Source organism: Mugil cephalus, chromosome 5 (genome assembly GCF_022458985.1).
Source record: "Mugil cephalus isolate CIBA_MC_2020 chromosome 5, CIBA_Mcephalus_1.1, whole genome shotgun sequence".
NCBI classification, from domain to species: Eukaryota; Metazoa; Chordata; class Actinopteri; order Mugiliformes; family Mugilidae; genus Mugil; species Mugil cephalus.
This window is the reverse complement of record NC_061774.1, coordinates 24,811,703-25,100,060: the sequence shown is the minus strand read 5'-3', so window position 1 is coordinate 25,100,060 and position 288,358 is coordinate 24,811,703. Positions and strand designations below refer to the sequence as shown.

Genomic DNA, 288,358 nt, shown 5'->3' with positions numbered 1-288,358 from the left:
AAGTAACACCCGCATGAATGAATGCCAGCTCCAAAAGTTTCCTATCAGAACACAAGATGAATTGTCACAAGACAGTTTAAATGTTATTTTCTTCTCCTTCTCCTGTCAGTGGTCATAATATTGTGGCTGATCATTGTATATATTAAGACTGCAAACACGCTGGGCTTTAATCACGATAAAATAATATATAAATATAAGTGATAATTGCATTTATATCTCTGTATTCACATGAATATATGACATGATGTGTTTTCACTTTGAGAGCTGACATGGCCTCTCACATGTTGAGTTTTATTAAAAGTTGTTTCTTTTTGGCTGTAATAAAATCTAATAAAGACGAAGCCTTTCCAGTGCGTCGGGTCACTTCAAAATGAAAACAGCAAGTTACGACTTCGCGAGGCTGGAACCCCGACCATGTTCACATCGTGTTTTATTTGGCAAATTTCTCCTCATATCTGCGATCGGCCACATTTACGCATGAGGAGCTGTCAGTGTTTGTGTTGCTCGCACGTCCAAAGTGTGCTGCGGCGGTTAGCTCATGACTCATCTGAATTTATTTGACCATGAGAAAAAGAATCACTTTAAAGGCTCTGTAAAAAAAAAAAAAAAAAAAAAGAAAGAGAAAAAAGGAAAGCTTTACACAAACTTTCAACACTTGTTTCCAAGAGGTCTGGTGAGTAACGGCGGTGCCAAGCAACGCTGAGTCAACTTCCTTGGCAACAGACGCGGGTCCTAAAATGAGCCTGTGTGAAAGCATTCGGGTGTTTGCATGACTCCGTACTTTCACCCATGAGAAATCCTGACCTTAAGTTACATGACATGCAAATGTTTAATGTGTGACTCAAGAAGAAAATACGCCGAGTTGTTTAATTTAATAATCAGACGTGGTGACGTTGGAGCTTCCTGCACGACGCTCCTCTTATAGACTTGTTAACTCAGGCCGGCGTTGTTGTCGTTTTTAGATGTTTTCTAACATTTATGATGATTTTAGGGTTACAAGAACTCTGCTTGTAATCCGGCAGTTACATTCTCTCCCTTGTTCTCATGCCGTGTCACTTCAGATAAGAGCGAGCTGTAAATGTCATGAATAGGAGTTTGTGCACCATCTGGAGAACGCACAATAACAGCAATCACGGCCGTGTTCTCGTCGGGAGATTTGTTTGTGCGCCAAATGATGACTGAAGCCGTGAGTGTCGCGCATTAGCAACAAACGAGCGCCTCATTAATATCTGTCACATGTGTCTCAAAGAAAACTGTGTCAGCACATCTTGAGTGCAAATGCATGGGGGGCTTGTAAATCTCATGCCTTTGGAGACTAATAATAACAAATTTATCTCTGGCGATTGCGTTTCATGGGTCTGTGTGATGTAAACCACACCAAAAGCTGTCATTAATGCCGTTTTTTTTTTTTTTTTTCATGGCAGATCCAAAGTGGGGGACTTGAAAGCGGCTCATTATTCAATATTTACACATGGCGCTTTGTATTGCGCACACCACAGAAGCTTTCCATTTAAACTTGAAATTCATCAGAAAGTTCCCTTGCGCCTCTCATCTTGTGGGAACCGTCGTAATAATGAATCTCGCACCATTGGTAACGGCTTTTGTAGTGATTGGGAGTTTCTTTTGAAATTCTGGGCGGGATGAAGGATTCTTGGTCATTAGCACTTTTCGAGGTCTGCATACCAAGTCTACAAACACATTTTCGCTCCGGTTGATGTTTTCAAAGGAAATTACACAGAGTTCAGGAAACTTGTTGCAGAGCAGGACCACCGGGCGCATGCACAATGTGGAGTTACTCTTCTGAAAAACTTGATATTTGGCTTTTTCTTTAGCCACACTAGCAGCACGGCTCCACGTTTGGCAGCATAGGTCCCTAATGGCCCGTCACTTTGGTCTGAATTCACAAGTAACTCCCCAGAGGATGACGCTTACGAGAAGATGGACTGTCATGACATTTGCTCACATGTATTTGGCATTGTTGAGCTGGTATGCAAACGCTAGACTGCTTATTTTTTAGTCAGGTTTCTGTTAATTTTGCATACAGGTGCACTAAGCTAAATGCTACTTTCTATTATTATTATTATATAATGAATAGCCTATCACATCCGCTAAGCATGGAAGCATTTAGCTTATTGCACCATTAGGCAAAAGTTAAACTCTAGACTCTTAACCCCTTTAAGTTTGGTCAGAGTCAATGGTTGTACTTTGCAACTTAAGTGTCTGTTAAGAGTATAAGTTTTGCTTTAGTATACTGGCAAACTAAGGTAAATGCTAGCATGCTTAATGTACACTCTCAGCAGGGTAACATTTGGATAAGTGCATCTAGGCTGAAAAAAGAATTAGACTGTTATTCTTCCTGGTTCTTTCTTTGCGTTGGCCTAATGGCTTAATACGATAGATGCTAACATGCAAATATTAGCATTATCTCATTTAACCTATTAATATTATGATAGTTAGCTTATAGGCTAATATTAATATTTGCCTTATTGTGCCAGTATGAATGAGAAAAAGTGTAAATTCTCATACTTACATAATGTGTCAAGAGTGTTTTTCTTTAGCATATGCTACTGGCACAGTAAGCTAAAAGCTATTTGCATGCTAATCCAAATAGTAGCATTTGGATTAGCGCATAGGCTACATAAAGATTTAGATTGTTGCTCTTCTGGTAAGAGTCTAGTTTTATTAGATAATACTAAAAATGCAAATACTAGCATTATCTAATGCAGCCTATTAATATTATGACATGTAGCCTGTAAAGGAATGTCATTATTGTGCCAATATGAATAATAAAGCAAAAGTGTAGATTCTCATTCTACTATGTTAAGAGAGTATACTTTTACTTTAGCATATTGGCACACTAAGATAAATGCCAACATGCTAATCCAAATAGTAGCATTGGGATTAGTGCATAGCCTACAGAAAATCTAAACTCTAAATCTCAACAGGCTGTCTCAAGATCATTATGCTTAAGAGTCTATACGCATGTTTAATATTATACCCGCTAAGTATGTTAGCATTTGGCTTAATGCACAGCCTAAATAAAACTGCAGACTCCTTTATCTCAACCGGCTTCTGTTAGTAATTGCGGTCTCGGCGCAGACAACGTCAGTACAATAGAACACACGAGTACAAGTCAAAGGCCGAGCCGAAGCTAACGTGTACAAACGATTATATTCATTTACAAAACACCCCAACACTGACAACACCTAATAGTTGTTTTCCTGTCCATAAAACTGTTTTTCGGCCCAGTCTGTCGCAAATGTTAAAAATAATGAGCACTTTCAACCCTATAAATACGCTCAAGATATTTTACATGCTGAGTGCACATCCTGTGAAAAAGAATATTATGTCTGGTGCTAAATTTTCATTAGCACAATAGTAACTGGCAGCACAGCACCAATATAATAACACAGTAAGGGGCCGACATAAACCTGTCACACCAGCTAAAATGGATGGGCCCTGGCCAGAGGGGGCTAAACGGGACCTAAATCAATTTGAGTGAGGAGGCTGGAGGAGTGGAGGAGGGGGTTGCGCTACTCGTGTATAGCCTCGGACTTGAGGAAGGAGTGTTTATGCTGTCTGCTGAGGTTCCTTATGCGAGGGTGTCAGTGAGGCCCAGGGAAGGCTCCAGGCTCAACCTCCCTCTCCCTCCCACCCCTTCCGCGGATCCTCTTCTGGCTCCAGTCGGGCTCTGGCTCTGATTAATAGCCACCGGAGGTGTCCAACGATGGCTGATAAGGGACCCACACCCCCCCTCCTCCCTCCTCCTCCTCTGGAACAGAAGGGCTCGTAACAAACTAGCTGCCTCTCTTTCCCCTCCTCGGGCACTCGGGGAAGCCAATTAAGGACGTCTTAAAACTCAGGAGCGGTGACAACTGGTCTGGGCGTCTGGCTGAGGGCCACGACGTGACAGTGGTGTTCACTCAGAGGACACTGCAGCACATTTAACCTTGAATCTAAAGCCCCCCGGGTCAGAGGTTAGGACTGCTTGTGTGCGCCGCTCTGGGACACAGTGCGGCATTTCTAAGCTAATTAGTTAATCAATTTGTTTACCATGAGGAATCCTCGTTAATGTGGCCAAAAGCATAATCATTTCCCAAACAATTCAACAAACCGCGACTGCCCCCCCACCTTGCGGAGAGTTTAGTTCCCAGGCTCATCGAGAGAGCGCAGAGACAAGAAGAAGGAAAAAAAAAAAGGAATTGCTGAAAAGAGCGTGGGGTTCCTCGGTTCCAGACAAGAACACAAGCTTATCCCAGCGGCACGTTACTCTATTTTTTAGTTTGATGGCCAGAGTTACAGGTGATCAAAGGACCGGACCCTAGGAAGGGGCTTAGGGCACAGCAGTGCGGCGAAAGGGATTGCTTCCCAGTGATTTGTAAGTAGGAAAAGACTTTTGACATGAAAGACAGCTTAAACAGCAGAGGAATAACAATAAACCAGCTGTAAAATGCTTCTTGTTGCAGCTGAATTGATGCAGAGGGTGGCTCCCACAACTATTTCTCTCTCGCTTTTTTTGTGGGTGTCTGGCATTTCCTACCGAGCCATTTCTACAGTCACATGCACACAACAAAAGGCTACATCTGAGGGGGTGGGGTGCCTGGGGTCTTAGGGGTAAAGAGATGCTTTGTGCCGGGGATATTGTGAAATCAGACGACTCCCATTTCTTTTCACCCGAGCTATGTTCGAAATTTGGTCGTATTCTCTGCCATGACAAAAGTGCAGTTTTCCTGTTGAAGGATTAGTCCCGAAATGCAGTTTTAATGGATCAGTTGATTAAAAGTGAAAATAAGCGATTCCTTGAATGCAACACATGCTCCCCATGTGTTTCCCATTGCACATATCAAGAGCCCATAGTTATTCTGTTACATTTAAGTGTCTCGCCACTACAACCTTTTAAGTTTTTATATATATATATATATACATACATATATTTCTTAATAATTGGAGCAGCTCGGCAGATTGAACAGGTGGTGTATTTATCCTGGGAGCACTTCAAAGTCTGCCTTGGTGTTGGTTTTAGCGAGAATAGCTCCAAATCCTAAGTAGATAAAGTAATGTTCAACATAATGTTCTAATCCATTTTGATTGTTTCTAACAGCTGCTTTGTATTGTTTTGCATTTAGACAAATTGGATATGGATATTTTTGTTCCATTTGGATCTTACAAACAAAGACATCTAAGCACGATGGCTTTTCTCAAATCTAATGTAATTTATAATGACATGGGGTAACAATGTATGACTCTATGAATAATCATAAATAATGGAACCCCTGCTTATTTAAATTCCTTTTGTCAAACTGCTGCTGTTTTCATAAAGCTTTTTAAACCTTCGATGGATCCACATTGCTTCCACATGTTGAAATCCCAAAGCTGGCTCGGCCAAGGCCAAGCTAGACAACACTGAAGTCGTCAAAAATGAATATGGATCAATGAAATGCTTCCTTTTAGGGGAGTAAAAACTGCCGACTCCATGCAACCTCACGCGTCTTTAACAGGTGAACTGAGAAGAGAGGAAATTGATATCAAATGTCAGAAAATAAAAAAACACTAAAGGTTAAAAAAAATGCCTCCTGATAAACGTCAGGATGAGCAGGGGCGGGCAGGGACGCACCATGCTGTCCATTGTTTACCTCGCAGTGTATATACTGTGTGTGTACTTAAATGTGTAACTATGGAAAGTGATATCAAAAATTAAAGTAAAAACTCTTGTTAATATGGCAATTTTTAAAATTTTCCTCCAACCAAGTAGTAATTCATAAGTCAAACCAATAGTTAAAGTCGACCTCGAAGATAACCACAAGTTGCTAACTTGGCGAACTTCATCAGTATCTAAAGGTCAGACACAAGGCAGTTATTATAGACATGCATTAAATAAAATATATATACACATAAATATATGTCACAAATACTATAAAGTACAACAATTTGATCATACTTTGGCATGTTCAGACATGTTTCATCTTCTTCTTGTAATGTTTAGTGTCAGATAATGAACAGCCTCAGAAAGCATTACTGCCACCTTCTGCCTTGGAGTGTGGATGGGCATTATAGGAAGTAATATCCCTCCACAGATATCTCACTTTAACCTCTTAGCTTTTCATAGGACGTACCCAAATTAAATTGGATGCTGTTCATGAATCCCATTTTGGAGGTCGTGCGTGGTCTTGATCTCGTTTGAAATCCAAGACTCTGAAGTTTCTATCACAAAAGCCAGAATCACAATCACAGAATCAAGTGGCTTTGTTCTTGATGAATCAAAGTTGGCGCGCAGTTAAAAAATGTTTTCGTTTAGTCTCATTGAAATCAGAAGAAAAGAACACACTGCATGCAGAATTTACTCAAACACAACGCTTGTGCAGAGCTCTGATTGGTTCAGAAACTCTGCCCCATATATGACCCAGCAGAGTGTTAAAGGGTTAAGAACGTAAAGCATTGATGCTACATCTGTCTGTGCTTATGCATCTCTCTTCTCGCGTAATCATTGCTGTGATGATGATGATGAGCGTGACTTTTGATTTAGCAGCTGCACAGGCTACAACTGGTGCTGTTATAGTTTACAGCTATATATGTCTAAGGTCATGGAACATTTATGATTTTGTTTATTTTTACTTTTAGGGCTGAGAATCTTTATTTGTGCGAGAAAGACAATTTATAAGTCTACAAAAGAAAACAAAAAAAAAGTTTTACACATATTTGTCCTCTTTCTTCTGATTTACATAAATTATTCTTAGCCTCCTGAGACCCGGCGTCATTAGGTTATAGGTTTGTGGCAGCTTATTCTGCTTCATTTAGACCTGTTGTCCTCATAAGTGGACAACTTTATCTGCTATTTAGTGGGAGCAAAGGGTCAATACACTAGTGTAACAAATGATGGCATGATAGCGGGGATTTCAGTGAAATCTTTATTTTATTTTTATGGTTAAAACCTGTCTATTTATGCCTATTAACATCTGTAGTCACTCAAATTTAACAAATTCAGTTGTAACAAGCGCTAATTAGCAAGTACCCATTTGGTGTCCCCAAAGGGTTAAACGTCCTACTCAAAGATGATGCTTAGATTTTGTACTTCTAAGGTCCTTGGAGAAAAAAAAAGCTTCAAGACTCTAGTTTGAGTTAGATAGATAGATCGATAGATAGATTGATCGATTTCCCCATTTGTTTTTGCACAAAGATCCTTTTGTAATGTTGGATACAATGTTTTTAAATATGCCCTGGTTGTATACTCAGATTTTGTCACTGACATCTTTATGAAATCTTTCAATATGGAATGGTGAGATTTTAAAGGAAATTTAAAATCTCGATCGATCCAGCTCTTCTTATAAGCCACAGTCATGCTACCTGGAAAGAAAAGATTAACATGTTGTGTAGCATTGCTTTGAAGAAAAGAAAGTAATCAAACCGACCCCGATATCTTGATTGGAATAGAGCTGAAAGGATTTCTCCTCCTGTCTGAAACTTCCCTCTCAGTCCTGGAAAGCTTCACGGGCTGACTGCAGTGGCACATGTGACATGTTAGTGTATTTCATGACAGAGATTTAGGCTGATGCCTGAGCCACTGGCCATGTTCAAAAGCACTGTCAGGACAGGGAGGAGGTTTAAAAAAAAAAAAAAAAAAGAAGTAGGAGAAAAAAAAACGAGTAAGGATAAACTTCCTGTGGGAGGAATGTGGCTGCTACCCATCACAGCTGGAATCTGTGGGGTCACATACCAGGGGAATGGTAAATATTTAACATTTAATTTCCTTGCTGTAAGGTAGACTGGACACAGAGCACAGCCAGCAACTCCATATTACAGAGGGCCTGAAACACGTAGGTGAACACTCATGGGGGAAAAGAGGTATAAATTGAAGAAGGGTTGTTAAAATATTTAGGCAACATTCCCAGCGTCTCTGGACTATAAGACTACAGTGTCAATATTGATCTTATTTTTAATAATGCACAGCGAGAAAAGGAACACTGCTGTGGAAAGGCGTGGAAAGGCTTTTTTTTTTTTTTTTTCCATGGAGGATATGTTAATAATAAAGAAACTGCGGTTTAATAATGCTGAAGTTAGCATTAAGCTGACTGCCCGGTTTAAGGATTTTTATTGCCTCACTTTGAAATTAATCTCACTGCAAAAAAAAAAAAAAAAAAAAAAAAGGGGGAGGTTTAAACAATGACAGAGCAAAGAGCAAAACAAACAGGGCCCTTATCCAGCGTTTCCTCCAAGATGGCTGCCGAGCATATGTTCTCTCCCGCTTTACTACCTCGCCTTCTCCTTACTTTATGAAGAGCCTATTGTGCTCTAACCTAGTTTCCCAACAGATGATTCATAGTCTGTCAGGGCTACACTTGAAATGTACACAGCAGAGGGAGACGGTCAAATGACAGACTTGTCCGTATCCTCATTCAGACAAAAGGAAAGCTAAGAACCCGGCCCTGAAGGCGCAGGAGAAGGAGACCGACTTGACAAGATTTTTTTTTTTTTCCCTCCTCTCTTTTCAGCCATTTGGCACGAGTCCTTTTAATATCAGGTGCTGCAGTGATAGGATATCAATATCAGCAAGGCTGGCTTCAAAGCTTGAATTTGGCCTTGTGTATACAACATTAACCCATTCCATCAAGGAATGTCTGTGTTTAGTCTGAGCCAAGCTGAATACATTTGTGGACAAGACCTCCTTTGTATATTGAAAAGGTTTATTTGGGGATTACAGTGATGCAAGCTGGACTTCCTGTTACTTGTCCCACAATGCATTTCTCTTATTGCAGATTCTCAGACAAGGACATCGCTGGCTTTTGTCTGATGTGTTTCAGTTTTCGGTTCTGGCACTAGACTCCAAAGGTGTCACTGAATTATCAAAAAAAATAAATATATATATATATAAATTTGATATCCTGTAACCCTGTATTCATAACACGCCACTCTGGGCACATTTTCTCATGACATGGAGCTGCCTTTTATGCCTCTTGCATGTCATCAAATCGTAAAAACGATTACACAACGAGCTTAAAATGTGTTGCCATCAGGTCACTAAGGTTAGGGCTAAGAACACCCAACACGACTTGGACTGTGGGAAATCTAAAGTATCACAGAGAAATGCCAGCCATCAAAGAGAAGAGGGTGGCACAATTTTGGATTGTCTCCACTGGAAGTCTAGTACTTTCTAGGTGCTTCATGTGAAAGGTGACAGGAAAAGTTGTGCAACGTAGAATGGATATTTGAGCCTTGGCTCCCTTCTCATCCCCTCACATCTGTATGAGTTGGGTCTGAATGTGGTATCTTAGGCCTAAGGAAGTTTAAAAAAAATGGAAGATAGTGGGGCTTTACTGAAGATTCCAACTATCTGACAAGTAGTTTGGCCACTGAAAGGTCTGCAGTCATGATATATTTTGCTATATTTTGAACCTGTAGGGCTTGGAGCAAAATGCCAACATTAGCATCCTGTCATGGTAACTGTTACACCAATACCTGATCTGATGATGGCATTGGAAGCCAGATTAAGTGGATTATAAATGATGTATGAGGGGTCGTTAATGTCTGTACCAAAGTTCACACCAATCCGGACAGTATTTGTTTAAAAAAAACACCAAACGTTAAAAAAAATACCTCCTGATAAACATCAGGATGAGCAGGAGCAGCGTGGAACGCACCATGCTGTTCATTGTTTACCTCACAGTGTAGTGTACTTAAATGTGTAATGATGACGTGATGGGACCTGGGAATGCTGGCAGTGTGAAAGCACAGCAAAGGGTCTGAAAATCCTGTGTCAACCCGGTATTTTCGATGTGGTGCTAGGAGAACAGTGAGTACATCAGCAAAAGATTTATGCTTCTGCACGATGGAGCATATACAACAACTATCCAAGACTTTAGTATCTGGACTAAAGTGCCTGAGTGACCGACTGAATGAAAGTTATCTGCGCAGCTAGCATGGCTATAAAAATCTTACAATCACTGAGGCCCTTTTGAGGAAGTCTTCTGGGTAAAAGTGTTGTTTTGTTCTCAAAGGGAAAAGAAAGTTAAATAAATCAAGTCTGGTCATTCTGTTATACTACTCTGAACCTTGGGATTTATCTTGAAATGTAACACTGTACTGGAACAGAATGGCAAGGATGCTCTGTGAAATACAACTTTAATATATTGTGTAAATGCTTTTGGACCTAGTGTACTGCCAGCGAGGAAATTGAACAGTCATGGAAGTGAGAGGAAGGAGGAATGACTGCGTCTGGACTCTCTCACAGATATCCCTCCAGACTGTTTAGTTGACTCAGTGGATGACGCAGGCTCCGGCATAGTTTTGCCTTACTTCCTGGAAGTGGAGCACTGGGGTTGCCTTGAAATTACTAAGACAACCATCATCGTATACTCCCAGTCATGGAAACGGTGAAAACACACGCTGACTCCTCGCAGCCGCCTGCATCGCGCACCAAGAACGTGATACATCTGGACCTTATTTTCGAATAAGGTTTATTTAGAAAATGTGGTCGGTTACTTTGGCACAGTAACTTTCTATAAATATTTAGCCGTTATGAGCTCTCGGGAAAAAAAAAAAAAGAAAAAAAAGGCATTTTAAGAGAGAAGGGTTTTTGACTGTGCCAGCGTTGCAGGTGCTTGGGAACGATTTCCAAAGTTTAGAGTTTGCTAATGATAGACTTTAAGAAGGTCACTGAATTTAGCTAAAAGATTTGTAGCATTCCAAAACAAACATCTTAACTCACAACATGTTACTCGAAGTCAATGAGATATTAAGAAATAGATTTATTTTCTTGCCTTCATTACTTTGGAGGCACCAAAAAAGTTGCTTGAATTCATTTTGCTAGTTTCCGCTCCACTTAGCGCTTAATGAGACACAGCTTGTTTTGCATCTCATCCATCCGACGCCGCATGCCAAGCCGCGTCAACAACTTTGTCGGACAAGCCGAAAAGAAGCCCACTGAATGCCACATGAGGAACATGAGGAACTGCAGGATTGTTTTCCTGCAAACCAGCCAGACTGGACATTTATAATCTTAACGAATCCTAATGTTATTGGTGATCTCATCATTATTTCTTGAGCGCCACCACGAGGTCGACCTTATTTTGTCGTCCAAATCTGGATGATTTGTTCCAATCTTTACTTTCTTTTAGAGTGTACCAAAGTTTGTCTTGGTTTATAAGGAAATATCATTAAAAAAAATATAAAATTTGTATGAGCTTAAGCAGAACGAACTAAGATGGTGAACACGGCAACAACATTGCATCTGAAAAATGCTAACACATTAGCATTTTTTTCAAATCTTAAAATTTTCTGCAGTAGCCTCTTACTGTTTATGTTTGTGCCGTCTTCATGGTTTAGCTTGTCTCATTTTCAACTGCCTGAACACGTGTGAGAAGTGCTATACATATAAAGTGAATCATTGTCTGCACGCTTATGCGAGCCGTTAGCCTAAAGCAACACCGTATAAACGCTAAAAGCAGATATCACAGCAGACACGACAGAGCTGCTAGCATGAATCCAGACTTAGCCAGCAGCAATAAACCTGCTCAGGGAACGCTGGTTGGATGATTGAGAACCTGTGGAAAAGTGTGGAAATACTTAACATCTCTTTCTGTACACTCTGAAGGTAGAAAAGTAAGAAGCTGAAGGAAGGACTACGGAGCCTGACAGAAATGAAACCAAACTCCTACTCCAGGAAAAAAAAAAAAAAAAGAAAGAAAGATTGGTGCTGAACTGGGATTTGTCATCCACACTTGTGCAATTGTACATCGGAGGCATCCTGTTTATGTGACCATGGTTGCTCCGGGGGGGATTGGCTCAGGCCGCATCAACGGTGCTGCAGCCCAACAGCTGGGAATGGCCTCTCAGTCTGACAAGACATGCCGTTCCTATGACAAATACCCGTAGAGCAACAGTAACATGTGTCTCCCACCCCTGCGAGTCAACTCTCTCCCCCCCACCACCACCACCATTTCATCCCAAGCGCCCCCCCACCCCTACCCCCCCTCACACAAAGCTGCACAGTGTACTTAATGAATAGCACACTTGGGGCTGCAGGGGTTTTTGCCGGAACAGTAAGGAAGGAAAAAAACAGCCCCCAGTGACCTCCGAGGGCCATCTGAGATAATAAATCCATGACCCTGAGTTCCGGAGTGCTTTGGGCAAGGTTGGGGTGGCAAATTTCCCACTTCCACAATATCATATGTTAACGGTAATTCCTTTTAGCCAATGTGTAATGGCACAGGAATGTCTTCTCCCCAGCCTCATCTAGGGCTGGTGGAATCTGTTGAAAATGTGTGACAGCTGTGAAACTTGGCCAGACCCGGCCTGTGAATGTATAAGACTTGGATGTGACTCAGGGCCAAGGGGGGGGGGGGGCGAAGGGGGTGAGAGAGGTTGTGTTGTTGTGGCGTATCGCTTGCTTTCCTGCATCGCTCTGCTCCTCCTCCTCCTCTTCATCTTTGACTGTCCTCTCCTCCAGTGTAACCCTTATATTTTTTTTTTACCCCCTCCCTCAAGTAGGAAAAGGAGTGGCCAAACTAAATTGTCTCATTCAGTACGAAGGAGGAGCGACTTAATAAATGCTTTGATGATATTTTATTTGGCGGGAGTAGCAGCCGTTAATACGATGTCTTAAATGGTCAAGTCCTTCTCTTCATATATTTGATGAAGTCTGTTAGAAAGTCATCAGTATAATCAGCGTGGCGTTTTAGTTTTTGGGCCATTGAGAAAGATAAAGACAAAAAAAAAAAAAAGCTCACCACATGTTTCCGCGTCTCCACAAGAGGGAAGCGTTTGATCCGTATAATTCTACATATGTCAAATTACCCAGAACATCCCTGGGCTGAGATTTGATTTCTGCACAGCGGTCACACTGGATAGCGCAGTATCACATTACTCTATTAACTAATTAGAAAAGGAAAGGGATTGTCTGTAGGCACCACTGCAAAAACATAGTGTAACAGAAAGTGAATGATTAGTCCAGCTAATTATAGTAAGTCCAGAGGAGGCGGGCTGTATCTGCATGTTATTTTAATGTGTATTCATGTGTAGCCTGCAGGAAGCCGCCTGCTCTCACCCGGCTTTGAGGTATTACATTTTTCTTCACACTGTATATCCATGCAATCTGTAAACGGAAACAAAAACGGGCAGCCTTTTGAAGTTTGCAGTAACTGTGTTTGGTTACTGAATTTTACACCTCTACTTATTCGCTAAGTTAATTAAATATAATACTCAAACACAATCTTTATACTTGCATTTAAAGTGCTAATATTGGCATAACCTTTCTATTCATAGTATGAAATATATAAAAATGTTGCACTGTTTGACATCAAAGTATTTTAACTCTTAATTCTGATCTTGCTCGATCTTGTTCTCTTTGCTAGTGGACATTTCATTTGTTTTTTGGTCGACACGAAGGCCTAGTGCAGTTCCTGGGACCAAAGCTACATAGTGTGGATCACTCAGTGCCTAATCGAGCTGTGCTCAAAATTCAACTTTCTGAATGCGATTCTTGTCCCAGTTTACATGCAAAGGAGAAAATAAAATAACTGACAGGAACATGTCCTCCTCGTCCACACTAGGTGGCGATATGTGTCTTTTCAGCAGGTTAACACGGCCCCCTTTCCAGTTGACCTATAACGTGATATAATAAACAACTGGAGTCGTTCATGTAGCAGACCGGCATTTCAAACAACAACAAGATGGATAAAAGCAGCTTTTAATCTCATACGTAATATGCGCGCTACTCATGGTGCAGATAAGATGGCGCTATACCTCAGGTGATTCTTCTGCCGGCTCTGTTTACCTTCTTCTGTGACGACTTTCTCCGATGTTTTTGTTCTGTCTAGTTAAACTCTGATTAAGGCATATACTGGCTGGGGAAAATCAATTTCCAATCACATAAGCCAGGTCTTAATCAGATAACTTCACTATTAGTTGGGGTAACGTGTTAACATGTGCTTAAATTGTCCGGTTAGAGTCGGATTATGGCAATCATTTTTTTCTTTCATGTGCATGTACACGTACTGACTAAGAACTAGCTTGTCTTGTTGCTTCGCTATTTGGCTTTGGGCGGTAGAGTCATGCTTCCATTGGTCATCAGCAAAATCGTGACGCCTCATTGCTATGACAGTGATAGATATATAGATCTTTAGTGTCATTCAAAAATACACCCACAGGTGCGTACATGAACGAAATTTGGTTGCAAATGGCTCGGATAGCAACACTTAAGGCACAAGTTCTTACAATTTGTCTTGAATCAAACAGTAAAAAAAAATTAAAACAGTAATAAAGTGCATAAGAAGAAGAATACTGCACCAGATTATTGCACTTGACAACTGTGAGTGCACCTCCTAACAGCTGCACTCGATGGATCATCCACTAGTCCAAGTAGGTTGAAAATAATAATAATAATGATAATGAAATGCTTGTGGTGCTTTGGGAAAGGGTTGTCGAGTAAATTTTCCTACTATCACATCATCTTTCTGAATGAAACGGTGAAAATATGCAAACATGCCAAAGGGCTTTATTTGAAACCAATATCCAAATGTTTCAGTTTGGAGAGTGAATCGGGCCTTTGTATGTCCTGCACCACTGAGAGGTTCTGGACAACATGTCAGATGTCACCCTCCGCGGGCAGAAAATTAAAATGCTTTTCCAGTTGCTGCAGATTCTCAAGCTCGTCCACGGACAGCTGTTACCATCTGCACACTTGGGAAGAGGAAAAGCTCTGGGAGGGAAGAGGGGGTGAAGGACATGTTTTCGCTGGATCTTGGCAGATTCCACGGCGATTAGGAGCACCTTCTCTTCACGTAATGCCTTTGAAAGCGAGGTTGAGGATTACTAATTGGATTAAACGGAGCCGGGCGACATATATTGCACTTCTCACCAGAGCGGAGCGTGTAATCTGGCCATTTATAGGCTTGATTTTCAGGGATGTCTGATTCAAACAGCAGTAATTTCAAGATCTCTGATTTGCTTTGCTTTTATTCATTGTGTGAAATAGAGAGTTATTGGACAGTAAATGTCTAGTAAGAAAGTTACATGAGGAGGAAGCCTTGTAAGGCTTCTGTGGCTCCGCATGGAGACTTTCTACGGTTTATACAAATAATAATGACAGTGTTATCTAAGCTTCCAGGTTTTGTTGGGATTGATTTTGGTTGGGATGTCTAAATAGCTCTTCAACGAGCCTCCGTCTGATCCAAAACGCTGTAGTGAGATCACAGTCAGGAATTAGCATGAGAGATCATGTTTCCCCCATTTTAGCTTCTCTCCTTTGGCTCCTTCTGAAATCCAAAGTATTAAAACAGTAAAAATGCATCCTCCTTAGAAACAGGTTCTTAATAACAAACCTCAGTCTTATCTGAAAGACCTAATAGTGCCATAATTAATCAATATCAATTAAAAACAACAACAAAATGCTTAAAGCAATGGCTTACTTGACTTTCCTAGAATACTAGAGTAGATGACTTGCAGGTTCCTTGTTGTGCATGCCATATACACCGATCAGGCATAACATTATGACCACCTTCCTAATATTGTGTAGATCTCCCTTGTTGCCTCTAAAACAGTTGTGACTCATCAGAGAATGGACATGGACCTTCTGAGGGTGTCCTGTGGCCTCTGGTAACACAATGGTGTTAGTATGGGGCCTTTGGGTCCTTTAAGTTGAGGGGAGTTTTGGGGAATTTGGGATCTAGGTAATTTGGAAGTCAGGTCAACACTGTGTGCTGTTCTTCATGTTTTTTAGTTGTGTTAAGTGTTTTTGTGTGTGTGACTGTGTTTAATTTCCTCTTAGTCTGTTTATTTTATTTATTTTATCATTTTATATTTTTTAATCTGACTTTTAATTGAATTTTACTTTATTATTATTATTATTATTATTTGACCTTTTTAGTCTGGTTATTAATTGATTTTTATGTATTTATTTTATTTTAATTATTTATTTAATATTTTTGCTCTTTAGTCTAACTTTTAACTAATTTTAACTTATTTTATTATTTTCACCTTTTTAGTATGGCTTTTAATTTTCATTTTATTTATTATACTTCAAATTTATACAGTTATTTTTATGTCTCTTAGTGTTTCCTCAACTTCAAGGTGGTGAGAGTGAGAAAGTGTAATAGATGCCTGTTTAGAAATTGGATGCGGACGTGTTTAACGTTTTATCTTCTCCAAACGGATGCATTAGCTGATACTGTGTTATTTAAACCGCGACAAGATGTCACTTATGTTCATTATCAATGGGACTTGTGCAGTTCCATATTAATCACGTCATCATTTAGCATCATATTTGTTAATTTGTAACTCTTTTTAAGAAACCTGCTTACCTTATGAGTAAGTAAACACTTTAAATACAGGCTAAGATGAATTGGGCCGTCATGCATTCACGGTTCTTGTGGAGAACCTTCTTGTCCCCTAGGAAGAAGTCAACTGCAACAATTGTCAATGGAGCTGTTGGACGTGGCACTGGCGCGTCACTCTGCCCTGCTGTCGTAATCACCCTGAGAGGCAGGATGGCGGGAGAGGGTGGTGGTGGTGGTGGCAAGGGTAGGGGGGCCATGGCAGCAGATAGTATTTCTCCTGGGCCAAAAGGCGCTGCCCAGACAGAGAGCTCTTTGTTGCCACCCCCTCCCTCTAAAAACGCCTTTCACTTTGCAATTGTGGAAGTAATTCCTGAGCTGTGCCCCCATGAGCACCCCACGCCAGAATCGTGACCTGCAATCGGAAAAGACCTTTCAGGCCGCGGTCGCCTCTGGTTGTCAGCTCTCAGCGGGTGCACCCTGCAGCGATGGCATTACTTTATTCAAGAGTCTGAATTTTCAATGCAGGAGAACAGGGTGGGGGAAAAAAACAAAAAAATAACTTGCTAAATGCAGGTTCAGATGCCAGATTAAACACCAGACACCTGTTTGATTGCTCAAGTGGAGATCAGATGAAACGCTGAGCAAATTATCACCGGTAAACGCGCTGAGGACCCGCTGACGTCAAACGTCAAACTCTCCCGGCAGATGAAATAATCAACACGTTGCTATTTCCTGTGATATGGGTACAACATGGCTCGGGGGCTGATGTGTTGAGTTCCACCTGAAGATCAACGTTGCTTCAGTCAGGAGGAGAAACATCTTACGTTTCACCTGCACAAGTCCTCACAAGTAAAAAGCTGAATCCTTATCGAGCTCCAGAAAAGGAAAAACGTCCTGCAAATTTTATTAAATGAGTGATCACGGCTTCTAGCTTAATTACTACGTGTTTACATGCTCCAAAACATCAATCACATGCAACTTCTTTTTTGACGTGTGCAAAGTGGTTCTGCTGCCGTGGAGCATCAAATACATCGCAAATATTACGGCAGAATTATGTTAGTTTTCTGACTGAGATGGTTACATGAGCACGATTTAGTCTGATTACTGGTGGAACACTAGTGTCCATGTAAAGGCAGCTGATTATATGACTTTTATTAATTCTTATAAACCCACTTTTCCTTTTTATTAACTGTGTCTAATGTGGTGTTGAATGAATTATCACTCAAACTGAAAAACATCAATTATCTTAATTCATGCTCACTGCAACTAATATTTGTGTTTTCCAGAACTTCTAAACACAAATTTGGTTAATAGGTCATAGACTGTATATATACTGTATATATACACCGATCAGCCACAACATTATGACCACTGATATGTAGTACCCACCCAGAGCAGACCAGGCAGCCCCCATACGAATTATACGAATTAGTCAAAAACAAAACAAAACAAAAAAAAACATGAAGAACAGCACAAGGTGTTGACCTGTCCTCCAAATTCTCTAGATCCCAAACTGATCCAGTATCTGTGGGATGATCCACAGAGACCCCTCCCCTCAGCCCATAGGACCCAAAGCCCCACCACTACCAACTTTCTGTTTCCAGACACGACAGGACGCCCTCAGAAGACCCATGTTCATCCTCCGATGAGTCACAGCTGTTTTGGAGACACAAGAAGGGAGACCTAGACAATATTAGAAAGGTGGTCATAATGTTATGCCTGATCACTGTATTTACAGTCCAGTATATCTATATACACATATATACAAACCATTCAGACGTGGGGGCGAGTGGTGGTCCACGTGTTTCAAATAGCCTGCAGGAAAATAGATATACAACATAAGACAGCGGAGATAAGACGAGGTAGCGAACTGAAAAGAAATATGACCCATCAACAAGTCCTACTTCACCTCTGTGTATTCCTCTCCTTCCTATTGAGGATGCATTCCTGGCGCACCACACCCAAGATCATTGTAATGAAAATTCCTGTGTCTATGCCAAAGGGATCCAGTTGCCGCAAATCCTTTTGCAGAGCATCACCTGATCCCAGGGCCGGCGGAGGTTCGACTGCAGCCTTGGAAGTGAATGAAACATGGATGGAGTGTGTGTGTGTGTGTGTGAGATAGAGATAGAAAGAGTTGGGGGGAGGGTGGGAGTGCTACTGAAAGGCAACAGTGGCTCAAATCCCATCTGCCGGACAAATATTTCGTGATACCCTTATCCCCTTGATTTAGATCCACCTCTGCTTCCTCCAACGTGTTCTTCCCTTCAAGCTGTCGCTACTTTTTCTAAGACTCGTAGCATCACAGGGATATTTTGTTACTGTTGGAAAGGTGAGGTACCTTGAATGCTCCTGAATGTTTGTATTGTTGTAATGTTTGCTCACTGGCCGACTCAAGGAAAGGGATTAAAACAACTAAAACTAAAGCAAACACACCACAATATGCGGCCTAATCACTTCCTGTGCTGGACCTCGGGTTGCATGCTAGCTTCATCGTTAAGGGACAGAGTCAGTATGTTCCGTGTGATTTCAGGCCAAACCCTCTGGGAGAACAGTGAAGCTGTATATTTTTGCATCGGCTGCACCGCGTTGCTCATGTTACAGTTGTCTTTTCGAGCAGCAAACTTGGAGGGGTGTAACCTTATCCAGGCATCCAGGACCAACGCTGAGCTGAACAGAGTCGACTGATACTGGGATCAGTGCAGGAGTCAAGAAAAGGGATGACACCGGTCTTTTTTTCCCTGTTGTTTTCCAATTAAGATTATGATTCAATTCATTGAGACTGAGTTCATATTACTTGTTAATTGTGATTAAGCTGAACTTTTTCATGTTGTGTTTTCAGTCCAAACTGTGGATTATACTCAAACAAACCAAGTTTGCATTACTTACTTGAGTCATTTTGTTACATTAATAATGAATTCTAAGTAAACTGTACTTTTTAATGGCCTATCTCAGGGGTCTTCAACGTTTCTCAGGCCAAGGACCCACAAACTGATGGAGAGATTAGGTAGGGACCCACTACCATACTACTAAACCTGTTCTCTATTAAATTCGGTCTAGTGCTATTTATAAGCATACAGTGTTATTATCACTTTTGCATATTAGGCTATTCAGATAATACACAGGTTCAAACATTCATTTTTTTATTATTATTTCAAACATGTGCAATAGTAGGGGGCTGTAATACTTAAGTGTGCATCTGGTATTTCACCTTGCGTCTGAATAGGCTCTCGGCCAATTGCGGGCCAATTTTATTTAAATAAATTAAGTTTAAACCAGTTTTGGCATCGATGAGCTCTGAGCTTTTTGAGTAAGCCAGAAGTTGTTTGACTCGCGACCCACCAAGTTCAGCCACAAAGTGTTAAGTTGAAACCTGGAAATGGTTGCATCCCGTTTCAGTCCTGACTGCTGCCTGAGGTAACTTGCTAGTTATCAACAAACTAGCAAGGGAGCTAACCTGGCTAGAGGGATAATCAGTGAGTTCAATGCCTTGCACCAGATTGACGCAGAATCTACTAGCGTTGTAGCCTGACGTGCACCTCCCCAGAAATGTAGCGGAGCGCTGTGATTGGTCCGCTTGGTAGTAGCCTGCTTCCGCTTTAGTATTTCCGGCTTCTTCTCCGTCGCTGCAATTTTCCTACTGATTGTTTGGGAAGATGGAACACATCGAGGAAAGGTTAACTGAGGAGGTTCACAGATACAAACATTTGCAGCAAAAATGAACTTGCGAGCCGGACTGCTGAGCACACAAGAATAAATGGCTTGCACAAGTTACAGTGTCATGTTAGGTCAAACATGAGCAAAAAGAATGAGTTTATTCCAACCAGATAAGAAGGAGCAGATTGAGTGTTTACATGGTTATAAGAGGCAAATATTTTCCGGTTGAACCAACTGCTCCTTTTAGTCCGATTATTGGCAGAACACTGTCAAAAATACCATTTGTCTTCCTTCTCGACACATCATCATGCGGCTCTGATGGATTCAAATGTTTCGGTAGACTTAAACATCAGTGATAAATGTCACCTTAGGGGAGTCAGGGGGTGAAGAATCTCAGGGGAGGGTTTTCTCCGGAAAAACACTCATCATAAAGGGAGATAAGAGACGGAGATACCAATTGGTCTCTCTCCACAGTAGCCTCAACAGACAAGAACACAGGCTGCGGTTAAGCTCTGAGTAACTTGTGCTGTATAACACACAGCTGGATGCAACAAGTTCAGGCCTGCTCTCCGACTGAATCCAGTGACACTCAAGGAAATGTAGGAGTAGATTATATCAGTATGTATAGAAAAGTAAGCGAGTGGGTGGACTTAAACTGCCACAGATCTTGGTTAAATAAACGCATGACGGTTGGGTTTCTTTTCTAGTTTGTACCATCTCATTTCTTCCTCTTGTCTGGGAGGGTTAAGTAAAAAGATACTTTCATCTCCCTCATCGCCGTATGGCAGTAAATGTTCTTGCTTGGAAATACAACATATCTGATTTCAGATCTGATGAACCAAAGAGCATGTTCCAAATCTTGATTTAAAACAAGCCCGCTGCAAAAAAAAGAAAAAGGAAAAAAAAAAAAAAAACAAAGCGTGGAGGAAATCACTAATGAAAACTTGGCAGAGGTGAACCGCCTATATATCACCCTCTCATAAATGTTACATGAGCTTTTAATTTACAGCATTAAAACATGCTACGACTGCATTACTATTTACCTTTCCATATCCGATAGCCCCGGCCGGTTGCCATGGGGTTTCAGTCATATCCAATCCCGGCCCCTTTGGCACACACTCTTATCTCTGTTTAAATATCCGGTTACTTCCCCCTCTGGTCCAGACACACAGAGACATGTCATTAAGAGCAGTATCTCTCCCCAACCCAGGCTTCCTTCCTGTGCGTGTGGTGACGGATTGATTTTCTCCGGTAGGCATCCACTGCAAGAAATATTCCTCCAAACAGGTTATTTAATCCACTGCTGCGTCTTCAAATGGCGGCCGACGGGAAGGAGAGATGATTTCACTTTTTCTTCGATTGTTGTTTCCAGAAAGTATTTCAGCCAAGTGACTTCACTTTGAAATAAGTGGAGTCATCAACCTCATTATCACTTCTTCCAATAAGTTAGAATTTCTTTAATAGGGGCTTTGGGAGAGGAATGAAATTGTCAATTAAGTGATGTTTAACTTTGCGCCAACGGCAACCATGAAAGTGCAGAACTAATTTAAAAGCTGGAGCCACTATTTCACTGTCCCGTAGTTTTTCTTAATTGTGCGTTATCGTAACCATCTGGATCATATTTTCATTGTCAACGAAAGCAAGAGGAAAGAATTTAACAATACCAGCACTCAAGGCTCTGCCATCTCGACTGGTTTGAAACAACAGAAAGATATGATTTACAGATTTAATACTGCAAATACAGCGCCAAAAGTGCTACTAAGGGGAGGCCGAGGTAGGGACAGTTTTGCCAATTTTTGATGCCAAGTAAAAGAGGGAGCTTTTACCCTCAAATTTGAAGCATTTGAAGCATGCAAAGTCCTTGTGGCGCTCAGAAAAACTGGACATTCCTACATCTAAAGAGCCATAACAACCAAGGAAAAAGCCACATGCTGAGAGAGATCGTGTGTTATTATTAGAAGCTTCAAATTTGACCTGATCTGGTGAAAATGCTTTGTCAGTTTCTGTCCAAAGTGCAAACATTTCAGGTTCATTTAAGGTAGTGCGGGACACAGACGCAGCAACCTACGCTGGTGGGAGACATTTGTACTAGTGCGCTCATCAGTCTGGTTCGCTCTGTAAAGACTCCACCCAAACACTAGTTGGCGCTGTGTCTTTTTTTACCAGTTGGGCTCATTTTTGTTTCAACTTTGGCTTCACTTTCAACTGGTGACCCAAGATGAGTCATACAAATGCATCTCCGAAACTTCAGGGTCAACCTTAACTCCATGTGCTCCATCTTTATTGATCCAAAACAATCAATTAGAAAAATGCAGGGATGGAAAAATACTAAAGCGAAAACACACTACTACCAAGTAGACCAATCACAGGTCTTGTGGGCTGCATCGCCACGACATGTAATTCCATTTTTGGGGAGGTGTATGTCAGGCTACCATGTTGGGGTCTGGGCTGTCCTGGAGCTACAGCGTCAAATTGACACAGAAGCCCTAAGTCCACAGTCACAAGTACCAAAACGATCTTTTTTTCTCCTGTTTTCCTTGGTGTCAATCCATTGCAAAACCACATCTGGCTGTAGAAAAGCTGTAGTACATATCCCAGGCTTATGTGTGGCGCTGTTTCTGCTACAGCCAAAAAAAGAAGAAGAGGCGGAGCATGCACGTTAACTCTGCACCCCGTATACAAACATACAGTCTAGATTAGAGTCCATAATCCTAGTTCGTCATAGTGGCGAAACCTAGCCACCCAACAAGGGTCAATAGATGTTGACATGGATGTTGTTGTTGTTGTTGTTAAGAGATGTCAGTTGGTAGAGGAGTGAGGGGTGAGCGGTTCCAGTCACAGAAAGATCCAGATCCATCATGACGGTCGGCAGAAATGTTCAAGATTTATAAGGTTTGACCCAATAATCAGATTTATGTAAACATGGTCGGAACCACTGAACCAATATTAGTCATGAGCCTTAAAAGTTAAGTTGCCAAGTGAGTGTTACTCAGAATTCTGTGACATCATATATCCAAAAGGAAAAAAGCTTGAGATTCTTGAAGATGTTTAATCCAAGCAGCTTCTTCAGTTCAGTTGGGAGCCGGTGTTTGAATATCAACATCTGAAGCTGGCATGCCAGGGGTCTCTTAACCAGCTACTTTCCCTGCACTTGTTTCAGCTTGTTGTCTTGGTTGTTAGATGTATTCAGAACGCGAACAAACAAATCATTAAAGTCAAATCAGTGGCTTTTTGAAAAGTCCCGATCATGATAAGATAAGATAATCCTTTAATTTATCGTGGGCTGGCGTATAAAAGGCTCATCTCTTGGCGGTGTCATGCCACGTATTTGAAGCTCTCCTCATAAAGAGTTCAGTGCCACGCAAGGTTGGATACTCGGTCCTTCGCTGCCACGGCATGGCATGAAGAAACATGCTAAATGAATTAGCGTCTCACCTGGTGCAGAATTAGATAATACCAGACAGGCCACATCTGACATAGGAGGTGCAACATCTGGCACTTTATGAGTTCATTCAGGTGTCTGGAAGGAGAAAATGTGGTATGAACCTGAAGAGCTCCCAAAATGCAACAACAATGCAACAATGAATGGCTCAAAGAAAACAGAAACAACAGCATCTCCCACATTTAAAGGATTATTGAGCCAAATACTCTGCACCATTGAGCCATGAACTTCAGTCTAATGCCGTGGTTTTGAGCATTCATCCTGCAATAAAAGGTAGAAAATTATTGCTGAGATCTTAACCTTTTAAATCGATATAGTCCTTGTTTTGGTGGAATGGTTTGACCTCACGAATGGAGATGCAAACGCTCATGGAACCGACCATCTGCAAACAAAAGTTATAAACCATTTGCTCAGTATGATATGACTGTGATTTTTACCTTTCGGACGACTGATTTTAACATAAAACTTTTTACAGTGGAGTCTTGGGTCTGTAGCTTGGTGTCTGCTTCTCCGGAGCAGCCCTTGGTACCCACAGGGGTCAAATCACCCTCCTGTGTATTTTTTTTTTTTATTTTTTCTTCCTGAAAGAACAGAGGCTGTTAGGAGAGGCCTTACACTCCAGTATCTTTACAAATCAATGGAAACGCTTCCTCTCCTCCTTGTCCTCCACATCCTCTAAGGACGTATCGATTGCAGCTCTGTACGTAATAAATTCCCCCGTGTCCTGGCTGCTTGTAAATACGCATCCCGACGAGAGACTTCTGGTCACGCGTTAATGTGGATGCATCGGGTCAAAACTTCACTTTGAGAGAGTTTTGTCATTTTGCACGGTTTTTACCAAAACCCCCGGTCATGGCTGTGGAAGAGTCATAGCTGTGCGCGGGATGAAAGGGTTACCCCCTTAAAGCCGCCCACTGTACAGCTGTGGGGAGTGAACACCCCAAAAGTTCACATTTATCTTGAGGTATAAAATTTTCTTTCAGCACCCCGGCTCTCCCACAGGTTTCGTCGTGATCATGTTACATGTCCTAGCCCTAAGATCGCGGGGAGCAGGGGGAGGCGTGGGGGCGACTTTTGCACGTCTTTATCGTAAAAATGTTTGTCCATTGTACAGGTGCCCCCGAGTTGAACTCTTAGGGAGAGTAAACAGAGGTGGGGGGACGGCTACGCAGGCCTTTCCTTCTCTTTCAGCTGCACTAATGATGTTGTGCCGGGCCACAGCTGTTTCTCCGTGGCAGGTGTGCAAGTGGGAGCCACAGCAGACTGCACTCGGGCCCGGATCGGAGGAATGCCAAGAACAAGACGGAAGGAGAGGAGACAGGGCGCATAGTGAGGCGGTGAAACGAATATCCACACAAGATACTGCTCCCCGAGCTCCCACAAAGCTGGATACAATATTCAATTGAGAATTTCCCCTCAACACCTGGCCACCAGCATAAGTAGGATATTGATGTGGGTCCCGCGCCAGAGCCCCACAGCTTGACTCATTTGAAATCCTCTGGCGATTTCATGCGGTATTTAGGCGAAATGCTTGGACAAGAACTTGTCTGGAGTTCTTTCCTGAGACGGGGGGACACAGCCAGTATGTCTTGAATGTGCACTGCGCTGTTCTGGGCCATGAGGATAGAAATGGCCCCCGAGATCATTTCCTGTTTGGAACTCTACCGGATCATGAGCAGAGAGAGGGGAAAATATGAGCAGAATATTTGCTGAATGGATTGGAGATCGCTACAGTTGAACTGTATGTACTGTCCAAAGGCGGCTGGTTCATACAGTAGCGTGTGCTTTTACATCGGCTGAGGTGTGGATTAAAAGGTTTTATGGAATTTAAAATAAATGAAACTCTGTTATTTTGCTTTTATGACTCTTATTCTTGCGCGATTTCAGACTATTGTCATTTAAATTCGAGCTTTACAAACTATAATATAACTGCGTGTATAACTTGTGTTTCTTTTTATGAGTGTTTACTTTTATGTGCAACAACGTTAAGGAGACAAAGTAATTTCCCTCGTGGATCATTAAAGTCTCTCTAAGTCTATATAATAATACAGTAGCCATTATGCAACATTATGATCAACATCCTAATACTGTGTAGGTCTCCCTTGTGCCTCCAAAACAGTTGTGACTCATCAGAGAATGGACATGCCTTGCTATGGGGTGGGGGGTGCCTGATCTGGTCTAGGTGGGTGCTACATGTCTAAGTAACATCCACATGAATCAATGCTAAGTCCAAAAGCAGAACACTGAATCGTCACAAGATGGTTTAAATGTTATTTACTTCTCCTGTCAGTGGTTTTAATGTTGTGGCTGATCGCCGTCAACATTAATCCTCAACAAAAACCTCAGTACGTGTAATGAAAAGCTTTCCAAACTTCAATATTTGCTGAAACAGATGCAGAAACATGGGTTACTGGCGCATTAGTACAAAACGCTCAGTGCTGCAGATGTGACTGTGGCCGGATCTGATATTTATTAGTCCTCCGTCCTCATTTGCAGCCTGATACCTTCACTTCTATCCTGTAAAATAAAGCAGCGAAAGGCTTTGAAAAATAAATCTTTAGAAATTGCTTTCGGGTAGCAAGCGAGTTCAGGAGTGAGAACTCTGTTCTCCCTCGACTAGCGCCTCTAGCTAATATTAAAGCCGAGGCCATACGTGGTAAATATTAGCTTTTCTCTGCCGTGTTGACAGTGTGTGCTTTTCCACACACACACGGAACAAAGGTCTGCCATATTGCACGCCCACCTGGGAACTCAGATGGGACAGAGTGGAGGAGGTAGGTGTTCATTGCTTAACAGTGGTGGCTTTTCATTGTGTGACTTGTGATTATGCAGTTGAAAGGCCCATGACCCCCCCCCCCCGTCTCCCTCCCCCCCTCCCTTCCTCCCCCTTCAGAGCGGATGTGCGATATTGATAATCTGAACAGGAGGCTTGTTCTGTTGCTGCCGTGGACACGGAGGGGCATGTCTTATTAAAGTGGAAATCTGCAGGTTTCTCTTCAGATCGTGGACAGAATTTGTTGCTCAGAATTCACTCAAGGGTGTGTTCATCCTGAATTTTAAGACAGTTTTAGATTACTGCATAGGGGTGGGTATTTGCAAGGACTTTACGATACGATACGTATCACGATACTTGAATCACGATACGATATTATGATATCGCGATATATTGGAACCTTCTACATAGTTAAGAAATTTTAAATGCAGTTTAAAATACAAGTTTATATGTGTATATGTACATAAGATGACAGTGATAATTCATTGGACAAACTGAGTCAAAAAAAAAACAATATTAATCCAAATGATCCATCTCCAATTTATTGCACTTGTACAGAAAAAGTAGTGGTGGAGGTGCAGAACATGACTTTTTCTGTTTCTTTTAAAATCGATACTAAGACAAATCAATATTGTATCGGAAGAAAAAACTATATCGCGATATATTGTCATATCGATATTGTTTCCCACCCCTAGTACTATGGGACCTACAAGCCGTAACTTGGGCATGCAGCCTACACTGGTGCGAGTCATTTACACTTGTGTCAGTCTGGCTCGCTCTTTTACAACACCTCCCAAACACTAGTTGGCGCTGTGTCTTTTTTGCCAGTTGGGTTAATTTCAGTTTCTTTTTCCTGCTTCACTTTCAAGAATGGTGACTCAAACTTTTCCCGCTTTGAGTGACAGGTAGTAGCCTGAGCTAACAGGTAGGAGAGAGTTGGGTGGGCATGTCCATATTTGGAATATCCGCGTGTGGGCGGAATAAAGCTCATCCAACATGGCGTCTGTAGGCTCCGCCCACTTCAGGCTTCATTTTCAAGGTTCAGAATCGAATGGGTGACGTGTGATTATATTTCTGTAGGTGGTTGTCTTTTACTGAATAAAATGCTACAATAACCTACATCCTAGATTAGTAGGAGATGTTTCAAACTTTACCTGCACGGACAAATGAATTTAGAGGAGGACATTTGCTGCAGCTCTCGCCACATGCATGTCCACAAACAGATAAAACCACATTCCCTATCGACCTGAAACACTTTGCCTTAAAAAAGAGTGGGAGTACAGTCAGTAGTATTTTTTTTATTAGAACTTAAATCTCCTTAAATATATATTTCTTATGTCAAATGAAATGCACCCAGAGCGTGCGTGACGGACAATGATCGTTCAGGTGTTGGCAAACAAACTTTCCCAGCATGCTCCTTGGCTCAGAGCACAGGGAAGGTCAAAAGTCAGTTCCTAAAAAGCCGAATACTAGAGTGGCAGTGAATCCCCCACCCTCCTCCTCCTCCTCCTCCTCCTCCTCCTTCTCCCCCAGCCTCCACCTACCCTACCCCTCCACGTCCTCCTCCCACTTCCTCCCCAACTTCTTCTCTGCCCTCTCTGGCCTGCCAGTGTGGTTTGCCTTGGCTGACTGATAATAAGAGACACAAAAATCCTCTTATCCCCCCCCCCCCACTCCCCAACCCAAACCCCCTCACCCCCCTCCACCCCTACCCTCCTTTTCTCTCCGCTGAAATGAGTCACTTCCTTGCCAGGGCCTCGGTTGCTGGACCGCCGCCAGGAGATACCCTGCTATTTATTGCCCCGTTTCCACCCCAGAAGAGGGGAGCCTGGGAAGGCGTTTTCAGAGGAGTCCACACACACACACACACACATACTGAAACACTCAACGTGCATCCACAAATCCACTAACACATCCACACAAAGACACACACACAGTCATGCAGGGTAAAGCTAAGCATTCTCAAACACACACACACACAGAGAGACACACACTTCCTGGCCTGGTTTTAAGCATCCGACAGGACCCAGAACACGTTCTCCTCGGATTCCACGATTGATGTTTGCGTTCCTCCCCCGAGCCGCTAGCCCGCCTCGCCTCGCCTCGCCTCGCCTTTAAGGTCTCCGTTTTCCGTGACGTCCCACCGGGAGCCGGGGAGATTTATGTCCCTTTTCCCGGCATTTTTCTGAAGGAAACGGCCTGGCTTTTTCTGACCACACATGCGACTCACAAACACGGTCTTGTGAGGAGGCGCACAAACAGCCTCTCATGATAAAAACAGATACGGGCCGAGCTGTAGCCGCGCGGCTGCAGTCCTCCCCCCCACCCACCCACCCCCCTCTCCTGAAAGCATGCATAATTTCTTACACAGATGTTTTGTACACAGAGGCCATCTTTCACGGATGTATCATGTATGCATAATGCCGATGACATCATGGCGGAAAGGAGTCGGAAGGAGCAGCTGTGCGCGGCTGAAAAAGCTTTCGCAAAGTTTGCGTTAAATTGGTTTGTATACATGGAACACGCTACCCAGGGGTCAATTCATCTATTCATGCGGCGCTTCACAACACACTCGCAGGCACATACAACCACACAAGCACGCAGGAGTCGCACACAGGATCCTTGTGAATCCAAAACATTCCTTTCAGCTCAAGTTCAGACACATCCCCCTAATAGAGGGGTTTGCGTTTTATTCATAGGCCCGTCTTTGGAATATGGCTGCTTTATAACTATCAGCCTAGTACTTGTTGAGCCTTTTTCTTCACTACACTACATTGTCCTTCGAGCATTGCTTCGGAACGCGGAGGATTGTGATTTAAATGGCTTTTGAGTACTCCTAATCCACCGGAGGCACATAAGTCACACAAAGGTAGCTCCAAAAGGCCGGGTGAATTCCTCCGAGCGGAGAGGAAGTCTTAAATCCCCAGCTTCATTTAAATACCACGGGGGTGACTTATTAATGGAACGATTTTGACTCGTGTGTGTCTGTCTGTGTGTGTGTGTGCATAGATGGACCTTGATTGAGTGCGATGGGCTCAGGTGGCTGGAAATCACACGAAAAGCAGCGCGACAAAAGGGTTCGTCGACAAATAGAAATTCCTTTGGTTCAGATGCAGAGACGTGTGTGCACGCATCCAGGCTCGATGCACGCGAGCGATTTTATTTAAAATATTTAATTCAGATTTGCGTGTATGTTTTTATATTATTGGAGGGTGGGCAGAGTCCTCATGTTCTACACAGGATATATTTTTGTAATTCATTTTAATTATTTTTAATTATTCCTTTATTGATGCCCCATGAAGAAATTCCTTCTCTGCATTTGTTGGGGGTTAGGTGCTCAGGGCGCAATAGCCATAGACAGGGTGGGAGTTGAACCTGTGACCCTTCGGACCCCATACATATATTTTATATATTCTCAACATTTTTTTGTTTACTTGCTCCACCATGGGCCTTTAAGGAAGGTCGCTTCAATCCTGTATTGTGCTGCACATGTCAGAATCGACATTAAAGTTGACTTGACTTGACTAATCTAAACCAAAACCAACAAAAATCAAACATGCATTCAAATAATGCAAAAGAAAAAGTACATATGCTATCACGGCAGAAGTTTTATGATTGTGCAGCACTTCTCGCTTCAGTTCCAAACACTTTCCTTAATGAAATTAAAGGAGGAGAACAGTAATAAAAATGATCCGTGCAGAAATGCAGCGCAGGCAGAGCAGAGTGCTGACCCCGCTTTCCAAACACTGTGCAAAACGCGATGCTGCTTCACAACCGCTTGCCAGTAAGTTCCTTTGTGCTGCACCGCACAGACCTGTTTCTGAGAGCAAAAACTTTTTCTTTTTTTCTTTTTTTTTTTTAAGCCTCTTCGCGTGCCCCGTGGGTGCGGTTTACAAGAAAGAGAGCAGGACAATGCGTCGACTGTCAGGAAGTTTTTATAGCGAAACGAAAGAATTCCGTAATTTGATTGATTGAGCTGACATCACCTGGTCCGACCTGTAAACTGCGCTCAGGAGAAAGCAGTTGCCTGACGATGCTCCGCCAAAAACAAACATTTAAATTTAGCGATTCTCTCTCTCTGTCTGTTCTGCAGGAACCAACAGAAACAGGACTGCGGCCTGTATTGTTAAGGCAAACAAACTTTCATAAGGGTGGTTCCGAAAATGAATCATTCTTCATCAAAATCATCTCATGAAATGTATAAACGGAGCTGATTGCCATTAGGCTTCATGCGCCTTGGCAGTGCAGACAGCCCCATTGTTTCAGTTGAATTTGACCCTTGGTGATGACAACCGCAAGAGAATGGTTCCTTCAAAGGCAGCAACAAATTACTTCGTTTCATCCGCCTTGCTGCTCCGTCGTAAATCACGCATCTATTTTCTCTCACTGCATGGGAGCAGAAACGTGAGAGGGAAGAGTCGAATTCGGCAGACAGAGGGATGGATGGAGGACGAGGAGAAAGGGAGGTGGAGGAGGGCGGCGGCGGCGGCCTGAGCGGTGGAGGTGGGGAGGGTAAATAGAAAGAACATGACATTTATTCTGCACTCTCTTTCAGTTATGTGAGCCATCAAAGTCAATTTCCTTTTCTGGTGAGATAAGATCGGTCAGGAGAAAGCTCCTCTGGGGGCTGGAGGGGGTTAATATGTTGGCTGGACTGAGAGTGACCCAGGCTCTAATGGCACCAGGTTTTGTTTAGTTTTTTCTTCCCTTTACCTTGTTCTGGGTCAGAGGCTAATCTACTCCTTCATACTGCAGAGCAGCTGAGGGACGCGTTAATGTAGACGGGCGATACGGACCATGTTAGCACATGATCTGAGTCTTTATTTAGTGAAAAGCATCTTCGCAACTTACTCAATACTTTTTAAAGTCGATGTTTTTTAAGCTTCGCCTGTCGTAAATTCAAAAATCTGACTCTTGAAATGGGCTTGAGTCATGTAATCATGAACCATAAATTACATTAGAGTTGGACTACGCTCGCTTGAGCACATTTCAAATCAATTTGCAAGCTAAACCCAAGCTGTGAATGTTTACATAACCATCACAGAAACCGTGGCCGGAAAGGAAGGAAGGAAACCGTGATGACATGCTTTTTTTTCTTTTTCATTTTTCATTTTATTTAAGTTCAAGCTGTGTTAAATTAAAAACTCCACTTTTTGATTTTGCTGGATGTTGGATGTGGCTCCATTTTTTTTTTTTTTTTTTATTATTTCCTGGTTAAACTGATTAAATAAATGGCGCCCCAGGGTAGCCACGCTAATTTATTATCAGAATATGAGCCTGGTAACACTCGGCTCATTCCTGGTGGAATCAGACATTCCTGCGACTAGTGAGGCGGCTGCGCAGATCCTTAAAGAAGCGTGATCGGTTCCCCACGGAGCGACTCCAGTTCAGTTTTGTTGGCTTCCTGGCTAGAAATAAATACGATAGTTCTTCCATTCTCATGGTGTTATTAGGTTCAGACTCCTGGCGTCCTGGAGAGGACAGTTAACGGGATTTTATTTGGATAGAGGCAGTTCTAGTTCATGTTTTACCTGTAGATTCATGTCTGTGAAACTGCTCTGATTGGTCAGCTCCAATGCACATACACCAATCAGCCACAACATTATGACCACTGACAGGAGAAGCAAATAACATTTAAACTGTCTTGTGACGATTCATTGTTCTGCTGGGAAACTTCTGGACCTGACATTCATTCATGTAGATGTTACTTAGACATGTAGCACCCACCTAGACCAGACCAGGCACCCCCACCCCATAAAAATGACACACACAAAAGCTCTTTAGGAACTACTCGAAAAAATGTTCGGAACGGCACAAAGTGTTGACATAGTTTTCTAGGAAACGACAAACTCTAAAATACGCATCAAGAAGGAGTTTTTAGTGAAAGCTTAGCCAGGATTTAGATGACGTACACCGCGATACATCAACTAACATTTTCTAAGAACTTTAAATTAATATATTTTCTGTGTCACGCAGCTTGTTGTATAACAGTCTGTTGTTTAGATCCACAGGTTATCGACTCTATTTGAGTAATAACCTGCTGTCACACTTCAATGTGCTCCGTCATCGGGGGCAGGATCGTTCTGAAGGAGTCAGGTCAGCCTCCCCCACTCCCCCACCCCCAGCCCCATCACAACACACCCCCAGTTGGGACCTCAGAGACAGAACGGAAAGCATAAACACTCACTGTGATGTTTTTCAAGTGCTTAACAGCTCAATCTCTCTTAAAATAATTACACCTGAAAGGCAGAGATCCATCACAACTGCCCTGGCCTGGAAATTGCCCTCAGATGGGTACACGCACACACACACACACACACACACACACATGCACACGCATGCACACACACACGCACACACACAGTGAACATTTGTAAGCTATTATGACTCCTCTTACTTCCTCATTCCCGGCCTTTTTTTTTTTTTTTTTTTTTAGGCTTTAGTCTGTGGATGGTGATGCAGGATGTGGTCTGCAAACACGAGCCCGGCAATGCTGAATACTGTCTGAGTGCGCCTGTGTGCGCCTTTGTGTCTTTTACAATGTGTTAATTCAGCTCAGTTGCATTAGCATTATTAGTACTGTACAGGCTGGAAGCGTTCCAGGAGAAAAGCTCTGTTCAGTTTCTCCACGTACAATGTCAGGCAGTTGGCCATTTTGCATGCACCTCTGAGACGATGCCCGAAAATTCGGCACGTCGGTTTTCTGTCAAATCGCACAATGTGTCGGATCAAGAGGTAAAAAAAAAACACAACAAAAGTCTTTATTCTGCTCTTTTGAATACAGAAACTCTGAGCCTTTTACATTTTTATCTCCTGTAAGAAGAATCTGAAGTTTTACGGAGCCACGTTTCTATTTATTCTCTACAGAAAAGCCTGATATAACCGTACAAATTGACCGGAGGTCTGTATTGATGCAGGAATTGGAACCGAGTTCACGCCCCCAATTGCAGGATGAGTCATCAACACTTTGAAATCATTTTTGATGAAATTAGAGACATTGAAACCACATTAAGAACAGCTACATAATGACTTTTATGTTAATATCTGGCCAGATTTGGAGTTTTACGTGGTGTATAATGCAAAAAAAAATAAAATAAAATCTAATAAATACATTGATTGCAAGGGGAATTTCCTGCCTCAAACTAGAAATATCTGTGGTTACTTCAGTGAGTAGAATAAAAAAAAAGTAAAGATGTAATAAACAGTTAAGACAAATACTGCAACTACGGCACAATTTCTGCTCCTTTACACCAAACGATTCATATCTTTAACAGGATCTTACAGCCACCGAGACACTATGTGTGATTACTGTGCTTTTTTTTTTTTTTTTTTTTGAAACATAGATCAAACATTAACAGAAACTTACTAAAAGAATTAGGTCAGATTATCTAGTGGCCATAACGTCGAGCTCTATCCAGGAGTGTTTCTCTCTCAAGGAATAACACTGAGGTCATCATTAAAATAAATCTTTCAGATGCTAATTCACAGAATGGAAAATACCTCCCAAACCAGCAGCATGACAGCGTTTTCAGTCAGATTTTAATATACGGTCGTCCTTTAATCCAAGAAACTGTACTCTGAGCTGTTGTGGGTTAAACCTCAAAACTGTCAAAATATATCCTGCACTGGAAACTACCAGGATTAAATTAATACTTTACAAAAATACAGCAAACTGTTGTGCTCAACATGCCACTGCGGTCGTAACTGTTCCAGTAAAAGTGAACCATTCAGAAAGTATACACCCCAGGCTCGAGCATTACAGTCCAAGCTGCCGTTGTTGTGAAGGCTTGCGATACAGAGCTAGTTAATGTTTACCCAGAAAATATGTAATTGCAGACTTCCCCCTAATAAACTGTTCCAGAATGCAGACCACAATCCTCCTCCTGTAACATTATTATTATCTGCAGGCCTCTGGGACCGACTCCCTCTCTGCCTTGCACACAGAAATACACGCACACACATGCACACACACACACATATATATATATACAGTAACTCTTCAAATTTACAGTTGACACGACTAAACTGAAAACATGTTTAATCAGCGTTTGCAGAGCCAGCCCAGATTGATGCGGAGCTGTTTGTGAAATGAAAAGCCTTTTCACAGTCGAACCAACCGTCACACACAGGACCGCAAGTTGTAGATTAAGTCACACTCAGCTCCGCAACTTTGATACGAATCTAAAGCATAATTATATTTCTGATTGTGGGTGAGGTTCTCGCAATGGAGTTGGCTAATAAAAAACTTACAGGGAGAAGCAGAAAGAGCCAGTGTTTGCACATTTTACAAGGTTAGAACCGAATGTCACGTATAACTATAACTATATATATATATACTATCAAATAAGAGGGTGTTATAAATCATTCACATTGTGCCCTTTCTACACCTTGTTGTTTGTCCGTTAAAGCTGCCAACTTCTGTAACAAATGAGTGAAATCTAATCTGCAGCTATTGATAAATGAGGGAAACATGCGGCACGTAGTACGCTCTTTGAACTCGGGTGAAATGCCACTGTGTCACAGCAGCAGCAATAATAAGTTACTTCCTTCAGGTACCTTGATACAATAAAGAAGCACTTTCTTGCTTTTTATTGCTTCAAACGTTAATCAAAGAAAGTGATAGAAAAGACGGCTAACACCACAAAAGCTTAAAAAAAAAACCCAGCACAACAAACCAAGTATCATTATTAGTTTGAGCCAGTTGATATAAGAAACACAGTTGTTGTCTTTAGTAGAATGCAGTTGCTGGGTTCGAATCCCTGGGGTGGAGAGGGTTCAATTCTCAGGGCCTTTCTGTGTAGAGTTTGCATGTTGTCCCCGTGTTTGCATGTTTGCATGGGGTTCCTCCCACCATCAAAAAAAACAAAACAACAACAATAAAAAAAAAACATGGAGACTAAGCGCTGAATCGGGTTGGCCCATAGCCGCAGAGGCTCAGGACTCTAACCCAACACAAGACAAGAAATTTTCTTGTATAAAAATATATAATGACAATAAAAGCACTTTACCTTAACTTTACCTTTATATTTTGTATTTTTGACTTGTTATTTAGGGTTAAGGTTAGATTTCAGCTTATGCATCAGATCTGTGCAGGTGTAGGTGTGCCACAGCTCTGCAACCTCCCCACACATGTAACTAGAGGTCACGACAGCATGAACCACTGCAGCTACGATTGTGTCTGTTAGATTAGAGGCCTGACAAGCACAGAAAATTCAGAATCAGAATCACTTTAATGATCCCAGGGGGAAATTACTTTTCGTTACAGCAGCTCCTACTCAAAGTGAACCAGTGTTCAGAACAAAGAGCAATTTAGGAAATAAGAATAAGTAAGAATAAGTTGACAATTATAGAAATATATATAACAATATTTACAAGCATAAGTGAACCTGTGTTCCCAGTTGTTGCTCTATAATAACATTGAATATGAGGGCATTGCACAATGGGAAATTATTGCACAGAAATGATTGCACATGGTGAGTCCAGAGTCCAATAGTATATAAGGAAATAGTGTATGAAAATAAATAAATCTTCAGATGTCTTCACTGTTTTCTATGTTGCAAGTATTTCAATTATAGTAAGTTATTTATAGTAGTATTTATTATAGTAGTAGTTGATTAACATGTCCCTGCACCAACTTGAATGAGCAGCTCAGTTCCAGTCACCATAGATTGACGTGTACAGTGAAAGTCTAGACAGTGCATTAACAGAAAAGGCTCAGACTGCACCCCAGGCCCTGAGTAGGTCCATCACAGGGAGTATAGGCCAAGCTTTACCTCTAACTTTAACCATTTTACATGTTATCTTATGTAAAAAAAAAAAAAAAAAAAAACTTCAATGTCAGTTTGGTTGAGGAAAATGAGGCCAGGCCACCAACTCCTCCAGCACTAGTGACTAATTATATATATCCAATTGCCAGTTATTAAATTAAACAGACAAGAAACAATATAAGCTGTTGTGAGGCTACTCGACAAACTTTACACTCTGACATTGGCTTGTTTGGCAAAAATGGACGAAGAAAACGCATATTTTAGAGAATATACTAATACACAGAGTGTGAGTGTTATTTTATAGAGTCGACTCTGACTGATGGGACTACATTCACCGACCCCTACACTCTCACTCACTTTACCAAAGGAGGACACAGAGGGGACGAAGTCTGGTCTGTCCTTATCAAGTGAAGCTTCTCCAACAAAGATATTACAAGAAGTTTGTTGAACCACCACGACAGGTGAGTGCAGTCATTAAAGGGAGCAGTTCATGTGCAAAGAATAAATCTTTCCTTTCAAACATTATCAGTTAAAAAACAAACAAACAAGAAACAAAGCACTGAAACTTTACTAATGTCTCTTGGACTGAACACTGACATGAGTCTGTACGTGTTGAGGCAACTTTTCTGTGAAATACGGCGGAGCATACTTTTCTTCATTCCTGGAAAAGAATTTTCGCAGATCTATGGGTTTTCCACGATAATGGCGATATTTTTTAAACACAGGCTTAGGGTTTCATCCAGAAGCTCCGGAAGAATGTTAATATTCAGGTCAGATAAAAAAGCAACTCCACGTTTCCGGCCATGGCTGCAATTTCTAGGCCACAAAGTAACACTGGATGTCCCAGCTGAGGTTGAGGTTCGCTTATGTACATGATTACTGTCAATAACATATCTTTAAAAGACCATTTGGCATTGAATTATTTCACGCTGGATTATTTTTACATTCTACTTGGGCTTTTTTGTGATGGTGGAGTGAAAACTGTTGCAGGCTCCTTCATTTTCGTTTAATTTTTTTTTTATTTTTACTTATTGGTTTCTTTTCTGGTTTCACTGTTATAAGAGTGGGAATACAAAGACTCTATGCTGCGTTCTATGCTTGAACATAGAACTGTGTAATTCCAATACAAGTACATTTAAAGGTTGAACACAAAGGCAGATGTGCGCAAATACCGTTGGTGACATGAAGTGGACGCATACAAGTTTCAACTGACTTTGCGGTGGTGGCCAACGAGCGACGGTGTTGGTGGTACTGACAGTATTTTCTTTTCAAATAGGACGTGGCTGCACAAAGAGCTTGCTCTGTCCAATATTTTTTATTAACTGCTTGTTTTACTTGGAAATATTTGGATGGGAAACATACAAGAGGGTTACCTAGGCAACCAGAGATTGAAATGTCCACCAGCGGTGGGTAATGAGCAAATTGCTTTAACGAAACAAAACATTTTGATTATTAAAACCATTTGTTTGATTGGTTAGATGAGATAAGACCAGATTATTCCAACTAAAGTGACTGAATTGTGGAAACATGACCAGAGAGGTGAACAGTCTGACAATTAAACAGGTTTAAAACAAGCCAAGAATTTAGTCACATAAACTTTATTTGGGAGTGAAACCAAGAAACATATTCCCTAACCCTAACCCTGACCTCAGCAAGGAGTTAGAATGATCTAATCAAGTAGGAATCCAAAGGTGTAGTACACTGGAATTATCCAAACCTTGGCACTCATCTGTTAAATAAAAAAGACAAACTTTAGGGAGTGGTGCACAGTAGGTGAGGACAATAATAAATCACAACAAGCCCGACCAAGAGACTTCTGATGCCAAAGTCAAATTCACTGACTGAAGCCTGGAGAAGGGAGGCGGGGCCTATAAAGAGGAGTGTTTTTCTTCTTCTCCCACTGTGGGAAAAAAAAAGGGGGGGCTAAGGACATGCTGGCATCCCACGAAACACTGAAAAGGGGTGGATGGTGGATGGTGGTGGCAGTGGCGGTGGTGGTTGTTGTGGAGGTGGAGGTGGGGTGAGTTTCCCTTCTTTCCCCCCCTTTTTCCTCTAACTCCACACTGCCTCACTGCCCTCAGCTCCGCCCCTTCCGTGAGCCGGGAGGTGGTCGTGAAGTGTGTGTGTGTGTGTGCAAAGTGTCGAGGTGGTGGTGGGGACTCTCATTGAAAGTGAACAGAGTGGAACCTCTCGCATTGTCTCCCCTCCTGTACCCCACCCCCCTCGCCGCCTCACTCCCTGACTCCCTCCTTCTTTCTCCAGGGACAAAGAATGTCCTGAATGCCTGGCGTCTCCTGCAGTGTCAAATAACTAAAGGATAGGTGGAGTGCTGAAAGGACCAGAAAGATGACAATAATTTCTCATACGTGATTATTATTTGGTAAAATTGATGGACTGATGGGAGGCAAGAGCAGTCAAAGCCATTTTTTATACCCAACCAACCAATGAAATGTCCACTCAGTGCAATCTGTATTAGATAGAACTGTCATTAGTTATGCAAATATCTATCTGATCTGTTATGGGAGAAAGGAACCATACAGTATATGGTAACTTCATGCATGTGATTTTCACTCAAATCCGATTTATTAGGTACCATGAAGAAGAGTCCTAATGTTGCCTAATGTGATAATGTTGATAAGTGCTTGAATCAGCTCTTATGTTCTAAAGGTCTAAATCATAGGTCTTCAACAGGGGGGGTCCAGGGATGGTCACAAAATCTTTGGTTGATTAGACATTTTTTATATATATTTTTATTAATTTCCCCCCACATTTTTTCCATCACAAATTGGCACAACAGTGCTGTATGCTCCCATCAGCCAACTACTGAGGCCAAAATGGCTTGGTGATTCACTGACCCTATTACACTTTGCTATGTTTAAAGTTAAAACTTGAATCTGTCAGTTATTTTAGCAGTTGCAGTTGCACAGTCACCCTACTGTTTGAAATAAGGAATGTTTGAACCTGTGTATTATTTGAATAGCTTAATATTGAATGTAAAATGATAATAATATATAGTAAGTAGGGGGTCCCTACTTGATCGCTCCATCAGTTTGGGGGTCCTCGACCTGAAAAACATTGAAGACCCCTGATCTTAATACATTTTTACATGTATTTGCCACTCAAGAGCAAGGAACCATGTATGGTAAATTCACTAATCTTGATTTTGTCCATGAAAATTAGAAATTTTGAAAAAGTCTTGTGAAGCCTTATAATAACACCCTGGGGTTGAAATTTTGAATTTCCAAGTATAATGACAGGCCAAGTAGCGGCTATAAAGGGTTAAAAAATAATGTGAAAATACACTTTAAATACCGAATAAAGTCTCCACAACATCTCAGTCTTGTTAGCTTAGATATTTAAAAAGTAATTTATGGTCTGCCAGCTTTATATAAATAAGATATTCCCATAGATTGGTCGTGCTACTAGCTTGGTAGTGTCAGACAAGAGGTAGGGCCTCTGTACTGCATACTGTCCCAAGAACTGCTGCAAAGACTTGGGTTGCCAATGACTGCCGTGAAACATGGTGACACCCACCTTCAGAATATTTAGGCTTCACTTCATCTCCTGTTTATGGAAGAAACTGTAGAAAAATGGACGACGTGTAACCACTTCCTCCCACTGTACAAAAACCAAGATGGCGGCACCCACTTGCAAGATATGTAGACCTAAGTCCGTCTAAGCGAGAACAGTTTTTAAAGGAATTCACAATGTTTTTGGAAAGAAACTGGGGCAACTCTGAGCTAAAAGAAGTTCAAGACCTCCAAACACCTGTTCAATCACTGTACGAAGTGTCAGATTGTTGGAAATATGTAGAGCAGAATATGCATGGGCTTGATATGGTTATTTGATTTACATCAACTCCGACATAGCTGCATAGTCTCCATGGCTAATCTGTGAATCTTGAACACAACTATGTAGCTCCTATGCAAATCCATCTTAATGCAAGTGGTTTTCAGCTGGATTCTTTCCACATGTTGGAATAGTGTAAATGCAGCCTTCTCTCTGAGACGCATGCACAATCTTCACTCCTCCCAAAGTGTACTCATGTCAGGAACCAGTCTGGGAAAACCAACATCAACTGCAATCAGATTTGTGGTCTGGCCAACAAAGACGCATATACAGTACAAGTCAATAAAAGCATTTTAAGTCTCAAATGGAATTTTATCCAGATACAAAACAACAAGTGTAAATAGTGCTTTAAAGCCAGCTATGATATTCTCTTGCAGAGCCACACAAAGTTTACTATGTTCAGTGTCTTAATTTAGCATGTGAGTAAACGGTGGTAAACCTAAACACTGAAGCCATTTTGGTTTATTATCCAGGGACCATGCAAGTCTTTTATTCAGATATTTTTGCAGGACAATGCGCATATTATACCTGTGCATCAATTACCAGATAACCCAGACCCTATGCAGATGCTAAGGCCGTAGCCCAGAAATGAAACTACGAAACATGGCGACGGCATATCAGCATGTTTCCGCTTTAGTATTCGATCAGTAAAGATGGAACACATCATGGAAGGGTTAATTGGGGAGGATTTGGAGATGCAAACTTTTGTATGACTTGTCTTTGGTGAAATTCTGGCAAATGTTTCAGTTGCAGCAGATTGGTGACATGTCACTTGAAGTCAGACGATAGTGAGTGCATCACTTCATACAGTAGACCCGTCCTAGAATGGAAAACATTTTGACGTTGAGAGAGACAGGCTGTCAGCATCATTGGAATTCAACTAGTCAAAACAAAGGAGCTGTAGGTTGGACGTTTTCATGCCCTCTCTGCCGGACCTTCCTCCGACCATTTGGTGAAGAGGATAAGAGAGAATATCTTGTGTGACAGTTGAACTTCTGTATTTTTCCAACATGTTAAAGTTATTTATTTCCAGCGTTCACCGTAGCAGTGTCACCACAAAACGGTGCTGCTAGCTTGGCCTAAAAAAGTAGAACATGGCTTCTGTTCATTTAATAATGCCTGTCTGTGTTTAATTAACATGTTTACAGATAGATGAGCCACATGACATTTTACTAAAATAAGCAAATTTACATTAGTGCTTATGCTCATTAACCTGCCCCAACCTAAGACTTTTCAAAGAGGCAGGGTTTTAAAACACCACTGTGACTTCCTGCTTTGCTTCTAAATGTAATAAATAAACACCAGATCACTGGGGACAATGGTCCCTCTTTTTTTGGATGGAAGTCAACACACACAAGCAAACCAGGTCGGTGAGGCTTGTGGCTCACGACGATGACATAACCGAATAGTTGTCTTTCACCCAGTTTAGATTTGAAAGAGACGAACTGGAGAGTAATCCTCTTTCAGTTTGATTGATTATGGGAGTAGATCGTTCCGTTCCTTATTTTCATGCAGCAAAATGAAATCCAATAATTCATGGGATACTGTTTTGTTTCCTGCGCTGAACTGTTTACTGGCAGCGCTCGAGTGCATATTTCACTCGTCATTGAAAACATTTGCCGAAGCAGTCTTATGAAACTACAAGTGTGGTTTTAAAACCATGTCCCATGAGGGTTTGACATTTACAAACTACAAACACACTGTTTTTCTCTTCTTTTTTTTTATTTCTCTCCCCCCACATGCCCACGCCCACTTAGACACACTGCAGCCCTATCATATAGTGAATGTAATGGGCGAGTGTGCTAATTGCTGCAGCGAGAAAAGCGAGGCCTCGCGACCACATGAAATCTTCTAACTCCACAAGCGGCGTGTACAAAAAAAAAAAGAAGACCATCCATCAAGCTGTCAGTCTAACCTCTTTTAAAAGGTAGAAAGTGAAACTCTTTCTCCCAAACACACGCTTACTTAATCCTCACAACACACCAATCATTACAGGCTGCATTTAAGAAGTCAAGCTCGGCTGAATGAATAATTTGTTTTGTTTTAATCCGGTTGGTGCACTGGACGGGCGGGCCTTATTGCATCAGGGTAACTTGAATTGTTCCAAATGTGCTGTCAGCCACAGGAGAGCACGAGGATTTGATGATGCAGACTGGCTGAGGATACGAGAGCTCATGCCAGTGTGTTTCCATTTGGTGCTGTGCATAAATCAAAGACTTACTAGGACATACCTTTGGAAACACAACAGTTTTTTTTTTTCACGCATATAGCTGAGAAACTACGCACGAGATTTTCATTGTTTGAATATCAGAATAGAGACCAGGTTGATCTTCAGGGGACCGTGATGTCTCTTCTACCTGAGGAGGAACCTTTTTAACGTCTGAGCAAATAGCCACGCTGCTCTCATCCGTGTTATCTCAGCCTGGGTTTATGACTTCTTTAATAGTGTGGAGTTTGAAAGATGTGAACCTTTATTACGTTGAGAATATATAAAATATAAAAAAAAATAAAAATATCCTGAATAAACAAAGTGGACTAAAGAGAAACATGACATATCGCATGACAATATACATAAAGTGGCTGATGCAACCCTGAGTTGAATATTGCAGAAAAGAATGGGTGGAAGGAATTTATACATATACACACAGTATAACTTAGATGTCATTGATGAACTGTAAGGCATAAATGTCCAGAGAGTTTCCTGACAACAGACTTTCTTTCATAAGATGCGACTACATTGATATTTAGATGAATTCATTATAGGCAGTTAGTCAGAGTCGAGCCTTAGCATGAAATAGGAAACAAGAGGTTTGGTTTTGTCATGAGATAAATCCTCCAGCTTCAGGGGTTTGTGGAACAAAAAAAAAAAAAAAAACTAATAAACATATGTTTAAAACCCCTTAACCTCCTGAGACCCTGCGTCCTCATATGGGGACGTTAGGTTTGAGGTCTGTGGCTCCATATTAAACTTTTATCCTCATAACTAGATACTAGTTATAACATAAGTGACGTAACAAAAGTGGACAAGGTTCAAAACCTCATCAAATTTTACAGTTAAAACTTGTTCATTTATACTTATTAACTTTTCTAGTTTAATATAATGCGCAAATTCTGTCAATAGTAACGAGCTATAACGTTGATAATTAACAAGTTCTCAATTGAGGACGTCTGTCTTATCACTAGACATGAAAATGAACGGTTTTATATTTTGAAACATATTGGTGACTTTATTATAATATTGAGTGAAATAATCCCCGTGTCCACACATGAGGACGTCATTTCTTCCAAAAACTACTTCCTGTTCAAAGATGATGTTTAGTTTTTATAGTTCTTAGGTCCTACTAATTCCAAATGAAGAGAAATGGAGAAATCAGAAATGCAAACTAAAGCTCAGGTCTCAGGAGGTTAAACAAGAAGAAGTGCCTCAGTCACTGAGGGTCATTCAAGTCCCGGTCGAGCTCAGTCAAGGGCCACCAGGTGGCATTGTGCAGACTCACACACACCGGTTTTTTGGTGCCATTTGGCAGAATCCCGGGCAGTGGCTTACCAGCAGAGATAGGATGAAAGTTTGGCTCTCAGCGCAGATCGCTGGCAAAGATAAGCAGCTGCTCTGCAAATGGCCCGTTCCACAGAGGAAAAACTACAGTAACCATGCCATAGCGTGAAGCTGCAACTGTTTTTTTGTGTGTTTTTTTTCTAGCCTAACAAATCTCTTTCATCTGTTGATCAAAACCATGGTGGGCTTCTGATATGTGGAGATTTTGAAGGGGCTCTGTGGATAAAGCTGCCCTCGCTATATTAGATGTAGCTTTCACAAATGTGACTTTTACCTTGGCAGATTCACCAGATTTATTATTCTTTTTTTCTACGTTTAGTGAAGTAAAAAGCAGCTGCAGTGAGGGGACACAGTGACAGACGTATGGATGCACCAGACACATGTGTTTTTTTTTTTTTTTTTTTGGCATTGAGAAATAATCAAGTCAAACTTTTTTTTTCTTTTTCTTACTGACATGAGATATGATCAGGAGGACGCAGAGCAGAGCGGAGGGAACGCTCCAGAGCCAGAAATTAAATGTGCATGTGTGTGCGCGCGTACACACAAACAGAACGTTTATAAGGGTTTTTCTTTTTTTTTCTTTTTTTACCCCCCCTCCTCAGACTGGACTCTTTAAAAACAGGGTTGAAAAATCAGAGAACGTTGCTCCAGGTCCCGGGTTTCACTGCCAGCCTATCAAATACACAAAGCAGTTAAATCAAATGACTGGAAAGTGCACTTTGAACTCAGCCCCTGGCTGAGGTCCCATTCAAGCAGAAATGTAAAAGTTCCTGTCCTTGGTGGGGCCCCCTGTTCAGAGGTGTCCCTATAAAAAGACTTATAGCTGGTTACAGCGGCTTGGAAAGGAGCCCATAGATGGCCCAACAAGCCTCGACCAGCATTATTTCCTACCGGTCTCTTTGTTTGGTGAAGCCTTTTTTTTGGCAGGGTTCCTATTGCAGCGCTCGACTTCCCATTGAGAAAACAAGCCCCCCCTCCCTCCCTCCCTCCCTCCCTCCTCCTCACCCCCTCCCTCCTCCTCCCCAACCACCACCACCACCACCACCACCACGCATGGCACTTGCAATTCAGCTTCTGTGTAGCTCCGAGCTGAAACCCCAGGTTTCTGGCTTTGTTGTTTTCTTAAACAAATTAGTCAAAGCTCATTTATTCAGCCTGTGTTTGCTTCATTTATTTATTTTTTTTTAAAGCACATAAAGTGCGTAGTTATTCCTGATACTTTTATTACAGGTCTTGCCCCACCTTCCCCTCCCCCCCCTTCTCCCTAAAGGAGTTGTCGGTGTAAATGAAATAGCACCTCCTGGTTATTGTTTTCGCTGCTTTTTATGAATGGGCCACGCAATCAAAGTTCACTATTGTTTTATTGTGGGGGCAATTCATCAGTGTTCCAGGAGTTAATGGTTTCCTTGCCCGTCTCAGCAGCTTGTAAAGAACCGGAGCTCTTAATTAAGTTTAAGCCCAATTTATATTTAACTGATAATATAAAGTTACCCTCTATTACCATACAAATTACCTTAAAAGGGCTCTGCGAGCAATTATATTCACTCAGCTTTATTCATCCCTGGTGAACATTTCTGAGCAGAAATGACTCTTGGACGGTGGACGGAGTCATTTGAAGTAAATGAGCCGCGGGGTTAAAGCAGGTTGGCATGGTGGGGAATGTCAGTCACAGTCCACAAGCAGAGCACAGTAGCACCTTTCCTTGCTGCCCAGCCGCCTGTCAGCAGCTACATTAAGCCATTACACAAGTGTGGAAACCGCCCCCGTTGCTGGCCCACACCGGCGCACATCCGCTCGGGGATACATACCATAATTATCCCCCCACTTCATACTCATCTCCCCTGGCAACTGCAATCATACAGCCCAAATAGCTCGGACTAATTCATTACTTTGGTGGAGGGAAGTTGGCTGCCTGTAATGACACCAATTGCCCTGACCTAAACGCTGTAATAGGACCTCTCGGTACACTGGCGAGGAAATGGCTGCAATTGAGGCTCTTCCACTTCCTAGCAACCGAAGCTCGGGCCTACAATTTGAAGGGGGAAATGCTTTGCATTACCTGTGCCCCGCAGCTTGAAATGCAGCCTAATGAAGGCGAAATTGTACGAATTAAGCAGGACTTTCAGGGGGGGTGAGGGGGGGGGAGGCAACAAACAGAAAAGTGGAAGCATGTGTGTCAAATGGGTTTTGTAGTTAATTCCGAGGCTGTCTAAGAGCTAGATTAGAGCCGACCGGAATCTGCCTGGTCGCGCAATCAGGAAAGACCAGAGGGGAAACAAACACAGGCCGTCTGTTTGGTCCCTACTGGACACAGAGGGAGTGAGGAGGAGGAGGAGGAGGAAGACGAGGAAGGGGAAGGTGATGGAGGTGGTAAATAGGAGAGGGTCTCTCACTACAGCTCCAAAGAGTAGAGCCCAATATTTGACAGTAAACTGCGAGGGGTTAGTGTTTCGCAAGAGTGACCCGGGTCAAATAATATTAGCAAATACTTTTTTACGATGTGTTATATACTGCCTGGGTGCCAGATGGAGAGGCTGCACCACACTGGACAATGTAAGGGGTGAGAGAAAGTTCAGACGAGCCAAGCGAATGTTTCTGAAACCGTCAAGATGCAACCTGACGATCCGACGGGAGAGGAAAGCAAACGGCTCCCGGCAAAGACTCAAAATAAAGCTCAGATTAGCATATCTGCAAATACAAAGGCGGGAGGAGCGAGGTGTGGCCTGAGCAAACTGTTTGCATGTTTTCGAGGGACGCAAATGGGTCGGATTCTGCGCGGAAAAACTGATATCAATCGATCTATGTTTGTTGGGGCTTCCCTTTATGATCCACAAACACTCGCTATGTGCGCACAAATTTTCCGCTGTTGTTCCACACATATAGGAGCATTTTGGACATTCAGAATACGAGTCTCAGTTGAGTTTTTTGTTTTTCTTACGATAGTTTACGACACGCCTGTTTATGGACTCTGTGCGTTCACGTACATAAACCAACTAGCCAACATTTTGCAAGGCTCGAGCAGAGATGCCCAAAAGATGAAGCAACACTTCAGGTCAGAGGGTGAAACCAAGCTACGGTTTTGGGGGATATGTGCACATTTGACATTTTTTCAGAACGCGGTTGGAGGGTATGAAAGAGGGAGGCTCCGCTTGCATGGAAACATTAAGGGAATATTGGTGAAATGTAAATTTGCGTCTTCTTCAGAATAAACTGAAACACTTATACACAATAATAACGACGCTTTTATTGAAGTCCCACATGCTTCAAAATCTTTCTACCTCTTTGCATCTTTCACCAAATCTATTTACTTCCCCCCTTTCAAAGTAAAATTCTACTGGCTATCAACATCCTGTTTACACAGGAAGTGCATCACATCCAGGAAGTGATTCGAAATGAAGGAAGAGGCTTTTAACTGAAAATGAACCTTTTTATCAAGTGTTCAGCTTCCATGTGAATTAAAGGCAGAGCCGCGGGAGTAATGAAGGAAGTTTATGTGGAGTGTTTTTTGTCTGTCAGCAGCTGACCCGATTTATGTCTGATGTGTGTTCTTTTTTTAGTTTCTCGAGCAACAGTTTCACCTGCTGATGATTTCAAAATGGAGAAGGAAAATTGATTCCAGACATTTAATGCTTTAAGCTCTTTCCAACTTTCAGCGTCTCCTAAACGGGCTCAGAGAATGATCGCGCTGACGGGACTGCAAGTAAGTTCCATTTTAAACCATTTAGTTAGACAGAGCTTATAAATCAGCTGTGTTTTCACGCCACCATCAGGGTCCATGGTTCTGTGTCCGTGTGCTCGGGTTCCAGGAGGGTGAGGCGGTTCACCTGCTGGACCTTCACCTGGACTACAGCGGGAACTTGAACTCTCCTGGGTTTTCCATCTGCTCACCAGTCCGCCTCTGGAACGCTGATCTGGCCCCGTCCAGAATCCTGGCCTCATCCCGCCTGACTGAAGATTGGCCAGATGACATTATCTCCCCGACCAATCCGACGCCGGGACCCATACCTCATCCCTACAGGTAGGCTTTCCAAAAGATGAGCCTGTAGAAGGAGCGCCTGCTTTTATTAAGGGCCAACCAATGGGGGAGCGGGGATGTGATCCAGCGCTCAAACGGGGGCCAGCCTTGTGTTTTGTGGTGCGTGTTGAGGGGTAATGCAGAGCGGGGATAACATGTCAGTGTGCGCGCAGCTGCTGGGCTGAGGTTACTTTTCCGCGCTGCGACGGTGTCTTTGCCGTAATTAAACGCTGCTTTGTGCTGAGACGTGAACATAGGTGTTGTGAATGAACACATGCATCAGCATTAGTAAACTTAAATCTGAAGTTGGACGTTAAATGTTTGTGATTGGTTGATTCTGTCTCACTTTAGAGAGATTTGATCAGTTTAACTGGAAAAACAAACATTTCATTTCCAGTTTTTCTTGCTCCCCATAAACGCATCAATGAAGAAATATTTTTAACCCATGAAGCATCGCTGCAAACAACGTATTTGTATGCGCAGTCTGTTGTCGTATCATTTATAAGGTATTTATTTATGCAACTAGTATCTTTTGCATTTGCAAGTTATGTCGATACTTCCGATACCAGGTCTTTATGCTCCAAAATCGGTTCTCAAATCAAAATATCGATACTTTTGATACTTCAGCCGTTGGATATAATGTAGGAACAACAACAACAAACCTTGTGAAACACCTCAGGTTAAATCACAACACAGAATGCGAGGCATTTATGATGAGGAGGACAGAAGAGGAGAGAACAGGTTCACAATCAAGATGAAAGCTTTCATTTTATAGTGGTTTATTTTAATGGTTTTATTATTTTACTTATTTCTTTGTGTTTGAAAAACCATTACAACATGTTTTGTATGACTGTTTGGTTTTTCTGTTGTTGTATTAGCTCAGCGAGTAGAAATGGCTCACACCAGCGTAGGCTCCATACGTAAGTTACGGGGTCTTGGTCCGGCAGTTTAAATTAATCTTACGTGAGTAGGACACTTCACATACCATTGTTAAAATTCAGGGTTTCCAAGCGCCACACTGCAGATTATGAGAAGATGCACAGTTACAAGTAACTGGAAGCATCTGTTTAATTTGTCTTTATTTTAGTCACAAATATATTTGTTATTCGTTGTCATTTGTTTCTTTTCGCATCATTTTCTGGTTGAACGCGCGGCTCTAAAAATACCTCAAACGGCTTCTTTAATCTTCCCCAAACTCGACGTGGCAGATTTACCAACCTCATAATGAAAGGACCGAAACTTTGCACAGCCGCGTTTGAAAAGAAGCAAAACTCTCTGTTTTCCCCTTTTGTGTTTTCCATCTGCAGGCTGCGCGTTGTGTGCCAGTCTGAGAAGTGGGTCAGAGCCGCGGAGGAGCCCACCATCAGTCACTTTTGGCCGCTTCAAGTCACGTCACATAAACAATGGCACTTCATGGGTAGAGGCTCGTCTTCCTTCCTGCCTGGCTTCCTGTCGATCGTTCTGCCTGACTTGGCAAACTCAATGCGTCTCGCTCCCCCCTCCTTCCTCCTCCTCCTCCTCCTGCTTCACCCCTCCATCCCAATCACCCATTCCTATCCCTGCAGACCTCCCTTCCTCCTGAACCAGACAGCAAGGTTGCTCAAAACCGAGGAAGGGAAAGAAAAAGGAGAAATGATAAATGACGACAAAGCTACAAGAGGCTCCTGTGGAAGTGGAACGTACCAAGTCGACAAGCAGGCTCCTTTGACATGTAGATGGCTGGTGGTGGTGGTGGTGGTGGTGGGGTGTGAAGGTATTGAAATGTACTGTTTGGCACCTACAGTGCAGTAAACTTTTAACCCCGCCCACGACCTCCAGCTCCTTTCTCATGCAGACCCTCCGGAGCAGATTGATGATAGCGGTGCACTTCCTCTGCAGGGAGCGCGACCTCTGCCTGAATAATAGCTGACCGTTGATTAGCCTGTCTCATTAACATTCAAGGCTACATGTCAGTCTGGAAAATAATGAATTGCTAAGATATTAAAGTTAACATGGAGCAATAATTTACACATGGCGGGGAGGAGGAGGTGGAGGAGGAAATCATTATCTGGGAGATGAAACAGGTTCACTTTTCTTGCGTTGAAGTAAAGCTTCCTCGCACGAAGATGAAATAACTTTTTGTTCGTATTTATTAACCGTTTAATTTCCTTCCTTCTGTTTGCTGAGTAAACACGTCGCCAGATAAGCCCGCGAATTAAACGGCCGCTGCGAGATTCGGGCCAAACTCGCGGGTTTTAAAGCGTGGCCTTTGCGACGCTATTCCCTTTTAGGAGCTGTAAAGTCTCGCAGCGTTTGTGGCGTGCACTTCCTCAGGATGCCAGATAACGTATCTGTTTTATAGGCCCATTCGGGTCAATAGCAGTTCAACGCGTCTGGATGCAGAGTCGCAGAAAAGCAGCAACCTTTAGCATGACGGGTTACAGTTTCAGCCGCTCGCTGCCATTTTAATGGCACCCTGACAACTTCGTTATCGGCGACTCGGATCGCAGATAGCGGACGGAAAGCCGTAAAAGTCCAAAGAATACCTGAGAGCAGCGTGACTGATATGAGTGGCCTGCACGTCCACAGACACGAGGGGAGGCTGGAGAGGGCAGGGGGTAGTTTTTGTGTCTGTTTTGTGTCTTTTCTTGCGGCTAAAGGTCATTTATTTATATATTTTTCCCCCAAGCACCTTGTTTTCTGATATTTATTACCCATACTACCTTTGCAACAATCTACAATATACAATCCCTGTTATTCCTGTTTATTCTTTTCATTCTGACAGTCACGGTTACGTCCTCCGTGGACGGTTTGAAAAGTGAAAACATTTATGGCATATTTTTTCGCTCCTTAAATTCCCCCCTGGGGGCAAATAAACAAGGCTTCCTGAATGTGAATTTATGAAAAAAGCCCTTGGCGAAACAAAACGTTCTCTGTCTGGCCCTTTGTCTCTGTCATTGTCTCCCTTTCACGTGGTCTCTGTGTGTTTCTTCTCTTCAATTACCTCCACGCCGGTGGAACCGCTTGTGACGGGTGTGTGTGTGTGTGTGTGTGGGGGGGTGGGGGGGGGGGGGGGCTACCGAAGACATTTTTCATTTGGAGCTTTTCATCTTGGGCTTCAGATTTGGCCAAACTTCTGAAAGGAGCATCCAAAAAAAAAAAAAAACCCTAAACTGTTTGAGTTTTCCAGAAGGCCGCGACCCAAACGGCCGAGAGTCTGCACAGAAAAGGGAAATGTTTGTTCTCCTGAAATCAAATGCTTTCTGCGCGTAAATGATTCAATTTGCATCAGTTTGATCGATGTCTGTCAGGGCACTAAGAGGGTGATTTCCTGCTCGTGCAAAACATTTAAGTTTTCCTTGATCGCTCCTACAAAGTTGGAGCTTCATACCTCAATCATGACCACGACGTGCAGCTGATAGTATGGAAGTCGGCGTCTTGGCATCAGATGCAACAAAATATTTCCCTGACTCCAAAAGGATCGCATGAGAAAAAAATGCAGAGAAAAGAAGTGGGGGAAAAACGTAGAAGGGATTTTTTTTTTTTTTTTTTTACTGGAGGCTTCCAGGCTGCCTTTAGTGAGAGTTCTTTTAAAGTTGCACCTGTATAGTAGCACGGTGGGGGTAAGTCTGGAGGCTTGATGTGGGCGCAGTGTGACAGTGTTCCCTCAGGAAAGGAAAGAATTAGAGGGGGCCTTTGTTGTCTACACCAGCTACACCTCATATATATTTTAAAAGCACAAATACAAGCGAGCAGTCTGACTTTAACCCCCCGCCACCCCCCTCCCCAAACCAGACCCCCCACCTCACCGCCTCCTCCCCCTCAAAAATCAACCTTGGCGGAACATCTCTGATATTCCTGTAAAGGCAAATTGAGCGTTTGATTGTGGCTACACTTGAACGTGGCCGTGAGCATGCGCCGCCGCGCCGTCGTAAAGATGAGGCGCTTCCAGACAGCTGGTTTCACTTTTTCCTTCACTCTCTTCCTCTCGCCCTCTCGCTCGCTCGCGCCTTCCTTTTGTTCGACCCAAAGTGTTCCTCCTGTGATTCGTCCTGAGTAATGGTGTGAGAATCGCAGGGCAGCTGAAGTTTCCTTTCAACTTCTCACACGGCCTCCACAGCTGGCCGTCTCCTGAGCAGGACCCTGGAACAGATGCAGATGAAAAACTATAGGCGCCTGCCTGACAACCACCTTTCTTTTTCCATCTGCTTTGCGCCGATGCCAGGAGGAACAAAGACTAAAAGGATGAGTTAATATTATTGGAGATTTGGGCATTAACAATGAATCTAAATCAATTGAATCCATTAGAATCCATTAATCCATTATTTATTGTCAATTCTGACAAGAGCAACACGATACAGGATTGAAACCAAAGGCCTTTGGTGCAGCAACTAAACAAAACAAAAAATCTGTAAATGCTGAGAATATATGAAATATAAAAATATATCCTCATGTATAAATGTAATAACTCTCTAACAAGAATTAAATCATTTTTAAAGGAACAGACCGTAGACTGTAGAAGTAAACGCATGACCCGTCTGCACTTCCTCCCACTGGTCAAACTGAGGACAGATTTCCGAGGATACGGGCGACTCCATCTTGCTGATTCAAAGTCTGAACCACGACTGTCCGACAAAAGAGTCGAGCCACGTTATTGATGTCACGCCGAAGCTTCTGCTAGACTCATTTGCCTTTTTTTTATTTCTTGCTCCTACGTTCCTAGGGGGACTGTTCCTCGCTGAGCGGTTGTCAATGGTAACTGTCAACCACCATGATGTCACATCTTGTTTCTATAGCATCAAATAACTTACTTTTGCTTACAAATACTTATAGAATATGGAGGAGATGGAGCTTATGACCTGTACTGCAGCCAACCACCAGGGGGAGATGTACTTGCTTTGGCTTCACTTTTGAGAAGCGTTCATGGCGTCCACTTTTTATACAGACTACGGTACAGACGCAACACTACAGACAATGACCAGGTGACACATGAAAAGAATAGCTCTTCATACCAGCAGGTGGCAGTAGACTACGTTCGTCATGTAAAACGGGGACCTAGACGGGGTCCGACTAGTGCGGGACATAAGCAAAAACAAGGCCACAGATGTTCATCAACAGCCCGACACTGGGTTAAAGTTGAGGCAATAAAGTGTGAAAAACTCTTGTTTTACCTGAATATGTACTGCAAACATTTTATTCAGCGATGGACTGAAAAAAAAGTGTTTTTAAAAGTTTCTCATTTCAAGAACGCGCTCAGACCTCGGTGCAGTCTGGTGCAAGCTTCAGTGCGCATCCATTAATATTAAACAAGTCCATGTTTTGATCTATAAATAGATAACCAGAAGCACACATTCACATACCAGCATGATAAAGACCAGATAACCCCCCACTCCCACCACCTAAAAAAAATAAATAAATCTGCAGAATAAAGAGTGCCGTATTTCTAATGTAGCATTGTGGGTTTTCAGTCCACATGACAGAACGCTAATACAGAGATTAACATCAATCCTAAAAAAATATTCTAGAAAAAAAAAAAAAACGTTTCACATGTTAAAGCTGACTTTTTTCTTTACGGTGCCAAACTTTCCTGAGGTCCTGCTCTGTCAGGAAGGCCAACTGAAACATTTTATCTGCTGCTGATTTACTCCTCTAAAAACCTGGAAAGGTTAGCCCGGCCCGCACAGTAGTCTACAACAACAATTTGGGGTTTCAAGGAAAATCACTTTGGAAATTTGGGTCCGCGGAGAGAGTTTGAAAACCACTGAGCCGCTGTATCTGTTCCACAGGACGGTGTGCAGGCCCGCGTATCTGCATATGTAATGGATCGACATCCAGCATTTTGCTTTTTCCACACTGAAACGGCTTTGTGTAGCAAACAGCCGCCTCCAACCTCCCTTTGCACGCACGCCAACACTCTGGCCGAGCACCGGTGTGGAAAAGAATTCCTCCAGCATTTCTGTATACTCCCTCAGAGCCTGCGTAGGTCCTCCGAGGTGCCAATCAAGCGAGAGCTGACCATGTCAGAGTCCTGCCGAGGCCCGTGATTGACAGGCCTCTTTCTAAGAAGGGGTGTGGTCTGGAAAGAGTCAAGCTGGGTTGTATTATGGGGGGACATACTTAATAAGATCTACAGCAGGGAGAGTGCCTGCCCTTAAGGTCCAATTTCCCCTCCAGAATAATACGGCCATTGAGGGAGATGGAGATAGAATCGCGCCTCGTGCAGAGTTCGAAATTGAAATGTTAAGGACCAAGCGGAGAGGGAATAGGAATTATTAGAGTCTTTTCACTCGAGCAAGGAGGCGAACTTGTCCAACGTTACCGGAGAAATAAAAATCCGAGAGCCAATCTATCCGTCAAGTTGTTTTCATTTTTTTCCCATTTAACCTGCGCTCCTGCTGCTGTTCGCTTTCACTTTTAAAGCACCTCTTACAAACTGCACACGAACATCCTTCACCACCACCACTTTCAAAAAAAAAAAAATTTCTTTTAAAAAGATGAAACGAAGGAGACTGAGCGATCCAGACCTGTAATTCCATGACACGTTACTAGAACCGTGTGCTTGATCTTAAGCCTAAAATCAACAACAGATAAGCCATTTCTGTGTCCTTCCCCTTTGATCTAGAGACTCACCCCCCACTCCTTCATCCTCACCTCCCTCCCAGCACGGTGGGGAGAGGGCTTGCTCCTAAGCTTCCTGTTCAGGGACCAGGGACCCCCCCCCCCCCCCCCCCCCCCCCCCCCCCCCCACCTACCCCCTCCTCTGCTCTGGGTTTAGGTTTGGAAACCCTGGAGGGAATGAAGAGAGGAGTGCAGGGCCCCTGCTAAGCAGATGCCGGTGCGCTCACTGTAACAAGCCGACTGTAAACACTCTGTAATATGATTTTTTTTTTTTTTTTAAAGTATTTAAAGGAACCCGATACAGAGCTGCTGTCATCTGTCCTGATGGGCATGCATTTATTTAAACTGCCGGGCCACACTCGAGTCAAGTTTCGCCGTAATCGTCTGCAGGCAGGTTCAGATTGGACTAAAGACGCAGACATGGCAGAGAAATACAAGGTCTTACAAGAGTCTCCTAAACATTTTCTGAGAAGCTGTCATGTTGATTTGATGCGCAGACTAAGTTATCAAAGAAAAAAAAAAAAAACTGGTAAAGAATTTATCATTCGGGTTAAATAGCTGAAGAAGAAGAAAAAGAAGAAGAGGGAGCGACGTGAGGTCAGCTCCTTTATGGAGGTAATCAGAGTTGTCTTCCTGTCTATTCTCCCCCTATTCACACAGCCTGGCCTTCATTCCCAAACTGAAACTGGACACCGAGGGTTTTGTTATGGGTTTACAGCTCCAAGAGGACGAGGAGACAAACAAGGCAGCGGCAGCAGAGACAGGCAGAGAGAAGAGGAGGCCTCCTTTCTCCCCGGCGTTGTAGCGCTGCTGTAAAACTGACACTAAACTCAGAAAAAAATCGCTCGCATAAAAAAGTTTGACTCGACTCTTTCTGTTAATAAAGGCGGCGCTCGGGTCACTGAGTTTTTTTTCTTCTTTTTTTTTGTTGAATCTAATTAAACTAATTTGTGAGGTTGTACAACTGAAGAGCGCGACCGCAGCATGGTAAAAAATAAAAAATAAAAAAACAAACAAACAAAAAAAAAAAGCCAAAGTTGTGGGTAAATATGTCACGTCTCCTATTGGGAAACGACGTGACTCGTCCTCAGAGGGGATTTGAAGCATTAGAGGTGATTTTGAAATGTTTAAATCATGTCAGATGATGTCAACAAAATAATTTAAAAGAAACTGATTATATTACTCAAGATTAGATAACTTGCTAAACGCCTTAATTATAAATCTGTTTATTTACATGTTTGTCTTTATTCATGGTTAAGTCTGGATCATTACCAGCATTTGACACATTAAAATGATGGGTTGCATCTTCTGCTTTGTGCATGTAAGCAACGTACATGTGTATGTAAGTACATTAAATAAATATAGGCTAAATATAGACTTTCATAAATGGACATGTTTACGGCAAAAGTCTGCATGAATCGCGCCCTTTTGTGGTAATCACGTTTAAAAAATTTTGCTGTATTTTTTTTGCGTTATACGAAACTCATTCTTTCATTGTCTCTTTGCATTTCCTAAGTTAAGTTAGGCCTGATTTTCTGTCTTTGCATGCTCTGGACTAGGTGTAACCTATGCACATAGCCTACACCAGTCTGAGCCATTTCTACTTGAAAGGCCTCAAGCAGAAACACGCTACTACCAAGTGGACCAATCGCAGCTCTTACGGTCTGTGTCGCCGTGATACTTCATTTAAAGTTTGCAATATATGGAATAAAGTACTTCCATCTATAAAGCAATGCCCCGGTCTGACCACTTTTTAAGTCCGAAGGCTCAGATCGACCCAGTCCTGTAACCATGGAACCAGCCAGTAAGACAGTAACAGCCTGAGGTCTGGTTACTCTAGTTGAAATGTGCAATAGGGCTGAGTGCAATAAGTTTGGGTTTGTTTGGGTGTATGTATTCTAGTAATGTGGAATGTGCAAAAATAGGTTATGTTCAACTCAGTGGATCTTGGGTATTTCTCCATTCCCGTCTTGGTCACTAATGAATGGCACTTCTGATTAGTTGGTCGTACAGACAGGGCAGTATTTGCCCACATACATATGTAGAAATGCTGTTACGGTGTAATTTAAGTTTTTTAGGTGTTTTGGGAACTACAAGCCCATGTCACACTAACAACGACTAAAAACAATAGCATGGTAAAACATGGTGACACATTGTTCTTCATTTACATTAAACAATTAAAAACTTTTGAATATCTTTATGAATTTCTACCTCGTGTGCTCTTGTAGATTTCACCCCTGTGAATAATTCTAGTAACAGATACACAATTTGTGTATCTTAAATATCCTAAATTCAGTTTAAATTTAATTATTTAACACACCAAGTTATATTTGTACAAGGCAAGCGCTTTCATGGAGGCGGCCATCTTGTTTTCCCAACTTCTGTAACTGATAACTCAGGTGTGACATCGTTCCCATTTCCGCCCTCCAAGGTAAATGGGACGCACCTCAAATCCACTTGGGAGACAAACATTTCGTTCAAATGACTTCCCATGTTGCAACTACAAACTCCAGTTTACAGGAGGCGTTTTTCATGTGCGACGGCCAGATTGTGAAAACAGATTTCTCTTCGCACTCCAATCGACCTCCGGCTCTCCAAGAATATAATATTTTTCTCTCGGTGAGCATCATTATGCCCGCCCCCAAAAAGCTGATCCAGAGCCAGTTAGAAAACAAAGAAGGAAGACATTTGGAGTCTGCGCCTCGCTCGGATCAGGGCTGAATATTTTCAGGGGAACGCGGGTATTTAACGGGATCAAACCCGGCCTGATCCAAAGCTCCACAAAGGCCAGAATATCTCAGCGAGCCCACCTGTTGGTCGACCACACAGCAGACTCAAAGGTCCACTGATAGCGCAGGAGATTAAAGACTATCTATGTGTGTCTGGGGGGGGGGCTGTTGAGGCCGAGGGCGGTCATCAGGAAAGGAAGGAGGAGGAGGAGGAGGAGGAGAAAGAGGGTCGTGGGGTGAGCTTCCGGCAACTGGGAGGTTAACCATCGCGCTGGGGATGGGATGGAGGCTTTTGGGGGAGGGACGAAGGGGTTGCAACTTCCACTCTGGCTGACTGATGGAAAAACAAAACAAAACAAAAAAAAAAAAAAAAAAAAAAAAGAAAGTCCCTCATGACCCCCACCCTGTTGCCCCCCAGCCGAGAAGAGCCGGACGGGACTAAAGCCCCCCATTGTTGTCCCCTCACACAGGATCACCAAGGCCCTGGCAGTAGGAGAGGGATGGGGGGTTGGGGAAAGGATGGGGCTGGCTGGCTGGTGTGGGAGGGGGCGAGTATACTGTGTGTCTGTGTGTTGGGAGGAAAGGGGAGGTGGGGGTGTGCGTGGGGGGGAAGGGGGGGTCGAAACGCCAGCTCAAACACAATCGTGTGATAGGACTTGGCCCTATCTAATCAAGGGCAGGAGGTCACTTCCGAACAACTGGGCAATAAAAGATTATTTCCAGCCACATAACAGAGGAGCCGTTGAAGGGAGGGGGGAGTGAGGGGAGAGAGAGAGAGAGAGAGGGGGAGAGAGAGAGAGGGAGCATGAGGGGGGAAGAGTGGCTGTCTGTGACGAGAGGAAGTGAATTGAAAAAAGCCAGCAGACGGGAACCATCTGTCTGGATGCATAGTCTAATCTCAGAAAAAGAGGCAACGCAAAGACAGAGGGGGGAGGAGGGGGGGAGGGAGGGGGGGAGACGGAGCTTCCTCTTCTTCCTCGCACAACAAGCACACACAAATCTGTCTATCTGTCTCGCTAGGCATCTACCTAATGTGCATGTGTGATGCTCTTATTTTGTTGTCCTTGGTCGAGGTATCAAAGGGGAAAACAGAACAAAAGTGATTGTAGGGGGCCTGGAATGCGGCGAACTGTCCCCCCGGGGGCCGTTAGAGGAGGAACCAGGACGTGATCTTGTCAGAGTTAGGAGGCCATGTGAGAAAAACTTAGGAGACTTAGGAGAGTGTTTGTCAGAAACTACCTTCAACTTGAACGCGGTGGAACATTTTAACCTCCCGAGACCCCACGTCCTCATATGGGGACATTAAGTTTTTAGTTTGTGGTGGAGTTTATTCAGCTTCATTTAAACTCTTTTTAGTGCACGCTTTGGTAGCAAAGGTTAAAACTTGATTATTTAAGCTTATTAAACTTTGTAGTTCGATACGACGCACAAATGTAAGAAATTTTATCAATAGCGACGAGCTACAACGTCACTAATTAGCAAGTACTTGTTTGAGGACGTTGGGACTTCATTGTTCGCAATTCTGTTGCTGCACAGTAATGTTCAGGTATTAAAATATACAGTTTTATACTTTGTCACACATTGAGTGACTTTATTATGATATAAATAATGAAATAATCCCAGTGTCCACATATGAGGACATTGTTTCTCTTTTCAAAAACAGCAACTTCCTGTTAAAAGATGATGCTTAGTTTTTATACGTCAAAGTTTAAAATTCATTTATTTATACTTATTAACGTTTGTAGTTTGATACGACGCACAAATTTAACAAATTTAATCAATAGCAACTAGCTACAATACCAATAATTAGCAAGTTCTCATTTGAGGACATTGAGACTTAATTGTTCAGGTTTTGTTCCGTTTTAGATTTTGTTATTTATTAGAGACTTTATTATATAAATAATGAAATAATCCCAGTGTCCACATATGAGGACATCGTTTCTTTCTTTTTTTAAACTACTTCTACTTCCTGTTCAAAGATGAGGCTTAGTTTTTATACATCTAGGGTCCTACTGATCCCAAATACCTTGGAGAAATTAAAAACGCAGACCAAATAAACGCTCGGATCTCAGGAGGTTGAGGCGGGTCAGGATTTTCCTGTCGTTTTTCTCGTCGTGAACCATTTCAGGGCTCGACGTCTAACGGCTCCCGACAACTGCAGTTTCCAAACAACAGTCTCCAATAAGAGCAACGAGACAAACACCCCGCTGATTTAATTAGCGAGCGGAATGCAAAAATCAGCGGCTAGGCTATCGGGGAGGCTGGTGGTGGTGGTGGTGGTTGGGGGGTTGTGGGAGTTGGAAAAGTGGCTTTAACTTTGAAGACACTTTGAAGACAGATGAGTCAATCACGCTGATGAAACGGCAGCCGCTGATCAAGAGCAACATCTCGTCTGGAGCAGAAACTACGCCGGGATGTGAATTTACCGGAAAAGGAGCCAGCCCACTGAATGACTGTATTGATCCACTGGGCAACACCCCCCCACCCCCACCAACGGCCCCCTCCCTCCTCCTTCTCGTGACGATCATCACCCCCCCCTCCCCCCTTCCCTCCCATCCGACAAGGCCTTTGTCCATAAAATGACAAAGACAAGAAACAGGAAGGGGGCTTGGAGAAGAATGCGGTATCAGATGGCCGGTAACGCTGCATAGACACATAGCGAGTTGAGATGAGAGAAGGAGGAGGGTTAGGGAGGAAGGGCGGATGGGGGGCGGGGGGTGAGGGGTGGGGGTGAAGGTTTTTACACTACGTTCCTGTGGGTGTGTGTGTGTGTGTGCACCCAGAAGCAAATGCTTTAAGAGGCTCAAGCCCCAATGAAACACCTCCATCCTGAATGGCCCTTGACACCTGATAAAACACCGGGTCGTCCCTACGGGCCCTTTACGGCTCCCGGGGAGGAAGGAGGCCGCTGAACGACCGTCTGTCCTCCGACACGCTGCTCGTCCGACAAACAGGAAGCAGGGCGGCAGTTTCTGTTTCTCTAGTGTCGCTTTTTCACAAACAAAAGTAAAAAAAATTCTCTCTTTTAAGAGCGTTTAAGACGCTTTGTCAGAAAAACAACTTCAGTCAAATATGTTCCAAATGTTCCAAAATCTCTTCAGGAGAAGGTTGACACATATAAAAAGAGACTCTGTTAACATGAAGGCTAAATTAAACAATCAGCCATAACATTATGACCAGAGTTAGGGTCCTGTTGGTTGAGCGGAGGGTCCACTGTGGATCATCTCACAGATACTTGATCAGTTTGGGATCTAGTGAATTTGGAGGCCAAGTCAACACCTTGTGCTTTTCTTAAAGTTTTTTTTTTTGTGTGTGTGTGTCATTGCTATGGGGTGGGGGTGCCTGGTCTGGTCTGGTCTGGTCTAGGTGTGTGCTACATGTCTAAGTAACATCCACATGAATGAATGTCAGGTTCATGAGTTTTCCAGCAGAACAATGAATTGTCACAAGATGGTTATAATGTTGTGGCTGATCGGTGTATGTGTTTACATGTGCAGAAAAATAACTAAAGAAGAAGAAATACTTTTATTTCTCACTCAACTTCCAACACCGGATTTATTAATGAGCATAAGGAGACCAGGATAGAGCCACATTTGTTTCAATACATGGTTGTTTTCTACCCCCACGTTTCCTGTCCGTCCTTAAAATCCATCACAATACGCCAGGTTTACCCCACGTTGTGGATTTAGTCCAACCAGACAGAGAGATGATCCAATCTAATGTCATTAGGAGCTAATATTTTCAGAGGTTTACGCCACCGCTCTCGGTCTGATTGATTCCCTCCGATCAGGTGGTCAGCCCCGGCTCTTTCACTCCGACTATTAGTGAATTACCGGCGTCTATTTAAACCCGATGTTTCTGGAACACGTGCTAAATTTAACCACGAGTAAATGCGTCCCATTGTTCCTGTGGCGGAAGCACGGAGCTCAGGAGCGGATGTCTGAACGCTCCGGAGAAGGATTAAACCAAAAAGAACCGGCCCCGGCCGAGGCAGCGTGATGAGAAAATGTTGTGATTTTGGTTCTTTAATCCGTCCGGAAATCCGTCTATGAGATTTCCTAGTTCTGCAGAAGTCGAGCAGCTTTAATCATATTCGCCGTCTTCAGCTGATGGTTAGTTGGAGTGACAAAGCCCGTTGGCCAAGCTCTTTCTCTTTTCTTCTTTGTTTCATATCTTTTATGTTAAGTTGAAGGATTACATGTTCCTGACAGTTTCTCCAACCCAAACCCTCGTTATATAAACCCCGGGACACGTGGTGGTCGAGACCAACACCATTCTGCTTTTCTTATTTCCTCAATGGTTTACATCTGATATTTTTTCTGCTGTTAGGATGTAGCGAACTCTATCAGGACCTGTTGCTGAGAAGTTTTTATGAATAAACGAATATATTTTTTTAATGCCGTTTTAATCCTGCAGAGGCCGAAAACCGGATATCGGCGCAGATAACTTCCACAGACTGAGGTCCAAAAAGGACGCACCTCCCTCCCCTCTCCGAAATCCGCCAGCCCCCACATTTCCCCTGATTGCTAATTTCTATTTTTATGCCACGAGGGGAAATAATGAAAACCAGATGAGCAGGCGAAGGAAAGCTGAAGCAGGCCTTTCGGTGATGAATGCTGCAGAGGAGGAGGAGGAGGAGGAGGATGACTGTTTATAGAGTATCCTGCTCCGCCGCTGGCCGTGCAGGCTTGTGGTGCCCTGGCTAAGAAAAGGACTGCCCCGGTAGGATGTGTTGGACGGAGGTTCCATCATGACTCACTTGGTAGTCATGCATGTTTGCACTTGTACGGCCCCCAAAAAAACCCAAAGCTGCAGCGAGGGACCCGCCAAGCCTGACAACTCCAAACAGCATTACGTGGGCGTGTGGAACTGCTGCTAAATTTACCCCCCGAAACAAGTGGATGAGGAGGCGGAGGAGGAGGAGGAGGAGGGTGTGGAGGTCGTCACCGTTTATACCACCGACTTACTAAATACTGACTCAGGTTTCACTTTTTCTTCTTCTTTTTTTTCTTCTTCTGGTGACGAGTAAAAAAGTGACGCAGTTACGGAGCAGTTCACGTGGCAGGGTGACTGAGAAGTGAAAAGAAACTATTCACGCTGCCTTTAAAATGTTATTTTAGACAACCCCCCCCCCACCCCAACCCCCCCAATCCCAGCTGATTAGATCAAAGATTTAAGAGACATGTTAAGGACTTAACGGAGCCAAGTTCTGGAAATGGTGGGAGTAGGATCTGTTTCCTTATTTGGCTTAGGCTGGAAAATATCAAGTAAACACTGTCTTCCTGTTCACTGCCTCCTGAATACAGTTTAGATCTCTTCCATCCCGCCGCCCCCCTCCCGTCCCCAACCCACCCCGCCCCCTTCATCCGTACAGGGGAACTACAGTGAAACCTGGAAAAAAAAAAAAAAAAAAAAAAAAGAGGCCTCCTATTGTTTGTTATCATCCAGCAGCCAGGAGCAAATGGGGCTCGAGTTGCAGATGTGAAAGGTAACAGGAAATTGACAAATCGCTAATCCACTCTTAACTATTCATGGCAACAAAAGGTAGATTGGGTGGAGGGAGGGAGGGGGGGAATGCACCCTGAGTACAGAGGGCCCATTTGGAAGAGGACGGTCCTTTTAATGCAAACTGCTGACAAACCGACAAAACAACCTCCTTTGTGCTGGTGTTTATCATTAGCCCCTTCGCCTGTGAAGTATTTAGACAAGACTTTAAAACCTGTGTGTATGTTCACTCTTCCTGTTTGCCTTTTTTTCTTTCTTTTTTTTTTAACCAGGTCTCTGAATCCAAAGATCCCCGACTCGCTGCAAACATCACCTGAGGGCACGGCCGTCACATGTGGCTGATTATAGACCCCGGCTGCAGCTCTGCAAACGTAAGCCGCGGTGTCTCCCCCCCCACCACCACCCAACCCAACCCCACCCCACCCCCTTTTGTTCCAGAGAATTTCCTGGTCACAGTTTGCCCCCCCCACCACCACCACCACCGTCCCCATCCCCATCCCCTCGGAGCACAACTGTTGGCATTTCTGGCTGACCAACCAACGTTCAAAGTGATGATCTCATCCCCTGGGGGCCCTGGAGGTGGAGACGTGCGTGGGTGTCAGTAGTAGTGGTGGTGGTGGTGTAGGGTCAGCGGACTTCCCAAGTGATAAATTCACTGACAAAAAAAAAGAGAGTCGGCCAAATGGGGAGGGTGGTGGTGGTGGTGGTGAGGGAGGGGGGGAGTGTGGGTCAGGGTGGGGGCTGGAATTGGCCCCTGTCATTGCCTTTAGTGCAGGAACCACGCCATAAAAGCCCAGCATTGATAGCCCCCGGTTTATTATCTTTGAACAGGTGGCCCCGGCTACTCGTAATGGACGCTCCAGTTTCTGAAGGCGTGCACACACACACACACACCAAACACACACACACACACTTGCAATGTGGAGACCATTTGGGGAGTTTGGGAACATCCCGATCCGGCCGCATTAAAGCCCGGGGAATAAACTACAGTGCATAGTTGAGCGGTGACTTGTTGGCGCGGCGTGGATTCAGAAGGGGAGCCACTTCCCGCGAGCATAACTCATGGAAAACGTGGAGGCTCTGTTGATGCTAGCAGCTTCGGGGCTAATCATGTCAATGACCTGTATTGTTTAGCTTTCAAGGTTACCGAGGAGAATCGCAGCAAAAGAAGCCGCGCAAGAATGTAAACAGTCGCGTTTTGAGCTACAAGCTGTTTCTACTCGTTGCTGATTTTTTCTTTCTGTTTTTTTTTTTTTTTTTTTTTAAACCCAGGAATTCCACACACACACTCACACACACATGCATGCACACATGGAACAGTGATTTGCTGTTCACCACCAAGAAAACAGACCTGCATTCGCTTTAAAAAAAAATAAAAAAATAAATAAAGCCAGTTACCCAGCAGTTTCTCCAGCAGGGGCAATCAAGACACCAGACAGCGCTTTTTTTTTTTTCATTAATTAATATATTTTCTGCATTAAAGTTAACATAGTTTTCTTTTGTGCCACCCTTTAATTTTTTCAGTAAGTATTTGATATTTTGTTATATTCAGAAATGAGTAAATTTAAGACTGTCTCTTGCAATAAATATCATAAAATAATAGAACTTCACATAATAAATATTTTTTTTTACAACAAAAAAATGTTTAACAGACATTTTTTTTCTTTTAAAAAATAGCCAGAATTCCTCTTATGGATTTTTGAGCATAACAATTTACACAAAAACAAAGAAAAACAAAACAAAAAAAACAAAAAAAAAAACATGGGAGAATGCCACAGAATGAAAAGTTCAGACGGGTGGAAGGAGAGAAACATATCCAAGTGGAGAATACTATGAGATGGATGTGCTTTCGTTAATGCAGCATGAGCATAGGAACCACGATTTTAGTGTGGCAGCAACCAATAAATTCAAACATACCTGCTCGCTATGAATACCAGGTAACAGCTACATAATTGCCCTATAGTAGATCGTCCTTCACAGATTTGGTGAGAGGCAGCCCCCCCCCTGGCCGGGCGCACAGGCCCAGAGGAAACTGCCTACCTAAAACGGAAGAAAAACTTTTCCATATATATGTATATATATATAAAAAAAAGTGTTAATGAGGAGCTGAGGACAGACATAGAAACAGTTAAGGCAAACACTGGTCTGTAAAAACATGGTCCTGATCCAGAGAAAATAAAAAATAAAATTAATCGAGTGGTTTTCGTTTACTCCTTTGCTTAGCTCCTTTGGGGTTCTGCAGCGAGGAGGGGAGGTGGGTGGGAGGTGCTTAGAATGTTTGATAAACATTAATTTGTGACTATCATCATCAGTATCATTGTCATCGTAAGATCCACGTCGAGAGTCTCCCGCGCGATCAGGAAGGTTTCTCCTGGGTCTGTGGGGCCCAGCTCTCCAGTTTACAATAGACAGTGTTGGAGTTCTTGCAGCGGCAGCCAGGCCTGTTGACCCGGTCGTAGCAGCCCTGGCACGCCTTCAGACACCCCTTGACAGGTGGGTAGCATAGCAGACAGGGGAAGAGTACCGACATTAATCCCATGCACAGGAAACGAGAGCAGCAGTGGGAGCGTGACAGCGAGCAGGGGTGGTCAGCGCACGAGTCCCCCTCGTCGTCGTTGGAGCAGTGGTAGAAGATGCCCTTAACCAGGCACATGCACGTGCCGTGCTCCAGCGCGCTCTCGGCGGAGCAGAGGCACTGGCCGTTGCACGCCAGGCACGAAGGCAGGCTCCTGGGAGCCGTGCATTCGCTGCACTTGCACTTCCCGCAGCGCTCGCAGATGAACTGGTGCCCGGCGGCCACCACCCCTTTGCCCGAGCCAGAAAAGTCTGATTTCCCTTTGGCCTGGGGCTTGAGTGGAGCCTCTAGTGGAGGCTGGTGGAAGTGAGGTCCCTGCTGGGGCTGTAAAAGGGCCTTGGGCTTGGGCTGAGTCCGAACAGGCCGATCTGCCCGGTGGTGGTGCTGTAAGTTCATGCCAGGCCTGGTCGGGGGTGAGCGTGCCAAGAGTCCCTGCTCAGACGAGGCACTGCTGTTGCTCCCTGAGCTGGCGGCACTTCCTGTGCTTGTGGAGCGGCTGAGCCCCGGCACCCGGGACCCACCGCACTGGTGTCCCCCGGCCACGACCACCACGCCGCCCCCATGATGGTGGTGGCCCGACGGCCGGTGCTCATAATTGTTGTTCACATTGACGAGGATGACCTCGTGAGTCCTCTCCTGCTTGTCCTGCGGCCTGGGGGCCATGCGGGGCGCCGGGGGCCTCCGCACCACCGAGGGCCCCTCTGTGTACTCGTTGCTGGAGCGGGTGGCCTTGATTTGGTACAGGGAGGCATGCTGGAGATCCCGCTCGTAATCCGACCTCTGCCGGCTCTCTAGGGAAGGCTGCTGGATCACCACTAATGAACCGCCGGGGCCATGTTGACTTTGGAGCTCCATCTGGGGGGATCACCACTTCCGACATTCACCGTGGACATGCATCGGAAAACCTGGCAGAGGAAAGGGAGGGGGGGGGACAGAGGCCGGGGAGAGACAAAGGAGAGGCGGAGAGGGAGGAGACATCATCAGAGAGAGCTCTAACATGGCATAACTAGGAAACACAAACTGTCCTGGTGGAAGATCAACACAATTCCCAGGAGATCCGATTCAAACCCAGTGAAAACTAAACCTAACACACCAGTATCACCGTTCCCCACAGCAACAATACCAACTACTGTGCACAAACAAACACAGAAAGTTGAACAGAGATTATTGCTTTCAGCAAAATAAGCAATAATCTGTGTATTTTGGTGCCTGCGTCGCTCTTTGGCTGTTTGCTTAATCCACACTCACTGTTTTCATCCTGTCAACGTGACAATATGTCACTTTTGATCCCGTTAAGTGAGGCAACCCGAGGAGAAAAAAAAAAAAGTTGACTATTAACAAGACTTTTTGTACCTTTCTCCCCAATACGCACACATCTAAACTTCAGTGGGCCCTACAAATACTTCCCCTCCTCATTTACATTTGTATGACTAGTTAACATTTAAATGCACCGCGGCGACGAAATGAGGACACGATCCAAGGGAACTAAATGAGCTGCCTCACTTAGTATTCTATTACTACACCAAAAAGGATTTCAGGGAAACGGGGACAAAAGTGGAAGCTAAAAAACAAAACACAAAAACAACTAAAACTAAGGTCAGACCAAGTTCCGACAAAATACTAAACGCTGATTATTAAAAACGCACCGAAATTGTGTTAAAACGTCGCCCCCCGCTGCAGAAAGACGCAATTTATGGAGTTAATATGGCGCATATGATTGTCTCATACGAGCGCCTTTAAATGGTAAATACTATAAGGAATTTGGTTATGAGGAGGCTTCGTGGATGTTAGGAAGCGGAGGCGACCTGCAGGAGGCCAAAACCTGTAGAGTTTGCAAAAATAAATAAACATAAAGGCCGCCTGTGCCTTGGAGGACGCGTTAAACTTGGAGAAAAAAATGCAGCGAGTCACAAAACTATCGATTTTACAGCTCTTGTAAACAAACAAACTTGTTTCCTAAATTTCTGTGCGCACTAGAATTACGGGTCGTCTTCACGGGACGCGTTCAGACGAGGAGACGCGGTGCGCAGCAATAAAAGCAGGATCCTATAAAACCCCCTCGGAGCCAGAGATCAAGAGACATCAGGGGACGCATCCAGATAGACGGGGAAAAACTTATGAATGAAAACAACCGCCGTGGGGGGAGGGGTGTTTGTTACAACACAGCCACGGAGCGAGACGGGCAGGCATGGGGATCCATCATCCTCACCAGCTAATCGAGATGAATTCAACCCACTTGCGGGTGTTTTGGTTTTGTTCTTTTACTTGTTTTCTGAGCGGAACGCGCAGAAAGTGACACGGGAAGTCCGAGGGTTTGTGCACAACTGCTAGAAAACATTTATATCGCTGCAGCGGCGCTCACCAGACACGCTACGTGCTCTACTATCGGCCAACACGCAGCGCAAAACCCAACATAAAACACGCGAAACAAGTGTGAAAACATGAAGGAGATGCGTACCTATATGCAAGCATCCATAACGTCGAATCCATCAACCAAACAGACTACCAAAACTCCATCCAAAGGGGAAGGGGGCAATGTCCAAACGCAGACTGTGAGGTCTAATGCATAATATTCAGTCTGTTAATCCAAGTGCGAGTGTATCCCTTTGCGTTATTCCCTTTTCTCGGTTAGTTCAGCCGCGGCTTACGCACGCCTTCGTCCCAGGATAAAGCGAAGTAAAATCCACGGCGGAGCTCTGATGAGGAGCGGAGGGAGGGAGGGAAGTCAGCCGGGGAACTGCTGCGCACTTTGGAGGCCGATCTTCAGCAACACGGCCCAGATATAGAAGTCCCGTAGAAATAGTTGCAAAAATAATAATAATTACAAAAAAATAGTCTCGGGGCGAAATAAAATTTAAAAAACGCGAGCGTGCGTAAATCCAAAGAGTCCCCCTCTCTTCGAGTTATCTGCTGAGCTCTGGCTGTTACTTTTTTTTCCTGCGCTCTTGTGCATGAAGCGTCGTCGGGTCGCAGACAGCGGTGCGCTCTCTCCAGCTCTGCGGGCCTGTTCAGCACTGAATGAATGGGAACGCAGAGCTTAGTGTTTGCTCGACAAGCCAACTCCCATTGGCCATTCACTCCACTGAAAAAGGATACATCGCATCCGCTCCTGATTCATTGGGCAGATGTGGAAGGCCGGGCGATAGAGATGTGTGCACGAGTTAAGGTGGAACGGCTTTTTATTTCTCGTCGCCTCAACCGAGGGGGGCATGGGAAGAAGAAGGAGGAAAAAAAAGCACTAGTTTCCGTTCTTGCGGCTTATGAATAATGATCTGAATGATGTTAATGTGACTAATGGTGATGTAATAAACGCCTCGTTTATTTATATTTCTGCTGATTTCTCATTTCTGGGGACAGAGGCCACACAAAGACTGAGTGAAACCACAAATAAGAGCACATTTACATTTTGGATAACTGTTGGTCTGTATAAAAACACTACTACCTGTAAAACACGCCGCTACTACTACATTAATTGTAGTTTAATAAAGACCTGTACATGCTTGTATCGGCTAAAACAACTTCTTCATATCCTAGATGCAAAAACGAGAAGTCTAAACATATACTATTTTAAAAACTACATTTCAGTCGTTGCTCAAGCGTGTGATGTGTGAGAAATGATTTTTTTTTTTATGCCAAAGAACCTAAAATATTCAATATTCGACAGAAATAAATTTCAGATGAATTAAAAGCGGCTCTTAAAGTGGTTTCTAATCTGCTTCAGGACGTATTAAGAGGGTCGGGATAACCGGATAACCTCCTTTAACATCTCGAAACTTGTGTCCACGTACATTCTCTCATTTCTTGTCTTCAAAAAATAATTAAAGTTCACGTGGAAACTATAAAAAGACCCCACTGGTGCTGGAGCCCCTCTTCTTCGGAAAGCATGTGTTTGAACACAGCTGTGTACTTTTACCAACAATCCAGGGAGGAAACATCAACAGGATGTCCTCTGTCCTCTGTGGAATGTTCCCATTACGCATTTACGCACGGTGCATTTTGCAGCATTCTCCGATATGGAATTACGCAGCAGAACAAGAGGAGTTCCACGCTTGATATTTTTTTTTTATTTATTTTATATTTTTTGCACGAGTGAAGAGTGAGTATCTGTGTGTGAGTGTGTGTGTGTGTAGGGTGGAGGGGAGGGGGGAGGGGGTGTTCTCGGTCCACCTTAAGAAAAAAGCAGCCCTGCAGCCAGAGGGAAAGGCTCCCCCCCTCCTCCTCTTCACTCCTGCCACCCCCCCTCCCCTCTCCTCTGTTCCTGACTGTCTGGTTTGATTGGTGTCGCGGATGCGCTACATCCGGATCCATGAGAAAAGGAAGTTCAATACAAAGTCAATTTATCCTATTCAAATGGAAAAATCAATAGATGAATGACCCCCGGTGCCATTTCGGGTCAGCACATGTTTAAAAAAAGGAGCACAACAAAAAGAGTTAGAAGACTTAACGGAGTGTTAAAGTGAGTCTGGCGCAGTTATGACTAAGACGGCTTTTTTTTTCTTTTGTTTGTAAAGCTTGATGTAGAAATTCAGCTTCTTGGTGATAAAGCAAATCCTGGTAGACCGACAGATGGCCGCCTGGATCCCTGCTCTTAGTGGTCGGAAGTGCGGACGGAAATCTCACGATTACAGCAATTAGCTGATTTTCCATGGATGGATGTGATGAATATACCAGCCGTGGATACTGAGCAGCGGTTCACCAAACTAGGGGGTTTTAGGGGAGCTTGAAGGGGGTCCAGAGAGTCCCCAGATAAATGTCTAATCCCACCATTTAATTCCACAGATGACAGTGTGCAGAGCATATGTAATATGTGATTAGAGGGTTCAAGCTCTGCAGCAACATCAGTTAGAAAACCTTTTTTTTTTTTTTTTTTTTCTTACCAGTAATATTTTTATTGCAACCTCCTCAAACACTGTTCTGCCCTGGAAATATATATTTATTTATTTTTAAAAAACCTAATAATTACACTGATAAATAACAGAGACAAGACGGACATGTGAGAACTGACCTAAAAGAGAAACCTTCTAACCACTTCTTTTATGGTTTCTGGATTTCCTCATATGAAATGCTTATATGGAAAACACAAGACATCAAATACATAAATAATGCTTTTAATACATTATTAATATTTGATATAATCACACAGGCAGATTCTTCAGAAACAGAAAATATAAATGTCTCTTCCAAAAGATTCTGAGGAATCCACATTTTTGCTGTTTGGTTTGAAAGTGTGTGGACTGAAAACTGCCACATAGGTCCACTTTTTACTTCTATAACCTGCAGCAAACCAGTACTTCTAAAACGAATGGATCACAAAAAAAACTAACAAACAGCGTCTAGTCTTGATTTGTCCACGGCAGCGTGGTCAGAAGAAGCCCAGGCCGCTGTGCCGCTGCTGATAGCTGATATACGACTGGATGAGAGAGTCGGGGATCCGGGGCTTCACCGCGTTCAGGGCACTTTCAAAGTGTCTGGCCTCGATGTGCTGAGCTTTGATGTCCTCTTGCAGGGCCAGGAGGGCGGCCTCTCTGCATACTGCCGTTATCTGGGACAGGAAACAGACACAGATATTCAGCTGTCAGAGGGGCAGAGCCGGTCCATTCACCGAGCACCTCCGAGTCACGTGGGCAGCCGCGGTCCGGGGGGGTGGGGTGGGGCGGAGGGGGGGCTTCAACGGGGCAGCAGGCCGCTTCTACTGTTTTGGTCAGGGAGCTTTATTTGTCTGGGGAGAAATGCCTTTATCTCACGAGCATCAAAAGCCACGGAGAACAGAGGGACAAACACAAACCATTTATATCTGGACAGACTAAACAGACACGCTGGGGTTAATTAGAGCAGCATTTACATAAAAGAATGAATGCAGCCGAGGAAGACTAACAATCACCAACACAAAGACGATCCGAGATTTATAAACTACGTCTCTTTGGCTCTGTAAACAAGATATATAGAGGTTGTTTGACAGTGCGGTACAAGAACTTCCTAACTGGTTGAAGTAATTTGGAGCAAAGCCAGAAGAGAGATAAGAAATAATCTGAATCAGTGAGATACTTTTAGACGTGTGGTAAAAAGAAAATAGGTGAAACTAGAATTTAAAGAGCAAAACTGAAGGAGCTCTCAGGCCTTCTGGAAGTTAAACTTTAGCTGAATAAACATTTTGCAGACGCTCAGGTGACACAATTCTTCTTGCAAACCGACAAGGAATTTTGATGCAATATAAAAAAAAAAAATGGAGCAGCGTCTCCTTAGTGATCTGCACTAAAACATTTTCTTTTGTTTAATATTCATGTCTAACATGTAAATAGTAACAGCGCTCTCGCAGCCTCCTCGGCTGCTGCACCGGCGGCGTTATGCAACGGCTGACACGGAGGAGTGACCTTTGAGAGAGATTCTGCGCACGCCAGAGGAGTGACTCACTTCCGAAATCGGTGGCGATGGCTGATGAAGGCCAGGCACCTTTCCCAGCAGTGCCACCCTCCCTCCTCCCTTCCCTCCCTCCCTCCCTCCCCAGAAGCGCAGCTTTGTTCCAAGCCGGGGCAGCTTACACAACTCCCTCTGAGAAGAGCCTCGCAGGGGAAACTATCTGCCCGACGCAGCCGCTGATAGCGCCCGGTGGGAGGTTAGTGGGACAGTGGGGTAGTCATGTGACGGAATATTGAACGGCGAAGGGAGGAGAGGAATCGTTCAGTGGACCGGAGAGCTGCTGGTCACCGGCCCTCCTCTCTGCAGCTGCACCGTGTGGCGCGCTGGGTAACACATGAGCCGATGGCAAATCGATAAAATAATCAGTGCAGTGGGAGACTGTGCATTTATATCGGCTGATTATGGGTTTGGTGCGAAAAGTTTGGCCTTGCAGCTGCATTTACCAAACTTTAATTTGGTTTTATTGAGCGAAGGTATCGAGAACATGAGAGACATTAGGGCTGGGTGGTACAACGGTTCATACTGAATACCGGTGTTTTTTCCATTATGATTTGAATTTCAGACCCGTCTCAGACCGGACCATTCGCAAGGTGTGGTGAAGACGGAAAGATCTGAGAAATGCAGCAGCAGAACGAGAAGACTTGTGCCAGAAAAAGGTGCCGTTTCTTTTTTTCAGGGTGACCAGACGTCCCTGATTTCTTGGGACAGCCCCCGTTTGGGATGACCTGTCCCCTGGCTATAGCTGTCTCCGAAAGTGTCCCCAGTTTTAGGTTTTTATGAATGAGAAAAAAAATGTTGCGCGCAGACTACAATTATTACGGTAGCCAGTCACGGTGCTATTGACATTCAGATAAAGCAGTTTAAATATGTTTAAATAGGAACAATATGTAAAAATACATGAAACAGTAATTGTCTCTGTTTCTTCATCTCACCTTAATGACATTTAATTTTTTTTTTCTCAGCAGGCAGTGCTAAAACGGGGTCATGCAAACCTGTTTTACTACTAGTGTGGGATTATTCTACAATGTTTACTAATCATCATAGCAAAATGTCGACCTACTGCATTAACTTCTCTCTCAGTCAGTAGAAAACGTTGTGAACACGTGCTACTGTCACAAATTTACCGTGATGCACATTTTCGGTCGCACCGCCCGGCCCTGCATGACATCATCCCGAGCAGATACACTGCGCAGACTTCTTGGAGACAGGAAAAAACACGGCGGAGGTTGTCAACTGCTAAAGCGCTCGGCGGTCATGGCGTTCTTCAAGGCCCGGAGAGCGAAATGAGGGGAGATGGCTGAGCGGGCGCGCTCTGGCTCGGCTCGCATGCGCGGCTCAGGACAGGTGCTTTGCAGATGTCAGGATGTGGAGGCCTATTCTTCCCCCCCCACCACCTCCACCGCCACCACCACCACCACCACCACCGCTGCCGCCCGCCACCACCCCTTCTTCTTCTTCTGTTTCGAGCCAATGAGCAACATGATTTAGGCCGGGTAAACACACGGGGCTGGGTTCATTTTCTACGAGGGCTTCCCATCATTCAAGTCATTTGGGGCCTGTCAGTAATAATGATGCAAAACAATGAGGCCATGCATCCCGGGTCGCCTGTTTACAAATGGGGGAGAGGGCTGAGCGGGCGGAGGGAGAGGGGCAGAGGAGAGCGAGCTAGAAGAGGTGCCACATGTTGAACAATGCGATTTTGTGTTGTCTCCAAGCAACATCCATAAACAGGAACAGACAAACACAGCAGCACAATCAGACTGTAATATCTTATTTACAGTGAAAGTCCACTTACGGGACACGTGAGCCCTCCACCGCCACAATGTCACGATTCAACGGTTAATAATTATTTGGTTGTTTACTTCCTCATCGCCCCTCGGGTTTTATTAAAAAAAGGTGGTGGTGGTGGTGGTGGTGGTGGTGGGGGTGTCCGGAGCTCCTCTGAAGTACACAAACGACACACACACACACAGGCCTTCGCATTCATACCGGCCGGGTTTATGAGCTGTTCTGCGAGGGCGATCAACAAGCCAGTGTTTCCCCGCTGTGTGTTTGCCTGTACGGGGCTTAAGAAAAAAAAAAAAAGCCACAAAGGCAAACAGGGCGAAACGAAAGAGCCGGTTTGTTTGTTAACGTGAAGGCATTCCGAGAGCAGAGCCAAAAGTCTCGGCGTCCACTCCCCTCCTGCACCACCTTGATACCCCTACACCCCCTCCACGAAAAAAAAAAAAAGCCTACCACCCCCTAAAGATGGGCCCCCCGTGCTCCTAAGAGGGGGAAAGCAGAAAACTGCAAATGCACAGAAACGAGACGAACGCGTTGGAAGGGTCGGTGGCAGAGAGTGCTGACTTGTGGCAGGCCAAATAAATTACAGATCTCTCTCTTTTTTCTTTTTTTTTTTTTTAATGTTATTGCAATGCAGACTTTATTTTTCATTCCCTTCGTAAATTATGTCAGCAATCACTTAAATATATGGAGGGGACTAAGCTGATGCATTGCAGTGGCTGTGCTCTCCGGTGGTGCGGGCGCGCCTCGAGTTCCCCGGCGGTGGCACGCGGCCAGTCGTAAAAGGCAAAGCAAATGAAAAAAAAAAAAAAAAAAGTAATCATCAAGAGGCTCTCAGTTTGGAGACGGGGCTGAAACTTGCTGACTCAAGATGACCCGAACGTCTGCCTGGGAGCGAGTCAAACAGAGGCGTTTTGATGACGATGCAGAAACTGTGTCAAGTCACAGTTTGTGCAGTGAAAACTTCCATCGCCTTCGCTGGTTCAGGTGTGAACAGTGATGTCTGTGACCAGCTTTAAAAGGACTCACTGAATGATGGATTTCAATCCGCTCATTCACAAACGAGGATATAAACACTCATTCGGCAAATCTTCCAGGTCCACCTGAACCTGTATGTTCCAAATTATATTCAGTCTAATCAAGTCTCTACTTGAGTACTTGCATGATAATTATATTAAAGTAAAATCACGTCTTTTGACTTTAAAGTTTTTCTTAACTGTGGTTGTTTGTCCAATGCATGGTACAGCTCAACCAGACCCAACTAAACACTTTTGGTACCAGCATTTGTAAATGTATAAACTACTGGAAACAGTAGGATCTGTAAAGGATCTGTCATTAGCAGATTGTAGTCATGCAATTTTACAATATAAGGTGTTTTTTCAAAATTCCAAGTAGCAGAAAACACTGCAGGACACTCAGTACGTTTACATAGATGTGAAAAAACAACAACAAATTGTTGCCTTAATCTGACTTTAACTGGACAACATAAGTCTGTGTAAAATTCCCCTTATCCGATTAAGACACCCAGATAATGTGATTGGAAATCGATTTTCTCCAGCATGTACACGCCTTAATCAGAGTTTAACTAGACAACGCGTGTGCGCAAGCTCTAACAACGCTGCACTGGCGTGTGACCCCGGAACAAAAACATCCAAGAAAACTGGTCACAGAAGAAGAAGAAGAAGGTAAACAGAGCCGGTAGAAGAACCACACGAGGGATAGCGCCATCTTATCTGCACCAGAAGTAGCGCGCACATTACGTACACGATTAAAAAAGCTGAACTATTATCCATCTGTTGATGTCTGAAATGCCGTTCTGATGTATGAACAACTCTAGTTTATTATATGACGTAATAGGTCAACTGGAAAGAAAAGACACATATCGCCACCTAGTGTGCGGCAGTTATTCAATTTTCTCTGTTACTTGTAAACTGGGACAAGGATTCCGCATTCAGAAAGTTGAATTTCAATGTTTCACTATCAGAAATAGCTCTGTCTTCACTTAACTGTACTTGGTTAGGAATGCTGACACATTAACGCAAACTGCAACTTCTTCCTGTGTAAAGTAACACTTTGCAACACAAGGCCTTTCTTGGTTCTACGCTCTGAGGTTCCAAGTGAACTGAGCAGATAGCATCCATTGAATGGTCAGAGAGAAATGTCACGGGACGTCAACTACCAGCTGTTTCATCAGCTGGTGAACTGATGATGTCCATACACACCACAAAACATGAATGTCTTCCTAGATGTCTCTCAGCTATTGGCTACACATGGCTACCAACCAAAGGACATCCCAACATCCATTCATCCATTCATTTATTTCCTGTAACCCTTGTCCTCTGGAGGGTCACAGGGGGCTGGAGCCTATCTAAGCTATCACTGGGCGAGAGGCAGGGAAAACCTTGGACAGGTTGCTTGTCCATTGCAGGGCTGTGGGAGTACCCACAGAGAACCAAACAGAGAGGCCTCGAGTTATTGAGGGGATACTGGTATCAAAGCAAGAGGAGTCAAACTGTGCCATGAAGTCAAACTGAGGGTTAATTCCCTTCAAAGTGTTGGTGTCACTTTTGGATCAGTCTTGGATCGGATCCAAAGTATTAAAGCCATAAAACCTGTACCTCACGCATTTGCAGCTGGAAGGCACTCGTGGAAGAACTCCTGTACTGATGCCAAACGGGATGATCTAATGTGGAAGTATGTATGGCGCCCAGTAAAAAAACAGAGTTAATAAATGGACCAAGATGGAAGTGAAATGTTGTTAGTTGTCCCAAAACAGCCGGAGTTCAAGGCAGGACAAGAGGCCGGCTGTATATAATTCTTTACGAATCGTTCAAGGTGTTTTATTATGGACTCACAAGGGAAGGGATGATAGAAGTTTAATAGAAGGTAGGTATTAAGTTAGTCTTATATCCAGGAAATACACGTCGAGCTTAAATCGTCTTTATATGGCATTTTTCTGAGACTACCATCAGAAATGTCTTGAATCCTTAAATCTGCCATTCCACCTTAATAAAATATCAACCGCCACATCAACCACAGAGCTTTTAAATAGGTCGCTGGAAAAGTGATAGATACTAAATTGGACTGCCTGCCACATCCTTGTTTCCACGTAGCCCTCTAATGACAAGTTTCCCCTCGTGGTTTTTCAAAGTACTCTGAAAACCGAGGGTCACGGGCATGAATGTAAAAACACATATCCTTAAACACCACGATGTAGACAGGGACACGCGAACTGTTGAGTCAAAGCCAGCGGTCGGACGCCCGTAATGACCCGGTTCACGGAGGCTGGCAGTCAAGTTTACCTCTGCTATCTGTTTGTCGTTTTCACACAAACGCAAACTTTTGTCAAGTCTGGAACAAATGTAAAGTTGGTCAAACTCCTCAAAAAATGCAGCAGAAAAGCCAAAGAGTGGAAAGAAACGACGCTGCCAAAGAGTTTTTCAGGTCTAGACCCTGACTCTTGTACATCTCAAGTGGAATATGGAACAATTTCACTTGCAAATGCATTGAAGACACCAACCGTTTCAAAGCCAGTCTAAGAATAGAGTGGAAACATAATCTGCAAACCAATAATAGTAATTCATAATGAAATCATGAAATCGCTGTGGCTGCAGTCAGTTTGGATGAATGTAAAGCGCAGTGCATACTGTGTTCAGTGCCTTACAAGAACAAGAAAAGCCACACCAATGGTAATGGCCAGCGATCGCCCTGTTTTGTAGAGACTTTCTGTTCTTTCTGTTAGCTAGCTGCTAACTGTTAACTGACTTAGCTGGTTAGTTTAATCAGCAGCGCATGAACTAATTTGACAAGGGGTCGAATGAAATAGATTATATATGAAATGGATATTTAAAATACCTTAGACTTTAATAGATTTTACTTATTGATTCACCAGGTAAATTGCTTGGTCACAGTAGCTCAGTTGCACATAAAAATAGAAAATAGGTGTAAGACAGTGTACATAAATAAATAAATACTTATAACAGATCTTAGATCTTAGGTTCTTTATTTGATTTCTTTTTTTTAACTGTATTATTAAATGTTTAGGGATGAAACCATCTTCTAATTAGACACTTGCAGGTGTGTTAAGGTTAAGTTTTAAGTATATATAAACACAATAAAATGAAAGCTTTAGTAATTAATCATAAACCACTATAGAACCTTTTAGTTTTCTGAAAACCTCCTCTGATCACCTATTTATGAACTATTTAGTGACATTCACACTGACAACTAAACTATCAAAAAAGACACCATGTGACTACTAAAGAGTTAAATCAGTTTTACAAAGTAGATCCTAAACTCCTTTAAATTGACCTCCATTGCTTTTATGACTGTAACGCTTCATGACTGATTAGAAAAGGAGGAAGCCCGTTTATTGGCTGATTGCTATCTGTAGTGTTCATGGTTTCCTGTTCTTTGCTGTTAGCAAACAATTACTAAACTTTAATAGGTCTAACTTTTATTACAGGGCTATCTACCACGGATGCCAAAAAACAATAAATAAATAAATAAAAGGTTTTCACAGTTTCTTACTTTCTGACTTTTCTCTGTAAGCTCTTTATATGTTGCGTCTAATTAAGTAGTGACAGGCTTTCGCTTTAATTTCCATTTTTGAATTCTTGTATTTGTGGCAGACGAAGGCAAAGGATTCTGGTCAGTGAAGTCATTTTAATGGGGTTATGAAATGAGGACGGCCACTTCCAGGGCTGCAGGCCGTCGCCGCTCCCAGCCATTAGGGTGCCGCAGCATTGAAACCGTGGATACAACAGCAGCCTTTATGCTCTATTGGTCACCGCACCGCACTTCCCTCCCCAGCCACAACTACACCCTGCATCATGCTGCTCCAGCGCACACAGCCATACCGCACTGGCTCCGATGTAGAGTGATATACTGCAGCAGATCCAGCGCGGTACGTGAGGTCCTGTTGTCCTTGTAAGATAAGACACAACTTTTATTGACTCCAGTCAGGAAATTAGGCCAAATGGTAACAAGATACAGCGCAGAATAACAGAGTATAAATAGGAACATAGGGAAGTGGGGGATTAAACAAACACACCTGACACTTTTTAGCACTGGAGGAAAAATACGAGCGGAGTAAAAAGATACTGCATTTACTGTACACGGTGATGCAAAACCTAGCACAGTAATATTCCCAAACCCTGCCTGTAAACTGACAAGGTGCGTACAGGTGTGTCGTAAAGACGAACGCACAACTTGTTCCACGTTTCAGAGTGAAAATAGAATGAATATGCACAAAAAAACATCACGTTACATTACGTCCTGCTGATGAACTGTACCGTAAAGTCCACACATAGAACTGTGGAGCACCCACACTGCTGCCAAACCACCCCAAAAAAAAAAAAAAAAAAAACTTTTACATGCATCCGACACGGCGAAATAAATATGCTAATGTATATTTTTCACCCCTGAGAGGAGGTGAGAAGGGGCGCGTGCCATGAGACAACCTGTTCTGCACGACGAAAATAAACCCTTCTGGAGGTGGAGGGGGAGGAAAGCGAAGGTGGGGGGGGGGGAAGCTTTGCGACTGCTGGCAGCGCATACCAACGTTCTCAGGTCAAATCTGTCTGGTGTACTTTTCGCTTCCTACTCCAACAAAGGCGCTCAGTGAGTGTATCAGACGGCCTTAATGAAGGGCTTGTTAGCCGGGCTACCGGCAGCAGATCCACTAGACCCCGAGTGTGTGTTTACTATCAATCCACCCTTGTGTCTACAGCGGGCTACATCCAGCCCTCCTTCCCCTCCTCCTCCCTCCCGCCTCACCACCCCCCCATTCCCTCCCCACCTCCCTCCCTCACACACAAACGGCCACATTTACAGGAACGAGCCCCGACGACCCCCCCACCCCACCCGCAGAACCTCTCCTCCATCACCCCACAAGTCCTGCACACATAACTCCACAGTCAGAGACGCCCTGCACTTGCTCGCTCAGTAAATAATGCACAGATATGCTTTGCAGGTCCAACGCGAAAAATTCTAAATGCTACGCAGTCGGACGTAACGACACGTGCATGTAACGTTACTGCAGCACGTCTGTCGCACGGGTCTAAATATGAGCTCGCATGCAAAGGCTTAACTTCCCGGGAAGTTACGCGTTGCACGGAGCAAACACACACAGGGTTGCTGAGCAAACAGTTGTTCAACTTTCAGAAGTCACAGCAAATAGAAATGGCTCATTCTTTACTTTTATGATTCATTTATTGGTCATAAATTAGAAAAATAAATAAATAAACAAATTCAATAAATTCTCATTGGTGATATTTAAATCTGTGGAGTTTGGTTAAGTGCAGAAAATGTCAGTTGATGCTACTGGATTTTTTAATTATTATTATTATTTATTTATTTTATTTATCTGAATTTGTAAAATAAAATTGTCACATAAATTATGTTTATTGGATGCTCGCCTAACCATAAACTGAGGCTGCAGCCCCGACTGCACGACATCCCGTCACGCTCACCGCACCACTTCCCTTCTCTGTCCACTAGAAACAAATATATAAATAAATAAATTCATAAAAATTAATCTACCACTGTTTCCTTAAATTCAAGTGAATTTCCAGTGTTTTCAAGGCCAATACCACAATACTCATTTTTTTTTTTGTTTATCCGACCAGTAGTTCAGCATTCAGTCTATGTTGTGCACAAGCTGCAGAGTAAAATTCTCTTGCAAACCCCCAAAAAAATTAAATTTTCAAACACAACCGTATAAGTTTAACCCAATAAACCGACACGCACTGCACAGAAAATAAAAACATCTGGACAGCTGCAATCTTCGGCCAGGTGCTATATAAAGTTTAGGAGTAGCTCTCATGCTAAGTATCAACCCCGACCACACCACGGCATCACCACCAAGCCTCGAGTTAGAGAAAAAAAAAAAAAAAAAAAGAAAAGAAAAAAGACTGCGCTATGCTGCATCCAATTTTCAGAGAGGAAATTAAATAATGCATAAATCAAACGATGTCGGGGGTGCGGAGACCAAACTCTCGACCAGAAATAAAACATTTCATCCTCCAAAAAGGCAAAGAGGAAGTGTCTGCAGTGACATGCCTCTGCCAAGAGAAACAAGGCCTGACCACAGCTCCATGTGAAACCTATTTAAGATTACAAGGCGAGAGTGAGAGGGAGAGAGGGAGGGAGAAGGTTAAAGAGAGGGAGGTGAGGTTAAGCATGGAGGGAGGAGAGTCACGTGGGGAGGAATGGGGGGGGGGACATGGCACATGATCATAAATAGCATGGAGTGTGCGAGGCGTGCATCAGAGGAATTTAGTCCATAGAAAAGTGGGATGATGAAATCGGTGACAGCTGAGACGGCGGAGGACGGAGGAACACATCAAGTGTTTCTTCTTTAACTTCAGAATATGATTGAAAACTCAACAAAACTCACAATGTGAAGATGTTGGTCTGATGTTTGAAATAAATACGCTTTCATTTGCCACGTTTAGCACACGCAAGGAACATGGTCTGTGGATTTAACTCATGCACGTGAACACACTCTGAGCAGTGGGAAGCCACGCAAGGCTCCCAAGGGTGTTTAGGTGCTCGCTCTGTGCACGAACCGGTGACCTCATTTATACCCCTTTCACAATGAAAACGGCAGGTTGACGGGGGAGTTTCAGACCCGGGTCGAAGGTTTTTTTTTTTTTTAACAGAGGCCTGCACAATATCAAGAAGGTGGTCATAATGTTATGCCTGATCGGTGTATACGCCACATCTCAAACCTGAGGGAATGCTTGAAAATAATCTCAATTTGCGGTATAATTAGTTCCATTTCATGAATGTATTTACATAATTTACTACTAAAACAAAGGTTATCATGAAACTTTGACTGTTTGGTCTATAAGTTTTGGTTTAGATGTGATTTAACTTTAAATAAAATAATGATTACAGGACTTTAAAAAAGTTCTGTATCTTAATTTTCCAGTTAGATTTACACTGGAGTCATATTAATATGTAAGTATATACTGCAGGCAGAGAAAGACAAATATTTCCACAACGTGCAGGAAATGTTTGTCATGAAAGTGGAGGATGTTCCTGATATAGAAACTTCCTACGGCCGCCGCAGAACGACTTCTACGTCAGGGCTGTGGCATTAGGCCCCTTTTTTCACCCGCTCTTGTGTTTTGGAAAGACCCGTGTGGGATCGCACCTGTGTCGGGGGCCACACAGCGTTGAGGTTGTGCGTGAGCGCGTCGGGGGGGGTGGAGGGGTTTTGTGGTGCACGGCCGGGCCTCGTCTTTAAGGGCATATTTGTCCTCGCCCCTTAATCAGGCGAATGAAAGCTCCACATTCTCCTTGGACGTGGGAAGGCAGGGATGGCATATTTACCAAACACACCCACGCTGAAGTGACCTGGAGACAGACGTGTGTGTGTGTGTGTGTGTGTGTGTTTGGTAATGTCAAGGTAAGGGAAACTCTACCTGTGTCATCTACTCCTTAGAAAAAATAACTTTACCCCAGCTCTTACAGGATGTATAAACCCACATATATGAATGTCCATGTGTTTCATATATATTTTTTTAATTTTAGCTGCATCATCTTGCAGAACCGTTGCACGGGAAAAGGCACTTAGGTTACAAAAAATATCAAATCTAGAAGAAATAAACTGATTAGCATAGCCAGATTTGTGTGATACTTTGCAGCTCTTTCTAGCCTCCTAGCCTCCGAACTAATTGTAGCGCTTACAGTTTATCCTTTTGAATGATGAGGACAGAATACTGCCACCTGCTGGCAAGAACAATCATATGCTTACGTATAGCATGGCGCTAGCAGGCCGTTTGGTTTCAGTCTTTTGTGGCGTGTTCAAGTACGACTTTTTAGTTTGGGTAGAGGTAATGTGAGGCTATGACGAGGCGGCCCTAGTTGGACCCTTGTCAGTGGCTTTTCAAGATTCATAAAACTGGTAGGAATCAAGCTCTCTGATTGGCCGATCATCTTGGAGAACCGTTGCATGAGAAGAGGCATTTAAGTTATGAAAAATGTGAAATCTAGAAGGAATAAACTGATTAGCATAACCAGATTTGTGTCGGTTTGTAGTGCTTCCTAGCTTCCTAGCCTCCTAGCTAATTGTAGCGCTTCCTGTTTATCCTTTTGAATGACGGCGACAGAATACTGCCACCTCCTGGCAAGAACAATTATCTACTTACGTACAGCGTGGCGCTAGCAGGTCGTTTGTGGTGTGTTCAAGTACAACTTTTTGGTCTGGGAAGAAGTGATGTCATCTAAATTCAATTTATTTATTTATATGGCGTCAATAACAATACAATCTGTCTCAAAGTACTTTACAAAGCCCAGCCTTAAACCCCCAGAGTAAGCACAAAAGTTGAATATTTTCTGTGACAGTTTTCTTAAAAAATAAATATAAATCAACTACAGTTTACTGTGTCTTCTCTTATCCCAATACTTCCTCTCTCCATCCACTAGACACTTCCAAATAAATGCATCAAAAGATCAAAAAACAAATAAAGCAAAACTGTGTCACATTTCTTTCTCATTAATCTACCATTGTGTTCTCGGGATACCAATTGACGACAGCAAAATAAAACATCAGAAAACAAGTCCACATCTTGAAATGAGCACTTCTTTTCCGAGCGGTAGTCCACAATTTAAATACACTCAGTTTGTTGTGCTGCGAAACAAAACAAGCTGCAGATTAAATTTCTCTTGACCGACAAACGGATTTGTTTCAGCTCCCCGCGCAGAAAAAGGAAAGCAAAAAATGACATTTTCGGCAAATCCCAAAGAGGACTTATTATAAAAAATAGCAGTAACTGAATGTACAGACAAATATTGCACAAAACCCCACTGAAATCTAAAATTTAAAGCCAGATGTTATATTGAGTTTAAGAGGAAGAACGTCCATCAACAGGAAGACGGGCCAGATCCAAATAAATATGTTGGACTCTAAAAAAAGTCACCATGTGGCATTTTATGATTTTCTAATTCCTGTACTATGAAGCTACCACTAGCAGCTGGCTAACTTAGCCAAGCACTAAGAGAGAAACAGCTAGCAGCGTGGCTCCGTCCAACGGTAACAAAATCTGCCCATGAGTGTAAAAACAACAAACCCCTGTTTTAAAGAGGGTTAAGTGCCGGATTATTTCTAGTTTCTGATCATTTGCCAGACAAGTGGACTCCAGAGAGAGGCTCCATGAATTGAAACAGAGTTAATGGTGTGTCCTTGTCACTGTGTATTTCCTTCTCAGTCCAACTATGGTTTTCTGGTTTTATTAGCTGCTTTCAGGTTGGTCTGCTGCATCCTCTCTACGCCTCTACCCTCCGCTCTCTTGCTCTCTCCTTTTTGGCTTTCGCTGCCCAGGTTTCTGTCTTCTCGCGCGGCCAAAGGAAACAGCCCGTCGGGTACGCTCGGGGGCTCGTATTTCCCAGGAAAAATTCAATTGGCGCCCACCGCGCACACGCACATGTAAAACCACAGCGAGGGATTTATATATAAAATGAAAAAATTAGGCCCAATTGGAGCCGTTTTCCCCCAAAACCGCCGCGATCGCCGGTCTATCGACAGCCACAGCGGCCTCCTGGCTGCGGCGGTGAGAGAAATGTTTTCTTTCTTAACCTTTATTTAACCTGCAGTGTCAAGTAAAAACAACACATTCACAATGTCAAGAGCCAAAAGGCTTGCTGGGGAGGAAGTGAGGCGAGGCGTTTCGCAGTCACACAGAGGTACAGAGGTGTGAATGGCTTTTTTTTTTTTTTTTTTTCTCACGGTCTTTGTTGACCGGCTTTTCCATATCAGCTACGTCGCTCTGAAGGGGCAGCACGACTGCGGTGGTGGTCAGCCACCACAGCAAAATAAAACTGGCATACTCGCACTCGAACACACACGCTAGGGGTTAAACCATATTTTGGAAAAGCGCTGCCAAACTTCAGACCTCGTCAGACACGCATTCCACCGAAGCTGACATGTTTATTTGAACCCAGATCCTCCTCCTTCTTCTCCTTCCCCCTTTTTTTTTCTTCGACAGCCCTCGATGGCATACATAAGCTTCGTACATTGTGTAATGTTGCTATTATTCAAACGGCAACACGTTTCTTGTTGATGCATTTTTTTTTTTTTTTTTTTTTTGCGCCTGTGTCCTTGGTGATAGGAATCTTTGCAACAACAAATACCGGGTCATAAATCAGAGACGACACACCGAGCCAGAGGAGGTACAGCCACAACCACAACAGGTGTTAAGAGGAAACCATTTGTCTTCCTGTGAGGGTGGTTTTACTAGGTGTGTGCACGTATGTGTGTGTGTGTGTGCATGTGTGTGTGTCATACAAGGTCTCAGTTGTGATCCAACTCTCTTTATGGTTTTTAATTGTTGCAAGCAAGCTCCTGCAAACCCTGCGTGTCAGCCCAGGCTTCTATTTTTAAATGTGCGGTTGAACAAGAAAAACAAATCATCATTTACAATTAACTGCTGCAAAGATGCACGTCGGCTTTATCAAACCAAATCGAATAATTAAAACTCAATACGCGCTGATTTTGCAGAAGAGTTTCGGTAATCTAGTGGAAAAGGGATATTAGGCGTCGCACGCAGCACCCTGACGTCACGCTGACATTTGTACGGCCTGCATTGGAACAGACTTGCTCTTGGCGGTGTGAAAAAAAAAAAAAAAAAGAGCTAAGAAAACAATTGCGCCAGTGAGTTTGAATGGATGGCAGCCAAGCATCTCAGACACCTGGGCTCGGACCAAATAGCTCTTCCCCTGTTGGAAGGCGAAAAAGAACCACCGCCATGGAGGTCGCAGCCGGTCAAAGGCATCTGCGAGGGAACACAAAGATACTCGGATACGCCTGAACGCTGCACCTTGAGGTTTTATTAAAACGCCTGAACAACCGACCCCCTGCTTCGGAGGTGGATGCTAGAGCACCGTGAAATCTCGAGGGAAGGCACGCAGCGGAATTGGAGCTACCAGTCAGCCGCCGTCGCCTCTAAATGTTCTGTATCTGAACTTACCGCGATTTTCTTTTCTTTTTTTTTTTTTTCGTCAACAGCCTGTCAACATCTGCCAAGTGCTCACCTCTGTGGTGTTTTCGCACTCCACTTCATGGAGGTTACATGTCAATCAAGCACCACAGGGGTAGCTTAAGGCGTCCAATAAAGCCAGAGTTTTTTTTAAACATTGTCCACAGTTACCAACCAACACCCTGTTTGTTCTTATTAGCAAACAAAGTTCAAGGAATTTAGTGGGTTCACTGGTTTTCATAGAGAACCAGACACCTGCCAGATCCAAATCATGTCTTCAACAAAGTTGAAACAGAGGAAAACTTGAACTGTTAACTGAACAAGATCTTATTTGGATCTGAATCTTACCATATGTAGGAGTTTAGGTGAAACTTTGTAAAACATGGCACTGCTTTTACTGTCAATATTAAGATTTGCAAAAATTTAAGCAAAAGCTCAGAGGAAGTTTAGCCACCAAGCGAAGTGCAGTATGATATTTGTGTTGTCGTCAAATTGCATTGGGTTATAAACTCTACTAAAACCACTCTCCTTTCGTAAAAATCAATGCAATCAGTGACTGTTATTCTTTTTAATAATTCAGTTATTTTCTAGACTATTTCAAGCAAATACAACTATCTGTGTATTTCCAAAGAAAGAAGATCCAACAGCACTAATTTCCACCAAACTACATATTTGCTTAAGTTTTTGGAAAAGACTTTTTTTTAAAACCACTCCTTATTTTGAGTAAGACAAAATCATCAATCAGAACAAATTCTGACAATCGGAACGAAAGATTTGTCAAGGAACCAGTATTCCCAGTCTGGGATTCAACTTAAGTTGTCATTGTGCCTGGCCTCATTACTCTTCCTTGCTTTCATGTTAGCGGTGAGTGGTTAGTAGTTAGCAGTTAGTGGTAGAAAGTGCCTTTCAGGTAGTTCCAATCTTCTGTTTCTTCTGTATTCTTTCTGCAGGCCGACATAGAACAACCTGTACAGAACATGATGTCCCTCATTCTCATCCATGCATTCAAAGCTGGGGCGGGCATGGTTGGTTCCCAAAGGTCTTGGAAAACTGAAAATGCTTTCTGCAGGACCTGTACTTTTTTCTTTTTCTTTAAAGAGTTAAGCTACAGTATCATCTGAACAAGAACTTTAAACAATAGGGTCTTTAGACAAAATGGGTTATTTCCCAGTGATTCTGAACTTCTCCAGAGAATGTAAAGCAGAGATTAAACGCTGATTTAGATCTAAAACTCCACTTCTCTAAAGAAGCACAAATGCTTGCTCTGATTTAAACATTTTTACTCGTTCAGCAATAAATGATATGTCTTGATAGCTACTATTTTTTTTAATTTTTTTTATTTTGTTTAAAAAAGCTCTGTGTTGAAATCTGATAGGGCTTCAGCTTTTCAACACGACTACAAACAAGGCCTGGAACCGACTTGGTGCATCTGACAGGGTACAATAAATCCTCCAGGTCTTTTCCTGTCAGGGCTTGATCATAAACATGAAAAAAAAGAGAGAAGTGGAGCAGCATCACACCTTCTTTCAGGGAGCAAGTTAAGCCTTTCTTCTTCTTCTTCTTCTTCTTCTTCGTGACAACAGTGCGATTACAGTATCAAATGTTGCTTCTGTTTGGGGGAGTGATGGCAGAGGTGAGGGGAAGCAGAGCCAGGAGCAATTTTCTGGGCTGAGCGCGAGTTTAAAGCCGTGTTGTTGGAGGAGGAGGGTTTAGTGGGGGGTGTGGGGGGGGGGTGAGGGCTGGGAAACCAGGTGTCACTCCGGGCAAGTAGGAAGACAGGTGATTTTAACAAGCTTCTAGCTCTGCGCTGACAACAACTGTATCCATCTTCCCCTCTTGACCCTGCTCCCCTTCTCCTCTCAAACAAGTCTGAAATCCCAAGAATGTAATTAAAGTCAAAGCTTCAGGTAGACAGACTGAGTTCTGAATTGGGCTGGATGCATCCATTCGTGCATCTCGTTCATGGTGATGTGCATTAAATAGAACAGAAAATGAAAATACTCGCAGTAGCTGCTACAGTTTGACACATCGTGCAGTGACAAGGGCTAATTATCAGTCAAGCCTGTTTAAACTCCCAACAGGTATTTTCACACTCACTGGACCCAATGTACCTGCTGTGTTATCTCTGCAGTCCCACAAGCTGCTCATGCTTCAACAATGAGACAAGTGTATCGGCAAGAAAAGAAAAACAACCACCAGAAAACCACAAGATATTGGCGCCAAACTGATTTATTTGGCTTCAATCAATGGCTACAAAGATGCTAGTACGTAACCACCTGACTTTTCAGGCAGATTGAGAAGGGTGACGTAACCCGTCGAGCAGGAAAATACTAGCAGCCAATAACCACGTCAGTGTTTGATCCAACACTGTTTCTCTCTGGTTGGAGTGAATCCATTCTTTCTAAGCACGCGTGGCCTCCACGCTTCAAAACAACCAGTTGTCCAAAGAAGTGTCTGAAAAGATGAACAAAGCCAAAACTGAAGCGTGTTGCGCAGTCTGGGTCTGTCTAGGTCCGTCTCATCCCCGTCTAGTGAATGTACACCAGTCAGCCACAACACTGAAAACCACTGACGGGGGCAGTACATGTCATTGGTCGTCTTGTGACAGTTCAAAACTCTACTGGGAAACTTTTGGACCTGTCCACCTCCCTTCAATCCATAGAACCGAAAGGCCCCCACTTACAACACCCTGTTGCCAGACACCACATGACACCCTCAGAAGGCCCATGTCCATTCTCTGATTGCACAAGTGAGATCTACACCATATTAGGAAGCTGGTCATAATGTTACGACTAATTGTTGTATAAGCAGTCAATGGGTGTTAATAAAACTGAGACACCTGTAAAACCTGTACCTGTAAAAAAAGTATTTTTCTATTGTCATGGATGTATTGGGACAGGTAAACACATATATATCTTATGAGCTCATTTTATTGTAGACAGTTAAGTTAAAATCCCTGATAAGTCGGGCTGAAGAAATATAGCCCATGTAAACACAGCCAACAAGCTCAAGACGTCAAGGCAACCAGGCAATACATCCGCTTTGCACTTTACACAACAAAAGCCATGGTAGCAATGAATACCAGCAGAATAAAGAAACAGAAAAAAAAACCCTGAACCAAATCATTGTTAAAGCTCCCAGGTCCAAGATTTGTGACACGACTGCGAAGCCTCGGAGACGAGGGCGCGATCTGAGTAAGCAGGAGCAGGAAGGTGCGAGACAGCGACAATGTGCATGATATGTAAACTGAAACAAGACCCTGACTCATGGTCTCCAGCTCCGGTAAGGATCATAATGTTGATCTATGAGTCCCCCCCACCACCACCACCAACCCTTTCCTCGCCCAGTTTGGTCCCTGGCAGTGGGAGCTTGACGTACGGCCGACCGATGATGCAGCTCACCCGGCTGCCTACTGCATTACCGTTTAGCAGTCGAATGTAATGGCTCAGTCACACAGAGACGGAGCGGTCGACAATGAAGATCTGATCTGGTGGCAAAAACTGGCGTCTTCCTGCTGCAGGAAACGCTTCAGGGTTTGTGTGGGGATAACGGTAAACAAATTAAAGAGCGTTTAAATTTCAAACTTCTTCAATACATTACGTGTTAAGGCTCATTTAAAGTACTGCAGGACATAGATGGCGTAACCTACGTACGTAGCCTACACCGGTGTGAGCCATTTATACTCGTGCGCTCATCAGTCTGGCTCGTTCTGTAACAACGTCACCCAAAAACTAGTCGGTGCTGTGTCCTTTTTGCCAGTTGGGTTCATTTATGCTTCTACTTCCTGCTTCCCTTTCAACAATGACGACTGAAACTCGCCGAAGACGAATCGTACAAATGCTTGTATCGCCGAACCTCGTCAGTTAAACTTATCTCTATGTGTTCCATCTTTATTGATCCTGAAACTGAAATACCAAAGCAGAAACATGCTACTACTAAGCGGACCCATCATGGCGTAGTTACAGGTGCATGTTAAGGTCTACGTATGGTCACAGCTACGGCGTCAAATTGATGCAGAAGTATAAACTGTGCATGTGCAAAGGGCCCTGATGTCAAAACAATGTCCAACTTCAAGTTAAAGAAAAGTCACTCACACGTGCAGTGTGTTTGGACATTAACTTGTTTATTTACTTGCCGATTTGTTGTATTTGTCCCTTGGAGCTTGTTCCTTGTAAACACGGTATTATCTTCAGCGCTGTGTTGCTCTGTTATCTGTATCCTGTTTTCTCCCAAACTTCCCCTCGGTGATCAGGGGAGTTTAAAGTTTCGTCTTATCTAATTTGATCTATAGCGCTGGTATGTTAAATATAATACACACACACACACACACACACACCTGTGGACTCTTATCAGCTCGACTGTGGCATGCCTTTGAATTTTTGTGGGGTTTGAGGAACTCGATGGCAAGTGACTGCAAAAACCTCCATTCCACAGATGAGACACTACACCAGAAACCCCGATGTCAGACCCAACACCTGATAGCGCGGGATAGGTTTCTTACTGCATACCTCCTCCAGGTGTACGCATGCTTTAGGCTGATTTTTGGGTGGGGGCTGCCGAGTTAGGAAACGAGGAGGGAGAGAGCGTGTTTCTGGATACGATGAGGCCCCGTAGATAACCTCAAACCGCCCCAGAGAGGATCACCGTGTCAAAACAGAAAACAGAAACACCTCACTGTCCTGATCAGACTTGATTTTAGGACGAGGAAATGGTTTTCAGAGCCTGAGGTTGCTGTCTACCATTACATATATATGTATATACACCGATCAGCCACAACATTATGACCAGGACAGTAGATGTAAATAACAGTGACCATCTTCTGAACTCGATGTTCTGCTGGGAAACGTTTGAAGCTGGCATGTATGTGCGTAGATGTTACTTGGACATGTAGCACCCATCTAGACCAGACCAGACCAAGCACCTCCATAGTAATGACACTCCTTGATGGTAGCAACCAGTCTTCTAGCTCAAGTGTCGATCTCCAGGGAAGTTCTCATATTGCCCTCCCACTGCAGTAAATGTCGCACTTGCTAAGCATAGTGGGAGAAGCCACAATGCTTAGTCCAGTCGGCTTTCTTTAAACGCCTTTTGGATTACCATGACCTGGATGACTGAGAACCTTCACAGACACTTTTCTTATTATTTCTAGATATCGGTCAGTGGTTTCAATGACCGTGGCCATCAGATCTCAACGTTCATTCAGCATAGTACACCGATCTCTATCCAGGAAACATTAGTGGTCACACGGTGAATATTAGCACCAGCTCGTAGAGTGGGCCCTAGCATTTCCACTTTTACACATTAACCCTTAAACATCCGCACGTGGATAAAAAAAAAAACAAAAACAGATGGACTAACCAATGGACAAAGTTCAAAGTGTGGCTGAACACTGGGAAGTCGCGCTTTCTGGGGAAAAAAAGCTGCCATTACGTTAATGACGACGCATCACAACCCAAGAGAAAAGTTGTTTGGAGGAATTTGTTGGTAAAAATGAAGTTAGTTGTACCCTTGAGATGTCACGAAGGTCTTCCAGACAAAAACACAAGTTCCCAGTGTTCAGCCACACAACCAAACCATTGTGAGTTACGGTAATTCAAAAATCACGTGATTTAACGGACTGCCGGTAATCTGTTTGGTTTTAAAGGGTTAACTGTGTCCACTGACACTGAACACAGCAAAGTTGGTGGACATCACAGGAGAAAAAAGTTCTTCTCAGGTTGAAGCATCAAGAACAAGCTACGAGAACAAATTTTTATTTTTTTTTCATGCTTCTACATTTGAAGCTGTCAGTTCAAAAACTACCATGGTGGGTCTGGTGAAAGCGGTGCTAAAGGATCAGTTACATAACAACTACCAGCATGTTGACTCCATATCCAGCTATACTGACGACTTCCTAGTTTTCTCCTAGTTCTCTTCAGGACTCTCCTACTTTGTGCCTGCCCCTTTTTCCTCAAAGTTTTAGAGCATGACTCCTTGGATGTTTCTGTGTAACGAGCCATTTGACACGCCAGGTTTGACCCCGACTTCAAACACGTGGGAAGATCAGTGTGTGAAGTTTCAGTTAATATGTCCGGCATTTGTCTAATTTGGTGGATAAAAGTGTACAAATCTAAAATCTGATCTCAGCGATGGTCACAGTTCTTCTTTTCACAGCCTTGTTCATGGACACGTCAGACACAGAAAGCATGACTGTGACAAAAGTGAAATATGTTTTTTCTTTTTTCATGGCCTAGCGAGGCATGCCAGCATCTGAGCCTCTTAAACACGGTTGTTTTCCGAGTCCTGTCAAAAGACCAGCGTGACATTTCCATCATGTCCGCTAGCCTTGATGTCTAAATATGCAGGAGAGATTTATAATGCGGGGTGAAAAGACATACTGTACATTTTAAATTTAAACAGGAAACTGTGAAGTATGAACTGAGGGTCAAGGAAAAATGGGATTTCTAAGAAAAAAAAACAAGACAGAGAAACAAAATTTCTTTAAAAGTCTACATAATTAATCAGTAAAGAGACACGGACACATCTGAGCTCCATTTCCTAGAAGTTCTTCGTTATCCATGTCCCAGAGGACAGTATCTCTCTCACAGTTTCTCAAGACAATGTGAATCACGCGGCTGCCAAATCCAGAGAGACAAATCCGTCACACAAAGGAGCACTTGTGGGTTTACTCGCCGTCCGACGTGAGATCACGAGGGACGCTCTGTGACACAGCACAGACATGACTCAGGCATCATGGAAAAACACGGTAACATCACCCTGCAATGCACCATTTTTCATTTTGGAAGTCAGACGTAGTAGGGAAAAAAAATAAAAAAATAAGTAAAGACGGCCCTGCGCTTTGAATAGTTTGGGCTCATTTCCATGAAACTCTTCAACATTAATTATGATCCAAAAACTAGTTTTCAGCTTGAGCTGGCGAGAAACAAGCCTGAATATTTGGATGTGAAACTGTTATTCATAAACTTTTCGCAATCAGGTCAAATCTTTAACTTTTGGAGAACAAAACTATCTTCTGGTAAGTGTAATATTTTATTCAGATTTTATTTGACTTTCTTTCTGGTTGCAATTATTAAAAAATGTCACTTGACTCTGGAAAATACATATTATTGGACTGTACAGGCTCAGCTTTTAACGGTTTCACACTAATAAACACGATTAATCGCGATTAAATATCGTTAATTTTTAATCTATATTAATAGCATAGCGGTTGACATATCATTATTAAAATGTTCTCACCCTTGTACAGATTCATACAATAAAAATACTAAAGCTGTATGATGTATATTTCCGAGCTATGGTCATCTGTTCTAAAGCGCTATATCTCAAAAAGTACGCAGCTTAGATATTTGTATATAACGTGTTCACACAATCGCAAATTTGTGTATATTACAAACTGTATGCCTACCAATGGTTAGAAAATGGTTACAAAATTAAGCTTTTTATTGTCTACTACTACTACAGCTAAAAAAAGATCAACTGTGTGGTTACAATGCCAGTTAAATGGTCAACGCGAGTCAGTGCAAAAGAAAATATATTCTAAGTGCAGCTGATTTCATGTATATTAAGTGAGATGTACACTACCAGTCAAAATTTGAACACACCTTCTCACTTTTGACTGGTGGTGTATGTCACAGACTGAATGATACGTTGAAAGAACTCTGTTACAGCCTCACCATTACTCTTTCTAATATAAAACGATGAACCTTGTGTAAACGTGGCTCACCTCGGCTCCAGAATACTTGTCGGTCCGAGCCACCAGGTCATCAAGAGACACATTATCAGCCACGGGCATGTTACGGAACTGGAGGGAGAATATTTCCAGTCGGGTCGGAGCATCTGGAAGAGGCACATAGACGATTCGGTCAAGGCGACCTGGACGCATCAGAGCCTGTGGGACAGACAGAAGACAGAAAACAGCTGCTTTACTGCCATAATTCACAAACTGTCACAAACAAGTTTAAATGTGCTTCTTTGACTGAAAATCCTACTGACGAGACTAATTATTCCAGCTCTTCCTGAGCACACAATAACTTGGGTTTTTGACATTTGACCTCTTTACTTGATATAGGAACTATATGCATCGTGTGAACGCCTCTTCAGGCACCACCACGGACCAAATGCCTATGAAGCAAACTGTGAAATTGAAGGTTTCCACTTGTGGCAGTCGGCACCGAGACAGTGTTGACGTTATCTGATAAACCCTCCTCTTCCTGCAGATCACATCTCCGTGACCCCAAAACAGTCCTTGAGTACCCGAAGCCGTCGCTGTCTCGCTTGTCAGACGTCGTTAAGTGGCAGGCGCCTCTCAAACGCAGACACGCAGACGGACGGACAAACAGGCCCTGTCTCCTGTGACAGTCTGCGGTGCGGGTGACCCGTCTGACGAGCCGAGGGGCCGGAAAAACAGCGGTGGAAAATTGTGAATTAGCATTTAATGGCGGCGGTGATTATCAGAAGACACAAACAAAAAACTGGAAGTCACGGTTTAGTCGGCTAAGACTTTGTAACTTTGGGTTGTTGAGGTAGACGGGCCCTTGGCTTAACAAAGCTGGAGAGCCCTGCAAGATGCAAGCCATGCAAGTTGACAATAGACTTGTCCAGTGTCCAGCAACCTTGCTAAAGTCTTACTACTATTCCTTCTAATCCACATGCACAATTTCTTGGTCCTAACAGCCTCCTTGGATTTAGATACGTACTATAAACTACATCTACAGGGCCTTATCCTGTTTGTCCTTCGAGTACAAAAGGACAATCTCTCCAAAAGGGAAACAAATTCCCAGCAGTTCTGAATCACAGTGTTATATTTTGATAATGTCTGATTATTGAATAATCTTTTAGGTCATTTATCAAGTGAGACAAATATTTGCCAGTGGCAGCTTCCCAAGGATAAGGATTAAACAAACTAAGCAGATATGATTTCCTCAACCGGCCTGTTCTTTGTTACACCGTTTAAAACCGAAAGTTTTCGTCAGACAAGACAAGAAATCGAATGTGTTTACAATTTTCTTCCGTTTTCTCTGACAAGGATCATATCATTAACCGACCTCTGTGGTGCAAAAAGTGAACACTTGAAACCCTTGTAATGTTTTTCCCAAAAAAAAAAAAAAAGAACAATAAACTCTGAACATGTACAAATAGGTTCCGGATCTAAAAAGAGGCCACAACTTGGTAGTAGCTACTACACCAAAAATGTGACTTCACTGGAGACTTTAAATATTTAAAACTCCATGACAGTTGAGTTGCAGTCAAACGTTTGCAGCGTCTGTTGTGGTGAAGAATAAGCTTTGGAGCTGCAGCCGTAATGAAAAAAGTATATGTTTGATCTTGTGCGCCATGTTACATTTTAAGTCCAGCTACATGACAGAAAGTCTGCCTGCCTTTTATTTGTTGCCTTTCCTGTATATGTGTATGCAACCACGAGGGGACGGAAACTGGAGACAAACACGAGCAGCTACCCTTAGGTAACCACAACAGAGGGAGCGATGGATCATGAGAGGAAGTGTTGTTGTTTTTCAGGTCTCTGGATTCCTCCACATGTTTATGGATAGCTGGGTGGCTGCGAGTTACAAACTATCCTCATAAAAATGGATAGGGCGGAATAACGTCACTGTTATTCAAAGCGGGAAAAGGGTGTTTTGTTGGGAAGACCTGCTGGGAGATGGACGGATGGCAGCACTGAAGTCATGAGGGCTGGGGAGTAAAAGCGGTGCAACTGGCACAGGAATGATTAAAAAAAAGAAGAAGACGAGAGAAACACATGTGGAATTAAGTTGGTTACACTTCTTCCTACAGGTTAATGGATCTGGCAGATACGAGGCTGTGTGCAGGTTGGGTGCAGCGGGGACTTCAGTCTGTGCTTGTTTGTCACATCAGGTCGAGCCAGTTGCAGCAGAGCTTATTGCATTATGCAGAGGACGTGCCAGGGACACTTCCTGAGTTGCTCTCCCTGGAAGTATCTGGCGGCTCCGTGCCAACACAAACCTGCTGACCTCCGGCTAAATAACTCACACAGACAGTCGCTAACACGCGCGCTGACAAACATGTGCGTGTGTGTGAAAGTGTGTGTGTGTGTAAAAGCGCATGTGAATTCTGGTAAACGCTGCCTTGATTGATTGATCTTTTTAATTTTGGATCAATTTTTCTAGTGCCAAAAAAAAACAACAAAAAAAACAAAACACGGCCACTCGCCGCTTGATCGGCCATTAATTCTCCCCGCACGCATTATGGAGAAGTGCCTGTGGCTTCCAGGCGCTCGGGCTCCAAGGGTTCCAAGGCGCTCCCAAAAAGCAGACCCTCAGCTTTGAGACTGCTAAACTCATCTGACTGCCCTGAGGGGAAAGAAAGGCTTTTTTTTCTTTCCTCCCAGCAAGAGCAGGGGGCCCATCCATCACTTAACAAGATACACTTCCTGTTCTCAAGGATCCGGGGGAGGTGGTGGTGGTGGTGGCGGCGGTGGTGGAGTAAGAGGAGGAGGTAAGGGAGGGGGACCCCGAAAGACAAATGCATGGCTTGGCATGTCGGGCAAGCGTTGACGGGCTCCTTTCGTAACGGCATCATTCTACCTGAAGCCTTGGCTCGAACGGGCCGAAGGCGAGCGGAGGAGGAGCGCAGGGCGAAGAGGACAAAAACAGCCAGGCCGAGGCACCGGGACAACCCTCTTGAAAAGGCTGCAGGACCAAAATCCCGCAAACAAACACAGATAAGTGGCGTGGGAGACGGCAAATCCCCGAAAGACAAAAAAAACCCCGGCGGAATAAATTCTCGGCTGCTCCAACAGCGAGCCTGCATGACGAATTGCATCCACCTTGTTGCACCACTGACACGATAAGCATCATTACACACGAGCCATTAGTAATTAGAAATGCCCCCAGGTGAGAAATACCAACTAGCTTTAAGTCAACACTGAACCCTTTACGTACCGCTAAATCTGGGTGAGTGTGCACCGGGGGCGGCGGAACGGGCCTGAACCCCGGATCGGCCAAGCTGATCAAAACACACAAAGACAGAAAGAAAGAAAGATAGAAAGAAAACAGGGAGACAGAAATGGGGGGAAAAAACTAAACTCATCCGCTCTCTCTGCGCCAAGTTTCACTGCCGATAACAACAGTAATCATTCCAGGCATTGCAATGCTCCTCAAGAAGTGATTACCCCCTAATGACAGACGACTTCCTATCTCCGAAGGCCAGTACCTCTCCTTAACCACCGAGGAATGCTGGGAATCTTCTTCTTGGACGGTTGCTCCTGAGCACATTCTTGGCCAGCTTCAATCTGACCTGTTCCGAACTACTCACTGTTTACAAACGGACGCCCCCGCAATTCAGGTGTCTTATTCTTAGGTGGAAGCAGGGCGTACGCGTACGCGGCGGTTAAATTAAGATCAGACCTGCTTTGTTGCTCACGCTGCTGCAGATCAAATGGAAAAATCAAATCAAAGCATCAAGTTCATGAGACTGAACATGATGACTAAGTTGTTCCCTGCACATCTGGTGAAATCTCTCTTTTATTAAGAACTAGTTTTGTTGGCGTGTTTTTCTTTTTTCTTTCTCTCTTTCTTCCTTCCACTGTGCAACATGCTAGCAGGGCCGCCTGGCTGAATGAGTGTCTTGCCTGAGGAGACATGAGTTGACTTTGTTCCCTGTCCGGAGGCATTCGCTGTATGCGGTTTCTTAACCTGTCAGTCCGCAATCCTCAGAAGCCTCAGTGAGTCATGCCGACTGGGAGATGGGCCACCTTGGATTCATGCGCCGTACACGCTAAACAAGAAAACACAAGAGAGCGCGGTGGGAAACGAACGTTCACAGAAAGGTCAGAGAAGTCAACGTCGTGAGTTCAGATTGGGAAATTTCAAGGTAAATGATGGCTATTCTTGGGTTAACAACTATCTTTTAATGATGAAGTGCAGGTCAAACCTGGGATGTTGCACGGTGAAGTTGTGTCCTATGCTGCAGATGCAGAAATAGTCAATTTTTAAGACCCATGCACATGTATCCAGAACTTACGTTGTTTGCTTTTCTCTATAACTCGATCGTGCAACATGCATTTATTGCACGACTGTATTCACTGCCCGAACTTCACGCACTAAAGTCAAACCACTGGCATGTCCAGGTACGCACCAGAACCTTCAAATTAGGTGCAACGCTTAACAAAAACAAAACATCTCCCATGTTTTTCTGCATTGCACAACTTTGCACCAGTTAAATTACGCACACAAGACCTTAAGTTGTTGCAGCTTTCAGAGTGTAGTCTTATTACAGATACATCCTGTTATTCAGCTTCTGGTACAAGGATATTGATGTTCATATCTGTGCCTCTATTTTGAGGTAAACCAAAATTGGATTTTGCAAACCGCACCGAAACTCCTGGAGCGAACGGTCTCACTGCGGTAACAAACCCTCAAAGTGTACGAGAACACCCCAGAGCTTCATTTGGCTGCTCTGCTGTGCGTCAGGGTACAAAAACAAGCTATCAGCCTCTTCTGTTTTCCAGATACTTCACAAATCCCGCACACTAGATTTATAATAACCCATTGAAGATTTTTTTTTTTTGCGCACCGCATCCCTCCACAGAGATGACATAATTTTGGACGTGGCCGCGCCGTCTTCAGAGGGACACCGGGGCCTGCTTTATGTCAGACCTGATTCTGATGTGGGAGAGGATCAGAGGAGGAACACAGAGGAGAGAAAGAGAGAGTAAATCAGAGAGAGAGGGAGAGAGAGAGAGAGAGAGAATGTGTGTGAGAGAGAGCGAAGAGTTGGCAACCAGTCAAAAACATGAGAGGCTTTCACTCTGGATTTTGCCCTTGAGTCAAACTTACATCCGGCAGGCGAGGCCACTGTGTCCAAGAACCAAATAACTCTGGCGCTGTTAACCCCCTACTGTCCCATGTACTCCACGCAGCCGGGAGGAAGTAGTTTTAAAAAGAGGTATAAACCATTTGAACAAGTGAATTTTTCCGTTTTGGAAAAAGTACTTTTTTCTTTTTTTGGCAGAGTGGTGCAACCTGTACTGGTGTAAATACAGTGAACCAGAACTGAATCTTTCATAAAGCAAATACATGTAGTTTTTAAACTAGGTTTTAAATGCAGGCATATGAACGGATACAATTTCAGGAGTGGAGAACAACTGATGACTAAGGTCTGCACAAATGCTGTTTGAAATGATGTTTTTTTTTTCCAGAAAGAATAAGTAGCTACTATATGTGTCCTATTGTGCTGTTTATACATATACATTATTATTATCATTTTGCATTCAATATTAAGCTATTTAAATAATAGACAGGTTCAAATATTATTTCAAACATGTGCAGCAGTAGGTTGTTCGTGCAACTGCCCTAAACATAAAAATACCTGACATGAACATAGCGTGCATCTGGGAGTCAACGTGTAATATGCGGCCTCATGATTGGCTCAGCAGCGATAGGGGCGGGGCCTTCTGTGAACAGGAGGCTTTGATTGACAGGTCTCGGCTAGTGTGGCGCTGTTGAGACAGCTCCTGTATCTCTGACCTCCATTTATCCATTTATTAAATATGACGGTTTTATGTTAAAGTTGAGGGGGAAAGTTTTAAAAACTTTATATCAAAATGTCTAATCAACCAAAGATTTTCCAGACCCCTTGTTGAAGACTAATCAACATCAACAGAAATCACAAACTGCTCCTAAAAGTTTATATTGTCTATTAAAGGTGGTGGAAGTTGGTTAAAATAATTTTAACTGCTTGCTTTAGTTTTTATCTCCTTTTATGACACCGAGGTGTTTGCAAGAATTCAACAGACGTAACTTTTAAGAAGAATGTTCCTTTAACACCTCGACAGTTCGGTGTTTTGTTTAAGCCCCAGAACGTCATTAATTCTCACAATTTATTTTTTAAAATGTGTGGCCCCAGCGGGAGTCAGGCCCTAAACCCTGGAGAGACCAGTGTTATGTGTGTAGGAGGGAGTGTGCATGCACGGTGTAGCTGAACATACAGTCATTACAGAATTAGACGTCACACCTCTTTTACCTTTTATGGTGTGTGTGTGTGTGTGTGTGTGTGTGTGTGTGTTTGTGTGTGTGTATGTGTGTGTGAGGGTCACAATCATATGGGCGCCAGGTGAAGGGGCTGAGTTGAAGGGAAGTGAGGGGGACAGTAGTAGCAGCAGCTGTGTTGCCGTTCCTCTTGGGTCTGGGGTAGAGGGTGAGGACGGGGGAGGCGCGGGCCTCACACCCCTTACAGCTGTCCTGGGGGCCGCAATAAAGACCCCGAATCTGTCAAAACAACACAGGATGGCCGACCCTCACACCTCCGCCGAAATAAAAATGGCAACTGACCAAAAACAGAGGTTGTATTTTGATTGGTGGGCAGAGAAAAAGTAAAATTTTAAAAAAGGCGAAGAAAAGCAGGGGAAATTAGGCCGAGGCCATGTTGAAATGTCGACTCATTGGAGCTCAAAATAAGAAACGCGTTGAGGCGGCTGCCATGAAGTACGTGAATGTTTGCTTTACAAAGAGGCGTTTCCTGCGAGCTGTCCGCAGTTCGCAGTTTAATTCTACGGGGCCTTGCGTTCGGTGTAAACTCGCCAGGTCTGGTTTCCATAATCTGCCCCAGAGCCTGTGGGCACCCTCGAAAATGTCTGGTCGAGTCGCCGCCACAGACAAATCAGCAGAAACAAACCAATGACCGACGTTTTTCCTACAACAAGCGCCTCTGACTAGATTCATTTGTCTCATTCATCACTCCGGGCTTCCAGCGCTACCGTCGCCTTCATCGCCGTCTCCTCCTGCAGAACTTTGTGGATGCCTGGCCGAAGCCGCGTCAAGGATCAGAATCAAGTTAAAATCCAGATTCAATCTTTTAAAAGTAAAGTAAAGTAAAAAGGCTACACTTACCTAGTTAATGTGCTGATGAAGCTATACTGAGCTATGACGTCCACTTTTTAGGACCATCACAATTTTGGGCCGTTAGCGTCACTTGGAGCTTCAATATTAGCGTCGTGTCTTGCACATCGTGTCACCATTGGTCCCCTTTGTTACATACTGAGTAAGAAGCGAGAATTTTTTTCTTGTCCTCAAGGTGAGCAAGGAGAAGAAAGTTCATTCTGCCAGGTCACTTATAGTGCACGAGAAACTCAAGTGGCTAACTCCGGGAAGAAGACCCTCACACTGCAGCATATGCTACATGCGCTAAGCATTGTGGGAGATGGATGACGAGAGGCACTTTTCTTCTTATTTTGTGATGGTAAGATGTTTTGACGGCCTTTTACGCTGGATGGTGGCTTCATTCAGCACACACCCACACATTGTATGCCTATCTTTACCCAGTGGAGGTTAGCGGTCACTATTAGCGAATATTAGCGTCTGGGAGTGGCTTTTTTCATGTTCCACATTGACCACGGCCACTTCCGATTTCTGATCAATCACAGAATAGTGAAAAAAGCCCAGTGAAGATTCTTCTCGTTTCATTTACACGACCGGTTAAAAGTTTTAGAACAGCATCAGTTTCCTCTGTTATAGTTGGTCAGAGCTTCATCCTACAGTGAGATAATGACCCAAAACTTTAGTCCAAGCTCTACCAGAACTACCTCAGGATAAAAACAAGATGGAAAGCTTCTGAACCTCTGAGGAAAAAAAACTTGTGAAAAACTCTCTGACAAAGATTTGATTTCCATTTTAGACAGAAAGAACGTCACCAGTGTGTTCACATGTTACATGATCATCTAGAATAAACCGCAGAACAACTCCCTACATCCCAGCTAACGGCAGCGATTCCAGTTTGCCCTTTTCAAATGGCAAAAATAGATTTCTGCCACCTGCTAGTAATGAACGTTAGAACATATGTACCAGCCGGCCGTCGGTTGTTGTCTTCGCGATTCAACGCTTTGGTCCAGACAGAAGAAGACAGAAGAAGTCCCTTTCAGAAACTGTAGCTGCAGAAGTTGGCCTCCGTTGATCGTTTGGTAGTTCTTTGATATTGATTTCACTCGCATGCTGAAACCAGCTAATTACTTAAGGAATGTGATGCACGTTTACCTTTGAAGGATTCACATCAGTTATCTATAGAGATAATCAGCTGTCAGTCGTATTGCTAACATGTCATTATAACCATTAGATGTTGCGCTTCCCATACATTATCTGAAAAAGTGTTGTGGTTTTCCGGCCGGTTGATATGTTCGCTTCACTACGCAGTCATCACACTACATCTCCGAACGGTGACAGAATTCTTGGCAGACGTCCTGATTGCTCCGCCTAACGAGACGCACGCATGCAGCAGAAACTCATATGCATATACAGCGGCACACGGAAACTCCCGCACACCTCACACATCCTTTTCCCTAACACACACACACACACACACACACACACACACACACACACACACACACACACAGAGGCCCCACTTCCCCCCAGAGACAGACTGCAGGTGCCAGGCCCACCTCGGGGTCCCTGCCGGGCTCTCGTTAGGCCTGGTGCCATTCAGGCGGCTCCTAACACGCAACCCCGAGCTCTTTGTGTTTCTCTGACAGCCCTTGTCGTCCTCTGCACGTCGCGGTGGAAAACAAAAGGGGAAAAAAGAAAGGAGGAGGACGACTTGGGACAATTATGTCACTGCTTTTGCACATTGTTGCTCATCTGAATCGATTGCAGTGTTTCATGAGCAATTTTCTTTTTATTATTATTCGGGGGAAAAGCTTTTATCCAATATGCATGAAAAAAAAAAAGGAAGGAAAGAAAAAGAAAACACAAGCGCAAATGTGCATGCGAGATAAAACAGTCCACCGTGGAGCGTTTCAAATCAGATAGATTTCGATCGTGATAAACGAGCCTCCGGAAAAACTGTGCAAATTTACTCCCGTAAAATCAATTACTCCCTAAAAAGTGAAAAGGAACTGAATCAGAAACCTATAAAATAGAAATCCCATTCACAGGCCTTTAAAAGAAAAAACAATACTTTGCAGAAGCGTGGAAGGAAAAGAGTGGCAGAACTCCAGAGGCCCGGATTGCGTCTCGTGATTGCAGCAGAGTACGCAACAGCACTTTCACGACCAGCATCGCCAACTTCACCATCAACGCCATTATCACGGTTATCTCCAGCTCCATCATCTCTATGGCCGCCACCATCAACAAAAACAACACCGTCACCGTCATGAGGGCCCGGGCCTGCGTCGGAGGACGGAGGACGTCATCACTGCCCCCACTAACCGACCAACAACCTGTCTGCGGCTTCCCCCGCCGCTTCTCAGGCAATGTGTGCGCCATCACACGAGACAGACGGAGCTGAGCGCTCGCATGCGCCGCCGCTCGCGAATGCTTAAGCAGAGACAAAAAACATAAACAGGATCGTTGCCGAGTGACGGAGCCGACTCGGACGGATCGGTTTCCCCTTCCGTGAAATCTAAACATGGGCTTGTTTACCCTGATCCTGACCTGAGAGAATGGAGTGTGCGTCCACGTATTTCGGTTTGTCCGGACTGAGAGACAAAAAGCAGGGCGAGACAATGCCCGGGGGTTGGGTTAGCAACGCCGACGAGCCAGACAGCCCTGTCTTCCTTCGTCATAACCATATCATATATTAAGCTTGGTTTATACTTCTGCACTGGATCAACACACAGCCGATGTTGTAGTCTGTTGGTACGCAACCGAAGACACTAATACGTGCCCAGCGGGCTCCCTGAGCTTCAGCCCTGGGAGTCCAGTGGATCAGGTTGGAGATAATCAGCGCACCAGAGAGGAGCGTAGAGGGCAGAGGGAAGAAGACACGGACGAGGAATTTCGGCCTAACGGCAGCTGTTGTGGCCTACGTAACATTTCCGACGAGGTGCAGGTCAGACACTAGCGTACGGCGCAGAGCTACAGCACAGGACTGGAGCATAAATCCAGCTTTACACACAGCTGTGCAAAGCAAGCAGTGCTGAAATGAGCAGGGATACAGATGTAAAAACGCCCCTGATAGAGATATCTGACAAAAGGGAATTTTTTTTTTATTATTAAAACCATGTTAGTAACTTTAGTCTTTCTCACATTACAATTCCTAGTCAGCTAAGCTTCACAGTCCTATTAAAACATCTGTGTTAACTGTTAATGCAGAGCAAACTTTTTACTGGAGTTAGTTAGATAACAGGCTTCAGTATTTGCTTTGCTGAATTAGCTTGTTGTCAGCCAGTTAGTTGGTTGAAGGTTAGCTGGCCTCTACAGCAGACAAATAGCTGTGTCTGGAAGTGATGTTCGATACCACCGATATCCATTCTGATCCGATACAGAGAAAGATTAAAGATGGTACTGCGATACCGGCCCGATATCAATACTTCATCTAAATACACACTAATGTGTCTGGTGAATCTAAAAGACATCAGAGTAATTTATTTATTTACTTTAAACTCTGAAGTATATTGAGGTAGTGGCCTCATTTACTATATAGCCGAGATAATACAACAACAGACAACTCTGTCCCACAGTAGTGTAAATTAGCCGTTAGGCTAACATTCACAAAGCTTTAAAACAAGATGGTTTGGAGTAATAACACAACTTGGAGTTTCCAATGCAACTTTTATTGCAGCATTCAACTAGTATATCTAGACCAAAGTGCTCGTAAAGTTGAGGACGGTTAAAAAAACAAACAATACCATGCATACTTTTTTAATTATCAGCTAAATTACTACAAAGTGCAACAGCTCTTCTCATTTTAAACCGGTTCTCTTTTTGTGCAGAGCTTTGGCTCCGGCTCTTCTGTGGATTCGGGTTGTTTCCGTGTCTCTTCACTCTATCTCTTCACGTAATCCCACAGTGACGCAATTTTTCTTTTTCTTTTTTTTTTTTTTCTGCTGGGGATCAAACCAGCTGTTGTTCCTCCCTTTGCGTGAATGACTGGTTGTGTATTCACGGTCATTGTCACGCTACGGAATTAACCTGTGACCAGTCGGGAGCTTCTTTTTTTTTTTTTTTCTCTTCCAACGGTGCTTTGTGACGGACTTAAAAGTCACACTGTAACACGCCATGATGGTTAAGAGGGAACCGAGCCAGCTGCTGAGCCTCTGCACGCATAACTTCAGCTATCGTCACTTGGACTCAGATCCACCTCTGAAACGCCTCTATACGTAATTCTTTCACGGTGCATGCGAATTTTCACTTTCTTAATAACACGATGGAAATTATTTGGTTTATGGGGGAAGACTCGAAACAGCAAAAATCTTAAACCAGACCAATGGGTGAATCCAGAGAAAGGGAAAGTTTGTAGGAACAGTTGTAACTGTGCAAATTTTCGAACTGTAAGTGAAACTAGAGTCTAAAACTCTGTTGACAAGGAAATTAGTTCCACTTGCTGAGAGAAGCCAGTTTGTTGAGTGTTGTTAACGCTTCCACGGCCGATGTATTCAATTTTTGCAAGTAAAAACAGAAAACAAAGCAAACAATGCGTTATTTTTTTCCAGAGATAAGTCATATTCCCACAGGGATTGTTCATGATTTATCTCTGTCCCTTAGTGGTGTAAACTGCTGAAAATCTGCATCAAATGTAAAAATCCGCGCCGCATCCTCTCGCTAAGTTACCTAATTCCCCCCACATTATGTGGCTTTCCCTTAGAATTAATCAGAGTGTTAAACCATATCTGCTTTTACGTATGACTGCACTGCACACAATAAGGGCTGCACGCTAAATGTAATCTACAACATCAGAGCAATTAGCCACCTACTGCAGGAGATAACAAGACAGAGACGGAGGGAGGGAGGGAGGAAGAAGGGGGGAAGGAAGAAAAATCCCCCACCCAGCATGTGAAAACCTGTGTCAGATTTCGCCACAGACAAGGTCACCCTCTCTTGGTCTCGCCTCAATGCCCTGGCCCGGTAACCAGATCCCGCGCAGGATGGCGACAAACCTGTTCTTGACATAGGAGAGGTGCCCACTTGGTTTACACACTCATTGTGTTTACAACACCTTTACATTTTTATGCCTCTCGTCCACAATGAGCTTTTAATTTTACCTGCGACGGGACCCGAGTGTTTTTTGTGCAGCTACGCGCGGCCGTAAACACCCCCCCTTTCAAACGCGCGCGGCGCACTCAAACACCGAAAACATCAGAACAGTAAATTAAAAGGCTTGTCCCAATTCCAGAGCCAAAGCATCATCGTTGGTGTTATGCTACACAGCCAAGTTAACACTTGGTATGTTTGTAATTGTGCTGCCCATGAAACTGCACAGTAATCCCTTCCAGCTGCCTCCCTCACTCACCCATCCACCTTCCTCCTCTCCCCTCCAAGCCCCCCCCACCCCCTCCTTCTCTCTTCCCTTTCAGAAACTGTAGCTGCAGCCCTGAGTATGTTTTCCATGGGCCCTGGTGGATTCATCCTGTTGACAGCGCCAAGCCTTTTATGCATCGAAAACACAGTATTCCCTTTCAGGTGGAGAGACGATGGAAGGGAGAAGGGGAGCTGAGTTGTGGGAGGTGGTGGTGGTGGTGGCAGGGGGTGGGGGGGGGGGGGGGGGGGGGGGGAGCCAAGGACAGTCCCTGCAACAGACTTCAAACTTCAAAATCTTGGTCCTCATCTCTTCACAAAAAAAAAAAAAAGAGAGTGAGAGACAGACAGTGAGAAGGGAGGGGATGAGGGATCAAGAGGAGAAGAAGGGGAGGCAGGAGAGGAGGAGGGAAGGAAGAAAAAAAAAAAAACAACGGCACAAAGGAGTGCGTAATTAAGACAGGAAATGGGAGAAGAGAGGAGGGCTCTGGGGGCTTTCAGAAAGAGGCTGGCCGGGGTCGCTTTTCCAGAGAACGGAGGAGTGGGGCCGATACCCGAGCCGTCTGAATGGAAATCAGATAATCTGTTAACACAAGGCATGGCCCAGATCCTGCCTGCAGACTGACATGGATAGGCCAGTTCCTGTTCCAATCCGCTGCTGTGGCACAAAGTGTTGCCAGGGCAACCAGCTGTTCCAGCCAAACTTTGCCTCTCTCTCGGAGCCCGGCGGCAAAAAAACGACAGGTGGGGCTTGCGAGGCGGGTGGAAGCGGCGCTGAGGCGCTTGTGAAAACATAAAGCTGGTTCAATGCTGAGAAGACACAGAGGCAGGAACTCGACACCCGGTCACCGAGAAAACAAAACGCCGCCGGCCGCGGCCAATAAGTCGGCTTCTGTCTTCAACGGCAGAAAGATCACCAGCACACCTTCACTGCACAGGCGAGGCCGAAATAAATGGGGATAATTTATGAACAGGAACTTTAACAATACATCAAGGAAACTCACACTTCTTACAAATAAAATATATAAAACCATTTAGGTCCTGTTGCCACGTTAGACGAACAAGAGCCAGGATGGGGTCCATTCCCGTAGCAGGGCAGTGAGTGAGTCAGCGTTCAAACTCCTAATCATGATGGCAAATTGTAATTTTCCAGATATCTGTCAGCGTTAGCACAGTTGCTAACATTAGCGCATTAGTTGCTAACCTCTAAACTCGGTTCGCCAACATTTCTGGAGCCAGGGCTCTCAAATATCTCCTAAACGCAGCCAACACGAGCGTCTATATGCGCTGCTTGTGTACATGACGCGACACTGGCAGCTACTTCTACAAATGCTAATTGCTACCAATCCGTGAGGAAATAAAAAAAAAAGAGAAGCCTCATTAGCCGTCAGAGTGTAGGTCAACGAGACTGTTACAGCAATGCACAACAGGATAAGTTTAATATGTTCCTGCTGCAAAGAATATTTTCTACTCTTATCCTTCCTCCAAGCTGATATTGTATTTGTAGTTCTTGTCGATTTTAGGGCAGATTATTAAGTGAGGAGACGTTTAATTTCTGGTGACTGGCTGTTTGGGGTAGGGAATAAAAACCGGATTGTGTTCTGGATATTGTGACAAGAATCTCACACACACCGTTTATCCATTCCCTTGTTCTTAAGTCCTCCTCTTCTCACTTTAATTTTCATTTTATTGACAAAAGAGTTGAACCGATTGGTCGGCTTGCATAATGGGTCAAAAAAAAAAATCGAAAGGCCGAACAGAGAATCTCAATTATAACATTTACAGTGTTTCTGGGGACTGATGCTTTTTTTCAGTGTTTTGCGCGGATCTGGTTTTGGCTTTAACGTGACCGATCCATGTCAATGTAATAAAACTGAATGGCCTCTGCCACCACTTACATTTATCCAGACGGGGCAGGCTGCCAAGTCCGTTTCTTTTTTTTCTTTTTTTTTTAGTGGCACAGCAGTAGCTGGCCTCGTGTTACCTTTCATAAAAACCTCCTCAGCGAGAACCGTGACACACACCAATGTGGCATCGGATAGTTATCCAGAAAGTGTTGATACGGGGACAGATAAAAGTTGTACGTGTGCTCTGCTGCCTTTAAACACTCAGGTTGGCTTCCTGTCTCTTAACCCTTTAAGACCGGTATTTGAATTACCGTAATTCACCCATGGACAAAATTCAAAGTGTGAATTATGACGCACAGCTGCTGTTTTGTTGCTTGTTTGGAGGAATTTGTTGGTAAAAAGAAAGTAAGTTAAACACTTGATGTAACCAAGGTCTTGCAGAAAAAAGCACAATTTCCCACCAATGTGAGTTACGTTAATTCGAATGCCACGTGCTTTAACGGATTGTTGGCGATATGTCTGGTTATAAAGGGTAAATATGATCGACTACAATCAATTCTCATCAATGCAGACTTGCTGACTTACCCCATCTGGATTAGAGATCACATTTTTAGCGCGTCTTCCGTGAACCAGCTCAATGCATTCTACACTTTCACAGCCTGAAACACTACAGACAGCCACCTCGGCCAAATCCAACAATCTCCCCTTTTCCACACGTTCCGAAGTACCCCGACTTTTACAACTTTATGCTCATTTACATTTTTGTGTGCTTTGTCACCGTATCGTTTTGCTGCCGCTCTGAAAACGGGCCCAGAACCGACGGATCCACCGAGCGGCGGCGCTGGTCCCGACGAGGTGTCAGGATCAAACTGTCCCCGCGGTGCCATAAAAGTGTTATTTACAACGGTTTGAACAAGTTTATAGATTCCCCCGGAGGTGAGCAGGAGGCTGAGGCTCTAAATCAAAGCCGGTTAGAGGTTTTCAGCCCTTCTTCTCAATCTGAACCCTGTTCATATTTTAAGTGCGCCGACGCAACGGCAAGAAGGAACAAATCTCTGGCAATAAAGCCGCACCGCTTAGGCCCGCGTTGTTCCCCCAGCCTCCTCTTTGATTACCAAATATTTGAGCTGGAGGAGACGGGGATTGGGGGGTGGGGTGGTGGGGTGGTGTGGGGGGGGGGGATACACCTCCTACAGGACCTCCACCTCTGCTCCCACTTCAAGAGCGAGGCGGTGGGACATGCAGCGGCGTACCGCAGCTCAAACTTCCCCTTCCTCTTGAGGGGAAGCCATTTTATTGTGTTCCACTGAGATAATTGCCAATCCTTTAAATGAAAGGGTTTTCTCCGTGCTCTGGTAATTACTAGATACGCAGCAAGGGTCTGGTGAAGGAGGGAGGTGAGGTGGGGTGGGGTGGGGTGGGGTGGGTTGGTGGGGTGAGGGGGGGTGGAAGAAAACATGACAGGCAGGTATTAAAATTCAATGGGTGGGGCAGGAAGGAAGTCGAGAGAGGGATGTGTTGAAACAGAGAGAATGAGGGAGGGCTGGAGGGATAGAGGGAGGCACGCTGAGCTGCTGTAGCCTCCGTTGTGGGGTTGAGGAAGGACATGTTTATGGTCTGAGGGTTGGGCCTTTTTTTTTTTTTCTGATCCGGTACAGCACTTCTGTGCCAAGTGCCAAAGACACATCTGCTTCTGGGCAATCTTTTGCCATAGTAAGGTGATTTATGTGGCGATCGCTGACCTCTTTTTCCTAAATCACTGATCTTTTTTTAGGAACTTCCCATCAGATTTGTAGCAGCTGAGCCGAGCTTGAATAATTCTCTCAGACAGCGCAAATTACACACCACGCTTCCTCCTCAGTGTGTTGAGGAATGTCTCTCGGTGATGATGGAGAGATTGAAAACCAAGGCGAAACCAGGCCGTAACTACACATGCAGTAGTGTGCCACAAAGGCTTTTTTTTTATTTTTTATTTTCTGGAACCACTGGCACAGATTCACGGCGCAGCTCTGTGAATCACCTCAGGTAAACACACAGGGAGCCAGCGGGGACTAATTGTGGGGTACGGTTACGTTAGAATCCAACACTTATTAATTATTGCTGGTTCACTGTTTGCTGAGAATAAAGCCAAACTTTAGTTTCTCCTTTGCACGGATTGAGAGAGATTCATATGTTGCCTGTACACTAATTACTTAAAGAAGGACTACATGAAAAATAACATCAAACGATTTTGCTTCTCTTTTGCACGTCAAAATTACTATTAGCTACGTCTGATTTCAAAAAATATTCCACTTGCAATATGAACACCGCTTTTATGGGACTAAAAAAAGTCGGTAATCACTTAAGTACAATGCCCATGAAGGTGAGTCCTTGGTTTGGACCCTGTGTTACAGAGGGGAGCTCATCTGCCCTCTAGTTCCTACTATTGTCCAAGTTAATTTACCTCCGACAATGCAGTTGTCCTGTAGTGTTGACAGGTAACGTCTACCTTTCAAATGCTCTATTTACATGCCATCAGGTATCATTTACACACTTTCCCTTGTGGTCCCTGACCCTGGAGAATGGCCCTTTAGATGCCCAGAGAGGCTCCGGGCTTGTCAAAGGACAGACTGTTGAGGGCCCGGTTGGAGAAAAAAAAAAAAAAAAAAAAAAAAAGGTGTGCTCTTAGCTTGTTATGCGACACGGAGGGGAGACAGGCCAGAGGAAGGTGAGGGGAGGCGCGAGGGGCTGGTGGGTCGCGGGTTGTTCGAGGCGCACAACAATGGCCCCTCTCAAGTCGGGAGGGCCCATCAGTTAAGTGTATTTTCCTGCAATTTGAGAAAGTGGAATCTGGTCAAATTGGTGTCCTCTTGAGTTCCGATTGCTTGAGTTATGTGGCTGGAGGAGAGGTGGAGCGGGGGGAGGAGGGTGAGGTGAGGCTGTGCATGAGGGGGCTGGTACTGCCTTAATTGACACTTTCAGCTCTTCTGAAAAAAAAAAGAAAAAAAGAAGAAGGAGTGAAACCCACAGTAGTGCTGAACAACGGCATTCCAGGTCAGACTGACTGTCTCCATGGCGACGACTCGGGGCAGGGGGCGAGCGGTGCCTTTCGCGGATGAGATTGGATGCTGGAAATGGATATGGAGTGACAGGTCAGCGCCATGAGCCACATAACACACTGCAGCCACAAGGTCACTGGACTCGAGGCGGCTTAGGCATCTTTCATTCGGGGCGAAGTGATTCGATAGGGGGGTTTATCCGGAGGGTCAGGGGCCATCACAGCATCACGGCCATGGATATACTGCACATACTGAATGCACGGGCTAATCAATGCAGACAACTGATAGCCCCAACTCAAGTGAACATTCCTTACAATTATCCGCGAAAAAAAAAAAAAAAAAAAAAGACTTCTAGCTGTTATGGCAAAGACAATATCGGTTTCAACCACACTGCAGCTGGAAGCGTTCCATATTTAACCCCTTTGCTCAAACAGATATTCACTTACGTCCATGCCAAACGATTGGTGGAGGCTCGTGTTGTGAAATCAACCCACTGGCTGTTCATAAAGATGGACAAAGTGACGCCACTTACCAGAAGAGTAGAAGTTTTGAATTTGAATTTAAGTCCTGGCTAATTCTAATATTCTACATAATCATTAAAATAAAAAAAGAGGGTTGGACCAGAGGTGGCGCTAGATGTTTAAAGTTCGCATTTGATTACAATTACCTGCCCTGTGACCACCATGGACTGGATGTAAGGATGGAGTAACCCATAGTCACCCATAGGTTTTTGAAGCTTAGTGCAGTGTCAGCAGCCGTCGCCATTTTGGTTGTGCCTCACTTGACCTAACTCTCAGCTAGTTCTAAAACAAATAAATAAATAAATAAATAAATATACATGTGAGGGCACCTACCTGTTAATCTGCCCACTGACAACCCTAATTGCGCACAATAAACCCTGAAATCATATTTTTTGTACCAGGCAACATTTTTTAACATTTGCGAATTTGGGAATCAGCCTCAAGTGGCCATTTGGGGAACTGCAGTTTTTTTTGGCACGTTATTACTGGAATTACTTTTTAGCCCAGGATGCTTCCACTTGAGATCAAAACTGTCAGGTTGAATACGGAGGGACATGGACCATGGGCAGGATGTAAGGATGGAGTAACCCTCCGTCACGTCACCCGTAGGTTTTTGAAGCTTAGCGTAGTGTCCGCAGCCGTCGCCATTTTGGTTGTGCCTCACTTGACCTAACTCCCAGCTAGTTCTAAAATGAATAAATAAATATACACGTGAGGACACCTACCCGTCAATCGACCCACTGACAACCCTAATTACACACAACTTTAAACCTTGAAATCATAGTTTTTATACACTTGCGAATTTGGAATCAGCCCCAAGTGGCCATTTAGAGAACTGCAGTTTTTTGGCACATTATTACTGGAATAAATTTTCAGCCAGGATGCTCCACTTGAATACGGACGGACATCAAACTAAGTTCTAAAATGAATAAATAAATATACACGTGAGGACACCTACCCGTCAATCGACCCACTGACAACCCTAATTACACACAATTTTAAACCTTGAAATCATAGTTTTTATACACTTGCGAATTTGGAATCAACCCCAAGTGGCCATTTAGAGAACTGCAGTTTTTTTGGCACATTATTACTGGAATAAATTTTCAGCCCAGGATGCTTCCACTTGAATACGGACGGACATCAAACTAAATTTAATGAAATAATAGAATGAAAGTTGGCACAGAATGCACAGTCTCTCTTGATGAGTTATTATTTCATCAGATATGAGATAAAAAAACCTAAATTGGTTCATATTTGACAATACTTATACTTTTTATATGCTTTCTTGGTAAACACTGAAAAACTTCTTATATTATATTAAACACAGTAACTCAGCTAAGACATCTCAACTAGAATGAAATAACACGAACAATAACCGGCCATTTTACTATACGCATTAAGGCCTGAAATGTGACTGCAGCTGGTGTTCATGTTCCACATTCAAATGCAGTGGAACAAGATAACACTTGTTCTATGAGCGCAGCCTGGGAACTGCATCGGTTGACTCTGTGCAGCACCAGAGAGAGTTCAGGAACATTGCAACACATAATGTATGGATGTTTTGTGGGTTTATGTGGGCTGGCCGCCTCATGATGCCTGACATAAAACCCCATCAGTCAAACAGAGCTGTCCCATCGACAGGAGGCATTTAGAGATCTCAGAGTAATAATTGCATTATATGCAGTCCTATCTATTCAGTCAACTCAGCAACGCCCTGTTTGCAGAGACATACATCCTTCCTTTTACAAGGGGATATTATTTTACAGTCTCCTGACCTTGGGTACACGGAGTGAAACACAACACCGCCCACCAGTCTATTTCTGTATTTGTCTTACAGTAAGCTGCCGGTAATTGAATCATACTCTCCAGGACTACTAGACATGAATGGTGCTGCGGACACATTCAGACTTAGTCACAGCGGTTAAGAACGAGGGCTAATCTTAAGGCTGCTATATATATTGGGCCGTGTGACTATAATTATATTTGTTTTTCCTTTGCTTTGTTTTTATTACTTGAACTGCAAAGCTTTATGCTCGGCTGTAAGTCCTCTGACGCTGGAAATAAGGTGTCCTTGCACCAAACTTTGACATAAGCGCTAAGAAATGTGCCCTTTACATTCATAATCCTTGAAGACAAGTTATGCGCAGACTCTTAAAAGCCAGAGAAGAACGCAGGCACATAAAACAGTGTAGGTGACACACACTGAATACGCAGTACACCCAAGACTTCCACCGTGATACCATGGAAGAAGAGAGACCATCAAACACTGAGGTCTCAAACACCGGGAGCAATGCTTTCCGCTCCCCTGTGCATCCGACTGATGCAAAACAAGTTGCCGCACAAAGACAAGACTTTCGCCCGACTTCTTTCATTTTGCTCTGCTCATAAAACCATAAACTAACCGCACCTCTGGTTGTGTAACAACTCCGGATCTAGGTGATTCCCTTTGGCAAGAAAACAACAACCCTCAGTTTCTAAAGATAGATAAACTGGTCTATTCGCATGCTGTCAGCTGCTTAATCTCAAAACTAACAAACCACAAACTGAAAGTCACCGGCTTTCCAACAACAAGCCTCTGCTCCTCCACCTAGGGTATCATTGGGAGGTACTTATCCCCCTAAGTGGGTATTCAAAGTAACTTTATGAACAGTCCAACTGTACTTCGCTGGAAATGAAAGCCCTCATTCACTGGGAAGGATAATAGCTCAACTGGAAGTAAAATTTTACCGAATTATGCTACTCTTCATTCGGTCGCCTGCTGGTCAGTACGATACAGCCATCGAAACACATCTGTTTTCAGGTTTTGGTCGTGGAAAATATCAGTATCGTGTTGTCAAGAAAAAGAATCTTCCCCGTTTAAGTGAAGGTTTAGGCAGCACGTTCGGAGGCCTTTGAGAAAAACCCCAATTTGGACAATACAGTACCGCTATTACCGCAACTACCCTGCATTAGCAAACCGCCCAAACAATTCCTCTTCAGGCTGGTGAGAACGGAACTATAGTGCATCAATCACAATAAAAGTGCAACTTCTTTGCTGCCTGCCATCTGCTTGCAATTTCAGCTAAAATCCAAGGGCAAAAGTCCTCTGAGATAAGCATCTTCTGGGCAAAACTTTCTCAGATGAGGGTCTAATTTGTGCCCATTATCTATATTTATGTCCTCCAGTAGTGTAGTTAATTTTTTTTTTGTTGTTGTTGTTGGGTACTTGCATTTAGTGCAATACAGATTTCTTTTAGCTGACTTGGGGGGTCTGCAGGTTTTTTTTTTTTGTGAAGGGCTGGAAAGCGGCGCTATATCACATGGTCGGTGTGCGTTCAGGTTTAGCAGGCTGTTGCGGTCCGGGTTGCGATTAGGGCTTTGATAAGGCATTGTTGATGGGCTGTGGAAAAGCGTTTTATCACTGGAGCATAATGGCGTGCATAAAAGCCATGAACCTGCGCTGAATAAATAAGAGGCAGGCAGCACACACCCACAGAGAGACGAATGTGCACGCACGCACGCACGCACGCACGCACACACGCCTCGTCTTTGCAGCACCTTTTCCTGCAGATTATCTCTGTGAAAGAATGGCGGGATCTATGGGGCTTTTTTTTTTCTTCTTTTCCCTCCCCCCCTCCTCCTCCCTCGCCTCTCCATGTGCATGTGTGCGATATACCTACCTCCATGCCCCCACATACGCACGCACACACGCACACACACACACACTCCCCTTCCTATCTCTTTCCACCTTTTCTTTTCGCTGCACTCCTTCCCCTGCGTCTCTCTGTTTCGCTCTCCATGCCTGAGTGCAAGGTGAGAATCACAAAAGGAACACCTGGCAAACACGGATGTGGTCCTCCTTGTCTCATTGTCACACCATCCCCACCCCCCTCCGACTCCTCCTTCTCCCCCCCTCTCCCTCCTTCCTCCCCCCGTTGACTCCCTTTTCAGAGGTACTAGCAAGAATGGCAAACAAGGCTTTCAGCGGTAGGAGGAAGGAGGAAGAAGAGGAGGAGGAGGAGGAACCCCCCCCACCTCCCCTTGCGCACACACACACACACACACACACACACACACACACACACACACACACACGCCACCACTCACTCCTTCATCCCTCTCCTCCCTCCCCAGCTCGCCTTTCACACGCCAGGAAGTGCTATTCAGACCAGGAGCTGCATGTACATGTCCCTCTCAACCAGCAACACCTCACTTCTTTCTCTTCTCCTCCCCGAGAGCGCACACATGTATGCATGCGCGTGTGAACAACGAGAGACGGGAATGAAAGGGAGGAACGGGGGAAAGACAAAGCAAAACGAAGATGAGCGAGAAAGGAAATAGCTTTTTTTTTATCTTTAATCCCTCCATCAATCAATCTTCACCACAGGGTTGCTGCATCTCCTTCTAAGTGTCCAGATAACACTTCAAAGCCCACGTGGCCTCTGTCCAACTTCCCCGAGTGCTCGACTTTATTTTCTGAAACGCACGGGAATACGTTTCGCGTGCTCCGGGGGGGGGGGCCGCGACTTGCTCGACGCAAGCAGAGGCAGGAAAACTTTCCACGGGGATAAATTCAATTTAAAGGCAGCACAAAAGATTGAATTATGAGGCTTTGACTTCTATCTCTGCTGCGGCCTGACAGTTTAATGGCTTAACAAACACAGAACTGTTCACCTTGAATTCACTCCGCACTGCCATCCGTCTGCCGGCTGAGCCTCTGTTCTGTGGATCTTATTATGGCTGTCATATATCTGATAAAAAAAAAAAAAAAGACGACTCCCCGGAATCAACTTTACATTCATTAAAACGTTGCTTTGTCATTCGGTTGCGTTTCACATAACCTTAGGATTCTAACCTCTGGATTTCAATACAAACTCTGCAGGGTCGTGCAAATATTATATTAAATAAACCAATAAACAAAAGAGTTTGTTTATATCTGGGTTTGGGCTTTGTATTTCAGATGTTTCATTAGCGGAGAGCCTTCTTGGTTTCAGCGTTTAGCTGACATCTTGTTATGGTTTTCAGTCATCAGAGTGATAAAACATGAGAGGCTCTTTGGCCCTCGTACAAGGTCCTCATTGTTTGATTTTCAAACGAGCCCCAATCAAGCATTCGGGTGCATTCTCACATTTGGGTTTCTGGATTTCTCAAAATAAATACTGGTGAAGCTAATGTGTGACTTTTTACAAAACAGCGATAACTCAGTGACAGCGGCGTAATGTAACGTGGCGTTTGTCTGGCTGCTGATGTTTTTACAGGGAAACCTTTTTGTCCGACGTAACGAAAACACGCACAGATTCAAACAGGGCAGGAAACTTTATCATTTAGGTTTTCTTTTTTTTTTTTGGTTTGCATATTTGAAATTCTTCTGCTGTTCAGGGAGTAGGAGGATGGGACTTATTAGAAAACAGCCTGGTAACCCAATATTGTTACTACACACAGATCAGGCATAACATTATGACCACCTTCCTAGTATTGTGAATGGTCTCCCCTGTGCCTCCAAAACAGTTGTGACTCATCAGAGAATGGACATGGGCCTTATGAGGATGTCCTGTGGCAACACAATGTTGTTGTGGGGGGGGCTTGGGTCCTATGGGCTGAGGGGAGGGGCCTCTGTGGATCATCCCACAGGTTCTTATCACTTTGGGATCTAGCGAATTTTGTTGTGTTTTTTTAAGTTGTTAACAGTGTTTTTCTTTTTGTGTGTAAGGCTGCATCCTGCTGGGGATGACTACTGCCATCAATGAGCGTCATTGCTATGGGGTGGGGGGGCCTGGTCTGGTCTAGGTGGGTGCTACGTGTCTAAGCGACATCCACAAGAATACCAGGTCCAAAAGCTTCCCAGCAGAACACTGAACTGTCACAAGATGGTCAATATTATTCATGTTACCTGTCTGTTTTACCTGTTTAAAGTGGCAATACAAAATTGCATATAAATGCGTGCTCGAAATGTACTTTTAAGTGTCGTTCGATTACATCTGAGGACAAACGTGCTAAAAGCTCTTCCAAGCGTGAAGGAGAGGAAAAATGCCTGTCATCTCAGAAAGAGCTCAGATGTGATAAAAGGTTGAGATAAAAAATGACAGTTGACTTGTACCGTCTACTTCCTCGACTCCGCACACCTGTGCAATCACACACATGGACTTTTTAGAAAAAAAAAAGAAATTATGGACAGTTGTTGCTCAAACAATTTGCTTGAAGTACAATGGGGCTTCAGCGTTTTGGGTCGTAGCATTGTCTAATTAGGTGCATATCTTAGCTAGTTTAGATTTTCAAAAATAAATCTACATAAACTACGAGATATTTCCCACTGTCTCATTCGTTTCCCTCCCGTCCTATCACCTTTTGTGAAAATCACAATCGCAGAAAATGAGAAGAAAAAAAAAAACATGACAAAAGGCCTTTGTTCCTGAGGTTTCAAAGGGAAAGAAATCAGGGCTTGGAAAACAGCAGCACAGTGAGCAGCTCCTGATATGATTCAGGTCCTTTCACACTTCAGTACAGGTACCAGTATGTTATAGGGTGAGAAAAAAAAAAAAAACTCTCTTTCTCCGTCGGCCTGTCTGTCTGAGAGTCGTTAGGTGAGGATGTTGTTGTTAGGCCACTCTTCTACCCCAACCGTTCTCCAAGCATAGATATTAAAGCTATCAGCGTGAACCATCAGCAGCAGACAGCCTGCATGATCTGGGCAGAGGGCGATGCAGGCCAACTGTCTGTGAGTGTGGTAAGGAAGGGAGTGGTTTGTGTATTATGATTGATTGCATGTGCAGGTACATGATGTAGGTCTTCTCATAACCAACACACACAAGAGGTTCAACTGTTGAGGAACTTATTCACTAAAATATAAAAACTGCTACATTTGTACATAATTTTACCCTCTGGAAAGTTTTTTTCTGTCCTCCACCCATAAACTACTTTTTTACTTTTTCTTTTTTTTTTCCTGTGCATGGCGGTTTCATCAACTTTTTACCAAATGTTAACGCTTTGGAACATTAGCTTGAGATATACCAACCACATCTAATTTGTCATTCACATGTAGCTACAGCGTGTTCTCACTTCTGTTATGTTTGATACATTCTTGATTTACTTAAGCTCACTGCCACTCCCGCGGTGACAAATGTTGCTTTTTTGTCAAAGCCACTGCCGTCAAACAGATACGGACGAGGTGTCCTTTGGCTTTGGTGCCTCGGTGCATCGTGTTTGCACTGGACTCCAGTGTTAACCCACAAATGTTTTGCTTCCCTCGTCACTGTCGCTCCCTTTCCGGAGATGAGAAGTTTCTTCTTATGAGATGCGGTTTATTTTGACCCAAAACCAAAGTCTGTACTTAAACATAAACCTGTAGTTTTAGCCAGAGCCTAATAGCCAGTAAAAACTCAAGTCCAAAAATAAAACTAAACCAATTGGAAAAATAATCGCCACCCGACAGGACACAAACCACAGTCACCTGGCTGGGAGACCTATGATTTATGCCTCCACCACTCCTGCAACCTCAAACCTGGTGCATCTCTCTAAAGGCGCCATTAGCCTAGACAAGATGGAGACATTTGACATCCTGGAATGATTTTTGTATCTGACATAGCAAGTATAGAGACAAATACTGTTATGTAAATATGGTGTTGCAGAACTCTTACATCCCTGTATCTTTCTTGAACATATGCTCAACTGCGGAGGATTTTTTTTTTTGCTGTCTTGTTTGCTTCCGCTCAGAACTGGTTAATAACATGTCACAACATGTGCAATAGACTCCCTTAATGTACATCATGTCAAGCCTGCGTTTTAATCTCATAATTGTGTTATTCTGACTGCAAGTGATGCTAATGGGGTGACTAAGGAAATGTACATGTAGGCGGTCACACCTCCTTGGGCGCCAAAAACCTGAAACAATCATTTCCATTAGCTAAAGATCAGACCTACGCAATGTTCAGGAGCAAATCCTGAAAAGTATTCTTCCTCCGATGACTGTTTTCACAGCACATATTCAGAATGTCTTGTGTGAGTAACTCTCTTGAGGTCTTACTATAGCAACTCGACCGGGTTACGATCAAGGCTCTGGCAGGGTCACTCCGAAAGGAGGATTTAGGAGGTTGCTTTCATATTGGTATGCAATGCACCTTTTTTTAATGCTGCATAGTCATACTAAAATAACTTAGTTTCGGCAGGGGACAAACCCATAAGCACTGTGGAGGTGTTTTTCTTGGTTTTAAGAGAATATGGTAGGAACATCCTCCAGTGGAGTGGGTTATTGCAGCAAACTAGGACTGGTTTATCAAGTGTGAACTAAAAATTAAACCCATACTTTATATGTAAGTCAGTCCTGAAATGCAACAAAAATACTACTGCAATACATACCCAACTGAAAAGGCATTTGCTAATGCTGGAGGAGGAACGGTCCAAATCCTCTCGACAGGAGTCAATTATCGACTTCACCCATGGTACGGGGTGAAGGAGACTGCAACTCAACAATTTCACGTCAAAATTACCAAAAAGACCTGATTTGAAATTGACCGTAGGTCTGAATGTGAGGGTGAATGGTTGTGTGTTTCTCTTTTAATCCTGGCTACATTATCCTATGTTACAACACACTGTGAAGTATTATTAAAAACTATTGATGGTGCTGATTTATATAGGCTATACATACCTGCTGAGCACGGTATTGAAAAGTTCATGTGGTTATGTTCAGCTCTATCCAGAACAGCTCTGTTCTATTAGTTTACATTGTAGTGCATGCTTTTTTGTCCTTGATGTCAGTGAATGCACCATGCGAGAGACAGAAGCTATGGTAGAGTTTGCAGAGCAAGAGCAAGAGCAAGTGTCAACACCGACAGTTGCCCATGTTCAAGTTTCTGTAGCTTCCTTTGTGTGAGACGCCATAATATGTATTCAGGTCAACTTTGAAAAACTGTTCTTCAATTTCCAATACGTAGCTTCTAGAAGACGTTTGCTACTCATACGAGTAACTTCTTCAGTTCTAAACGACTGGTGAGGAGTTGAGGGAACATCTGTGGGTATAAACCATCAGAAACTTGCTTGACTAGAATTCGTTAACGACCAGACACTTGCATGACGAGTTCTTTACTAGTTTCTGTAATGTTTTTGGATGATGGAGATCCTTCACTGACACAATGCATGCTTTCCCTCCATGCACCGGTGGGTTCATCTAGGTGGCCGACCTTTTCTACACGTTTTCAGCTATTTAGCAGTCAACAAGTCTTCATTGTGAGTCTCCGTTTCTGGGGCGTGTCTCACCTCAGCAGAAGCTTTTAGTGAATAATAAATTCTTTTCTTTTATGACTTTCAGCCATTTTTTAAACTAACACTTTGAATGTTTGAGTGATGCATTCAGTGCATATAAGAACGATCCGGTGATTTGTGTGTTAACCAGTTGAAATAGATCGTGTTTGCTCGCAGCTGTAAGTCAGATGAAGACGTGGCCATATTTCACAGACAGATGTACACAAACTGCGAAGGTTTCACTCACTTGCGTGTGTTCGCATATGAGCGCATGCTTGCTTCAGGAAGACTGTGACAGCTTTACTGCACTGTCAAGTATTTATAACCTACAACCTTTTTAGAGCCCCCTAACCCAGGGCCCAGTCTGCCTCTCTTTGTCTGAGGCCCCTCACCACAGCCGGGCCCCCGCTGTACTGTAATTCTCCAGCACTTTGGGCCCTGTAAATCTCTCCCAGCGAGGGGACGACGACAATAAGTGTGTATGTGTGCGTATGAAAATCCAACTCCTGCTATGACAACAGATGAGCCATCACAGCCTTGGAGAGTGGCTATTTGCCTGTCAAACTTAATCCCGGCTCCTAGTTCGACTGGAGGTGGCTTTTACTGTCTGTCAAGTAAAAAGAGAACGAGAAAAAAATGGAGCGGAGCGGATATTTCAGGGGTTGAAAGTGGCGCATACCATAAATAGCTTGACTTTCACAGCAAGGAATCCCATTTTCAGTGGGAGGCATGTTGTTTTTTTTCCTCTTTTTTTTTTTTTGGTCTGTGTACGGAAATGACTATTTATGTACCAAACACCATGATGTGTAATTTGGAAGATCTTGTTTCAAGTCTTGCATTCTTGCAATTTAGATAATATAATACTTACTGTCTTATATCCTGTGGGTTGTTTAGTTTCACTGACACCCACAAACAGATCGTTTGTCTTTTCCTCTCTTTTTTTCTCTAACTGACGTCTCCACGTCTTCCCCTGAAGGCCACAAGAGCCTCCAGAAATGATCACCTAACAAATCATTAAAGCATTCCCCCTCAAAGATGAAGTGTAGGAAGCATATTCCACCAGCAATTATGTTCGATTTTGATATTTGCATTTAGAAAAGAAACTGCGGAGTAGGTCAATATTTCATTCAAACGACCAATGTGTGCTGGTGAACACATTTTTTTTCGTGTATCTATGTAGCAGATTTTAAGTTTTTCTCTTCTGTCCACACACACAAACCCCAGAGCAAAAATATCGCGTTCATTTTTTTATTTTTTTTTATTGTTGTCCTATGGCAAAGAGAGTCCTCCGTCAAAGGTGTGCGGTGGGTAAAGAAAAAAAAAAAAAAAAAAAAAAAGGAGCGTGCAAACTGCTTTTCCAGTTATCTTCTGTATCTCAATGCTTCTCGGAGGGCCCGCTCGCAGTATATCATCCACGCTGACAGCCATATGGTATACTGCTCTGCTCCACAAACACCCCTAAAAGCAGAGCCACCAACCAGGGCGGAAAGGAAAGAGGGGGAAAAAAGAAAAAGGGGAACGCGCATCCTGACGGGGCCCCTCTTCCCTGCTATCTCAATAAGAATGCAAAATTTTCAGACATGCCGAGAACGAATCGGTATTAAAAACCCCCGATTGAAACACTGCCTCGCGAATGTTTCCCTCGAGAAGTGCAAGTGGCCCATGCATCTATAATTTGACCATACGTCTATAATTTGTACCTATCGAGTAACATTTGTTTATCTAACCATCGGCCCGACTGCGCTCGGGCATATAGGGACGGTAATTGCACCGTTGGTTAAGTGACTGTTTCAGGAAAGTGGAGCAGCATGTGCCGCGCCACTGACGGAGGTGGAATGCAGGGGTACATATTTGCCAGTAGAAATAACTGTAATATGGCAAAAGGTGCAGGGCTGGGGGGTTGGGTGGACGGTGGGTTGGAGGGCAGCCCAGTCAATCAAATTACCGAGTTTAGTAAAAGGGAAAGAGAGGACAGACAAGAGAAGTGCTGCTTTAATTCAATTTGGATGGCACGTGGCCTCAGTGGTAAAAAAAAAAAAAAAAAAAAAACTACAAAAAAACAACAACTGTACCAGATGATTTCGAACGGCTCGTGCAGACCTGACCACATTTCACAGAGGAGCTATCAAATGTACAGAGCCTCAGCTTAAACGTAAAGCTTATGAAACCAGTAAGAGGGGCCCTGCCAAGGATCTATCCACATTAATGGGGATATTGTTCTCCTGGAGGCAAAATTTGTTTATGCGGCAAAAAAAAAAGGCCTTCCCGGAGAGTGGAACAACCTGCCACTGCTGTTCCAAGAACGATCAAACTCATCTATGTTCTCTGTAATAACCGGAGGACATCTCATTCATCCAGGGCCTCGAGGTGAAAAACACCGGAGAAGTCAAATGAGAATCTCAAAATTAGTGCCAATAAATTTATACTTTAAAAAAAAATGCCATAGCATATGATTTATGGCACATTCAAACTAATTGAGTTCTATTGGAAGCAGGAAGATGGCTTCTTCTGGCATTTTAATAAAAAGGTGCATTTATGGTTTCATTATCTGACATAAATCACTCAGTAAGAATAAGAAGCCCTAGAGGTCTAATCATTAATAAAACAGGATTAATTTGGCTTTTTATTTACCACTTGTAATGTGCAGAGACACAGACGCTATTATGGTACATACTCACACAAGCTGGCTTTGATCAAATGGATATTTCATGACATGCTGCGACTGATCACATCGCTCCCGTCAACAGATCAACACCATGATGAAAGGGCCTCAGTAAACCCTAACCCTAATCCTAACCCTAAGCTGCCCACAGCAGAAAACAAACACAAAGTAAAGTATGATCTAAATCAACAAAAATATAAGTGTGGCTTCACTGACAAAAGGGACAGAAGACTAAAATGTTTAGTTTTCAGTTGCAATACAGAGCATGAAAGTAAATCCAAAGATCTTTGTCAGACTGAACAGGGAGGAATACGACGGTAAGTCAGCAAATGTTTAAGAAAAAGCAGAAAAGGCGTCTTTGTTTGTGGCTCAGCTGGCAGAAACTGTGTCGAGACACAAAAGTACAAATATAACTGGAAAAGAGTGAGAATACATGCATGTTGTGATTTGCAGCATTAACTTTCTGGAGTTTTTTTTAACTTAATGTCCCAACAGATAAGTATATTGCACATTTCTGTTCCGGTACTACCTGTTGAGTTATCGCATGCTAAGTACATTTGATGTTTTTTTTTCTTTCTTTTTTTACCTCGGGGTCATGGGAGTGTCATATGTCAAACAAAGTGCTTTCTGAGGTTAGCCATGGTGCACACACCAAGTCACAGTCACTTGTAAATCACATTTCACTAAACAGAAAAAATGCATTCCAGTGCAATCTGAGAGGAGGAACCGTGAATACGCACCCAAATAATATCATCACCGTACATTATTTAGCTCCTACGCATGAATATAATGTACCTAGAAGCAAAAAGAACATTCAAAACAACAGCTGATCATACACATGCCTAATTAGCAGTGTCATCTGCAGATTTAGATTTCCTGTCCTGAGGCTGATTGCATAGACAGTTTGAGCTGCAGATACATATATGGTTCTACGACACTGGAGGCAAAACAACCAATAACGGAAAACGGAAAAGATTCCAACTTAACCACAAACTGACGACGTGTCACTTTTCCAGTAGTTCATGTTTTAGCGGCAACATGTGGTCACGGCAGGGAGGAGCAGTTCACTGTCTCCAAACAAGTATTTTAAATGTATCATATAAAAAGTATTCATCAATATTCATCTTAGGTAGAAACAAAAATAGTTTTTTGTTTGTGCAAAATGCTGCAGCGGTTATGACTTATTGTAACTGGCACATTTTGTGCTGGGTCCTTTTGGTTACTGTAATTCATTTAATTTTAATTTGGCACCGCTGGCCGTGTGCGAGTGTGAGAGAGTTCCTTTACTAGCTCCTCGGTTTCAGTGACTTTATTTCAAAGCTGTAAAATCCAACTATAAAATATCAAAATCAAATCCAGCACACGGCCATTAATTAGCACTGACCAACAAACAGGAACGACTTTTGCACCCGAATGCCGTGCGCATCGAGCCTGGGAATTTTACTTATGCCTTTATTTGTTTTGTCCTCCATTTGTATCCCCCACCTCTAACCTCTTCTCCCCCATCACAGATTCCCCCCGTTCTCTTTTGCCGCCAGCACACTGGCATAGACGCAGGGGGTGGGAGTTGCTGTGCAGTTGCAGGGCCTGGTCCCGGAGCCCATAGAGACCTAATTGGTGCCCCCACCAACCCACCACCACCACCACCACCACCACTACGACTACCCCCCAAAACCCCTCCTCTCCATCTCCTCCATGGTGTTTATCCACTAATTGGGCCACTTCCTGAGACAGAGGCCAAACAGGGAAGGGAGGAATGCATGGCAAAAGGCCACTCAGACAAGCTAGCGTCAGGGTTAGAGGGGGGGTGGGGTGGTGATGGGAAAGGGTAGAGGGGGTGACGGGTGTACAGAGATATACGAGGGCATGAGATAGAGAATAAAACAGATAGACAGATGTTTTCTTTATTCTCTCTTCATTCTCTCTCTCTGTTGGTGACATAACTTTTCAAACCCGGCATGAGCACATCCTGGCGCAGCAGATCATGCAGCGGCTAATACAGCCCGCGACATGTGCCGGCGGCGCTCGCCATTAACCGTAATGCATGCGAGCCTTTACAGTTTGTGACTGCCACCCCTGCGCTCACCCCAGCAAAACACAGGTATTAATGGGAAGAAAATGCACTTAAGTCATCGGACTGACAAATGGGGAGGGTTCATGCTCGTTTTTATCCCGGCTGACCATCTATGCGCTCCGTTTCGTTTGATGTGCCGGCCCCTTTGAAGTCGGCCTACGGGGTGTATTGGTGTTTTCCTGGGGTTAGAAGTTGAGCCCCCACAGCATTTAGGACTTTTCAGGCCGGTTAAGGGATGCCAGATGAGGATCCCACAGTCCCATGACACCACACGTTCTCTTGGTAGTGTACGAAATGTAACAGTGGAGCAAAGGAAAGGTGCGCTCCCCTTATTCAAAAAAGATGAGAAACAGATTCAGAACGAGGCAAAGAGATAAAATAGAAAAGCTGCCCCATTATAATGACTTTACATTGCCTATGAAGATTGAGAGTCATCCAGGTCTTGGTATAACTTGACCTGTCTACCTGACCCTAAGCTTTATTTATAAATGGTCACATTGGGATGGGGAAGCCAAGCCATATCTTTGGTAGTTGTTTATATTTGGTCCACCATAAACCAAGTAATTAATAAGTGCGCAATGTCAGATTATTGTCCAGTACTACCAACCTAATTCAACACCTACAACTAAACACGGAACGCTGTGTTTAAAAGAAGAGAAAAGTTTCCTTGGGACAGTGTCAAGGAGGAAAACGGAGACCATATCTACATATATGTTTTCGCTATTTGTCGAAGCTTCTGGAGCAAAGATATGAGCTACACTTCCGACACTACAGTCGCACGGTGCACATGTGATCTAGGAGAACACAACTAAGAGAAGAAAACCCCTTTAAGAATATCCACGGGAGGAGTTTGTTTAAGATCAGAAATACTGAATATTAAAACTTTGGGGGCAAAACAATTTGATCGGAACATCCCTATCTTAAACAGAGCTAACACAAAGCTGGTCTTGCTTGAGGTTTTGTGAAGACAATCCTTCCTAGTTTAGAGAGAGGTGGTTGAGCCAGAGCTGAAGAAGCCCCTTGGATGAGTGGTGAAAATTCTTCTTGAAACCTGAAGCAAGTCCAGTTCCCTTAGTTTGCTTTAGTTTCGTTTTGGACGTCGCTTTATATTTAGTCACGGCAACAGTCCTGACGAGTCGCCTCCTTCCTCGAGCAAAAGCCTAAATTCCTAATAAAAAAAAAACTTGAGGACACGGGTGTAACATGATAAAACGCCGCATCTAATGTCCGCCGTCCATGGTCTGGGAATTAATGCAACCATACAGCGACCAGAGTCAAGGAAACAAGCATCACATGGTGGCCATTTGGACCGCAAAGACTAAAATGCAGCTGGGCTGTTGAGAATGACTGAATAAACAGAGCAGGCCAATCAAGGAAAGAGGGGCGGGGGCGGAGGGGGCCGCGGGGGGTCGAGACAGACACAAACCTTTTCCTGTTGTCCCAAATAGCAACAATCAAGGGAGCGATATCTCCACCAAACTTCCTGCCCTATCAGCTCCTGTGGGGACTCCGAGAAAAGGGAGCAGCAGCTGGTCAGGGAGCGAACATGGTGTTACTGAAGGTCACGAGCGAGACGCCGAATTTAGGATGGAAGAACATATTTTGGTTACGCGGAACGTACAGTACATAATGGTACGGGACATATTTCTGGTCGAGTCCTCGCTGCCTTGCCAGGTCTATTTTTAAGGAACCAATTTCAAAGACGCATTCCTTCAAAATGATACAATGAAATATAAAGCTCGTCCAAAATCAGAAAAATACGGTAGAAAGATGTTTTTTAAGTTTAGCTAATTTTTTGTTTTTCTATATTTCTATATTGTGCCATTTAAAAAAAAAAAATATATATATATATATATATATATAGCGGGAGGTAGATAATGAAACAAAACATTATGAGCCCAAGTGCAGGAGGTGTGTGACGTCTGGCTGCTGTCTCCGGACTATTGGCAGATGTGATCCTACAGTCTGCAGGTGGCGTGCAACAGCCCCGGTATTGGCCAATGGCACTCCAAAACAGGATGTCTGAAACTCCCCAGGCTTGGGACTTCCTCTCCCGGAGCACCAAGGCCCAGAGTTCAGCCAGCTCCCAGCTCAGAGGAACGCATTACAGATCTGGCACGTGAAGCAGTCTGCTGCTCACAACTGAACACCACCACCACCACCACCACCACCCTCCCCCCTCCCTCCCCCCTCCCTTTCTCTGGCCCAAACCCCTCTTTAACAATTTAAAACTACAGAAATAGTCCCCCTGGTGCCTTTCCAGAGGAAAGAGCTCTTTTTTTTTTTTTTTACTCGCTCGGTTTGCGTCAGTGAGGGCATCGAGAGTGCACCCTCCGCACTGTTAATGAAACCGGGCCTTGGCAGTCGACTCGCCAAATTAAATTCAATGCGCCTTTCCAGAATAGCAGAAACAAATGAGGGATCCAACCTTGACATGAACTACAAAAGCCCATAAAGTTCGCAGAGAGGATGTGCGTATCGTTTATGACTGAGGAGAGCAAGACACGGCTCCCCAAACGCAAACCTGTTGATGATTCACATTTGTCTGCATCACAAAGTGTTCAGGGACACGAAAAAAGACACTGGGGCACGGGGGGTTTTACAATCTTTCCCTGCGGTCACAACTTCCTGTTTATTGAACGCATACTTTTCAGTATTGCTGCAAATATGTGGCATTAAAGCTGTAAATACTCCTCAATACACGCATGCACACACACACACAAAAAAAAAGCTATGCTAGAACTTTTCTGAAGCTATAAAAGGCCTTGGAGCTAGGAGGCTGTGTTCACAAGCATGAGCTGTGTTAATACCATTAGCAAAGACAGATGAAAGATATATTTTCCTTTGAAGGGGAGGATGAAGCAAGGGAGGAGGGGAATCGAGAATAAAAGTGACCACATTAGAGCAAAACAGCAGTCTACTGGGGGCTAAAGGGCAGGCCGGGTGGGTGTGGGGGCTTTAGAATGTCCTCTGGCCCTTTACAGGCAGGCATGGCTTCTTAAATAATCCCCCCCTCCCTCCCTCCATACCACCCACCCACCCAATTTGGATCCCAGTGACTTCATTAAGATGGCACGTTGTTTGCCAATGTGGTTCCAATCGGGGCCCAAACTGTACATAAACCCCGCAGGAAATGCAGCTGGGTGACAGACTGTCCAAAAATAAAGGGTCGGAGCCGAGAAATAAAGAGCGAGGGGCGCGTACGCGGGGATGAGGGCTCGGGAAAATAAAACACATGCGAGGCGACGCAGAAGGGGTGGGGGGGCATGATTAACGACGCCGACACTTTGAAGACAGGAAGACACCTGGCGACCATCTTGTCTCTGTGGGCCCTGGACAGACGGTAATGCTTTAGTGTGTAGGAATTAGGCCCTACTCATCTCCCAGCTTTAGCACGGAACCGCTAGCCAGATGGGGACTAAGCCGGGGGGATTGCAGAGGACTCAGCGAATGAAACACGACTGCCGGCTCAACCGACTCTGTTCGCTTGGCAGCATACTTAGAGAATGATGGATAGTACGCTAGTCTGCAAGCTAGTTCACTTCCCTTATTGACTATGATTGTGTTAAATCCCTCCCATACGACCGCACCAGGGAAGACTAATGAAGTGACTCTGCTATGTGTATTTTCCAGAAAGGATACCGTACACTTCCTGTCTTTGCCGATCCACAAACAAACCATTGTTTTATGCTGCCTTGCAAACAATAAATATTGGGCGCCTGAAAAGTCTCCTGTTTGCATGACCCTAAACATACAAGCATAAAAGCCCTGACTGGTGCACGTCTTACTGACAGCTAATACGAGTGTAGAGGTAAACATCTTTCTTGCCGTTTCAGGAAAGCATAAATAGAATGTTTAAGTATCATTAAAGGAACCTTTTTTCGCCTAAGAGCCACTTCCTTCCCTTGAGCTGTTCCGTTCAAGGTTTACAGGACATATACAACAATTTCCTCCGATCTTTTTTCCCATGAAAAGTAAAAAAGGACCCTGAAAACTATGTTTATCGAATCCCCCACTCCAATAAACACATTGTAAAATGTCAGCTTCCCAAACGAAAGATTGGAAATAAGCCCCAACAGGAAAAGTGGCGACACGGAGCTCGAACCGGAGCTGAGAATGGCCCCTGGGCTTCAGCCAACTGTGAATCAGGGTTTAGGTTTAGAGCTATTAGACCGAGAGGGTGGGTGGACGTGAGGGAGCTGGGATTGTTCCTGTGGCAGCAGCATCAAGTGTCTCTTCCTAAGGTTGTCTTTGTAAGTAATTGGTCTGGTAGTTAGCCACAGTTAAGCATCTCCACAGCAGACCCCGAGGGCTAAACCACTTGCAACATTGTCATTACTAGGCTCCCTTTGAAGACGCCAGAGATGAAGTTTGACCATTCGTTATGCTCTTTCTTTTTTTTTTCTGGAAAAGACCAGCATTGCTGCTGGTGACAAAGCTCCAATAATGACTTCCTTGGTGTGTTTGATGGATGCCTGGAGTGTCGGACGGGGCATGTATGCCTTCTTTCTTTGGCTTGGTTGAACATAATCTCCTTTCACTCATCTTTTATGTCAAATATATGGAAGAAGACTAAAGATATACTCGAAGCATAGAGATAGACAAAATGAACAGAAAAAGCTAAAACAAAGGCTGGACTTGTTTGAGAGACGACTAAGAGTCTTTAAAAACTAAATCACAAGTAAAAACAGGCCTGGAAACTGATGTGTTGTCTATGAAAGTATTTCAGTTAAAAACAAACTTGGGCAAAGGTGCAAATCCACACTATACTAAATTACTAAGTAAAACCGTAGCAAACAGCTTTAATGATTCATTCATTTTAGTCAGTTTTTTACATTTTTTTATTTGAGTGGCTGTTTTATAGCATTCCAGTTTCCTGTGCGCTTAAATAATAAAACAGCGGCGTTAAAAGCGGCTAGTGTTAAAGTTATACAGTCGGATATTGAAATTGGAATTGGATTGAGTGTATATTGTTTTTAGTATCTACTGGAGTTCCTGTCTACTTCCCCGGGTCAGTTAGTAGCCAGACTTTCTACAAAGAATCTTCTCTTTGCTTGACATTTGCCACGGTGTTTGTACAGGGCTCTTGACAAATTCGGTTAAATTAACATTCAACACCCCCGAAAATGAATTATGTTACATTAAAACGTCTACGCTGACACTTACAAAAACATTCAGCTTTGGCAATGCGCTGAAGAAAGAGCTTAAGAGAGAACAAGTAGCCCATGTACATGTGTCATGACCCGCTCTCTATAAATATACACATGGTGGACCAATACCCACAAAACATGCCACAAGAAAGAATGGTCCTTTGCAGCGGGTTGCAGCGGGGAAGGCAGCAGCCCCGGAGCTCTGCTTCAAGCAGGTCTCAAATCAGCACTTGGGGAGAGCAAAACATATGTTAGCTATGTTATGGTTAGAATTAGCATCCCTGGTTTTCAACGGATGTGGGTTTGATCCCTCTGGCCTCCAGGCTCAATCAAGTCAATCTAAAATTAGTGGGCTGCCTCTTTTTTCCGGAAGACAGATAATTCCCCCTTGATTGTGGAGAAGGAAAAACATTGGGAAAAGCAAACATGGTAAGGAACGTGGAGAGTGGGCGAGTCCAGAGTATGAACGCGACACGGTTATGGCGGTGCCGAAAATAGTGACAGGTGCAGTGACCATCTGTCGCCAATAAACACATTCATACTATAAATACACACGAGGACAGGAATGGGGAAGCTTTGTGTCAGCTTTTAAAGCGTTAAGTGTTTATCGTGTTGGGCATACTGTTTGTAATGACTGGGAAATGAGCGCTAAAACCAGATGATATGACTGGGTTGCTTTGTACATGGTTAAAAAAAAAAAATGGAGGGGTACGCTTCCAATGGGTGCCGCAGGGTGGAAACTGCCAAAAATTGATCTTGAACTGGGCAACTCATCAATGGGCCACTGTGACTACGATCAAGGAGAAAGGACACAGTCAACTGTGTGTCTACATCTTTCAGCGGTGCCCCTACTCTGAACAATGTGGCAAAGCCCATACTGGCCTGAAAGGAAAATAAGGCCTTCTGGCCACTAATTACAGAGGGGCTCAGGGACCGTTAGCTCGGACTGTTTCAACATGCAAATCACATCCATCCAACTTGGGGGCAGTTGGCTCCTTTGGATGCAAGTTCTATACAAGGCCTGTTTACTTGCTTTGGATTTGCTTTTGCCCTTGCCTCTTTGAAAATGCTAAGAAGGTCAGCAGCACTCAAAAGCTGTCATAAACAAATCAAGGAAAGAAATGCAAACCGCAAACTTATCAGTTATTTGATCATTCACAGGTTAAAACAATTGTTTCAAAGAAAAAGATGATGTTTTTTATGTCTATGTCGAATGTAACGCCTTTTTAGCATTTCATGGAAAAGATATATTTGAGGACCGGATTCAAACGTTATAGTAACTGAAGCTGTCGTTGGATTTCATAGCACTGAACAATCGCATCACAAAGACGTAAACTTAGATGTGAATACCATGCAAACACGACTACAGAGGAAAACAAAAAAGGAAAAACACTGCAGCCTTGGCTGCTGATGTCACTGGATTCTCAAGTGTTTTTTGTTTTTTTTCAAAAAAAAAAAAAGAAGGAAAACTGACACAAGAAATATGTTGCACTGTGCTATCCTGTTTTGTACATTTCCTGAAATCCAAGGTGTAGGGTACAGGAAAAATCCAGTTCGAGAGGGAAGGTCAGCCGTCAGCGTTTGAGGTCTGGAAAAACCATTAGGTGGAATGGAAGGAAAGAGACAAGGTCTAAGTTATTTCCTCTCTCTTTTTTTTTTCTTTTCTCTCCATCATTTGAGGAGAAAAAAAAAAGTTGGGGTCGGGGCGCTTTATCCTTCTTGGAGTGACAGTGGTGACTGCTGGGAAGGAAGCAACGTCAAGAGGATTCAGGACGCACTGAATGGGGGGACTACTCGTGCATCTGGAGCCCTAGGATGAACAAAATGTTCGTCCGTTGCCGTTTCCTCACTTTGATTTTCGAGGCGTCGCAAAAATTATACATTTAACACCGAAATACAAAGCTATTGGCTAACAAGATTAAAAGAAATAACAGTCACCTCCCAAAGTTGATCTTACAATTGCGTTCTGGTTATCACTGACATATTTTTATCAGGTAACAGAATGGGTAAACCATAATTATCTCCTAAAGTAGATCTTATCAGGTATTAGAGTGTGTCTTTGGTTATCATAAGGGTTAACTGGTTATATAATGCCTTCATGTGAAATGTTGCCAAGAGGAGTGAGATAAGCATGTGTAAAACAATAAGGGAGGAATAGAATCAGGAAGTTGAGCTTTATATAAAACAAAGGTCCACTGATAAGATTTACAGTCTCACTTATACACTACCTGGCCAAATAAAAAATAAAAAAAATAAAAAAAAATGTCGCCACCAAAGAAAAAAAAAAAAAAAAAGGTCAGACAACCTAATGTTTCATTTGGCCGCCTTGAGCTTTGAGTTCGATAAGAAGCTCCTGCAGTGTGACAACATTTGTTTCCACACACTGTTGCATTTATTTTGTACTGACGATGGGAGAGTTTGACCACGGCACAAAGCTTCTCAATGGGGTTCAGGTCTGGAACCAATCCATGTGTGAATATGATGCTCCCCGAACCACTTTCACTACGAATCCTGGTGTTGTGATCTTGGAATATACCCATTGCATCACTGATGGAATCACCTGGTCATTCAGTATATTCAGGCAGTCAGCTGACCTCATTCTTTTTGCATAATGTTGCTGAACCTGGACCTGAGCAACTGCAGCAACCCCAGATCATAGCACTGCCCCCTACAGGCTGGTAGAGTAGACACCAGGCACTCATCAGACCACATGGCCTTCTTCCATTGCCCCAGAGTCCATTCTTAATGCTCCCTAGCAAACTGAAGCCTTTCTTTCCAGTTAGCCTCACTGACTAGTGTCTTTTTTAAGGCTACACAGTTGTTCAGTCCCTTCGCATTGTACGTTACTTTCACTATTACATTTAAACGTAACCCTGAGTTCTACTGTTGTTTTTCGCCGATTTGATTTCACCTAACGGTTTGAATCACAGAGAGCGACTGCCAGGTCAACATTTAATCAGGATTTTTTTTCCAAGCACATTTCTTCCTCTAAGATGATGGTTCCCTACTATGCTTCCAGTTTTTAATAATGTGTTGGACAGTTCTTAACCCAATTTTAGTCGTTTCTGCTTCAGTCTCCTCAGATGTTTTCTCTGCTTGTTGCATGCCAATAACTTGAGCCTTCTCAAACATCTTTTCCACGACCACAAGATCTGTCTTTCCACATGGTTGATGAAGAATTGAGAAGATGTTCATCGCATCAGTTGGGGTTAAATAACTTGTTGCCAGCTGAAAGATAATCGCCCGTGCAGTAATTATCCAACAGGAGGCTCGTACCTATTTGCTTAGTTAAATCCAGGTGGCCACTCTTTTTTTTTTTTTTTTTTGGCCAGGGAGTGTATATTTTTGTTTCATTCAGGAAGAATAGTGAAACCTTTCAGGATCTTCATGAATGTGCACAGAGCTGCTTTAATCTCGTTGCAACATTGCCTGCAATGTATCTGAATAGCTTTGTTATCCTCGGTTACCTGTTTCTGATCCGCTTCGGCAAGAAAAGAAGCTAAAAAAAAGAAAAAAAAAATGCCTTTTGTGTCCTCATTTTACAATAACAGCACAAAGACAAGTGCTCCGGGTCACTCTGCCAAACGCACACCATTACTCTGGAAGCATTTGGTGAATACAGGCCCAAGTCTTTTGTGAGCCCACTGTTCTGAGCAGCCCTGTGGCTTTCCTCAGGTGCTCAGTGTTTCCCTGCAGCCTTCCAAAGCAAGCGTATTGGTTAACCACCCAAACCACTCGAGCATAATGCAATCTCCGATTCACAACACACAAAATGTATTGGCAGCAGTCCACGGAACCCAATCCAGGAAGCGGAGACATTTCTGCAAACAGACTCTTGTTGAAAACGTCTAATGAATGGTTTCTCGTCAATTGTGAATGATGCAGAGTCTCCGGGATTTTTCCAAATTTCTCCAGTTTGCGCGTTTTTTTCCTCTTCTTCTTTTTTTTTTTGTTTTCCTCCTTCACTCCGAACTACCAACAAGGGAGAAGGGTAGACAGACAGACAGACAGTGCTGCCTCTGTGCACAAGCACTTTCCAAACACAGAAGGCAGCTGTCCCGGAATGTGCACTGGTGTACAAGCACGCTCTGAAATTATGGCCCTGGCCATTGCTAAAGAAAATAAAATTGATGCAATCTGTAGAGCATGTAGCTTTTAATTAGTGGCTTCCGTCTCCTAATTGGTTTCTCTCCGTTTCCCTCCGCCTTAATTCGGGATCGGACCAATTGGCCGTGCTGCATTTAGTGTGCCGTGTTTGTCTTGAGAGAAACCATACACCGTAATCAGGGCGCAGAACGAGCGTTTTCAAAGGCCGCTTGGGCCAGCAGGAGCCGAAAACATCCAGTCGTTCTTTTTTTAGTTTTTCCTATTTTTTAAAGGAATTATATTTATATGGATTGCGGGAAAAAACCAGAAGGAAAAAGCTCGTATTGTGTCGTAAACACGAGTTGCACCGAACGAGTGGAAGAATGAGAGAAAGAAATGGATTCACCCCACAGCCCTGCATATACTTCATTCTTTCCTCGCATAACTTTGTGCGTGTATTAAAAAAATGCCTCGTTCATGAGAAGGAGAGGCTCTGCCTGTGCAATGAGTGCTCTTCATAATGCCTTGTGGAAAGTGCATTATCTGAATGCAAATGTTTACTCATGACCTAACAACTGAGTCATGTTTATTGCACGCAACAAAAGCTAACTGTGAGTGAAAACACACAGGATCACAAAGCTAAAGCTTACTGTGGTATGTTTATAGCCGGGTATGTGGTCTTTTAATGGTTTTGTGTCAGAGCGCAGATGAGTAAACACTCCCATGTAGCTTTCCATTCAAGGTGTATGAATGGGACTCAGGTGAATGAATGGTGGACATCTCTAAGTTGTCTTTGAATGGGGGAAAAAAAAAAAAGAAGAAGAAGAGGGAAAACAGCTGGAAAACAACTGCTTGTCGAAACATACAAGAAGGTTTGAGCGGCGGCTTCCAAAACACGCTAGGTTTGATTACGCCTATGGAATCTTTTTCCCAAACAACCCCCACGACTGGACTTTGAGAAGGCTGGTGAGATAAGTGTGGGAAAGGAAAAAGAAAGAATACAGAATAAAAAAAAAAAACACAGGGACAGAGGGAAAAGGAGATAAAAGGAGGGAAAGGAGCAACTGTTTGGCTGCTGACGGCTCACAGCCGGGCTTCAGGGCGTAATCATCTGAGGTCAGGGACAGGTCTGGTTGCCTGGCACTACTGGATTCTCGCTCACACACACACACACACACACACAGAGACAAACACACATTCCCTGTGTCATCCTCTCTCGTGTTTACTGTTTCTGCTAGCCAACAAACACATTTCCCTTGTTACTGGGGCAACTTAGGAAAATTCACCCCTGCACAGAAATCACATTCTCCACGCAGCAGTAAAGAGGCCAGGCCTGAAGTGGTGTTAAAACCCGAAGCTGATTCACAAAACTCATTGGAAACACAGGGAAATGAAATATCGGTTTGCATTTCTGGGATGTAATTTGAACTTTACTCATTATGGTAAGTACGGAGGTGTAATTTTATGTCACTTGGATACTACTTTTTGCTTCACAGTACATTAAATGAGTATACTGTAACTAGCTGGAAACCTCATCATCAACTCTTGCAGCTTTATTTTAAATTGAAATACAGATTTAAGTGCTTAGTGCAATAAATGCCCCTGCTATATATATATTTTGGGCAGGACAAAGGATTGAGAAAACACTAATAATGACCCAAATGATGCCAATTCAATGTCAAGCTGTGTGTTCATTTGTGTTTTAGGCATAAATGAAAGGCAACATTAAAACCACTGACAAGAGAAGTAAATAACAGAGCATTTTGTGACAACTCAGTGTTCTGCTGGGGAACTATTGTATCTGACATTCATTCATGTGGATGTTACTTAGACAATGTAGCACCCACCTAGAGCAGACCAGGCCTCAAATCAGTTCCCAAACTGATCAAGTATCAGTGGGATGCACTGGAACAAACCTAATCCACCATAGGGCACCCCCAGAAGGCCAATGTTCATTCTCTGAAGAGTCACAACTGTTTTGGAGGCACTGGGGAGACCGACACGATGTTAGGAAGGTGGTCATAATGTTATGCCTGATCAGTGTGTGTTTCAGTGTTTGGCTGTGCATTGTGTTTCCCCTTGAGCTAGATGCAACAGTCATGTAGACCCATTTCTGCAAAGCAAAACGTAGCTCTGTAACCTCTGAAGGTGTTGCATAGTATTTGCTGACATATATCACACACGGACAAAGATTTGCAGGAAAGTAATAAAGATGATTGAGATATAAGACATGGGAGGAAGATTGTGATGGAGAACGAGGAAGCCAGAGTTAAAGGTTTCTCTATTCTGCTGCTTTCTCTCTGTGACCAGTAGGTTTCTCTTTCTCTCTCTCTCTCTCTTCTGTCTGTTTACAATTACCGTGCCGCGAATGAATCTTCCACGAATGACCGCTCAACTGGCAGCCCTGACTAGCCAGGAACAAGGGAGCTATTAGTGGACGAACTGAGGAAGGAAGGAAGAGGGGAAAGCCAAAGGGAAGGCAGTCCAGCTCAGAGGCCCAGGGAGGGTGAGGAGTGGAGGGGAGGGGTGAGGAGAGAAGGAACAAGGGGTAAGGCTTAGAGGAGGGCGGCGGGGAAGCAGTGCAGAGGTATCCGTTAGACAGCAAAAAAAGGAGGGAAGGACAAGAGTGGAGCTCAGCCACATCTCCCCGAGGGAATCGGCTCAGCAGGAGCAAAGATCCCAAAGGGGGGAGGAGGAAGAGGACGTGGAGTTGGAAGTGAGGGTAGCATCTCCTGATCCCGACCCACCTACCTCCCCCCCTACCGCTACCAACGGCCAGCAAGAAGAGGAGATGAAAGAGATTAGTTCCGGGGTCTGGCCCGGAGGACGGTGGACACCCTCTGAAATTCTTTCATTTTCTCAGGCAACAGGATTTAGGACGGGACCTCCCCACGGGCCTTTGACACAAGAAATACGTGAGAGCATTTCGTGGGTGTGACATTCTACCCAAGTCAAGGTTTGTTCGGGCAAAGCGCTTCTGGGGACTTCCTAAAGTCCTAAATTACTTCAGAGATGACAAGGTGGGAAGAAAAAGAAGTACCGGTGCCCTTTTTTGCAACACTCAGAGCGTTTAGACAGAGCTATGCTCATAATTTGGCGTTCTGAACATGGTCCTTGTCCCGGGTTACATGCAACGGGGAAAATCGAATAACTGACGGGAACATGTCCTCCTCCTCCACACTAGGTGGCGATATGTGTCTTTTTAGCGGGCCACTTTCTGGTTGACCTATTACATCATATAATAAACAACCAGAGTCTAATGCGTCAGACCGGCATTTCAAACATCAACAAGATGAGTGCACTACTTATGCAGATAAGATGGCGCTATCACTTAGGTGGTTCTTCTACTGACTGTGTTTAACTTCTTCTTCTGCGACTGGCTTTCTCGGATGTTTTTGTTCTGGGGTCACACACCAGTGCAGCAATTGTGCAGCATGCGCACACGTGTTGTCCAGTTGAACTCTGACTAAGTGTATACATGGTGGAGAAAATAAATTTCCAGTTCCATCATCTGGGAGTCTTAATTGGAGTAACGTGTTTACATGCACTTAAACCGTCCAGTTAATAACGCATGTAAACGTACTGACTTTCACACACACAAACACACCAAGGCGCAATCCCAAACCCAAGAAACGGTCAGTTTTTCACACGGTCATTCATCAAGCAGAGCCTGTGAGAGAGGAAACGAGGTGACACCCCGCCGTCATCCTCTTTCCGACACATCTGCCAAGTCCTTGCTGCGGGGACACAAGGCCTCACAGACCTCAGACATGTTTCTGTCTCACTTTATTGTTGTATCCCTCCACCTGACCTCAGGGGTCAGACGTATTGTAACCATCAACCCATTCATTGTTAGCCTGCAAGAAGAGACCGGCCGGTCCACTCATCTTTTAATGCTGCGTTTTGGAAGGGAGGAAGCAAAGACAAGACAAGTGGAGATACGAGCCAGGAGGATTTAGCAGGATTGAATGCAGTGCCAACAACTATTGATGTCGGCTATGGTCACTGGCACCGTGTTCAGTTAAAGCGGCCCCAATTTCCCAAACAAACAAAGGATAAACATCTTTGCAATCGCTGCCACATTGCTTACATTTGGGGAAACCAAAGTTGTGCAAAGTTGCCAGCTAGAGCGCACTCGGCACATGTGGAGTGGCTGAAGACAATTTTACATTTTGCAAAGTGTTCTAACCGGTGCTGAAATGACTCGTCAACAGGACACTTAACAAAGAACAACAGTAATCTGTGCAGTGGGTCAAATACTTAAGTAACCCATCAAGCAAAATGTTGGCTTCCTGATGGGAAGACTTTGGGGTTTTGTATAATTTTGTTTTAGAGATGTTGAGTAATTTGAGGATGTCACTTTGGAGTTTGAGAAATATATGAAGTAAATATATGATTTATTCCACTATGCTCTGATAATCTCAAGAATTTGATTGAAGTAATAAACACAAAGGACATGTACCAATAACCATAACCCAATGTTGACAACTCCTCTTCAACAAAAAAGACACTGAACGCCTTATACTATCTAATTAAAATAACCACAGGATTAACCAACATTGATATGTGTGTGTGTTTGTGTGTATATATATGTATATATCCATATATCCAGTACATGGAAATACAACTCCGGCTCTGACAGCCAAATGGTCGTCCTCACAGAAGGACCTAAAGGGATCGATTTCATTTCAGCTACAATGGGTAACTTAATCTCAACGGAGACGGGTGAAACTGACAGGGGATATACATTGGGATACCGTTACTCCCTCGGCCCGTCCAGTGAGCCTCTGAAATGACTGCTGCAAATAATAGCCCATTTGTGTAGCCATCCTCCAAACGTGGCATTGGACCTTTTGAGGCGAAGGGGGGGGGGAGGGAAAAACACAAACCTGCTTTTTATCAAAAACAAGACACGCTGTAGCTCCCTTTGCGACATTAACCGATCCCCCTCCTCCTCCTCCTCCTTCTCCTCCTCCTCCTTCTCCTCCTGTCGTACACCTTATCAACTTGTAAGCAGCTCCTAATGTGGTGTTGGGATCCCCGGAGCAGAGAGCCAGGCTCAGGGGGCTTCAGCAGGGGATATTTGGAACATACAAAGGGGGTATTATTTGTTGCAACCCCTCAGTTGGCCCCCTACCAGCTTCTATTTTGTATGTGACTCTGACTGTATCCTGACGGTGGTGAATGATGAGTCCTTCCTACTCCACGGTTTCTACACAGACTAGAGAACGTCAAGAGCTAATGTCCTTCCAGCTGGCACATACATTCACCTATTAATCAGAGTGCGGTGTGTGTCAGTGCGTTACAAAGATTAAATTATATTGATGTGAACGCATTCTATTTCATGTTTCTCAAAATGTGAACTTCCCCAAACCTCGTCGCTTCCCTGTGTATATTGTGAAGTTGCGTTTAGATGTGGGTGTTTTGTTGAAGGTATCGGAGAGACGCGGAATACAATCCAGGAAGGCCATTAGGCTTAACTCCATTAGGCACATCAGTTGCCAAAACACTGCAGTGTGGTTTATAAGCTTGTGAGATAGGGTTTTACAATTCTGGAAAGTGAATACCATGACATTTGTTTTTATTATTTGTAACAAAGGAAATACGGCATTCACTCTGTCTAGTGATCGAATCCACTAGGTTCTGAAGTTGTAACTAGGCATTTTTATTTTCCCATTGCATTGTTATGATAAATTACACTTTGGTTTGTCAAAATAGAGACAGGTTTACACGGAGGAGTAGTGTCCGAATGGAGGCTGAGGGCCCTGACAAAACAAGGCCAATGGGCGGCTGTTTGACGTAAGTGTCTGCAACCCTAGATTTTGCTAAGTGTTGGCACCAGTCGGACAACATGAGCGTTTTTTTTCTTTTCTTTGGGTGATTCAGCGTGTTTAGTTGAGCCCATCTGGAGAGAGGTCTTTCTGAGTGATTGGTGAACTTAATGGAAAAAGTTATGAATGATGAAATTTTGATCCATGAACACAAACTGTCGCCACCTACTGGTTTGGAGGGGTACTTCCACTCATGAATGCACTGAATATGAGCACTAGTTGACTGTTGGCTGTAGCCTGTGTGGAGTGTTAAATACATGTATTGTGTATTATTTCAGCCTCCATTTCCGTTGCGAGCTCTTTGATGCCGGTTTGGTGTATCTGGGCCAATACAACATAATGAGTTAAATGCTAAGTTGGACAAAGAATGCAAAGAAACTAATTAGCCATCTCAGCACACTTGTGTTTTGATGATAACTACTTTTTTCATCCTAACCAAGTATTAGCTGCACGGTTAGCATGCCAATGGAGCTTGATGTTAACCGACAATCACTCAGTGCGTTTACATGCACGGCTTAATCGGGCTATGCTCAAAATCCGACTTTCTGAATGCAGTCCTTGTCCCAGTTTACATGCAATGGAGAAAATTGAATAACTTAAGGGAACATGTTCTCCTCCTCCACACTAGGTGGCGTCTATTACGTCACATAATAAACAAGAACCTTTCATGTGGCAGACCGGCATTTCAAACAACAACCAGATGGATAATAGTAGCTGTGTTAATCATGTACGTAATGTGTGCGCAACTTATGGTGCAGATGAGATGGCGCTATCCCTCAGCGCTCTGTTTACCTTCTTCTTTTGTGACCGGCTTTCCTGGATGTTTTTGTTCCGGGGTCATACACAAAAGCATCGGTTGTGGAGCATGCGTTATCCAGTTAAAGTGTCTTGAAGAGAACACCAATTTTAGCCGGAGTAATGTGTTTACACACATTTAAGTTGTCCAGTTAAAGTCGGATTAAGTCAATAATTCGGTTTATTCATGTGCATGTAAATGTACTGACTGTGAGCTATCACACAACTAGCAGAAGCAGCTAACTGCACAACCACAAAGCTGAAATTAACTGTGCATATGAACAGACCCACTGATGAATGGCGGACGGTAGCAACAGTTTTGCACCGGTTGTGCTCACAGGGATAAATTACAGCACGGATAAACTCTTCCACCACCGCGTACATTATATCTTTTGTTCCAGCTTCTATTAACACAATCACACCCACGAAGAAAGAAGGAGTATCAATAAAACGGAAAAAAATCTTTGAAAGAGTTCAAAACAATGAAAGACAATAAAGAGAGAGACGCACGAGATGAAAAAGGGAGGAAAAATATACAAGCTCTCCAGCAGTATTGCAGGAGGGGGGTTAGGAGTAGCATTTATGAGAATAAACGAGATTTCCTGAACTGAGAGCATTCCAAGGGCGCCGGTGGTCTCGGCTTGCCAAGAGGCAAGACGACACATGCTGGAGATGTCTGCCAGGTAGCAGAGCACAAAGAGCCCTCATTTCCTCCCTATCCCTCCCTCCTCTCCACCACCAACACCCCTCCAAACACACACACACACCTCCCTCTCCCATCCTCTTTTTTTTTTTTTTTTTTTTTTTTTTTGCTCTCACTCACCAAAACAGAAAAGTAACCGATGGAAGTGCGGAATGCCTACTGTGTAGAAAGAATCAAAGGCACTCGTGAGCTTGGTTACATGAAAACAACTACTTATAAGATCACTTTTTCTACTGTAGCCTTTCATCAGGAGGACTGTTCTTTCTACTTGACTCTCTTGTGACTTGATAACCAGAGTCTGGTCGTGCAGGTTTCTTTTTCTTTTTTTTTTTTTTTCCGTGTCTGGTTGGATTGGAGGATTTCTTCAGCGGTTTTCTCGGATGCACACATGTGTAAGCTGACACTAATACAGCCCTTGAAGTTTGATACTTGCCTGGGGATCCTGCTCCCCCAGTGCTCAAACAGACACGCACACACACACACACCTTCCCAGAGCTCATCCATCCCTAGGTGGTATCCCATTACTTGCTTAGCAAAGACACACACGTTTCTTTTTTGGCCAAAATAGCTCGAGTAAGCCAAAACTCTCACTTCTCATTGCCGCATCTCAGAAACATAAACAGGACGGGAAATACTTTGAACGCTCCCTCAAACAGAGCGGCGGCAGAACGCCGTCTAAAGCAAACGCGAGCGGTCGACGTTGAAAACCGAACCCCGGCTCTGGAAAACGCCATTAAAAAAAGCGGAGAGGCGCTAACGGCTACGCTGGAGATAATATCGACAGCTCAGCTCCGGCTTCTGTAGGACAACCCTGCACTGTGGCAGCGGGGCCCTATTCAGAACTGTGCAGTCAGGAAAAAAACAGTGAATAAGCTCTAATCCTTTAAGACAGCACCAATAGAGATTCCATCATGCTTGGCTCGTCACGAGAGGAGAGCAAAGCTTGGGAGACGATAACGTCAGTCCGGCATAAAATAAAATATGGCCTGTTTTGACTGGCTGGCTTATGGCCGCTCTTTCAGCGGAGGGTAGTTTCCTGTTGAGCGTGGGCAAGGCTCAGGTGGAGGTTTCTGCCAAAGAAAAGGGGGGAAAACAAAAGGTATTCACGCAGAGAAAACTTGGAGGATCCTCCGGTGCCCTCTCGTGAGGCCATGCAACAAAGAGGGAAACGTTCAAAAGAGAGACTTTCTCCACTTGACTGAATGTACAGTCTTTACGGAAGAAGGAATTAGGAGGTATTCACGCGAGCCGACGCACACAAACACACGCTCCTTTTTCTATGTACGCATTTTTTTGGTTTCTGCTTTAGGCTACTTTGGGGTCAGAAAGCTTTGCCACTCAAATTATTTAAAATGTAGCTTGAATTTTAAGTTCAATAACTAACTTTGTAATTAAAGACTATTTAATAATCTTCTTTCTAGATATCTGTCCACTGAATATTTTTTGAGTTTTGGATGCTTTGTCTGGAAAAAAGGAAGCAAAACGTTAAGTTGGACACCATTTAACAGGATGGGAAGTCGAAAAATTTACCACATTAAACAACAAAAAAAGCTTTTATCATATATTTTGAATGATTTATAACTTGTTTAAAACATCCTCCGCAGTCATGAGGTGGGAGCCTCTTCCATTCAGGTTCACTGGGCAGGTGATAAAAGCCTAAATCATCTGCAAAACACCGCTGATTAAGATCTGGGACACTGGCATGCAAGCATACATGAATGGAAAGCCACACACAAACACACACACAGACACACACACACACAGAGGCACTGACGTGGGCTCTGAATGCCACAGAGAGAGAGAGAGGGGGGAGAGAAAAAGGGAAATCAAAGCTACACTTAGCTAATGCATGAATATTTAACAAGTGGCCCACTAATTGCAGTCTGGTGGAATTCAACTGTGATTACAATTAGCAAAGTCCAGACTGGTCGGGAAAACACTGGCAGATGTGCAGCGCTGCTCGAAAAAACCCGGGCCCCGGCGACAGATATATTTACTTTGCATGACTCCTTGCTAAAGCCCGGTAGACCACATGAGGACTTTTTACGGACGAACTTTCATCAGCGCGGCTGCGTGTTTGTACGGGAACGGCGGGACACAGACGCACGGCAGACAACAAGATTAGTTAGAAGCATTTTTAGATCGAGTGCACGAGACTCCGTGGGTGTTGCATTAGGAAGGACTCTAAACAGTAAGCATGGCCTACATTTATGAATGAACGGTGGCTATAAATAGACACAACAGTCAGGTAAGTTTCTATTTGTAAAAATATGTCAGGAGACAAAACTGCACCGCTGTGGCGGATCGTTAAAAGGTGAAAACGAAGAGGATAAAACAAGCAAATTACGCCCAAATTCAGAGAGACATAGTTTATTGTGTAGGGAATCATAATCTAATAGTAAGAGCTATTAAATAACACGAGAAAGAAACGTTTCTTTAGGTGTAAGTCACATTTTCTGTGGTTAAAAAACAAAAAAGAAAAAGCATTTTCCAGTGGCTTCAGCCAAAATTGAACTTCAAAGTTTCTTACCTGATGCACGGAGCAAGTTTGAACTGTCTTTTTTTATTATCTAACACCTGTATTTATTTTTGAGTTTTTAATATGAAGCCAGTTTTGACACATATATGTAAAAAAGAGCTGAACCATGAGCCAAGTTTGGCACCATCTCCTGTTCAGAAGCCACACTACAGTGCAGGCAGTGGATTTTCAGAAGGAGGGGGTCCATAAACATGAGAGGGGCAGGAAAAAAAATAAATTTAAAAAACTAAACTTTGAGACGTTTTGATCTGGTGGTCATGAGTTACACCACAGGGAAATTAAACAAGAAAACTGCTGCGTCTCCGGTCACATCACGTCAATGCAGACCCCTCATCATCGCCCGTTCAAAAATAATCTTTAACTCTTCTCCTGCAGCTGAAGTCAGCTGGCGCAGATTATATTTGGAGATTCTTTACAGTCCCGTGCTCTGTTTTGAAATTTAAACCTTTGTATAATTACAGCAACTCTAACTTCACAGATTTCTGGCAGAGGCAGGTGTTACAACCCCTCATTTTGTTGTCATTGTTCCAGCGTGGTAACATGCCCAGGGGAGCTGATGGGTGACTCAAACAGCATTCTGGCAAAACTCACCGACAACAAGGTGAGTAAAACAGGAAGATAAAGCTGCTGTAAGAGGAAATTTGTAAGTGGGTGGGCGGCTGTGTTCAGACCTGCCAGGGCATGATCTGTCTGTACAAATATAGTTAAACAATATGGATACCTGTAAAATACACTTTACTTTAACATTCATTAATAACTGAAAACAGTTTGATTTTGCATCCTGAAGTCAAATCAATTTGAATAACTGTAAATCATTTGGTGGGTGACACTTAATTGGTCTTTGGTCTACACATTTAGACCAATTAAATTATAGAGTGATAGTATTAATACATAGTAGGTGTCATAGATTCCAGAGCCTCTGCACAGAATTAGATGGTCCTAAAACCAATCAGACATTTAGTTGCAAACAAATTCAACTTTACACCGCTCAGATGGCGCCTATGAGCCCGAAAAATCTTTGCCAGAGCATAATCAGTTCTGACAGAGACAGAGACTCCATCACAAATTAAAAAAGATTAATTAGATTACATTTTCTTTCTGAAGTTTCAGCGTAGTTCCCAAACGGGAGGATTTACTGCTTTTCTCCTGAAGCAGTTCCTCAAATGGCCACTAGAGGCTGGCCACGAAAGCGAGTCAATTCCCAAAATTAAACACTGTCCATGTTAAAATGTTCAACTTTACAATGGAAATACTGTATTTCCTCTAATGGTGGCCGATGTCTTTATTTACTCAGGCGCCCAGAACACTCAGCCATTATTGGAGGCAGTTTCATCCCGGTGCATATTGGTGTGTTTGCTTTCTCCTACCGTACCGGTAGTTTTCCAACTGTTTACTCTGCTATTTTCTTCTTCACGGGTCAATATTAAAGCATTTCTCAGCTTTCTCTCCTGTATTTTCCTCTGCATACTTCAAAACCTTCTTCATGAAGTTTGCGTCAAATTTTCTTCTTTGCGTCACACTGCTAAAGCTCTCTGTTGTTTTGACTGTTTTGTTTTAAATGCAGCTACTGCCACCTGTGGCACCTGCGTGTTACTACATCTATAACTGACCCACAGCCGTTATAAGAGTCCTGGCAATTAATTTAACATCGGTCACTATCAGACGAAATACGGTACACGTGTTTAAAGATCGGTGCTCTGTTGATAATATGTACATTCATTACAACTTATATAATTAAATCAAGACATTAATTAGGTCATAGTCACCTCATAGGTTGCTAGCTGTCTGTCTTGGCGTTAACTGTCAGTCTTTTTTAGCCAGGAGTTGGGTGTGTATATGTGTGCACATGTATATGTGTGTCGGTATTCTGGCTGTCGATATTGCATAAACAAATCTATATTCTAGAATTTACTTTTTATGTAACTTACTTGTACTTGTTGGGTTAATTTCACACTTTTGCTATTTGCACGTCTGTTTAGATGCCATACTACATTTAGTTGTTCCTGTACTATATGCAATGACAGTAACAACAAATCTCATCTAATTATACATTTAAAAATGATGCATATCGAAGCACTATTAATTTTTAGGTCAAAACATCTATTTAGACATGTGCATCCCTTTTTTTAACAGTTTCTATAGCGTAGGGTATCAAGGTAGTCACGGTGTCCTCTCAGTTGCCTCTGTTTTGTTTTAGCCACATGATCTGATATGAGCACAGTTGGTAACTTCTTCTCAAACTTCTCAAACAAAACAGATCCATCTGCTAGTAATCTCCTCCACTGTAAGTAGCCGAGCCTCCTGATAACACAACGAATTAAGTCCTGCACACATTAGGGTAAACAAAGGTTTTTTTTTTTATTGTTTTTTTTTTTTTAGTGAAACAACAAACCAACACTATCACTGTGAGGAACTATGAATTCACAAGAACTAAACTGGAAGAGGACAAGATGTCAAAAGACGAGACGGACAGCTGCTTGACAAACAGAGTGACAGGGGTCCTTCCTACCGAGAACACTGGATAAATATTCCTGGTGTCGCTAATCAATCACCACAAGTCGGTCAGGGTGGGTCAGAGGTGGGTCTGGCTGATTGGCGCAATACAAAGGAGAGAGGAAGTGTAAGAGTTTTTTTTTTTTTTTTTTTAAAGTCAGGGAGAGAAGTTCAACGAGGTGCAGAGGAACGGACTAACCTACCTTCAGTGACGTAATCTCGCAAAGTCAGATATGCAACGAGAGATGACTAGAAGCTAATGAGGACATCATTTGTTTATGAACAAGAACAGATCATCCCTGTTCTTCTACATCTGCGACAAAGGAAACAGCCCTGCATTCAATTTGTCACAGTTGTGATACAAAGAAGACAGGAAGTAATTAGACACTGTGCGCCCGTGTGAAAAGTATGTGTTTGTTGTCTTTTGTTCGGATGTGAATCAGCTGCATTTGTGTGTTGTTGCATACCTAGTCATGTTTGTCACTCAAGCAGCACAAAGGCTAGAGGAAGTCGTCGGACTTTGTGCAAGCGCAAAGACAAGATGCCTTTGTTAGACAAGCCGGGATTAAACGACTGCAGACATGAAGTTTATTTGTAGAAGGTAGGATGGTAGAGTGCCAACAGGAACGGTTGAACAAAAATACCTGTTATAAGTGGAACTCATAGCTGAGGAGGTTGTATTCTTTCCAAACACTATAGATGTAATAAAGAAAATATTTTTGAAGGGCGCAGTCATCCGGCAAGTTCCTGTTGTAACAGAAAGCAGCTACTTATTTGGTTCTGTCTGGATGAAAAAGATGAGCATGCGTTTCTCATACTGGTTGTTAAAGCTGGCGTGGAGGACCTTTACACATAAAGGAATGTCGGTTACATTCAAGTCTTTCACCAAACAAGTTCACACAACACCTAGCAGAAACGCTAAATTAAGGACAAATGGACTTAATTTAATTCAATGGAGTTGTCTGAGGATTTTATTTTTTTTTTTTGAAGTTTTTCAGTTGGAACTGGAAAGGCAGCTTATTGTCTCAATGCCAAATTACCTCCAACAATTCCAGTTCCCTTTGCTTTAGCTTTGTGTCAGACATGACCTGAATGACTAACAATCTTAAGAGAACACTATTCATTTGGCTCATCAGCTGCGGATGCATCTATGTGCATTTCACAATTGACCAGAGCTTTCAAACCTAAGCAACAAAGATTGGTTTGCCAGGGAGTTCTGGGGAGTATTCTGCAAAGGCTTAAGAGTAAAAACTTAGGAAGTGTCCAAAAATAGCTCCCAATACAAAAGAACCTCATCATTCAGAGGAAGGATTACAACCTGAAAAAAAGAAAGTGACTGACAAACATAGATTAGTGTTTGTGCATCTTTTCTTTGAAGGAACTCCACATTGTAGACTTATTCATACATCAGCAGTTTGTGCTTGTGTAATTGCTCATTCTACCAGTAGGGGGAGTCTAATGCTCCGCACTGTACCTTTAATATATCAAACGCACTGGATTTTATGTTTTATCTCTTATTTATTTTTTTTTAACTGAAAAATATCCATGTGTTCTCCATCTCAAAGAAACGACTTGATAAGAAATGAAAATCTACGCCGCCTTGTGTAGCGGCAGTTGAGAGATAGACAACAGGCCTCGCTCCATTCAAACTAAAGTAAACACCACTTTCTCCAATTCACTTCCTCTCTCCATCCCACCCACTCTGTCCATCAAACAGCTGAGGCCCCGAGGATCCCCCCCCTTCACCACCACCACCACCTCCCCCACCGCCCCGCTAACAGCCGACAATAACTTCATTGACACCCGAGCGTCCCATTAATCTTCATTTGTCCCATCATATCCTGCCATTGGTATGGAAATGTCTGCCCATCTCCGGTGTGACCTGACAGAGAGTGTCGTGGTGGTGGTGGTGGTGGTGGTGGTGGTGGTGGTTGTGAAGGGGCGTTAAAAGGAGGCCAGGGTGCTAAAATTTTAGGGTGAATGCGCCTATCTGTCCATTTGGCAGCTTCCGTTTTCAGTGCAGCTCATAGGATCCTCATTCATATGACCTGAACCTTAATACACACACATACACTCTGTAGGGGGTGTGGGCAGGAGGAGGTAATCTGATTTCTCAGCTGCATGGGAGACCACTTCCTGAGAGGGGAGGCCAGCTTGTGGAAGGACGCCTGGGGTTTCCCATCTGTCTGCCCAGGGGCTTGACCTCCTGCACTACTGTTAAGAGTTTCTTTCTTTCTTTCTTTTTTATGCATATTTCTGTCTCACACACATTCACCGACACATGCAGCTACACACTGAGTCCATTTCCTAGCTGCCTATACCACTAATGGAGTTTGAAAACAGACGGCAACCAGTTGCAGAGGTGGAGGAAGCGGCAGTCATTGCTCCACCACAGTTAATAGATCAATTCTCCACAAGTGGACTCGAAATGTGGTCTGTGAGTGTTTGAGGAGGGAGATACCGAGAGATTAGATCAGGCGCCGGCATACCTGCTGCCTCGTGACGCTCTCTTTTAGTTCAGATGTGTGGCTATTCAGGGTAAATATATCTGAGTGTAATAGAAATCACAAGGACTTCTTGTTAAGTTACTTTTAATCAAATCAGCAACTTTTCCATACATTTATGTGCAGTTGGTATTAGAAGTATTTAACGCACGATATACTATTTTAGAATTTTTTAAAAAATGTCATTTTGGGAGAAGGGATTAGGGCATAAAAATAAGTAGAGGAGACATGAGGAAAAACAGAAAATGGAAGAAAGACAGAGACAGACGTTTGCCCGAGCGGCGGCTTAAAGAGCGCCGCGACAGTCTCCTTTCCTGTGTCCTTTCTGACGAGGCACAGACTCCCGTCTTTGATCAGCACTCAGGAAATTTCATTAAGACGGAGATGGGTGGATAAGAGACCAAAGGAAGCTTTTGTGGATGGGAAGAGGAAGAGAAGGAGATAAAAGGGTAGAAATAAATTGACTTACAGTGGGATCTCCCTTTCTTTTCCATGGAGGGGAAGAGGAAGGGACAAATGTTCCACCTTTAGTCAGTTATAAATGACGCGAATCCGAGGTGAAAAGGCAGGCAGGGGTCTAATTAATGGTCACGACATGCGTGTAGAGCTTGAAAACGAAATGAACGGCGGCATTAACGTGACACACTGAAGACGGTGTAGCACATGCTACTACTGATAGGCCTGAAACATTAGAGGTGTTCAATTTGGAAAATTTGCTCATTATCCTCATTAAAAACTATACCAAGGGGTCACATCCGTGCTTTGAGCTAAATGCTAACATGGCTAGCACTACTACCTCACCATTACCATTTTTTTTTTTTGTTTTTGCATTTTTATTTCCCTTTTCACACTATATATGCAGAATATCTCTATATTTACATTTTCCTCTATATATTTTTCTGTGTGCTGTTATTTTTGTGTATTTTTTTTTAAACTGATGTTGTTTTTTGTATATATTCTTGTCTAATTCTGCACTAATGTGACAAGGAAATTGCATGCACTGCTAATTACGTCCAACATGCTCATCATCTTGGTTCAGCATAAACACATCTTGTGCCATTTAGTTTCCCAACTATTTGCTTATCGACCAAAGTTGCTGCAAGCTTACATTTTTGGCGAAATGACAGAGCTAAAGAAAAAGTCTGGTGATCACAAAAGTCCTATAGACAAACCGTCTGGGAAACACAACCCTTTGCACCAAACTGTGCAACAATACATGAAGTAGCTTTAGAGATATTTCGCTGCATGATTAAAAGGTTGGAGCTGTTTGTGGGGACTGACGACATGGTACAAAATCAGTCAGGAAAACGTAGATATGTAGCTACCAGGGATAACCGAATAAAGATTAATGGCAAATAGATCTTGGCCATAGACCCAATTAATTCAAGTTTTCTAATAATATGAGAATAGTTTAATCAGAGACCCGGGTGTTGTAAATTTTTTGGATGGGGGTTTATAGTATTAATTGCAATACTATCTAACTATTAAAAACAATTCATACAGTTGATGAAATGTCTGCATGTAGAATAAGAGCATGTGTTTTTTTGTTTTTTTTGGTCTGCAGTCCCATAGTTTCGCCAGTATTGGATTTATCGACAACTTGCTGCAGCCTGTGCAGTTCATGTACATGGATACTAAACATAATGCTGTTGAGAAGTGGCTTTCTATGTATAAATGTTTGTAAAATTATATAAAGTATAAGCAAATTTAACTTCACAACATTTCCGATTTGTTTTTAGACCATGGTGGAGTAAACTATACCCTGTCGGGGGCCTCCACAGTATTAACTTTGTATGGGAAAACCTGGCTTAATTTTAAAATTAAAGGTACAATGGTGCAAAACAAGCTTGAGAAATGGATGCCAAAACTAAAACCAATCAATCTAATACACTCGGACAAAACTCGACCAAGGAAAAGTTGGAGGGCGCCTCTCCTCTGAGACCGCGAATTCCCGTACAAAATATCATGACGACCATCCCCCTAGTTATTTCTGTCCGGACAAATCAAGATGACTGATTAAAAGACAGACTTTGCCATTTCCCAGAGCCCCGAGCTGTTAGCATGGCTAAGAAACTGGGAACAAGAGCCAACATGGACGCAGCAACAGAAAGGAACAAAACACTGTGAAAAAGTCGATCTAAGAATATGTAATTTCAACATAATTAAGAGTGTGATAATAACAATAAAAAACAAAGTTTGTCTCCTGACATGAATATATTATGTTGTGAATTACTTTGTTTAAAATACATTCGTTAACAAGCTAAATGTAAATTCTGGGTAAATCCCCCAAAGAAATTGGAAAAAGTGGGAAACTGGACTGGAAGTAAAAGTCCATTTACTTTTGCAGATGATGCCAACTTTACTTTCGCAAAAGTGAGCTGAAAAATTCACTTCTGTAAGTAAAGTCAACTTGTAAAAGCGAGCTGACATCACCAGCTTTGGAAAAGCAAACTGACTTTACTGACAGAATTAATGTTGTACCAACAAAGACTATTCTTTGTTTGATCTACGAGACAAAATGATGCAAAAAGTTGCTTTAAGTAGATGGAGCACTGTATTTTTATCAGTGCAGAGTAGAGATCGACCGATATATCGGCTGGCCAATATATGTTGATATATCGGGCCGATATTTCCATTTTTTACTGGTATCAGAATTCTTTGAGTTCAATAAATTTTTATGTTTTTGGTAAAACTGAGACCTGCAACATTTGTTACCATTGTGTCATTTTTATCATATATTAAAAGATTATAAATGGAGGGAGAAAAAGCAGCACTGGCTCCAAATATCGGCAGAAAAATCTGCAGCAACTATCAGCCATCGGCCGGTATTGGCCCTAAAAAATCCATATCGGTCTATCTCTAGTGGAGAGCATGATGGATTTCTTTGAATAAAATAAAAACTTCCATATTTTTAAACCCCTAAGTAGTGACTTTCCCCTTTTCAGTAAAATTGAAAGAGGATATACGATTCTTTGGTGTCACACAGCCAAACAAACTAAACGAGAAGGTAGATTACTTCTCCTGTTACCCCGATTCAACTGGACCAAAACAACCAAAGCACCAGCATCCAAACATCACGTCAAGGAAGACGGACCGGAGCAAGCGACCTCTGACCTGATCAATCATGTACAACAGAGGGAGGGAGAGGCGGAGACAGGGGGGAGACGCACACACAACATCCCCTGGACCTTATCAATCACGGACCAAAGAGGAGGAAGGAGAGACGAAGACAAAGAGCCGGCGTCTGTTTACCTTATCGATCATGTCGGGCCGGTTGGTGGCGGCCAGCACTGTGACGTCTCGGAGCTGCTCGACGCCGTCCATCTCTGTCAGGAGCTGAGCCAGGACCCGGTCCCCTACGCCGCCGCCGGAACCTGACGAGCTGACGGGGGTGAGGGGGGGGGTGAGGAGAACATAAGATAGATGAGTGGAAGGTGAGGGAAAGAGAGACGAGAGTGATGTGTGGACAGAAGGATGGATGACAGAGGGGAAGAGGGAAAGGGATGTATGCAAATTAGGCAGAAACAGAGGAAGAACTAAATTACTGACTTAGTTGTTGAGAGTAAAGTGATGAATTATACTTGGAAGATGGATGGAAGGGAGGAGGAGGAGGAAGAGGGTCACTCAATAAAAACGGGGGAAAAAAAGTAGAAAAATATAGAAAAGAAATAAATAGATTAGCAGGAAGAAACTTAGATAATAGAGTTTAGCACGTGATGGATGAATGGGAGGATAAATGATACATGTAAAAGCAACCTCCAAGTCTCTGGAGTCCGACATGTGTCTCAAATCTTTCTCATTAGTCACAATATTTTTGCAGTATTTCATAATCAAGAAAGTTTTCCTGTTCTTGGATTCTTGTCCAGAACATTTGAATAGCTTCACTGACATTCTGTTAGCGTACACTTTCATTAACACAATCCTTCTTCTTCCAAAAAATAAACTTTGGCAGCAAAAGCGAACTCTAATGCCAGTGACATTGCACTAAACTGAACTCAAACAACCCTCTAAAATAAAGCTGGTCACCTCCTTTGGATTCGCTAACGTTGCTCTTCAACTGAACTCGGTGTGATATTTGATAGGATAGATGTTTTTTTTTCACTCCATTAATTAGTCAATTAATCTTTTCAATAAAAAACAGAGCTTCTCCTGTTAAACTTTTATTCCAGTATAACCATAATGGCATATTTCAACATGATAACTGTGAATGAGGGACCCATCAAACTTTACACATGATCCAGTTCAACAATAGTTCAGATTTATTCACTGTTGGCAAAATTAGGAGATATATTGCCTACTGTAATTTGTCATTACTTTGCAACAACAGTGTTGAGCAGGATTTAAAACTCTGTTTTAAATCCTGTCATTGTAGTTGGAAAAGCACCTGCTAAGAAACGAGTACCTTAACATGGCACAATGGTATTAATCATTAATGGACATTTTGTATTCGGAAAAATACATGGTGCCAAACAGAAAATAATTAAAATAAAATAAATATTTTATCCTAAGTGATATATTATTATTTTCTATATGAATTTCCTTATAAATGTATGTTTTAGCCTGTTAACTCTCATTGACTCTCATTATCAGTACTGCCACTAGGGGGCCACTTCGATATTTTCAGTCCATCATGTGCAACGTTTTCCTGGCTTGTCCCCAAGAGTAAGACACACTGAAGACCATTGACCATGAACGTGCTGATCATGTTGAGAACAAGCTGCGAGAACTTCCAAATGAGGGCTGCCGTTGGCGCGAGAACAAATTTTTCGCTTCTCACAGAGCATGTAACAGCCTTAAGCCGTCATTGACGAGTCATTGCAGCGCTAATGTAACACAGAAAACAAAAGGCATGCATAAAAAATACAATATTTATTCAAATCTTAAGTTCCTGAGTCCCTGCGTCCTCATATGGGGACAAGAAGCTTTAGGTTTGTGGCAACGTTTCTAGTTTAATATGACGCGCAACAGTAACAAGCTATAACTTCACTAATTAGTAAGTATTTAGCTGAGGACATTGGGACTTCATTATTTGCAATTCTGCTTTTGCACAGCAACTTTCAGACATGACAATCAACAGTTTCAAACTCTGTTACATATGTCAGTAACTTTATTATAATATTGAGTGAAGTCATTCCCGTGATATCATCTTTTTCCAAAAAAACACTTCCAGTTCAAAGACGATGCTCGGTTTGTATAGTTCTTAGGGCCCACTAATCCCAAATAAAGAGAAATGGAGAAATTTAAAATGCAAACCAAACAAAAGCCCGGGTCTCAGGAGGTTAAAGTCTGTCGGAGCAGAAATAAATGGAGCAATTTCAAGAAAAACAAAAGCATAAAAAAAGACTGATTTTAAATGGTCCAATGAATGAGTAGGCCACGTCGTTTAATGGTTCTTAACGATAATTTGATGAAAAGGCTAAAGATCACATTTGACGGGGAGGATTTTACACCAGCTCGTGCTCATGAGCGTGAATGGGCGTTTTCCCCATAAACGATTGCTCATTGACATGTCCAACAATGGATTGTATAATCTAACATTGCCAGCCTTATCCTTGTATAAAAAAGCTCATCAGCGTGTTTAGTCACTGCGTTACAAGGTGGTTATTTTCCATACCGCAGTGCAGACAGCCATCCTTCCCATCCACACACACACACACACACACACAGTGTCTGTTGACAGGGCCAGCGGAAGTGCCAGACGTCATTAGCACAGACAAGGCTGCAGAGGAACACAAAAGAGCTCTGTCACTGAGATATGAAGGGGTGGGGGAGAGAAAAAGAGACAGAAAGTTTGGGTGAGAGGAGATAGCGTGGAAGACGGGATTCAGAATTATAAATACAAGCGCGGTGAAAATGTGCGGGAAATAATTGGGTAGAGATCCGTTTTTAAGAGAAAGCTCCTTCCATGTGTCAATCTCTGCCTCTATCTAACAATTGCTGCCTGTTTTTCTGCCTCTCTTCCTGTTTTCTTCATTTCATTCCACCAGTTTGGACTCGTGGCAGGTAGGCTGACAGATTTACAGGTGCTTCTCATCTCTTGCCTCGAGAAGGGAAAAGAAAAAAAAAAAAAATTGAACACACACACACACAAACACACTTTATAGCAGAGGTTGTCTGGTCGTGTCAACAGTTTTGAATTCTTGCCGGCGTGCGTGAAACCACTTCATTGATTAAACATGGCAGGAAGCGAGGACCCAATAAATAACCTTTGCAGATCAGCGCTAAGTGCATTTTTAAAATGGTGAGTGGCCGCAAGGCACAAGTCCAGCCCCGCGTGAGCCGACGAACCTGGGAGACGAGAGTTGGAGCCGGTCGAGCACATACTCGAGATTAAACATCAAGAATAAGCGGAGGGCAGCTCAGTCATACTGTAAAAGCAAATAAATGACCGAGGAAGACAAGTGGCAATAGAGAACGACTGGAGAGGAGCCAAGATTGAATTAAAGTTCGCGGTGCAAAAAACTCTGTTCCAGGTCCTTTCTGAAAAGCGCGGCCCGTTGAAAGGCAGAGGACATAAATCCTGGTGGTATTAAAGTAAAACCCGGCACTGAAGCCGGGTTGCATCACGCTCTTCGGGAGAAGCTTTGCAGATATTCTTCTCGCTAAGCTCACGCTTTCACACACTGGAAGATGTGAACAAAACTGATCTGATCAAAACGGAGGCCTGCACAGCAAACAACTGGCTGTGAATCTTTTGATGTAGACTTCATGGATCAAACCAGAAGAAGAGGACAAGAGTAGGAGGAAGAAGAAGAAGTAGTAGTAGTAGTAGTATTAGTAGTCATAGACATATATAGACGCCGCATCGACTGCTGCCACCCATTGGAGTCATGTGCCTACAGGGCGGCCATCTTGGCACTGTTATAGAGGAATGATGTGTCCACACAATTAAAGTTATATAAATCGCTCAATTGTCAGGCTATTTTCACGTGGTTCGTTCGTTACAAATGTCAGACATGACAGATATATTTTCGGGTATAATTATCATATCCTAAACCAAAACCACTATTATTGGAAAAACTTCTCGTTTCACCGCCAGTTACCGCCGTCTCCTCAAAATACTGTTTTTTGGGGGGGGGGGACACAAAGAATGTGAGAAAAGTAGCCAAAAATAAAGAATTGTCTACAACAAAACTAATCCCACCATTAATAACTATTAGGTCTATTAGATGCTGTATTCCAGCCGGTCAATTACAGTCTGAGGTCAGTTTCTTCCCTGTGAATAGGCCGTTGCTAGGGACGCTGCTTGCTTCATCGTTGCTAGGGACGCTGCTTGTTTCACCGTTGCTAGGGGCGCTACTTGTTTCACCGTTGCTAGGGGCGCTGCATGTGTCACCGTTGCGATGCTCTGTCTGTCCTGTCGGGGTTTATTTCAACAACTTGCTCACTCTATATCATCCCTCACTTACATCATACCTGTGAATAAATATGTGACGTTAATTAATAACAATGTTTTGTCAAGAAAAAAAAAAAATAAAAAAATGGCACAGGCCATTATTTTAGGAGGGTGACGACTTGTATTTAGGTAGTAAAAATCAAAGTTTTTAATAAGCCAAGAACCCTGTCAGTGCAAAATTCAGCGAATAATTCCACTTTAAAATGGTGGAGCACCTCTTTCCTTCATTGGTTTACGTGGACCCTGCCTCTGCTGGAACTGGACCGAGGCGGCGGTGCTTTAGGCACGTCCCTCCACAGTCAATCCAGAGTTCAGGTACATATTTTCTATGTTAGTAGGAAGAAGAAGAAGAAGAAGAAGAAGAAGAAGAAGAAGAAGAAGAAGAAGAAGAAGAAGAAAGGGTAAGAGGAAGAAGAAGTATTAGGAGTAGGAAGAAGAAGAAGAAGAAAGAGGAGGAAGAGGCAGAAGAAGAAGAAGATGATGAGGAAGAAGATGCTGAAACGTCCTGATACTTTTCTTTGAGAGAATAACAAAGCAGAAGTCTGAACAAGTCTAGATGAGCAAGAACAGGAGGTGTGGTTTTAAAGTACTAAAATAATCATCTAGATTTTATGGTGGTGATGGTTTGTGCCATCCCATAGACCATAGGTCATCAACGCGACCCCTAGGGGGTCTGCAGAGGTACTGCAGGGGGGGTTGAAAAACCTTTGGTTGATTAGACATTTTTTTTTAAAATATTTTTTAAATTTAAATTTCTTTAAATACACATTAACACAAATTAGCCCCCAACTGGCCGAGAGCCTGTTCAGTCCCCAGATGAAATCCCAGATGCACGATTTAGTATTACAGCCCCCGTTATTGCGCATGTTTGAAATAATAATAATAATAATAATAATAATATATATATATTTGAACCTGTGTATCATTTGAATAGCTTAATAATGAATGCAAAATGAAGGAAAAGATTCACTGAGGCCGTGAGACGGTTTAGTACAGAAAGGTTACAGAGAATTACATATCCAGTCGACTCCAGACGAACTAATTCACAGTTTTTTTGAGCAGAATCAGTGTGCGGCTGCAGTCCAGCATTGGATGCACTGCACCAAACTCTGGCTTTGGACGGTTTTAAGGACGGCCCACTTGGCCTTTCTGTGCTCCTTCCTACAACGTTTAGGTTCATCCACTGGTTTACCAGGAAGCATGCTGCATATTTGGCCTTCCCCATCTGCCGTGGAAGGGCACAATGAAGTGTTTGTGCGCCTCCGGCCTGTGTCCTCTGCCCGTACCCCCTCCCCGCCTCATCCACACACACACACACTCGTCCTCTTCCCTTTAAGCCACAGATGTTCCCAGTGCCATCCCACTGAAGCGCCTCCGGACAAGACTGCGTTCTGTGTTCGCCAACAGAGGAAAGCCGCAAAAGTCCGGCGGGGGGGACACCATGGGAACTGAGTGGTCGGCTTTGATAGAGCAGTCACGCCGTGTGTTTCGGGATGCTCGCGCCATCCATCACACGTGAATCACCGCGAGAGACGAGGCCTGGCACATTAAACTTGACCGCGGGGATGAGTGCGAATTTGTCATCGCCCGGACAATGAATGACCACACAGCCGAAAATAGTACACAGCGGACAGTAGCACTGAACAATGACCCGAGGCACTTTGAGGGAGGAAATGCAAATCCATCAAGTGGGAAGAAGCTGTCTTTGTCATCATTTTCCAGCGTCTTGGCATCTTTTATTTTTGTCCCCCCCCCCTTCCCTCCCGTCGCAAAGAAAAGAAACACCCTGTACCTTCCTCTTTCGCCGGCGAGAGCGTCGATCTCATCAAAGAAGACGATGGAGGGAGCGACGGCCCTCGCCTTCCGAAACACCTGCAAGGGGAGCGGCAAAAGCGTCAGCAACAATGGGAGAAAAACAGGACAGATCTCGGGACAGGGCCAATGAATCACTCGCGGCCAGAAGTGCGCACAAACACGCAGAGGAAATACAGCACTCATTAAGGCCGTAAGCTTACGACTCGGGGTCATTCCCTCCTTACATCAGCGGCTAAAAATACTCAGGACACGACACAATGTTAAAAATCACGAACAAACAATAATAATAATCGGGTCAGGGAGGGAAATAATGCTCATACCTCTCTGACTGCTCTCTCAGATTCTCCAACGTACTTGCTCAGTAACTCAGGGCCCTGAAAGAAAAATGGTACTTAATTCAACAAAATAGATTTTTCATACGTTGTGTTAAATGCATTTGATTTTGCGTATGGATAAATATTATCCAGGTTAGGGTTAGGGTTAGACGTTCAAATCATCTCACTGACAAGAAAAGCTGCTGCTTCTTCTGTGGCAACTTTCACAGATTAAAAAAAAAAAAAAAGAGAGGAACACAGCGTGAGAATGTGGGTGCAGCATTGTGTACTGCTTAACGTTTGCATGTAAACACCTGTGGTTCACTTGGCAAATTAGCTGATTTTCCATTCTGTGACATCTGGACTAAACCGCGTCCGCTACGTCTGCTCTCTGCTAGAGCTGCAACCATTACCCCCGCTATAACTACTGCTGGCATCGCTACAAATCTAATCAGAACTAAGAACGGCAGCCATTTTTTTTTTTTTAACATTACATTTTTTGTTCAGATTTACACTACCAGTCAAATGTTTGGACAGGACGTCTCATTCAATTCAAAGAGAAAGTATGCTCAAACTTTTGTCTAGTATTTGGTCCAAAATGCAGAAACTGAACAGACAAGCAAACAAACATCCTCCTACACCATGTACTTAGACCCCATCTACTTCCTGGATTTCAGGGATTTAAGCAAAAGTAACTCAACATGAGCAAATACTAAGATTTTAGAATATGTAGAATTTCAGAAGTCATATTGAAATCTAAGATTCACCAAATAATATATATGTAAATAGGACCTGCACATTTTTTGTAAATTTTACTTCTACCTTATTCTTATTTTATTCTTATGTCTATGTCTTGTTCATATATATATATATTTCTTATCTCGTGACTCTTGGACAAAATCATTTCCCTGCAGGGATCAGTAAAGTGATCTTGAATCTTGAATCTTGAACTAAATGACACATAAAACTCAAACTGACCAAACATGGCTGAAAAGTAACTACGACACAATTTTAAATGTCCTTTCTTTTTGTCAGGCACTGGAATCATAAGCAGTCTGTTTGACAAGATAACTACAGAGAAGAACGATTTTATTTCTTTATCCAGAAAGGGAGGTTTCATTTATTTTAACCTATTTATTCATATTTAATAATATTTAAACTGCCACGTCTTTAATAGACGTTAAAATCAGAAACGGTGTCTCGCGGTGCAGCGTTCTGAAAGCTGTGTGATCAAATACACCGGTTACAACTACCTGGGTTTATTTATTGATGGGAAACTTTCATTTAAAGAGCACATTAAAAGTTTTGTGTCTAAATTAAGTGTGAAACTCGCTTTCTGTCACAGAAACATGTTTCTCCCTCAGAGCGAGTACCTTTCTGATATCAGATACTTTTCTGCCTATTCTTGATTATGGTGAAGTTGTTTATATGTCTATAATATCTAATGACATTTCACACCTAGCTGTTCCTCATGTTTGGACTGAATTGGGGCTTTTATTTCTGTCTGCCTCCTTTCAATCTGTACAGAAAATGTCTGAACTTCTCTCATTTGAGGCCTTTCGTTGTGTCCTAAAAGGCCGACAACAGGAATCCATTCAGCATTGCCTGTGTTTTTAAATCGTTCCTGAAGTCATCACTCCTGCACTTTATCTGCTAACCAGTTAGTATTTTTGTGATTGTTGTTATTTGTGTATTATCTGTGTGCCGTTGCCTTTCTTGACCAGGTCACCCTTGATCTCAATGGGCCTTTTTCTCTGGTTAAATTAAGGTGAAACAAATAATAACAAAAAATTATGGTATATTAAAAAATCATATCATAATGAAAAAGAACACTGGTACCCCGCCTCTTCTTCTTCTTCTTCTTTTAGTATTTGAGGCCCTTCCTCGTGAATCTCTCCCTCACTCAGAGCAGATAAACATCCACTCAACCCTTTAGAAAGACTTCCTCCAGTGCAATCCACCCTTTCAACACCTCAGGGCCGACGGAGGAGACGACACTCCACTCCCAGGCCTTTTGTCTCCTCCAGTAAGTGAGTGTGGAGGTTGACTCATTAATCCCAGGTTCCTCTCTCTCTCTCTCTCTGTATCTGTGGCAGAGCCAACGGTTGGACACGGTGAGTTTGAAACCACCGGCTCTTCTGTGGAGATACGAGCCGTGTGTGTGTGTGTGTGTGTGTGTGTGTGTGCACGTATGCATCTGCGGATGTGAGTGTGTCTGAGTGGCTGCAGCGGGAGGAAACCGAAATTGACAAGATGATAATAGGGCTTTTTCACACAGAGGAAACAGGCTGAGCCTTAAAGTATCCACATTTAAATCTGGATAACGTATCTATGTCAAAGCAGCCGCCGCACTGGAAAAACCTGATACTGTTATTGCAGATGGTGGAGAGCGGCTTTCAGCGGGAGGGACAGGATGTTTTTTAGCCTTTTCATAGGGCGCTCGTTCCCTTTGTGACGACTTCAAACTCGCTGCGCGAGATTATGGTACAACTCTGTTTTTAATCCGCCGTCGTGTCAGACACTAAACAGCCTCCGGGGCCGGAGTGAAAGGGGAAAACATTTTGGAAATCGGGCGAAAAAATCTTTCGGAAATGATCGGTTTAAACAGACGGGCATGATTCTCAGCAGTGAGATACGACCGCAGGCTTCGAAGTCAAGTCAAAATAACATCACTGACGTGGAAACGTAAATATATGTTTAGCTTTTATGTTTATTTGATAGTTCACTTCGGACTTCTGGAAGTTTAGATGATTAAAACTCACTTGCAGTTTGTTTGTTTGAACGACAATAAATAATAATGAATAATTCGAAGTCAGAGCCCTTCAGGGTCTTTGTTGTTTCATTTTGTGATCTTTTTTGTGTGTGGTTTCCGTGTGCATGTGGACAGAAATTGAAGGTAAAGTTGTAAAGCAAAGCCTGACGCTGCCTTAATGATCCCAGATGAGAGCTCCTGTCACGGCTTCCCGTCTCGCACGGCAACCGCTTGTTTTTTTTTTTTAACTTTTTTAATACTCACTGATCAACAATTCAACAAGCTGATCAATCAATCTCTGTCAACAGGGGCCAGGGGGGTTTGGGGGTGAGGGTGACAGAGAGGATGAGGTGATGAATGAGAGGGGACAAACACGGGGTCAAAGGCCAGACGAGGTTTTCTCTCTGCAGAGGAAGCCGGGCACCGACCAATCATCCCTGCGGCTACTTCAACGCATCCGAGGAGGGAAAAAACGCGTCTCCACGTGGGTCTGGAGCCGTCGATCGAGATCCCATCGTATAGTTTTGCGAATGAGTGCAAACCGATGCTGTCTCTTATGAATCGCCATGACATGGGGACATGATAAAAATTGCGGAAAGCCATGAAATCTGCACACAGTAAAATATTATTTACAATGATTAAAACTCAAACCCTCGACGAGTCCTCATGTGCAGTATATGTTTCTGTAGCTGCTGCATAGTTAGACACAGATAAATAAGGACATCTTTCATTAGTGAGAAAATATTGCTAATTAACCACCAGCCAACATAGCTATTTATACACAGCCTTATAATACTCACTAATGTTGCCAATTCCGACTTAGATTTAATACCTACAATGATAAAAATATTTTTAAAAGGCTCTTACATTTTTATTTTTATTTTTGGCAATTATTAAAAACTCAGAATGATTGATGGATACCTCTTCCCACGTAAGAGAAAGTCATTTGAGTAGATGGCCCATCAATGTGGCCAGGACATGTTATGTGTTCACATTACTATAGGAAAGGCCCACACCAATGTTCAGACATTTAGAAAATAACTAATGATGGACAGAGATCAATAAATAGTGATGTGTCGGTCTGAACGGGGTCTGAGTGATCTCTAATGTGCCCTCTAGGTGGCCACTTGTGATCCTGTGATACGTGGATGACTTTAATTTCATATGTGCATACGACACCAACGAGGGGAAGTAAAGAACGTTGACCATGTTGCATCAATTCAGTGTTCTGATGGGAAACATTTGGACCTGGCATTCATTCATGTGGATGTTACTTAGACATGTAGCACCCACCAGACCGGACCAGACACCCCCACCCCACAGCAATGACACTCCTTGATGCCGTCAGCCTGATGCACACACAATTTAGGAGCAACTCAAAAAAACATGAAGAACAGAACAAGGTGTTGACCTGGCCTCTAAATTCACTAGATCCCAAACTGATCCGCAGACGCCCCCCCTCCACAGGACCCCTCCGAGGGTCCATGTCTATTCGATGATGAGTCACAACCTACGCCATATTAGGAAGGTGGTCATAATATAATGCTGGATCGGTGTACACTCGATGCACATAAGGTCAAACTGCCACTACATAGATAGAGCGTCGCTTTGAGCTGAAATGGAAACCCCATCGTTTCCACAGACATCAAATATGTCAAGAATAATATTGTGGAAATGTGTCTAAGAATTTCTGAACTTGAGTCTCAAACCCTTAAACAAACTGATACATGGTGTAATATAACTCAGCGTGCCTTAAAGCTATTTAAAGGAAAAGAAAACCGTATGTTTAAAGGTTAAAGCGGTTCAACGTTTTTTTTTTTGTTTTTTTTTTTCCATTTCGAGACACAAACTAACATATTGTACATTTTATCTTCGACTGCTCTTCGCTTTGCGTATGGACATGTGCGTTTCATATCAAACCACCGTCACTTCGGCAACTCCCCTCAGACGGCTGATGGCTAATTCAGAGGGACACAGCAATGCAGTTTGATGGGCTATGATAAGTTACCAACTCTGATCTAAAAAAAAAAAGGCAAAAGGCAAAAGAGATGAGACTGAATCAACAACTCATCAGTCGTCAAACTAATTGCAGAGTCACATGCAGCGTTTTGGCCGGGCACTCGGGACAGGAACGTGATATGAAGAGACACATCTGTGAGACATTATTTGTTCATATTTAAAAGTCGGGGAAAAGCCAACAATCTTTTGCCCAGGACAAAAATCATGTTTAACAGAAAATGAAAGATGAAAGAAAATTATGATTATATGATGAAAACTCACTTTAACAGCTAGGAAGTTGAGCCCGCTCTCATTAGCCAGAGCCTTGGCTATCATGGTCTTGGAGCAGCCCGGGGGCCCGTAGAGCAGGACTCCTTTCGGAGGCTGGATCCCCATGCGGGTGAAGGCTTCCGGGTGCCTCAGGGGCCACTCCACAGCCTGCTTCAGTTTCAGCTTCACCTCTTCCATCCCGCCGACGTCTGACCAGCGGACCTGGAAGGAGGGGAAGAGGTAAAAGTGTTAAATAGTTTTTTTTTTTGGTAAACTGGAGAAAAAGTTTACTCTGGAGTTTTACCTAATATGGGTCACAACTGCTTGCAATATACAAAGTGACAGAACTGCAGTTCCTTACATGGCCACTTGAGGCATAAGTGAGTCAATCCCCATAGACCTCCATGTTACAGTAGAAATAAACATATTTACAGCATGGTACAAATTACTCCATTAGTTACAACAAATTATTATTTTTACTTCTGTATTTTTTGTATTACATATATACAGTATGTATATAATGTTAATTCATTGCAGTACTCATTTTTGCACTACTCGTGACCAGGTGTGTGTTTCTTTTTCTTTTATTTTAAGTGTGTATTCATTCTTTGTTTATCCTGTGGTTCCTAAATCTTTAACTAAGCTTTTACACACAGTCTTGTATCGTTGTTGCCTGCTCTGTGTGCCCTTAACTGGGGAAAAATTGTTTTCTGAATCTGAATCTATGCGAGGTTTATTCCTCTGTGTCAATTTAACGCTGTAGCTATGGCGACAGCACAGACGCTAACGCCGTAGCCTGACGTGAAATGTAACAACACGTCCTGGCGACATAGAACACAAGAGCTGTGATTGGTCCACTTTGTAGTAGCATGTTTACGCTTTAGTATTTCTGGCTGTTTTCCGCCTCAACAATTTTCAAACTGATTGTTTTGGATCAATAAATTTGGAACACATCGAGGAAAGGTTAACTGAGGAGGTTTGGAGATATAAACATTTGTGTGACTCATTTTGAGGCGAAATTTTGGCAAAAGTTTCCGTTGCCATTGTTGAAAGGGAAGCAGGAAGTAGAAACAAAATTTAACGTGACTGGCAAAAAAGACAGAGCGTTGGTTAGCGATTTTACAGAGCGAGGCAAACTGGTGAGCGCACACAAGTAGGGTAGGACGTCTATGTCCCGCCGTATTTTAAATGAGCCTATAGGGCGTAAAGGAAAAACAATATGTGCACGAAGAAGCCGCGGCAAACGCAGGAGAAGGTGTACTCTTAAAAGAAGCAGATGGAGAAGAGTGTGGAAACCAGTCCAAAAGGTTGAATTAAAGAGCGCCAGGTTCAGAGCCATCGATCATTCATGCAATAATATACAATCAAGCAAACTGCTAGCGGATAACAGCGAGTGGCCAAGCTCTAATAAATGATCAGCATGAGTTGCACTCTTTGGATTCCTCGATCCAGTCTGAATCCGTGGCAGACGCAAACGCATCGCCAACAATGAATGCAGCAGACCAAACAAACTCTGATTGCACGCTGATGTCACAGATGTGCTCATGTAACCCGGAGGAGGACCTTTTCTAACTCTCAGAACGTCATGTCCTTCCAAACCGATGACAGGGGTCAGGGCCGAGAGGGAGAGACGTGAAGCATAAAAGCATATTTGGAAAAGAAAACGGAGGAACCGGGGGCTCGGGTTGAATCTGGGAGAATCTGGACGGAGTGAACAACAACAGAACGAGTCTGCCAACAGCTGTCTGTCTGACAGATGGGAGGAGGGAGGATAGGGAGGGAGAGTCCGGCAGTGAACGACCGGAGGAGATAAAGCAGATAAGGAGAAGAAACCCTCATCCAAAACCTCTAAAGCTCCTTTTTCATCCTTCCTGTCTCTTTCTTCATTACCCATTCCGTCTTCCTTACGTTTCAGCTCTACTCCATTCATACTTCTTTTCTCCCCCTCCTCTACCCGCCCCCCCATCTTTCTCCTTCTCTATCTCCATTTTGATCTTGTTTCATACCCTCTCTGTCCCCCTCTCTGTTATCTGTCTTATCTCTTTACTGCGCTCCTTTCCTGTCCTCCCACTTTCTCTTGTTACACACACATGCACAAAAGGGAGAAGAAATCAGGTTTTGCAGGAAGTCATATGATGTGTTTATTTGCACTGTACAAGCCTGGTTACTGTTAAATCTGTATATACATAACCGCAGGTCAGTCATCTGATTTCTCCCCCGGCCCCTGACCTCTTTTTTTATTAGTTTGGAGCCGCGGCTTACTTACTTTAAGTGCGATACGAGATCATGCTTTTTAAGACAGATTTGGAGCAACAACACGGTGATAAGACGGCTTCTGGTTACGTGGTTTCTACGGCACAAATGGAACTGAAATGTGCAAATAGTTAGAAGTTAATTAGTTTAGTTTAACACCGGGATCTACTGTCAGAAGATTTATCATGTGAAAATTTATTTTTGATTGGGTATGAACATGCATGTGGCCAGTCTACTACTATATATGGAGAATGCAGGTTTCCCCAGTTTACTGAAAGCATATACACCAATCCGGCATAACATTATGACCTATGTCCTAATACTGTGTCATTGCTATGGGGTGTCTGGTCTGGTCTAGGTGGGTGCTACATGTCTAAGTAACATCCACATGAATCAAAAGCCAGGTCCAACACTGAATGGAATTGTCACAAGATGGTCAATGTTAGGTCATAATGTCTGATCGGACTTTAACAGTTAGTGAGTTATTCAGTTCCAGTCAAGCAGAAAATAAATAATTAACCTTTACTTAAAAAGTAACCTAGAGAAGACACTTGTGACGGCCAATAATTGGGGAGAACTCTGATTTTAGTCTGAGTTTTTACATTTACTTAAGTTGTCCAGTTAAAGTCGGATTAAGGCAATAATTAGTTTTTTCCCGTGCATGTGAACGTACTGACTATTTGGGACTCGCTTCGTTTACATGGTCTGTGCTTCTTTAACTCGACTGAAATCTTTCTGATCAGAGATTCAAACTTGGATTTTTTTATTTTTTTTTGGTTCTATTTGCGTTGGAGCGCCAAAACCCCTCACGTCACCTGATGTTTAGAAAACACGAGCAGAAAGAATGGATTCATCCCAACCAGAGAGGAATGACCAGATCAAATGTTTACATGGTTATTATGAGCTAATATTTTCCCGTTGAAGAGTTTATCAAAGATTTTCACCACCACCCTACTCAATCTGATTGAAAATTCCTTCTGGTCGGGATAGTCTGTTATGATTGAGGTGGTTACGTGAGGCTTTTATATTCAGATTATTAGTAAAAGTGAAGTTTTGGACATTTAATTTTCTCTTTTTAATCAGTTGTTTAAATATATCATCAACAATTAGACTAATCTCTAGGTGGAGCACTAACTTTGGGAAGTACAAAAGCTGTATCTTATCTCTACCGCCCTGACCCTCACGCTATCGCGCCATCTCTCATTCTCTACCTTAAATACTGCTGCCTGTTCCTCTCTCTCCCTTCCCCTCTTTTCTGACTTCCTCCTCCTCCCCCCTCTTTGCACTCTCCCCCCTTCTGCTCTCCATCCAGAGGTAACACATCCCAGGCCACCGGCGCCGTCTCCGGGGAACGAAGCACCTAATGGAAACCTGGCGTCTGGCCACATACTGTAAATACCGAACAATTTATGGACGGCGCAGAGCAAAAGAGTGAGAGAAAGAGAGGGAAGGGAACGGATGGACGAAGGGGAGGGAGGAGAGGAGAGGAGAGGAGAGGAGAGGAGAGGAGAGGAGAGGAGAGGAGAGGAGAGGAGAGGAGAAGAGAGCGGCGAAGATGAGGAGATAGGCCGGAAGCAGGAGAGTGAAGCACAGCGCTCATTTGAAGGCCTGGAAAGGAATGAAATGAAATAAAGGGAGGGCCCGAGATAAGAGCAACAGTAAAAAGGGCTTACGGACAGAAAAAATGGAGGAAACAGGTGATCAAGATAAAGAGAAGTAAAAAATAAAAATGGATGGAAAAAAAGGGAAGCAAAGAAAAAGGAGAGAGAAAACTGGATGAATGTTAAATACTGTTTGAAGGAAGGTAGCTCAGGTTATTGACACTGACATAGTATCATTGTTTCCTTAATGTCACATATTGCGACTAGAGGTGGGTGATACGATACGTATCACGATACTTGAATCACGATACGATACATTATTGCAATATTATGATATTGCAATATTCTACATAGTTCACTGAGAAATTTTAAATGCAGCTTAAAATACAAGTTGTATATATGTAAATCAGATGACAGTGGTAATTCATGGAACACATTGAGTCAAAAAACAATATTAATCCAAATGATTCATTTCCAGTGTATTGCACTTGTCCATAAAAAGTGGAAAACAAGTTCCTTGCCACTTAAATGTCAAAACACAGTTTGCAAACTTTGTCCTCTTTGTCCAGCTTATTAATTCCTTCTTCCAATTTAACGCCACACAGCTGTAAACAAATTGCTGTTGTTCACACGAAACCACAAATGCCTACTATTTCTAAAATAAAAATTCACAAGAGGAACTGTTGATTGGCATCTGTATCGATAACATCGTATCGATGCCCATCCCGACTGCTGACGTTGATCTATATTTCAAAAACCATAAAAATCCACTGGGTTTGCCCAATGAATTGGTAAATTTGGTGGTGGGAACCAAGGTTGTTGACGACTTCCCTTGTGGTAAACATTTGGGGAGTATCTTTGTCACCCAAAAACACCACAGGATTTCCGCCTGTCATCACTACGGCTCACTGGATTTCATTAAAATTCAAAGCTCTTATCGCCTCGTCGCCACTGCAACTCTCTTCCTCTGCTGCCCTTGAGCCGACGTTGTTTTGTCAATGAATATTTGCAAATTAGCTTGAGTTTAACCGCTGAAGCTAAAGTTCATACATAGACAAAAAATAAATAGAAATGGTTTCTATTTGCTGCTTTAGTTTAACAAATAAAACATGAATCTAAAGAACAGGTCTTCAACAAGGGGTCTGCAGGGTACTGTACTGGGGCCGCAAAATCTTTGGTTGATTAAACATTTTTATACATTATTTTTTAATCTCCCCACACAAATTTTTTTAAATACACATTAACATGAATCAAACATATTTTATAAAACGAGGCAGAAGATGTTATCTTTCAGTCAGCACTTCAGTGATACAGGAGCTGTCTCAACAGCGCCACACTAGACCTGTCAATCTAAGCCTCCTGCACACAGTAGGCCCCGCCCCCATCGCTGCTGAGCCAATCACGAGGCTGCATATCACACGCCGACTCTGTCAGGTTTCCCGCAATTAGCGGAGAGCCTGTTCAATCCCCAGGCGATATCCCAGACGTATGCTGCAATATTAGCAAAAAGAGAAGCTAACAGTGCAGCTAGCTCCCATCAGCCAACTACTGAATAAAAAAATGAATATTTGAACTTGTGTATTATTTGAATAATGATAATAATTATGTATATTTATGTATAAACAGCACTAGGCGAGTTTAATATAGAACACATATAGTAGGTACAACTTAATTTCTCCATCAGGTTTGAAGACTCGTGATTTAAAGTATATAAGATGAACTGATCCGAGACAGTTTAAGACAGTTAAAATGATCTGCGACGTTACAGCTTCCGCGGCGTTACGTGAATTATCTTTAAGTGTGAAGGGGGAGTGGAAGACGTCCTCTCGTGATATACACCCACTCTGGGAGGTGAGCCTCACCCGCCGGTGCGCCGCACGAACGCTCAGGATGACCTGCAGCCGAAAACACTTTAAAGGCCTCTGAGATTATCCAGCCCTGTCACTCAGTCTGCGCACAAATCAATCACTCGCCTCTAAGCGTCTCGGAAGCAGACGTGTGACACATCACATTTTTGTTGCATTTTATCTCCACAGACTACATTGAGTCCTTGTTGGACAAAGCAATAAAAAGTTAGACTAATTGTAAGCTGCTTTATGTCACGAATGAAGCGTCTGTGGGATTAGAAGGCAACGCTTTGACTCACACCTCGCCGCACTGTGTTTTTTTTTTCCTTTTTCCCAACCCTGTCTTCCCTCCCCTCCTTTTTTTTTTGTGCGAGACCCAGTTATTATCTTTTACTGTTGTTTTCTGAACTTTACAAGGGGCCTCTCAGGCTCTGGCCCTTTGATGGGGCTGAAAGGAGGGTGCGGGGGACTTCTCAGACAAAAAAAAAAAAAAAAAAAACTCCAGGGAGACAAGGAGTATGTTTAAAAAGGAGGAATAAATGGCCTCGTTATACGGCTGCCAAATGAAAATATTAAAGCCAGACTGCTGCACGGTGGAAGATGATCATTCGAGAGGAGCACTGCTGGGTAAACAAGGGAGCTGTCAAAAAGAGGAAGGAACGTCTCGTCGCAAAACAAACAAGAGAATTAAAACCGACTTTGGATCTATTTACATGTAAATAAAATGTAACCCGAGAGGCATAAGCGGTACAAGTCGAGTCTCCAGATACGTGATTTGAGAAGGTTTCAGAGGAACTCGAGGCATGTATTCATCCGGCACCACTGGAAGTTTCTTATATAAAATGGATTAGAAACAAATGTTTGCACTCATGTGGAGATAATCAAGTCCGGGGCTCTGTGGCCGGCCTTTCAGCTGAGCTGTGCAAGGGGGATAAAAAAAAAAAAAAATCCAAACTCACTCCTCTCTTGTTTCCAGGAACCGGCCGCAAGGACTGAATGTCTCTGGGTGAGTGCAGAGTGTTGCAGAAAGGAAAGGGGAGGAGGTGAAGGGATAGGAAGGACGTTTCTTCTTCTTCTCCTCTTCTCTTTTTTTTTTTTTCTTTGGTTGCTGGCAGGAACCGTCAGCGACCCGATCTGCTTTCAATTACCGGTGGAGGATGATGTTAGCCCTCTTCCTGTCCGTTATGTCTTGCACATGCAAACTCCAAAACATCCTGGAGTCTCACCACTGTCCTCTCATCCCTCCCTCCCTCCCTGCCTCCCCCTCTCCTTCCACCTCCTCCTTCTCACCCTCTCTCTCTCTCTCCCTCCGTCCACCACCGCCACTAAAAGAACATGATTCATCTTCATTGCAGCGGAGGGGAAAATGGTCGCGGGGTCATTTCCACTCTTCCTCGGCCTGACCCCATCTTTTAAGTCCTGGTGATTCAGTGGTCAGCGGCTCAGAGAGCAGTTAAGGGATTTGTTGATGTGCATTAGAGGGAAGAAGGAGGCGCCGCCGCTGTTGACGAGCTTTTAGCTTTTTCTTGTGGCGATAAGTGGTGACGCCGTTCGGGTTATAAATTTTCTCTCGTGCTTCAAATGAAGCCAAGGCTGCATGATGTAAACCGGTCTGCTTCCTCCAAGGGCCGTGTCAAGGTTAAATGAGACACAACTATCGCTGATTACAAACACAGGATCCAACTAAGATTGCATCATTAAGAACGATGCCGTAAAACAGGCAGCCGTATGAGGGGAGTTCTCCAGTTGAACATTAACCAAACCGTCTTTATTCTTTCTCTTACGCTGTAGTTATTCTGAAATGCTGCATGCACCACAAACCTTTATTTCTTTCCCCCTCATCCCCTCACATTCAGACTTTTATTGGCTGCACTACTGGAGCTCTATATGACCACTGTGCTCCAGGCCAGAGTTAAAAGGTTCTCCCTTCACTTTACTCTTTACAAATTTGAGATTATCGTTGAGCTACCATTAAGCCTCATTCTCACATGAAGCAATCAGCTTGTTGTCCAGGTCCGTTGGGCCACTAGCAGACGTTCCAAGCTCTGGTGTCCTCGGTGACCCTGTTGTATGCACCGATCAGGCTTTACATTATGACCACTGACAGGAGAATAGAATAGAATAATAGCGAATAACATTGATCATCTTGTGACAATTCAGTGTTCTGCTGGGAAACGTTTTGGATCTGGCATTCATTTATGTGGACATTTAGCACCCACCTAGACCCGACCAGGCACCCAACACCCCATAGCAATGACACTCCTTGATGGCAGCAGCCATCCCCAGCAGGATGCATTCTCAAAGAAACTAAAAAAACAGAATGTGTGGATGCAATTAGCCGTTTCTTCCATCATTGCTCTTTATTGGAAAAGAAAATAGCGCCAACGATGTTGATGCTACATCAGGGTCCAAGCCGCTACTTGCATGGTCGATTTGGTGGCAGCAACCACAGCTCAAAGTTGAGATCAGCTCAACTTGGTGCTGGCTCATTTTGAGTCATCAGTTCGTCAATGTTGTCACCACTTCGCTGCTCGTTTCTTCCTATGCTGCCTCACAACACCAGCTAGCCTTATAGCGTTTAGAAGCCGGTGATGCTTCCTTCTTGAGATTGTACACAAAAAAAAAAAACGAGAGGTGCTTTTCACTTCCACAAAGTGGAAAAACATCTTTTATCATTATCGTTGAAAGATTCACATTTCGGCCAGATTTCGGTTTTCTTTTGCTCCCTAATCACTCTAACTGCAGCCAATCCGTCATTCACATTTACAGGCTGCTTGTACTGGGGAACCGCTTTAGGAACTGAGGAACCTTAGCTAAACTGCAACCAGAGAAATCAAATACTAAGACTTTGTTCCTCCGCTGCAAATTCCTTCCGGTGCCTTCCGGTGAAGTCTGAGCTAAAACGGTTGGTCTCTCCGTAGGCCCGGGAAGCACTGAGCTTGCAGATCTTGCTGACTCATAATAATATGAGGAACAGTTCTTCTTTTGTTTCAGCGGTTATTGACTTTTCTAAGAGATCCGAACAACTTGTGGTCATGAGTGAATGATGGAAAAAAGAAGGCAGGGTGGCAGTGAGGGGGCTACCGTACCTTCGGGACGTCAATAGCGACCTCCCTCATGGCGCTGGGCTTCACGACTGACATGGCCCACTGCAGGTCCTGCAGAGTGACCGTCACCGTCCCCTTCAGCTGCTGGTCCGACGCCGCTCGATGGGAACCGCCCAGGGCTCGTCTCAGGGCGCGCAAACCTGCACAGAGAAGGTTTACAGGTGTTAAACCTCTCACCAGAAGACTAGAAGAATTATTGCAGAAAACAAGCAGTTGCTACGCCTTCCGTTCATGCACAACAAGGGTTTTATCTGTTTCCCGGGGTTAAGGACCGAACTCGGAAAAAAAAAGCTTTCAGCTTTGCTGCCCCCACGGCATGGAATACTCTCCAGCCTGAAGAGAAACTCTCTGAAGTAATTCCACTTGGAGCCTTCCGCTCTATCCTGAGGGACAGACAACTGAGCAGCGTCTGTGTTTTAAATCTTAAATTGTTGTTTGTTGTTTTATAGTACCCGCCCTTCTTAATGAAAATACCACTGCACTTCTAAAATTGTATGTTTTAATCTACACTGTCACTTTCTTGTAACTGTGCCAGGTCACCCTTGTAAAAGAGATCCTGAGCTCAATGGTTTTTTTTTTGTTTTTTTTTTTCATCTGGTTAAATAAAGGTTAAAGGGATACACCACCCCGATGTGAATTTTAGTCACTCAGTGACTAGTCACTCAGTGTATGTATGTAGTGTATGTAAGTGAGGAAAAAACACTTTTAAATCGGTCCAGACATTGTCCTAATCTGGGAGCGCAGCTGTTAGCTTTAGCTTAGCACAGGCGTTGTAATGTAGCATTGCCAATTAGCCTGTCGTCTGCAAAAGTGAAAGTTTAGGCACACAGTTCCCCCCATTCAAGGACAGGTAAGTACCAGCCATTATGGAAATTAGTGACCCCAGTTTCTCACCTATGCTAAGCTAAAGCTAACAGCTGCACTGCCAGATTAGGACAATGTCTGGAGCGATTTAAAAATGCTTTTACCCTCACTTATCCAACTCTGGGGAATACAGTGATGTGTGGCGTATCCCTTTAAATAAATAAACAGGAGAAAAACTTTCCAACAAATTCAGGACAAAAAAGGTAATAATACACCAAGCTTGACTTTTAACCAAGGTTTTTCGTAACAAATAGTTTCATATGTTGGAGAAAAATGTGAACTTAAGAAAACAGTGGCCTCGAGAAGCAATGCCAGAATCGCTGTTGCTCGAGGGTTTTCATTCCAAACACACATGTGCCGATTCCAACTCTTCACACACAACATTCAGGCTCGTACTTGCTACGACGGTACACACCTAGCGAATGCAGCTCTCCAAGATGAACACTAATCCCCCTTTTGACGAGGTAAAAATAATTGGGCCCCGCATTATTGAGGAGAAAACAAGAGTAGGCCAAAGGGAAGGGAAGTGTAATTGAAGTGCTTAAGGTTTGAATGCCTTCAGTCTGCATCGTAATAAAAAAAAAAGAGGACAACAAAACAAACACTGATGAGTCAGCGTCAAGACTGGGCCTTTGTTTCCTTTCGCAGAAAGAGGTCAATGCGGACTGATCTGAGGCAGAGGAAGTCTGGGAACAGTCAGCGGCGCATAATGGTGAGGCGATGACTGACACACAACACATATTACCGCAGAAAAAATACTTTTTATTTATTAGCCGGAAAGGTTATTTAAATACGTCTGCTACCCGTACGGAAAAAAATAAACCGCTCTGTATTGTTGGATGCTAAGCAGCTGTGGTCAAGCGTCTTGTTTAAAGGAAGCTAAGCAACGCTCGCTGAGGGAACTTCCTTTTAGCTTTGCACTATTTTCCACAATCAGTAAGGGAGAAACGGGTTGTTTCAGCAACCGCAGTTGTTATCTATGTCACGGAGGGAAATGAAGATTGATTAAGGACCTTGTTCTGAAGCACATCCTAAACAGAGGATGTTCTTTCAGTGCTTGTTCGGGGCTTCCCCCAAAAGAGTTTCCAGAAATCGGTGCAAAAACCTTGACGTGCAGGTAATGCATGCATCAGTTACACGCACAAGGAACGGAACACACTTCGGGGACGAGAGTTGCACGGGAAGGTTCGCTTTGCAAAACTGAAACGCAGCCATCGCCAAAAAATGCACGAAAAACCAAAAACGCTGAAAGCAAAAACAACAATACCAACGTCATGTGTGGATCAGCTTGCATCCAGCTGTGCAGATTTAACCCCTGCAGGTGGGAGGACAGGTCTTCTCTGAGTTAATTACACGCTAAATGTGGGCAATGATTAGTAGTTACAAAACCAGCCCACAACCACATTTCCAGTCCCGGAGTTGGGTAACAGCATATTAGACAGGCAACCATTCTCAATGCACATGTGCACACATCACACAAACACACACACACACACACACACACACACATAAACTCTTGGCTTCCTCTTCTGAGCTAAAGAGTTGAGCTGGAAGGGGGAGGAGGAGCGGGGTCTGGGTGGGAGATGGAGTGGAGAGGGCTGTAGGGGAACGGACGTGGTCCAGGGCTGGAGGCCAGAGAGCAGACGAGAGGGGATTTACGATCAGACAAGACTGCATCCTGTTTATATTTTCCAGGACCCGTTCGACTAGGCGAGGGACAGAGAGACAGACGGAGAGAGGGAGGAAGAGGAGAAGGAGAAAGACAATTCGAGCAAGCAGGTTTGTCCTCCGTGAGGTCAATGTGTTCCCCAGTCCCCGCTCCCCGGCGTATGAAGTCTTTTCTCTCGCTCCTTCACGTACGCCCGCCCTCCCCGCCCTCCCCGCCCCCCCCAATGCCCAGAGGTCTGAAACATCCCATCGTTCCACCTGGCCGAAGCTCCGGCTCTTCGTCTGCGTTAACGCTTCAGAGCGACGCCGCACAAAAACATCTGGTCCGAGTGCAGCGGACGATGCGAGGCAGGATAGGGATGTGGAAGGAAGCCGGGGACGAGGGGGGGGGTGGAGGGGGGGGATGAGGAGCGCCGCTCACCAACGCCGTGCGCACCGACCCCAAGGCATCAGCTGCCTGCGCTGCGAAGGTGGAGGGCCCTCGTCTTCCTCAAAGGCTGAGAGGACGACGGCAGTGGGAAGAAAACCTGAGAAACCGTTGCGGTTCCGTCCCGACTGACAATGTAGGAGACGCACTCTGCAAAAATCACCTGCGCCTGCGTGACGTCATGCATGAAGGGGATACACACTTTGCACATGTAAAGTGCAAAGCCACATGCAAACAAGTTAAAATCATGGGACAAGCTCCACAAGTGCAAAATCTCATCAAATTCTATGGTTGAAATTTATTTACACTTATTAACTTTTCTAGTTTGATATGACGCACAAATTAGGAAGCACTCGTTTGAGGACACTGGGATTTCATAATTTTTGTCTTTGCACAGCTTTTTTTTAGATTTTGTTACACATTGGTGACTTTATTGTAATATACAGTGAAATTATCCTTGTGCCCAAATACCTTGGAGAAATTAAAAATGCATCACAAACAAAAGCTCACACACACACGGCCTCTGCAAGGCTCCACTACACCGCTTTATTGTAGTAGTATCTTTATTGTGTGTTTTCTGTAATAATTTTCATGCAGACTCAACATTTCTGCACAGTTGTTATTTCTAGATTTCAATCTTCAGCCCAACACATAAAGTTAAACGCTAACTCTCTGCAGCTCCAGTCGTCAGTCGCACGCACACACGGACGCACACACACGGACGCGAGGCCAGAAGAATGAAAAATGCAGCTGACAACTGTTTAATAAATGTTTCACCAACAATCATCTCAAACTGTCTGGAGTGAATCTCGCGCTCTGCCAGCAGTAATGAAAAGCCTCGCTAAGAAACAGCCTGACCAGAGAGGGAAAAGAGGGGTTCATGAGCCGCAGCAGAGCCCCGAGTCCGGCCTGGATGCCTGGATGCCTGGACGCCCGGAGGCCGGCGGAAACTTGATTCAATGATGTGACTTTAACATTTTGCTTCAGGGATTCTCTCTCTCCTGACTGCTCTTGGCTGACTCCGAGCACACATTTGGTTTAGTTATGAAAACATCCGATGGGAAGGGAGGACCAAGAGAAAAAAAAAAGAAGAAGAAGAAGAAGAAGAAAAAAAAGAAGCAACACAACACAATTTAATCTGAACCTTATGTGGACTCATTTTTCCTGTTTCTTTCCTGCTTTTCTGAATGCTTGAAATTCGCCAGGGATCTAGTGGGAATTGAGAGAAAGAAGGGGGCCTCCTAAATGTACAAGAATGCACATTTGCAAAACATCACACCAGGGCCCAAACAAGGTATGGAAGAGGGGGAAGAAATCCTTTCACAGAGTCGGGGGGAAAACAGAAGAGAACGATTATTTGTGAGTTTTCTTTTTTCTTTTTTTCTTTTTTTTGGCCGTAATTACGTGCGGCCAAAACAGACCATTTCCCGATCCAGGCCTTCTCTTCGGGGGTCAACTCAGATGATGCTCAACTTGGCAGCTTCTAATGAATCAGAGATGTTTAAACTTCATCAAAACTAGACCTTTTAATATCCAATAGTATCCAACCAGTCACACATATAACGCACAGTGACGCTTAAAAGTATTTGGACCCCTCAGAATTTTCTACATTTCTGCGTAAAACTCCTCAAAGCAGACAAAGAGAAGCCAGTCAAACGAACGAAACACAAATATTATACTTGTGCATTTTGTGTTTTTCAGAAAAAAATGGCACTAATGTGACGTATCTGTGAGGTGCAGAAGAAGAAGTGTGTATGAGAACTTCTTCTTAAACTGGCTGGTTTAAACCAGATGCTAAGGGGCGCTGATCTCCAGGGGCAAAGTACAGAGTGGAAATAAAGCCTGGTTCACCTCTGGCGTTATCACGGGTCCTGGGTGATCTGATTACAAGTACATGTGTGCTCGTCTTGCATTAAAACATGCCTCAAGTGACCACTTGTGATTGCACCTCAATTCCACGCTCCATCGTCAGGTCTCCTGCACGTTGACGGGATCATTTTGGTCACTCCGATGTCAGGGCCTCGGCCTCTGACGGTGCCGATCCCATCTGGTGCAGGTCCATTTTAGGGTCAAAGTGAAGGATGGAATCTATATGGTGATCGTGAGACTTTTGACGTGGTCATACCAGCACATCCGGGATGCGGGGGGCTGTTGGGTACCACAGTGTGGTGTTTCGGAAATCTTTCGAGCCATTTTATGCTCTCCATTGTGAGCAGCGCTCTGGCGTCAAAGCCGTCAAAGCCGTCAAAGCCGTCAGTCCTGGCAGTCGGGGTCTTGTTGAGAGGTCAGGCTTCAGGACGGAGAGAAGTGAAGAGTTATTGACACACAGTGTGGAGTGGTGTCTCCACAGTAGCTTCCAGAGTGATTTCATAACACTGGCTGCCAAGGCATGACGTCGGTCGATCTCTGGTGTTATGTTGCCGTTTGTTTGTGACGTTGGACCCCAGGCAGATAAAGGAAGTCACAGTGTCTGCTGGGCTGCAGTGGAACCCGAAACAATGGATTGCTGCCTGTTGCTGTTTCAGAACCACAAACAGAGCCGTCTCTGAGTGCACTTCATTCACTTTGTGTAATCACTTGTCTCCTGTAGGGTCACGGTTGGGCTGGAGAGGTGGTGTTCACCGAGGACAGGTCTCCAGTCTGTCTCATGGCATCTCAACACAGAGACGTTCACACCTACGTCCAATTTAGAATCACCAATTAACCTAACGAGCACGTCTTTGGAAGGCGGGAGGAAGCCGGAAAACCCACTCACATACAGGGAGAACGTGCAAACCCCACACAGAAAGGCCCCAGGATTCAAACCCAGAACCTTCTTGCTGTGAGGCATCTGTTCTTGTACCATTGTTGTATAATTGTATCAGTGTTGTATCATTATTGAAATACTAATATTAAGACAGGGTAGCTTAGCTCCACATGTCTATTCCATCATCATGAAAATAAACCAAGGGAATAATAATTTGCTAATGGACAGAAATGAGAATAAATTTCTAACGTGGGAAAGATAAATCTCTGTAGTGTCAGTATTTGGTGTGATCACTCTTTGTCATTCAAACAGTCAGACAGTGTTGATTTTACTCGCTACACTTCTCCAGAGTCTCCCTTGTTTTTCCAAGCCACTTCACGAACACGACTACAAATCCATCGCAACGTCTGGGACTTTCCCACAACTTTCAGCGAGGCAGAAAAAAAAACAAACTGAATCAGGTGTGTGGAGGTTAAAAGTTCCACACTTCAAAAGGGAAAACCTCACAGAGCTTCCACCGTCAGACCCGGCAGATCATCACCCACAGAGTCCGCGCGTTCCACGCTTCCACACGGAATACAATCGTCGGGGGCCCGCGAGTTCACGTTTACGTCGCTGTATTGAACAACCCCGGCAGCGCTCGCTTCTCGAAACGGATTGCGAAATACTTCGGGGCATTACAGCGTTACAAAACCGCAGGAACGTTTTCATTACTCGCCGGGGCTTCCGGCACACTCCTTGCACCTGTATTTACAATACCCAACATCTGTTCCCGGAGCTGAAACCCAGCAATAATATGTGCTCTTGAGGTGCGCACACAAAAACACACACACACACACACACACACACGAACATGCACGGATGACAAAGACAAATACATGTGCTCGCACCGTCTAAACATGTGGAAAACGTGTGCAGGCGCAAACACACATACAATACATGCTAGAGAACACACACACACACACACACACACACACACAGCTGTCAGTGGGTAAAGGTAAGTGCAGGGGTTAAGGAGTACAAGCAGCACATTTCCGGATTTTATAAACAGAGGCCTCAAATAAACTTCACATGCTGATCCGACTGATATTTATGTGACCTGTCCTCAAATTCCTTTAGTGTCTTTAAAAGGACAGACGAGTTGGGAAAAGCACTTTATAAGGCAAGGCTGCGGCTGTAAACATCAGCGAGCATTTAGCACTGTTTGGCCCATTTAGTCTTCCACTGCAGAATTTATGTCAAACACACAAGACTCAACTCATTTTTTGCAGCCGTTTTTTCTTTTTTCTTTTTTTTTTTTTTTTCCCTCTGCTCCTTTCTACACAGCGGAGAAACCGCCAGTCCTCATTTCCTGTATCTGTTGGCCGGGAAAGATCAATAGTTTGGGTTAAAAAGCACTGAATATTTAGGTTTAGGGGATTGTCACTAAGTGCATTCGCCCAAATCACTTTGCACATTTGTTGAGTAAATCATTTAGGCTGCTTAGTCTAAACTGGGGTTAGTGGATGCTAAATATCGGGGCCAATCTTTGCCGTCAAATAACAGGCTAACCGGAGAAGCTTTCAGCCGGCGCAGTGCAGAGTTTTCTGTTTATTATTCCACATAATCAATTTTACTGGGCCTTTTTGTTCCAGTGGGCTTCCCCTGTTTAGAGAGGCTTGTAAACAGTGTGTCCGGATGTGGCACAAACCAAACAAGGACGCACTGCGCGCGCACTCGCACACACAATTTGCACTGTTTAGACTGTGGAAATGAGTCATCTAGCACCGGGATCAGTTGAACAGCCAACAGGACGACAGAGCGACGCCCAGAGTCTGCGAGGCTCCGTTAGACCACATGATAGCTCCCAATACCACACAAAACACCTAGAGGGATCCATTATGAAAAGCTGTTTTGTGTAATCTCCGCTTAGCTGGAAACAGGGTCAGTGCAACGTTTGGGGAAATCAGATCAGTAGAAATCAGCCGCTGCGGTCGTATGGGAGGAAGTCTTTGTCAGCGATGTTACGGAAAGCTATAAATCCATCATCGCATGTTTGTCGTCTCTTTATGGTTTGAATCAGCGAATTAGTATATTTGCCCTTTTCATCCTTCTTTACGACTCCAAAAAGTACACAAATCTTTAAATATGAGTAAAACACCCTGTACTCACCGGAATCTGTGCATTTTAAACATTAAGGTCTAAGTGGCAGCGTTTGGCACAGATGAAATGATAGTTGTGGTATTTTGAAACCTGGTTTATAGTTTCTCATCGTTTTTTGAAACTTGAGTAGTTTGTAACTGGTCCAACATTGAGCAAGAACACGACATGTGTCTGCCATGTGACAGCAGCCTCACTCTAGGAGACGTCTCGAGCCTAGATCTTGTGGGAGGCGAGTGACTGCAGGAAGACAACAGTGTGAAGAATTATTCGGTGCAGAGTGGAGAAATGAGTTGGAGGGCAGGAACCATAGTTTATAGACTCCATTTGGGGCAGAAGGAAGTTGTGGCTTGCGGTGTTGTGGCTACAAATGAATGAAATCGGGGGGGGGGGTCACAAGTTGAAGCAACCATTGGGTTGACTACTGCCGGTCAGAAAGGAGAAAAAAATCCACAGTGAAATGATGTTTCAAAAGAACTTTATGTCCATCCATCCAACCATCCACTGATTCACAGACCAAGCATTGAACTTCAGATGTCACTCTCCCTAGCGACGTATCTCTGTTCATCTTGAGGTGTTATCCAGACCGTTGAAGATATACAACCCCTCCAGCAAACTCTAGGTCCCTCGAGGACTTTAACCCCAAATCCTCTAAAGAGCATCGAGCAGAAAAACCCAACTTCAACATGTCGACTCCTCGGGCGTCTCATCCCTAAGTCTGAGGCCAACTTCCACCGTATGGAGTAACCTCATCTCAGCAGCTACAGCCACCACTGTAACTTCATGACGTAGCTCAACTGGTAAACTGGCTTCACCACTAAGGTCCAAAACATTAATGTGTATCGCGTCCATCCAAAAAATGATCAGCTCTAAGAAGATTAGCATGTCACTGCACAAGTAATAAAGACGCTGAAAGGGATGCGACAAAGGAGACATAGGAGTAAGCAGAACATAAGAAAACATGTTTATTGCAGAAGAGTCGGAAAAGAAAGTATAGTTTGCATAATTATGTCAGTTCCTGCAGCCTGTCATTTAAACCCTTAAAAAGATATGTGTGAAAAGTATTTAACTCGCACTACAGCTGTTCTCTAGTACCAAGAGAACCGGGTTTATTAAACTGGTAAAGCTAAATTCCGTGTGCCATTAATAAAAGTCGGCTCTTCTTGTGCAGATTGCGTCCTTTAAATACGTCCTAATACGAAACCGTGATCAGAAACAACATTAACAGCACATCGAACGTTGTTTATATAAAACTTCAACACTGTTTTACTCAGCTGCAGAGCAGCGATATGCTAACGCTGCAGCTAACAAGCAATAAAATGGTCTTTCCATAACAGCTCAATCTGCGTCAGGCCGTCCTGTAACGGCGTGCAGCGCTGACACGCGTCCGACATAAAGCCCGGTCAGAATGATGTGGCGTGGAGCTGCGTCAGGTGGAAGAGAAAAGCGCTGTCAGGATAATGTTTCTGAACAGAGTTACTGGCGTGCGGGCAGTGCATTCTTCTGCTGTGACTAACATAGTCCAGCAGATCACTTTAACGTGTACATAAATCTGTCAGCCTGCACGAAACTATGACGAAAGCCACGTCCTCCTCAGATGCAGACAGAAAAAAAAAAAAAAAGTTCTGAGGAGCAGCGGGTTTGATCCATTCACAAGTGAAAAGAGGCAGAAGAGCTTTTACTTTTGTGAGTTTGTCTCCTAAACTTGTAAAATCCCAACTTTGTAACTGCTGAAATAACTTTACTTTCTTTGTTGGGACAGTTCATATTAATGAAAAAAAAAACATGTAAATACACCAGAGGCTAGTTTCCATCTGTAGTGTATGATATTTGACACAGAACACACGTACAACAGTATAAATAACAAGGTATCGGGGGTTGCTCATTGTGGGTAAAAGTGCATCGTACCAGGAGTAAAGTGACAGGTGCTGATTGTTGTTGCCCCAAGTGTAAGAAAGTGTAGAGTGTTGGAGTAGATTGTACGTAGCCCTATTGTATATGAATGTAAATTAAAAGTGGAAATTGCACATTGCCCTATTGTACTATAATATTTGAAATAAATAAATATATGAGAGGAAATTATTAAAGCACAGTTTTACTTTTTCTTTACTTGTCGGTGGGTTTCTGATCAGCCCGTCTGTCCTGTTTGCTTATATAATGGTGCATTCACTGCTGGCAGCTGAGTTTCACTGTTTACTCCCTCAGTCATATAACATTCGACCACTAGATGTCCTCATTTAGAGCAGCTACACTTTAGCTTGAGGGGAGCGGGTGATTATTATCCTGCAGCAATAACAAGTGATGCAATGCTTTCATTTTTGCAAGAACTACGTATTCATTCGGACTCATTTGTCCCACTACAGACACCGTGTTCTTATCATCTTCACCGGACATTTGGAAGACAAAGAATTACATATATGACCAGAAACCAATGTGATAAACAGTGACTGAAAGAACGGACGATAATTTAAATAATTAATATCTTTTACTTTTATTTGGATGCAAACGCTGCCAGTGGATGGATGGATGGATGGATGGATGGATGGATGATAAATAGATGAATGGATGATAAATAGATGAATGGATGAATAAATGATGGATGGATAGATAAATGGATGAAAGAATGAATACATGGATGGATAAATGAATGACTGAATGGATGGATGGATGATAAATAGACAAATAAATGATGGATGGATGGATGGATGACATATGAATAGATGGATGGATGGATGGATGGATGGATGGATGGATGGATGATATAGGAATAGATTAATGAATGGATGGATGGATGGATGGATGGATGGATGGATGGATGAATGGATGGATGGATGGATGGATGGATGGATGGATGGATGGATGGATGGATGATAAATAGATGAATGGATGAATAAATGATGGATGGATAGATGGATGGATGGATGGATGGATGGATGGATGGATGGATGGATGGATGGATGAATAGATAAATGGATGAAAGAATGAATACATGGATGGATAAATGAATGACTGAATGGATGGATGGATGATAAATAGACAAATAAATGATGGATGGATGGATGGATGACATATGAATGGATGGATGGATGGATGGATGGATGGATGGATGGATGGATGATATAGGAATAGATTAATGAATGGATGGATGGATGGATGGATGGATGGATGGATGGATGGATGGATGGATGGATGATAAATCGATGAATGGATGAATAAATGATGGATGGATGGATGGATGGATGAATAAATGATGGATGGATAAATGAATAGTTAAATGGATGGATGGATGGATGATACATGAATAGATAAATGGATGGATGGATAAATGGATGAATAAATGATGGATGAATAGATAAATGGATGGATGGATGTATAAATGGATGAATAAATGATGGATGGATGGATGGATGGATATAGGAATAGATAAATGGATGGATGGATGGATGATAAATAGACAAATAAATGATGGATGGATGGATGGATGGATGGATGGATGGATATAGGAATAGATAAATGGATGGATGGACAGATAAATATACGGACGGACAGATGGATAGACAGATATTTCTAACCCCGGCCTTAGACTCAGTGTTTACATGAACAGTGTTTCTGCAGCGGATTGAAACCATTCTCATTAGAGAGTCTGTTTACGTGAACGCTGAATAAACTCTGATAAGATCCGATCAGACACATGTGTTTACAAGCTCCCAAACTTTAATAACAATAAACCTTTATTTCTTTTTTTTCCACAAAATGATTCTGAACGCGAACATGGCGGAAATATAACAGCAGAAGTGTTTACACAACTTTATTGACAACACCGAATTCATTCAACAGATGACCACAATGTTTCCGTGTTTTTAACGCTGCAGCCCACATGGATCCCAGCTTTGTTCATCGTTTCAAACACTTGTTTAAACAACTGCTTGTTTTTCAGCCTCCAGGTTTCTGTCCCTCCTGGAAACCCGTCACCTGATGTTTAGCCCACGTCGAGCAAAACATGCCCAGAAACATTCGTTCGGACCAGAATGAAACAATCAGACCAAGTGTTTACATGGTTGTTGGGCGCTAATAATTTCCTACCAACTATAAAGAAACACACAAGCAGACGGAGGAAGAGCTTTTTACGCAGCGTCCTCCAAGAAAAGACGTTTTTATTTTTAGCTTTAATTTATCTTGATTCCATTTGTGTTGACAATGTACATTAAAGCCTATCCAAACACATCTTGAATGGACTCTCACAGGTTGACACCAGCCCTTCTCATTCTGATCAGGTCAGTCTGTTCTGACTCAAGTGGCCACATGAGGCATTTTTATTCTATTTGAGCATTTATTCGGATTAATAGTGCACACTAGCACCAGTATAATGTGCAGGAATATTAAATACACTAATCAGCCACAACATTATGACCACTGAGAGGTAAATAAATGAGTAAATAACACTGATCAACTTGTCAGTGTTGGACCAGGAAACCTTTGGACATGTAGCACCACTCTAGACCAGACCGGACACCCCCATGGCATTGACACTACTTGAGTCATCCCCAGCAGGATGCAGCCTGACACAGGAAAACACACGAACACAACTCAAATGAAGAACAACACAAGGTGTTGACCTGACCTCCAAATTCACTGGATCCCAAACTCATCAAGTATCTGTGGGATGATCCACAGAGGTCCCTCCCTTCAACCCATAGGACCCAAAGCCAACCCACTAACAGCATCCAATTACCCGACACTACAGTTCACCTTCAGAAAGCCCATGACCATTATTTGATGAGTCACAACTGTTTTGTAGTCTAGACTCTGTATAAATATGGACATGTCCCTACTTCTTTGCATTGGCCAAACAGACACTATTTTCCTGGGGATGTGGGCGGTGCCATTTGGTGAGGTTAGAGCCAATGACCCCACCACGTTTCCTTCAGAATCACTCTAGCTATTAGCGCTATCTCCACCAGTTACAACAGAATGATGGATTATACACTGTAATTATTATTGTTAAATATTTTTTTAACAATTCTCAGAGAGTGACTGGCATGGCAACAGATGGTCGCCATTATTGGCACATTTCCACCGGCACGGTACGGGACGGTATTTGTGTGTTTCCACTAGCACGTAGCACCTAGTACCAGGTACTATTTTGGTATCGCCTCAGCCCTGGTTCCAAGCGAGCCAAAGCGACACTAAAGCGACGGCCGACCAGACTGTAAATAAACACAAGACCTGACCCCACCACTTTTTAAAACCTAGCCTGCAGCCATTATTATACAATGTAAAGGCTACCAAGCTAGCGTTAGCAACCATAAGCCTACCCTCAAACGGCGTCTTTTTGCAGCCTGTGTCCTCTCGTCTGTTGTTGTTCTAGTCTTACGGTTTTGCGCGTGGCTTGACGCGGTGTAAATGACATCACGGCAGTTTCATGCAGCCATGTTATGACGAGGGGGTGGAGCTTACGACCTATATTGCAGCCAGTCACCAGGGGGAGCTCTACTTGCTTTGGCTTCACTCTAGAGGAGAAGTTCCGTCGTCCATATTTGTACATTTATTATGTTTTGTGGGCACGAGGGAGCCCCGCACAATAGAAAGCTGGTTCTAATGTTATGCCTGATCGGTGTACACAGGTGAAGAGGGGCTACTCTATTCAGTCCCGGCTCAGAAGAAGAACACAGATGGAAAACGTCTGGCATCACGACGAACCTCTAAATACCAAATGAAGGAATATGTTTAAGAAGAATGATCACTCCGGCCAAAAAGTGCAGAAACTCGTGGCCGACAAATACCTTGATTTCAAGTTGGCTTTTCCTCTCATCTGTGTCTTTAGTGAGAAAAGACAGACTACAACATCAATGCTCAATGACCTCTGAACTTTACTTTGATTTGTTTTTAATCAAATCCTCATCATAAACTATTTTTTCAGTCCAGGTGTACGTCTATCTAAAGATAAGCAAAGCGGCGCCTTCTCTTTTTTCCCCCTCTCTCTCTCCAGGTTTAAAACTCCTTCCCCTTCATTAAGGGATCACAGCGTTCACCCTGGATTCCCTCGACCGGAGCTCATGATGTAAAGCGCAGACGTTTGTAATAATTTGTGCGCTCGGCCGAGGCTTAGAGGGGATTTGAGGTGACCTGCATGAAACGGACTTTAATAGGTCTGGTTGCACGGCCGATCCGTGATCAGCTGTAATTAAGTGCCGATTATATAACACATCTGTCGTCAAGAAGTTGTTTCTGGGGCCTCGGCGCGGCTCTGAGCTGGACAAACAAAAAACCTTCCTGATGACATCAAGATTTCCATACCAGGAAAAAAAAAAAAAGAAAAACGGACATGTGGTCACTTGGCCTTGTCATCCTTCCCTCAGGCTGATTCAAATCGTCGTATTCGATCTATAAGCAGGGTGGTATTGTATTAAAGGCAGGATGTGAAACCCAAACCTCAGCGTCCTTTTTCTCGTATGTGTGCGTGTCTGCTCTGCCGCAGCTGTTGTGCAAAGGTGTGGATCTCTTGCGTGACCCGACCGCGCCGCAGTCGCCCGAGATGCGTCCCCTCGTTTTTTTTTTTATTTTTCAGGAAGCGGCGCGTCGGAGTGGACGCTTCCCCGGCGGCTCATTGTTACCTGAGCGGCACAAGGAAACAACTGCAGTTCCGAACTCGATGTGTTTTTGTGCCTCTTTCGGCTTTTGTTCCTTTCAGTGAAAGCGATGGAGGAAAAAACAGTTAGCGACTTTTTGGGTACGTGTGTGTGTGTGTGTGTGTGTGTGTGTTTTGTTATTACGTGTAACCAAGGAATGTGGGCTGGTGACGGTTTGGATCTTTACTCATAAACAGAAGAGTACAATTAGAATCTAGACGCATTAAATATGCTGCACAACAAAGAATGAGGTGGAAAAAGGGTTGGGGTTGAGAGAGTTGTCGGCATTTTATTAAACTGAACTAACATGTGGAGCTCCATACTACTCATTTGTGACCCTTGGAGTCGACCTTACAGTTATCTACTCCAACCTGCCAATGATACTTCTTACATTCAGTCACAGACACACACAAAAACGCCTTAGGAACAACTCAAAAGAAACAAAAAAACATGGAAAACAGCACAAGGTGTTGACCTGGCTAACATCCTTACTATGAAAAGTAAGGATGGTCATAGTGGCTGTGTCCGAAATTGCCCACGAACGCCATTTTTACAGTGGTGTCCGATCAAATTCCCTGCATAGGGGACTCAAAATTTCCCATAATGCATTGCAAAAAGTAGTAACCGAGTGGTGGATATCCCATCAGGCATTACCTCTCTATTGCTATGTTCTTTTAGTTTTTTAATGCATGAACATCACATATATTTGTTCACAAAATCATCACGTTTTATTAATGTGTAAATTATAATGTGATAACCAGATGAGCCACGTAATGATGTGACAGCAGTGACATCGCTAACCACGCATCAAACGATGATATTGTGTAGTGTCTGAAAGACGCTGGGCTTGAGCTCACTGTATAATGAAACCTTATATAGGAAGTAGGGGGTGAAGAAAGTAGTGAGTGAACGATTTCGGACACATGTTAATCCTGATACGTGTGAATTTGATGTACGTTAACTACACAGGTCAAACTGCCATTACAAAGAGCACAACTTTGAATAGAAGTGGAAAACCCATCATTTGGAGGCACAAACGGAGACCTAGACGCTATGGGGTGGGGGTGTCTGGTCTGGTCTAGGGGGGTGCTACATGTCTAAGTAACATCCACACAAATGAATGAATGCCAGGTCCAAAAGTTTCCCAGCAGAACATGGAATTGCCACAAGATTTTCAATGTTATTCACTTCTCCCGTCATTGGTCATAATGTTGTGGCTGATTGCTGTATTTCTAACATCTTATCATTTAAAAACATCTGAACTCCCCAAACAGGGCCCCAAAAAATAAAGCTACGCCCCATTAGAACTGACGCCTGACGTCTAAATCACGAGTTTTCCAAAATCACGAGTGATTACAGAATCGTCCACTGAGCGTTTCAGAAACAACCATATTTCAGTTGATTTATCACACCGAGCAGTTCGTCAACCATGTGACTTCATTAGCAATTTCCTTTAATTTTATGTGAGGCAACCCAAGCAAAAAGGCGGAATAAACCCTTACGTGCACTCGGAGTTAGATCCCCATGTGGCGCATTTGCGAAGGCCTGTGTTTGTCTAACGATTTTGGTTTGGAGATTTTGGGGGGAAATGAGTCGGACGGGGTTGCAGAGGTTGTTGTCTCCCTCAGGAGCGTGAGGAGGTTTCTCAGAAAAACACTGCCAGTCACGTCTGGCCCTCTGTGGACAGTAAATCACGCTCTTTGCCGGAGTGCTTCCGCACAGCCGCCCCAGCTCCCTCCTCAGCTGGAAAGGCAATACACCACGTACCCCAGGCGGCGGGACCACCCAGGAGGCATATGGGGTCACACACACACACACACACACATTCACGGAAAAACAAATAAGCATGTGCTCGTACAATCGCAAACCCCCACAATCAAGCACATGCAGAGCAGATATACACATACATAAGCCAACGTGTTTGTCCTCGGGATGTGAGGTGGGATGGTTTGTGGTGGCAGGGGTGAGGGGGCACAGGAATTTCACAACAAGTGGTGGTTTCGGCGGTTTCGTTCTCGCTGGGATCCGAACACCACAAAAAAAAAACTCCCAGCTTCCTCTCTGGCAAGTATCAAAGGATGTTTGACCCGTCCTCGTTTCGAGAAGGACGTCGAGGCGCTCCAAGAAAACGTCTCGGAAGATTGTTTGAAACTCATTCAGGAAGGAATTATTCGCTAAGGACTGAGGGTTTGGGCGAAGCGCTGGAGCAGGGGTGGAGGTCAAGACAATGCGAGGCCCAACATGTACCTTGAGCTCAATAACAAACCATCATTCATATTTGTTTGCTGGGCCACGATGCAAACCGAACTGTTAAAAGATGGTGAGCAGTTTTGGGCCGGCCGCCATGTGCAACTGTGTTTTGTTTTCCCAAATGATGTTGTTTTCGGGAAGTGCAACGAGGAAATGAATCGAGGGGGGAGCAGAGATGTTTTATGACATCTGATCTGATGAGTCGACGCTCTTAACTAGGGCCGGGCGGTGAACCGGTTCATATCGAATTCTTAATACACCAGCATACCAGTGTATTTGATTGCACTGCGAGGCGAAGTGGTGAAGATGGAAAGATCCGAAAAATGAAGCGACATTATTGAGAAGATTTGCAGGGTGACCAGACGTCCCCGTTTCGGCTGACCTGTCACCCCCAGCTACAGCTAACCCCAAGAGTGTCCCCACTTTTAGCTTGATGAATAAGAAAAATAATGATGCACGCAGACTACAGTTATTACGGTAACCAGTCGCAGTACTATTGACATCACAGAAATGGCAGTTTAAATATGTTTAAATATGAAAAAATGTATCAAAAATAAACAAAAACCGTAATTGTCTTCATTTCTTCATTTCATCTACTTTAAGTCTTTTTTTTTCTATCACTTGCAACAATCCATTAATATAATATATGATGTTCTTGACGCTAATGCTGCAGTGCAATATGTGCAATATGTACAAAATGTGCAATCCTGGTAAAATTTCTTTTTATATTAACCATATATATATATATATATATATATATATATTAAGTAAATAGCACCTTTTGCAATATGTTGTATAATACTTTGAGTTTGCATTGATATGGAGAAGCTCTCCGATCTCGTTATACACTGTATAACGACAATAAAGTGCGTTCTGTTCTATTCTTCTATTCTGTTTTGGATGAACTAAACAAAAAAGAGCATTTTAATTTTCTGCGTGACGCTGTTTACTCGCCTGCTTCTTTGCAAACAGCTGCGAGGTCCGCCCCCACGTATCCATGAGCGGCGTCCGCCAGCTGCGTCAGCTCCTCGGCGGTGGCGCTGCACGGTACAAAACTCAGCTGCTTCTGCAAAATATCTGCACGCTCGCCGCTACCAGGAACTCCCACCTGCCAACAACATGAGATCATAGAAGAGCAAGTTGCATTTACTATTGGTACGAGGAATCGAGACAGAACAGAGAGAACCCTTTAAAACGTTGTGTAACTATCCTCTAAAATGGTCAGATAAAGAACCAACACTAACAATGTACACAACACAGCAATCTACTTTGGCTACGGTGTTCTACTACGCAACCTCCATGATTGAGGAACTGCAGTTCTTGAAGTGGCCACTAGAAGAAGTGTGAATCAGTCCCCCTCATAGACTGTACATCATTCCCTGTTTAGACAAACCCATCATGAAGTCACCCATTGGATTCTGAACCTCGAAAATGAAGCCCGAAGTGGGCGGAGCCTACAGTCGCCATGTTGGGTGAAATTTACTTCCTTTACACACTCGGATACTCCAAATATGAACATGGAGGTTGTGTTGTTGCGGAGCTAAAGCAGCCTGGACGTTCAGACCCGCCCACCCAACTCTCCACTACCTGTTAGCTCAGGCTACCACCTGTCACTCAAAGAGGGAACACCCTTAATTATGCAGAATTTTAGACCTTAATAAAAAATGAATGAGTTAAAAAAAAAATCCGAACCTGTACAGCTAAATACAAAATAAACCAGACGGTAAACATGTTTAATTATACTGTAAAGTTTTTAACATGGGGGTCTATGGAGATTTTGGAGCCTCAAGTGGCCACTTCATGAACTGCAATTTTATGCACTTCCACATGGGCTTCATTACTCAGACCCAGAAGTTGGCTGGCTGCAGTATAGGTCATAAGCTCCACCCCTCCATGTTATTGGATGGGACTTGGGGCTAAAACTTAAACAATAAAGTACACGTCATTTTCTTCTCCCCACGGATGGACAATTCTGTCTGTGTCAGTATTTAGCAACAAGGCAAGTGAGTCTGCCACGTATCCTTTGAATTCTAGCATCAGTTTGACGAATGGGAGGAAATGGAGGAGCGTCATTCATATTTTATACAGTCTATCAGGTCCTCATATTAAAATATATTAAAATATCCAAACGTTACCACAGAAATAAACATGTTTTCAGTCTTGTACAAAAAACTGTTTTGGTCTCAATGGATAATTTCTCAACTTATGACCACCTTTATTTTTTTTTATATCAGGAAATTAGAAATATGCATAATTTAGGGTGTGGCTGCTTTAAGTGACAAGTGGAGGTACCCGTAGGTTTCTATCTGTTTCCATAGTTAGACTCAGGAGAAGCCAAGATGGCGGCCGCCACAGACACCACACTGAGCTTCAAAACCTCTCTTTGGGAATCCTACAGTCGATTGTACGTCACACAGTTAAAGGCTGATACGTACCTCTAGCTCCTTATCGAAGCGTCCGGGCCTGCGCAGGGCGGGGTCGAGAGAATGGGGCCGGTTCGTGGCCCCCAAAACCAACAGCTGACCGGAGTGACCCTCCTGGAAGGACAGGAAAGTTTCAGATTATTATGCAGGTGTTAAATCAGCTCCAGGTTATTTACAAAGCTGCAGCCAGAGCACTCAATAAGACTAGTGGATTTTAACAAATAGTACTTGCATTAGCTTCCCTAAGCAAATATTAGACTTTAAGATATGTTTTATTGTTTATTTTATATATAAGCATATTATCTTTTGATTTTGTCATGCATTTTATTTTACATTTTATTTATTTGTATTATCTGTCAGCAGATTGTTTTATTCCCTGGGGAAACTGCTGAAATTGAGCCATTTATTCATTAACACGGTTTCAAACTCTACTGAAATAAAAGTCTAAAAATAAAACACGATAAACCGTAAATCCGCCGCTGCCAAATGTGCTGCGTCGGCTACACATTAAATTACATGCGAATCCTCGGTGAGTATCACGTTTCCAGGCCGCCTGTTATAACTTCACGACCACAGCTCTCTTTTTCGTGCGCTTAACAAACTTTTTCCAAGCTTTAGCGGAGTCCTGACCCCGGGCCTGATGCTAAACTTGGCTCTGCGCAGGGATTTATGGGGTGGTCTGCTTGCAAGATGAGGAATATTTTTTTCCACTTATTTTTTTTTTTTTATTTTTTAATACAGCGGGGAGAAGAGAAACACAAATAAATTACACTGCAAGCAAGAATGCCGAGGAGCAGGAAGTGCTTTCTCCACATTCCACAAACCAATCAGCACTGATGGTCTGGAGAACAGGCAGGATCGGGATGGGATGGGATGGGATGGGTGGGGGTGGAGGTGGGGATGGGGAGGGGGTGCATCTGTGTAATATCACCCATCCACATGTGGGTTTCGCTGCCTTTAGGACATGGAGATACACTTTCCTGACAAAGTTATGGTAAATCGGCATCTAACGGGCTCGGGTGATTTGTTTCCCAGGCTCCCTTTGGGGGAGACGTGTGTGTGGCGGAGGGGGATCATCATCATCCTTTTTCTCATCAGACACTAACGGAGAGGACAAACGACACTCGGGAGACTCAACCCACGGTGTCTGAAGGGCGTCCAGCGCGCGGAGATGGTTTCTGCATGACAGTCTGCATTTCCAATGAGGACATGTCCTGATGGAGGCTTTGGAAAGTCAAAGTCTGGGAGTGGTGTGGGTTGCAGAACAAGCGGTGGTCAATGTGACGCCGACCTTGTTGGAAATCAAAACAAACTCCCACTTTCTGGACATCTCCCCTCGTCTGATTAATAGATTTCATTTCTCCCTCGTCTGTGCGACGCCAGGTGGTCCTGGGTCGTCCTCTATTTTATTTCTTTTACCTTCAGGTGTCAAAGCCAAAAACTCTGACAGATTCTTCTCAGATTCCTTGTGACATATGTCACTTGCTGTCATTCTCCAGCATTCTGCATCGCACACGAACACAGCTCTGACATAACTTTCCCCTCATCATATCTCACAATACTCCCAAAACAGGTCAACTCATTTGAGCTTCTCCATTCACATGGACTGAGGTGTTTGTAGCCGTCATTTCAATGTAATGCTGACCTCGTTGGAAACTGTTGTACTGACAGAATAAAGCGGAGACGCGTCCACCTGTTTTAAGACGGAATAATTAACAAAAGAAACTGGAAAACAGGTAAAATTATAAGCGCGTTGTTTGCATTTTGAAGCAGGTGATGAGGCAAACGTGTCTGCATGTCCACTTCAAATAGTGCTGGATTAAATGCTAATAAGGGACCACATGGAAAGGATTCGTCATTATTTGGGCCGTGACACACGGAGCCACTCGATAAGCGGCTCTAGTCGCACCTCTAGGGGCTTTTCTGACCGATTCAGCTCGTTGAATCTGAAGCAGATGGGATCAGCAGGAGAGATCTGACTGGTGAAGGAGTGAACGAGAAGAAGAACTCACGAACAGTGGCAAATGTCGAGAGACACAAATATCTCCAGAACAATATCGAGGATGATTAAAGATCACTTAACAGGTCCGGGCGTATCGATCTTAATATCGATACCAAGATCAAGTATCGCGATCGATACTTAATGATGAGATCGATTCTTTTGTTCCAGTTTCTCTTCTATAAGCCCAGTAAGTTACTCCTCACTGAGTTCAGGTGAGTGCAGCTTCTATCAAGTCTGTGAGCTTCTCACTCTCCACCCGTAGTAAAATGTGGATATGGACAGAGTTTGACCCTGAAATCCCAACAGCAGCATCACACATCTGGAACTGATGCTGTTATTGAAATGTGTCGATAGTCGAAAGAGAAGACAAATACACGGGAGGCAGATGGACTTATTTGATGGAAAATTAATGAGCCAACATTTCCCTCTCTGAGCAGTTACTAACTTTGTTACTAACTTTATATCATATTAATATTAAATTGCTCCTTTTTCTTATTTTGCACTAATGACTTTTTTTTTCTGTGTGCAGTAAAAGTGGAATTATTTAATTTTTATACTGTTTCATAATTAGAATTAGATTATATCGTAATTAGGTTTATTCACCTAAATATTTGTCCAGTGTTTTATTATAATTATAATAAACTAACAAATGTCAGAATTACTAATTTATTCAATGATCATGGCACTACAAATAAAAAGCATCGGTACCGCTGATACTAGCCTTGTATTTACTTGGTATCGGATCGATACCAAAATTCCCAGTTTCGCCCTCCCCCCCACACATTTGCACAAGTGCACTTTGCATTACCGTAATTACACCACGGTTTGTGAAAGCTGATTGCACTTTACAGCAAATGTGGCATCGTTACGGTAATTTCACCTGTGTCTCCCCCTGCGGGTTATTACACTTTTATAACGTGCAGTTAATCAGAAATAACTGCCACATGCTGAAATTTGCCAGGTTTTATGGAAAAATGGGCAAAAACACTCACTCACAGGACATTTTAGGACATTTTTATAGTCAAAATAAGCGTTTGAAGCTTAGGTTTTAAAGCATAATTCAGCTCTGTATGATGGTTGTAGTAAGAGGAGTTATTTCCTTTCACGTATGTACAAGCTGGCCATTGGCTGAGGTCTTTGAGGTGTGTTTAAGTGCAGGTCTTTGTATCCAGACTCAACTTCTTTGGTTTTGGTTTGGTGCATCCGTACCTGAACGCATTCTGTTCAGTCTGCTCAGGGAGGCCCAGACCCTCAGATACTCACCGAACCGATCCCGTCCATCAGAGTCAGGAGAGAAGCGACCACTCGTTTCTCCACCTCGTTCTGAGCTCCATCCCGCTTCGGGCACAAAGCATCGAGCTCATCGATGAAGATGATCGCAGGCTGCCTGTCAAACCAGAGACATGAAGGGAAAATCCAACGAGTGAGAGGAAGGTTAAAAATTATAGATCACATCATACATCTCAACATTCTCTGTGAAGGTAAATTGAGTCATTCAGCACTAATTTATGAGAAGAGCCGGGGGGATTGACAAACCACTGAGACGCCTCGGTGAATATCTGCCTCAGCCTCGCCTCAGTCTCACCGTAAAACCTGCAAAGACACAACACAGCGCGTCTCGTTAAGTTGACAAATCTGCTTTCCTCAAAAGAGGTGAGAAAAATGACGCCAGGTTATCGAACACGGCCGTACTTGCTCACGATCTCCGGGCCGTTTATCACCACCATGTGAGCTCCGACCTCGTTGGCTATGGCTCGTCCAATCATGGTCTTCCCTGTCCCTGGCGGGCCGTACAGAAGAACCCCTCTCGGAGGTGGGATCCCTGTTTAGAAATTAGATGTTTGGTATTTTTAATGCTGGTCAAAGACTTTTTTTTTTTTAAATATTGTCATACAAGGTGACCTACCATAGTTGGAAAACAGCTCGGGGTGTTTCAGAGGAAGTTCAATCGTCTCTCTGATGGCATCCAACTGGCTGCTGAGGCCTCCGATCATGCTGTACGTGACCTTCGAACTTTTAGCTTCTGCATCCGGATCTGCCTGCCCTGCTCTGCCTCTAAAACTGACCTTGGTGGAGCATGAGATGCAGTAGAAGGTGTCAGTACCCAAAGCACCAGCAGGTGGAGCTACAGACACCTTCTCTAGCTGCTCTGTGCTGAGTGAACTGTCTGGACTGACAGGAGTCTCCCCTTCTGAGGGATTCTGGGAGTTGTAGGAAGGAGCTGTGGGCGAGGAGAGTGAAAGGAGGTGGGCCGGTCGGAGCGGGGTGCTGGAGGCCGGACCGGGCGCGCATGAGGCCTCCTCATCGTTGTCATCCACGGTCAGCATGCTGAGCTGCAGCGAGAGGTCGGCCGACGTGGATTCCATCACAGAGGACTCTTCTTTGTCGGGGCCCGACCCCTGGAGAGGAGCCGGTCTCTGGAGGGTGGCGCCATCCTCTCCTTTTATGGTCTCGACCAGGAGGCTGCACGAGCGGCCGAAGTAGCTCAGTGAGAGGACGTTTCCTGGTAGGACGACGTTCCCGTCTGGTGCAAGACAGACAGTGGTTATTTCAGCGAAAGAATGGTAATAAAGTGTGGGTTCACCATGCTGAATAAGAGGCATGAATGGTTAGAATCAAAGGAGCTTATTTAGGCTCTGAGGACAAAATCACACGTGTGCCCCCTACTGCCATGTTTATAAAGTCCAAACTCACCCAAAGACCTCAGAAGGAAGTTCTTAAAGTCGTCCGTGTCTAATGTGTCGTCTTTTGACCTAAAAATAAAAAGTTGAGGATCAACAGAACATTTTTATTTTGGAATTTGAATTGCAGTTGCAAGCTGCGACCAGCAGATGTCAGTATTTACTTAGACTTGGTTAAATTACTTGGTCACAGTTGCTTAGCTGCACATAATAATAACTCTTAAAAACCATAAGAGAAAAAGAATGACAAAATAAAATAATATTAGATTAAAATAAAATCAAAAATATGTATTATCCAGTAAAATAAAATACACAGTGTAATCAAAGAAAATACAGAATTAGCGTTATGAACGTGTACAAAAGTAATGAACAACTGATCTTGCAGATTTCCATAAATTAGGTTTTATTATTATATTAAGACAATTGTTGTTTTATCTTTCTAAGAAGAACTGACACATTTCTAATAATGGATTAATCTTTTATTTAGACTTTTTCTTAGTTTTCTCTTGACTTGCTAATGAAAGTCGGACAGACTTCACCTGTTAGAGAGGATCACCTCTGCAGCCTGAAGCACAGGACCTGTCAGCGGGTGTAGCGTCACCTCGTCCCCCGACTTCACTCTCAAGTTGTTCTGCGCACACTTCTGGAGGCCGACTTTTCCTCCCGGAAACGAGGCGACGGGCCAACCCAAGCAAACCTGGCGGAGGGAAGAAGTGAAATGAATAAAAATAAAAAACACAGATAATTAGCTGTCAGATAAAGGTAAAGAGAGGAAAAGGAAAGAGAGCGGGCTACCTCTTGTCGTCCCGTGGGACTCGTCAGCAGCACCGGTCTCCCGATGCAAACGCCGGCTGACTTCATCGAATTGAGGCCGAGTTGAGCCAAAGTCGACCTGCAGCTTTTGGGTGTCCTGTCATCAGCTGTGAGGAAAATTTATCAAAAATCTGATGATCAGTCAAGAAAAATATTAAACACACATTTTAATGCAAAATGCGCAGCATGTCCAGGTGATGCTCGGCCTTCTTAATACCTGGATGAGTCAACTGTAGCATCACATTTTGTTTTAAATGTTAAATAATTTAAAAGTTAAAGTTTTAAACACGTGGTTTTTCACACGTTTGTCAAGGTCTGGTTTCACAAATTTGATAAATAAGAAAGAGTCAAACAGTCGAAGGAAATCGATCCAGTGCACTGACACTAAGAGTTTTAGGATGTACAACCTTGTCTCGTGCAATAGTTTAAAAAAGGACATTGTGGAAACTTAAAACTTCAACTAAAGATGCAAAGATCCGGAGATTGTTTTCTCTCCCAAAAAACTAAAAATGAAAATGAATTATAAATTGGCCTTTCTACTTACTGACCCCTGGCCCTTTCAGATTTATTTAAGATACTATCACGCCCGTTAGGGTGACAGTGACCTGAGCAAAATGCACGTTACTTTAGAAACAACTGAGACCATGTTTCTAATTTGGGATTCAGAAATCTGATTAGACAGGTCAAGAAAATATCTCTCAATGTTTAAGTGCATATGGTTTATTTCAATGCGTTTCCACTGCTGGAAGAAAGAAACACAAAGATATAACACAGAAGATGGGTTGATCCTTTATTGAAACCACTGTGTGGATGTTAGAGTAGTGGGTGGAGGACTCACCTTGATGCACAGCCTCTAATTTTAAATCCAATCTGCCTCATTTAAAGAAAGGAAACATCTGGACCAGCATCCGGCAGCATCGGTGAGTGCAACAACTGATGCTGCCGGATGCTGACAGATCTCCCATCTTTTTGCTACACGTTTCTTGCTTGTTGAACCGCTAAACGTCCTAAATTCTTGAAATTCTTACCCTTTTCAATGAAATCCATGACAGTGAACGTGTTGCAGTCTGAACTTTTGCCGCTTCTCCCATCGGAGCCAGGCGTCTGCAGACCCGAGGAGTCACCGGAGCCCTCCTTCAGGAACAGGGAACCGTCCCCTTCACTCGCCCTCTTCGATTTGCTTTTATTTTTCTTCGAAGACATGATTTAACAGTGAAAATCGTCTCCACGTGAAAGTGCAGACATGTGTAAACACGGAGCGGCGTTGTAAACTTCCTGGTTAAGGCTTAGCCCCGCCTCCTTTTACCGTAAAACCTAGTACCGTCTCTGATTGAGGTTTTACGACAAGTGAAGTTGTTACAAAATATTATCAATAATAATACCAACAAAAATAATGCATTCACAAAAATATTAATTGCTATTTTTAATCAGAAAAAAAGTTTAAGTCGTGGAGGTAATCTTGCCACGACAGAAAGTTACTCAGAATCCAATGGGAAAATCCTGTAATTTTAGGTTTTCTTGATAAACAGCGAGTAAAAACACAACTGTTAGTTAATTAAAGACACAGTTTACACTACTAATGATGGCATTTTATATTCGGCATACAAATAAACGCTAAACAGTTTTTTTACTCGTTTTCCACTGCTACTAGATGTATAGCTTTTTAAAAATGCTAAAAGTATTAACTCATAATACATTGATTTTAAAAACATAGCTGGGAGATTTGACAGACAAATTTATCATCATGCCTTGGAGAAAAATAAATAAATAAATAAACAAATAAATTTGCACATATTTGAATGAGACCATGGCCGCTACAGACCTAGCAGTTTTGTAGCTAGCCATTCCTCGGGCTCCTTTTATCTGGTCATTACGGCATTTATGGAACTTCCAGAGCGGATTTTACGTAACTGTACCGGACAGCTGAGCCATGCCGGCTGGAAATTGAATATACTGTAGGCTAGATTCAAAATTCTTGTTTCTGATATCACCTTTGTTTCCTCGCTTTTGCCTCCGGTGAGAGGAGAGGTTTTTAACTTGGTTCGTGCGTTTTCCTAAACCGTGGCCCGCTCTCAGCTGTAGAGATCCGGAGGTTTTTAAGTTTTTCTTTTAAGTTATTTTACCCCAACTGAGGCAATGAGTAGCTTCTCATCTCTTATTTAAACAACCATGTGGAAAGACACATCCCGTGGTGGTGGAAAGGATGTTGGTCTGTTTGAAAAGGGTCACATCACTGGTATGCATCAAGTAGAGAAAACTGAAGCAGAAACTACTAAAACTGGGTTAAGAACCGTCCAACGCTGCATTATTAAAAAGTGGATGGATGGTGGGGAACCATCGTCCTCCAGGAGGAAATGTGGTCAGAAAAAAAAATCCTCAGTGATGGTGACTTAAACGTCTGGCGAAATCAAATTGAAGAAAAACCCCAGCAGAACTCAGGGCTATGTTTAATAGTAAATGGAAGAGCATTTCCACACATACAACGTGAAGGGAACTCAAGGGATTGGGACTGAACATCTTCAAGCCTTAATAAAACAGTGAGGCTAACCAGGGAAAAAAGGGGGCGTCAGTTTGACAGGAAGCATTAGGTCTAATGAAATTTTACAGTGTGTGAGCTTGGTTTTTGGTGGCGACTTTGGCCAGGCAGTGTTTGACATTTAACTGTCTGGAAGTCAGACCTGTATACTGGCATATTTTTTTTGTCTCACGGCCCTATGGGTTGGAAGTGGTTGTTAGTGGCAACTCTCAGTCATTAGGGTGTAGCGTCAAATAACTAGAATGAATATTCTCAGATAAAATATATTATATATTAACTACCTAAAACGGTAGAAATCATATTTTGGGGGGAAAATGGTGGATGTGGATGACCTATACTGCAGCCAGCCACAATAGCAGCAACATGGTCATCGTAATAAAAGTGATATTTCGGAAATTTCGCTAAAGTCTTTGAAGGCTATGTGTTTCCACTAAAAGGTGAATAAACTATAACTCCGGTAAAGTCTGTCTCGCGATATCCCATAAATCTCTTAAACTCTTGTCACGCCAGAGAGACGGATTGCACTTCAAATGAACTGATCACATGACCCCGTCATCTTCAGTGACACGGAAATGCGGGAAAAGCGTTTCTGAGGGTGTTTTAGCTTTAGATATTTGAGAGGTTTCCATTAAGTAACCATTTTTTAAATAGCACGGCACTATGCTCTTACTATGAGTCTTATAAAACATTTTTTTAATAGCACAATAGACCCCTCCATGACTTACGTCACCTTTACGTCACTACGTGAGCTGGAGGCAAAACAGAAGGAAGTTTGAGGTGACTGCTGTCGGAAAAATGTCATCTTGCTGTAGTTTTGGGGGCCAAAACCGAAAAAGCAAAAACCCTAACTTGGAGTTTTATCGCACACCAGTTGCTGCCAGTCGCAGACGACTTGATAAATCAAAAGAAAGGACTGGAGCTAGACAATCATTAACAACGCTTGGGTTTGCAGCTCCACATCAGGTCAGATTAACATGTAATGCATCATCATTTTCAGCCTGGATAAGTTATGGGTTAGACTGAATTGTGACGGAAATTATGTTAAATTAATCATTATTTGACGGATTGCTGTTAAATGTTAATGGTAATTCTAACCGCGACTCGGTGAGTCACATCAGTCCAGATTTTAAAAATGACACTCACGGTGGGGTGAGTGTATTAGTATATTCATCTAAAACATGTGTTTTCCTCATCCATTCTTGCCCCGCCAGCCCCAAAATACGCTACACTGTTTGCAAACTGTCAATGGCTCCATTGGATTACTTAATGTGGTAAATCTTACCCTCGCTGATTTGACTTGTTGACGCTGTAATACCAGAAATAAAACACCTCTTATAACGACGTCAGTCTGAACAAACTAACTCAATCAGAAGGAATCTTTTACTACATCTAAATTTAGATTCAAATATTGTTATTATTACTAATATTTGTACACACTTGATGTTATCATTTCCCTCCAGGTGGAATAAACATGTGTTTGCTGTGTGCCACAGCTAAGGCAAACATCATCTGGAGTCAAGGTTGGCAGGGATGTGAATGTTGGAGAGAGAGGTTTGTGATGTTTCAAAACCAAACAGTCGCACTGAATGAAAAGAAATACCAACAAATTTCTCTCAAAAAGCAAACCACACGCCTCACTATTACGTTCACCATGTCAGCAGAGCACAGAAGTAAACATCAATAACACAACAAATCTGTGAAAATACAAATGAAAGTTAGTGAAAACCAAGAAAAAAAAAAAAAACGCTTTTCAAAAGAAACTATTTTTAGTGACTGCAATCAAAATGGCTCTGTGCCCACCTCGTCTTAACTTTGGGTTTTTACCCTGCAGGCGATGAGGAAAGGCAGCATGATTAATAGGAAAATGTTGATGTTCCAACAAGAACATACCTTTTACGCGCCCACTCATTTTGGTTTGGGTCTTCCTATAAAGCCAGGCAGCACAAGTGGCCATCGCTATCAACTGACAGAATCTTCACAGGCAACTGCACCTGAGCTTTTGGAACGATTAACATGGAGCAGTGTCTAAGAATTGCCCTCGGGATGGTTTTTCTCCTTGTATGCCTTCAAGCAGCTCCTCTGGAAACCAGCAGCATCACCATCGAAAACCTGTTCTTAGGTCGTGTAAGACAGGAGGTCACTTGTGTAAGTACAAAACAGCGTAACAAACAGGAAAATGTTTTAATTGAATGCGAATACTAACATGCTCTTTTATCATTGTTGTAGGATTCGAACGCAACTTTCTCGACTCCAACCAACGTGCAGGTAAGACATCACCGCAGATCAGGCTCTAATATGTATTGCTTACTTAGTGCAGCAATACATATTTTTTTTTGTTAGTTTGTTTTTTTTGGGAGGGAGGGAGCTGGCTTCTTTTAATGGCAATAGTGGTGTCAACCACTAGAGGGGGCAATGAGTTTATTTAAAAGCAAGTTTAATTGCTTAAAAAAACAGATATTTGAGCTTGATTAAGAGAAAGAATGGATTCCCAGTTACACTAGCAATGGTACACGCAGAGTGTGGAGCTTTGCTGCCGTTAGTAGAGAATTCATATGAACTGAAGTATGTGTCACTCAGTGCTGTTGTATCTTTCACAGACGAATTGCAATGCCGCTGCTCTGAAGACCATCAAGGACGAACTGGAACGTGCCAAAAAACAGTGCAACAACACAGGCCGAATTGACCAGACACTGGATGCTTTGGATGAATATAAAGACGTCACAGGACCGGTAGGTATTACAGTGCCTTGAAAAATATTTAGAATTAGTGCATGATCGATAAATATCTAAATCTGACTTCTCCCCTCATACGCAGACGACCTCCCCAGACTGTCAGTGGGACAACAAGGAGTTTAAACCTTTCGTGGACAGCATCGAAAGCTTCGTCCAGACGCTCAACAGTGCTTCCAGCTAGACGAATCTCTGACGCAACAGATGTTTCCTCTACTTTTAACACTGTTTAATGTTACACACTGCACTAAGATATGATGCCGCCGTCTTAAGTGACAGTTCAGAAACACTGATCTCAGTATTTATTTATTAATTATGCAAATTATATGCTATTTTTTATACATGTAATTTTTTTTTAAATGTGATTACAATACATGATTTTTACCTTCAAGTATTCATGCATTTATTCATAAAAAAAATGGTTGTTGAGTTAGTGCGATGGAGTTAGTATACTTTAACCAGATCAATGTTATCAATCCTTGTGAGACTGAAAAAATAGCAAAGAAAATATTTCGGTATTTCATTTTGCACAAAATGAAATTTTACATAGATGAAATACCGTTTATCAATTTAAAACAAGGTTATCATTAGTGCAATGACAAATGTCCTTTCTAAAAAACAAAACCTAGAAAAACAACATAGAAAGAAGTATAAGACTCTTAGCTCTGCTCTCAGCAGCCATCAGCTCCACTCACCCACCTGTTTAAAAGGGATTAATGTGAACATAACTCACAGGATTCTCTGAGTTTCCTGCGGGTTTCTTTGCTGCAAATGTCGACCATGTGACCATCACACAGGACGCTTAGTTTCGTTGAGAACAATATTTTCATACTTTGCACACAGACAGTAGCAGTTAACAGTAATAAAATATTTTTAGTCTGTATCCAGGTATATGATGTTTGTAGTATAACACATACACACACACATACAAAGAGGCAGTGTTATTCAGCTCTTTTACTTTACTTAAAAATAGAAGAAATAACATCTGATATAGCATATTTATTCTGAACCAACAAAAAAACATAATGTTACTGTATATGAAAGCAGGTGGAGTGGTGTGTGACATGTGACATGATAAACATTTTATTAGTTAGAGATGGATACTGTCGGTCTGTCTGTGTCGTAATGCCAGCTGTAATCTACATCTGTGTTATAGATATATGATTTCTAAAGTTTCATAGATTTAACTTTCATACGTTTCACAACTAGCACTAAACATGAGTTAGTCCTAATTAGCTGGACATGATTTAACAAATTATTACAGGACAGTAACTATCGAAACGACTAAATACAACTAATATTGTTCGGGCCGCTGATTTTACAGGAGAAGCTGCACAGTGCTCCGGTCCAGCGCTTCCGTTCCGTAGTAGCAGCAGCTGGAGGCTGAATTTAGACACTTCCTGGTTGAGGTTTAGCCCCGCCCCCTTTTACCGTAAAGCCTAGTAGCGTCTCTGATTGAGGTTTTACGAGTGAAGTGACTACAAAATAATATTAATAATAATAACATGTGATGTGATTCTAATTAAAAATCAGAAAAACGTTTAAGCCACGGAGGCTCATGATTTTAGACACAACAAAAACACAGCTGCAAACAGCATCATCCGTGGTAAACTGGTATCTAGGCACCTTTTTTTGACGAGCAACACTGTAGATTTTACTGAAGTGGGGGCAACAGAGGATTCATCTTCTCCACAAACTGAATTCTTTCTCAGTCAGTCCTGTTATCCTCTGTCGCGTTTATCAGTCTCATGTGTTTCTCTCTCATCTTGATTGTTTCCCAGCCTTACGCTGAGAGATTAAAAACAAACCAACAAACGCTTTGGAAAGAAACCAACATTTTGTCTTCTCCTGGTCATGTGCTTGCTTGTGAAATTCGTCTGTTGCCCTCTGGCCGTCGGGATGCTCTACATATCTGTGAAATCATTTATTTCCTCTGCTATTTGTCTCTTAAATTCCAGATTATATTTTATGTGGGTGCTTTTTTAGTTCGTTAAGTTTTATCTATTTATTCTATTTATTGACCATTGGCATTTTACTTGCTCCATTCTGTTTTTTATTTATTTATTTATTCTACTTTGATCTGTTCCTATCTTATGTGTATTGTGTAATAGTATTGAAGCTGTCCAAACCAACAAACAGAAAGCTACTCAAAATTCAATAAGAAAATCCTGTAATTTTAGGTTTTCTTGGATAACAACTAGTAAAAACACAATTTCTGATTAATTAAAGATGAAGTCTACAATATTATGAAGCAGTCTTATATTCAGCATACATATAAACACTAAACAGATTTTTTTTCTAGTTTTCCACTGCTAGTAGATGTATAGCTTTTTAAATAAAAAACTAAATGCTGAAATTATTAACTCATAATAAACTGACTTTAAGAGCTTAACTGGGATATTTGACAGCCGAATTTATCATCATGCCATGGTGGAAATCAAAAACTATATTTGCACTTGTTTGATTGAGACCATGGCCGCTACAGACCTAGCCAGTTTTGTAGCTAGCCATTCCTCGGGCTCTTTTTATCTGGTCATTACGGTATTTATGCAACCTCCAGAGCGGATTTTACGTAACTGTACCGGACAGCTGAGCCATGCCGGTTTGAATGTACTGAACATTTAAAAAAACATTCTTGTTTTTTGATATTACTGTGACATGGCTAGCTGCGCCTTTGTTTCCAGGCTTTTGCCTCGGGTGAGAGGACGGTTTTGCGGTAACTCGGTCCGTGCCTTTTCCTGCACCGTGGCCCGCTCTCAGCTGCAGAGCGTGCGGGGAAGCAGCGCCTTGACGGGCAAAGTGGACCGGTTCGGTGGGGTGACGGTGAACCTGGCCGAGACGGGACTACCGGAGGACATCAGCGAAAGTTCATTCAGCAGATTACTGCAAGGTCTGCACGCCGATGGGAGTAGATTCACCTTTATTGTCTTTGCGTAATACTAGGAGGGCATGCACGACGAAATGCAGTTTGATCATTTGTATTATCATTATTATTATTACAGCTTGACATGGACATTACAACCTGAGTAACATTTTTACACTATTAAAGTAACTCACACACGCAATCAAAATGTATAAAGACAATACCCACAAGAGAGAGAAAAAGGAAAATAATCTACCACATAAAGGGAAGGGGGTGACCACTAGTTGTCAGTGACATTATGGAAGTCAATCACTGTCTTTATGAGGAATATGTGCCTCCATATACTCTGTAGAGAGCTTTATGTGAGCCTTAGTATAGTCAAGGAAGTACACCCATGTTATATTATGTTTTGCTGATCTTTTCAATGAGGTTTGAGAAAGTAAAGCGCGTATTTGACCCAATTTGCAAATGTTGTGGGATTGCAGTCCTTCCACTCGCCTTGCAAGGGCTCGAAAAAAATTTAGACAACCTGAGTTTTGTCCGAGGGATGCAATGGATGACTTGTATTTTCAATAATAAGCTGTGTACTCTGCTCAAAGCAGCCTCCCAGGATTCGTCAGCGACAGATTCCTCAAGCTCATCTCCTCATTGTGATTTAGAGAAATAGAAGCTGATATAGTAACAGTTGGTCCAATATGGTCATAGGCTGAGGAGGAAGGTAGAAACGCAGTTTGACATTTAATCAGAAGTGCAAAATTAATCCAATAAAAAGATCTAAGCTAGTAATATAATGTTGTAATATAGTGCATAATGAATTATTTACTAGGTAAATAGTTTAAATAATAATAATTAGTTTAAAAAGTCACTTGGATGAGTGTTTAAAGTCTAGTTGCTATTATTTCATCCCAAAAAGACGGTTAACAGACGTGGAGTTGGAGTTTAAATGAGTGGAAAAAGAAGCTCTAAATGTCCAGTTGGGCTCGTTTCAGCTTGTTTTTTTGGATATAAAATGACCCGGATGAACTGTCACAGACTATATTATTAAACATATACAGTGTAGAATGTACTATACAATATAAAGTGATGACAATAATCCTTCTTTCCACCTTGTACTGTACATTAGCAAAGTGTTTTAATGAAAACATCCTTTGCTTGCGTAGCATCAATGAAATGCATGTAAAATTATCCTTCCCCCGACTCTTTTTGCACCAAACACTTATTGATTTTAACTAGAAAATAACAATAATCTGACGATAATAAGGTAAATACAGATCTTTAACTACCCGTTCATTCTCTGGTTTTTGGATAAACATGTCAATCATAACTGCGAACCTCAGAATAAATAAAAACTTAACCTGACTTATAATAATAATAATGATAATAATATTCTAATAGATATTGGTGATGATTTGAGTATCATATCTTTCTTTCTTTGCGCTTCAAGGCGAGGGTCGAGTCTTTAAAACATCGTTGTTGTTTTTTAAATTATTATCTTGCATATACTGATAACTATTTATTTTTTCTGTGTATCTGGCTTAAAGAGGCTCTGCTACTTCCTGCAGATTGTGTCTGCTGTTTTTCATTCTCTCTTATCCGTTTAACGATCACATCTCCTCTTGAGAATCCAATTTAACGGATTTTAAAAGCTTTTCACTTTTTTATTAGGTCGTATCCTCCACAAGTTTCCTGTTCTCTTTGTACACTTTTATTGTTTAATAAGAGAAACGGATGTATGACGTTTTTTTTTTTAAAAAAAACAAACCTTATGGGTGCCTGTTGTTGACTCCAAAGATTCTCTGAGCCGGTGGAAAGCCGAGGGGAAGGTGGCGGTGTGGCTGAGGGTGCCCATCTCACTGAGCCGATGTGCAGCCGCCGCCTCGACTCACGGCTTCAGCTTCCACCACGCCAGGAGCGACCACGCCGTGATGGCTCTGTGGCTCGGAGAGGGGGAGAGCAGACTGCCCGGGTTTGCAACTCACCAAGTCGGAGTGGCAGGTAGAGATTTTTTGTCCTGAAGCTAGAAAAAGTCAAAACACACATTTGATGCCCAGTACCGGTCACTTATTGACTATTTATGGAAAAATACAGTGTAACCAGTAGGTCTTCAACTCAGAACATATTATCTTATAGTTACACTACTTAAAAAATGTCACAATAATCAATAAATACACTGTTGCCACCTGGATTTAGTCAAGCAAATAGGTAGGAGCCTCCTATTTGATAATTACTGCACATGTGATTATCTGTCAGCTGAAATCAATCCCAACTGATGCAATGAATAGCTCCTCATTTCTTAAACAACCATGTGGAAAGACACATCACACATGATCGTAGAAAATATGTTATTCTGTTTGGGAACGGTCAAATCACTGGCATGCATCAAGCAAGGAAAACATCTAAGGAGACTGAAGCAGAAACTACTAAAACTGTCTTAAGAACTGTTCAGCGCAGCATTATTATAAACTGGAAGGATAGTGAATCCGAGTGCACAATGCTAACTGTTAGCAGGCTAATGGTTAATGGCTTGGGTGACTGCACTGTCTGTTGCATCTGCATCTGCATACAAGACACTAAATAGATACTTTATAGACACTTAATTTAACATTGAGACACTTTGAATCTGGACTGAAACACTTTAAATGTTCATACATATATCTCATGTCTGTGATTGTGGATTGAACTTTTTATTTTCAGAATATTTCTCGTAACTTACTACCTCACTCCCACACTACTTTTAAGATTTTTTATTCTATTTTTGTACTCTTATGTCTATATCTGGTCACACATTTATTTTCTCTGTTGTCTTGAGGCTCTTGGATAAAACAATTTCCCTGCGGGGATCAATAAAATGATCTTGAATCTTGAATCGAGTTGGGAACCATCGTTTTCCAGGAAGAAAAAAATCCTGTCACTTAAAAGTTTGGTGGAATCAAATTGAAGAAAATCACCATTAGAACTCAGGACTATGTTTAATAGTGAAAGGGAGAGGATTTCCACATATACAACACGAAAGGAACTTAAGGGATTTGGACTGAACGGCTGTGTAGCCTTAAGAAAACCACTAATCAGTGAGGCTAACTGGGAAAAAATGGCTTCAGTTTGATAGGGAGCATAAAGGCTGGATTCTGGAGACATGGAAGAAACTATGTCATGGAAAATGCGTCCTCCAGTTAAAGTTAAAGGCAGGTCTAATGAAATATCTTTGGGGGAATAAAAAAAGTGGAGTTTATGACCTATTCTGCAGTCAGCCACCAGGGGGAGCTCCACACTTAACCCTTTATGACCTGCCGCAGAACAAGTCCGCCAGAGCATATCTTTACATTTTAACATGCTGTAGTGCCATATTTTAGTTTGATATACATCAAAACATCCTTTACATCCCAAAGATTAATAATATCTATGTACATATGTTCACACAAATGAAATAAACTGTTAAAAAGTTCAATAAGCCACAAAAAAAGGAAAATATTTTTTTGTAAATACGTAAATATCGTAGCTTTATCCCTCAAAATTGTAAAGGTTTCAAACCACAGAAAATTTATTTTGAGTGTTTTCTTAACTTTCTGACGTCACCTCCTGTTATTATGGGATGTCCTGCGAGTAGCCCAGGGGTAGGCCACGACATTTCCCACAACTAATGGAAGTGACGCATTTTTCTACGCCCGCGGTCTGGATTATAAAGTTTTTGTTTTAGTGCTTTTTACTGGCTTTAGTGGAAGGAAACAGTGCTCTGGGACACGATGAATATGTGATAAGTGTAATTCCTCCAGTTTTATATGCAAAAACAATTATTTCTCTTTCTGATTTGGTTGCGATTCTAAATATATATACGCAAGTGGTCTTAAAGGGTTAACTTTTCAGGAGATGTCATTGTGTCCACTTTTTATACAGTCTGTAGTCGGTCGTCAAATCATTTGAGTGGGCTCTATTTTTACAGAGTGGCAGTGACTTAGTCATCATAAGTTGCGTTTCCGTGACATTTCGTAAATTTCAAGTACGTGTTTCCATTGAAAGGTGAATGAGCTGTGACTTCTGCGAAGTCTCGTCTTGCGATATCCCACAATTCTCTCGGATTCTCATCAAATGGACTGGTCACATGACCCCCTGCGTCCTCTGCGGTGACGGCAGTGACGGGAAAAAAGTGTTTCCATTGCACTTTTACACTAAATATTTATAAAAAACAACCTCATGAGAGCCTGAAAGTGTTATAGCTGTAAATATCTGAGAGGTTTTTCGAGTTTTTTTAAAAAAAAACATGGTACTATGCTCTTACTATGAGTCTTATTAAACATTCAATTAATAAACACTTAATGTGGTAAATCCAACCTTCTCTGATTTGATTTGTTGACACTGTAATCACCGGAAATAAAACGCCTCTTATAACCACGTCAGTCTAAACAAACTGACTCAGTCAGAAGGAATCTTTTACTAGATTTTGAGTGATGATGATGTAAAAAGCACATAATAATATTAGCTCCTTATGATGTAAACATTGCCCCGGGTTGGGTAAACATCAGGTGATGTGACGTGTTCACAAGAACGTGGACGTAGCACAAAATGACCAGACCTTTAAACAAACGTTTTACGTTTCATCCTTTGTTATTTACTTGACTTGAATCAGCAGACGATGTGGAGGTTTGGTTTTCATGCCGTGCGTTGTGGATGGAAGTGTCTGCGTGCTGACTTCGAGGTTGTCCAGCAGAGGGCAGAGTTCCGTCTCTACCTTCACCCGGCGGAGCGGTGGGGAGATGCTGCTGAAGCATGTCGGGACATGTCCACAGCATCTTTCTGTGAGGGATGCGGATCAGAAAGTCCCCTCACGTTTCCAGAACTCTTGTCTCTTTCACAATGAAACTGATGTGTGATGATGAAACAAAGCTTAGGAATTTGAAATGCACCGTCCTCAACTCTCAAAAATGCAAACAACACACACACACACACTAAGGACAAAAATGTAACTGACTGGGAAGCAGTCAGTCATTTAGGTAGATAGTAGTGATGGTGTGTGATACCGATAGATCTGATGTCAAGTACATACAGGGCCAGTATCGCTGATACCGATATCAATACTTTTGAATAATTTAGGTGGATACATCATCAGTCTAAATCTGAATTTTCATGACCTTGTGATTTGCCTTTTGGGTTAATTAATCAGTTAAAAGAATTTGTAAGTAAGCAGCTAATTCTTCATGATGAGAATAATTTTTGTTCAGACACAAAACTAAATTCCAGTTCTTGTTTAAAAGTCACTGGTATATGCTGATATTACACCGATCAGGTGTAACATTATGACCACGGACAGGAGAAGTAAATAACATTAACCATCTTCTGACAATTAAACGTTCTGCTGGGAAACTTTTGGACCTGGTATTCATTCATGTGGATGTTACTTAGACATGTAGGACCCACCTAGACCAGACCAGACCAGACCAGACACCCCCACCCCATAGCGATGACACTCCTCAATGACACAAAAACACTTTCGAAACAGTTAAAAAAACAAAAAAACAAAACATGTCCATTCTCTATTGAGATACAACATGTTTTAGAGGCACAAGGGAGACTTAGATAATATTAAGAAGGTGGTCATAATGTTATGCCTGATCGGTGTACATAACATAATTGCAAAATATTATATAAGTATTAGAAAAAACATGTCCGGCCGTAACCTCATAACAGTTTTTCTCTCTAGTCCTCTCATTGCTCCAGGTCTAATTCTTTTTTTTTTTTTTTTCTCTCTGTTGAGCTTTTTAACTCCTGGACCCAACGCTACATAATGATAGCTTCCCTTTAGCAGAAACCAGCCTTTCCTCCTCTGCCATATGGCAAAAGGATCTGGGATGACATCAATTTCCACTTGGAAGTCCAAGTCAGACCTTCGAGGCGACCCATCCCTCCTTACACATCTGCGACATTTATTCACGGAGGCGAGTCTCGGTCATCGGGCAGACGCAGCGACCGGAAAAGAAAGTGGCTCGCTTTCCCCCCTTCCTCCTCCTCCTCCTCCTCCTCCTCCTCGTCCTCCTTCTCCTGCTCCTGTCATCAAAATAGCTGCCTCTCTTAGTCACTACCTGCTGAAAGCATCTACTCAAAGCGCAGAAGAAAAATAAAACATTAAATGTTGTGGAGGGATGTTCACATCGCTCTCGAGCTCAGCTGAGTCACCCAGACTTTGTTTATTTCTAGGAAGTAAAGAATTCCATTTTAGCCTCTTATGATCAAACGTCGGCCTCCGTTCAGTGGATTTGTTGTTGCGGTTGTAGTAGCAGCGACTGTGAATTTGGTGGGTGGGCTAACGAATGCGTAAAAAAAAAGCAAAACGAACGTCGCCCACAATACACACACGACCTCTTAATCACGCCTTAGTGACGGGATGTGACCCAAATCAAAGGAAACTTTCAACTTCTTAAATTTGTTCAATAAAAAGATGATGGAATATAATATCACAGCATGAAAACACACATGTAAAAGTCACTTCTTCATGCGTTAATCATAATATCACAACATTTTTAACGGACTCAGTTGGTGTTTTCATGCAAAATATGTTAAATTAAAAAAAAGTGCAACTTCTGGGAGATATTAATAAACAAGTAAATAACTTTAATTATGTAGCTTCAGCTGAGAATCTTCACTTCACTCAAACTATGTCGACCAAAAAAAAAAAAAAAACAAGTCCCCTGTGGCGTCCAGTGTCACTAACCACCCATATATATCCGTTGTTGCTGAATCAGCATTTTCGTAACTTTGATAGCTTGACATTGTCTCCGATGTCACTTGATCTGCGTCCGTATTTTCCAATTTTGTCCGACGAAGTTTCAAATTCACGAGAAATTGTTGGGTCTGTGGCGCATCTTCTCCACGAAGCGGCTACAGAAAACTGAAAAGTGAATTATTGGATACGCATGCAGTCAAAACAAAAAGGAACGGCATCTGTAATATCTGAAGGATTGATGGATTGATTGGTTGATTTCATCACTGTGGGATCCATTAAAGGATTATCTCATCTCATCTCTTCTTGTATTCTGACCAGGTGCAGTCGTGGATGAGTCCAGAGGAAAAGTCCTCGTTGTCCAAGACAAAAACAAGGTACGTGTCACTGTTCGAACGAAACGTACATTAAATACACAAAATATTACAAAACATTTTACTTTTTAATAACTGTAGGCATATTTTCAGTAACATAAGAGAAAACGAGATCTGAAAAATCCTAATATGTGATCATTTTATATATAATATAATACAAAAATCCCCAGAGAAATGAACAGTCTGGCTGTTTAATAACTGTTTCCTGGATGCTGATCTGTCCATCGTCAGCCTGGAGCATCAGTTTATCACAGCGCCGCTAAAACCATCTGTGATCAGTTGTGTTTATTTGACGACCCAGCTCGTTGCCTCGGGTCGACCCAGATGTGGATGGAAAAACCACACGGACCGTCGGCTCCTCTCACACTTAACATAGCTCCGGACGAAATGGGCCGACCTTAAAGCAAACACAGTGTTTACAGGAGCTGAATGCGCTCAAACAGCCGCGTGGGTCGGCACAGAGAACCCGCTGTGGGCCTACAACAGGACTCTTTTCAAACCATCTCTACACAGATCTGTGATTTAGGAAAGTAATTGGGAACCAATTATGTTTTTTAGAGATGGGGTCTAACTCAGGCTAATGTGAATGAGGGAGTCAGTCAAGTTATTAGTTGCCTAAACTAAAAGAAAAACCTAAACTCTGGTTGTTGATTAAAGTGTTAGTAATAATTAGGTTATGATATCATAGGCAGCATATTTGAATCTATTTCTGTCTAAAAATTATAATTATAAATAAAAAAATTATAAAAAAAATATTATAAAAATTATAAATAAAAGACAGAAATATAATCAGTATATATGACTTCTCAAATTAAATGATTTGTAATTGAAATATTTTGAGGTTTGTACAGTTTTTTCTACCAAAAAGTAATCAGAAAATTTCATATTTTCAGTAACTTCACAGATAATAAACACAAACATCAGCTACATTAACATGGACAGTATGTGTTCAACATGAACAAATTCATTCTGATAAGAGTCCAGCCTCCAGCAGCAGCCGTTTACATGGACGCTTAATAAAATGATCTGACATGTGTTTACATGCCCCGAAATGTTTAGCAGAAAGTGGTTCTGCTGTGGCGCGTTGCATCTGCAGAACATATTATTTATTCTCGTGTTTTATTTTGAACAAAGTCCCGCCCACTAACATGGAGGAGGAGGAGCTTATGGCCTATACTGCATCCAGACACCAGGGGGAGCTCCACTTGCTTCGGCTTCATTTTTGAAGAGCAATTAATTTAATGTCTATGATGACAACAAATAGTGGTGACGACGTTAAGTTGACACATAAGCTACAACGACAAACCAGACCCTAACGAAATGTAACTACACGCGTTTCCGCTTCAGTATTTCCAGCTGCTTCTTCATCTTGGCCGTTTTGCAATTGATTGTTTTGCATCGATAAAGATGGAACACATCGAGGATTTGGAAATAGAAACATTCGTACTACTCGTCTTTGGTGAATATTTTTTTTCTCCATTGCTGAAAGTGAAGCAGGAAGTAGAAACAAAAATGAAGTCGACTGTAAAAAAGACACAGCGCCGACTAGTGTTTGGGTGGTGTTACACACCGGCGTAGGCTACGTACAGTACGTAGGTTATGGCGTCTAGTCCCACAGTACGCTAAAAGAGCCTTAAGAGTTAACTTTGAACGCTAAGAGCTTTACTGAGAAGTAGCCATATAATACTGTAGCGTTAAGAGGATGACGAGGTTATTAGAGGAATATTTTTATTCCGATTATTAGAGGAGTATTATTGTCCTACTGTGTCTTCAGTCTCAATCTTCATCACATACTGTAGTTTTCATTCCATTTAACAGGATTAAAGTGTTTGTCGTCCTTTCATCATGCAACATGTGTCCCAGTCATGTAACTCCAGAGCGTAAAATGTGTCTTGATGGCTTTTATCCAGGAGCAGAGGGAAACATTTAGTGGCCTGGAAGTGTGGGAGTGTTTTATCTATCCTCCTCCTCCTCCTCCTCCTCCTTCTCCTCCTTCTCCTCCTCCTCCTCCTCATCCTCATCGAGTCGTTTACTGGAAATGTTCTTTATAACAGTCTGGCCCTTTGGCAGCAGAGATAGGCCAAGCTAGTTCAGTACTTACTGAGGGTTATGAACTTCCTGAAATGAAACCAACACATTATCAATCTCATCACACACGACACATGCCCTGTGGACTTAATCATTATTTCACCCTGAACAGCTGAATAAAGTCTCAGACAAGCGTGTTTAATTTAACCACCGGGTCGTCATTTCCTGTTAGATTGTTCCAGGAAATCTTTGGCGAATATGATTTTCACATTTGGCTCTGACAGCTCCTCTTGTGGGGACGAAACTATTCATTTTGTAAAAACAAAAAAAAACAAAAAAAAAAAACAAAACATCAATTATAGTTACACAAGATCTCTTTATTCCTTTCTACCAGCACATTTTCAGAAACAGCCTCCAAAAATATAGCAATTTGTTGAAAATATATGAAAAAATATGGTGTAGTGCATTTCGTGTTCCTCAAAGATTAAACATTACATTAAATTTGTATTTCTGACAAATAGAAAGAAGCGTAGCATATAACAACATTTTCAGTAACTACAAAAATATATATACACAGACACACACACACACATAGACGTCATAATTTAACCAGCAGCATACTGTTATTAAATATCAATGATAAGTGGATTTGGAAGACGCACTTCACCACAGCACAAAGTCTCTGGAGTTTAAGACGTAAATCATAAAAAGGGTGCATTAAACATGTCCCTCTAGACTGTGGCCAAGTTTTTGTTTTGTTACGTTTTGTTTTTTACATTTACAGCAGTGCCATTTGTCACAACTGATGTTAAATCTTGACTTGCAGACAAAGAATGCTTGGAAGTTCCCCGGCGGTTTGTCAGATCCAGGAGAAAATATCGGTGAGTATGTCGCGCTCAATGGAGAGAAAAAAAAAAAAAAACTAATACAGTACATCCAGCTAAATCCTCGGAGTTCATGTTTAAAGTGGCAAACTGGAAAATGAATGTCTGTCGCTAAATGACGCCAGTAGGCGGAGCTTACTGACTGCGGATTGTGGGGAATCTCTGGAGTTTCCACTTTTCGCCACAGGTGGCGCCAAAGAGACCGAAACTGAGATTTCCAAGATTGCCACTTTAAAGATGATACATATACATTCATTTGAACTGTACAAAAAAGGCATGTGAGATATATTTGTCTCTCCAAATTCACCCTTTTTAAAAAAAAAAAAATTAATAAAAAGCAGCTTTATAGTTATATACATGACCCAACCCAGAAAGCAGCGTCAAATGTTTATTACATAAAAATATTTTCCCTTTTCCCCGCACATCTTAAAAAGCAAGACAAGATACTGACAAGAGAATATAAATATGTTTGTTTTTTTTGGCGGGATCTTTTAAATGCCTCCATATATAAAAGGTTAATCTCTCTCAGGTGAGACCGCCGTTCGCGAGGTGTTTGAGGAAACCGGCGTTCGCTCCGAATTCAGATCTCTGCTCAGCATCCGGCAGCAGCACAACCACCCCGGCGCCTTCGGCATGTCGGACATGTACATCATCTGCCGACTGAGCCCGCTCACCTACGAGATCGACTTCTGCACCCAGGAGTGCCTGCGCTGCGAGTGGCTCGACCTCCGCGAGCTCGCCAAAACCAACGAGACCACGCCGATCACCTCTCGCGTAGCCGGACTCCTGCTCCACGGCCTGGAGCTGGGCTTCGACAAGATCGACCTCACCATGGAGGAGCTGCCCGCCGTCTACTCAGGGATGTTCTACCAGCTGTACCACAGGCAGCTTCCCTCCAAATCATAGGAAAGAAAATGGTTGCTAGCTATGCTGAACCACTGGGCGTCAGTGTTACTTATATTCAAAGTGTATTTATGGCTGGACTGTTACTGTTCATAGGTGTTGAACAAAAAGCACACTGACTTTGTGGCTTTTTTTACAAACGCCATGGTTCTTCAGGTGCTGCAGTTTCATACGGTTTATTCAACACCTTTTGGTTGCCATGGTCCACAACTGGAAACACTGTAAGTAATGTTATTTTTATTAAAGGTACTACTATAAAATCTACCGTATTGGTCGTCGGGAACAAGTTAAGCTACGTTTTGTCGCCTAGCTAACCATCAACTTGCTAACGGTGGTCTCAGTTCGGTTACTGGGCTTGAATCAAGCCACACAGAGAATAAAATGCTTCTGCACGCCACTGGATAATCATACAACCAATCAGAGCAATGTGTGTGTATGCTTCTAAACAAAAGCCTTAATTGCTGTGAACTGTTTCTCTATAAAGATTTCATTGCCTGGAAGCTGGTTGTCACTTCCAAACAAAAACTAGTTTCTCGTTGGTCTTTCCTGCAAAGATCTGGTGGGTCAATCAAATAACCTAGATGGGCTTTACGCAGTGATGGACAGAAGAGTTTATAGTTGTATATTTATACTTTATCAGGGTGGAATACAGGATTTTTACATCTATAGTAACAGACAAAATGACTTTAACTAGTCTAAAGCGATTAAGGCGTCTGTCTGCTTAGTTGCATGAGTGTTACCAGACTCTGATTCTGATAAGAATTTCGGATTAGAAGACGTAGAATCATTGCACTTCCTTGGTGGCAGCCATTTGTTATAAAGAAAATCAACTCAATGACAGATGACATGGTTGACTACGTTGTTGTTATTGGCAGTTTAGACTTCTGCGTTACACCCCAAACCAGGTATGTAACTGAACTACAATTGGTCCACTTGGTTGCCGTAGTATTATTGCGCTTAGTATTTCTGGCTAATTCTCTCCACAACGTTTGAATTGATGGTTTTGGATCAATAAAGATGGAGGAAAAGCCAACTGAGGAAGTTCAGAGATATAAATCTTTGTATGAGTCGTGTTCAGGGACGTTTCGGGAAAAGTTTCAGTCGCCATTGTTGAAAGCGAAACAGGAAGTAGAAACAAAACTGGCAAAAAAAGACACAGCGCCAACTAGCTTTACTGTTGTGTCCATCACCACATAAAGCCCACTCAAAAGATATGATTGGTCCGGCAGACCATCGTAGCAGAAAGAACTTATTTTGTTGCTAGAGTATTAATATAATAATGACTTCCAAACTTCTCATGGTTTGTTTCATTTATACATTATACAAAAAAATTAAGCACACAAGTTTTGCTTAATATCAAGTGTCCCTGGAGGGAATATGAAGTAGATTTCTAAAGCATGATGTTTGGATTTTGCTTTTAGTGTGTTTAGTCTATTTTATTTTTTGTTGATCTAAATTTTGTATGTTGAAATTAAAAAAATCTTGAATACAGTCACATTAAATGATTTAAGAGCGTTGTGGATCTAGTTTAATAAGATAAACTGAGGGAAGTTTTGAGAGTAAACAGCCAGAGATGGTGGTTAAAGTAAAATCCTGTTTTTCTAGGGAAGCGGCCAGGTGTGAAGACGTGGTACTATTTTAAAAGTAAAGCTGAACAGAAGCAGAAATGTTCAGGATTTAAAATAATAATAATATTAATAATAACAAATAAAAACTGTTATATATATATATATATACATATATATATAACAGTCAAGCATCACAGCTGTTTTGGGCAATGTTGATGGAAAGCTGTCGTCATTGCCGTCACATCTTCTCCTCCGTATCTTCTCTCCGTCAGACCGCCCAGATTAGCACTTGGCGGACATGGGAAGAAAGAGAATGGCCTTCTGACCCGGTCCAGTTTTGTTTCCGGACTTGTACTGGCCGGTCCGCTTCAGCGCCACGTACATGTTGGGGTACTTCCTGGAGCGGTAGGTGTTGTAGTTGTTGCTCTCGAGTCGCTCCAAGAAGTAGCACTCGTCCGTCGCTCGTCTCTGGAGAGAGAAGAAGAAGAAGAGGAGGACTTATAAGTTTAATTTGATGCTAAGTGCACTGATTTTTAACTGTGCCATTTTACGACAGAGTCTCTGTAACAATTTAATGAAAATGGAAGTAAGGTCATTCTATTACTTTCCGATCCTCTCTGTGTGTATGCACATGAATTCTGTTTAACTTCAACGTCAAAGATGTGTCTGGTTTTCTTCCGAAAACTTTATTTTGGTTGGATGATTTTAAATTGAATTTGTTCAATATATTTTGTTAGGAGTAAAGGGCATTTGTAATTTCGGGATTTTATGACATTAAATGACCACATTAAACCACCCGAGACTAAATGCCACCTTTATTTTTAAGTTGAGTTCCTGCTCTGTGTTTCATGGAAATGAACCCATTTTTTTTTTTTTTTTTTTGTTTTTTCATGTACGTAACTACAGTTTAGGATTAGGGTTAGTTTTTGAGTATTACTAGAGTAAACTGAATCAAAATCCAGGAAAAGAAGTCTTGATGATTGGATTGATTTTATCTTGTTGACATCTATTTTCACCTCTTTTCACTTTTTGTACAAAGCATGAACATTAATTACCAAACGTCTGGCCAAAATCTGGCTCTCGCTGGGCGTTAGCTGCCCAACACCCTGTCCAACAAGAGGCTTTTGTTTTAGTTTCTGTATTTAGTTGACTGTGACTGCACGGCTACGAAGCTGTTAGTCAGAGGACGTTTACTACCACACAGTCTGCCTTGTTTAATTCATTATGCAAAAGCTCGGGACAAACAAGTTTAGCACTGAAAACATGCACGTTGTTGACATGTTCCTCAGTGGTATAGTTTTTGGGTTTGTTTAGTGTTTTACAGCTGGAAGGCCCACAAACTATTAGTTGACACGGAAAAAAAAAACTTATGGTCTATGTTAAGACATTCATTATTGGTATAAATATTGAAAAGAAGTAAAGATTCATACATATCCTAGAACAAAATTTAATTAAATTTATGTGCAAATGATCAATGGTTTTCAGTTTTATGAGCCAAAATAAATTGTAGATGATCAATGAGTGAAAGCAGCCCAATTAAGTTGTTACATGGAATTAAGTTAGATTTCATACCACTCACAATGTGTATGGAACAACTGCACAGCAGAACATTAGTTAGATTCTTAAAGCTGTATTTAACAATTTCCAGCCACTAGAGGGCAGCACCATTTTAAATGAGACAGTGGTTCTCAACTTTTGGGGGTCCTGGACCCTCTGCATGTTTTTTGATCTACCTCGATCTTAATTTCTAAGTGCTAAACCTGAACATCCAAGTTAACACCTTCCTACAGATGTTTCACAATAAGAGCACTGTTAAGAGATGAATGGTGTATGTCCACGGAAACAGCATCATTTGTATTAACAGCATCATGCAGTAACTCTGAACAATACAACTGGGAGCTAGATGTCTTGATAAAATAAGTAAATTACACAACGGATGTTATTAGTTTTGGTAGATAAAGGTCTCAGCCACATATAGTAAAATACTTTCTATAAATGTCATATGATCTTTTTTAAAAGATATTTTATTTTCACGAACCCCTTGTAATTACACCACAGACCACTAGGGGACCCCCAGTTGAGAATCACTGAAATAAGGTGACAAATGGAGAATCCACGCTACATTATCAAGCACAACATGGTGGGAAAAATTAGGATTAATTGCACATTCTAAATCCAAACTCTTAATTGCATCGTGATTTGGAGTCCAATTAGAAAATAAGCTAAAAACAGGGGAATATTTTATGTCCATCACCACTAATGGTTTATTTTGGCAGCATAAACTGTGTGTGTGTGTGTGTGTTCTTTTTTTAATGGTCTACAAAAGTAGAAGCAGCACCCGAGCGACACTTTGGGTGGCAACTCCTCGCTGTGGCTTCTCATTAGGAGGAAATGATTCTTTCCAATTACACGGACTTTACATGAGCCTTCACAACCACCAAACCACATCAGTCGCAAACATTTCACAACAGCAGCTCCAGTGTACACAGCAACAACAACAACAACAACAACAACAACGCTGCAGCAACGGAGCAGCGTCAGTGGGAGCTGATTCACATCGATGTTTGAGAACGTCAAAGTGTTTTTGTCTCTCATGCTGCTGAACTGCTCGACCCCCACCTCCACCGCTCAGTCTGTCAGGCCCGGTCGTCCTGGGAGACGCTGAGAGTTTCTCAATAAAACCCTGCAAATATCAGACGTCCCATCGCTCCCTGGTCGCTTTTCTCCACGACGAGCACCCTCCATCCCATTCTGTTCCTATTCTTGAAATTATTAACTAATAAAAAGTTATGAATTCTCAGAAATAGTGAAAATTAAACTAGTCTTACTGTTATTTAGTATTATCATTATAACATTAGCATGCTAGCCATAATAACTTAGTAGTAACTGAGGCAAAGTTATGTGTAACTAAGACTTTAGTATAGATACCTATTTAGCATGAGGCTAGCATAAGGCTAGGCTAACTTCAAACTTCATTCATTTGTAAAGAGGTGTTGGGTGTTTTTGAGATCAAGGTTCCTTTTTAAAATCTTAACAAACGTCAAAGAGAGACATTGACATTTACGTCATCACATAATAGGGAGAAATCAGGTGACATCCAGTTCTTACTTTTAATCTTCTGCTCCATAACTTTCTCTGATTTATTTTTATTTTTTTCACTGGGGAAACAATAGAGTTACAATACTGATCCTGTGCTGGAGCCGTAGGCTGAGCACTGTGTCATATTTTAACTTTTAATCCAACTTTATTCTCTGTTATTGCCACTTCTCTATGGGTGAATATTGGTTAGATGGATCCAACATGGCGCCCATGAAACATGTGACCAGCTCAGAACCAATCAGCATAGAGGGACAGATCAGACGCTCCATTCCCTGGTTGGACGGACTCTCTCTAATATATGTCTCTGGTTAACAAACTGTCCACATTGTGTGACCGACAATGTCATCAAGAAAAGCTAATTAATATTAAGTTTCATTTTCTCTATCCATTTTTGTTTCATAACAGTCTGGAGTCTACAACAACTGGCATTAAACCTAATTTGTGTTGGGATTAGGAACTGAACATCATGTAGAATAGAGAATAGATGGACTGGTAACAACGATCAAGACAAACAGGACGTGTTTTTATCTGTTGCTCATCCACAAACTTTTAGTTTTATATTCATCATTATATTTTTTTTTGCCTTGATATGATTAATTCTGACACATCTCTGTGTAATTGTTGTCTCCGTTTTTGTTCGGAAAGCGCGAGACAGAGACGCTGCCAACCTAATTATTTTCAGACAGGGAGGATTTCTTGTCAGGGCACTGGTAAATATTTGGTTTCCAAAGCAGTGCAGAGTAAATGATGCTAGTGACGGAGCTGTGGGCTCAACAAATTCAGAGTAGGTGTGAGAAGGATCGGGCTGAAACGTTAGCTTCAATCTGTTTAGGTAACGAAAGTGTAACATGCGACTGACACAACAGAAAGGAAGAGAACAGTGTAGCTTTTGTTAACGCAAAGACCCGGATCCAGGTCACTCACCGCTCCAAACAGTCGTCCGTCTCTGTTCATTGCCAGGTATCGGTTCGCGCAGACTCCTTTGATGATCACTTCCCCCACCGAGGTCGCCTGGAGTTGAAGTTTTACTGAGGGTGAAGACGAAAGTTCATTTGAAACACTTGTAGCTCAGTTGCGGGTTGTGTATTCAAAGATTCAGATTCAGATTCTGTGTTTTAACAAAATGATAAGGGAGACGTAAACATTTTAGGCTCCAGGTTGCTGCTACAAATCAACGTGAGACGGCAAACTTAGCTCAAGAAACTGATTACACAGGCGCAGCAGAGCCAGAAAAAGAAGATGCTGGACGCTAAAAAGACACCACAGTGATAAGCAACGAAGAAAAATTAAACTGTTCTTAAAGAGCAGACACATACTTAAAGCTGCATTCTACAATTTCAAGCCACTACGAGCTCACATCGTCTTAAATATCATTAAATATGGTGCCAAAAACATAATTGCATTACTTAAAGTTCCTAATGCTCATACAAACTCTACGCAGCGCTGTGTGAATGAACTAAACAGTTAAATGCAGAATAAATTTCCTCAAAATTTCCTCATGAAGGATCTTGAACTTGCAGGATGTTAACTCCACTCAGTACTAGTACATTTATCAGGGCTACTACTGGTTAAACCAACACTAAGAATTCTACCACACTGTAAAGTTGCATCTACTCACATTCTTTCTTTCTTTCTTTCTTTGGACACACGTCAGATTTGAGAAGACCAAGCAATCCGGTATAAAATAGGTCAAAATGTGCATAAAGTTAGTCGCAAAGGTAATGATCAAGTCCTGAGGAGACCACCTCATAGTAAATATAAAATCTGGATATAAACTGACCCAAAAAGTGTTTAATTGTGGCACTGAATATGCTGTTTAATCTGAATGCAGAGAGAATTCAACTGCAGATTCGAGACATGGAGACATTTCTGCTCCTGGGCAGAGCATGTTGTACTTTGCATGAAGCCAAACCACCAAGCAGGGGCCCCCGTAAGTTACATTAAATTCTGTCCAGAATTAATCCACATTAAGACCTTAGATAGATACGCATCTGTCTGTCGTTAGGGCGGCAGCCTGGAAGATTCACGGCACACATCAAAAGAAGAAGAAGAAGAAGAAATAAATGGTGTGTTTGATGTTCTCTGGGTATTTCATGTCCCAACAGCTTTTATGAACGATGGGAAACTGATCTCGGGTTCTACAGAGTTTGTGTTTCATCCGTAACCGTCCCCGGGGTTGAGGATGTGAGGGCAACAATTTGTGGCAACTTTAATAGTCGCAGAGAGTCGCACAAAACTCCTACTTGAGGATGCTTGGATGCCCCGGGTTCCGTGTTTCACTAATTTCACTAACAGCTAAGGCTACTTTACGTGTGCGACGGCTGGCAGGTCTATCGTGGTCTAAACAAGAGGAGCATTGATGAAGTGTAGCTGAGGGCAGTTATACTAGGAAGCAATTTTGGTAAAATAAAAAAGATTAATGCTGATTTATCACCCTAACGATGCTGCCACACCGATGCTCACATTCTCTGTAATTTAAGGTAATCGAATCATTCTAAAAATAGAACCTCCTCGCTCCTCGAGCTGTTTCCGTCGGGCATTTGTTTGGGCGCACACGCTCGAAATGTCACACCGTACGCTGGGAAAACGCACTTCCAAGAAGGCGTGTTTCCCCCCCTCAATCACAAACTCCAACCTCCTCCTTTTTCACTGACGAAAGTAACTTACAGTAAAAGCAATCAGTGAGCGATGACCTCTACGGCAGGAACTCCTTTATTTTCCGGCTTTTAACTCCTTGTTGTGTTGTTTTGGGTGACGTGAACCGCGCAGCGAGCGGCGTGACTCAGCACCGTGATGATTTCGTCTACTAAAAGCATAACGCACATTCCATAAAACTTTCCATTGATCGAGAAGGTTTGAGGTGTAGCGGTAACTGTAGTTTCCTCCAGAGCGCACCGTTTCCTAACAAGTTGGAAAGGGGAGCTGGAAAATTCACATCGCTCCTCCATGATTTTTTTTATTTTTTTTTTATTTTTACTGTTGCACCTTATAATAAAGTACATAAAGAAGCTTTGTGTCGCCGTGCAAAGTCAGAAGAAGGGGAGCGGATCGGTGGAAGCACTTACTGTGGGGGTCGTTTTTCTCCCGGATTCCATCCACCCCTCCGTCCGACTTTATCCTCAGGAAGAAGCCCCCGTTTTTACAGTACAGCCTCTTGGGGTCCTTGAAGCTCCCGGGGGGGAAGCCGCCGCTGCCGCCGTCTTCAGGTACAGAGGGAAGAGTTGTGATTTCTCCCGTGGCCATCTCCTCCTCTCTGCCTGCTTCCTGGCGTCGTCTCCTTCTTGAGAAGTGCAGGAGCCCCGCCGTGGCCTCCCACCTCCCACCGACTGTTCCCTCCTCCCACCTCCACCACAGACCTCCACGCAAACTGATTCTACTTAACCTCAGAGGTCAGTTTGCTTGAACGGCTGCAGCCCCCCCTCTCCTCTCCTCTCCCCTCCCACTTCTCCGTCAGGGCAGCGAGGGCCCTTTTGAGCCCTGAGAATCTGAAGCAGGAACACTCCTACGGGCTCCTAAACGCCAAACGCTACCATCTGTAGCTGCTCGTCTGCTGTTTGTGGAGCTGGCAGCTGCTTCGCCAGTGTACTCTGAGCCCTCTGGTAGGGTGGGGGGGGTGGGGTGGGAGGGGGGGTGCATGCAAGTCTCTACTCTGAACAACTCTTCTTGCACAAAACTGTTTAAAGCAAAGGCAGCTGGCTTGGATCTGTGTGGAAGGCTTTCCCCTTCGGGCCTCAGTTCGCATGCGCCCTTACGAGCACAAGGCGCACACATGCTCACGCCCACTAATGCTCAGCGGTTTAACCAACCAGCCCTGCAGAAGTCGGGTAAGGAGAGGGGGGTTGAGGAATGGAGGGGTGGTTGGGGGAGCTGGACGGTGTCGCAGAGAGCATTCAGAAAAGATCAGCAGCAGCAAAGCATGAGAACAGGACCAGTGTGTTCATTCATGCAGTCCGGTGGCTGGCGGGCACGGAGAGAAAAAAGCCAGCTCGTCCGTGATTCACGCTGCGCTATTCTTAGGTAAAATGTGAAGCAGAAATGCCAGTAAATGAAAAAGATTTTAATTGCCATTCTCGAGTTCCTCGAAAACCGACCAAGTGGAGGATCAGATCAGGGTTATGATCAGTGAGTTATTCCCGCAGGCTTTGTTTCTCTCCTTGATCTCAGGACCAAAAAGAAAAAGAAATAAATAAATAAAAAGGCCCTCAGTGGTTTGAGCCTGCGGGTAAAGGTCACCACATCTAAAAACTTAATAGAAAGTCAGCTGCGCTCCCGGATGACGTCGTGTTGTTGACTTCTGCAGAACTCGTCAGTGAAACAGACGTCCCACCAGGACACTCAGGTGACTCAGGACCAAACTTAAGTAGTTAAGGGAGTTCCAATACAGTTTTGCTGGTTTTGGACATTTTTGGGATTTTATTCACTGATAAAGCTCCTAAAAAACAAACAGATCACTGTATTTAATAACACATTTTATTTGTATAGCGCTTTTCAGAGCGCAAAGACACTTTACAGACATAAAACAGAGCACGTTTAATAAACGATGAATGAAATAGTAGTTAAAATAATTTACCTGCCACATTCTACACGTGTACAAGTGATAATTCATATTTGCTCTCACGTGTTACATCATACTCTCTTACAAACACTACTATAGTCACGCACTCTTACTGTCGTACTCTCTTACATGCCATTAGGGTAGGAACAGCATGATGAGAGTGATGTCCCATATGTACGAGTGTGGTAGTATGTGTGAGAGAGTTTGATTGAAACGGAAGTCAACTTGAATTTTCAGTTTCTGATTGGCTCATCGCGGGTGTAGTAGGTACCTGATGTGTCTCTTGAGCGGGATCTCAACTTGGGCTGGGAGATACTCAGGCGGCAACCTGCCAGTCTGAGCCATGAAGCCCATGCAGAAGTGGAAAAACTGCAGTTCATCGAGTGGCAGCTTGAGTCTCGCTGCAAAAGGGAGCAAATCCCCATAGACCCCATAGATGTTAAAAAGCTCAACTTTACAGCATTATTAAACATGTTTACAGCCTGGTACAAAAAACAGTTTTGGTCTCATTGGTTTATTTAACTATTCATGACAACTGTACGGATGTACCCATGGGCGCTGCCAGAGGCCGCTAGCTGCTAGCCTTGGTCTTTCTGCTAGTCCTCACCGTAGCTAATGACAACCTTTCGGCTGAGTTTGAGGTTTTGGTCCATTTTGGATCATTTTAAATAAAAAATATTAGTTGTCTGCTTTACTGCAACTCCTACGAGACCATTCGGTAAGTGAATTTGGAAAATTATTTTTATGGTCGGTGTCAGTTCCCAGTATAGCTAGTCTGGTAGCTGAAGTTAACTATCTAGCCTTCCAGTGAGGCTACTGTCCGTTATCCAGGCTAACGGGAGGCTATCAACGAACCGCCACCGAAGTCAGAACGTAAATAATAATGAATAACAGTTTTAAAGTGTGTCAGTTTGGGAAATATTTATCCACCCCCCGTGAAGTAGGAAACATTAATGTCTCGTTCCCATTACTTTTTCTATACGACAAATGTTATGGTAACAACGACAGACTTGGTTCGGTTTGATTTGTTGAGCTGTGTTCAGTTATATTAAAATATTAATGTTGTATAACAGTATGGAACTTTAGTCTAGATGTGAAGCAAACAAGTAAACAAAAGCAGTAATAATAAATATAAAAGTTGCAGAGAGGGAAATGTTGACTCATTAATTTTCCACCACAGAAGTGAGTCTGTATCCCGTGTAGTCGTCCCTAGTGGGGATTAAGCGGTATTAAGTGTTATGCTTAATCCTCACTAGGGTTGTGGGGGTTGCTGGAGCGTATCCCGGCTGGCATCGGTCTCCAGCCTATCGCAGGGCGAACACAGAGACAAACAAACATTCACACTCACACCTAGGGTCAACTTAGAGTCACCGATCAGCCTAACCAGTGGGAGGAACGTGTAGTTGTCTTCTCTTCCGAATACCGACGCATTTCAATAACGGCGACGGTTCCAGTTGTGAGATGCTGCTGTGAAGCTAGGATTTGAGTATTAAACTCTGTCCATATCTACGAGGACAGAGAAGCTCCTGCCGCACACAGACTTGGAGAGAAGCTGCACTTGCATGAATTCAGTGACGATTAAGTTTCAGGACGTATAAATGAAAACCTGTAACAAAAGTATCGATCTCAGCACGCTAGTATCGATCCGATACCGACACTGGCCTTGGTATCGATACTATCGATATTTAGATCGATGCGCCCAGCTCTAACATCCATTAAGCTCAAAGAACAAGCGATCCAAAATCATTATTTCCTAAAGGGACTAAGTGCTTACAGTGGATACATCTAAGGGCTCCTTTAAAGGCTTGTCCCCGGGATAAGCTAAACTAATATGTGCAAAATGATGATTTTATTAAGAAATGCGAGGAACTGAATGGCGACAAACAGGGCTAACATTCATGACAGGTTGTCAACAACATCAGCAGTACAATAGTTGGTGGCAATGTCTGAGAAAAATAGATGAAGATTTATGGTTTGCCAATAGTTTCTCTTTAAAAAAAAAAAAATAAATAAAAATTGACACGTTCTTCTCAGTGTGGCAGCTGTTCCTCTCAAATCAACTCAACACATAAATGCATACATATACACTAAATCGCCAAAGTATTCACTCACCCATCCAAATAAAATCCAGCATGGAGACTGCTTCCACAAACATTGGTGAAAGAGTGGGTCGCTTTCAGGAGCTCAATGAATTCCATCGTGGTACAATGACCAAGTCCAGTCGTGAAATTTCCTCGCTACTAAATATTCCACGGTCACCTGTTGATGTTTTACAACAAAGTGGAAGTGTTTGGGAATGACAGCAGCTCCAGTCGATCACCACAGACCTCAGAACTTCATGTGGCCCTCAGATTAGCTCCAGAACAGAGCGTAGACAGCTTCACGGAACAGGTTTCCATGGCCCAGCAGCTGCATCCAAGTCAAACATCACCAAGTGCAATGCAAAGCGTCGGATGCAGTGGTGTACAGCACCAACCACTGGATTCTAGAGCAGTGGAGGCGTTCACAGGAGTGACAAATCACGCTTCTGCTTTCTGGCAACCTGGGGGACCAATCTGCACTTGTCTGACTGCGCTGTGCAGAGTGTGAAGTTTGGTGGAGGAAAAGGGGGGTTATGGGTTGTTTTTGGCCCCTTAGTTCCAGTGAAAGGAACTCTGAATGCTTCAGCATACCGAGAGATTTTAGGACAATTCCATGCTCCCAACTTTGTGGGAGCATAGTTTGGGGATGAAGCCTTTCCAGTTCCAATATGACTGTGAACTAGTGCACAAAGCAAGGTCCACAAAGACATGAGGATTGAGTGAGATTGGTGTGGAAGAACAGTACTGGCCTATACAGAGTTCTGACCTCAGCCTGGGATGAATTAGATGAACAATGTAAGCCAGGCCTTCTTGTCCAACATCAATGTCTGATCTCACAAAAGTGCTCATGGAAGAACGATCAAAAATTCCCATTCCCAACTCCCATTGCATAACTTACAATTGTAGTTTTACATTCATTCATTCATTCATTCATTCTGTAAGCACTTGTCCTCTGGAGGGTCGCAGGGCCTAACCCAGCTGTCACTGGGTGAGAGGTGGCGTATACCCCAGACAGGCCTACAGTCGTATCTCATGACTAACAGAGAGAGATGTCTTTAGACGGTGGGAGGAAGCCGGAGTTCCCGGAGAGAAGCTTTGCACCTGTTTAAAAATGTAACAGATTAAAAAGCAGCATTTTCTCTGCGTAATTTTCGATTTCAACACGTTTAATTTGTGCTCAACACGCTGTGAATGTAGTTCCAAAATGAATATCGTATGCTTCGAGGTAGCAGCTGGGCAATAAACCTCTCTGTAATAAACCTGTACATTTAAAATATGTGTGCAAGCATGTGTGCAGATGGTAAAAAACGGGGACTCAGCCTGAACTCTCGCATGTGTCACCAACCTATTCTAATTAGCCTCTCGGTGTCGCGTTCGTTATGTCACACCCTTTCGCTGACGGGCGCCTGAGTCGAGGCTCTGCGCTTAAACCCTTTGTGGTGCTTTTTATTTCACCGAACTATTTTTGGAACGTGAAGATGTTCACTCCCTTTCTCGCTCTCTCTCTCTGATCTCAGAGGAAATGGAAGTTCTCACGTGTCACTGCCACTGACACCTCTGAGAAGCAATGTGCACAAGAGGAAAGTTTACTTTCGTGTCGTCTATTGTTTACTTGATTTTTCCACAAAGTGATCATTCGTCGTCAGCAGCCTCTTCAGCCGATGGCCTCTTGCGATTTCTGTCCACGTAGAAATAGATTCTGAAATCAGGACAGATTCCTGGACGACTCATTGACCGTAGAGGAGGAAATTTTAACGAAATGACTGAAATACCCTGGATTGTTTATTTAAAAGGACATGAGCTAATGAGACTTAAAACCAAAACCATTTGCTCCGTCTGGAAGGGTTTCCTGTCCATCAGACAACCCCGCTGTGACAAAGAAAGCCACCGTAGTTGTCATGGGAGCAGTGTCCAACGAGAAATACTCCTGGCCGAGCTGTAGACACACGATGGAGTGAGTAGGTAAACATCGTTAAGGATAAGAAATGAGACAAAGACGAAGAGGTGTACTGGCACGGCAAAACGACTCCCAAGCTCCATTAGAGGGAAATGTAATAGAGGCTTTGGACATGTAGTCGCTATTTTCCCTGGCTGAAAACATGGTTAGCAAACTATAAGGTAATGTGCAACTACAGCCAGGTGAATCAAGCTTGCTTTGTAGTAAAAACAAACAGAAATTTTAAAGAAATTTCCCGTGAGACCAGCATTAAGCAGCTTTAAGATGACATGCCAGAGGAAAAGTTATAAATCTTTATATATAAAAAAAAAAATTATTAAAGTTTTAACAGACGCTCCTAATCTTTCCAAAGTGTATGTCTCCCCCTTGTGGTAGAATATAGGTATCACAGAATTCAGAAGTTTCTATACATTGAAGACACAACAAACATTGTATGAAATCACTTTATATCAATCATAAAATTTATATTTACAAAAATATTTGCAGACTAAATAAACATTTCGTACATTTGGTGAAAAAAAAGAAAGCATTACAGCAGCGTCAGATTTTCTGTCTTTTGGCTCACGCCTGTGATGACCTCCGCGTCGGTCTGCAAGACCAGCAAAACCAGATCTAAGGCTTTCCTCCATGCCTCCTGCTTCACGCTCAGATTATCATAAACTCCCACTGCTCGTGCTTCGTCTGGTTTCGCTTCAGAGAAAAGTTGTGACGTCGTTTCAGCGATGCCCAGGTCATAGTTTCGCAGTTGTTGGCTCACTGCGGTCCTGGCTTTGACTTTTGAGAACTTTCCCGTGTTAACCATTACGGTAGATATGTAATCTATTAAACCGTCGGCCATGAGGCGCAGCACTACGCCGCTGTAGCGATTAGCTGACGGCCCCGTTTTGGATCGCTGGACACGGTCGCCGTTCTTGATGTGGCGCTCTGCTCGTTCTCGTAGGTGATGAACACAAAGCATTTCTGCCCCTCCGGCTCCAGGCAGGAGGGCTCGGTCTTTCAGTGCATGGTGCAAACGATAAGCACAGGCCCAGAACTGATCCTCCAGAACCGGCAGCTTTGCATGTACGCAGCTTGTAAGGATCACCGTGACCAGTCCGTCATGCCTGCCAGTGGAAATATTCACAGCCGTTGCAGACTTCTTCTCGTTCTGTGCAAAGTCTCGCCATATTGTAACTTTCACCCCGGTGCAAACATGGTGTTTACTCAACTGTGTGGCGTAAGTTACCGGAACAGCTCCGGTTGAACTGGCGAATGTCTTCAAAACCGAACCCTTCACTTTTTCCACAACCAGTATGTGACGTCTACAACAATGTGCAATCACTTTCTCACTTGCGAGGCCACTGATTAGAATCAGGCTGACGTTGAGGTTCAACAAAAGTGTCAACACTTTTTCCACCCATTCGTCCTCTTTGCTTGATTCCAACTTGTCACTCACACGCTGGAGACCCGTTGGCCTGTTAAAGCCAAGATGGCGATAGGTATGTGATAAATCTCCACTAATGAGAGCAACCTTCAGGTCTTGTCCTTTTAAATGATGAGCAACTAAAGTCCGTTCAGGAGGCAACAGCGCGACGCAGCCCAGTGCGACGCAGGAATGCTCCTCTGGCAAACATGGTAGCACACAAGTCACCACCTTAGCGACGTCAAACGTGGAGTAATTGGTATCTTGATTTGTTTTCGTTTGCACCTGAAAGGCCTCTATGACTAATTTCATCGAGTCATCGCAACCGTGGCTCAATCCCTCGGCAATGCGCAAAACGTCGGGAAGCTTGGGTTGATGAGTTTGCGGAACTTTGGGGATATTTTCATATTTGGCTTCACGGAAATGCCTGCTGAGCTTTATTTTTCTTTGCTCACTGATTTTTAGAGACTTAACTTCTGCTGCCCCTTGAAATGACGCCTGTGAAGCCTCGGCGAGCCCATCTAATGTCGTCCCACCAAGACGCTCAGTTGAAATGGCGCACTTCCCGCAAACATCCACGCATACGTCCATCCCTTCGGACATAGCCGAGATTATATGTGCCACGGGAATTCCTCTCTGAAGACAGTCCAGAGCAGCGCGGCTCCACGCCCCAGCGAGAAACAGCAAGCACCCGGACCCCGTGCGGTAGACCTTCTGGTGGGCTTGAAGAGTCTCGTGAACCAGCTGACCGACGGCGCACGTCAGCTCGAGGTTTTCCACGACGCGAAAACACGAGCACACGAGAGCAGAGCCCCCGCTCGCGTCATCTTGGACGAACTTGTACTTTTTACTGGGGCCCAAAAAGGAGTGCGAGATTCCTGCCAGCGCCGAGAGCTTCTGCAATCCAACGTGTTGCCGATTGTTAATGATTTCACTTCCCAGCATTATTTGAGGTGTCTGAATGGAAAAAGGGACAGGAAATGTTTCACATCTGCTTTTTCACCCCCTAAATATTGTTTTTAAGATAGTAAAGCTTGATGTTCGTCACAATGAGAAGCAGCAAAGGACAAATAACCTACAATACTGCTCTCATGACTTTTGTTATATTTCAGAAGAAAAAATTGCTCTACAGATTCTGATATTACAAGAATAACATCTGAAAATAAAGTGCACTCCCAACAGTAATTAAAGGCAGTTAAAATCCGCCTCATGTTGACCTGCTGCAACATTTTAAAGCATTCATTAATACAAATACACTGCCTGGGTGGTTGTATTTCAGCTGGTAACATCTGAACCCAAATGATGCAATGACTAGCTTCTCATTTCTTAAACAACCATGTGCAAAGGCACATCGCGTGGTCGTGGAAAAGATGTTTGAGAAGGGTCAAATCATTGGTATCAAGCAGAGAAAACATCTAAGGAGATTGAAGCAGAAACTACTAAAATTGGGTTGAGAACTGTCCAACGCATTATGAAAAACTGAGAGGATAGTGGGGAACCATCGTGATGGGTGCATCAGGGTAAGAAGAGAGGCAGATGAATATGGGCATATTTCAAGACGACAATGCCAGGATTCATGAGGTTCAATTTGGGAAAGAGTGGTTCAGGGAGCATGAAACATCATTTCACACAGTCCAGACCTGAACCCCGTTAAGAGTCTTTGGATTCAATACAAGTTTTTTTGTTTGTTTGTTTTTTGTTTTTGTTTTTGGTGGTGACTTTTTTTTTTTTTTTTTTTTGGCCAGACAGTGTATAAACACCCATAACACAGAAACCACTCAATATTAATTGGATTTTTACTGGTAATATTTATGGTCTGTTGCATATTTATTTTTACTTGAAATGCACAAAGTGGTTTCCTATTTCTCTCTTTTCTAAGCAGAAGTCCTTCTTCCTACACTTGTTAACAACTTTAGCCATGACAACGGTTCAAATACACCTACGGCAATAGCTTACGAATACATTGACAGTGAAAACTGCGGCTTCTAACTCACCTTAAGAGTTTAGGAATATCAGCTTTACGGCTAAGCTAAAAAGCTAACGTTAAACAAGACACGTTTACATCTAAGTTCACTTTATCTATAACGCTGAAAGGGGATAAATAGAACGCACAGATGTCGGCGATGTAATATAAACTTATATATCCTCTGAAAATATAAAATGTTACCTTCATTCAATTAGGTAAAACGCTAAAATAGTTGCCCTCCTCTTTGCCATCTGTTACTCGACTGCGACGCTTACGCACTGCGCATGCGTTGTTTCCCGGTTGCTAAGCGACCCGGGCGACAAGCAACGGTTTAAATGATTGGCGTACACCGTTAGAACCCGCCCATTCCTCCTGGTGATTGGCTGATATGTTTGCGATACTGTGTATTCGCGTTTCCTATTGGCTGTCTCCGGTGTCACATAATAGGAGGAAAAACAGCCGTTGCTGCTGCTTTGTTGACATCCGTTTATGAAACATCCTTGAGGCTCTCCCGACTGGATATTGTATTGAAATGGTATATCTTTACGTAAATATATAGTGCAAATTTGCCTCGCCTCATTCACATTTAAAACATTGTGGGGCTTCGCCGCTACAATAGTTTATTTGTAGCTCGAAAATCCGTTTGTTTGGTCTCGTGGAGTAGCATGCAAGCTAACTAGCAAGATGCAAGTCGACTTGAACGTCTTCCTACCAATTATTAACAGTTTTCAGATACCTTTTGTGTAATTGCACTCATATTTTAACATTTATTTTGTTTTAGGCTTCGAGTTACCGGAAATCTGCTCCTTCGACCAGCCAAAGGAAAAAGATAAGTCCCAAAGTCGAACTGACTGAGGAGCAAAAGCAAGAAATTAAAGAGGCCTTTGACCTCTTCGACACAGATGGAACCGGGACAATAGACGTGAAGGAGCTAAAGGTGTGTCACTGGTTTTAATGCGCATTTGGAAAAATGCTGTGCATTGCTATGTGTATGCATATATAAATACCGATCAGGTGTAACATTATGACCACCTTTCCCAATATTGTGCAAGTCTCCTTTGTGCCTCCAAAACAGTTGTGACTCATAAGAGAATGGACATGGGTCTCCTGAAGGTGTCCTGTGCATTGCAAGGCAGTGTTGTTGGTCGGGGCCTTTAGGTCCTATAGGTTGAGGGCAGGGGCCTCTGTGTATCCTCCCATAGATACAACACCTTGTGCTGTTGGCACAGTGAGTTTAAAAAGTATTTAAAAAGAATTATCCATTATCAAGATGAAATAAAGACACCGGGACAATTGCAGTTTTGTTTATTTTGACATATTCATTCATATTTAAACTGCTGTGTATGTAATATCAATAGCTTGGGTGGGTGGTTCATCTGTGAGTAACATCCACACGAATGCCAGGTCCAAACGTTTTCCCAGTAGCACACAACAGGGTTTAGGGTTAATGTTATTCACCCCTCCAGTCGGTGGTCATAATGTTGAGGCTGATCTGCGTGTTTAACAGAAACGCCTGACAATGATGCCACAGCTGCCTCAGCTTTTGTCATCTGTGCCCACAGGTTGCCATGAGAGCTCTTGGGTTTGAACCAAAGAAAGAGGAAATCAAGAAGATGATTGCAGACATCGACAAAGAGGGCTCTGGAACGGTCGACTTTGGCGACTTTCTCAGTATAATGACACTGAAAATGGTGAGTGTCGCATATGTATACACGAGAAACTACGTGGAAACTACCAGCGCAGTTTTCAAAACTGCTTTCTAGCAATGGAAAATTCTCCATGGTAGTTCTGCTTTCAGGTGCTCTGAAAACAAGATGGCTACTAAGCTCTTACAGTCAGTTTTATTTCTGAGCTGCCGTAGGTGATGTGATCATTTCAAATGCAAATAATTGAATCTAAACTGTCTATCTAAACACTTTAATAACATATTTGGTATAATTAAATATTTCAAAGAACAGCATATTAGTCCGCTGTCAACTGATCATTTTGATCAAAGAAGAGAAGTTTCAGTACATTTTGAATTCGTAACACGTCAATTATTTTGTCCGTCACATCTTCGGTCGATGTTAACAGAGCGAAAAGGACTCCAAAGAAGAAATTATGAAAGCTTTTCGGCTGTTTGACGATGACTGCACGGGAAAAATCTCCTTCAAAAACCTCAAGAGAGTCGCCAAGGAGCTGGGTGAAAACCTCACCGATGAAGAGCTGCAGGTATTGTAGTTCTGTGAATCTTACTTACCGTAGGTATCTTGGTGCATTCAGGTAACTCGTGAATCTGTCTGACGCAGATCCATGATGCTTTCTAACAATCTCAGCGTTGACCTCCAGTGTCTTGGTGTTTGACACTTTGTTGGCAAGATACACTGATCAGCCAGAACATAAAAACCAGCAACCTGTGAAATGAGCAGCACGGTCCTGTTGCTACTGAATGGTTTTCTGAGGAAGCCTGGATCAAGACAGTGTGTGCTACTTTATTCCATTACTGTGTGGTCCAGTTCTTGTGCTCAGGTGTCTTCCAAAGTGGACAGGGTTCAGCATGGACACCCTGACTGGTTTGCAGGTTGACACAAAACAGTGATCTGTCGTCTAACATTAAAATTTTAAACAGTTTGAGCTACAGTAACTCATCCGTTGGATCGTAACACCCAGACCAGCCTCTGCTCTGATCAGTGAACCTTGGCTAGGGTCACCAGTCATCTAGTTTACAGAAGTTTGCCCTCATCAAAGTCAAATCCTTTCCAATTGTTGGTTTGAAAAAGTGTTGCTGCCTAATGTATCCAGATAATCAGGGTTATTCACTTCACCTGTCAAAAGGGCCATAATGTTATGGCTTATTTCTGTATCTGAAAGAGCTAGAAAATAGTAATTTAACACATTTATCACAATCAGAGTAATGAGTATTTATAGGATTTGTCTATCTCACTATTTTTAGCAAATATTTAATGAAATGACAAGTTCATTCTAGAAAAGAACAGAGTTCCTCTTCTCGTCTCGGTTCCTACAACACTGTGACATTCTTACATGTGGTATTTAAACAGCAGAAGGTAATTCCAGGGTAACTTCTGCTATGAGAAGAGCGTGTATGACCACATACGAGTCGTCATTTCTTCAGACGACGTGCCCAAGTCATTTGTGTCCGTTACAGTCTGATGCACCACGTTTCCTGTCCTTTTAGGAAATGATTGACGAGGCGGACCGGGACGGAGACGGCGAGGTCAACGAGCAGGAGTTCTTGAGGATAATGAAGAAGACCAACCTCTACTGATCCTGCAGAGAGTTTGTTTGTTTGTGTGTGTGTGTGTGTGTTTAGACCCAGGACCATTTTTAAGATTCACATTCGATCCTCTCCCGGCAGCAGCTTTGTTTAAGGATTTGTGCCAGTATAGTTCTTTTTTGTAAATAAATATTTTACCAAACTGTATGTTTTGCACAGATTTTCTACAATGCAAGAAAAATAAATATATTTCATGAGAGCTGCAGTGACGGTTGCTTTTCTATCAACTTTCTTTTAATTTCGTGGAAAATAAAACTCTTGATTTCTCAGCGGGTTTGACGCGTAGTTAAGTGATGCTCTTCACAGTTTCGTGTCCTCTCTTATTGCGGCTCTTGATCTGCAGAAACAGAAAGACTGGTTCTGAAAATCTCAAGCTTATTTCGGTACATTGCATGCGCTGCAGTGCATCCTGCAAAGCACAACATGCCAATAATGGTCAGACAGACAGTGAAAGTCATATGACTAAGTTGATGTCGACTAACCAGAATTATTTTACTGTAGACAGAAATGACAAGAGTGAACCTGAGATGAGTAACTCAGTAAAAGTCACTCTCACTCACGCTCTGAGTTTGATTACTGTCTATAGAAGATACAGCGCATAGGTTTTACCTACATATTGTGATCGTTATAGGAAAGATGTTCCTCCTGCTGATTAATTAGAATATACAGCGGAAGTCTGGTTTTGGACAAAACACATAACCTTGTTTAAAAAAAAAAAAAAAAAAAAAAAAAAACAGGATATCGTAGTGACGTGTTTTTCCGAGCCGTCAGACGGCTGCCTATTATTTTGAGGATGCTTGCCACTGATTGTGAAAGTTGTGATAACCTGTTCTAGACGGCGAGGGAGCATCGGGCGGAAAGTATGTAAAGTTTTCTTCCAAGATGAGAGATCCATTTTTTGAAAAAAATTCCACATACAAAAAAAGAAAACATCCCACAGACCAGGTTTTTAATTAGTTTTTTTTTTTATTATCGTCGTTATTTCTGAAAACATCTTTGAACACGACATTCACAGCATCTGCTCCGATTGACACAAGAGAATTCGAATTAAAGGGTACGAGAATATGGGATCACTTTGGATCCCATATTCACTTTGTCGAGCTGAAACTTGGCTTTGACACAGATGAGCCATATCAAAAGACCAGTGTTTCAAAGGTTCACTTCATGTAACCCCCTGTGACTCAAATCCGTCCACCTTCACGGAGTTCAAAGTACACCACACACCGGGTGAGAGCCGAAACACACGCTTAAGTTCACTTTGAGTGGACACAAAAAAAAAAATACCATGACCTTCACAAATTATGTCTTGATATTGTTGTAGCTCGCTCTTCAATCTAAGGTACTCGCATCCTAGTAGTGAGAAGTTCCTTTTTGTACAGAGAGCCAAGGTGAGGACTTAATAATATATCGTTTTCACAAAGGTATATTATATTTATACTTTGTCTAAATTCATCTAAAAAAAAAAGTCATTTAAATAATGACTAATAGGACTAGTCTCGGGGCAGCACAGCAGCTCGGTTGCCAGCTCAGGCCTTTCTGGGTGGAGTTTGCATGTTCTCCTTGTGTTGTGGGTTCTCTCCGGGTTCTCCGGTTTCCTCCCACCTCCAGAGACGTGCTTGTTAGGCTGATTGGTGACTCTAAAGTGACCCTGGGTGTGAGTGTTTGTTTGTCTGTGTGTTAGCCCTGCGATGGCGGGTACACGACCTGTCCAGGGTGTGTCCCGCCTCTCGCTCCCGATCACAGCTGGGATAAGCTCCAGCGAAGCCTCGCGGCCCTAGTGAGGATAAGTGGTAGTTGAAAAAGAGATGAGGACTACTCTCAAGAATGAAAGTCTCGTGGACGACTTTGTGAAAAAATGAATGACGAAAAACAACAATACAGACAAAGGAATGTAACTGAAGTGGAAAGGGGTAAAATTCCAAAGGAGAAGGAATAACTTTCTTTCTTCACGCAGTCGTTACCTCAGTAAACTGTTGTTGATGTTCCACATGCTCAGCAGCCATGTTTTCAGGTCTTGAAGGTTACGTGATCAGGGGATCGAGCCATTCGTTGTGGAGCTCACGACCTTTCGTAAAGGTCTTAGCTGACATTATTAAAGTTCATCTTTAATTATTATCTTTGCATTCCCTGCAGGTTTGAACAAGTGAAACTTCAGACATTTTTCAGGACTCGGGACGTCCCTGGGGTGGGGACATGATAAGTCTGAGGGCCAGAGGGAGTCGTGCTGCAAATTGACTAAATGTAAATGCAAAATAAACTCGTATTTAAGACTTTTTAAGGCCTTAAATCGGGATTATACTCCGTGGAAACCCTGATTAATTTACATGCTCTTTAGCTTCCTGACTGTTAGCTTCTGTGGAGTCCACATGCTAACAGTTGCCTAGCAGCCAACGACTTACGGCCACGTTAGCACTTGAACGCCAAAATACTTTACAACCTAACCTAACCTAATTTTAGTCTCCACTCCGACAGCTGTGAAGCACTACAATGGCCACAAACTCAAAAACCTTAGCTTGGCTTGAAACTTTAATTTCAACTGAAAAGTGCAGCAACCCACTTTGGAAGAGTAGGTGTTGTTGAGACGGTGAAAGTTTTGACTTTTAGAACAATACTTTCCTATTGGAGTTGGCTGTTTTCGTGCAGCGGCAGTTTCGCGGCCGCTAATACCTCCACGGCCCCTCAGCTGAGTGTTATTCCCCTGCTGTTGTGGTTAAACAGCGTTCACATAAAGGCTGCATGTTCAATACTCCCACTGGTCCGCCGCTTGGTCTGTTTTTTTTTCCTCTTCCCAGAAAATGATCAATTTCCAAAACAAGCAAAGCGCAGAGCGTCTGTTCGCAAGATGATTATATTATTAACTCTTAAATGTCAAGAATGTGTCACCGTTATGTGGGCAACATATATTCAATAAGCCCCCTTTGACTAAGACAAACTATTAAGTGTCATTGTGGCCAGGAGAAGCAGCGGTACGGCACCAGTGGTAGGTCTTGCCTTTTTCACTTAAATGTATCTGTTTTATGACTGCTTTGACATTTTATCCCCAGCGAACATGTCTGAAATTCCCCTTTCGTGTCATTTTGTGTTGTGTTCTCCACATTTAGAGGACCTCCTGTGCATGTTTTGTGCAGCTCTCGTATTGCAGTGAGTGCATCTTAATGCCTCTTCTTTTTTCTTCCAACTTACGTATTCAAACAGAATTAATTATCAGGATTATTTTTGCTTTCAATGTAAGTGGTGAATCCAGACGTCAAACACGCCTTTGCTATTAAGATTTGTTTGCGCACCTGACTCACCCACATGCGCCACGTTTTGAGATCTGTTTCCATCCCCGTAACCAATCACCTTTAGCGATAGGAGCGGGGCAGGTGCGCACGACCGTGGAAAAGAAAGCTTTGTGTTCGTATGGGTGGGTTTTTAGTGTACGTGAATTAAAAAGCACTTCTATCTGACTTTCTATCAGGCTTTGAGGTGGTTTGGCTGTTGCGTGTGTAAGGAAGAGAAGGCAGGTCGTGTGGATTTCAAAGCTTTTAGGAAAGTCTCATAACATCTGTCCCAAATACAATTGTTTTTCTGCTTTATCTTAAATGGGATCAATCTCTTTGACCTGGTTTCTACATGGTAATTTGTCATGGCAGTAGTTGTCTTCTCCATCAGAGTCTCAGTCCTCTTCCGAGAAAATTGCTGTTGCAGGTGTTTTTGGGTGGAAACATTTGGTTGAACATTTAACAGTGTGCTGTTTTCATTTAAGGCGAGCCATGTTTTAGAGGTTTTACTCCGTGTGCAGCCCTGATGCGTTCTGCCGTTACTGCGTGCAGACGAGTTTATTTTGCATTGTTAGATTTACAGACCACGATTTCAAATTCTACTCATCGGCCGGCAAATTTGAACCTGGACTTTAAACCTCCAGATGAACTGGCCGACGGGACGTTCGGCTGACTTCTCGTGTGGGAAAAGAAGTGCAAAATGTTTACATTTTACAGGCTTGTTAAAGGAAGAAAAGAAACTGCGGGTGTGATCGCAGTCTGATGAGAAATTAAATGTGTCATTACTTCTCGTGGTTTCATCAGATCAGTCGATTCGGCGTCTCAATCAATTCAACATTAAAAACACATATTCGGAAAGATTAGGTCACGCACACGGCTTTTGTTGATCAAACCATAGCCGTAATTTCACCTCCTGCAGGCTCTTGTGCTTCTTGTCACTCTTTTGAACTCACCCAAGTCGCGTTACAATTAATGATTTACCGTCTTTTGATTTTTTTAAAAAGCATTCGCATTGAGGAACGATGACTGTAAGAAATTAATTAAAGAATCATTATAAACAAGCTGTGTCACCCCTCCAGTCATACAGGACCAAAAGAGGCGATCCCCCACCCACGCCCTCCCCGTATCTCTTCCTGTAGTCTTACGGTAATATCGAGCACGCTCGCTTCTCTCACATTGCTGAGAATCACCTCCACTCGTTCTTGAGTCTGCAAAAGTGGTCGTAAAATTCAAAAAAAAAAAAAAAAAAACACATTTCCAATTTCTGTGTTTTAATTCAGCGTTTTTCGTCAAACAGAGCTGCGGCGCTCGTTTGCAGAAAGCCGGCGTGTGCATGAGTTGCATGCGCACTTTCAATCGTGCGCCCACTTGCTTCGCAACCTGGAAATGCAAACCGTTCACAAAGGGGAGACCGCAGTGTAGGAAATAATACTACTGCAGGTGGGAGTAGGAAGTAAACTGCATGTAAGATAAAGTAAATAAATCTAATAGTGTAATCAACTGAAATGCTTCATCTAGTGAGAGTGAGAGTGCGTGTGCTTAACTTTCACTCGGGTCTAATACATGAGACAAAGACGAGTGACTAATGCTTCTTTTAAGTCGCCCACACACACGTACCATAAAGTGGACACAATTCACAGCAACGGCGTGCGGCCCGGCTTCAACCAAGAGAAAATGACATAACTGCAGCGGAGCCAAGCGACAGCACATCAAAACATAAACAAAATTATGATACCGATGAGCAACGACTGCGGCTGAGACATATGCAGAGGCTGCGTAATAGCGAAATACAATACAGGCGGAAAGTAAACAATATAAAACGTTAAATTGTTCCTCTCGAACACTGATTTTTTTTCAGAGCTTTGACCGAGGTGTTAATAAATCAAATTAAGCAAATAAATCATTGACTGTTAACTCCTGCTGATGTCTGCGAAAAGATCGTAGCATCGATCTATAAATTCAGACCAATCAGAATTCCTTTTACGTCTTTAAGAAAATACGTGCGTTTCATTTCCATCTTTTAGTTCCACTTTAGTTGAGGGTTCAGCTGCTGATTAATTTGCAGATTATATTATCACCACCCACTAGATGAGAGATAATTCAGGTTACAAAAACATTACAGGTTTACTTCGACTGCGGCTTCCGCAGCTTAATTTATGCAGCAGTGTCAGTGGAAAGGCACCTTAGCGATAAAAGCTATTATTTAATTTTTTACAGACTGACACTATTCCAAACGCCGCTCGCGTTTTAGAACGACGCTGCAGCCGTTTGTGAGGATTTTGTCGCCTTTGCTATCGCCTCAAATCGCACTTTTTGCTCTGCGTTTAACACTCTGGCTGACCACAAGCAGCAACTCTCACTGCGTCACGTCACTCCTGACCGAGAGTCAGTCACCAACGAGAACAAAAGAAAAAAAAAAAACAAAAAAAACACGACTCTTAGTTTCACAGAAAATATTTGACGGAAAAACTTGCAAAACAAATGCTGATGGGGCTCTGGCGACAATTTCATTTCCCCATCATGAAAGGGCCTTTTTTTGTCGGGCATGTGAGGACATTACACATCGTCTATTTAGCCCGTGTATTTTCAACCATTTCTTTAACCACTGTTGTTTAGTTGAAGAAAGATACTTCATTGATGTGTTATGTAAAAGTTTAGATTAGATTAGATTTGATGGAGACTAGATACCAGTTCATTGTATGGCTGAGGTAAAGAGGAGCCTCTACGTTAAACCATTAAACGAGTAATTTAAAAGTCTTACTATTTTTTTGACTAAAGAAAACTATTGCCATAGTCTTATCACACAGTTATAAGTTACGTGTAATAAATGACACAGGGAAAAAGTATTGAACACACTTACTGATATTTATTTAATACTTGGTACAAAAGCCTTTGTTGGTAATGGCAGCTTCAAGGCGCCTACGACTACCGACTGTCTGTGTGGTGTTTTTGGGATGATGTGCAGTGCGTTTTGTCCTCCAAACATGGTGTGTGTTACGGCGTCCAAAGAGTTCAGTTTTGCTCTCATCTGACCAGACTACGTTCTCCCAGCTTGTCCAAACGTTGTGCAGCAAACTTTAAACCAGCTTCGACGTGCTCTTCCTTCAGAAACTGCAGAGTCTTGCGTGGTGAGCGTGCACACAGGCCGTGGCCTTTGAGTGCATTGCTTATTGTTTTCTTTGAAACAATTCTGAAGCTCTCCACAAGTGGTCCTTGGCTCTCGGACAACTCTTCTGACAATTCTTCACACTTCTCTGTCAGAAATCTTGCGAGGAACACCTGGTCGTGGCTGGTTTGTGGTTGAATGATGTTCTTTCCACTTCCGGATTATGGCCCCAATGTGCTCACTGAAATGTTCAGACGTTTAGAAATAGTTCTGTAACCGATGCCATTGGGATGTTTTGCAACAATAACGTTCGGGAGGTGTTGAGGGAGTTTATTTGCTTTCACCCATCATGAGATGTTCTTTGTGTGACACCTTGGTTTTTTTGGCCAACAGTTTGGACTGAACCGGCTGATTTTCATCAGGGTGGTTTTCTGATCACTGATAAGTTTCAGCTGGTGTCTTGGCTTTCCGTGTCTTTCTCCACCTCCCTTTCTGTGCATGTTCAATACTTTTTCCCCTTGTTATTTTACATTATTACACATAACTTAATGTATTACTCGGGTTGTTCCCAACACCTGGTGAAAATTTCATGTCAATAGCACCTTTAGAAATATCTTCAATATTTGGATCAGTTTTGGATCTATTTTACCTGCTGCCTATCTATCTTTTTATTTTTTAAGTTGGAGGTTTTAAGTTGGAGGTTGTTGGACCGTGTTAGCGTGTACGTGTTAGCGTGTACGGTCACCAAAGACAAACTACTTGCAGGTGGTGGGTGAACCCCCACAAACTCGGTAATGCCACGTTTTTCCAATTGAACATGTGTTAAAATCCATAATTAAATGTAATTTATAGAAATCTATGTAAAATGGCACCCGTCGTGGCAGACGTATTTGCAAAACCATCATACGACACTGTCTCACTTCCTCATAGCAGCACGAGGCACGGGGCACGCTCTCGAAACTTAACATTTTCAAGAAACCGACTTGTTCTGACTAGCTCTCGTCTATTGGTTTTGTGTTTCTTTTTTCTCGTGTGATGTATTAACTAAGAGACACTTGCAAAGCGGGAATTTGTGTATGTATGTGTGCACTAAAACTTTGGAGGCATTTTGAATAGAATGGGCTTTTCCTCCAATAGCCGTTTTCACACAACAATAAGAAAAACATCCAGATAAAAAGGAGTGAGCTAGCATCACGTGTGGATTTCAAACACTAAAAGTGCAGAATGTGGCTGAAAAGATCAGTGTTTTCTTATTATTGTATTACGTCTGCGTTAGTACGTGACAGCTTGACTTTTAAAACATTCATTAACACCGACAACTCACTTTTTTTTTTTGCATGGGCTGGAAGTGGAATCAGGACTACGAAAACTGTGACGATAATACCCGATGATGAAGGCATGCATGTACTTATCACCCTGATTTCACATACCTTTCATTTCCATTGCATAATTGCTTTTTAATTAATATATCTCCACCACCTTATCTTCCTGTGTTGGAGGAGGCGATGCTTCACAAGTTCTCATTTTGACACAGCTGCCGTGAGACAGACCCACAAACACACAAACACCACAGGTGGGTTACGAGGGGATCGCTGATGGCAGCACGAGTAGGAAATTCTTCAGAATCTTCAATCTACCTGAGGACACATTTTCCTTTGTGCATGTGCATCACAGAAGGGACTCCTGATAACACGGGAGTCAGAGGGTGATGCACCTCTCAGACCAGTCGAAGCCCCCACCCACCTGTTCCCTTACGCTGACAAAGAGAAAGAACAGACAAGAGGGGTTTTCTCTTTCACTCTCACTTCCTTTCTTCTCTAGTTTGCGGAGCACAGATGTAGAGATTATGCTTCGCGAGGACGTGTGCGCGAACACTGACGGGGCAGACATGCTGAGCCAGTTATGCACACGGACACACTGAGTAACACACGGTGCCTCTCGAATTTCCGAAATGTGTAATGCTGCTGCAGGTTGGAGAAGATGACCATCACCGCGAAAAGTCCTCAAAGACATTTCCACACGTTTGACATTCTTGAAAAAAAGCTTATGGCAGCTACATTTGAATTCATGAAAAGCCTTTGTAAAAGCCTTTGTCTTGCCACTCGCGTGAATAGCAGTTAGTTTGCAAATGCATTTGCAAGAAATTCTGGGATTTATTTTTCTATTATTCCACCAAGAGTCCACATCTTTCAGGTGGTAATTTAGGGGGCTAGGTGACCTCTACCCCTCGATTCCCAAAACAAACCCTACAGTCTACACCTACAGTACGTAGCACGGCACAAAGCAGATGGCTCGGGAGAGTGAGAAAGATACTGAAAAAGATAGTGAAAACACATTAAATCATGAACCAGAACAGAGTTCACCGCATTTACAAGAATCTGTAGTCCCTCTGGTGTCACTGGGAGATTAAAACACAACTGTTCTGGTGATTCCCAGATCCAACATTAAACTCGAGTCATGGTGGATGGTGCTGGTGGTGGTGCTGGTGACGACGGGGTTCTGGGTTAGGGCCTTCGCCTCTAAACGATTTCTGAACGATTTCGTCTCTAAACGAAGGATCTGGAGTCTGACTAAAGTTAGTTTAATTTGTTTTTAAAATGAATATTTCTTAACTGTTGCCAATTTTTTTAACGGACATAAAATTTCACACAGTGCAACTGTGTGAAACACGTATAAAATAACATATTTATATCGTTGTTGAAGCCTGCGAATTGAAGCCGACAGTCCGCACTTCAATCACGTTATATCCGTTGTATCCAGTGCTTCACTTCACACACGTTTCAGTGGTGCAGAGGCAGAATTCACAAATACTGTTAAAAAGTGAATTTTACATTTCAAATGGGACTATCAGAGGTCGACACTTGACGCAATGCAGCAGAGTAACAACTGAGCCCGATTTTTTTTTTTTGTCAGAAGCACAGTATTATTTTTGAGTCCTTTGATGAGGACTTTTTAAAAAAATATGGCAGCCGTTCTGTCTCGGTTGAACCCCACTGAACGTCACATTTCCATTTTAATAATAAAATAATAATAATTTTACTGATGAGAAGCTTTTTCTCTTAGTAAGAATCAAGCGTTTGTTCAATCATTATTTGTTTGCAACAGTAACAAATCCAGGTCTCCATCATTTCTTATCTTAGCTTGAGAACTGTGCATTTATTTGCGAGCGTTATTTCATAACTGAAACCTGAAATAGGCTCATTAATTGCCGCTATGCGAAACTGAAAAACTAACTGCAGTGAAACTCTTGTTGTATTTTGGAAACTTATTTAATGAAAATGTCGTTGCTGAAACCGTTGGCCTGCGTGTGCACATTCAGCAGCTTTGATTGTCAAGTGTTATGTTTGAATTTGCTTCAGTGGCTTCAGTTCTCAACGGGTCTGAATGAAATGTTCCAGGGAGTCTTGATGAGGAGGCTAAAACGAGAGTAACCGACGCACCTCCGTGGCTGCTGTGTAATATCTAGACAAAAGGGACTAAAGTAGCAGCACAAAAACCCATGTGGAAGATATTAGGTAATATTCCTAAATATAGCTTGATGTTCTCCGCGGTGGCCGGCGTCCTTTTTGCACCGAAACAATAAACTACATCCTCGCTTCTCCCTTTGCAACATCATTAATGCTTAAAAAGGGTTTCCTGTTGTTGCAGAATGGTCTGTGCGTTTGTGTAGGTGGCCAAGATGCAGCGAATACATTCAGGTTGTCAATACCACACCTACGAAGACTACCTATGACACCGTACCGCTGCGGCTCCACTGATTCAAAGTGAAAATGGGAAGTGCCGTCTTCCTGTAGTTTCCTGTCGGGTGCACTCGACCAAGTTTACATTCACACACTTGTATCTATAGGCCCCACGCACGCGCGGCTTGACGACACTCTCGAATCACGTAGTGGTGACTGCCAGTGGAAAAGAAAATTACTCACTCACTAGTTTCTGCAGCTTTCCAACGCTAACCAAGTGGTTTTCCTGTGTCCTCAGGGATATGTATAAAAAGGTAAGCGACACAACTCTCTGCATTTCCAGTAAATCTTTCATTAAAGCGACTTCGGTGACCTGGTACCTTCTACCCAAACTGACAATATGAGGCTGGTCGTCTTTTGCCTTCTTGCAGTCTGCTGCTACTCTTTGGCCAGCGCCGCCAGGAACAGGAGAAATACGGTCAGAAAATTACAAGAAGTCCTGAGGGAGATCAAAGAGGCGAAAGAGAGCCGGCAGGTAAATTCAGCGACCCTCTATTTTTTTTCACTGCTTTGACCACATGTGCCCACGGCAGCCGTGACTAACGTCGATGTCGCCCCGTTTGCCTTGCAGCACGGCGACCATGCGCTGATCAGAACCCCACCGCAGGATCTGGAGGTAAGCAACCTTTGTTTACCCAAAAAAGCCTTGTTGACAGCACGGCCACTGTCGCTTTTAATATTTGTGGTCGCTTACTCATTGTTGTTGCTCTCCCACCTGCTGTAGTTTCTAATTGTTGTGTGCCGGGTACTGTAGGAGTGCATCAAGTGTGATCAAGTGTGAAGTCTCAAAATGTGTGTGACTGCGAGATGGTTTCATTAGGGCGCAAAAGTAAACGAAAACAAAAGGGCGAACCTTGCAGCTCCGCCGAGGCGGAATTTCAGAAGAGAGATTTGGATTTTTTTTAATTTAAAAATCTTCCGCCAGTTAGTGTTTGATAAAATACTTGGCAAAACAATATTACACATCAGCTCGACCTGTGAAAGCAGTGAAGGGCTGAGAATTTGTCATGCTAAATATCTTTTTTGTTAAGTGCCTAATTAATAATAGATGTCTATTTTTTTTTGTTTTTTCATTTAATGGGGAAAATTCTGAATTCTTAAAACTTTGCACAAAATATTCAGCTTGCACTCATGTTTTTACACAATTCCTTTTTTTTTTTTTCAAAAGACACCTTTTTAATTTAATTTGAGAATTTTAACAGTTTTAACTATTTACCAAAGATTTAACAGCTTAAACAGCACCGCTGTGGTTAAATTATTCCCACATGATCTGATTAGGTCCACTTCATCTAAATGAAAGACTTAAGAATCATCTTCTTTACTTGTAAACTCTAATCAGCCCTCTTTCTTGTCAGGCTTCTGATCTCGAGTGAGTCAACCCAAGAGCTTGCTCAGTGCATTTTTTTTTTTTTTTTTTTTTTTGTCTTGATTTTCTCACAGCTTCCGTTGAGTGAAATGTGATGAGTAATCAAACAGAGAGCAGACAAAACCATGACACTTCCTCACACCACCTCACAAAGCCTTCTACAGCGTGCTAGAAAAACCTTTGAGACAATTGCATGTTTAACAAACAGGCTCGTTGCAACACGAGTGAGCCCGAGGGAGCGTGAGGACGCTGCTCTGGCGAATTAAAAAAAGAAAAAAGAAAAACTATTCCAAATGTTAAATGAATGGACTAGAGGGACATGATCAGGCGAAAATAAAACTAAAACTTTCTTGGGAATTTTTAAACAGAAAGAGGAGGACAGTGTGTTATCACCTGCTCTCGTTGAGTTGTCATCCTGAGGGAAACACTAATTGAGTAACTATATTTTTTAAATCTGACTCAGAACACGGGTATTGTTACCTAAACAGAAACGGTTTCTTCACTTGGAAAAAGCGAGTGCATTCATCAACATGTTCACTCAGGTTTCTGGAGGGAAACAAAAAAAAAAAAAAAAAAAAAAAACACCCAGGGCTCTTTTGGCTGACAGAAAGTTAGTTTTGAAAAAGTGGAAACTTGATTTGGTTTCATTTCATGTATAAGCATCATTTGTGCATCTCATGGGAAAGTCAACTTGTAATGCAGCTTGATATGAAACCAGCGACAAAAGCTTTCTTGGAAAGTTTTTGCAGTCAGCGATGGAATGAGATTTAGTTTTTTTTTTTTTTTTCCCTAAATCGACAAACAGACGACTGAAACATAATTAATGTAGAAGCGGGCTGTTCGTGGATTTAACGTTTAGAAGTTTGCCTTCGATTCAGCGTTTTCCACAAATAACTAATAAAATTGATTTCCTTCTGTTTCCTTTTATAAACAGGAGGGCTGCTGTGGGCCAGTCTTGGAGTGCTTCAGGAATAACATGCCGCTTTATTTCAACATGACACATAAAGAGAAGAAACTTCACAAGAGCCTCAACAGTCCCTCTACTGTAAGTAAATGGCTTGGGGCGGGAATCGTGGAATATAATATAAATCTTCATAAGCTTCTGTTATGTCATTTCAACACATTTACACATATCTTTAAATCATTGCAGACGAATGGGATGGCCTTTTGTAAAACAGAAAATGCTACGGTAAGCGAAACAAAAACATATCAATGTTCTTCTACATTCAGGACCACTGATATCTCAAGGCCTTAGTGGGTTAATCACATTCTGTGTCTTCCTTTAGCCCACCTGCCAAAACTGCACCTCATATCCTACGGAAAGCGCTACGGTGTTCTACGAAAGACTGAGGTCTCTTATTCAGAGGGTAAGCTTATTTAACACTTATTTCACAAAGATGAAGGAAAACATGGCCGAAGCTTTGTATTAATTCTGTCAATATTTTCTCGTCCCTCTCTAGGCTCTAGTCGAGAGTAAGATGTGAAGATCCAGTAGTGACCAAGGAGTTAATGTAGAGAAGACACTACGCTGAAAAATGCTAAACATGGCAAAGTCCTTATGCTCTGGCCTTATAAATATTTAACTTATTTAATATTTATTTAGATGGTGGTGGTGGCAAACTCACTCAAGCTATGATGAATGTTTTCTTGGGAAAGCTGCTTTGCTGCCACCCAGTGGTAATTTTGTGTTTCTCATTCCCTGAGAGGGGAAGTTTATTTCTTGTAGTTCTCAAAGAATATGCAGTAATGTAATGGCATTTATACCATGTATGATGTGCCTAAGGGCAGGGATTCTTTAATTAAAAACAACTGGACCATTTAAAATATTAAATCGATGCTCACAAAAATGATTTTGCTTGCTTGTTTTATTACTTTTAATAAAACAACTGTACACTGCAGCTACGACTATTTTGTGCTCAAAACCACAGTTTGACAATGGCCGCTGACTCTACTGCACCACTACTCAACACGTTTTTAGTGTTTCTTTCACCTGGCTCACCACAAACATGTTGGTTACGGCATAAAACGGAACTTGTGATTGGATATTTTAGCCACATAGCTTCACGACGTCAACACATCGAAAGAACGCGTGGAATTATGTCTCGGTGTTAACAGAGAGAATGGTCAGAAAAAGAGAAAATATCCAGCGAGCGGCAGTTGTGTGGATGAAAATGCCTTGTTGATGTGAGAGGTCAGAGGTGAACGGGTGTTAAACAGAAATATACCAATCAGCCACATCATTAAAACCACCAACAGGAGAAGTAAATAACTATGACCATCTTGTGACAATTCGTTGTTCTGCTGGGAAACTTCTGGACCTGGTATTCATTCATGTGGATGTTATTTAGACATGTAGCACCCACCTAGACCAGACCAGACCAGACACCCCCACCCCTCCAGCAATGACACACCCAGCAGGATGCAACCTGACACAGACATACACATTAAAATGCTTTAGGAACAACTCCAAAAAAACATGAAGAACAGCATAAGGTGTTGTATCTGTGGGGTGATCCACAGAGGCCCCTCCCCTCAGCCCATAGGACCCAGAGGCCCCGCCCCTCCCCTCAGCCCATAGGACCAAGAGGCCCCCACTAACAACATCCTGTTACCAGACACTACAAGACAACAACAAGACCCATGTCCACTCTCTGATGAGTCACAAATGTTTTGGGAGACCTACACAACATAAGGACCATATTATCATCATAATGTTCAGCCTGATCTGTGTATGTTATGTACACTCACTGGCCACTTTATTAGGTACACCTGTTCAATTGCTTGGTAACACAAATGGCTAATCAGCCAATCACATGGCTGCAATTCGATGCATTTAGTCATGTAGAGGTGATCAACACAACTTGCCGAAGTTCAAACCGAGCATCAAAATGAGGAAGAAAGTGTGATTTAGATACTTTGAGCGCGGTCATGGTTGTTGGTCTGAGTGTTTCAGAAACTGCTGATCTACTGGGATTTTCACACACAACCATCACTAGGGTTTTACAGTGTGGTTTACAGAATGGTCCGAAAAAGAGGAAATATCCAGTGAGCAGCAGCTGGGTGGATGAAAATGTCTTGTTGATGTGATAGAAAGGCAACAGTAACTCAAATAACCACTGGTTACAACCAAGGAATGCAGAATACCATCTCTGAACGCACAACACGTCCAACCTTGAAGAAGATGGGCTACAGCAGCAGAAGACCACACCGGGGGCCACTCCTGTCAGCTAAGAACAGGGACTGAGACTACAGTTCACACAGACTCACCAACACTGGACAATAGAAGATTGGAAAAACATTGTCTGGTCTGACGAGTCTTGATATCAGCTGCTATGTTCAGATGGTAGGATCAGAATTGAAACAACATGAAAGCGTGGATCCATCCTGCCTCGTATCAGCGGTTCAGGCTGGTGGTGGTGGTTTAATGGTGTGGGGGATATTTTCTTGGCACACTTTGGGCCCCTTAGTACAAACTGAGCATGGTTTAAATGCCACAGCCTACCTGAGTATTGTTGCTGACCATGTCCATCCCTTTATGACCACAGTGGACCATCTTCTGACGGCTACTTCCAGCAGGATAATGCACCATGTCACAAAGCTCACACCATCCCAAAGGGAGATTCTCATCATAGATGTGCAGCCGACAACTCTGCAGCAACTGCGTGATGCTATCATGTCAATATGGACCAAAACCTCTGAGGAAAACCTTGTTAAAAGTATGCCATGAAAAAAAGGCTATATTTAGCATTAATCTACAATGTAGAAAATGTTGTAGCATTCATCTATGGCTATACCCATGTCATCATACTAGGGTCACTGGAGACTGGTTATGCCAACACATTAATAATTTTGGATTATGGGAAGAAGCTGAAGCAGAGCATAGATGTGGCTACATCATTTAGTAGCCACATCTAACTGCAGCTCAAAAATGTAATACAACGAATAGTGACATTAATCACAGTAGTGACAAAAACTTAATTTCCTAGCATGTGCCATAAATTACCATCTAAAATCCCTCATCTTCTCTGATGTCACTGATGCTGCTTAAGAGAAGAAAAAAAAACTAAAGATTGATACTTACCTGTACACACCAGAAGAGGGCAGCACATACAAGGCGAGTGTAACACGTTGACGAGTGGTGACCACAAACCATGACAATTTAGCTTCTCGAGTGCAGACTCAATGTAGGCTTTCATAGGATTTGGTACTCTTACTTTTGTGTTATATTTATATACTATCCCTCTACTTGTTTCATGAACAAAACACTGAATCAAGCGTTTGTCACGTCTCAGCGGAAGAAGCTGTATTTGGGCAAGAGTTCAGGTAACAATGAAGAGCACACTTGAGCACACTCAACTCCAGATCCACTACACTGTTTTTTTTTTTTTATTTTTCTTTTTTTTATTGTTTTTTTTTTTATCATTACAAACAGGTGGATTAACAGTGGTTGCCTAAGTGGTTAAGTGGTTAAGACTTCAAAAGGCATTCATGTTGCTTGCTGACAGTCCAAATACCCCTGACAGGTCTCAAAGTGACAGGTGTAAACATGTTTTGAAGCAGGTGTCCCCACTACAACTGCTGCTGCGGAGTTCCCAGATGACAAAGGGGATTTCAACAGCGCAAACACACACACATCAGATTTAACCAAGCTAAGATAAACACCTGTGAGTAGAGATGTTTGGAGCCCGTGTTGACTCATCCCTTTAGCTTGGTATATGCTTTGGTCAAAGAAAAACAGCAGCACAGTCAAACCATATACCACTACAAAAGCCCATAACCTCTCTTTCATATCCTGAAAAAACTTTTTGCAGCATGCTGAACTTTTAATATCGCTGAATAAAAATGAATCAAAACAAGTCCCAAAAGTAGACAAAGAGAAGACAATCATTCTAATCAAACTTGTGCATGTTTATTCAGGAAAATCTATGAGGTACAAAGTTAGGATTACCAGTGAATTTAAAGGCCAAGTTAGAGTCCATCCGTTCATAAGCATGGTGCCAGGTCATTAAAAAAGTACTCATCACAACCAAAACAACCAAAAACTAGATACATACATTTTAAAACAGATCAAGATCAAGCCAATGCTAGTCCATACAACTCTAGTACGTAAACCTGATTAACCAAGTTCCAACCCAACAACAACATTAATGTAAAAACAGATGATGCAGCTACTAAAAAAATCATGTTGAGTCAAGGTATTTCATTATGGGACCCCAAGATTCTTCCCATTTATGTTGACACTTCAAGTTATTAAACCATAGGTTCCCCATGTGGAGGACTGAAACATGCTCATGCAGCCAGTTTCTAAAGCAAGGTGGAGTAGGTGCTTTCCAGCATGTGAGAATAAGCTTTTTTGTTATTGAGCTCAACAAAAGACCTGTCAGGATGTATAGAAGAAGAGATACAAAGTCCTCTGAGCATCCAAAAAGTAATACCCCAGAAAAAAAAGGAAAAAATACTTGACCAAAATTGAAAGATTACTGAACAGTCCCAAAATGAATGAAGCAAGGTGGCATCATTTGATTTACATTATCAGAAACTGGAGGTTTTGTGTGTAGACGTATGTAGCCCTATTAATTTTACCAGGGGACCCCTGGTCATTTCTAACAACCACGGAGGTCGTCTGTGATCTCAATCCCGTGCTAATCGTCCATGTCTGCGACTTGTAAAGTAAAAATTACACTGCAAATTACCTACCAGAATTCTCGTAACACTGAGGTCCCCTGATTAAACTAATCCAGTGCGAATCGACATCTCTGTGATTTAAGGGGTGAGCTTTTACTTTTTCACGACTTTTGTTTGATTTGCGGCTTTTTTCTGCCTCTTGTCACCTAATAATTATGAAGGATGTGCTATAATTCAAACGTTTGTACATTTGTTAGTCGAAATGTCACTGAACTATTCACCCATTCAGACGGATGGAACCATTTAATCATTCATTAATGTGCTCATCGGCAAAGGTGGAACCGATTTAAATACCGCCAGGTTGTTGGTCATTTCTTCCCCGGGATAAACAGTACCAAAAATATGTTTTTATCATTCATTATAATCGGCAAAGGGATTAAAACCGTCTTTGACACGCTGTGGAGTGAGACGGAAAGTGGCAGAGGCATATCAACGGATGGTGAGTTTGAGGAACCACAGAGTTTGTACTTCCCGTGCGAATGCGCCACATGAAACATAGTCGTAGGGTTAATATCTGAATCACAGGGCGTCTTCAGGTTAAACTTATTCCGTGGAAAAAGGGCACAGACAAAGGAGCTTTCTGAGGGCCTTCGAAAAGAAAATACAAAAAATTATAAGATAATACGAAGAAATTACAATATAGAACTGTAGGGGAAACTTCTGTCCCCAAGAAGTTTCAACCCCATTCACAACTTGAGACCGGAACCTCTCACTAACAACGGCCTTATTAGAGCACCATTCATAGGGAATGTGGTTTAGGCACAATCCCCCCCCCCCCCCCCTTAACCACAGTAAAGTATCCAACCGTTAATGGCAATTAATTTCACCAGTTTCTGGTTCATACAGAAACACGTCAAGCAAATTTCTGATGGGTTTTACCCACAGAGTTTCCTATTTAAACCTCAACTTCCCACGTCTTCGAACTGAAGAAGCTACTCGGATGAGCAGCGAAACTAAAAACTCTACAAGTCCAGTTGCCATTTTTTTAAGAACGCCTTAACAGCTCCTTAGTTTTCTTAGTTGTTGATGCCCATCTGGCTGGAAAGAGTTACAACCATCTCTAAAGAGTTTAGAAACCACAAGTCAGACAGATTGTGAACAACCGGAGGAGATTTAACTGTTAACAGTCCACGGGAGGGATCGAACAACAAAGATCTCTCTAAAAGCAAAATACACAACAGTCAGAGAGGTCACAAAGGAACCCGAGTAACTTCTAAGCAACTAAAGGTCTCTCCCTTGTTTGTTAATGTTCATGAATCCACCATCAGGAGAACATTGCCACCATGGTGTTCATGAAAGTGGCAAGAACAAAGGCACAGCTCTCCAAAAATAAAAATCTGCAGTTTGCTAACCATCATGTGGACAAGCCAGGGGAATGCTGGGAAAATGTTTTATAGACAGATGAGAGCAAAGTAAAATGATTTGGTTCAGAAAAGAGGCTCATGTCTAGGGATTAAACAACCCTGTACTCCTGAACCTCATCAGATACGTGAAACATGATGGTTGTAATGTCCTTGTTTGGGACTTTTGCCGTCATTCATGGACCAATGAATTCTGAATTATACCAAGTATGAAAGAAAATATCAGGGCATCTGGATCAAAAACTGGTCATGCAGCAAGACAGTTGTCTGTTTGCCCAAGAACACAAGTGGTTCTACAAAGGACCTGAAGCAAGCAACCCACCAACATGAGGAGTGGTTGAATGGGAAGGGTCCTCCTCCTTCTTATTGCTGGACAAGACGTCACACCAGATGCTGAAAACGAGGGTTCACATATACATCTGTAATTGGGGCGAGAGGCGGGGTACAACCTGGAGAAGTTGCCACTGGGTTGCCATTCACATCCAGTGCGTTTACATGCACAGCTTAATCGAGTTATGCTCGAAATTCGACTTTCTGACTACAGTCCTTGTCCCAGTTTACATTCAGCAGAGAAAATCGCATAACTGACGGGAACGTGTCGTCCTCCTCCACACAAGGTGGCCATATGTGTCTTTTCGGCGGGTTAATACCGTGTTAATACTTGCCCCTTTCTGGTTGACCTATTACGTCGTACAACAAACGAGTCGTTCATGCAGCAGTGTGGCATTTCAAACGACAACCTGATGGATAATAGTACTTTTTTTTTTTATCTCGTACGTAATGTACTTCTGGTGCAGATAAGTTGCACACTATCTGTCGAACGGTTCTTCTACCGGCTCTGTTTACATTCTTCTTCTTCTGCGGTGACTGGCTTTCTCGGATGTTTTTGTTCCGATGTCATACGCCAGCGCAGCGGTTGTGGAGCATGTGGAAACATGTTATCCTGTCATAGTCCAAATAAGCGTATACATGCCAGAGAAAACCAATTAAGGGGAACTCTGACTTCAGTCGGAATAACGTGTTTACATGCACTTAGGTTGTCCAGTTAAAGTCCAATTAAGGCAATAATTTGTTTTTTTCACGTGAATGTAAACATACTGACTGACAACTACGGCCAATTTAGAATCACCAATGAACCTATTAACGAGTGTAAGTGTAGACGCAAGAAGGGAGAACTTGCTGTGAGGCATCAGTGCAAACCACCGCTCCACTCTGCCAACCTCACAAAATACCTTCCACTTTCAGGACTGTAAGTGAAACTGCAAAGTGGCAGCTTTTTGATGTACAAGAAATCTATCAAATAAGTTCACATTTGCGCTGCAAAAAAAAAAAAAAAAACTACCTTGACTTGAGAATATTTTTCCTCTCCTCTTTGAAAAGAAAATGTTCCCAATCTGTCAGATTGCGAGTCCATCTTTAGTGCATGGTCCTCTTCAGGTTCTCTCACAGATTTTCTACAGGATTCAGGTCTGGACTCTGACCAGTCCACTGTAAGACATGAAACTTACTTTTGTTGAAGCTATTCTTTTGTTGATTTGGATTCATGCTTTGGGTCACTGTCATGCTGAAGAGGAAACGTTCTCCGTGTTTTCAGCTTTCCAGCAGACACTACAAGCTAAAACCGTCCCGTTCTTGGAGCTAATCATGATTCCTTCCATCTAAACTAAAGCCACGGTTCAAATAGCAACAATGCTGCCCATTGAAATGTCTTTTTTTGGTGCATGGTTCAAATTCAAAGATACAACCAAGAAGACATATGCAGAAAAATCCTTCAAGTAAACCTGTGAATTGATTAATGAGTTAAATGGTGCCATTTATTTCATTAAAACAATAGCTTAGTGAGAATTTGATTCTCAGCACATATATGAACCCATTTATAAAAGAGTGAGCACTGAGGAATGTATTACTTCAGTTGACCACAATTACCATCAACACTGTTTTACACTAAGTGACTAAGTAATCATCACTGATGGGAGTGCATGCCATGTCCAATTTCTTTCAGGAAACCAAATAGTTTCATGCTGAATGTGTCACATGTCACATTAAACTACCAACAAATTGTCTGTCGGTAAGGTTTTGTTCGGTTTTAACGTGTGAAACCTTCAACGCATCTTCAACTCGGCCACAAAAAAAAAAAAAAAAAATCTCAATCCATGTTCTACTACTACTACTACTACTACTACTACTACCAGCACAATTAATGTTAGGACGGTTCAAGCAGTGCACACAGCACTGAAACGTGATTTTTCAATGTTCACTTACTTTGACCACAGACACAGGCGCACACACGCGCAAGTTCAAAGCTCTAGCAAAATTCTGCACAGTACCAAGGAATTGCCATTATTACAGCTGCAACCACAGCGTGCAGAATGCAAACCAACCCAGCAGCTGTATTTTACAGCTGAGTGTGTGCACGCAAGCAAAAAGCCGTGTTGCATCTTCACGACTGTGACTTCACACACTTCTTTGTGCTTTGTACTGTCTGGCTGAAGGGTTTTCCCACCGTCACTACAACTGAGCGTCTACACTGTTTGAATTATACTAAAGAAATGTAAAAGGTTACAAAAGCAAAAGTGAAAGAGCATCTGTAAATGTTCTGAACAACATTTCCACCAATAACATCAAATGTTTAACACAACTGTACAAGTAGACATTTCTGTAATTTAAGCAGGTGTTTCTGGTCCTTGTTCGAACAGGTTACCTAGATGTCTTCACCTATGTGTTGTTTGTGCTGGTTTTAGCTGGATACGACGTTGCCTTGCTAATAATTTCCCCAAGTGGTTTTTTCCTCATATTTCAACCCTACATTTGCAGAGTGACACAAAGGACGGAACAAGTGGAACAATCTTTGGCGCCCGGTGTGCAGTTATATGCAACCTCTATTTATGGAAGCGTAAGAGATCGGTTGTACAGATCAGGGCTGACTAGAGTTTGATTGTGTCCTGTCAAAGTGTCTTGTTTTTATCTTGGAAGTAGGGAAGCTGTATATTCCGCACATATACAGCACATGGACATGTCCAAGGTCAGTTGGCTGTCTATAAAAGTTCTCGTGTGTCACAAGGGAAGATTCTTAGAAAGTCACAGATACATTAATTTATTTGTAGTTTCACCTCAGTCACAATTTCAGTGTAAAACAGGATTACAAACTCTGAAACAGCGATCGCTCATCCAGTGTTCCGCATCCATCCTTCAAGTTTCAGTTCTGAGGTTCAGTTTGACAAAAAGACCTTGAGATCATTGACACCTACGAAGCTAAGAAACCCCCAAGCGTAACGGCTATTTCCACCAACTTAAAAATCAGACAAATTATTATTTTTTCCAGCAAACACCAAGTGCAGGGAAGATACTGACTGAACAAGTAAAGACTTGTAAGAGCAACACACTGGAGGACGGACTGAATCCGACTACAGTCACGTCCAAAAGCAGCCACTGAGATCTTGCGAGAACACATCCCTCGACGAGTATGTCTTGCTACGTTATACTACTTTTTTTTTTAAATAAAAATGTTCAACAATAAAAAGGCCCGAATTGTGGGATGAAAAAAAGAGTGAGGTGAGGTTGCAGAGAGTTGTGACATGTCTGTGTAGCAATGGAGAGGAAAAAGGAAAATTCCCCTCGACTTGGGGAAAAAAGCAACAACGCATCCTCTCCTTTAATTACCATGCGGTAAAATAAAATAAAAATTTGGACACTAGAATTTCACTGATTAGTGCATGTCCCGGGGGTTTAGTTCTCACTCAGGACTTATGTAAAGCGTCTTAAAACGACCTGAATTGTTACTGAAACCAGATTACCAAAAGTGAATAGTAATATTTAATGAAATTTGAATTTTTTGAAAACCCTAAGAAAAAACTGAACGCCCTCGGGTGTAACACAGGACCTTGGCAAAGTCATTACATAAGTGGTGAATTTTGTGGTGGCCTGTGGTAACCAAACCTCCGCTGTCTCCATTGACATCACTACTATCACGGAAACCAGAGATTTTTCACTTTTTCTGAGGGTAAAAAATGGTCAACGCGGTGACCTTTAGGTTTTAGTAAGAGAATAAGAATTTCTGGTCAGTATATGTACACAGTGACATCACTCGGGGGCGTCAACCCACACAGTGACAAATCGGCCTGTTCGAAAAGAGCTACTGTGAAGCCAAGTATTCGATTCATTTAGTCTTTGTGCAATTGTGGAAAAAGACAAAATTTAAACAATATTGAATTTTATTTGAAATGGATTTTTAATATATATATATATACACATCTATATTCTTTTAATGAATCTGTCAAAGTGTCCATTTATTATCAAATAATTCAGCAGACATCCAATCAATAAAATACTACAATGACTTCAGATGCTGGAAAGAAACTAACAATTCTGCAGTTCCTCAACCACCATCGCCATCCACATTCCATTTTCGTTATTCAGTTTCACAAGAAAACGTGTGACTAGGTTTACAACATGTGCGGTATCGCTGTCAAAAACCAGTGTGAAAGTTTGGCCCAGTTCACAGTACAGAAGTAAATGGTTCGTTATTAATCACTTATTACTTCGTTACAAAAAAAAGGAAGAAAGCACTGGTTTCATTTTCAAAAAACATTAAATTTAAAAGTTATTAGAAATTAAAAAAAAAACAAAAAACTACTCAGGTGTGGGTGAAGCGCGTAGGTTAAATGACTAAAAGTTTGGTCATAATTTGAACTTCATCACGTTTGTGTGGCACAAATGGCCCAATTTTGTGTTGAACTTTGGAAAGTCCAGTGGACAAATGAAGTTAAGAAAAAAAAACATTTGTGGTTGCAACGAATGAATGGACTGATCATACTTCAGATATGAAACCAGTGGCATCAACCGCATCCTATACCTTCTTGCATCAACAAAAGTCCGTGGATGGATCTCAGTAGAGCAGAGAATGCAAGTATCGCACACGACGAGAGGACGTCGCACAAAGATTTTTTTAATTTCTTAAATCTTTTAATTGTTTAATCCGAGCTCGTGCTACAGACATTTTAAAATCCCAGAGTTTTAAAGCATGCTGCATTACACATTTCAGAAGAAACTTCACAGATTTTATGGTTTCTAATCAAAATATATCCTGCACTCTTGGTTTCTATAAGATTATCACCAGGGAGAACTGAATACACCGTGAATGTAAACTAAACAGAGGTTGCTCTGCAAAACCTTGCTTTAAATCCATGGTTCCGCACTCTGGTCAGATACAGGCGATTTATAGTTGCACTACACTTTGTTATATCACGGCACAGGGTCCAGCATATGTACGGTGTAGCTCCAGACTTTGTGTCGTAACCTGACACGCACCTCCCAAGAAATATAACTGGCATAAGTTTGTTCAGGCTTCAACACACCGTCTACTGAGACATCTTCTCTAGGGTCTGTGCTGCAGAGATGTCACTGAAAGTAGCCGTTGATCCACATTTACTGAACTCCAAAAAAAAAAAAAATGAACTGCAGAGCAATGGCGACACACTAGATTGCAGGTAGTAAGGCTTTCAACGCCATAACCCTCTTTGGCGTAGGCTCAGTGCGACATTGATGCGGCTGCAAGTGTCTTCGTCAAGCGTCCATCGATCCGAACAAGAAGATGCAGCGACAAGAGAAAAAGTTGATGAAACTTTGTAATACTTTGCAGTGAGACAAAACAAAGCACAGAGTGCACGGCCTTGTAGCCTGGTCTATCTCAGCGGTGATTAGCAACGTACACGTCAATCATTTCCGATATTAAGCGGGGCAGCAGTCTGGGATATTTAAAAACCGATCTGTGGAATTCTTACTCAATTCTTAGCCAACTCTCTTCATTTGCATCTTTCCACTTGATAAAAGGTACAATACAAAATTACAAAACTATTGGAAAAGTGTAGGAGGAGCCGTAGGGCACTGTAGTCATCTTGGCAAGTGCGTACTTTCTTAGAGGCCTCGAGCAGGCGCGGATTTACAAGCGATTTGTGATCAGCCGTTACGAAATTCAGTCACTATCTGTGCTTTGCCAAAAAAGGAACGTATGCCTCACTACTCACTCTTCACAAAATATTCGGAGAAAATTTAAATAAACAGTAGTACGTAGGTAAGTAAGGTTACTAGGAAAGTAAGATGACGTGTCAGAGATTTTAAGGTTGAATGATACTTAGTATTGGTACGGTAGAAATTGTTGTGTGGAACATGCTACAACTGTTGGGTTTTGTGGTTGTAAACATCAAACAAGCAGGATACTACTGCAAAAAATGCAGGAAATTGGCAAAAAAAAAAAATAAATAAATACAAAAAAACGAATTGAACTTTCACAGTTCAGCAACAAGTAAACTTGGGTTCACTTTGAGATCCTAATCATCAGAAATAATATGAGAGGACATTTCAAAATAAGCAAAATGCATATTAATATCAAAAGATAAAATTTAGTGTGGGCCAGGACTTCACAGAAAGACACGGAAACAACAGGGTTGCCCCCACCATGCAACAAACACCATTGATAGAAATTTCCCCACCCTCTGCAATCACGTCAAAATCCTTACAGTGCTTCCGTCACAGTGACTATTTTTATCTGACTCCTGAAGAAACCTCAAAATTGAAACCTAGCCAGGGAGGCCTTCTAGAGTGAGCAACACACTCTGACGACAGTGTCCAATTTGACAAGTTGACACGAGCAGAGGTTCACAGCCTTGTTTAACTGTGATACCTGGGATTGTTACGGGGAATCCCCAGAACGTGGCGTGGGCGTCAGAGAAACCCTTCATGCTTTTTGCTGAGTGTATGACACAACACGTAATACATCAGTCGTAACACATTTTCTACATCTGCTTGCAGCTTGTCATGCCCCAGTTCAGTTATATCTAAAACAAAACAAAAACAACAAAAAAATAAATAAATAAAATTCAGTCCTCATTGCTGTATTTCAAATTTCTACTTATTTCGACTTTGATTTGCAACTTTTCTATCAGGGCATCAGATTGGGCCCTTTCGTTTCTGGCATTTTTTTTTTTTTTTTTTTTTACAGGTTTTATGTTTTTCCTTCCTGCTGCTGTTAGGCTCAGCAATGAACATTGTATGTGCAATACTTCACACCTCAAGGTTCAACACCTTCACTATTCACTACTTACTACACGCTCTGTACGACTCCGTGCAATATCCAGCAATCGTCGTCTCACGTGCAAATCAATACCGTTTGTTTATATGCCATATAAGGTTTTTTTTTTTTTTTTTTGCGTTCTATTTTTTTTGCTGTGCACAGTGCACGAGTTCTCCGAGTACTCCAGTTTCCTCCCACGCTCCAAAGACACGCTCGTTAGGTTAAGGCCGGAGACCTGTCCATGATCCAGCGGACAAGCGGCAGCAGAAGATGAGACGAGATTTATCTTTTATACAGTCCACTTATTTTTCTCCCCCTCTGTGCGTACGAGTGTGTGTCGCGACTGCCACTTTTTCAAGCGCGTTTGTGTCAAACAGCGCAACAAACAAAAACCAAAGGCAAAAGACATGAATGTTGCAGAGAGGTTTGTGGTCTTGAAAACCAGCTGCTTGTCAGATTGAACGAAAAGAAATACCAACAAATTTCTCTGAAGAGAGGAAAATCAAACCACACGTCTCACCATTACGTTCACCGTGTCAGTAGAGCACTGAAGCAAATACCAATAAAACAACAAATCTCTCATAATACGGATAAAAGACACACAAAAAAAAAACACTTTTCAAAAGAAACTATTTTTAGCGACTGCAATCGAAATGGCTCTGTGCCCACCTCGTCTTAACTTTGGGTTTTTACCCTGCAGGCGATGAGGAAAGGCAGCATGATTAATAGGAAAATGTTGATGTTCCAACAAGAACATACCTTTTACGCGCCCACTCATTTTGGTTTGGGTCTTCCTATAAAGCCAGGCAGCACCAGTGGCCATCACAATCAACTGACAGAATCTTCACAGGCAACTGCAGCTGAGCTTTTGGAACGATTAACATGGAGCAGTGTCTAAGAATTGCCCTCGGGATGGTTTTTCTCCTTGTATGCCTTCAAGCAGCTCCTCTGGAAACCAGCAGCATCACCATCGAAAACCTGTTCTTAGGTCGTGTAAGACAGGAGGTCACTTGTGTAAGTACAAAACAGCGTAACAAACAGGAAAATGTTTAAATTGAATGTGAATACTAACATGCTCTTTTATCATTTGTTGTAGGATTCGAACGCAACTTTCTCGACTCCAACCAACGTGCAGGTAAGACATCACCGCAGATCAGGCTCTAATATGTATTGCTTACTTAGTGCAGCATTTAAGAATATCTCCTCAATTTGATTTTTTTTTGTTAGTTTGTTTTTTTTGGGAGGGAGGGAGCTGGCTTACTTTTAATGGCAATAGTGATGTCAACCACTAGAGGGGGCAATGAGTTTATTTAAAAGCAAGTTTAATTGCTTAAAAAAACAGATATTTGAGCTTGATTAAGAGAAAGAATGGATTCCCAGTTACACTAGCAATGGTACACGCAGAGTGTGGAGCTTTGCTGCCATTAGTAGAGAATTCATATGAACTGAAGTATGTGTCACTCAGTGCTGTTGTATCTTTCACAGCCACAATGCAATGCTGCTGCTCTGAAGACCATCAAGGACGAACTGGAACGTGCCAAAAAACAGTGCAACAACACAGGCCGAATTGACCAGACACTGGATGCTTTGGATGAATATAAAGACGTCACAGGACCGGTAGGTATTACAGTGCCTTAAAAAATATTTAGAATTAGTGCATGATCGATAAATATCTAAATCTGACTTCTCCCCTCATACGCAGACAACCTCCCCAGACTGTCAGTGGGACAACAAGGAGTTTAAACCTTTCGTGGACAGCATCGAAAGCTTCGTCCAGACGCTCAACAGTGCTTCCAGCTAGACGACTCTCTGACGCAACAGATGTTTCCTCTACTTTTAACACTGTTCAATGTTACACACTGCACTAAAATGTGATGCTGCCTCGCTAAAGTTAACAGTTCAGAAACACTGTTAAGAAAGAAAAAATCTCACAGTATTTATTTATTTATTTATTTATAATGAAAGCGATATGCTATATTTATACACGACGTGTTTTTTTGGCTAATAAAATGTGATTACAATACATGACTTTTACCTTGACGTATTCATTTATTTCTACAAAATGGTCACTGAGATGCTATTATGCTATAACATATTTAAAAAAAAATATCATGCAAATTATATGCCGTATTATACAAAAGATGTGAAAAGAAATACAAACATCCACTAAAAAAACAATGTCGAAGAGAATGTCCTTTCTAAAAAAGAAAAGGAAAAAAAAAACGAAAAAATGAAGTATGCGGTTCTTAAAGTGGCGAAACCATTCGATGGGATGTGGTGCTCTCCGCTCTGGAAACATATTTCCATTAAGCACTTTTCCTTTAATTTACCACACATTTAAAATAGCCGTTAAATGTGTTAAGATAAAGGAACCATCATTAGAGCGCGTATGAAAATAGTCTCACACTTTCTGCAGGGAACAGTCAGTTATCATGTCTCCCCATGAATATCAGGTGCCACAAGGTTGCATCAGTTCACACTTTTTACTGAAGACCAAAGCGTGACTCATCACAGCATATTCGAAGCCTCGTGAATTTCACACTAGCTCAAGTTTAGGTGGAAATTTTAACTCATGATGGTGACAAATCCTACTGACAAGAAAAGATTGTCACAAAGTGGCTAATAATGTGTGAATATCGAACGAGAGCAATAAGATTCTCACCCTCTAATCCTAAATTAGAAAACAAGTGAACATGCCGGCAACACCGCAAAATGGGAGGAAGACTTTTGGGGAAAGACTGACGACTAAAATAACTTGCGGCAATGACTAAAACATCCTGAAACACCGGGTGGGCGGAGCACATGAAATAACCGATGAACCGATCAATCACGCTTTTGTTTGAATATTTATTTTAACCTTCAGGATGTACAGTACAACATAAAACTTAGAAATATACAGCGTTCAACGTATTCTGTTTTGTGGGTTGAAAATCAAGTTGGTATTACTGAATGACCATCTCCTGCTACCGCCTCACCAAACGTCCACGTTGCACAATTTACCAACTGGCCGTATGACAAACTTTGTTTTCCACGAAATAAGCAGAAGTAGTGGGAGTCTTCTTCTACTTTATTTTATGAAGCAGCTTTGACACTAGCCATGTGGTTTTGGTTATGTAAGTTATAAAGATTAGACTTGGCAGACGCCCAATACCATTCATTTTAAAAATACCTAGATCGACCTCGATATCGATCTCCATCATATACAGTGTACATATCATAACTTTGTCTATACATACATACCAACCCTAGGACCATACCCACCTACAGCTATAACTGCCAACCTATGTCCATACCTACGTCCTTGAAGATCTACTAAACTACCACCTACTTATACACTGTCTGGTCAAATAAGGCAAGAAGCTTCTGCAGTGTCACAAGGTTCATTTCCATCGAGTGTCCAGTACATTCATTTTTGACCAACACCTTGTATGGATGATGGGAGAGTCTGACACATCCCAAAGATTCTCGATGGGATTCGTATCTGGACTCTGTGGTGGCCAATCCGTGTGTAAAAATCACGTCTCATGCTCCCTGAACCACTCTTTCACGATTTGAGTCCAACGAATCCGGACATTGTCGTCTATCAAAATCCACTGATGGCATAACCGGGTCATTCAGCTGATTCAGGCAGTCAGCCGACCTCATTCTTTGGGCATGATGTTACTGAACCTGGACCTGAGCAACTGCAGCATCCCCAGATCACAGCACTGCCCCCTACAGGCTGGTACAGTAGACATTAGGCATGATGGGTTAATGCCTTCATCTCACAGTCGTCACAATGGTTCCCCACTATCCTCACAGGTTTTAATAACGCAGCGCTGGACAATTCTTAACCCAATTTTAGTAGTTTCTGCTTCAATCGCCTTAAATGTACTACCTGCTTGATCACCTTTTCCATTATATAAACATATTGGGGCTGTCGGAAGTTATTTAATTGCATGCCTTCACTGGTGAACAGAAACTACTGTCCCACTGTTGAAGCCTCTTTTAAATGTGTGTGGAGATGAGATGTTTAAGTTTGTGTTACTCTTATCAACATCTACCTCAATTCACATCAGCAGCAAATTATTTATTTATTATTATTGCTTTCCGCTGCATAACTGCTTCTTTGATTTCCAAAACTAGAGTCGGGACTAAGTCTTAAATGACAGAATGTGCATGTGTGCCATTTGTGGCATTTGTGCCCTTTTGAGTTCCTGTATATGTGTAAGTATTAACTTTGACAGTCTCAATACACATGCAAAAAAAAAATTGCATATACAAATATATAATCCAGTATAAGTATACACACACACACACAGCATTGTACTATATATTCTTGTCAAAAAGAAAAGTTGTAAAGGAAAGTAAATTGTGTCAGTTTGCTAAACAGAGTTCAAAGAGCAAACAGAGAAAGCATGACAGAAAAAAAGTGTATGAACCACAAATGAGGGAGGGACAACCTAGTTTCGTAACAGCTTGAAGTCAGTCGCTGCGCTGCCATAGGCCAATCGAGGGATTTTACCATGCTGTAGTAGAAGGTTGAAAAAAAAAAAATTCCAACAGTCATCTAAAGGAAAAACAATGCTGTATGCATTAGGCGATATACAACTAATTCAGCCCACCCTTTCCATCCCCACGGCTATATAAATCAAATACAGCACACAGGGTAAGTAAACCAATACAACACTTTCACCAAACAACTTGCCTATCACACCGACGGTCCTTTAAGCTGAACATGGAGCACTTAACAAGGATTGCCTTTTGGATTGCCTCTGTTTGCCTTATAAAACTCGTCTTCAGTGTTCCGGTTCCCGGTTATCACATCGCCGATTTCCCCATCGGACTTATGAGAAAAGAAATCAAATGCGTGAGTAATTTTAAGCTATATATTTTATTTTCGTTTTTCGTGCCGAATTCGACCTGTTGCTAATAATAGCCCCTTATCTTCTTCTCTCAACACAGGATAACGAGTCAGTGTTCTATGCTCCCGAAAATGTGGAGGTAAGTCTACATTTGAAAAGTTAGCCGTCTATGCAAGGTTTTAGATCGAGTCAAAAATGTAAAATTAAGACATAAATACGTGCATATACACCTTACCGGTTATGACAATACTGAAGAAAAACTGATGTGTGTGAATAATAAGTCAGAAGGAGTAGTAGTAGTGCTGGGTACTCCCCGGCATCAAAGAAGCTCAAGCTTCACAGTTCAGTTGAGCTGTTGTAAACCACATGTAAAGGTTCTCTAGTACAGGAAATAAGCTTGTCAGGTGTTGATTTTCACACAGCTGAGCCGTCCTCTACAGGCTGACTTTTCTGTGCGCGGCCACAAGTCTGCCTCAGTCAGAACAGCAAAAGGAAGACAAAACATCTTTCTCTCTCTCTTTCTCACAGACGAAATGCCTCATACCAGCAATGAGATGCATCGCGAAAGAAATAAATGTACTGGTCAAAGCAGAATGCGACGGCGACAAGGGCCTCATCGGTCAGACTCTTGACGCCTTTGAGGTGCACTTCAATGTGAAAACCAACAGCACTGTAAGTATCGCTGGAAAGCATACGAATTCTTAAAAGACTTTTTTACCACCATCAGAAACTTAATGGCTAAACTGACTTATCTTTTCGTCTTTAGGAAACGCCAGGATGTGACTGCGAGCTATGGCCTGAAACTTCGTTCAGTGAGTTTCTCAGCAGAACTGAATCTATAATACAGCAAGTTTATTCTGAAAAACTGACAGCCTGAGCTGCGCGTCTGAAGCGGCAAACGCACAACTAAAGGTCATGACATGACAGACCGTTGATTGTATTTTTCAAGAATGTATGCAAATATTTCTTTTACTGCATGTAATCAAAGTGTTGAGGGGCACAACCCTTTAACTGATGCTACGTTTTGAATGCTGCTCTATAATAGTTGCATTTATAACCATGTCTCTGCAATATGGATATAAGACAACTTGTATGTTTTCCACATGCATAATATAAAGTTAGAATAATTATAATCTTATAATATATGTATGTATGTCTATGTATTTATTTATATGATTTCTACATGAATCTAATGTGAAGTTCTCAGCCTATTCCCAACAATGAGAATGTATTGCGTGTAAACTCCTTTGAATGTATATTTATGTATTTATTGGTATTTATGTTTTAATTTATGGTGTACGCTGGTGCTCTAAAACTGAAGGCATGATGGAATAAATTTTATCGTCCTAACTCTGTGCATTGGCATTTATTATTAAGTAAAACATTGTTACGTTTAAGAGTAACGAGAAGGAGCGAACCGTGTAAAATTCATGACAAGATGATGCTCATCTGATATTTTTCGGATTACTGTATTCATGTAAAACACATTAAATTTTTCCTTAGAGCCACGTTTTCACTTTTAATATGAGCAATTAATGTGGGAGAGGAATAGGTGTGTGTGGCCTGCGTAGGAGGGTGAATTTCCTCAGTGGTAAGGGCAAATGAGCCGTCCACAATTTTTTTTTTTTTTTTTTTTTTTTTGAGCACGGAAAATCATGTCACAGTCAAGTCATGAAGTAATTTTTAGGTCTGTACAGTCCCACGGTGTTCGGCTATTTATACACAAAGACAGGTCCGCTTTGCCGTCGGTCTATAACGTCACATTTAATGATAACCAGGACAGGAACAAGTGTGATGTTAGAAGTAAAAGAACTCCGTATCCAATAAAAAGGTAAATAATGAGGGAGAATGGAGCGAACTTGAAATTAAACAGTTTTCTTAAAACAAATTTTATTTGCCGATACTTTATTTTATTTTACAAACACAAACACTCGTCGATATAATGCCACATCTGAACAACACTGCTGACGCTGCTGCTACTTATGTTTAAATCCAATATGCGCATTATCTCGGTAATTTAAAGGCCGACAGATACAAAACGAATGGGGGATGGATAGTTTTTTTTTTTTTTTTTAGCAATTAACAAAATGCAAATCAATATTTGGTGTGATCACACTTTGCCTTCCAGACAGTATCAGTTCTTCTAGGTCCACTTGCACACAGTTTTTGAAGGAGCTCGGTTGGTAGGTTGTATAAAAACACCTTGGAACCACAGAGCTTCTGTGGAGGGAGGCTTCACTGTCAGTTCACTCTGTGGTGTTGAGATCAGGGCTCTGAGGGGGCCATCACTTCCAGGACTTTTTTTTTATTTTTATTTTGATATACTATATTGAGGGGAAATGATGTCCTGCTGTTTGACCCATCCATCATTTGTTCACACACAGTAATGTGTACAGTCGGAGCAGTGGGCAGCGGCCCCTCTGGTGGATGCGCCCGGGGAGCATATTGGGGGTGAGGTGCTTGCTCAGGGCACCACAGCTGAAGACAGTTCTTATTGAACTTGGCTGTGTGTTTGGCCTCTTTGTCTTGATGCGGTTAACAAACCGCCTTCTGCTAACGACAAACATTTAATTAGGAGTCCAGAGTACCTGCTGCCATTTTTCTGACCCTAGTTCCTACCTTTTCATGGATAATTTTTTCGCGGCAACTCGTCCATGAAGACCACTTCTGACCAGACTTCTCCAGACAGTAGATTGTTGAACCTGGGTCCCACTGTCTGTGAAGGTTCTCAGTCATCCAGGTCAGAACTGAAGAAGCTACTCGGATGAGTGGCGAAACGTCTTCAAGAAAATCTACAAGTCCAGCTGACCTTATTCAACGCTTTTTTGGACTGGGTCCCACTGGTTTCTGACCGTTCTGAACTGATGGCTCTACTGGACATCTTCCGATTTCGAAGGCAAATAAGTCCGATGCGTATTTCATCTCCTGCACTAAGTCTGGCCGACCACTGCCTCTATGATTATATAAAATCCCTGACTTTGTGCAAGTGTACCTATAAGGACTGATGCTTGTTTGAAGGAAAAGGGTGGTAACACCAAATATTGAGACAATTTTGATTTTTATTTGCATTTTGTAAATTGATAAGAACAAACAATTATTATATTTTATATATTCTTAGTTAACAGCATTTTTTTGCACCCCTGCCTAAAACCTTTAGACAGTACTGTATATGTTAAAAACATATACACCGATCAGCCACAACATTATAACCACTGACAGGAGAAGTGGATAACACTGAACATCTTGTGACAATAATGCGGATGTTACTTAGACGTAGCCTCCACCTAGACCAGACTATCCCCAGCAGGATGCAGCCTGAAACAGGCGCACACACAAAAACCCTCCAAATTCTCTAGATCCCAAACTGATCAAGTATCTGTGGGATGATCCGCAGACATCCCTCCTCTCAACTCATAGGACCCAAACTAACAACCCCCACTAACAACGTCCTTCATATACCAAACATTATCAAGAGCTGACGACCTCACACCCCAAAAACACAATTTATTCTCAGATGTGTGAATTCACACCAAAACAGTTATTTTTGCTAAAACGTTATGACTTTGAAATGCTGAGTCTTCATTATGTATCACGTATAATGACATGCAACTATGATTCGTTTTTAGAATCTTAGAAAGAGCCCCCGGGAGCGGCTTTTGCAGTGTCTCACCAACATGTCTGCAGCCGAGAACAGAAAACCTCTGACGCGGCATGCTACAAAAGGGAGGGGCATTCAGTTGATTTCGATCTGCAACCCGCACTGCACTGCTAGAAGCGTCAAGCCTACCTACTGACCTTTTAAATGCATTTTAAATGCCCTTTTAACATGTGAACGGTATACAGTCATTTTTTTTTGCACTGTCCAGACTAGAGGGGCCTGTGTGTAACTCTGTCACACTGTCCTGTCCTGAGAAAATTGGTTGAGGCTTAAAGGGTTAATGTTCTAAGAGGAACATTTCTGGCAGTCCCCATCATGTGCATCATGTCCCAAACACTTTAAGAAGGGGTGATAATATTCCTGATATTGCCTGTTTTGCTAAATCTGGGCCAGACTGCTGGGCACTGCTAATTTTTCTGAATTATACCAGGACATTCTGAAAGAAAATGTCAGGACATATGTAAATCTTAGGTCATGCAGCAAGACTATGACCAAGGCTAAAATTCATTCAAGCAGCTGTGGACGACCAGAGACCAGAGCTTCTACCAGAGACTGAAAACAGGGGTTCAAACCTATGTACAAATGATACATTTCTTGATTAAATACACACGTAGAGAACACGTGTGCTTCATTTGTTTGATTGGGTTTTCTTTGTCTTCTTTCAGAATCTGTGTGACAATCTGTGAATATTTTGAATCATTTTTATGCAGAAGATTCTCACCCTTCACACTGGACAGACCAATGTAGTGATTAATATCAGCCCTATTCGCACCAGACTAGTTCTACATAGGGACCTCCAGTAATTTGCAGTAATAGCAAAAGTCGTCTGTGATCTTAATACCCTGCAAATCATCCATGTCCTTTTCGTCACTGCAAATTAGCTACTCTATTCCTTCCTTTTTCATTTAAATTGGATCTTTTCAATATTTGCAAGTGTCCATTTTGTGGAAGAAGATAATGCTTGCACAATGCATTTGATACTTTAATCCAGGGTCTACTTACAGGAATGCTGAAAATACCACCCATCTGTTTTGCACAGCACCACGGCAAAGGTGTTACAGCTTCTTAGAGCTAAGGTCTCAAAAGTTTTCACTTTGTAACCACATCAAGAGAGTTGCGTATCCTGTTTATCTCAAAACCTACTAGTATCACCTCAGTGACTGAAGTCAAACAAAAAAAAAAAAAGAAAAAAAGAAAAAGGCAGGGCGCATTAACTTTAATGTTGCATGAATCTGCTTCTGTTTAGGGGAAATGAATCAAACCAGGGCCTGATTCAACAACCACATATATAACAGAAGAAACAATACTAAAATTAACATAAATACCATCAATTAACGGTATATTTTAGTGAGTAGAAAAAACCCACAGTAGATTCCAGCCACAACACAAGAAAAGACCGTGAAAAACAGCCGTATTTCATTAACATGCACAGAAAGGCTTAACTTTGACCTCGCTGCCAAACAGATTACATCATAACATCAATGCAGCCTTAAGAATTGGATTTCTTCAGTTGATACAACTTCCTATTATTGTTGCATACAATGAAGACAAGATCATCAGATATCACACACGGACGCTAAATAGTTGCAAATAGCATTAGTTTAGAACGCATCACACCAAACCTAGATTGCATTTAACCATTTTAACACACACCCAAACTGATATTAAATTAAAGACTACGTAAAGTGCTGCCTGGCTGCACTACGCTACACGTTAAGATCACACACACCGCACTGCATAAGATGTCAAAGCAACAGCATACAAGGAGCATGAAACCTGGGGCTATACATACAACTGACAGGCTTGGTCCTTGGACTGAAATTCTCCTGCGTGCAGCTGCAATTCCCTCGGTTGCCCAAAACCAGTAGGAAGTCTACACGCAACTCCATTCACAATGCTGCTGAAGACTTGAGTAAATAATGTGTTGCAACGCATATACAGGAAACCAGTGCATTTCCTGTATGTGTATGTAATATAATGAGGCAAACTGTTTTCATCAGCAAGGGGGTCAACTTGGTTGAACAGCCCGACGCTGCATAATAGGCACAACTTTTTTTTTTTATGCAGTACTTGCAATGCTCCCTAAAGTTAGGCTTTTTATGTTTTTGTTAACGTAAATTTGCATTCCAAACTATTTATTACTAATTTGACCAAACAATATACGAAGGTTACAATTTATGAATTTGCAGCTCCCCCTGGGTAAGTAACTGCTCGTCAAAGTGAAAGAGAAAGACGGATGTGGTCTCAGTCATATATGTTGACTTTAAAGCATTAAGCCTTTAGCAGTAAACAACATAACTGATAGCCAAGTGTGCAATAGTGGAACAGACAAAGACATTCGTCACATTTGCACGCTCACCACTACAGAGCACTGATACAAGGACTAAAAGATAGGCTTACACTCAACTCACACCACAGTCTAAGAGTGAGGGTTTTGTTTTTTTAATTTACCACTTAAACAAAACCAAAGCAGACCGTGTGATTTCTTATCTATAGGTGAGAGCTTTTATAACCTGCAGATACGCTATAGTGCAAAAAAGTATTCGCTGTAACTGAATTCAAACGTTCTCATCACTTTCATGGCCACAGGTGTATGAAATCAAGTACCTAGGCATGCAGACTGCTACTACAAACATTTGTGAGAGAGTGGGTCACTCTCAGGGGCTCAGTGAATTCCACTGTGCCACCTGTGCAACAAGTCCAAGTCATGAAATTTCCCCTATTAAATATTCCACAGTCAACTGTCAGTGGTTGCACAGCACAGTGGAAGTGACTGGGAACAACAGCAACTCAGCCACAAACTTTCCGCAGGGTCAAACGCTACAGACCTCCAAAGTTCATGCACGGGTTCCCATGACCCAGCAGCTGCATCAAAGCAAAACATCAAGAAATGCAACGTAAAGCGCCAGACGCAGTGGTGTAGGATCGGCCGATAAACACAAAGAAGTAGCTTTCTACAAAGTAAAAACACAAAACACGCATTAACTAGATCATGCAAAAAGATTTATCATGAAACAGTTATAACAAAACACACCTGTGCTACTTCAGGGCCTTTACAACCACAAACAGAGTTCAAAAGATGGACAGAAACGTTTGGATTATACCATTCTCTGTTCATTATAAATGAAACACGTGCACCGTCTTTGCAGAAATGTAACAACTGAAGAAGCAGAACTATTATCCTGATTAAGATCCGTTGTGGGCTCGTGTGCTTTGCATCAAATATTCCACATTTATACCAACTTATAATATTTGTATTCCTCTTCTGGGAATCTCAGGACGCAAACGTCTCTTAACACATGAACAGGGACTGATTCTGAGTCTTCCACAAACCCAAACTTTCTTATGACCAGAATAGTCAGGTCCCACAGCAGGAAGTGCTCCTCGTTAACAAAATGTCGGTGTACGCCTTTTTTTGTTTGTTTTGTTTTAAACAAACATTGTTTATTGTATTTTCTTTTTCTTTTTTGGTAACAGTGTGGCTGTATTCACATGCTGAAGTGATCACCGACAGAAACCTTGTCAAGCCAGGAACCGAAGCCCTGCTGAAACAGGTACGCCCGCAGCACACTCTTGGCCTCCTGGTACGGCTTTGCCATCCTCTTCAGTGACAAACAATACAAGTGGAATGAATTTCACAAGTCCATTTGCAATAGATGTATAAAAATCTACTGCTGCGTGCTTAAACTAAGAGAAACACACAATACAATATGCTAAGTGTGTTGGTGAATGAATTCCTTCGGCGTAATAAACTGCAGAGTAACGTAGGTTGGAACACTGATATGTGAGGTTACCTTGGCCTCTCGGTAGGAGCTTGTGGCCAGCAGGTCCTGCCTCTGGGCTTCTTTGGCCACCAACTTGAAGCGGTGGAGCATCGCTGCTTTGCACAAGCGGCTTGCCAGTGCAGAACCACTCTTAAAGGGGGATCTGAGACAAGAGAATCCGTGTTATACTTAAGCTATGGTCTTGCCACTCACTTATGTCAACAAATATGGCCGACAACAGAACACACTCATACAAAATATCACGGTCCTACTGCCAGCTTTCTTACTGCTCTATGGTTTTTCCCTCCAGTCCGTCCACAACCTCAAGCGAGCTGTCCCCTTCACTCCAGTTGATGCCATGGGTCAGCTGGCACCTGCCTGGGCTGTTGGTAGCCACCGAAGGCACCAGGCTGATGTGAGGCCTCATCATGCAGTAGAACATGGGCAGCTGACTTGTGATGCCCTCCACACGCTGGCTCACGGAGATCTCCATGCCCCGAATCTCACTGCAGTCAGAGTCACCTGGAAGGTCAAATTCATAGGCAAATTTCTGCTCTACAGTCGTCATGGTTAAGAAAAGGAAAACTGGTTGAAAATAACAAAAACAAAGCCTGTATTTAAGATTTTGGAAGCGGTGTTTTAACAAGTAGGTCAAAGTTTTCTGCAAAAATACCATAACATTTAATGTTATTAAAATTATATACCATTAGCCTACAGTACAATCCATTAAACTGCTGCTACTTTCTGTCAATTGGTTTGTAAAATTGACTTTGCCCCGACTGTACTGTCTCAGCTAATATCACCCGCCAAAGCTTTAAAATGAGACTTTATCAGGAAGTTCATTCACTGAATATACTGACTGCCTCCCAGTCTGAGCACTGGTGTGGTATGACTAACCTATAAGGATGCTTTGGGCATAGATGGGCTCGATGAAGTGGCTTAGCAAGGCCCCCTGGTAGCCTAGGACCTGCCACTGGGTGATCTTGTCCGTGGTGGACATGCTGACCACCTTGGAGGCAGAGTGGTCGAGGACGGACGAAAAAACGGAGAACACCTTTAACGGAAACAAATTCGTAGTTATGCATCAACAGTACAGCTGACAGCTGCAATCCGATATATGAAGACAAGTTAAGCAACGCTGAGATTTCTATGAATGACAAAGAGTACAACACCTTGCCCTCCACTGACAGATGTAGGCTGATCTCATTGTTTACTTCCCAGGCTGAAATGGACAGTGGATTCAGGCGCCTGAGAATTAAACCAAGAGCTGAGGATAAGTCATGCTACTTTGCCCATGGTTGCACAGTGACTGAGAACTCAGTGCACGTCAAGAAAACAAATGTAAATACACAACACAATCGAACTTGAACGATACTTTCGTTTCACTTTCGTATTGTCTCCAGAGGTCTCCAGGTGGGAGGAGAGGTACAAACAAGTGGGAGGTTCAATCGAATCAGGTACTTCAAAGTTAGTTTCTATTTTAAATGATAATATTTCACAACTTTATTGCCGCCACACATTCAAAAAAGAAAACAGGAACTTCCTTTGGCTGCAATAATCTCCAACTTTGACCAGATTGGGCAACTCTTCCACATTCAGCCATTCTGACAGAAGTGATACAATAACAAAGAAAACATAGTTGAATCAACAGCTCTCTTTTAAACAAACGCGAGTGGGCCTGCGAGTGTACATAACAAACTGTGATACTACGTACACAGCGGATATAATAAGCATTGAACACATCACAATTTTTCATAGTAAACATATTTCTAAAGGTGCTATTGATATGAAATACTTTCACCAGGTTTTGGTAACAATCCAAGTAATCCTTACACAGAAAGAAACCAAAACAAATAAGTTCAGGAAATTAAGTTATGTGTAAGAATGTGAAATGACACAGGGTACTGAACACACTGATATTTATTTAACCTCCTGTGTGGGGAAACTAGTCGCATGCTTTGCTCAGGTGTGATTTTGGCCCATTCTTCCACATAAACAGTCTTTAAATGTTGGAGGTTCCGTGGGCCTCTCTTCTATGAACGCTGACTTCTAGTTCTTTCCATAGATTCTCAATAGGGTTCAAGTCAGGTGACTGACTGGGCCTTTGTAGCAGCTTTATTTTCTTCCTCTGAAGCCGGTTGAGTTTCCTTGGCTCTGTGTTTGGGATCATTGTCTCGCTGAAATGTCCACCCTCGTTTCATCTTCATTCTGGTAGATGGCAGCAGATTTTTCTCAAGAATGTCTTGGTACATTTTTCCCATCCTCCTTTCAGTTATATGAAGTTTGCCAGGACCATATGCAGAAAAACAGCCCCACACCCTGATGTTCCCACCACCAAACTTCACTGTCCGTGTGGTGTGTTTGGGATGATGTGCAGCGCATTTTGTCCTCCAAACATGGTGTGTGTTACAGCGTCCAAAGAGTTCAGTGTTGCTCTCATCTGACCAGACTATGTTCTCCCAGTACTTTACAGCTGGTCCAAATGTTGTGCAGCAAACTTTAAACCAGCTTCAACATGATTTTCTTCAGAAATGGAGTCTTGCGTGGCTCTCCACAAGTGAACCTATGCTCTTGGACGCCTCTTTTGATAACTCTTTTCACTCCTCTGTCAGAAATCTTGCCAGAAGCACCTGGTTGTTGCCGGTTCATGGTCGAATAATGTTCCTTCCACTTCAGGATTATGGCCCTAACAGTGCTCACTTCTTTGCTTTCACCCATCATTGTGTGACACCTTGGTAATGCCACACCTTTTTTTTGGCCAACAGTTTGGACCGAACCAGCTGATTTTCATCAGGGTGGTTTTCTGATCACTGATCAGCACTGATCACCACCTCCCTTTCTGTGCGTGTTCAATACTTCTTCCCTCTGTTATTTTACATTATTACACATAACTTAATTTTTTAACTTATTTGTTTTGGTTTCTTTCTACGTATGTATTACCATAGAAAGATGTGTACCATGTGTTACCGACACCTGGTGAAATTTCATGTCAATAGCACCTTTAGAAATATGTTTACTATGAAAAATTGTGTGTGTTCAATACTTGTTTTACCAGCTGTACATTTGATGACATCAGGAAAAACCTTTTCCAGTACTGTGGTGATCTGTCATTGTGTACATACTGCATATTCAAAGCGGCTTCAATGTTCATTGGTTTGTGTTTGGTTAACCAAAGAACACAGGTGTGAACCAGACGCAAACTTAATTTCTCACTAAATGAACCTTCTGCATTGTGAAATCACATCGAGGCACACACACTTTAGGGAGAGTAGTCACAGCACTAAATAACTGATTAAAAAAAACTGATGAATAAATCAACTCCGAGATGACTTCTTAAACCGCTTCCAGCTTTCCATAAATCACATCACCAGACGCTTCTAGTGAACAGCAACAATTAGTGTAGGCTACAGTACGTGGCTTTCAGTCCATTAAATCCCTGCAGTTATCTGAAGGCAGCAGGAGAGATATGATGATAAATGTACAGCCTCTGGTTGGAGAAGCGCTGCCAAAACGCATTTATATCCAACTGTGTATTACACGCCAGACTGGCCCATTAAGACCGTAGTTAATTTGGGAACTGCGTCGCATTAATCTTCTGCGCCATTATGCCAAAATGCATTACGTAATAAATACTGTTCACGATTTACAGTATGGTGCAATCATTTAAGGCGTCCAATACAGTGGAAATAAACCCAAAATAGCTTTGAATTGTGGTTACATGAATGGTTGTATTTATTCATCTATCACCACCCAGCACTTCAAGATTATTAGCTTATTTCGGCTTGCCTTTTTTGCACTTTGAAACACCCACACAAGTGTGTGCACACTGCCTTGCACTTTTCTGTTGCACTTTTGCAATTAAAATAGGAGAAAACTAGTCATAAAACATGCCATAACCTCTGGGTGTACCCCTGGAAAGATATGATTGGAAACTCTCTAGCGCGTCACTGCACAAATGCGGATTAGTTTGTACATTATTTGCACGTGCAGTCAAGACGAGTTCCCAGAGCCACCCCGAGCGTTCACATGTTGCTGCTGTTATCGTACACAACTACAATAAACTGGTAAATTGGTAAATAGTGTAAAGGTAGTTCCTAAATGTTTAAAAAAAATCATAGCAAATCAGCTGACACACACTCACAGTTTGGAGGGGACCTGAGCGGCACCCTTCGGTGGTTGGTTCACATAAAGGTGAAGGGTGGTTCCGCTCTTCAAGCTGAGGAGGCTGCTGCTGCTGCTGCTGCTGCCGTTCTGCTGGAAGATCGACTTCTTCATCAAATTGTCATTTCTGCTGTAAAACATCAGCAAGTGCCGGTACAGAAACCTGTAACAACAGTGTGGGAATGACTCATTATAAGCAGGATGTGTAGTGACATTCTCTAGAAGTGAAAAACGATACAGTTACTCACAACTTCTGCTAAATGTTTCAAAAATATTAAATAATTAAATATTAAAATCCTTTTGTAAAACTTTATTTTACAAATTCACTTTTATTTGTTTAACTAGTCAAAAGATGACCTTCTAGTATAAATTGGGGCAATTAACTAACATTTGCCAGCATAATGACTTTCTAAAAATGATGTATTGCATGTTATCATCCCTTAGAGTTTAGAACAGAGATTTCAGTTATGGATGAGATCTGTACACACTGTGAAGTCGGTTCATGTCTAAAAACTTGAAGTCACTGACAGATTGGGCAGGGCACCACTTAGCCCTGAAAGCTGAAAGCAGACATTACACAAATTAAATTAAAGATCAGCCTTCTTACACAGAATTGGTTGAATGGTTGATTGACCAGTGCTGCTCACATTGTAGTGGTGCAATCGACCCAGAAACATTAGGATGGATTTTACTGGGGTTTGTTTGCTTGACAATTTCATAAATCAAGCTAATGTGTAACACAGCTCTGAACCACATAATATCTCATCTCATCTTCTACTACCACTTAATCCTCACTAGGGTCGCAGGGGGTTGCTGGAGCCTATCCCAGCTGTCATCGGGCGAGAGGCGGGGTCCACCCCGGACAGGTCGCCAGCCTATCGCTGGGCTAACACGGAGACAAACAACCATCCGCACTCACACTCACAACTAGGGTCAATTTAGAGTCACCAATCAGCCTAACGAGCACGTCTTTGGAGGGTGGGAGGAAACCGGAGAACCCGGAGAGAACCCACGTGGACACAGAGAGAACATGCAAACTCCAACCACATAATATGTCTGAAAAAAATACTCTCAGTATCACAGTTTGATATATTTAGAATATTTTGATCAATAAACTTTAATAATTCTTTAGTGGTGAATGCTGGACTTCTTTATTATTTAAGTGTCTATTTAGGATTTTTTATGGGTGGATTTATTAGCTCTGTGCTTTCAATTATAACATTTAAAGAAAACATGCTGTTTTCATTGTTGGTGCATCCACTACAAAATAACGATGAGAAGACTACATGCCTCATAGCATAAGATTACACACAAAATGTGCACACAGGGCCATCTTTGCAACTAACCTCATCAGAGATCTCCTCGCAGTGACAACTGCATGTGAGTCATGTACAATCCGTCCATTCGACAGGGTGATCTCTTTGGTGTTAAAGTCCCCAGTGCCGAGGGCAACCACCTCAAATCTGTTGGCTATGGGCACAGTAGAGAGTTTTCATAGTTGTAAGAACAGTTCTAAATTATTGTATAAGTTATAGTACATCACACAAAAGTGATATCACTACATCAGAACTGAGAATTCAGAAAAAGGAAAGGGACGTGATATTTTTAAATGAAAAAGCTCCCCTTGGAGTGACCCAACGTAAAAGCTGAAGGTACAGTATGTAGACCGTGTGGGAGCTCATCTGTGGATAGTTACTCTCCAGGAGTCCCCACAACTATTTAAACTCTAGGACTCAAGCGTACATGTTTTTGTTCAACGTTCAACCCGGCCTGAAACCTCCAGAGGAAGCCTGAGGGCAACGGTGGCAAGAAAAACTCCCTTTTTAACAGGAAGAAACCTTGGGCAGAACCCAGCTCATATGAAGGGACCCAGCTCTCTGAGGCCGGCCGGGTAGAAACAGAAAAGAAAGAGAACAGCATAACAAACAATATAAACAAACATCTGTCATAGATACATATATGCGACTAAAGCTGCTAATGTTGCATGGCAGCTTGGCAATATAAGAGGAATCAGAGGCAGGTTGGAGAATTGTTCATTCAGGTGGGAGTGGATAACTGCAGGATGATGAGACCTGCCCAGTTTGCCAAAAAACAACCTGGTTAGTTTCTGGGGCGTGATACCGTCCATCCAGCCTATTTTCTTACCAGTCTGAAGAACGAAAGCTGCTGTGGTGGCTGTGCAGTCAGAGAATTCTGGGTGGCTGTTCATCAGGTTGATGAGCTGATCACTGACGGCACGCGGAATCTGGAGGTTGACAGAATTCTTCCTTTCTGAACAGCAAAAAAATAAGATAAAGTAAAAAAAAAATGGAGCTGATATTAAGCTATCCAATTATAATTATGATGAATGAGTAACGTGTATGTGGAAGTGCAATATGTACACTCTGTTCCATAGGAAAATATGTTTGTAGTGATTTCTGCCTCATATTATATGGCCCGGAAATACTGCAACGTCAACTCTTTTGTTGTTTCAAAATAAAATATATCTCAGCAACAGCCATGGTGGCATTTGCACAGGTGCATTAATGCTGTTGTGATGCACGAATGCTCCCTGCCTGAACTACGTTAAAGTTCATCTTAATGGACTGTACCCACAGCAAATGAGCCACAAGATGGTGCAGATAAAGTGAGGAAAGTGACACACCTTATATGGTACTGATGCTATCATGAGACTTCCTGGTAACAAAAGTGAAATTTTAGTCAGCAGGCCCAGAATGAGCAGTGGTTTGTGGCTACAATGTTTGAGTTGTAGCTATATGATTTTATGCAATGTGTCTCAGTGTAAACTGGTACAGTTGTGCACTTCTAATTCAAACAAATCAAGTCAAGGTGTAATGTACTGCAGCATTCGAGAGAGTGCGTGAATCACATAGGAGTCCAAAAGTACCAGGAATTGCTCTCCAAGGTTGGGCTTCAGTGACTGAAGGCTCATTTTTTACTGGCAGAAGTGGAGGGACGTCTAAGGAAACAAGAGACATGGAAGACAACAAGATCAGGGTCATTTTATAAGACGCTTCACTCAACTCTAACAGTTTTTAGACAAGCTGCAATTATCGGCCCCTCCACCAGGTACTAATAAAGGTATAGAAAAGGTGTTCAGAGACTACTGCCTACTAGGAATGTCCCTGTCTTACCGTTAACCAGTTAATTCCTGTAATAGTTAATCAAAACATATCAAATGCAGAGGATAAAGGACGTAGTCTACTTGCAGTAATACATGGTTGCACCCAGGAGAAGTCTCTTACTTTTCTAATGATATTGAGTTTAGAATCAAATAGCTTCTTGATGAGGTTTAATTGTTTTCTAACACTGAATCATCAAGTCTGCTACGGCAATACACTTTTTTAATGATCAGAATTTACCTGGAACCTTGGGGAGGATAGTTTTGAGACTTTCCAAGGAGGGAAGCAAGTCCTGCAGAGCGAGTTCTGCTGCTCGGAGCCTAGCCTCCTTCTTGGTTATGCCCATGCCAGTCTTGTACTCGACGCCATCAATCACAGCGCAAAAGGCAAAACAAAGTCCTGGTACGTTACCTATGAAAACAAGTTAAGAACATGATTGCAGCCATGTCCTCCGTTTATGCCTTTTAAGCAGCTATGGGAAGTAAGGAGTTAAGACTATCCTGGAGGTTTTATCCTAGTCTGCCTATGGGCAGATAAAATAGTTGTCATCACTGAAATCAGACAAGTACAGTTTTTGCATGCTAATACTAAAATCAGGGATCTCTGGAATCATTTTTTAGAGCACATACCCGTGGTCTGCGGTTTTACCTGTGCTTACAGTCTCCTTTATTTCCAGGTGAAACTTCAAAGTCTGGGAGAGCTGATGGAGCAAAGACACGGCATGTGTCTCACCAGACTTGTATTTGTTAATCAGCACAGACGGCGGGACTTCTGGTCTGAAAGGATAACCTGAGTTGGGGCGATATAAAAATGAGCAAATAAATAAATATGCTACACCCAAGGAAATTATTGCAAAAAATATACCCTTGCAACTGAATTCAGAACTCAAAGGGGAGGATGAGCTGTTCAAACATGTCTATACCTTACTTGTCCAAATCTGAAGATATTATCTGCATTTGTAGTTAACTTGACTAGCAATGATGTGTTGCTGTGCAATTGAGGCAAATCACATTCTCTAACTCACCCGACTTGAAGTTTCTTTTCCCTTTTCGGTCAAAGACACATTCCCTTGAACCCGTCGAGGCGGACTGAGGTTTGTGCGACTGGGTCTGGCCTGATGTAGAGGGACGGTTTTTCGTCAGCATCCTCGCAAAACAGGCTCCCCTGGCAACGTCAAATGATCCACCAGCCGGAAACATCCTGCCAGCTTTCAGGAAATAAGCGGAAAAGAGAGAGAACTGAAAATAAAACCACAACTTTTAAGGACGCTTTTCCCAGCTTGTCATGATTACCACTAACATTATTACTGAAAATGTTTCAAAGATGTGCCTTTAAGTTATTTACCGGTGCTTGCATAAAAAGAAATGTAAGGCTGCTAAAGCTGGCTAGCCAAGTGTGCTACATAATAGATACTAGATATTAACTGGAATTCAAGCTATTTCTTTCACCAGTATCTCAGAGATGTTAACCTTTTTACGTTATTCCTGGTGTGTTAGTGTTTTTTTTTTTCTTTCTTTTATTGACTAGTCCTTGTTTTCCTGTCCCAAAAACCAATCCCCATGTTTTTTGACCATTTTTATCTGATTTGGCTGCTTTTATTTAGCCTATTTCTGGACTGTTTGTAATTGACTGTGTGGTGTCGGTTGATGTAAAAAAGGGAAAGTAAAGATGTTGTTGTTTTGACTTGTGGTTCTTGAGAGTGCTTCTTAAGCGAACCTAAGCTACTGTGACCTAACAATTTCCCTTGTGGGTCATTAGTCATCTTAGTAAAAGTCTAAGCTAGGTACTTCAACAGGAAGGCGTAGCTTGCTGATGACATCTCGCTTCAATATCAGACCTTTTACTACTTTCAGCAGGCAAAACTTGCACTGAAAATTTAAGTTCAGGATGCTTATATACATATACATATTGTCATCATTCAGCTAAACTGAATAGTCGAATTTGCTAGATGTTAAAGTGTGCAAGAGTGCAAGAGCTAGCTACCTTAAAATTATTTTATTGGCTTAACCCACATGCCTTGATAAGGACAAAAGTGTCCTTTTCCATGTTATTTATTTTTTTTTTATATAAATTAGTGGTAGTTATTAAAATTTTCATCTGTGTAACTAAATTGAAAATCGGACACTACAAAAATCCATCAAAAGCAGTGATGCTACTAATCATTGACACGTCCACGGCTCTAACAATTCCCCCAAGATTGAAAATATTTCAGTTTTGTTTTGTTTTGTTAAAAAAAAACACCATCACAGACATTGGCATATAAATATATTTATGATATTTCTGATTAGTACGCAAGCGGATTAAGAGATTTATGCAAAATAAGTAGAAAAATTTTAAAATGCTATGCAATTTTTAGGACATTTTGTCCCTTAATGGAACAATTTTTAAATCAGGTATGAGGGTTAAAGCTCTAAATGCCTCATCTTATCTGTCTGACATGCTCAAAATATATAATATAAGACACTCAGGCTCAAATCTCCTGGCTGTTCAAAGGTTTCAACCAAAAGACATGAAGAGGCAGACTTTGCTTTTTACGGCCTTAAACTCTGGAAAAAGTCTACCCAAGGGTTTTAGGAGCTCTAAATCTGTTGAAACCTTAAAACGAAATTTGAACACGCACCGTTTTCGCTTGAAATGTGTACACGTTTTTATTCGGCTTTTTATTATTATTATCCATGATTTTATTTTTTCTAACCAACGTTTTGATGGTCTTTTCTACTCATCAGTTTATTTTATGCATGACTTATGCTATATAAATTAAGGGCTATTACTATTATTATGCGTCGATTTAAAATCTCATCTCAAAACTATTTAAACTTGTCCTTCTACTCAACGAAGAAAAGTAACTGCACAGTAACTGGGAAGCTAGGCTAGGCTAGCTAAAGCTGGAGGCTAGCCTTTCATCAGAGACTCATCCGACAACAGCCACAAAAAAAGAACCCGCTAAAACTGCTGCGACCATAACGGGACTTTTTTCGCGGTGTCAGTTTCAATATGTAACTTCAGCATTTCGACGGGAAACTTGACAGGTAAAAAAGCTGAACTTGTTATACTTTTCTGTTTATTTTTTAAAAAATGTTCCACTCACCAACGGCAAATAACGGACGCCCTTGAACGTGAGTGATTAGATGCGCTAAATGCGCATGCGTCGAAGGTTCTCCACTGATTCGTTGACGCGGCCTGCAGAGATCGTTTACAAAGCAGGACGGACTACAATGTTTGAAAAATGTACGATAGCATGGCATTATTATCATTATAAGGAGCAGCGCTCGAGGCCTAGTTATTATTTCTCATGCATAAAACGCTACAGTCTGGAACATTTTCGGGGATTTTCCCCAGAGATGTCTGGTCCGCCACTTTTTGTTTGTTTTACATTTGTAGTTGTCAGGAAGGAAGTGTCGTTATTTCGGTTATAATGGCATGATTCTGACACCGCCACAAATTTATTTATTTATTTATTTTATATATTCAAGCAAAATGGCTAAAAAATATATTTTGTACACAATACTGACATTTAAATATTAATTTTAGCCTCATTAAGTACTGTATGTAGGGCTAATTGGAAAATATCCGCTTGCTAATATTTATCACATTATAGTTGCTAAACTTTAGCTAGCATGTTGCCATTGCCACCCAACTTCATGCATTTAGCAGGTTGCTAGATTAGATGGTAGATGCCAGATTTAGAAATGAAATTACTCATGAATTAAGATGTCTAATATATGGATAAGTAGAGTATCTGGAATTAGTTTCCAAGTTGCACAAATATATTTAAGAAAACAGTCCAACCACTGTTGACAAACTGCTGATACTTTGCACGTGCAGGCTACTTTTTTTTTCTTTGTGTGTGCTTTCTTGTCTGCATGAACAAAAACACAACTATTTCCTGAGAAGTGTCTCTGCGTTTCAGCACCTTTGACCAAAGTGCTATGTTATACCCATGCATACATTTGCCTCGTTAGTTTCAATTCACTCGCACAGTGTGAGCGTGGAGGAAGTCGGAGAAAGTCTAAAAGGGGCTTCCACTCTCGCCTCCCCTGCTGGCATGACCAACAGTGTGATATATTTTTACAGGGTGCCAGTTTCCTCCTCCTCCTTCTTCCTCCTGTCAGATGAACGTCTTACCTCATGATGAGAGTTCGGACACCTACTCTGGCTGCCTGCAAACCTCCAAGTCACGTAAGACAAAATTAAGTTAATTTTATATTGCAGGAATTTCCCTACATCCAGATAACTTAAAATAGGTGCCCGCACATGCCTGTTTTCTCACCTCACACTGATAATCTCAGGGGTTTTTTACACACTCCCACTTTGTTATCTAGAGGAAAAGCATTGTCTGAGGCAATGATAAAATGACAGCACTAGTCATCGGAGATGTCACTTTCTATTTTGAGCTAGGGGATAAATTAGATTATGTTTAAACCCGCAGCTACGTAGGCTGGTATCTGCAGCTTGCACTTAAGAGAGTGACATGAGAATAGTGTCCTGACTTTGCTCTGGTGAGTCAGCGGGAATACATGATGGTGAATTTTGCATTTTAAAATATCTTTATATTTGATTTGTGCCTTATCTGTGCAGGCACACTTTGTTTTCATTTTCACTCTTGTTCGGACTCGGGTCCGAACAAGAGTGTTGCCTACACGTGTTGCCTACACGAAAAAAAATCAATGATAAATACCAGCTGTTATGCCCCTACACAGCTGTCGTGGTGAATAGTGAAATAACACATCTCACAGACACATTTCCCCTATTTTGCATTGTTTTTTTCAGCATCGAGCGCTAGCGAGAGTGGAACAGAGAGAGCTTTCTTTCTTGTTTCCTGCAGGGGCAGAGGAGTGTGTAACCTGAGCCTCTGCCTCATATTGTGCATAGGTGGAAAAAATCCAGTCCCGAAATACCATTCAAATTTTTACCTTTTACCATTTTTGCACACTTTTGTAAATATGCTAATTTGTTTTCACATTGACAGAACAGTCATACTCCTCTCATTTTGTATTTTTATGCCTCTGTGACAGGTGTCTAGCCAATTTAGGTAAGTCTTTCCTGCCGGTGCACACCCATTAAATGTGCAGTGCGTCAGGGGGGCCAGGTAGTGTAACATGCCAATCCAGGTATCCCTCCCAGGAAGTGTATCCCTGTGTATCTTCATCTTACATTATTGAACATGTATTTGAATGAACAAATCCCCTACAAAACCTCTCATTTCAGCAGGTTTAGCTATGTTCCGAACAGTCTCTGACCAAGTGATGACTTCACGGTGCATTATAGTTTTGTCAAGTTCTTGTATCTTCTACGTAGAGAGTTTGCTTTGGAAGGGACAAGATGTGATTGTGTTTTTCAGATTCTGAATTCAGTTTAATGAAGAACGTTAGCTCACACAACTGCAGTGACATTAGGACTTTTTTGTGTTGTTTAAACTCTAAGTTTGGATTGTGTCTGGCCCGATGTTGAGGGCCAGGCTCCCCTGGCAACAACAAATGATCCACCAGCCAGAAGCTTTCAGGATATCTGCAGATAAGAGGGAGACCCGAAAACACAACTATAACTTTTAAGGATCCTTTTTAAGAGTATAAACAATGACCAGAACCTACCCAACCTGTCATGGTTACCACTGATATTAGCGCTATTGAAAATGTTACAAAATATGTCTTTAAGTTATTTACCAGTGGTTGTATAACAAGAACTTTAAGGCTGTTATGGCCTTGTAATCATTAAGTTAAAGCTGGCTAGCCAAGTGTGCTACATCTTAGATACTTTATATTAATTGAAATTTGAGCTAGCTAGCTACATTACTATGAAGGTGAGGCTTGCTGATGACGTCTTGCTTCAAAATCACATCTTTTACTACTTGGAGCATGCAGAAATTGTGCCGTAAAGGATGCTTACATTTTGTTATAATTTAGCTAATACTGGCTAGCCGAATTTGCTCGATATTAATTAAAGCTTGCTAGCTAACTTATTAGTAAGGTTGTAGGTCTTGACTCACTCAAACTTTACTTTTGGATTATTATTGTATTGTCAAGTGAACATTGGACCCAAACCTTTGCAGAACATACAAGCAACAGCACATACACATATATACACATCCAACTGTTTGACACATCTCAACATTTCAAGCCTCAACGGAAGGGAAAACCTTGAATTAAGTCCACGACGGGCTCCAGGTCGACTTCTTGAGCGTACACGCTTCAACCCTTTCGCATCGAACCCTTTCATGCAATGTGAAAGGGTCGATTGGTTTTCGACCCAGGTCAAACGACCCGGCAAGACCCAGGTTTTTATCAGCTCAGCTCGACTTCAATGTGAACAGCAATGGTGCGTCGACTTGCTGACGTACTCGATGACGTTGATGTACCTGCCTGTCACATTCTGATTTTGTCACTGGACGGCCTGTCAGACTGTGTCACTGTAGAAGCTCCAGGGCTGCGAGAAGCTCAAAAAGCTCCCATAAGAGACCAATCTCTGAAGGGCAGTGATTTTTGTCCATTTTTTCAGTCAAACAAAACAAATGTGCTGTTACGCTATCATTAATAAAAGCACACAGGTGAATTAGCCCTACATCATATTCGCCCTGGTTAACCTTGATGTGAAGTGCGCATGCACTGCTGTGTACAGCTTTACTTCCAACTAAAGCGAGTTAATCTACGACTAATTTGCAACGCAAACACCAGAGCATGAGATTGCACATTTGTAATCCTGCAGTTGGAGGGTGTTATGCCAAAGGTAGCTGTACGGAAGTCAGGAGCTGTCTCTTACAGATATGATTTGTGTCCAAAACATGTACCCCACTGAAGTAAAACTTACATTATACATAATCTTATGGACTACGTGACATCAAAGGGTAGTAGTGTCAGTTGAATCTTTCCCATTACAATATCTATAGCTGGAAAATGCAGTTGCATATATTATAGTCAACCTATTTGCGTTGTATGTAGCAGAGTAGGCCCAGTGCAGGGGGGTGGAAGGAAGTATGTGCCTGTGGTTGGGGGGCTTGACAAGTTATTTTAAGAGAAACTGCCTGAATCGAAACCTACGGTAAGTCAAAGGGTCATCATGAAAGCCTCGTGGCTTCAACGCTTTCACTTCTCCGCTTGAACCATTAAGTGCCCACTTAGGGGGACAACGATTAGCAATTACAAGAGCGCAAAAGCACAATGGAACAAGCAGCCCACAGGCTGCAAGAAGTGAAGGTCACCACAAACAAATATGGTTTGACACCCACACAGACTGTAGGGACAACATTTGTACTGACTTCTCTGATCAGTCACACTTGAAAAGGGACAGTTAGAAATGAGTTAGCATGCTCCATTCCCCTGTTCCCATAACCAGCCTAGGCAAAGGAAAAACATGAGTCATTCAGCTGCGGGTGTGAGGGCCTTCACCACAACTTAGTTTTCCCATTAAAGAAGCTGGAAGAGGAGTAGCTTGTACTAGTTTCTCAGGGGGGGATTTCTTTCATCTGTGTATGGTTCACATCTATTTCAGGTGCTTATATCTGCTCGATTATAAAAACAATATAATAAAAGCATGTTTTTGTTAACTTTACCATAAACAGGTTCAAAGGGCCAGGAAATAGACACCGCAAGTACTCACGTTTTCCGCAGCACAATCCACAATCATGCAGCAGACAAGTGCATAAATGACGAGTTTGAAAATGTGGGAGCGATGGCTGAAACATTTGTCTATCAATCTATCTATTGTGGGGTTGTTTGTGCAC

The 288,358-nt window shown here is 42.6% G+C and overlaps 8 protein-coding genes and 1 long non-coding RNA gene across 15 annotated transcripts; 4 read left to right on the top strand and 5 right to left on the bottom strand.

Annotated features, from left to right (window-relative positions):
• The first annotated feature begins 46,702 nt into the window (after window positions 1-46,702).
• LOC125008323 lies at window positions 46,703-50,231 on the top strand. Its single transcript, XM_047585523.1, has 4 exons — window positions 46,703-46,849; window positions 46,963-47,009; window positions 47,080-47,327; window positions 48,632-50,231. Exons 2-4 carry the CDS (start codon window positions 46,986-46,988, stop codon window positions 49,113-49,115), a joined length of 756 nt encoding a protein of 251 aa, XP_047441479.1. The 5' UTR covers window positions 46,703-46,849; window positions 46,963-46,985; the 3' UTR covers window positions 49,116-50,231.
• A 13,354-nt stretch (window positions 50,232-63,585) lies between these two features.
• spry1 (sprouty homolog 1, antagonist of FGF signaling (Drosophila)) lies at window positions 63,586-67,883 on the bottom strand. Its single transcript, XM_047585477.1, has 2 exons — window positions 67,189-67,883; window positions 63,586-65,635 (listed from the first exon to the last, which is right to left on the bottom strand). Exon 2 carries the CDS (start codon window positions 65,583-65,585, stop codon window positions 64,512-64,514), a length of 1,074 nt encoding a protein of 357 aa, XP_047441433.1. The 5' UTR covers window positions 65,586-65,635; window positions 67,189-67,883; the 3' UTR covers window positions 63,586-64,511.
• A 1,939-nt stretch (window positions 67,884-69,822) lies between these two features.
• Window positions 69,823-197,838, bottom strand: spata5 (spermatogenesis associated 5). The gene is made up of 17 exons (XM_047585385.1): window positions 197,603-197,838; window positions 196,557-196,681; window positions 196,301-196,458; window positions 195,775-195,833; window positions 194,987-195,604; window positions 194,773-194,902; window positions 194,617-194,673; window positions 194,344-194,467; window positions 191,091-191,192; window positions 189,610-189,763; window positions 171,915-172,072; window positions 163,137-163,346; window positions 158,111-158,164; window positions 157,768-157,847; window positions 151,832-151,961; window positions 92,640-92,804; window positions 69,823-70,272 (listed from the first exon to the last, which is right to left on the bottom strand). The coding sequence occupies exons 1-17, from the start codon at window positions 197,775-197,777 to the stop codon at window positions 70,093-70,095; spliced, it is 2,679 nt and encodes an 892-aa protein (XP_047441341.1). The 5' UTR covers window positions 197,778-197,838; the 3' UTR covers window positions 69,823-70,092.
• A 6,568-nt stretch (window positions 197,839-204,406) lies between these two features.
• On the top strand, window positions 204,407-216,100 carry nudt6 (nudix (nucleoside diphosphate linked moiety X)-type motif 6). The gene is made up of 5 exons (XM_047585302.1): window positions 204,407-204,729; window positions 206,494-206,697; window positions 211,733-211,788; window positions 214,640-214,694; window positions 215,227-216,100. Exons 1-5 carry the CDS (start codon window positions 204,498-204,500, stop codon window positions 215,601-215,603), a joined length of 924 nt encoding a protein of 307 aa, XP_047441258.1. The 5' UTR covers window positions 204,407-204,497; the 3' UTR covers window positions 215,604-216,100.
• Window positions 216,101-216,135: 35 nt separating this feature from the next.
• fgf2 (fibroblast growth factor 2) lies at window positions 216,136-223,629 on the bottom strand. Its single transcript, XM_047585303.1, has 3 exons — window positions 223,333-223,629; window positions 221,192-221,295; window positions 216,136-217,636 (listed from the first exon to the last, which is right to left on the bottom strand). The coding sequence occupies exons 1-3, from the start codon at window positions 223,508-223,510 to the stop codon at window positions 217,451-217,453; spliced, it is 468 nt and encodes a 155-aa protein (XP_047441259.1). The 5' UTR covers window positions 223,511-223,629; the 3' UTR covers window positions 216,136-217,450.
• A 5,659-nt stretch (window positions 223,630-229,288) lies between these two features.
• bbs12 (Bardet-Biedl syndrome 12) lies at window positions 229,289-232,517 on the bottom strand. Of its 2 annotated transcripts, none has more exons than XM_047585910.1 (2): window positions 232,430-232,517; window positions 229,289-231,219 (listed from the first exon to the last, which is right to left on the bottom strand). In XM_047585910.1, the coding sequence occupies exons 1-2, from the start codon at window positions 232,433-232,435 to the stop codon at window positions 229,390-229,392; spliced, it is 1,836 nt and encodes a 611-aa protein (XP_047441866.1). In that variant the 5' UTR covers window positions 232,436-232,517; the 3' UTR covers window positions 229,289-229,389. The 2 variants fall into 2 exon arrangements, with proteins under 2 accessions (XP_047441866.1, XP_047441867.1); XM_047585911.1 differs by having other exon boundaries at window positions 232,257-232,477.
• A 118-nt stretch (window positions 232,518-232,635) lies between these two features.
• Window positions 232,636-235,701, top strand: cetn4 (centrin 4). Its single transcript, XM_047585912.1, has 5 exons — window positions 232,636-232,763; window positions 233,010-233,165; window positions 233,791-233,919; window positions 234,302-234,439; window positions 235,404-235,701. Exons 1-5 carry the CDS (start codon window positions 232,761-232,763, stop codon window positions 235,491-235,493), a joined length of 516 nt encoding a protein of 171 aa, XP_047441868.1. The 5' UTR covers window positions 232,636-232,760; the 3' UTR covers window positions 235,494-235,701.
• A 21,879-nt stretch (window positions 235,702-257,580) lies between these two features.
• LOC125007709 lies at window positions 257,581-267,286 on the top strand. 3 transcript variants are annotated; one of them, XR_007112771.1, is made up of 4 exons: window positions 257,581-265,941; window positions 266,037-266,075; window positions 266,465-266,608; window positions 266,703-267,286. It is a non-coding gene; the product is annotated as an uncharacterized LOC125007709 (long non-coding RNA). The 3 variants fall into 3 exon arrangements; XR_007112770.1 differs by having other exon boundaries at window positions 257,581-266,075; XR_007112769.1 differs by lacking the exons at window positions 257,581-265,941; window positions 266,037-266,075 and having other exon boundaries at window positions 266,095-266,608.
• A 5,294-nt stretch (window positions 267,287-272,580) lies between these two features.
• On the bottom strand, window positions 272,581-283,844 carry adad1 (adenosine deaminase domain containing 1 (testis-specific)). 4 transcript variants are annotated; one of them, XM_047585343.1, is made up of 13 exons: window positions 283,730-283,844; window positions 281,666-281,879; window positions 281,290-281,430; window positions 280,882-281,052; window positions 280,407-280,478; window positions 279,665-279,790; window positions 278,866-278,989; window positions 277,500-277,682; window positions 274,531-274,606; window positions 274,256-274,412; window positions 273,646-273,880; window positions 273,389-273,521; window positions 272,581-273,196 (listed from the first exon to the last, which is right to left on the bottom strand). In XM_047585343.1, the coding sequence occupies exons 2-13, from the start codon at window positions 281,838-281,840 to the stop codon at window positions 273,083-273,085; spliced, it is 1,707 nt and encodes a 568-aa protein (XP_047441299.1). In that variant the 5' UTR covers window positions 281,841-281,879; window positions 283,730-283,844; the 3' UTR covers window positions 272,581-273,082. The 4 variants fall into 4 exon arrangements, with proteins under 4 accessions (XP_047441299.1, XP_047441302.1, XP_047441298.1 ...); XM_047585346.1 differs by having other exon boundaries at window positions 281,666-281,848; window positions 283,730-283,787; XM_047585342.1 differs by lacking the exon at window positions 283,730-283,844 and adding an exon at window positions 283,557-283,723.
• Between the last annotated feature and the right edge of the window lie 4,514 nt (window positions 283,845-288,358).

Coding starts and splice junctions, on each gene's coding strand:
- cetn4 (XM_047585912.1), top strand. Junction 233,166..233,790: donor TAGACGTGAAGGAGCTAAAG/GTGTGTCACTGG, acceptor CTGTGCCCACAG/GTTGCCATGAGAGCTCTTGG. Junction 233,920..234,301: donor GTATAATGACACTGAAAATG/GTGAGTGTCGCA, acceptor CGATGTTAACAG/AGCGAAAAGGACTCCAAAGA.
- spata5 (XM_047585385.1), bottom strand. CDS start 197,777: ATGTCTTCGAAGAAAAATAAAAGCAAATCGAAGAGGGCGAGTGAAGGG. Junction 163,347..171,914: donor TCGCTATTGACGTCCCGAAG/GTACGGTAGCCC, acceptor CCCTCCTTCCAG/GTCCGCTGGTCAGACGTCGG. Junction 158,165..163,136: donor TCAACTTCCTAGCTGTTAAA/GTGAGTTTTCAT, acceptor TTTTTCTTTCAG/GGCCCTGAGTTACTGAGCAA.
- LOC125008323 (XM_047585523.1), top strand. CDS start 46,986: ATGATCGCGCTGACGGGACTGCAA. Junction 47,010..47,079: donor TCGCGCTGACGGGACTGCAA/GTAAGTTCCATT, acceptor CGCCACCATCAG/GGTCCATGGTTCTGTGTCCG. Junction 47,328..48,631: donor CCCATACCTCATCCCTACAG/GTAGGCTTTCCA, acceptor TTCCATCTGCAG/GCTGCGCGTTGTGTGCCAGT.
- spry1 (XM_047585477.1), bottom strand. CDS start 65,585: ATGGAGCTCCAAAGTCAACATGGCCCCGGCGGTTCATTAGTGGTGATC.
- fgf2 (XM_047585303.1), bottom strand. CDS start 223,510: ATGGCCACGGGAGAAATCACAACTCTTCCCTCTGTACCTGAAGACGGC. Junction 221,296..223,332: donor GGAGAAAAACGACCCCCACA/GTAAGTGCTTCC, acceptor CTTCACCCTCAG/TAAAACTTCAACTCCAGGCG. Junction 217,637..221,191: donor ACGGACGACTGTTTGGAGCG/GTGAGTGACCTG, acceptor TTCTCTCTCCAG/AGACGAGCGACGGACGAGTG.
- nudt6 (XM_047585302.1), top strand. CDS start 204,498: ATGGCTAGCTGCGCCTTTGTTTCCAGGCTTTTGCCTCGGGTGAGAGGA. Junction 206,698..211,732: donor TCACCAAGTCGGAGTGGCAG/GTAGAGATTTTT, acceptor TATTCTGACCAG/GTGCAGTCGTGGATGAGTCC. Junction 211,789..214,639: donor TTGTCCAAGACAAAAACAAG/GTACGTGTCACT, acceptor CTTGACTTGCAG/ACAAAGAATGCTTGGAAGTT.
- adad1 (XM_047585343.1), bottom strand. CDS start 281,840: ATGTTTCCGGCTGGTGGATCATTTGACGTTGCCAGGGGAGCCTGTTTT. Junction 277,683..278,865: donor GCGAGGAGATCTCTGATGAG/GTTAGTTGCAAA, acceptor CTGTTGTTACAG/GTTTCTGTACCGGCACTTGC. Junction 273,881..274,255: donor TGCCCAAAGCATCCTTATAG/GTTAGTCATACC, acceptor TTGACCTTCCAG/GTGACTCTGACTGCAGTGAG.